We start from the raw sequence: 267,061 nt of genomic DNA, 5'->3' as shown, positions 1-267,061 counted from the left end.
AGTGCACAGTGATTCTTGTTGATAATTTAACAATTCACACTCTTATGTATGATATCAGTGATCACCTGAGGCTCTTGACATAAGCTGACAAGGCTATGGAAGCCTTTTGAGTGCACAGTCTCCATCAGTATTTAGACAAGGCCATAAGCAAAGTGGAAGTTCTCTCCTCCCTTTGGAGAAAACTACATCCTTTATCGAGGGCCTCTTTTTTTTCCCTGGGGTCTCATTCAGAGAGATCCTTCGGTCAGGACTTTTTTTTTTTGTCACAGTGTCTTGGCTTTCCATGCCTGGAATGCTCTCGTGGGTTTTTCAGTCAGGCCAGAATGCCTTAAGGGCTGATTTTGATGTCAGAGTGATGTTTAGAGCATTTGTCATTTTCTGAGTCTCCTGCGTGAACTGCTTCGCATGCTGGAACATTCTCTCCTTTTTAATTCTATCTATTGTTTTTACTAGACACTTGATCTTATTTATATGATCCCTTTAACACTTAATTCTATCTATATGATCAATTAAGCACTTAATGCAATCACTTTAACACTTAAAGTGACATTATTACCACCCAACTTAATGGGATTTGGAGTCCCATGGCAAGTTTTTAGATTTACCCTTAGAAGTAAGTCTGTAGGAATGTATGCAGAACTATACAGCTCCTCCCTCTCTTATTCCCACTTTGTTTTTTGCTGGGATCTATTTTCAATTGATTACTTAATTCTGTGTTAAGTAAAGAGTTCAACCAATGGTATTAAGAAGGAAAAAAAACCCTGTTTTCTGAGAGTCAAGACAAGTGCTATTCAAGTCATTGATTCTCATAGTATCAATTTCACTTCTACAGATTTCCTTTTAGGTGATCTTTTAGTTGTCACAGATCAGGGAAAACATATATTTCACATTTGGGACTGGCTTATTTCACTAAGTATGATGTTTTCCAGATTCATCCACTTTGTTGCAAATCACCAGATTTCATTTTTTTAACCACTGTGTAGTACTCCATAAGTACATATCCCATAATTTCTTTACCCAGTCTAGTTGATGGGCATTTAGGTCGATTCCCTGTCCTAGCTATTGTGAACTGATTGAGCTGCAATAAACATGGGGGTGAAGATAACTCTTTTATTTGCTGATTTAATTACCTTTGGGTAAATTCAGAGGAGTAGGATGGCTGAGTCCTATGGTAGGACTATACTCAGCTTTCTGAGGTATCCCCAAACTGTCTTCCATCGTGGTTTTACTAATTTACATTCCCACCAACAGTACATTAGGGTACTTTTTTCCCCCACATCCTAGCCAGCATTTTTTGTTTGTTGATTTCTGTATGAAAATCATTCTAATGGGGGTGAGGTGAAACCTCATTGTTGTTTTGATTTTCATTTCCCTGATGGCTAGTGATCCTGAGCATTTTTTCATGTGTCTGTTAGTCATTTGGATTTCTTCTTTTGAAAAATGTCTGTTTACATCCTTTGCCCATTTGTTAGGCGAATGTGATAACCACTACACTACGGAAACTCACACCTTTTCCCATTTGTTCACTGGGTTGTTTGTTTTGTTGTGGAGTTTCTTGATCTCTTTATATATTCTGGTTATTAATACTTTATCAGTTGCATGGTTTGCAAATAATTTCCCCCAATCTCTCAGTTGCCTCTTCACTTTCCTGACTGTATGGAAGCTTCTCAATTTGATGTAATCCCATTTGTTAATTTTGACTTTTATTGTCTGTGCCTCTGGTTTCTTTTCCAAGAACTCTTTGCCTGTGCCAATATCTTGCAGAATTTCCCCAATGCTCTTAATAATTTAATAATTTGATGGTATCAGGCCATAGATTTAGGTCTTTAAACCACTTTGAATGGATTTTTGTGTCAGGTGTAAGGTAGAGACCCTACTTCATACTTCTGCATGTGGAAATTCAATTTTCCCAGAACTATTTGTTGAAGAGACTGTCTTTGCTCCAGGGATTGGTTTTAGCTCCTGGTTGAAAATAAGTTGGTTGTGGATACTTGGACTGATTTCTAGCATTTCTATTCTGCTCCATTGGTCTCTCCATTTGTTTTTGTACCAGTACCAGGCAGTTTTTTTTTAACTTTTATTTAATGAATATAAATTTCCAAAGTACAGCTTATGGATTACAATGGCTTCCCCTCCCACCCACAACCCTCCCCTTTCCCACTCCCTCTCCCCTTCCATTCACATCAAGATTCATTTTCGATTCTCTTTATATACAGAAGATCAGCTTAGCATACATTAAGTAAAGATTTCAACAGTTTGCTCCCACACAGAAACATAAAGTGAAAAATACTGTTTGAGTACTAGTTATAGCATTAAATCTCAATGTACAGGACACTAAGAACAAAGATCCTACATGAGGAGTAAGTGCACAGTGACTCCTGTTGTTGACTTAACAAATTGACACTCTTGTTTATGGCATCAGTAATCACCCTAGACTCTTGTAATGAGCTGCCAAGGCTATGGAAGCCCCCTGAGTTCACTGACTCTGATAATATTTAGACAAGGCCATGGTCAAAGTGGACGTTCTCTCCTCCCTTCAGAGAAAGGTACCTCCTTCTTTGATGACCCGTTCTTTCCACTGGGATCTCACTTGTGGAGATCTTTCATTTAGGTTTTTTTTTTCCCCAGAGTGTCTTGGCTTTCCATGCCTGAAATACTCTCATGGGCTCTTCAGCCAGATCCGCATGCCTTAAGGGCTGATTCTGAGGCCAGAGTGCTGTTTAGGACATCTGCCATTCTATGGGTCTGCTGTGTATCTCACTTCCCATGTTGGATCGTTCTCTCCCTTTTTTATTTTATCAGCTAGTATTTGCAGACACTCTTCTTGTTTATGTGATCCCTTTGGTTCTTCGTCCTATCATTATGATCAATTGTGAACAGAAATTGATCACTAGGACTAGTGAGATGGCATTGGTACATGCCACTTTGATGGGATTGAATTGGAATCCCCTGGTATGTTTCTAACTCTACTGTTTGAGGTAAGTCAGCTTGAGCATGTCCCGAATTGCACATATCTTCCCTCTCTTATTCCCACTCTTATATTTAACAGTGATCACTTTTCAGTTAAGTTTCAGCACTTAAGAATAATTGTGTATTGATTACAGTATTCAACCTAAAGTATTAAGTAGAACAAACAAAAAAATACTAAGAGGGATAACATATTAAGTTGCTCATCAACAGTCAGGGCAAGGGCTGATCAAGTCACCATTTCTCATAGTGTTCATTTCACTTTAACAGGTTTCTTTTTTGGTGCTCAGTTAGTTGTCACCTATCAAGGAGAACAAGTGGTATTTGTCCCTTTGGGATTGGCTTATTTCACTAACTGGAATTCCTAACAGGGATCACTTTTTCAGTTAAAATTTAAACACCTAAGAATAATTGTGTGTTAATTACAGAGTTCAACCAATGGTACTAGAACAAAAAAAATCACTAAAATAGATAAAGTATTACATTGTACATCAACTGTCAGGACAAGAGCTGATCAAGTCACTGTTTCTCATAGTGTCCATTTCATTTCAACAAGTTTCACCTTTGGTGCTCAGTTAGTTGTCGCCGATCAGGGAGAACATATGATATTTGTCCCTTTGGGACTGGCTTAATTCACTCAGCATGATGTTTTCCAAATTCCTCCATCTTGTTGCAAATGACCGGGTTTCGTTGTTTTTGACTGCTGTATAGTATTCGATAGAGTACATGTCCCATAATTTCTTTATCCAGTCTACTGTTGATGGGCATTTGGGTTGGTTCCAGGTCTTAGCTATTGCGAATTGAGCTGCAATAAACATTAATGTGCAGACAGCTTGTTTGTTTGCCAATTTAAATTCCTTTCGGTAAATTCCAAGTAGTGGGATGGCTGGGTTGAATGGTAGGGTTATCTTCAGGTTTCTGAGGAATCTCCAAACTGACTTTCATAGTGGCTTCACCAGTTTGCATTCCCACCAACAGTGGGTTAGTGTCCCTTTGTCCCCACATCCTCGCCAGCATCTATTGTTGGTAGATTTCTGAATGTGAGCCATTCTAACTGGGGTGAGTTGAAATCTCATTGTGGTTTTGATTTGCATTTCCCTGAACTGTCCAGTTAAAAGACACCGATTGGCTGATTGGGTTAAGGAACAAAACCCATCTATTTGCTACTTACAAGAAACACATCTTTCCAACAAAGATCCATACAGACTGAAAGTGAAAGGCTGGAAAAAGATATACCATGCCAACAGAAATGAAAAAAGAGCGGGCGTAGCCATCTTAATATCAGACAACATAAACTTTACCATAAAAACTTTTAAGAGAGACAAAGAGGGACACTATATAATGATTAAGGGATCAATTCAACAGGAAGATATAACAATTATCAATGTATATGCACCTAACTACAGGGCACTGGTTTATCTAAAAGATTTGTTAAGGGACTTAAAGGGAGACTTAGACCCCAATACAATACTATTGGGGACTTCAATACTCCACTCTCAGAAATAGACAGATCATCCGGACAGAAGATCAACAAGGATACAGTAGATTTAAATGACACTATAGCCCAAATGGATCTAACAGAAATATACAGAACTTTCAATCCTACAGCTAAAGATTTTACATTCTTCTCAGCAGTACATGGAACCTTCTCTAGGATTGACCACATACTAGGCCATAAAGCAAGTCTCAGCAAATTCAAAAGAATTAGAATCATACCATGCAGCTTCTCAGACCATAAAGGAATGAAGTTGGAAATTAGCAACTCAGGAATCCCTAGAGCATACGCAAACACATGGGGATTGAACAACATGCTCCTGAATGAACAATGGGTCATAGAAGAAATCAAAAGAGAAATCAAAAACTTTCTGGAAGTAAATGAGGATAACAGCACAACATACCAAAACTTATGGGACGCAGCAAAAACAGTGTTAAGAGGAAAGTTTATATCAATAGGTGCCTACATCAAGAAATTGGAAAAGCACCAAATAGATGAGCTTTCAATTCACCTCAAGGATTTAGAAAACCTACAGCAAACCAGACCCAAATCTAGTAGGAGAAGAGAAATAATTAAAATCAGAGAAGAAATCAACAGGATTGAATCCAAAAAAAAATTACAAAAAATCAGCCAAGCGAGGAGCTGGTTTTTTGAAAAAATAAACAAAATTGACACCCCATTGGCCCAACTAAATAAAAAAAGAAGAGAAAAGACCCAAATCAATAAAATCAGAGATGAAAAAGGAAACGCAACAACAGACACCACAGAAATAAAAAGAATCATCAGAAATTACTACAAGGACTTGTATGCCAGCAAACAGGGAAACCTATCAGAAATGGATAGATTCCTGGACACATGCAACCTACCTAAATTGAACCAGGAAGACATCGAAAACCTAAACAGACCCATAACTGAGACAGAAATTGAAACAGTAATAAAGGCCCTCCCAACAAAGAAAAGCCCAGGACCAGATGGATTCACTGCTGAATTCTACCAGACATTTAAAGAAGAACTGACTCCAATTCTTCTCAAACTATTCAGAACAATCGAAAAAGAGGGAATCCTCACAAATTCTTTCTATGAAGCCAGCATCACCTTCATTCCTAAGCCAGAGAAAGATGCAGCACTGAAAGAAAATTACAGACCAATATCCCTGATGAACATAGGTGCAAAAATCCTCAATAAAATTCTGGCCAATAGAATGCAACAACACATCAGAAAGATCATCCACCCAGACCAAGTGGGATTTATCCCTGGTATGCAGGGATGGTTTAATGTGCGCAAAACAATCAATGTGATACACCACATTAACAGACTGCAGAAGAAAAACCATATGATTATCTCAATAGTCGCTGAGAAAGCATTTGATAAAATACAACACCCTTTCATGATGAAAACTCTAAGCAAACTGGGTTTGGAAGGAACATTCCTCAATACAATCAAAGCAATCTATGAAAAACCCACAGCCAACATCCTACTGAATGGGGAAAAGTTGGAAGCATTTCCACTGAGATCTGCTACCAGACAGGGATGCCCACTCTCACCACTGCTATTCAATATAGTTCTGGAAGTTCTAGCCAGAGCTATTAGGCAAGAAAAAGAAATTAAATGGATACAAATTGGGAAGGAAAAACTCAAACTATCCCTCTTCGCAGATGATATGATTCTTTATTTAGGGGACCCAAAGAACTCTACTAAGAGACTATTGGAACTCATGGAAGATTTGGCAAAGTAGCAGGGTATAAAATCAATGCACAAAAATCAACAGCCTTTGTATACACAGGCAAAGCCATGGCTGAGGAAGAACTTCTAAGATCAATCCCATTCACAATAGCTACAAAAACAATCAAATACCTTGGCATAAATTTAACCAAGGACGTTAAAGATCTCTACGATGAAAATTACAAAACCTTAAAGAAAGAAATAGAAGAGGATACCAAGAAATGGAAAAATCTTCCACGCTCATGGATTGGAAGAATCAATATCATCAAAATGTCCATTCTCCCAAAAGCAATTTATAGATTCAATGCAATACCAATCAAAATACTAAAGACATTCTTCTCAGATCTGGAAAAAATGGTGCTGAAATTCATATGGAGACACAGGAGACCTCAAATAGCTAAAGCAATCTTGTACAACAAAAACAAAGCTGGAGGCATCACCATACCAGATTTCAGGACATACTACAGGGCAGTTGTTATCAAAACAGCATGGTACTGGTACAGAAACAGATGGATAGACCAATGGAACAGAATTGAAACACCAGAAATCAATTCAAACATCTACAGCCAACTCATATTTGATCAAGGATCCAAAACCAATCCCTGGAGTAAGGACAGTCTATTCAATAAATGGTGCTGGGAAAACTGGATTTTCACGTGCAGAAGCATGAAGCAAGACCCCTACCTTTCACCTTACACAAAAATTCACTCAACATGGATTAAAGACTTCAATCTACGACCTGACACCATCAAATTATTAGAGAGCATTGGAAAAACCCTGCAAGATATAGGTACCGGCGATGACTTCTTGGAAAACACCCCAGAAGCACAGGCAGTCAAAGCCAAAATTAACATTTGGGATTGCATCAAATTGAGAAGTTTCTGTACTGCAAAAGAAACAGTCAGGAAAGTGAAGAGACAACTGACAGAATGGGAAAAATATTTGCAAACTATGCAACAGATAAAGGGTTGATCACCAGAATCTACAAAGAAATCAAGAAACTCCACAACATCAAAACAAACAACCCACTTAAGAGATGGGCCAAGGACCTCAATAGACATTTTACAAAAGAGGAAATCCAAATGGCCAACAGACACATGAAAAAATGTTCAAGATCACTAGCAATCAGGGAAAGGCATTTTTGATTATAACTGTCTTGTAGATGGATTCAAATTTGGTATTGTGATGCCTCCAGCTTTGCTTTTGTTGTATAAGATTGCTTTAGCTATTCAAAGTCTCCTGTGTTTCCAAATGAGATTCTGCATCACTCTTTCCAGATCTGAGGAGAATGTCTTGGGTATTCTGATTGCTATTGCAGTGAACCTGTAGACTGCTTTCAGAACAATAGATGTTTTGATGATGTTGCGTCTTCCAAACCATGAACATGGAAAATTTTTCCATTTTTTGTGTCTTCTATTTCTTTTTTCAATATTTTGTAATTCTCATCATGGAGATCTTCGGCATCTTTGGTTGAATTTATTCCAAGGTATTTGATTTTTTTGTAGCTCTTTTGAATGGGCTTGATCTTAGAAGTTCTTTCTCAGTCGTGGCCTTGTCTGTGTATACAAAGGCTATTCATTTTTCTTGTTGATTTTATATCCTGTCACTTTACCAAACTCTTTTATAAGTTCCAATAGTCTTTAAGTTGTCGGCAAATAGAGATAGTTTGACTTCCTCCATCCCAATTTGAATCCCTATGATTTCATTTTCTTGCCTAATGGCTCTGGCTAAAACTTCCAGGACTATATTGAATAGCAACGGTGAGAGTAGGCATCCTTGCCTGCTTCTGGATCTTAGTGGGAATGTTTCCAACTATTCCCCATTCAATAGGATGCTGGCAGTGGGTTTGTAACAAGTTGCCTTGATTGTGTTCAGGAATGTTCCTTCTATACTCAATTCGCTTAAAGTTTTCATCTTGAAAAGGTGTTGTATTTTGTTGAATGCTTTTTCTTCATTTATTGAGATATTCATACAGTTTTTGTTCTTCAGTTTTGTTAATGTGATGTATCACACTGATTGATTTGCAAATTGATACCTGCATACCAGGGATCAATCCCACTTGGTTTGGGGAGATGATCTTTCTGATGTGTTTTTGGATTTGGTTGGCCAGAATTTTGCTGAGGATTTTTGTGTCTATGTTCATCAGGGAAATTGGTCTATAGTTCTCTTTCTCTTTTGCATCTTTCACAAGTATAGGGATTCAGGTGATGCTGACTTCACAGAACGAATTTATGAGGATTCCCTTCCTTTCAACTGTTTTGAATAACTTGAGAAAAATTGGGGTAGTTCTTATATGTCTGGTAAAATTTAGCAGTGAAGCCATTTGGTACTGGGCTTTTCTTTGTTGGGAGGGTCTTTATTACTGATTCAATTTCTATCTTGGTTATTGGTCTGTTTAAGCTTTCTATGTCTTCATGGCTCAATTTAGGTAGGCTGTATGTGTCTAGGAATCTATCCTTTTCATCTAGGTATCCCAGGTTGTTGGCATACAGGTTTTTGTAGTAATTTCTTATGATTCTTTTTATTTCTGTGGTATCTGTTGTTACTTTTCCTTTTTCTTATCTATTTTTTTTGATTTGGGTCTTCTCTCTCCTTTTTTTTGTTTCTTGGTCAATGGTGTGTCGATTTTGTTTATATTTAAAAAAACAGACCCTAGTTTTACTGATATTTTGGGTTTTTTGTTTGTTTCAATTTTATTCATTTCTTCTCTAATTTTAGTTATTTCTTTTCTCTTACTAGTTTTGGGTTTTGTTTGCTATTGTTTTTCTATATCCTTGAGGTGCACTGATAGTTCATTTATGTGGTGCTTTCCAATTTCTTGATTTAGGCACCAATTGCTATAAAGTTTCCTTTTAACACTGCTCTTGCTGCATCCCATAAGTTTTCATATGTTGTATTGACAGCTTCATCTGTTTGTAGAAATTTCTTTATTTCTCTTTTAATTTATTCTATGACACACTGTTCATTCAGAAGTGTGTTTTTCAGTCTTCATGTGTTTTTGTATGTTCTGGAGATTCCTGAGTTGTGACTTCCAGCTTCATTACATTGCAGTCCAACAAGATGCATGGTATGATTTTGATTTTTTTGAATTTTCTGGGAGTTTCTGTCACTCCCCCTCTTCGTGGAGGAACGACACAGGACCCTGCGCTGTTCTTTTGTCTGCTCGGCCCTTCCCGGGTTTGCTGCTGGTTCTTCCCGGGTTGGCTACTGACCTTTCCACCTCCGTGGAAGGGCGGTTCCCCCTGCCACTTTCCCCACTCCCGCGGGGGAGCGGCACACCGCTGGCCGGCTCTCTCGGGGGCTGCTCAGATGTTCCTCAGGTGTTCCCCTTAGATTTTCCCGGTGCATGTTGTCTCTCTCCTCCTTTATAGTCCTCTTCCTCCAATCCCAACTCTGCTACCCACACACCGAGCACGCTGCTCTCCTCCAATCAGGAGCAGGATCAGCTCCTGCAGGTTACCGGTCGAACTGGAGCCATCTGTGTAGAAGCTGTTCACTCCTCTCCCAGCGCCATATTGTGGGAGTGCAGATGCACAGAATAAGTCCTAATTCCAGTAACTTAGTCTAGTCCGAGTTGCTCCCCACAATTCTCCCTTTCTTTTTATTTTTTGGCGTTGATACGTGCCTGTCTTCGGTGCCCCACGGCACACACTCTGCTCTGCTTGCTAGAGTTGCCCACAGGTGCTTATAAGCCCTACCAATCAGGCAAACCGAATCCGGGTCCTCTCTTTGCCATGTTGTGAGGAGGTTTTTAGGCGCTGATGCGTGCCTGTGTTCGGTGCCCTGCAGCGCATGCTCTGCTCTGCTAGAACTGCCTGCAGGTGCTTACAAGCCCTACCAATCAGGCAAACCGAATCCGAGCCTTCTCATTGCCGTATTGTGGGGAGACTTATTGATGTTGATTTGTGCCTTTCTTCGGTGACCTGCAGCTCATACTCTGGTCGAGCTGCCTGCTGGTGCTTATCACCTAATCAGGCAGACCGAATCCAAGCCCTCTCATTGCCATGTTGTGGGGAGGCCTTATTTTTCTCTGTTTCTCTATCTCCGGGCATTCCTATTTCTCCTATTTTACTTCTATCTGCCAGCATTCCTATTTCTCTCATTTTACTTCTAAACTTCTGTTTCTCTTATCGCCGCGGCTTCCCGGCGCCCGCCCCGAGGCTGCTTCTCGGCGCCTCGCCCCGCGGCGGCTTTCCGGCTCTGCGCGGCTTCCCGGTGCCTGCCCTGCGGCAGCTTCCCGGCTCTGCGTGGCTTCCCGGCTTCGCGCGCACTCCGTGGTCTCCGCGCCCCTTCGCGCACCATGGCCCGCGCCAGCCCCGCACTTCCTATCTGTTTGCGCCCCGTGCGCTCTCCCCGCTTGTGCCCCGCGCGCTCTCTCTGCACGCAGCGGCTTCCACGAATCACACAGCCTAGCTCACGTTTCCGCTTCTTGGTTTTCAGTCTAAGTTCTCCGGGCTAACCTGATGAAATGCAACCTAGCTTGCATCTCCGCTCCCAGTTTGGCTTCCCGTCTTTTGCTCCCCGGGCTAATCTGACGGATTCCAACCTAGCTTACGCGTCTCCACCTCTAGTTTTAGCTTTTCGCCTTTTGCTCCCCAGGCTGACTTGACGAAACCTAGCTTACGTCTCCGCCTCAGCCTGCCCCCACGGCTTCATTTTCCCTAACATTTTTCTCTACCCGGTATGTTTCCTAACTTTTCTTCCAACAATATTCTCCTCTCATTTCTCCTGGCTTCTCCCCACAGCCGGTATCCAAGTCTGTTTGTTCTAGCTTTCACTTTCGCTTTTAATCTCCTAGCTTCCCCGCCATAGTCCGTATCCGAGTCTAAGTTTCTTCCAGCTTTCACTTTCGCTTTCAATCCTAACATCCAATCCTAACTTCTTTCCCACAGTCCATATCTGAGTCTATGCCTAGGCTTTCGATAGCTTCTTATGGCACTTTTTCCGTCCGGCTTTTCCCTAGGCTCTTCTAGTCTCTCTCTCTGGTATTTTCCCACTTCTTCCTGCTTCTTCCCTCCTAGGTTTCCTATCCGAGTCACGGCACCATTATGCCTCCTAGGCTTCCTATCCGAGTCACGGCACCATTATGTCGCTCCCCCTCTTTGCGGAGGAACGACACTAAACCCTGCCTAGGTTTCCTATCCGAGTCACGGCATCATTATGTCGCTCCCCCTCTTCATGGAGGAACGACACAGGACCCTGTGCTGTTCTTTTGTCTGCTCGGCCCTCCCCGGGTTTGCTGCTGGTTCTTCCTGGGTTGGCTGCCGTCCCTTCCACCTCCGTGGAAGGGCGGTTCCCCCTGCCACTTTCCCCACTCCCACAGGGGAGCGGCACACTGCTGGCCGGCTCTCTCAGGGGCAGCTCAGATGTTCCTCCAGATAGATGTTCCTGGTGCATATTGTCTCTCTCCTCCTTTATAGTCCTCTTCCACCAATCCCAACTCTGCTACCCACACACCGAGCACGCTGCTCTCCTCCAATCAGGAGCAGGATCAGCTCCTGCAGGTTACCGGTCGAACTGGAGCCATCTGTGTAGAAGCTGTTCACTCCTCTCCCAGCGCCATATTGTGGGAGAGCAGATGCATAGAATAAGTCCTAATTCCAGTAACTTAGTCTAGTCCGAGTTGCTCCCCACAAGTTTCTTTATGGCCTAGCATGTGGTCAATCCTAGAGAAACATCCATGCACTGGTGAGAAAAATGTGTATTCTGTGGCTTTAGGGTAGAAGACTCTGTAGATATCTGTTAGGTCTATTTGGTCTATGATATCAATTAACTCTGTTGTTTCCTTGTTGATTTTCTGTCTGGTTGATCTGTCCATTGTTAAAGTGGGTATTGAAGTCTCCCATTGTATTTGAGTCTATATCTCCCTTTAAATCCTTTCGCATTTCTTTTAAATAGCCAGGTGCCTATTTATAATAATCACACCTTTCTGTTGAATTGATCCTTTAATCATTATGAAGTTTCCTTGTCTCTTTTAATATTTTTTGAGTTAAAGTCTATTTTGTCTTATATTAGGATGGCCATACCAGCTCTTTTTTGGTTTCTGTTATCATGGATTATGTTTTTCTACTCTTTCATTTTCAGTCTGCATGCATCTTTGTTGGTAAAATGTGTTTCTTGCATGCAGCAGATAGATGGGTTTTCTTTTTTAATCCATTCAGACATACTGTGTCTTTTAACTGGGGAGTTGAGACCATTTACTTTCAGGGTGAGTAATGTTAAGTACTGACTTTGCCCTGCCATGTTTTCGTAGATAGTCCTGTTTCTGTATTTTGGATTTCTTTTGTACTTTTGCTAGGTCATTTTCTGCATTCATCTTCTTTTGTAGTGATGTTCCTGTTTCTGTGTGTAGCACATCCTTGAGCATCATTCATAGGTCTAGGCAAGTAGTTAGAAATTCTTTCAATTTCTGTTTATTGTGGAAGATCCTTATTTCTCCTTCATTCATAAATGAGAGCTTTGCAGATTACTGTATCTAGGTTCACAGGTTTTTTTCTCTTAAGACTTGGAATATATCTCGCCATTCTCTTCTTACCTGTAGAGTTTCTGATGAGAAATCTGTTGGATTTCCTCTGAGTGCAATTTGGTATTTCTCTTGTGCACATTTTAAGAACTTTTTTTAATGTTTTACTGTGGTAAGTTTTACTACAATGTGATGGAGTGAAGGTATTTTCTCATCATGTCTATTGAGAGTTATGTGTACTTCCCATACTTGGATGTCTCTTTCTCCAGTTTGGGGAAATTTTCTGTTATTTATTAAGAAGGCCTTCTAATCCTTTCTCTCTTTCCATGCCTTCCAGAATTCCTAAAATCCATATGTTGGGCCATTTGATAGAATCTTTTGGAACTTCAATCATTTTTTTAGTTTTCTATTTTCTTCTTTTATTCTGACTGTAATATTTCCAGAAATTTGTCTTCTAGTTCTGATATTCTTTCTTCTTTCTCATCTATTTTGTTGTTATGACTTTCCAGTGCATTTTTTATTTTATTTATTGAATTCTTCATTTCTAGTATTTCATTCTGACTTCTAATATAACAATTTTTGAGAGCACTTTTCATTTAGACCATGAATTTGCTTCTGATTGCTTCTAAGTATTCTGATAATGAATTTTCTGAATTCTGTTTCTGGCATTTCCTCAATCTCTTCATCTTCACCATCTATTACTGAAGAGTTGTAGTGTTCATTTGGGGGCCTTATAGTGTCTTCCTTATTCTTATTTAGGGTTTTTCCTTTGCTTTTGGCATTTGTGTATTTTTTTCTTTTTGTCCTGCTTTTATGCTTAATTTGTGTCTTTGTGTTTGTGGTGAGGTTTCCCTCTGATATGAGTTGCTCTGTGTCTGTGCATTGCAAGTGGAAGCATGCAGCCCTGCCTCTTGGAGCCCAGCTGAATTCACAATTGTGGTGGGGGCAGGTACAAGCTTTGGTGCACTGAGCCTCACCTACTGGACCTGGCTTGCTTCTTACTGATGCACAGAATAAGCTCAAGTTTCTGATATTCAGGACTTCTCTTTGTTGTACAGCTTGTGTGGTGTGGAAGCAAGTACTCTGAGACGTTGTGGTCTTCATTCCTCAGTGGGGGCTGTGGTGAGGAGGCCCCCACAATTGATGGGCATGTGTACATGAGGCAAAGGAAGTAGTCCCCTGCTTATATTAAAAAATGTAAACAATTAAAATGGTTTCTCCCAGCTGCTGTAGATCTGGCTAGGGAGTGCAGGGGATGTAGTTGGGTATGGGGGTGCCTGCCCTCTCTGTTTGTTCCTCTATACCTTCTGTTTTTCCTGCATGGAACTTCAAATGCAGTTAGCCAAGCTCCCTCTCCTGTTGCTATCTGAAACTCCATGGACCTGCGATTTCCCATTTAACCTGGTCCACTAGGGGCTGGTGCCAGCCTCTCATTCTGCTCCTCTGCCACACCTCCACTGCTTCCCTTTTTTATTTGCTCCTTCAGCGTGGACCTGCCCAGGCTCTGTTGGACTCCAGGGCTTCCCATTGTGAATTTCCCATGGCTCTATCGCTGGCATGTATCCTCTCTCCTCTTTAACTATCTATTTTGCCCTGCATGACTTGGATCGTCCTGTTGTTATACTGCCACCTTGGGCTACTCCACTTCCACATCTTGACTGTTCCTCTTGGGGCACTCTTAGAGCCTTTCTCCAGTAACCAACTTGTTTTATAGGTTAAGATACATATTTTTTCATATATTTATGAATAAATGTACCTATGTAGTTTTCTAAGTTGATTTGCCTGATTATGTTCTTCATCTATTTATTTTTCCTTTCTCTTGTTGCTTGTTACATATGTTACACAGATTTATCTCTTACTATAATTTGGCTTTTCCTTTCCAATAATCAGCTTTTTTTTTTGTTAAAAATGCTGAATGTTTTTATGTTTATATACTGTTCAGATATGGCTTCTAACTAAAATGAAAACAAATAACTTCTCTCTTCTTTAATGTTTTCACATTGACATTTTATTATTCCTTCAATCTACTGTTGGTTTTTATATATTCTAGGATATAATTTAAGCAATATGAGCCTCAGAAGTTTTCACAGTCTTCAGGGACCTAAGAAGACTCAATCCCTGGATGGGGTCCTGCAGTAGAATTATCTCATTACGTAAGGTAAAGACTAAGGAAATTCTGAACGAAGAATGGACATCAGTCAATAGTAATCAATCAATATTGGTTCATTAACTGTGTACTGTACAAACATAAGGTGTTCATAACTAGAGGATCTGAATGTAGGGCACATGAGAATTCTCTGTTGTCTTCACAATTTTCCTGTAAACCTAAAACATTTTTTAGCATAAAAGCTTATTTGAATGTGTATGTGAACACTACACAAATCTATGCAGCCATCATGGATTGGTGTACTTCTTATGACAATTGCCCAGCAGATGGCAGCAAAATGTCCTGAGAAAGGGTGGCTCTTTCTAATCCAGCTGTAAAAGGCAGTGCAAAAGCTAGAGGCTAAGGTGTACACATAAACCAGATACAAAAGGACACAGGAGACTCTGTTCAGGTTCATCTGAGTTCTAAATATAACAGGTGACACACACTCAGGCTAGGGGAGGAAACTGTCCTCAGAACAGGCAGTTGTTGAGATTAGAGTTTAGTCATTTATTGGAGGGGAAGCAGAGTGTTGTTCTATTATCAATCTGGCTTACATTTGCTTACATATGGATGACAAAAGGCAGATGGCAGTTTTGTTACTTGCATAAAAATTTTTACCAGCCATACTTCTCTTGACTCCCTGCAACTGAAGGAATGGTTTCCATCACCTGTGTTCTTGGTTTGCTGGAGAGATGATCGTTGTTCCTAATTTTCAAAACAGAACACCGCTCACAAAGCAGAATTTACAAAAGAAATGACCATAAGTGGGTTTCTTTTCTTTTTTTAAAAAATATTTTATTTATTTATTTGAGAGAGAGAGAATTATAGACAGTGAGAGAAAGAGACAGAGAGAAAGGCCTTTCTTCCGTTGGTTCACTCCCCAAATAGCCGCAATGGCCAGAGCTGCATCTATCCGAAGCCAGGAGCAAGGAGCCTCTTCCTGGTCTCCCATATTGGTGCAGGGGCCCAAGGACTTGGGCCATCTTCTATTGCTTTCCCGGGCCATAGCAGAGAGCTTGATCAGAAGTGGAGTAGCCAGGATTAGAACCATCGCCCATATGGGGTGCTGGCACCGCAGGTGGAGGATTAACCTAGTGTGCCATGGCGCCAGCTCTCATAAGTGGGTTTCTCAACCAGTCTATAAAAGAGGTTTATATACCTAGTGAAAAAGTGAAAAATTTCCTTAGAAACATTATTATTTGAAAATTTTACTGGAGAATTTCATTAGAAGAAGATGGTTGCATTCTTTGTGATTTTCTCCCCCTTCAGTACAGGAGAAGGAAACAGGAATTCCCTCCTCATCTCTAGATCCGAGAGCATGACTCCAGTGGGTTCATGTGAGAATTTGATGTAGATCCTTCACAGGCTAGAGAAAACAATGCACTTATTATCTCATAGTTCCTATGGGTCATAATTCTGGGCATGGTTTAACTGAGTTGTTTGCTTCAGAATCTCACGAGGTCCGAAACATGGTGGTGGTAGGGCTTAGGTCTCAATGGAAGATTGACTGGGGAAGAATTTGCTTACAAGATTATATTATTGTTCTGGCAAAATTCAGTTTCTTGCAGTTGTAGGGAAAATGGGCTTTGTCTTCTTGCTGGGAATTTTCTGGAAGAGTTTTTCCAGGCTCATGGCCACCCACAGTTCCTTACCAGATGGAGCTCCCTGACATGACTCATTGCTTCCCCAAAGCCAGCAAGAGAGAGAATGAAACATCAGAAAGGCAGGTTTACAGTCCTCTGTAAATTAATTATATACCCATAATCACACATATTGTCACCTTGGTGGTATTCCATTTATTAAGAACAGCTATGATCAAAAAAGGGCATGATTAGCAGGAGTCAGTTACTGTGAGAGCTACCCTAGAAACTGTCAGTTCTCCTACTGGCGGGCATGTGAAAGATGTTCTGCGTGGTCTTAGAGCTTGTTTTGAAAGGAGAGAGGAAAGAGGTCATGAAGAAAGTGAGGCTAGAGATTTTCTTATGGACACCCAAGGGTACAGCATAGGAATCATGAGCAAACAGCTAAGTGCATTAGAATACTGAAGTGAACCATAGCCCCAGAATCTCAATGAGACAACTGCAAATGTATTCAATACCTACCAATGTGGATAGAACCAGCATTAATTTAGATTTCAAACTTTAAGGAGAAGAGAACTAACTCCAGCGAGGATGCCTAGAAAGAACAACTGTGGAGGAAAAAATAAGGTGGCTGTCTTCATATTCTGCAAGTCCTACTTATTCAATTACAAGGTACATAAAATGAAAAAATAGGCTAGTTCCTGCAAGAGTGATAACATTATATCAGTTTTCATTCTCAGGGTTTCACAAGTGCTTTTACCTGTAACAACGTCAAAATGTCTTTAAACAGTGCCCCATAAATATATACAACTTTTTTATGCCTGTCAAAATATATTTTTTAAATGTCTTATGAAGGTGAGCAATTGGTGTAGCAGGTAAGCATTCAGTTGGGATGCGCACATCCCATATTGAGTGCCTGCGTTCAAGTCCAATTTCTACACCCAATTCTAGTTTCCAGCTGATGTATTCCCTGGAAGGCAGTAAATGATGGCTCAAGTACATGATACCTGACACCTACTTGGGAGAACCAGGTTGTATTCCTAGCTCCTGATTACAGCCTGTCCCAGCCCTGGCTGTTTAGAACATTTGGGGAGTGAATCAGTGGGTGGAAGAACTCTGTTTCTACCTCCATGCCTCGCCTCGCCTCGCCTCGCCTTGCCTTGCCTTGCCTCTCCTTGCCTTGCCTTGCCTCTCCTCCCATCCCCTCCCCTCATCTATTCTTCCCTCCTGTTACCTCCTGTCCCCTTCTCTCTCTCTCTCTCTCCCTCCTCCCCTCCTCGAGTACAAAGAAACTTAACATCTTATGATGCTGCAGGACAAAGTGAATCACAGGTGTGGGCAATTAACTTCAAAAACAATTATGGGAGAGGCAGATGATTCAGCCACAAAATATTACCTTTGCCAGGAGTAGAACCAATTTAATTTGCTTTTGTGAAGCCTTTGTGCATGTGGAAAATAAAATGGATTTAGAGTATGGAGAATGGGATTCAATTTCTAGCTTGCACAATGATAGCTGTGTAAGTTTTGGCAACAGAGTCTTGTGCTGTCTTATTGGTGAGGGGATTGTTATACATACTTGTTTGTGCATCTTTTGTGTTTGTATTGTTTTCCTGCTGGCCTGTTTGTCTACCTAGACCTACGGTGGTCATTTAAGCCCAGGTACATTCTTTAGCCACCCAGTACTCACAGGTTTCCCATTTGTTCACTGCCCATGTTATATTGCAGAGTTATCTTATGTGTGGCCTTGTTATGTGGTCATGCTTCCAGAACTTTCAGCTCAAAATAATTAGATCTGGCTAGTCAGGGACAGCCACTCAGCATCACAAAAATGATCTTCTGTGAAGATACATATGTAAGAGGAGCTTATCTAAGCTATGGATAATGAGCTGAGTTATAAAGAATCAAGGTAAAATTTGGAACCTAATAATGTTGGCTTTTATTCTCAACGTTGTAAGAGTTATCCCTAGAGAAATAAATAATATTAGGAATTGAAAAAGGCATTTTTGCCTATCTTTAGAGATAATTAATATGATTATGAAGCCTCTCAAATTTAGTGGACCTGATTTGATATTTAGAAACTTCAAAGAGCTTGTTAAAACTTTACAATAGGTATCAGAAACTCTTAGGGGGCAAAAAGGAAAAAGAACACAAGAAAGGAAAATGACATTTTAGTTAAGGAATTTGACAGCTGATAGTAATCTGGTGAAGAAAAGGGATAAAGCAATGTACATTTAAACTGGTTTAAGGTTCCGGTATTAAGCCTTTTTTAATAGAAAATATTAATAATACTTGATCTTTAAAAAAGTTTATGTAAATTTACTTACTTCTCATAATTATGGAAATACTTGGAACAATTTTTTTGTTAACTTTAGTTTAAAATTCAGTTATCTGTCCTATCACCAAGTTTATCACAGACATAGACTCATAAACACTCCTCAATATTTTCTGTGTTTAGGGAATTTTATGATTGTATTACAAAGGAGGGGAATATGAATTAGAGACCCTAAGAATCTTCACATATCCTACAACTCAGGTAGATTATCTTTATTTGAACCATTTAAGATTTAGTATTTTTTTTGTTTGTTCTACTTAATACTTTAGGTCGAATACTGTAATCAATACACAATTATTCTTAAGTGCTGAAACTTAACTGAAAAGTGATCGCTGTTAAATATAAGAGTGGGAATAAGAGAGGGAAGAGATGTGCAATTCAGGACATGCTCAAGCTGACTTACCTCAAACAGTAGAGTTAGAAACATACCAGGGGATTCCAATTCAATCCCATCAAGGTGGCATGTACCAATGCCATCTCACTAGTCCAAGTCATCAATTTCTGTTCACAATTGATCGTAATGATAGGACTAAGAACCAAAGGGATCACATAAACAAGAATAGTGTTTGCAAATACTAGCTGATAGAATAAAAAAGGGAGAGAACAATCCAACATGGGAAGTGAGATACACAGCAGACTCGTAGAATGGCAGATGTCCTAAACAGCACTCTGGCCTCAGAATCAGCCCTTAAGGCATGCGGATCTGGCTGAAAAGCCCATGAGAGTATTTCAGGCATGGAAAGCCAAGACACTCTGGGGGGGAAAAAAAAAACCTAAATGAAAGATCTCTGCGAGTGAGATCCCAGTGGAAAGAACGGGTCATCAAAGAAGGAGGTACCTTTCTCTGAAGGGAGGAGAGAACGTCCACTTTGACCATGGCCTTGTCTAAATATGATCAGAGTCGGTGATCTCAGGGGGCTTCCATAGCCTTGGCAGCTCATGACAAGAGCCTAGGGTGATTACTGATGCCATAAACAAGAGTGTCAATTTGTTAAGTCAACAACAGGAGTCACTGTGCACTTACTCCTCATGTAGGATCTCTGTCCTTAATGTGCTGTACATTGAGATTTTAATGCTATAACTAGTACTCAAACAGTATTTTTCACTTTGTGTTTCTGTGTGGGAGCAAACTGTTGAAATCTTTACTTAATGTATGCTAAGCTGATCTTCTGTATATAAAGAGAATCGAAAATGAATCTTGATGTGAATGGAAGGGGAGAGGGAGTGGGAAAGGGGAGGGTTGTGGGTGGGAGGGACGTTATGGGGGGGAAGCCATTGTAATCTATAAGCTGTACTTTGGATATTTATATACATTAAATAAAAGTTAAAAAAATAAAAAAAAGATTACTGCTATGGTCTGTATACATTCCACAATGTTCATGTTTTGGAAACTTAATCCCCAATTTAGAAGTGTTGGGAGATAGGGTTTAATAGGAGGTGATTAGGTTATGTGGGATCTGATTTCATGAATGGAATAATGTCATTGTCAAAGGACTTGCTATATTCATTCTACTATCTGACAAAATAGACTTTAACACAAAAACTGTCAAAAGACACAGAGAAAGATACTATGTATTGACTCTTATCAATGGGCAGATCAACTAGACAGAAAATCAATAAAGAAACAACAGATCTAATTAACACTATGGACCAAATGGACCTAATGTATATCTACAGAATTTTTCATGCTACAGTTGCAGAATACACATTCTTCTCATCGATGCATGGAACTTTATCCAGGATAGACCATATACTAGGCCACAAAGCAAGTCTCAGCAAATAAAAAAAAAAAAAAAAAAAAAAAAAAAAAAACCAGAAATCATGCCATGCATCTTCACTGACCAAAATGGAATGTAGCTGGAAATCAACAACTCAAGAATCACTAGATCATATGCAAAACACATGGAGAATGAACAATATGCTCCTGATGAATAGTAGGTAATAGAAAAAATCAAAATAGAAAACAAGAAATTTCTGGAAACAAATGAATATGACAGTACATCATATCAAAACTTACAGGATACAGCAAAAACAGTGTTTAGAGGGAAGTTTACAGCAATATGTGCCCACATGAAAAAATTGGAAAGGTACCAAATAAGTGAGCTATCAATGGATCTCAAGGACCTAAAAAGAAAACAATATACCAAACTGAAAATTATTAGGATGAAAGAAATAATTAAAATTACAGAAGAAATAAGTAAGAATGAAACAAAAGAAAATAATACAAGAATCAGTGAAAGAAGAGCTGGTTTTTGAAAAAATAAACAAAACTGATACACCATCGGACCAACTAACCAAAAAAAGAGGGAGAAACCTATACCAAAAACCAGATGAAAAAGGAAGTCTGACAAAATACATCACAGAAATAAAAAAAATCATCAGATATTACTACAAAAAGCCATATGCCAACAATTGGGAAACCAAGAAGAAATGGATAGATCCCTGGACATGTACATTCCACCAAAATTTATTCATGAACACACAGAAAACCTAAACACACCAATAGTCAAGACATAGATTGAATCAGTAATAAAGAGCCTCACAACAAAGAAAAGCCCAGGACTGGATGGCTTCACTGCTGAATTCTACCACACATTTAAAGAAGAACAAATTCCAGTTCTTCTCAAGACATTTAAAACAATTGAAAGGGAGGGAATCCTCCCTGACTCCTACTATGGAGCCTGTATCACTTTAATTCCTAAACCAGAAACAGATACAGCAGAAATTGGAGGGGCTGGTACTGTGGCTTAAGTAGGCTAAGCCTCTGGTTGTGGTGCCAGAATCCCATATGCGTGCTGATTCATATCTCAGTTGCTCCTCCTCCCATCCAGCTCTCTGCTATGGCCTAGGAAAGCATTAGAAGGTGTCCCAAGTGCTTATGCCCCTGTACCTGTGTGGGAGACCCAGCTCTTGACCCCTGGCTTTGAATTGGCTCAGTTCTAGCCATTGTGGTCACTTGGGGGTATGAACCAATGGATGGAAAATTTTTTCTCTCTCTCTCCCTCTTTCTGTTTGTAACTCTACCTCTCAAATAAATAAATAAAATCTTCTAAAAAAGAAATTGGAAAGGCATCAAATTATCTAACAATGGATCTCAAGGACCTAGGAAAACAAGAATAAGTCAAATTCAAAATTGGAGCAATGAATTAATTAAAATTAGAGAAGAATAAACTAATTTGAAACAAACAAAATTAAATGAAGAGCTGCTTTTTTGAAAAAATAAAAAAATTGATACATCATTGGACCAACTAATCAAAAAAAGGGAGAAGACCCAATTTAATATAATCAGAAATGAAAAAGATGTTACAATGGATACCACAGAAATAAAAACAATCAACAGGAAATACTACAAAGAGCTATATGCCTAAAAATTGGAAAATCTAGAAGAAAGGGGTTAGATTTCTGTATATAATCTATAAAAATTGATTCATGAATATATAAAAAATCTAAATAGATCCATAACAAAAACAGAGATCAAATCCATAATAAAGACCCACTCAACAAAGAAAGGTCAGGACTGGATGGTTTCACTGATGAATTCTACCAAATTTTTAAAGAACTAATCTGATTCTTCTTGAACTACTGAAAACAACTGAAAGGAAGGGAGTCTTCCCAAACTCCTTCTATGAGGCCAACATCACCTTAATTGCAATACCAGAAAAAGATACAACAAAGAAGGAGAACTATAGATCAATACCCTGATGAACATAGATGCAAAAATCCATCCTCAAAATAATACTAGCTAGTTGAATCCAATAACACATTATAAAGATCATTCACCCAGACCAAGTGGGATTTATCCATGATATAAAGGGATGTTTCTACATACACAAATCAATAAATGTGACACACACATTAATAATTGAAGAATAAAACCCTTATTATCATTTCAACAGATGCAGAGAATGCATTTGATAAAATACATCTTTTTGTGATGAAAACCTTAAGCAACTTGGATATAGAAGGAACATACATCAACACAATCAAGGCAATTTATGGTAAATCACATCCAGCATCCTATTGAATGGGAAACTATTGAAAGTGTTTCTACTAAGATCTGGGACCAGACAAGGATCCCCACATTCACCACTGCTTTTCAACATGGTTCTGAAAGTTTCATCCAGATCCATTTAGCCAGAAGAAGAAATCAAAGGGATACAAATCTGAAAGGAGAAATTCAAAGTATTCTGTATGCAGACAATGTGAAACACGATAACGTGATATAGATAGGGAAACCAAAAGACTCCACTAAGTGACTAGTTAAACTGATAAGATACTCTGGTAAAATTGCAAACTATAAAATCAACATGCAAAATTCAATAGCCTTTGCACATACACAAACAGTTATGGCTTAGAAAGAAACTGTAAGATCAGTCCCATTCACAATAGCTACAAAAATTAGAGTATTATAGAATAAATTTAAACAAGAAAGTTAAAGTTCTCTACAATGAAAATTACTAAATGCTAAAGAGAGAGGGTGGGATCATAGGCAGGATGGAGGGTAGGGTGAGCAGTATCAGTATACCCTTAAATCTGTATTTATTAATTACATGAATTTTCCCCTCATATAAATAAAAAAGTTAAAATCATTAAAAATTAGAAGATATAAAAATGGATGAATCTTCCATGTCTGTGAATAGGAAGAATTAATATAATTAACATCTTCAAAATATCCATACTACTCAAAGCAATTTACCAATTCAATGTGATCCTATTCAAAATACCAACAACATTCTTCTCAGATCTAGAAAAAATGATGCTGAAATTCATATGGAAACACAAGAGACCCTGACTAGCTAAAGCAATCTTAAACAACAACAACAACAAAAGCTGGAGACATCACAAGAACTGATTTCAATACATACTACAGGACAGTTTTAATCAAAATAGCCTGGTACTGGCACAAAAATAGACATGTATATCAATGGAACAGAATAGAAACTCCAGAAAACAATCCATGCATCTTCAACCAATTATTGTTTGACAAAGGAGCTAAAATCAATCCCTGGAGAAAGGACAGTCTCTTCAATAAATGCTACTGGTTTTATTGCATCTACGTGTGCAGAAGTAGACCCCTACCTTACACCTTTGTATTTTGATACAGAAGTCAACTCAAAATGGATCAGGAATCTAAATCTATGATATAATTCCATCAAATTACTAGAAGGAAACATCAGAAAATCTCTGAAGATATTGGCATAGGCAAAGACTTCTTGGAAAAAACCCAGAAGTACAGACAATCAAAGCACAAATAGACAAATGGGATTACATCCAAGCTAAGATGCTTCTACACTACAAAGGAAACACTCAACAAAGTGAAATGTTAACTGACAGAATGGGAGAAAATATTTGCAAACTATGCAGCAGATGAAAGATTAATATCTAGGATCTATAAAGTGCTCAAGAAATTCAAAAACAACAAAACAACAAAATAAACAATCCAGCTAAAAAATGGGCAAAGGATTTGAATAGGAATTTTTCTTCTTCTTCTTCTTTTTTTTTTTTTTTTTTTTTTTTTGATAAGCAGAGTGGACAGTGAGAGAGAGAGACAGAGAGAAAGGTCTTCCTTTTCCATTGGTTTAACCTCCAATGGCCACTGCGGCTGGCGCACTGTGCTGATCCAAAGCCAGGAGCCAGGTGCTTCTCCTGGTCCTCTATGTGGGTGCAGGGACCAAGGACTTGGGCCATCCTCCACTGTACTCCTGGGCCATAGCAGACAGCTGGCCTGGAAGAGGAGCAACCAGGACAGAATCCGGCACCCCAACCAGGACTAGAACCCGTGTGCTGGCACTGCAGGCAGAGGATTAGCCTATTGAGCTGTGGTGCCGGCCATTGAATAGGAATTTTTCAAGAAGGAAATTCAAATGGCCAACAGACACATGACAAGATGTTCAGGATCACTAGGCATTATGGAAATGCAAATAAAATGAACACTATGAGAAACGGTGACTTGATCAGCCCTCACCCTGACTGTTGATGAGAAATTTAATATGTTATCCCTCTTAGTATTTTTTTTGTTTGTTCTACTTAATACTTTTGGTTGAATACTGTAATCAATACACAATTATTCTTAAGTGCTGAAGCTCAACTGAAAAGTGATCGCTGTTAAATATAAGAGTGGGAATAAGAGAGGGAAGAGATGTGCAATTCAGGACATGCTCAAGCTGACTTACCTCAAACAGTAGAGTTAGAAACATACCAGGGGATTCCAATTCAATCCCATCAAGGTGGCATGTACCAATGCCATCTCACTAGTCCAAGTCATCAATTTCTGTTCACAATTGATCGTAATGATAGGACTAAGAACCAAAGGGATCACATAAACAAGAATAGTGTTTGCAAATACTAGCTGATAGAATAAAAAAGGGAGAGAACAATCCAACATGGGAAGTGAGATACACAGCAGACCCGTAGAATGGCAGATGTCCTAAACAGCACTCTGGCCTCAGAATCAGCCCTTAAGGCATGCAGATCCGGCTGAAGAGCCCATGAGAGTATTTCAGGCATGGAAAGCCAAGACACTCTGGGGGAAAAAAAAAAAAACCTAAATGAAAGATCTCTGCGAGTGAGATCCCAGTGGAAAGAACGGGTCATCAAAGAAGGAGGTACCTTTCTCTGAAGGGAGGAGAGAACGTCCACTTTGACCATGGCCTTGTCTAAATATGATCAGAGTCGGTGAACTTGGCAGCTCATGACAAGAGCCTAGGGTGATTACTGATGCCATAAACAAGAGTGTCAATTTGTTAAGTCAACAACAGGAGTCACTGTGCACTTACTCCTCATGTAGGATCTTTGTCCTTAGTGTGCTGCACATTGAGATTTAATGCTATAACTAGTATTCAAACAGTATTTTTCACTTTGTGTTTCTGTGTGGGAGCAAACTGTTGAAATCTTTACTTAATGTATGCTAAACTGATCTTCTGTATATAAAGAGAATCAAAAATGAATCTTGATGTGAATGGAAGGGGAGAGGGAGTGGGAAAGGGGAGGGTTGTGGGTGGGAGGGACATTATGGGGGGGGGAAGCCATTGTAAAAAAAAAAAAAAAACACCTCACCTGTTATCATCCAAAAGTCAAAAATCAGTAAATTCTGGCAAGGATGTGGGTGGAATAGGTACCCTAAAACACTGTTGGTTGGAATGTTAATTGGTAGAACCATTATGGATTACAGTGTGGTAATTTCCCAGAAATCTGAAAATAGATCTACCATATGATCCAGCCATCTACTCCTGGGAATTTATACCAACAAAATGAAATCAGGACGTGAAAAATTTATTTGTATCCCCATGTCTATTGCAACTGCATTCAAAAAGCAAAGATATTGAATCAACCTAGATGTGCATCAACTGATGACTGGATGAAGAAAATGAATAAATAAATAAAATAAAGCTCTGGCTTTTGCAACAAAATGGATGGAACTGGAAACAATTATGCTTAGTGAAATAAGCCAGTTCCAAGAAGACAAATATCATGTTTTCTCTTATATGTGACAGTTAATATAGGATACAAAAAATGTGTAGGAATCAATGGACATCTTGGGATATGATTGCTGATTTTAGCCCTTGCTTATTCCCCTGCGGAACTGTGATCTTTCCACCTTTTACTTATTTAATATTATGATTAGTGGTGAATAAGCCTGTGATTACAGAGTGGATTGAAAGTGTGTCTTTGCAAAAATTAAATAAAAAAAAGGAAGGAAGGAAGAAAGGAGATTGATGGAGGGAAAGCAGGGAGAGAAGTATGGATATGTTCTTAGAACCATACCTGTGAAATACATGAAATCTGTTCTCTTTATATTATTTAAAAAGAAAAAAAGGAAGACATTATTGGTTGTATAAAAATAGTTTAACAAATAAAAAGTATAAAGACCACACAAATAACAAGCATAAAGACCATAGTTCAGGAAGGATATATTCTTGACTTAGTCTTGATAGTTTATATGTATTTAGGAATTCATCAATTTATTTGATCCTTTCCAGTTTCACTGCATGGTTTTTAAAACTCCTCCCTATGACTTCATGTTTTGTCCATTCTTCTAAAATCTAAATATAATTTTCCTCCACATGTTGTTTTGTTTAGGTATATAAGTTAAAAATGACCTGATTGAACATTGGCAGAAAAATGATATATTGAAAAATATTTATCTTTTCCAAAGTTTGAGTACAAGAAACAAAGAGGCCTTCCATATGAAAAATTAATGAGAGAATCTATAATTATTTCTATACATCAGTGGTTCTCAACTTGTAATAATTTTGTCCCCAGGGATATTTGGCAATGTTTGTACACAATTCTTGGTTGTCACAACCTGGTATATGCTGCTAGCATCTAATGGTAGGGGCCAGAGATGCTGCTACATATTTTATGACACAGAGAACAATACCCCACAACAAAGAATTATTGTGTTCAAATGCCAGTAGTTCCAAGGTTGAAAAACCATGACTGCCGGTGCCGGCACTGTGGCGCAGTGGGTTAAAGCCCTGGCCTGAAGCGCCAGCATCCCAAATGGGCGCTGGTTCTAGTCCCCACTGCTCCACTTCTGATCCAGCTCTCTGCTATGGCCTGGGAGAGCAGTGGAAGATAGCCCAAGTCCTTGGACCCCTGCACCCACTTGGGAGACCTGGAAGAAGCTCCTGGCTCCTGGCTTTGGATTGGCGCAGTTCCAGCCATTTCAGCAATCTGGGGAGTGAACCATTGGATGGAAGACCTCTCTCTGTCTTGACCTCTCTCTGTAACTCTGTCTTTCAAATAAATAAAATAAATCTTTAAAAAAAAGAAAGAAAAAAGAAAAAACCATGACTGCCGAAAACTACAAAACACTAAAAAAATTTATATACATTATTTCTGGTTTTTTGCAACCACTGACCTTCATGATTTCATAGTTAAAGTCATAATAAATATAGGAACATAAAAATTAACTTGATATGTTGCTTTAATTAATACTTATATAGTTTAATCAATTTTGCTGCTCTTACTGCAATATAAAATATCCTCTGTTATTGTGGAACTATATTTGATTCTGTATTTCTTTTACTGCTGATTTTTTTAAACTTGAAAATGCAAAGAGAGCAGATTTTAAATTTTATCATCGATATACATAAACACAAGCACACACAAGATAACTATGTGAGGTAACAGATATTTCAATTAGGTTGGTTGTGGTAATCATTTCACAATGCATACATTTGTTAAAACAGTACATTGTATAATTGACATATAATTATTGTCAATTTTACTTTAATAAGGATGGTTGAAGTAAAAGATTCACAATTAACTACTGATTTTTGTGGTATAAAGACAAATAATAAACAACGTTAGACAAATCATAAACTAGAAGTGAGCAACTCTCTTTGAAGGGTAGTGGAGGCATGTTTTCATAAAACAACAGTTTGGAGACAGATTAGAAGGTGTTGCTTCTTTCCCCTGTCCCCTAAACTTTCATTCTCTGTTTCAGCACTATAGAGTTGTTAAAAGGACAAATGTTACTGCATGCCAAAATAAACACTGTCTACAGTGCCTGGAACATGGCAATTATTCCATAATTCTGAGTTCTTTTAGGTCTGATGAACATAGTTTCAGGGACTTTATTTTGTATACATGATCTATTTATCTTGTGTTTATCATGAATTTATAATTGAATCAATAGGAGAGTTGGTCTTATAGGTAACTTTGCCTTTCACCAGGAAAACAGGCAGCTGGGTGTGCTCTAGAATTCTAAGAGTCTATGACTCATGACTGGTTCTGTGGTTCTAGTGCTGAGGGTAGTAATCGCTAAGGGCTCATTGCTAAGGACTCCATGTAACACTGGTGGGGAAATAGATCATGATTTTCACTACAACATTCACTCCCTGATTCTCTTCACAGAGTTCTGCCAATGAATCATGGAGTCACCATCCGAGGGGAAAAGAGCCATTGCCTTAAAACCATCAGACACCGTACTGACTGCATTTCCCTACAGACCTCATAGCACCCTGCTGGATCTCCTGAGGGGAGAGCCGAAAGTCTTGGGGGTAAGTTCTCTCCAGTCACAGGTGTTTCTGGAGGGGAGGAAATAAGCTATTTCTCCATGCACGCTTGAAGAAACACCACTCAGCAAGGGAACTGATTTGACTGTTTTTTCCCCTCCTTCACCATTTGTAATATATCCTTCTTGATTCATCACAAGTACTTTTAAGTCAGTTCCTTGTACAAATAATTGGATCATTTGTAGAAAAGCAAATATATAACCAATGATATAATTTCTGTAGATTTTGAAAGTTCTATTTAGAAGCAGATAATCTTTGTTTTACATCTTAGAAATGCATCTGAGGGCTTATTTAATTTTGAGAAATACAGTATTCAATTCTAATATCTCCTCTAGCTCTGAGCAAATCCCAAGGCTATTTCATCATGGGTTAGTACTGAACTTGGAATCCATTTGGCAGAGTAGAAGCATGAAACTGGCATAAATTTTCCAAATATCTTATTAAGGAAGTGACTTCAGGGTCTGGTAGAAGCTCCCTTAGTACCTAAGAGCCATTAGTAATGTTAAACTTCCTCTTAGTGATATTATAGACAACAGAAGTTCTTTGAAATCCTTATCTAAAGTTACATGGTAACCAGACATACACAATTATTTTTAATATAAATGTACCTAGGAGAGAGTTTTGTAAACAATACCCACCCTTTAGTGTAACAGTAAAATCACTACTGTGTTACGGTGCCACAGAGGTGTGGCCAGGGACACATCAGAGGAAAGCCACTGCCTCTCCAGTTCCACTGTGGAATTTACCTCCTGTCAGACCCTAACGGGTGGAAAGGCCACCTGGGTTGTCCTCAGCTCCAGTTAGGTCTTTAGGTGAAGGGGAGATAGACATGACTTCACCTCAGTTTCTACCCTCTCTGTGAGAAAACTTCATAGACTTTTAGATAACATGGAGGACCATCAATTCCAAAAACAAACACAACTGGCCCTCCATATCCATTCAAAATGCACAGATTTAACCAATCATTCACTGGTGGATATTGCTGAAAAAAAAAAAAACTGCATTTGCACAGAACTTGCACATACTTCTTTTCTTGCCATCATACCCTCAACAATACAAGCTAACAATGATCTACACAGCATTTACATTGTATTAAGTATTGCAAGCAATCTAGTGCTAATTTAAATATACAGGAGGTGCACAGGTTATACAGAAATGTTACGGCATTTTATATAAGGGAACTTGTGCATCCAAAGAAGTTAGTGTCCACAGGCATCCTGGAACTAATACCCACGATCCCTGGAGATACTGAGGGATACTTTTTAATGGGGAAAATGTGAGATGTGGGTATATTAGTCAGATTTTTGTTAGTACAATGAAATTAAGCAACTTATGGAGGAAGTACTAACATCATGTACTCCTTTATCTCTCCACAGGCTGTCCAGATCCTGCTTGCTCTGATCATCTTGGGCATTGGAATTATATTTTTACTTAGTTACCTCAGTTTCTCCTCCAAATTCCCTATCGTTTTCCTCACAGGATACCCATTCTGGGGAGCACTTATTGTGAGTACTATTTACTAGCTTTTGAGAAACTGCTATAAAACCTGCTTTGAACTGTTCTACATCCTAGGATAATAAATTCAGTTTTCCCCTCCCAAAAAATCACACATGAAGTCCCCTCTATGGCAAAACAAATAACTCTATTGGTCATTGCACATAGTAAAAACTACTTCAAGGTGTGCAGTGCTTAAAAGTTCCCTAAGCTCTGGTATGTACAGCAAGTCATTTGCTCCTCACTGCCAATATGGGGGTTTAGCTGGACAAGTATCCTACTTTCTTCTCTGCCAATAGGAAAGTGAGTTTGGGAGTAGATAATAATTTAAATATTTTTAGCTATCACTCTTAGAATCACATATTTTCATGGCTTAAGGAAATTCTGAGATTTTTATGGCTAATTCTCTTCTAAATACTAGAGACAATTTAATGATTGTCACTTATCTAAATAATAATACAGTCATAAATACAACCCTCATTTTGGGGCTATTTCCAAGCAATTCCCCACAAATTTGGTCCCCAATGTTATGTTCTAATATATAAGAAAAATTTCATTAGAGCTTCCTCCACTAGAACATGCACTTACAAAAGGCCAACTATATTGTCTGTTTTACTTGATGTTATATGCTCTGAATCCAATATCATGTTGCACAATTCTATGAATAAATTAATGAAGGATTTAATGAATGAATCAATCAATAGATTAAATAATGAATAAATGACACCATTGTCTATTAAAAACATACTCTTCTGACAAATACAAATATTCATATATTTTCTATAATTTGTATTTCAAAAACAACTGGTAGAATTTTCACTTTCCTAGTATTAATTACATTGAATATGATTTTCAAACTAGACATGACACACTGTAGAATATTTAACACACCAACTCTTCACTTCCCCATTTCTTTTCCCAGTGTGGGTCTGTGTAATCTATGTGTTTGAGTGATAATAAAGTTCTGGCCTGCTGCTCTCTGAAATTCCACTCTTCATTGAAAAGATATTTCTTCAGCATATACTAGTCTTTTCTTTATAGTAATTGAGTAATAAATATAATATGATCAGAGTACTGGTAAACACGCCCTCTTTGAACAAAGTAGTGAATTTTTCATCATAGCATTAGGTGGAGTTTTTCATCTAATACGGAGAATAGAGATGAAACAGTAAAACAACCCCACAAATGTGTTATTTCACTTACGCTAAGTGCTCTTAGAGAGGAAGTTCCAGGTGTGGCCTGAGGATTGCAAGGAGGACTTGCTTGATCCAGGGAGCGGGGGAGTGTTTTACACACAGAGGCTCACTTGGCTAAAATGGAAAGTATTGCATGGCAAAGACAAGGCATAAGCCAAAGGATGAATGTGAAATAGAGAAAATGAAAAACCAATGAGTATGTAATGGTGGCATAGAATATGACCATTAATATAAGCTTCACGCTGGATGTGCCCATTCTTGTGATCACTTTAAGATCAAAGAACTTTAATATGACAGCAAGGAGAATCCACTGATGACTTTTTAAAGACAGCAGTGACATTGGAAGACTTGCTGAAATGCCACTGTGGTTTCTGAGTGGGAATGAATTCAAGAATGGAAACAGTCAGCCTGGGAGGATCAACTGGCAGGGATCTGCAACAACAGGACAGGGAAGAACTATCTGAGTAGCAGTAGAGATAGAGAGAGGGGGACACCACTGAGAATGATTTTGGGGGTAGAACTGATAGGAATTGAAGATCTAACGTTGGGACTGAGGTGGAAGGAGGCATCTAAGGTATCATCCCAATTTCTGTATGTCAACTTGAGGTCCTTGGGCCCCAAGACCTCCATGCCTCCAGTTTCCACAGAGGAGGTTCCTATGCCCAGACAAAAGTAAAGGACTCCACATTGAATGGCAAAGTCCTCATTTTCCATGGGTGCACTAGGCTGGAATAAGTATACTAACATCAGGGGAGTATTCCCTGAGAAAACCCCCCTCCACTTGCTAAGGGCAGATAAAACATCTTTTCCCCTATTCCCAGGCCAGAGCCCAGGGATCTCTTTGAAGCCCAGCTGGGTCAAACATCTGGACACTATTTTCTGAAACTTAAAAAGGGACTTTGCTTTCCCCAGATGGCACTGGCAAAGTCATTATTTGGTGTTGAGCAAGTTCAGCACAGTATTTTTTTTAAATACCTGTTCACTCACTTGGTAAGCAGAAATACAGAGAGAGGAGAGACACAGAAAGAGATCTTCTATACTCTGATTCACTCTCCAGAGGGCCACAATGGCTAGGACTGGGCCAGGACAAAGCTAGGAGCTAGGAGCCCCCTCTGGGTCTCCCACATGGGTGCAAGGAACCAGGACTTGAGCCATCCTCCGTTGCTTTCTCAGGTGCATCAGCAGGGAGCTGGATAAGAAGTGGAGCAGTCAGGACACCAGCCCCACAGAGTATTTTCTTCTTCTTCTTCTCCTTCTTCTCTTACTCTTCCTCCCTTCCCACTCTTCTTCTTCTTCTTTTTTAAAGATTTATTTATGTGAAGGGCAGAGTTACAAAGAGGCAGAGGTAGAAAGAGATGGAGACAGAGACAGAGAGAGAAAGAGGTCTTCCATTCGCTGGTTCACTCCCCCAAATGGTTGCAAAAGTCAGAGCTGTGTCAATCCAAAGCCAGGAGCCACGAGCTTCTTATGGGTCTCCCACGCGGGTGCAGGGGACCAAGGACTTGGACCATCTTCTACTGCTCTCCCAGGTCATAGCAGAGAGCTGGATTGGAAGTGGAACATCTGGGACTCGAACTGGTATCCATGTGGGATGGTGGCACTGCAGGCTGCAACTTTACCCGCTATGCCACAGCGTCAGGCCCAGAGTATTTCTTCTTACATCAGTACATAAACTCCACCCTCCTAAGGGTCAGGCTGAGAGACTACAATGTCTGGGAGAGCCACAGACAGTTTTTGAATCCAAAGGAAATTATATTGTAAAGTAACTCAAAACGCCACGTTTAAACTTTTGTCTTGTTTTCTGTACAGTTTTTTCTTGCAGGATGCTTCACAGTAATCGATACATCAAGAAGAATTCTGGTACGTCTCTTTGTGACTTGTATGTAAACAAAAACCTTCTATTTTCTTTAGATCACATTGCATGTGAGTCCTTTAGTGAAGAATGATCTCTTAGGCAAATCTCTAATTTGCTGTTTGGATTATTCCTGTTTGTCAATTTCCTATTCTCCCATCAATTAAACTCAGAAAGTTGCTTATTGAAAACCATTCTACATTTCTCTAACTCAATGATTCTTAACTGGAGGTAATTTTGTCCTTCTTCCCTCTATCGCCATCCCAGGAACATTTAACAGTATCAGAAGATATTTTGCCTGATCACAATTGGGTGGGGGGTTCTACCGGCATCAAACGGGTAGAATTTACAGTTGTTTCTAAGAATCCTAACATGCATAGAACAGCCTCCTGCAACAAAAATCATCTGACCAAAAATGTCTAGAGGGCCAAGGTTGAGAAATCTTGCTCTATTCAAAACTAGTTCCTGGATTCCAGTAGTTTTCAATCCCCAACTCCAACTCCACTTCAACTGTCAACAGACTTTGCCTTGGATCTGGCGTAAAAGGCTTGGACATTGATACTAGATGATTCTAAGACCAAATCAATGCTTTCACTTGCTGCTGTGTCAACTTGAAGGGAACAGTACCTACTTCTAAGTGTTATCTTGAGGATTTAAGATAGTGCTTACAGAAGTGTGAGGATACTTAAATATTCATTCACCCCAATAACCACTCTGATCTTGTTTAAAGTCCTGGAGACATGGGCTGCCTCTCAAAGTCATTTTAACTGTATGGTTCTTATTATGGTCCTCTGCCAGTTTCCTTTGGAGATAGTTACATGCTATAGAGAAGTTCTGGAGAGATGAATGTCCTCATCTCTACCTATGGAAATAAATCAAGACAATGCAGATGGAGCTGTTCTCTGTATTGACTTCCTCCCAGGGCTGAGAAATACACCAAGGTTACAGCAGCTCTTTGTTTGACCTCTGACATCTGGACCAGTAGAGGCAGAGAGAATGTCATGCGTGCAAAGGCACTGAACTGGACACCAGCAGACAAAGATAACTAGGACTGCTCATAATCCCTTAATCACTGAATCCCATTGATTTGTAGAATGGAGATAAGTTTCCAGTCCACATCTTAAACCTGTGATGAGGATCAGGTGAATCTAAGGCTGAGAATGTTCTTTGTAAAGTGCAATACACATGAAGGATTGCTTATATGGATAACTTAGATTAATGGATGTCCCATGGGAACCAAAGCAGCTCCTTGAGAGAACAAAAGACTGAAGATTGAGAGGGATGTCTTACCTGCATGGCCCTGTGCATTGTATGTCAAAATTCCTGCCTGCAAAAAGATCTGGGTTTGAGGTAAACATTAAGCCATATGTAGACTTTCGGGGCCTGCCATGCAAGACTCCAATTGCTCTAGGAAGGGCTAGCTGTGTAAATATATTAATGCCTTGCTTGTCACAACAGGCATAAAACAATAAATAAAAATACAGTCAATATATGATTAATTGAGACATAAGGGTTTTCTTTTAAAAAGCAATGCTATGGAAAGCCATGACACGGTGGCATAAAACAATCTAAATGAAAGATCCTGGTGAACAAGACCCCAGCAGAAGGAACAGGCCATCAAGGAGAGAGGTGCCTTTCTCTGAAGGGAGGAAGGAACCTCCACTGTGATACGGCCTTGACTAAACGAGTTCAGAGTCGGTGAACTCAAGGGGCTTCCATAGCCTAGACAGCTCATAGCAAGAGTCTCGGGTGATTGCTGACATCATAAATAAGAGTGCCAATTGTTAATCAACAACGGGAGTCACTGGGTACATGCTCCCCTCGTAGGATCTCTGTCCTTAATGTGTTTTACTATGAAACTTAAAAACAACACTACTAGTTGAACAATACCCTATACCTTGTGCGGTTGTGTGAGTGCAGCCTGTTGAAATCCTTGCTTAGTTTATACTAAGTTGATCTTCAGTATATGAAGGTAATTGAAAATGAAACTCGATGAAGGGCGGGATGGAAGAGGGAGTGGGAGAGGGGAGGGCCACAGGAGGGAGGGAGGTTGGGGTGGGAAAGCCACAACAATACACAAATTGCACTTTGTAAATTCACATTTATTAAATAAAAAAACTATATAACAAACAAAGAAAAAGAAAAAGAAAAAAAAGAACTTAATACTTTACCCTTTTAGTATTTTTTATGTTCTACTTAAAACTATTGGATTTTTCACTTTATGTTTCTGTGTGGGAGCAAACTGTTGAAATCTTTACTTAATGTATGCTAAACTGATCTTCTGTATATAAAGAGAATCGAAAATGAATCTTGATGTGAATGGAAGGGGAGAGGGAGTGGGAAAGGGGAGGGTTGCGGATGGGAGGGACGTTATGGGGGGGAAGCCATTGTAATCCATAAGCTGTACTTTGGAAATTTATATTCATTAAATAAAAGTTAAAAAAAATGTAAAAAAAAAAGAAATGCTAAAAAAAAACGCTATTGGTTGAACTCTGTAATTAATACACAGTTACTCCTAGGTGTTTAATTAATGCTATAACTAGTACTCAAATAGTATTTTACACTTTGTGTTTCTGTGTGGGTGTAAACTGTGGAAATCTTTACTTAATATATGCTAAATTGATCTTCTGTATATAAAGATAATTGAAAATTAATCTTGATGTGATTGGAAGGGGAGAGGGAGTGGGAGAGGGGAGTGTTGTGGGTGGGAGGGAAGTTATTGGGGGGGAAGCTATTGCTATTGTAACCCATAAGCTGTACTTTGGAAATTTATGTTCATTAAATAAAATAAAATTTAAAAAAAAGCAATGCTAGTGCTGCGAATGTATCTGAAGAAAATAGTATGCTCCCCCCTTCCTTTGAAGATGCTTAGTCATACTTACCCCTCTCCAAAATAATTAATAGGCACGAATAAAGGAAATTGAGTGGGATGATCTGAACTTTTTATGATTTCTTTATTGGAACACTGAGGTCAAGACAGGACACCTTTAAGCCTCAGTCCAGATCTTGTTGGTTACTGTTTGAGTCTTCTTGGAAAATGAACTCAAACTATATTGTGCAGGATGTTATCTCTCTGTTTCATCTTTGTATCTCCAGGACCTAATGCGGTGTCCAATACATATTAGGTTATCACTAATATTTATGAAATAAATAAAATCTTTAGATGAGATGTCACTCATCTTTAAAGACAGAAATTAAGACTCCAAAAGATTAATTTGTACAAGGTCTAATTTTTAGGTCAAGATATTTTCCAATCCACCATGGTGTGTTGAGATAAGATGAACATTTTTTTTAACATTAACCATAGAGTTTCCTTGGCCAATTCTAAAACTTTTCTTTTAGAATTTTGTCTTTGTTTTAGAAGTTTGTCTTCTAACTTTGACAAATCATGATTTAAATTACAAGTCACTCCATCACTGAGAGGTATCAGGAAAGATAGAAGCACTAAGAATTTCTTAGAAGATATTTCTTTGATTTGGTTTGGTTTTTACTGATTTTATTATTTGTTAAAACTGTTTTCCAGGGACTAAGTGTCACAACCATAAATATTATCAGTTCCTTGGTTGCAGTGGCTGGGATTACTCTCACCATTATCAGCTATATAAATCAACACAGATTCTGCCAAGACCTTTCCTTTGAAGGTTTATGTGCTATAGGTAGAACACTTCTCATAGTAAGTGGTCATTATTTTGTACAATGAATCTGTATAATGTTATCTGAACTGTCTCCATTATGTAATGATTCATGAATTTATTTTTTAATAATTTGTTTTTATTAATATACAGAGAACAGATTTCATATAGCTCATGGATATAATTCTAAGAATATAATATTACTTACTCATTTCATCATCCCAGCCTTCCCTCCCTCCCTCCCTCCCTCCTTCCTTCCTTTTATACTTTTTGTGATAACATATTTTTAATTTATAGTCAAAGACTTATTGCTCCACTAAATAAAGAGTTCAACCAGTGAAAGGTAGAAAGATCACTGTTCATCATGTATATAGACAAGGGCTATAAACAATAACAGAATTCTAAGATGTCAATTTCACTCATATACATGAAATATTCTTGCACTCCATCTATTAGCTACTATACATCAGAGAAAATATGTGACATTAGTCTTTTGGGGTCTGGCTTATTTCACTAAGCATAATGGTCTTCAGTTTCATGCACTTTGTTGCAAAAGACAGGATTTCATTCATTCTATGACTAAATAGTATTCTGTCATGTATAGATACCACATTTTGTTTTTCCAGTCATCAGTTAGTGGGCATGTAAGTTGATCCCATATAAGCCACTGTGACTTGAGCTACTGTAAACATGGAGGTTCAGTTTACTCTTTCATATTTCATATGCTGATTTCATTTCCCTTGGGTGTATTCCCAGGAGTGAGATGACTGGGTCATATGGTAGATCTACTTTGGTTTCTGAGGAATCCCCATATTGTCTTCCATAATAGTAATACCAGTTTACATTCCCACTAACAGTGTAAGAGTTCCCACTCATTGATTCCCTCCCCAAATGCCTGCAATAGCTGGGGCTGGGCAGGCTGAAGCTGGGATCTGGGAACTCAATCTAGGTTCTGCACATGATTAGTAGAGAATAATTAAGCCATCAACTGGTATTTCCCAGGATCCACATTAGTAGGAGGCTGGAACAGGGAGCAGAGCCAGGATACAAAACCAGATACTCCAAAATGTGATGCAGATGTTCTCTTAAAAATTAGGTCAAATGTGAGAGCCTGATTGATTCCCTTTTATTCCAATCATTAAAGCTACATCAGCATTTGAACCGGTGGTTGAGAAGTCAATTGTGAGATGATGGTTACTATGACTCAGAAGCCACATTGTCTGGATTTTAGTCCTAGTTTTGTCATGTATAAGCTTGTGACACTGGCCCAAGATTATATCCACCCTGAGCCTCAGTTTTCCTCAAGTGGGAAGTGAAGATAATAGGAATACCTACCTGATTGGGTTATTGTGAGGATTATTTAAATTAAAACAGTACCTGGTATGGGAAATAGTAGTCAATAGTTTTAGTGATTACTATTCTAATTGATAGGATTGGTTTAAATTTTACCTTTTCATCATTAATGAGGAATAAAAAGATCTAAAAAGTCTGTTCAATTAACACTGAAAATAAAATACAGTGGGAGAAAGTGATTAAGAAATTAGGTTTCAATAAATATGGAAAATAAGTCATTTTAAATAATTACAGAAATTATATGGATAAAGATGATGATTTATCTTTACCAGGAAATATAATTGTATGCATAATTGTAAATATTTGCCCAATAAGCAATATAGGACATTATTTTTAAGCATATCAAAGATTACAATAGACCTCTCCTTCAGTTTCCTTAAGCAAGTTGTGGGGTTACATCCTGTTTATACCAGGTACATCTTGAAGGCTTGGAGGTATCTGAAATATTATGGACATTCAGGACACTTAGGATGGAAGTAGGGTGAAATCATGGGAAACAGTCTTCCTCAATAAAGAAGAAAAGGGAAAGAGCTATTAGTTACTGTTATAAGATCTTAATTTTCACACTGAAGTGGACCCAAGATATTCTGTCATGTGTTCTGAGCTAAATTCCAGAATTAGACTCATAATTACAGAGGAAACTCAGGAAACAATTTAACAGATAAAATCCCATCTGAATTGGGCTAAGTTCATGATACATCTTTATAACTCTTACCTTTTTAATAATGGATGGGAGTCTATTGCTCTCTATTATGTTGGTATATCCCAGGAAAAAATTGTATACTAAAAGGGTTAAATGTCCAGATATATGAAGGTCTACTATCTATTTCCAGCCCTCCATGGTTTAAAAATGTAAATCTGGGCACTTTACTGAACGTCTCCCTGTTAAACATAAGATTAGGACTCATACCTTATGGGATGGACATTTGGCCTACTGGTTGGGATGCTTGGTTTGGTGTCCCAGCTCCACTTTCAGTTCCAGCTTTTTGCTAATGCACACCCGGGGAGGTAGCAGGTAAGGACTCAAGCAGTTGAGTTTCTGCCACCTATATGGGAAACCTGAGTTAGGTTCTCAGCTCCTAGCTTCAGCCTAGACCAAACTCCATCATTGTGAACACTTGAAGATTGAACAAGCACATGGGAACACTGCCTCTCTGTCTGTCTCTCTCTCTCTTTTTCTTTATCTTTAAATAAAAAAAGACCCCAATCTTAAAAGGCCTACAAAACCCTGTAATATCAATCCAAATTACTTTCTAATGTTATTACAGGACTTTACTGTTCTTACTTCACACTCCAGCTACTTAGAATCCCTTAATGTGTAGAGCACCTACTACCCCAGGACAGTGAGAACAGTTTTTCCTCCTTTGAAAGATCCCTAGTCCAGTGCTTACCATTTTCCACTAATAAACTTGTCCCCCTACTTAAATCTCAGCTCAAACACCACTTCTTTAAGGAAATTCTTCCTGATCACACTTCTGCTCTCAGACCTGGTTAAATCCCCCATTATAATAGTTCAGAGCCCCAAGTATTTCTTCGTAGCACTTTAGTTACTAAATAAGTATCTAATTATTTGGTACTGTCTGTCTCCCCTATCATGTAAGTTCCACAAAGAATGGAACTAGGTCTATTTTATTCAATGGTTGATGCCAGGAAATACATATGGAAGGATTTTCATACATTTCAGTTTTATTAACAAATGGTGAAGATCAAGCTTTCAAACATGTTCCAGGGAAACTGAGACTCGGACAGACACAGTCACTTGTCTGAAGTTAAGTCTGATCTTGCACTCAGTTGCACTCAACCTTTTTTGTCTCTAGAGTATAAGTTTTTTGACACCATGCTATATCATGCTGCTTCTCACTGTAAACATTGCTGTAAAACAGAGTATACAAAATGGCAACTTCAGGCTATGTTCAGACTGCAGATATGCGCTATTTGACTCAAAAAGATGAATAAATAACAGTACAATTCACCTTAAATATAGATAGATTGACTGGATCCAACTTCCTTAAAAAAAAACATAGGCAGCATGGCACCATATTCCTGCATGGCAACAATTGCCTGGAACTGCATAATCATTGTCTGCTATAAATTCTGTTACTTTCTACTGTCTCTCTTCCTGATTTGCTCAAGATGTCTGCCTGCCCCCATAGGCATTGGAGTTTATTGTCCCTGTCTCATCATAAAGACACAATGGGACAAGCATTAGGCCTAGCAGTGAAGACTTGTCTCGTACCAGAATGCCTGGGTTAGATTCTCAGCTGCAGCCCCAAATTCCAGCTTCCTATGAATGCAGACCCTGAGAGACAGCAGGTGATGGCTCAAGTAGTTGAGTCCCTGCCATCCACATGGGAGACCTGGATTGAGTTCCCATCTCCTGGTTCCAGCCCCAACTGTTGCAGTCTTTCAGAGGAAAGTGAACCATTGGATGATATCCCTCTCCCCCTTTCTGTCTCCACATCCCTATCCCTCTCACTCCCCCTTCCCTCTCAAATAATAATTAAAAAAATAAAAACAAAGACATAAGATGAATATTTTTCCAATAGCTAATGACTAAAGGGTCATCTAAATTAAAAGTTTTTCCAAAGTTGGTCCTAGAGTTTAAGGGGTTTGGGATTTATACCTTTTTAAAATTTATGTTATACAAGTTTCATGTATTTCATATATACAAATTTGGGAACATAGTGTTACCTCCTACCCTACTCTTAACTCCCACCCATGCTCCAACCTTTCTTCCTCCTCCCTTTACCTTTCCTATTCTTAGTTTTTCTTAAGTGGTAACAGCTTTCATTTCAAATGCCATTTATTTCTCCTCCTTTTCAGGGAATGTTGTCGGTTTTACTGATCATCAGCATAGTGGAGTTCAGCGTCTCTGTGACTATCACGTGCTTTAGAAGCAAGTGCTGGACAAGATCAAATGAGGTGCGTCTAATGTTATGAGTACAGATTCCTACTGGCACACAAAAAGTTACATTCTGCTTCAGAGAGACATGTGTTTAGATGCTGAAATGAAGGTCTAAAATTTAAGAAGGTTAGGCTCAAACAAGGTTAAAATTGAAACTTACCTCATTTAAAACAACTATGCTTTACCTTCTTACTCAACTTGCTCAGCCATCTCTGTTCAAATATGGTTCCTTATTGCCTGCAAAAATATATGAAATATCAGACATAATGAGAACTCATATTACAATGACATGGGAGGCTTTTACCTAGGTCATAAAAAGGTGTGAGGCAATTCCCTCACCAGGGTGAAAGCAGAGGAAAAAAATCAATACTAAATATTATCTATACTAATCCTAATACCTTATACTTACTGAGCTTACTATGTCAGTCATTGTTAGTCAATAAGCATCAACTTATTCAAACTTAACAAAACTACAGAATACCTTATTTTAGATGTGAATGAATAAAGAAGTTGAATAAATCCTACAGCATCATATAACATCATGATTCTGACTTGGCTAGTACATCTCCGGAGCTTGCTCTCTAAGTCCCAAATATGAATCCAGACCCTGTGTTTGGTGTATTTTTTTTTTACATCAATTCTTTAGAAGTGTGATTTAAAAACGTTAAAATACACACATTTTAACTATACATTCAATGAGGTTTTTTCTTTTTTCTTTTTTCTTATTTTTTTTTTTTTTTTTGACAGGCAGAGTTAGACAGTGAGAGAGAGAGAGAAAGAGAGAAAGGTCTTCCTTTCATTGGTTCACCCCCCAAATGGCTGCTACTGCTGGCGCGCTGTGCCAATCCGAAGCCAGGAGCCAGGTGCTTCCTCCTGGTCTCCCATGCAGGTGTAGGCGCCCAAGCACTTGGGCCATCCTCCACTGCACTCCTGGGCCACAGCAGAGAGCTGGACTGGAAGAGGAGCAACCAGGATAGAATCCGGCGCCCCGACTGGGACTAGAACCTGGAGTGCCAGTGCCGCAGGTGGAGGATTAGCCTAGTGAGCCACGGCGCCAGCCCATTCAATGAGTTTTAACAAATCATATACATCTGTGTAGCTACCATCACAAGTATGATCCCATCACCCCAAAAGTCTCACTGTGGTCCCTTTGCAGTCAATGCACTCATTACTTAGATTAATTTTGACTTTCTCAAATTTATCTATGAGATCTTAAGAAGTACTCCCTGTGTCTGGCTTCTTTCACACAGAGACATATTTTTGTGATTATTCATGCTTCACATCTATCAAGAACACATCCTTGGGGGTGGGTATTTGGCACAACTGTTAAGACATTTCTTGGAATGCTTACAATCCATATATGAATACCTGGGTTTGAGTCCTGGATCCACTTATGATTCTAGCTAACTGCTAATGCATACCCTTAGAGGTAGCAGGTGATGTCTCAAATACTTGGGATTTTGCAATCCATGTGGAAGACCTGGATTCTGGGCTCCTGACTTCAGCCTGATGTTGAAGGAATTGGGAAGTGAACCATTAGATGGAATACATTGTTGGTCTGTCTGCCTCTCTAATTTTCAAGTAAATAAAGACAAATAAACAAAAAAAAATTAAAAAGAATTCATTCCTTTTATGTTTGGGTAGATCACAATTGGTTTATGCATTTACCTGTTGGTGGATATTTGGATTATTCAAAGTTATGAACTACTGTGAGTTGCTATGAACACTCTTATACATATATATAATATATATGGACATATATTTTAATTTCTCTTAGGGAGCAGCATCTAGAATTTAATTGCTAGGTCATATGGAAAATTAAGTTTGTAAGAAGATGTCTAACAGCTCTTCAGAATGGCTATATCACTTTTCATTTTCATCAGCAATATAGGAGAGGTATGATTGCTCCACATCATCATTAACACTTGAAATTTTCATCTGTATTAACAATTGAGCTAGTCCAATGGTATCACATTGTAGCTTAAATTTGCCTTTCCCTACGGAATAATAATGGTGAGACTTTGCTATTTATCACCCATTTGCATATCTTCTTTTGATATGTATATTCAAATCTTCAACTGATTTTTTTTTAAAGATTTACTTATTTATTTGAAACTCAGAGTTAGATATACAGAGCAAGACAAAGAGAGATCTTCCATCTGTTCACTCACTCTCGAGATGGCCATAATGGCTGGGGCTGGGCCAGGCCAAAGCCAGGAGCTAGGAGCTTCTTCCAGGTTTCCCAGATGAGTGGCATGGGCCCAAACTCTCAGGCAACCATTCAGTGATTTTCCCAGGCCATTAGCAGGGAGCTGGATCAGAAGTGGAGCTACTGGGACACAAACAGGTGCCAGTATGGGATTCTGACATTGCAGCCCGTGGCTTTACCTGCTACACCACAATGCTGGCCCCTGGAAGACTTTTATAGAATCGTTTATCTTAAGTTCTAAGAGCATGATTAATTCATAAAGCAATTATTTTTTTTGTATAAATGTATTGTATTACTAATATTTTCCTAATCTGTGGCTTGATTTTACATTTTCTTAAAATTTTTTTAAATTAAAATACTGGCTGGCGCTGCTGCTCACTTGGCTAATCCTCCACCTGTGGCACCGGCACCCTGGGTTGTAGTTCCGGTTGGGGCGCCAGATTCTGTCCCGGTTGCCCTTCTTCCAGCCCAGCTCTCTGCTGTGGCCCAGGAGTGCAGTGGAGGATGGCCCAAGTGCTTGGGCCCTGCACCTGCATGGGAGATCAGGAGGAAGCACCTGGCTCCTGGCTTCAGATTGGCAAGGGCGCCAGCAGTAGCAGCCATTTGGGGGGTGAACCAATGAAAGGAAGAGCTTTCTCTCTCTCTCTCTCTCTCTCCCTCTCTCTCTCTAACTCTGCCTGTCAAAAATAAAAATACTGATGAAGCTGAATTGACCTTTTTTAATGGTTAATTCTCTTTGAGTTCTAACAAAGCTTCCCTTACCCTAAGACCATAAAAATTTTCTTCCATGTTTTCTTATAGATGGTTGATAGTGTTAGCTTTTATATGTAGGTTTATGATGCATTTTGAGTTAACTTTTGTGTTCATACATGAGGTAAGGTTAGGATTAATATACACCTGTCTCCCGTGGAGATGCCCAGTTGTTCTTACACTATTTGTTGAAAATGTGATGGTTTCCTTCATCACCTTGGCATCTTTGTTGAAAATCACTTTACCATTTATATATGGGTCTCTTTTGGAGTTATTTTCTGACTGACCAATTGTCTTTGCATCCACCTGTCTTGATTTACGTAGTTTTAGAGAAAGTTCTATGTAGTAAAGCATACATAACATTATACTATTGATTTAATCATTTCTAAGTGTATAAATCAATACATTCATGGTGTCATTTAACCCTTATCACTATGTAAACCCAAAACATTTTCATCCCCACTACAAACTCTATGCCTTGGAAATTCTCCTTTTCCTTCTCCTCCCATACTTCTGAATCCTCTGTTCTACTTTCTATATTATGAATTTACTCATTCTAGAAACTTCATATCAGTGGACTAAGTAACATTTACCTTCTGTGAATGGTTTATTTGATTAAGCATAATGTTTTCAAGGTCCATCTATAAAATTCATTCATTTTATTGAATAAAATGTCAATGTGTGTATTTATACTACATTTTGTGTACCCATTCATTTTTTGATGGACACAGATTATTTTCATCTTTTGCCTACTGTGAATAACGATGTGCTGAATACTGGTATACAAAGATTTGTCCATGTTTTCAATGCTTTTGGAGATGTGTGTGTGTGTGTGTGTGTGTGTGTAATTTCCAAATCATTTGGTAGTTTTATGTATAACTTTTTGAAAAACTGACAAAATATTTCCCACAAGGTTTGCATGATTTTATGTTCCTACCATCAATGCACAGGGATTCCAATTTCTTCACATTCTCGCCAACATTTGTAATTTTTTTATAATAGCCATCTTAGTGGGTGTGAGTATCTCATTGCGGTTTTGATTTGCATTTTTCTAATGTCATTTGTATATATTTGTTGGGGAAATGTCAGTTATAGTCTCTTGCTCATTCTCTCATTGGATTATTTGCTTGTTATTATTGTTGAGCTATTCAGCTCTTTATATATTCCAGATATTAATCACTTATTATATATGATTTTAAAATATTTCTTCCATCCTGTAGGTTCTGTTTACATTTTTTGAAGATATATTTTGATGTATAAAATTTATACATTTTTTATGAGTCTGATTTAGCTATTTTATCTTTGGTTGTCTGTCTTTTAGGTGTCATATCTTATAAAATCATTGACAAATCCAATGCAATGAAGACTTCTCTCAGTTTTTCTTCAATGAATTTAGTAGTTTTACTTTTTTAGTCTTTATTCATTTACAGTTAAATTTTTTGGACATGGTGTAAGATAAGGATTCAACTTCCTTCTTTTGCATCTGGCTATTCAGTTTCTCCAACACTATTTTTTAAAAGATTGTCTTTTACTCATTAAATATTGTTGGCACCCCTATTGAAAATGAGTTGACAATATACATGAGGCTTTATGCTACACTTTCTATTCTATTTCATTTGTTTGTATATATCCCCTTATGACAATACCATATCATTTTAATCACTCAGGCTTTTATAGTAAGTTTCAATATTGGGAAAAATGAATGCCCAAACTTTCTTCTTTTTTTTTTCAAAATTATTTTGGGTATTCACAGCCTCTTGAAATTCCACATGAATTTGCAGATAAGTTTTTTTCCATACTTGAGGAAAATGTTGCTGAAAATTTCATAGGGACTACATTGAATCAGTATTATTTTGTTGGCTAGTATGACATATTAACAATTTTAAGTCTTCTTATGCATGAATATGGAGTGCTCATCCATTTGCTGTGGAATTATTTAGTTACTTTCAGCATTTTGTGTAGTTTTAGAATAAAACTTTTTCATCCCCTTGGTTAGACTTCTTAAGTATGTGACTATTTTAAATACTACTGAAAATCAAATTGCTTTCCTAATTTCCTTTTTCATGTACATTGCTATTTAATAGACATAATATCAATGATAGCTGTGGTTTGATCCTGTACCTTGAAACCTGCTGAATTATTTTATCAGCTCTAGCGACTTTCTTGTAGATTATCTGAGCATTTTCTATTTAGGAGGTTCATGTTGTCTGCAAATATAAATAGCTTTACCTATTCTTTTCTAATGATAATATTTTATTTCTTTTTCTTACCTAAGACCTCTAATTAGAACTTCCAGGGAAATCCTGAATAGCAGTGGTGAAAGTAGGCATTCTTTATCTGTTACTGATCATACAGGGAAAGCTCTTCTTCTTTCATCATTGAATATGACGTTAAATGTGGGTTTTTTATAAATAACATTGATGAGATGTCACAATAAGGAATTTTCCACCTATTTATAGTTTCTGAGATTTGCTATCATGAAAGGGTGTTGGATTTTGTCAAATATCTTTTTGTGCTTCCAGTGAAAGGTTCATGAACAGCTCCAGGGTTATTTTTACACTCCTTTTTATTATTTATGTATGAGTATCTTTATTGATAATATTATTTTGTTCTCACACAATTTTCCTCTGTTTTTCAATGAATTTATTTAGCTCTTATAATGCATTTAATAGAGTCTTTTCTTAACGTTTTGTCTAGTAAGTCTAAAGTCTGAAAAGCTGGTAGCATTCCCACTAAGATCCGTAACCAGACAAGGATGCCAACTTTTACAATTACTATTCAATATAGTTCTGGAAGTTTTAGCTAGAGCCATTAGGCAAGAAAAAGAAATCAAAGGGATATAAATTAGAAAAGAGGAAATCATACTATTTCTGTTTTCAGATGACATTATTCTATATATAGGGGAGCCATAAGACTCCACTCAGAGACTACTGGAACTCATAAAAGAGTTTGGTAAAGTGACCAGATATAAAATAAATACAGAAAAATCAATAGCTTTTGTATACATGGACAATGCCATGGTTGAGAAAAAAATTTTAAGATCAATCACATTCACAATAGCTACAAAAAATTAAATACCTTGGAATAAATTCGACCAAGGATGTCAAAGATCTCTATGATGAAAATTACAAAATATTAAGTAAAGAAATAGAAGACACAAAGAATGGAAAAATCTTACATGTTCATGGATTGGAAGAATAATGTCAAAATATCCATACTGTCAAAAGCAATTCACAGATTCAGTGTGATCCCAATCAAAATAGCCGTGACATCCCTCTTAGACCTAGAGGGAAATCTAAAATCTAAAATGCTAAAATCTCATGGAAAAACAAGAGAACTCAAATAGCTGAAACAATCTGATACAACAGAAACAAATCCTGAGGCATCACAATACCAGATTTCAAGACATACTACAATGCAGTTATAATCAAAACAACCTGGTACTAGCAAAAAAAAATCCAGATGTGTAAACCAATGGAAGGGAATGGAAACCCCATATATAAATCCATGCATCTACAATCAACTTATCTTTGACAACGGAGCTAAAATTAATCCCTGGAGCAAAGAAAGTATTTTCAACTAATGGTACTGGGAAAACTGGATCTCTACATGCAGAAGTATGAAACTAGACTCCTCCCTTATGCCTTACACAAAAATCCACTGAAAATGGATCAAGGACCTAAATCTATGAACCAATATCATCAAATTACTAGAGAACACTGGGAGTATTCTTTCAAAGGCAATTTACAGATTCAATGTGATACCAATCAAAATACCAAAGACATTCTGCTCAGATCTGGAAAAATGATGCTGAAAATCATATGGAGGCAAAGGAGACCTCGAATAGCTAAAGCAATCTTGTACAACAAAAACAAAGCCTGAGGCATTGCAATACCAGATTTCAAGACATACTACAGGGCAGTTAAAATCAAAACAGCCTGGTACTGGTACAGAAACAGATGGATAGACCAATGGAACAGAATAGAAACACCAGAAATCAATCCAAACATCTATAGCCAACTTATATTTGATCAAGGATCTAAAACCGATTCCTGGAGCAAGGACAGTCTATTCAACAAACAGTGCAGGGAAAACTGGATTTCCACATGCAGAAGCGTGAATCAATACCCCTACCTTACATCTTACACAAAAATCCACTCAACGTGGATTAAAGACCTAAATCTATGACCTGACACCATCAAATTATTAGAGAACATTGGAGAAACCCTGCAAGATTTAGGCAAAGACTTATTGGAAAAGACCCCTGAGGCACAGGCAGTCAAAGCCAACATTAACAACAGGGATTACATCAAATAGAGAAGTTTCTGTACTGCAAAAGAAACAGTCAGGAAAGTGAAGAGGCAACCAACAGAAAGGGAAAAATAGTTGCAAATTATGCAACCGATAAAGGTTTAATAATCAGAATCTACAAAGAAATCAAGAAACTCCACAACAACAAAACAAACAACCCACTTAAGAGATGGGCCAAGAACTATATAGATATTTTTCAAAAGAGGAAATCCAAACGGCCAACAGACACATGAAAAAATGTTCAGGATCAGTAGCCATTAGGAAAATGCAAAAAAACTACAATGAGATTTCCCCTCACCCTGGTTAGAATGGCTTACATACAGTAATCAACTAACAACAGATACTGGCGAGGATGTGAGGGAAAAAGGACACTAATCCACTGTTGGTGAGAATGCAAACTGGTAAGGCCACTATGGAAGTCAGTTTGGAGATTGCTCAGAAACCTGAATATAGCCCTACCACATGACCCAGCCATCCCACTCCTTGGAATTTACCCAAAGGAAATTAAATTGGCAAATAAAAGAGCTGTCTGCACCTCAGTGTTTATTGCAGCTCAATTCATAATAGCTAAGACATGGAATCAATGTAAATGCTCATTAACAGAAGACTGGATAAAGAAATTATGGGGTATATACTCTATAGAATACTATACAGCAGTAGAAAAAAAACAATGAAATCCGGTCATTTGCAACAAAATGGAGGAATCTGGAAATATGCTAGTGAAATAAACCAGTCCCAAAGGGACAAATATTTTATGTTCTCCCTGATCTGTGAAAACTAACTGAGCACCTAAAAGGAAACCTGTTTAAGTGTAATGGACACTATGAGAAACAGTGACTTGATCAGCCCTTGTCCTGACCAGGAACAACGTGCTATTTTATTTCTTTTAGTATCTTTTTTGTTCTACTTAATACCATTGGTTGAACTCTTTAATTAATACATAATTATTCTTAGGCATTTAAAATTAACTGAAAAGTGATCCCTGTTAAATTCCCTGGGAATAAGAGAGGGAGGAGATGTACAGTTTGGCACATGCTCACTCAGACTTACCCCTAATGGTAGAGCTAGAAATGTGCCTGGGGATTCCAATTAAACCTCATCAAGGTGGCATGTACCAATGCCATCTCACTAGTCAAAGTGATCAGTTCAAGTTCATAATTGATCATAATGATAGGATTAAGAGTCAAAGGGATCACATAAACAAGACTAATGTCTGCTAAAAATAACTTATAGAATCAGAAAGGAGAGAACGATTCAACATGGGAAGTGGGATACACAGCAGACTCATAGAATGGCAGATGTCCTAAACAGCACTCTGGCCTCAGAATCAGCCCTTAAGGCATTCGGACCCGGCTGAAAAGCCCATGAGAGTTTCTCAGGCATGGAAATCCAAGATACTGTTGCAAAAACAAATGACCTAAATGAAAGATCTCTGTGAGTGAGATCCCAGCGGAAAGAATGGGCCATCAAAGAAGGAGGTAACTTTCTCTGAAGGGAGGAGAGAACTTCCAGTTTGAATATGGTCTTGTCTAAATAAGATTGGAGTTGGTGAACTCAAGAGGCTTCCATAGCCTTGGCAGCTCATGACAAGAGCCTCAGGTGATTATTGACGCCATAAACAACAGTGTCAATTTGTTAAGTCAACAACAGGAGTCACTGTGCACTTACTCCTCATGTAGGATCTCTGTCCTTAATGTGCTGTACAATGCAAATTAACTGTAAAACTACTACTCAAACAGTACTCTATACTTTGTGTGTCTTTGTGGGTGCAACCTCCTATAATCTTTACTTAGTATATGCTAAGTTGATCTTCTGTATATAAAGATAATTAAAAATGAATCTTGATGAAAAATGAGATGGGAGAAGGAGTGCGAGACAGGATGGTTGTGGGTGGGAGGAAGGTTATGTGGGGGAAAAGCTGCTACAATCCATAAATTGTACTTTGGAAATTTATATTTATTAAATAAAAATTGAAAAAAGAGAACACTGGGGAAACTCTTCAAGACATTGGCATAGGCAAATACTTCTTGGAAAAGCCCCTGGAAACACAGGCAATCAAATACAAAATTGGCAAATGGGGTTACAGGAAGCTAACAAGCTTCTGTATGACAAAAGAAACACTGAAGAAAATTAAGAATCAACTGACAGAATGGAGATAAAATATTTGCAAACTGTGAAACTGATAAAAGACTAATATCCAGAATCTATAAGGAGCTCAAGAAACTCAACAATAACAAACCAAACAATCTAGTAATGAAAAGGCAAAGGACTTGAACAGGCATTTTTCAAAGGAGGAAACTCAAATGACCAACAGACGCTTAAAAAATGCTCAGGATCACTAGCTATCAGAGAAATGCAAGTCAAAACTACAAAGAAGTTACACCTCACCCCAGTTTTAATGGCTCTCATACAGAAATCAAAAAAAAAAAATACATGCTTGCAAGGATGTGAGGAAAAAGTACCTTAATCCATTGTTGGTGGGAATGTCAACTGGTATAGCCACTTTGAAAGACAGTATGGAGATGCCTCATAGAGCTTGAAATAGATCTACCGTAAGATCCAGCAATCCCACTCCTGGAACTTACATAAAGGGAATGAAATCAGTGTAAGAAAGAGTGATCTGTACCCCCATTTTCATTGCAGCTCAATTCACAATAGCTAAAATATGAAATCAACCCAGATGTCCACCTACAGATGACCACATAAAGAAATTATGGCATATATACACTACAGAATACTACTCAGTGGTTAGTAAATGAAATTCTATTTTTGCAACAAAATGGATGCAACTAGAAACCATTTTACCTAGTGAAACAAGCCAGTCTCAAAAGGACAGATACCATATGTTTTCCCTGATATCTCGTAACTAATACAGTACCAAAAATGTAATGTATATGAATGAAATTGACTTCTGAGATTCAATAATTGCTTATAGCCCTTGTTTCTACTATGAAGGAATAGTGTTTCTTTTTCTTTTTCTATACTATTTGTTGAACACTTTATGGTTCATCTTGTGTGTATCAAGTAAACTGAAAGTACATCTTCATAAAAATTAATAGTGGGAATAAGAGAGACAGGAGAAAGAAGGGTGAGATTATGGGCAGGAGGCCTAAATCTGTATATATGAAATACATGAAATTTGTATATCTTAATTTTTTTTAAAAAATGAAAGTACTCTAGATGGCTGTTCAATTGAATTAAGTGACTCAAGCTTTTAATCTACTACACCATAATGATGCACAAAGTAGCACAGGATTCAAAAATAACAACATGTTCTTTGATCTTGAGAGGAACAAAGGGAAAGCGAGCTCTATGCATTCACTAAAAAATTTCTACTTTGGGTTGGTGCTTGTGGCATAGTGGGGTAAACTTCTGCCTGCAGTGCTGGCATCCCATATGTATGCCGGTTCAAGTCCCAGCTACTCCAATTTCAATCCAGTTCTATGCTATGGCCTGAGAAAGCAGTGGAAGATGGCCCAAGTCCTTGGGCCCCTGAATAAATAAATCTTAAAAAAAATTCTACTTTGCATAAAAGCATTATTTAATATGGTTTTCACTCATAACCACCCTAGAGTGTGGTACAACTAACATGGTTATCACAAGAAAACAAAGAGAGGAATCTGCACTTTATAAATACTAGCTTCACAAAAGAACAGTTTTGTGGCACTGGTCTTGTTCCATAATAGCTCAGAACCTCAGTTATCTCATTTGTAAGGCAAGGATAATAACCTCATTGAGATACTACAACTATTACTTGGGATGACTTTAGAATATTGCCTGTTATCTGTTATCATTAAATATTAGGAAATTTAGAATTATAGTATTTGAGGGTGAATATTCAGAAAAACTAAAACTCATGCCTCCACATCCTTCTTTGAAGAAGTTAATAAATTTACAACTCAAAGGAAAGAAAATTTTGAGGATGTGTTGAAATACAGAAATCTCTCCCAAGCACCATACATCTTCTCATAAAGAAAAAGGTGCTTCAAAACGTTTGTGGAAAATGGAATTAAAAGATAAATTTAAACTGATACAAAATAATTTGAAATCATACACATTTTTGAAAGACTCATCTTCAAGAACTTTTGAAGACCCCTCATATTCATGAATTTCCAAGGTTTTTTGCACCAAAATAAACATTATCTTTTAATTCCCTTTTTCCACACACTTTATGAAGTACCAACCATAGGTATTCCTCCAATGGGGATAAAATGTAGGTGTGGAAAACAAATTAAGAGGGTGAAAAGTGACATATAATTTAAGAGGAGACGAAGATTGTTAACCTATGCAATTAACCAGCTAGGTGAGCATGATTAATTAATTTAATCACTGAGTTCCAATCACTTCATCGAATATAACTAGTGATCTATTCCTACTCAATGAATGAGCTCAAAAAGGTCATAGGTTGCTATAAATCAGTAGGTTTTACTAATGACAAATACCTAAAATTTAATGAGAGAGAATGCAAAGGACTGACTAAAGGTTGCATCAGATGCTGTCACTGAGTTGTTTAAAAACCCCAATAGATCTTCCTTGTCTGTAAAGGCAAGTGCATGTTTCCTAGCTTAGCATGTCATCTACCAATACCCAACTGCTCAGCATCTGCTATCTTACCATGCTGCACCAAAACCTAGCATTCTGTTCTGTTTCCTCTGCCTGGATTTTGACTCCTGTCTTACTTCATCTCACTTCTTTTTTCTTTTTTTATTTATTGATTTTTATTTATTTTTTTGACAGGCAGAGTGGACAGTGAGAGAGAGGGAGAGAGAGAGAGAGAAATGCCTTCCTTTTTTCCATTGGTTCACCCTCCAATGGCTGCACCGTACTGATCCGAAGCCAGGAGACAGGTGCCTCTCCTGGTCTCCCATGCGGGTGCAAGGCCCAAGGGCCATCCTCCACTGCACTCCTGGGCCACAGCAGAGAGCTGGACTGGAAGAGGGGCAACTGGGACAGAATCCGGTGCCCCGATCGGGACTAGAACCCGGTGTGCCGGCGCCACAGGTGGAGGATTAGCCTATTGAGCCGTGGCACCAGCTATCTCACTTTTTATACTTGAGGAATTACTACTTTTTCATCAAGACATAGATCAAATGTAAACTCCTCTGTGAGGCATTTCCTGAGTCACTCAGAATTAGATACTCTTCAGTTTCCATAAACCACTTATTACCTATTTCTACAATAGAATTTGCTGGATTGTATCATTATAATTATCTTCTTTTACTTTTTTTTTTTTTTTTGACAAGCAGAGTTAAGACAGTGAGAGAGAGAGAGAGAGAGAGAGAGACAGAGAGAAAGGTCTTCCCTTTTCCGTTGGTTCACCCCCCAAGTGGCCGCTACGGCTGGCGTGTTGCAGCTGGCGCACTGCACAGATCTGAAGCCAGGAGCCAGGTGCTTCCTCCTGGTCTCCCATGCGGGTGCAGGGCCCAAGCACTTGGGCCATCCTCCACTGCACACCCAGGCAACAGCAGAGAGCTGGCCCTGGAAGAGGAGCAACTGGGACAGAATCCAGTGCCCTGACCTGGACTAGAATCTGGGGTGCCAGCACCTCAGGCGGAAGATTAGCTTAGTGAGCCGCTGCGCTGGCCCTATAATTATCTTCTTATATGTTCATTTACCTGTAATTGTGAACACCTTAAGAGAAAATCATTTCTGACTATTTTTGATTTTTAATACTTAGTTTTTCTATTTGTCAATAAAATATTATAGATTAAATCTGAATACATGAATGTTGACTGGGTGACTTAAAATGTCTTAGAAGCTTTATAATATTAATTACAGGGACAATATTTGAAAAATATTAATCAAATTACTTATTCAATATTTGAGATAAGGGGTAAAGACTTGCCCAAAATAATGCCAATTAATGATAGCAAAGGCTAGATTCACACTTGCTTTTTGATTCTTCAACTAGATGTTATTTCCTGTCTTATATATCTACTGTCTTAAGTCAGAGATAAAAATATTTTGGTGTTACACAAACAACATCAAATATGATTCTGTCATATTAATGTCTCTCCTACCCCTTGATTTTATAGGTTGTATTTTTCTTGCCTGAAGATGTTATGCAAAATAGTGAACAACCTGCTCCAGAGGAAAATGTTCAACTAAAATTTGAGCTTCAAGAAGCATCTACAAGTACTGATGCAACAAAAACAGAGATTTTTTTCTTTGGAAGCTATGCTTTCTATAAGTTGAAAGTCTCAAGAATTCCTTCTGGTTCCCAACCATGTAATACTGGTAGGGATAATTATGAAAGCACTTCTGCTTCTGTGCCGCATGGACAACACCAGAATATCCCTATATCTTTTAAATATTTGGAGGAAGACATTGCACAAAAACAATTGCCTCCCATATCAGAGCAAAGGATCTCAGATTATGCTACATACACTAAGCCAGATTCTAAAACTGGAAAATTCAAAAAAGTAGTTAAAGAATATACTATGGCAAAATCCCCCCAAATGCAAACTCAGCCGCTGCAGGATAAAGACTTCTCATTCCAAGATTTTCTAATTGATTCTGTACAAGACCTCCAAGCTTTACCACCTGATGATTTGCCATCCCAAGCTTTGCTACTGCAAGGCCAACAAGCACAAGCCATGTCCTATAAATCTCCATCATCCCATATTATACAGTCTTATGACTTGACATCTGATGACTTACCCTCCCAAGATATACCATCCCAAGATACAATAGCCCAATATGTGCAACCTGTATATATGTCATCCCAAGACACACCATTAGAAAGCACGTTATACCAGGATATAATGTCCCAAGAAACGCAACATTCATATACGCTATCCCAAGATACACAAACCCAAAGTACAAAATCCCAAAGCATACCATCCCATGACAGACCATCCCAAAATACAGCATCTGAAAACATGACATCTCAAGACACATCTCAAAACAAATCCCAAGATACATCATCACAATACACGCCTTCCCAAGATATACCATCTCAAACTCTACCAGCACAAGTTGCACTGTATGAAGCACTAACACCCCATACTGTGCAGATTCCTAACACACAACACCTACCTGAGCAACCCCCAGATCTTCAACCACAGGACATTCAAGCTGAAAACCTTCAGCTTTCACAAATATCATATCAGGACATTCGATCAGAAGTCCTGGAACTAACTCAAGAATGGAACTATGAAGGAGTACTCCATGGCAAGAAATCCCCAAGACGGCATTCCTCAGACTGGCAAACCAAAGGTGGGCAGTCTCCAAGGAGGCTTTCCTTAGAACTGCAGCCCAAAGACTCACAAACTACAAAACAAAAATCCAAAGACCATCAAATCAAAGGTTGGCTATCCCCGAAGAGGCATTCTATAAATAAGAAAACCCAGTACACTCAAACCTCAGAGCAACTCTCAGATCAGCAAGCTGAGGATCAGCAGGCCAAAGTAGGACGATTCTCAAAAGAACAATCCAGAGACATACAAATTGAAGATCAACTGGCCACTAAGGAGCAATCCCCGAATGAAAAAACTCAATATCAACAAACTGAAGACCAGCAGGTTCGAGAGGAAAAATCTCCACGGGAACCACCCACCAACTGGCAAGCTGATGGAGAGAAAACTCTGGCAGAGAAAGCTTCGAGGCAGCCATGTCAATACTGGGCATCCCACATTCAGCAACACCAAGACTCACAATCTCCAGAAGAGGAGACACCAGACTGGACAACTGAAAACTGGAAATCTTCTGGCAAGCAATATCAAGACTGGCAAACCAGAGACTGGAAATCGCAAGAATGGCAGTTTGAAATGCAGCATTCCCTAAACTGGGAAACCCAGGCTGGGCAAATCCAAGATCGATTAGAGGAAGAAGCCCTGAAGCAGAAAACTCTACACCCAGAAGTCCAAACTCAGCACACCACAGCAAGATACAGGTTTGGTCAGAAATTGCAAGATATGCTATGTCAAAACAGTCAGAATCAAGATAAGAACAAACAAAACTTTCTATTCAGATTTATACTCCAAGAAGATACACAAACAAGCAGCATGCAAGCAAGAGATATCAAACAAGGGGAGAGGAAATATAGAAGTCAAAAACCAGTGGACCAGCAATCAGAGGACTTGAAGCCAGACTGTCATCCTTCTTCTTCTCAAAGCTTAGCCCAAGACACACATATACCTTGTTTTTCCAATATAGGTTCAGAACAAGATGTGCAACAGAATGCTTCAGTTTGCTCAGATTCATATAAAGAAGATCTGAATTTCCTTTCCTCCTCTTGTCATTCAAAAGATCAACAGCAATCTGAAGAGTCTGACTAACGTGCAGAGTCCACTAAATGTCACAAAGCCAGCAATAATGGAACCAAATGAGAGAAAATCAAAATAGTCCCCTTTAATGTATGTTCTCTGCTGTGGTTGTTACCCAATTCACTTCGCCAGAAAATTAAGGGCATGTGGAACACTCAAAGAGTTTGTCCTTAATTAAAATAAAACGGCAACAAAACAAATGTTGACACTAGTTTAGAACTTTCTGGTGGAGTTTGGTGGGGGGATAATTCACATGTAAACTTGTTTTTATTTGTGAGGCAGAGAGAGACAGACAGATAGAGCGCCTATCTGCTGGTTCACTCTGCAAATGCCTATAGTGTCCAGGGCTGGCCAGGCCAAAGCCAGTTGCTGGAAACTCAGTCCAGGCCCCCTGCGTGAGTGGCAGAGATCCAACCACCTGAGTCACCATCTGCTGCCCGCCAGGGTCTGCATTATCAGGAAGCCAGAATCAGGAGCCAAAGTTACGCACTGTACCCAGGCATTCTGTTAAGAGACATGGGTGTCTTAATCGTTGTCTTAGCCAGTAAGCCAAACATCAACCCTCCAATATAAACTTTCTGTTATTAAAATTAGTGTTTCAATTTATGATCACCAATCCATTTTACAACTTAATATTTAATGGACCTACTTCTCTATAGTGCTCATATTTTGGCTTCCTCTTCTCCTTTGAATATTATTGGGATTCATAAAGTCAACTAGAGAGAAGTCTATGTAGGCTCTCTAAGCGCTCAAGAATCAAAAGAATCAATTTGATCATGTCCACTATTAACATATTTTGCTATTTCCAGTCATCTCATTTATTTTCCTTAAGTTTAAGTTGAGAGTATATATATATATATATGCTAAGTTTATTTAATTACTAGTAAGATATAATGTGTCAATAATTACAGATTCTGATGGATGCGGGAGAAATAAAGCACATTTTGAGACAAGAAAATAGGTCAGGAAGGGCAGAGATGCAGATGTAATAATAGAAAGTATGAAAAACTGTGTTAAGTGAAACTCTAGCTTCCTTCCAAATATTTGCATTCACTGCTTCTAATTTATCAAAGCCATCAGTTACACTTCATCTTCCAAACCTCAACACATTTTTTCAAACATCTTTCCCATCTCTTTGATACATTTGGAGTTGTCAGTCTTCCCCTATTTCTTTTTTTTATTTATTTGACAGGTAGAGACATAGAGAGAGAGAGAGAGAGACAGAGAGAAAGGTCTTCCTTCCGTTGGTTCACCCCCCAAGTGGCCGCTACGGCTGGTGCTGCACTGATCCGAAGTCAGGAGCCAGGTGCTTCCTCCTGGTCTCCCATAAGAGTGCAGGGGCCCAAGCATCTGGGCCATCCTCCACTGCCTTCCTGGGCCACAGCAGAGAGCTGAACTGGAAGAGGAGCAACTGGGACTAGAACCCGGCACCCATATGGGATGCCAGCGCTGCAGGCGGAGGATTAACCAAGTGTACTACAGCACTGGCAGTCTTCCCTTATTTTTGAAGCTTTCATCACTGCTGTTGGTTTCCACTTTTTCCTCTTCCTGGTTCAAAAAATTCTAAAATGGGCATTTCTAGGGAATCTGTCCCCTATTTCCTTCTTTTGTGAAATCACATGCATTATTGTAGTTCCCTCACCTTCTTGTGAATGATTCAGACTGTGTCATATTTGTATCTTCTGCAGAATTCAGGAAAGTCTTGCTCCAAATAGGCATCCAATAAATAATTTTTGAAGGCACCAAGGAAAGCTTGGACTCTCAGAGATGAGTGGAGAAGTTATGACAAGTAGGATGCTGACATACAGAGGTAAAGATATTGGCTATATGCCCATTGTTGCCTTTGCCTTTGTACTAAGGGTTTGTTTCCTGAGCTTCTCAAGATTGCTTGATACTCTTGAATTAGCCTTCAGTCCCTAAACTGCCACCACCTTGTATTCAGCCTACTGTAATTTCCCAATAATAATTCTCACTTCTTGTTTCAGCTAGATAATCAAATGTTTCGTGTTGCTTATTTATTGGGCTTACCTATCAATCTACAAGGTCAGCTATTCAGGAAACATTATTTTCTTAACAAATTCTCTGGTAATCCAATCCATTCAGTCATTCACATTATTTCAGTTCCACAGCTACCCAACATATACACATATACATTTACATACACATGTACAAGGAGCTTGGGGTTGTAAATAGTGTCAAAACATTAGAGAGTTCCTGTCATCAGTGACTAATCCATACCAGTAACCTCCAGGAAATTCACTGACCCGGCTCAAATAGACTCCATGTGTTTGTGAACTTGTTGCTTTTACATTACACTTGGAACATGAGGCTTTACCTCAAATCGAAGGAACAAGACACCTATGACCTAGAACTGCAAGGTGAGAATGTGAAAAAAACTGTCCTTTTTGAGATCTTTCTGTCCTTCTGAGGGAGATACTAGGGAGCAGGTCGGAAGCTTCCAGTCTCTTAAGAGTCCACAGTAATCTTTCCAATCGAAAAGAATCCCTCTTTTCTTTTTTTCAAATGCATTTCCCTCTCACTCACTCCCCTTTCTGAGACACTTACTATTCTCCCATCGGTGAGTTTGGGTCTAGCTTGACAAAATCAACTATGTTTAAGAGCCAATAAGATGTGGCCAGCAATGTGACATAGCAGAGAAAGTTATCACCTGCAATGCTGACATACCATATGGAAGCCAGATCATGTCCTGGCTGCTCCACTTCTGATCCAGATCCCTGCTGATGTGCCTGGGAGGGCAAAGCAAAACAGCCTGAGCATTTGGTCCTTTGCACCCACATCAGAGACCCAGAGCAAGCTCTTGGTTTCTGGCTGTGGCCTGACCCTGCCCAGGCTGTTGTGTGGCCATTTGAGGAGTGAATCAGTAGGTAGAAGATTCTCTCTCTCTCTCAGTAACTCTGCCTTTCAAATAAACAGATAAATATTTTAAAAAAGCAAATAAGGGAATTTGAATGTGTGAGGTACCTATTTACAAGACAGGATATAAAAGACTGTGGAGTTGCAAAGCATTCGTGATTTACTTAAAGGGAATACAATATCAAAATATTGTCATGCTCCAAATGTTTTTCCTAGAATATGTTAGTCTTATTTTTGGTAAAAATTGGGAAAATATGTCAATTCTCAGATGTTATTACCTTGTACCCTCAGATCCCAAGACTGTAGGAAGAAAAAAACTGGCTGCTTCCAAATGCGCTTTCACTTCCTAAATTAAACACCAAAAAGCTAGATGAACCTCCCCTTGCCCTTTGCATCAAGGTTTGTGAAGATGCCTTTGTTTAATTGAATGTTAGTAAAGTGATGCTTATCACTTCTAAGCTTGATTCTGAAAAACACCTGCAGAAGATGCTAAGTCCCAAGAGATTACAGCGTGGTCTATAAATCACTACATAGATTGAATTCATTGTTAAAAGTTCAATTAGATTGTTAGCTATGAGAGATGTAAATCTTTTATGGTAGTAAAGCAAGAAAAGCATGGGATTGTTTATCACAGAAGCTAGCATATTCTGAATGTTGGAGTCATTAAAGAAAAAGTCAAATCTTGATCAACACAGTAAAAATGTTATCTTTATCCCCTTGTATTAGTTATCTACTAAAGCATCACAAATTACCATGAATATAGTTGCTTAAAACATTACATCTGTTATATGTGTTTATGTAGATCAGAAATCCAGTACAGCCTTTTAAAATTGTTTAGACTTATCAGTTGGCTAAAATCAGAGGGCTGGTTGGGGCTATACTTCTGGGGCTCGGGTTCCTCTTCTGTACTCATTCACTGTTGGAAGAATTCAGTTACTTTTAGTTGTAGGACCTGAGGTCCCTGTTTTCTTGCTGACAGGGAGCTGCTCTCAGGTCCTAAATGTCATCTGCATTTCTGCTCCTGTGATCCCTACAATCTGCAACCCAGCAATGGTGTCAAGAAGTCCTTCTCAAAATTCAAATATGACTCCCTCTCCTACATTTGCTTTTAAAGGAGCCATATTATTATACTGGATCCACTCAAATAATCCAATATAGTCTCCTTATTTACTAACCTTAAAATTATCTGCAAAGTGTTTATTGCCATTGAAGACAAAATATCCACGGGTATGATACCCCATAACTATGTTCACAGTCCAGGGACTTAGAGAACGGACATTTCTTTAGGGGCATAACTCCTCTAATCACATCATCAATGAGAATAAATGGAGAAGAAATGGATAATTCAATATATTTTAATGTTCAGTCATATATCACTTAACAACATTCATTCTTAGAAATGTGACATTAGTCAATTTCTTCATTGTGTGATCATTGTGGAGTATATGTCCATAAACTGAGATAGAGTAGGTCAATCACTTGATGTGCCCTCTTGATGCAATCAGGGCACATGATAAACATGAGATAGATGAGGCTTCTGCCAGCATAACACAGTATCCTGCTTTACAGTAAACCTGCTTTTTATAAGTAGAGGTGGAATACTCTAAAACAATGATAAAAAGTATATTAAATCTATAAGATTATATTCAATACATAAGCCAGCAGCACAGTTGTTTATTAAGTATTATATAGATGTATGTGCTATACTTATATACAATTGGCAGCCGAGTAAGTTTAATTATGTCACAAACATGTAATACATTGTGCAATGAAGTTTTTCTTTTTAAAATTTGATTATTTCATTTGTAAAGCAGAGTTGAGGGGGGATAGAGGAAGAGAGGGAGAGAAAGAGAGAGAGAGAAAGAGAGAGAGAGAAAGAGAATGAATCCTCCATGTACTGGTTCACTCCCCAAATGGCTACAATGGCTGGGCTGGGCCAGTTTGAAGCAAGAACAAAGAACTTCATCTGGGTCTCCCACGTGGGTACAGGGGGCCCAAGCACATGGGCCACCTTCTACTGCTTTTCCAGGCACATTAACAGGGAACAGGATTGGAAGTGGAGCAGGGGGACTCAAATGTTGCAGGTGGCGGCTTAACCCACAGTGTCACGATGCCGCCCTTTGTACTGTATTTATGTTATACTGGCTATAATGTCACAAAGGTAATAGAAACTTTTTAGCTTCTTTATAACATTATGGGTCCACCTTTGTATATGCAGTCTTTCGTTAACTGAAACATCATTATGTGGTGTATGACTCTATCATTTTCCTTTTAATACATTAACTTTCCTTGTCACACATGTAGCCAAATTAGCTGTCTTAAGATTTCAATAATCACATCTATATATGCACATAAAGAGACAACTAGTCATACCAGATTATCTTAAATAGCAAGCAATGTAATCAAGAGTGTAGGATTTAGGTAAAAATGGAACACAGGCGAAGAATCTACTTTCTCAAGCTTGTTTTTCAGAAGATGCTCCAAGAAACCTTATACAGCAATGTTGTACTTAGAGGGGACCAGGCTACCACAAACAAGGAAAGAAACAAACAAGGTGCAAGAAACCAATTTGAGTCATAATTTTTAATACACAAATATAAAATATGTATATTGCAAATATTAAGGACTCTTCTCCCTTTTCTATAACCTGGACATTCCCCTAACCATTGCTATTCAAGCTCTGGCAATCTGCTAATCAGAGAGGCAGTATCTTTTCAGAAATTATACCTTACAACTGTCTCCTTGTCACAAATAAATAAAGCTTTCCTCTGAGAAAGCCTCCTGCTTGAGGCTCATTGTTTGGTGACATCCCATATGAATGGAATCCTGTGTCTAATAACAGTAGTCCCATCTGGAACACTAAATATCTCTAGTGCAGCCATGCACCAGGCAAATATTTTCAGTGAATGCTCTAAGTGAAAAAAAGAAGTTGTGAAGCACCTGTCTCAGTATGGAAGATCAAAATTTAACTCACTTTACTCTTTCCAACCCCAACCACCACACATATGCATGTTTTTCATCCCCCAATATAGTAATATCTCAATATAGTGACACAATTTTGGTCAGAGAGACACATGTTTGTTTATGTCTTCACAACTGTATACATTACCAGAGTCAAACCACTTCATAGCTTATTATTATTCCTTGCCTATGTAATTGTGTCTTGTTTTGTTTATGGTACTTTACAACCCCAAACTCTGCACCAGTTTTTTCAAAATCTTCTCTTAGCATAGTTTCATTGTACAAATCTTACAATGTTTTAAATTAATTAATATAAGAACAGATTTTAAGTAGATCAGTCACAATTCCAAGAATATAATAATACCTCTCTCCTCTCCCTCTCTCCCTTCTCTTCCTCCTTTTGTAACTTCTGCATATTTTAATTTATCTTATAATTACAGGCTTAATGCTCCACTAAATAAAGAGTTCAATAAATTAAAAGTGGAAAGACCTGTTCAACAGGAATACAGAAAAGGGCTATAAACATTAATCATATCCCAAGATGTCAATTTCAATATATATATTTGTTCTATATATTACCAACCACAAATCAGAGAAAGCATGTGATATTTGTGGTTTTGGCTCTGGTTTATTTAACTAAGCATAATGGCCTCCAGTTGCATACATTTTGTTGCAAAAGACAGATGTATTTTATCATGTATATATACCAGATTTTTATGTAATTGTCAGTTGATGGACATCTGGGTTGATTCCATATCTTAGCTATTGTGAATTGAGCTGCAATAAACATTGGGAGTACATATTACTCTTTCATATGCTGATTTAATTTCACTTGGGTAAATTCCCAGGAGTGGGATGACTGGGTCATATGATAAGTCTGTTTTCAGCTTTCTGGGGTATCTTCATACCTCTTTCCACAATGGCTACACTACTTTACATTACCACCAATAGTGTATTAGAGTACTTTTCCCTCAGAGCCTCACCAGCGTTCATCGTTTATTGATTTCTGTATAAGAGCCATTTTAACTGGGAAGAGGTGACACATCATTGGGTTTTTATTTCCATTTCCCTGATGGCTAGTGATCCTGAGCAATTTTTCATGTGTCTGTTGGCCATTTCAATTTCACCTTTCGAAAATTTCCTGTACAAGTTCTTTGTTCATTTCTTAACTAGATTGTTTCTTGTTGTTCTGTTTCTTGAGATCTTTATAAATTCTGAATATTAATACTTTATCAGTTGCATAGTTTGCAAATATTTTCTCCCATTCTGTTGGTTTCCTCTTCACTTTGTTGAGTGCTACTTTTCCGTGTAGAAGCCTCTTAGATTGATATAATCCCATTTGTCTGGTTTTGCTTTGATTGCTTGTGCCTCTGGGGTTTTATCTAATAAAACTTTGCCTATGCCAATGTCTTGCAGAGTTTCTCTGATGTTTTTCTCTAGTAATTTGATGGTATGAGGTTGTAGATTTATATCCTTGAATAATTTTGGGTTGATTTTTATATTAGGTATAAGGTTGGGGTCTGGTTTCATAATTCTGCATGTGAAGATCCAGTTTTTCTAGCACCATTTGTTGAAGAGATGTCCTTGCTCCAGGGAACATCTTAGCAATATTGTCAAAGATTAGTTGTCTGTAAATATGTGGATTAATTTCTGATGTTTCTATTCTGTTCCATTGGCCTATATGTCTATTTTTGTGCCAGTACCAGCCTGTTTTGATGATAACTTCCTTGTAGTATGTCTTGAAATCAGCTTTGTTTTTCCTGTTTCAGATTGCTTTAACTATTTTGGGTCTCTTGTGTTTCCATATGAATTTTTAATACATTGTTTCTTATTTTTTTTTTATTTTTTTTTTTTATTTTTTGACAGGCAGAGTGGACAGTGAGAGAGAGACAGAGAGAAAGGTCTTCCTTTGCCGTTGGTTCACCCTCCAATGGCCGCCGCGGCCGGCGCGCTGCGGCCGGCGCACCGCGCTGATCCGATGGCAGGAGCCAGGAGCCAGGTGCTTTTCCTGGTCTCCCATGGGGTGCAGGACCCAAGCACCTGGGCCATCCTCCACTGCACTCCTGGGCCACAGCAGAGAGCTGGCCTGGAAGAGGGGCAACCGGGACAGAATCCGGCGCCCCGACCGGGACTAGAACCCGGTGTGCCGGCGCCGCAAGGCGGAGGATTAGCCTAGTGAGCCGCGGCGCCGGCCTTAATACATTGTTTCTTGATCTGAGAAGAATGATATTTGGTTTGGGATATCCTTGAATTTGTCAAATGTTTTCAATAGTATGAACATTTTGATGATATTAATTCTTAAATCCATAAACATGGAAGAATTTTTGGTGTGTCTTCTTAAATTTTTTTCTTTAATGTTTTGTAATTTTCACTGTAGTGATCTTTCAACCTAATTGGCTAAATTTATTCCTAAGTACTTAATTTTTTATAGCTATTGTGACTGGTACTAAACTTACAATTTCTTTCTCAGCCATGGTTATGTGTTTATATACAAAACCCATTGATTTTTGTGTGCTGATGCTGTATCCTGCAACTTTACCAAACACTCTTTTAAGTTCCAATAGTCTTTCAGTGGAGTCCTTTGGTTCCCCTATATATACAATCATGTCATCTGAAAAGAGGGATAGTAAGATTTCCTCCTCTCCAATTCATATCCCTTTGATTTCCTTTTCTTGCCCAAATGGTTCTGGCTACACCTTCCATAACTATATAGAATAATAATGGTGAAAGGGGGCATCCTTGTCTGGTTCTGGATCTTAGTGGACATCCTTATAACTTCTCCCCATTCAATATGATGCTGGCTCTGGGCTTGTCATAAATTGCCTGGACTGTTTTGAGGTATGTGCCTTCTATACCCAAATTACTGAGGTTTTCTTCTTGAAAGGATGTGTATTTTATCAAATGCTTTCACTGCATCCACTGAAATAACCATATGGTTTTTATTCTTTAATTTGTTAATGTGATATACCATATTTATTGATTAGATTATCTTAAACCATCCCTGCATACCAGGGATAAATCTCATTTGGTCTGGGTGAATAATCTTTCTGATATCTTATTGGATTTGATTAGCTAGTATTTTGCTGAGGATTTTGGCAACTATGTTCATCAGAGATATGAGTCTATAGTTCTTTTTATTTGCTGATCTTTTTTTGGTTTTGGAGTTAAGATGATGCTGGCCTCATAGAAAGAGTTTGGGAGGATTCCTCCCCTTTCAATTTTTTCAATAATTTGAGAAGAATTGGAATTAGTTCTTCTTTAAAAGTCTGAAAATTCTGCAGCGAAGCCATTCATTCTTGGTATTTTCTTTGTTATGAGGGTCTTTATTACTAATTCAATATCCATCTTGGTGTTTGGTCTATTTAGGTTTTCTATGTCTCCATTCCTCAGTTTTGGTAGATTGCATGTATCTAAAAATCTATCCATTTCTTCTAAATTTCCAATTTGTTGACACATAGCTGTTTTCAGTAATTTCTAATGATTTTTTAAATTTTTGTGTTATCCATTGCTATATCTCCTTTTTAATCCCACTATTAATTTTTAATTTGGCTTGCTGTTGTTATTCTAGGTCATTGTGTTGCACAGATAGCTCATTTCTTTGATGCCTTTCTGATTTCTTGATGTAGGCACCAATTTCTATAAAATCTCCTAAAACTGCTTTTGCTGTTTCCCCTAGATTGTGATATGTTTTATTGATATCTTCATTCATTTCTAGGAATTTTTTATTTCTCTTTTGATTTATTTATGACCCTCTGTTCATTCAGAAGTGTGTTTTTCAGTTTCTATATGTTTTTACATTTTCTAGAGATTCTTAAGTTGTTTGAAAAAGATTCATAGTGTGATTTCAATTTTTTTGAATCTTGCTTTATGAGACTTGCTTTATGGCCTACCATATGGTCTCCAAGAGAAAGTTACATGCACTGATGAAAGAATGTGCATTCTTCAACTGTGGGATGAAATGTTCTATAGCTATCGTTTAGTTTCATTTGGTCCATAGTTTAGATAAGCTCTGTTTTTGTTGTTGTTGTGCTGTGTCATTGACTGTCTGTTGATAAACATGGGGTGTTGAAGTTCCCCTTTACTACTGTATTGGATAAGTATATGTCTACCTTTAGAGCTATTAAGATTTTTTTTATATAGCCAGGTGCCCTGGCAATGGGTGCATATATACTTATTATAGCCACATCATCCTGTGTAATTGATCCCTTAATCATTAGTTAATTCCAATCTTTGTCTCTTTTAACAGTTTTTGTGTTAAATTCTATTTTATCTGATGCTAGGATGACTACATCTGCTTTCTGTTAGCATGGAATATCTTTTTCCATTCTTTCACTTTCGGTCTGTGTGTATCTGCAGCGGATATATGGGTCTTGTTTTTTAGTCCACTCAGCTAGTTTGTATATTTTAATGGGTGAATTTATGTCATTTTCATTATTATCATTAACAATTTGGCCCTACCATTTTCCCATACATATTGCCATTGTTTGCTTTGGATTTCCTTTGTACTCTTACTAGGAGATTTTCTGCCTTCACATTCTTTCATAATGATGACTATAATTATGCTTCTTTGTGTAGTACATCCTTGAGAAACATTTGTAAGGCTAGACAAGCAGTGAAAATTTATTTCAATTTATGTTTGTTTTGAAAGATTTTTATTTTCCTTTCATTTATAAACAAGAACTTTGCTGTACAGTATTCTGGGTTGACACTGGTCTTTTATGAGTTGGACTATGTCTCTCAATTCTATCCTAGACGATAGAGTTTTCCATTAGAAATCAGCTGTTAGTCTAATTTTGGATCCTCTGAAAGTAACCAGACATATCTCTCATGCACATTTTAGAATCTTTGTTTTACTTTTGAAAGTTTGACTGTAATATATCATAATGAAGATTTTTCTGATCTTGTCTGTTAGGGGTGCTATGTGTTTTCTGTGCTTGGATGTCCCCTTATTTCTCCAAATTAGGGAATTTTTCTATTATGTTGCTGAATAGGCCTTCTAATCCGTTCTCTCTTTCCATGCCTTCAGGTACTTCTAAAACACATATGTTTGGTCATTTGACAGTATCCCATAAATCTCAAACACTACTTTCATTTTTTCTATTTTTTCTTTTTTGTCTGATATATTTAATGATTAGTCTTGTATCTCAGATATTCTTTCTTCTGCCTCATTAAGGCTGTTTTTAGGCTTTCCACTGTTTTTTATATTTAATATATTGAAAACTTCATTTCCAATATTTCAGTTTGATTTTTTCTTCATTATCGCAATCCCTCATCAAAATTCTTCATTCATATCATGTATTTATTTCTTTATCTCATGAATTTGTTTCTCTGTTTCTGAGTTTATGATCATTCTTTTGAATTTTGAAGCATTTCATCAATATCTTCATCTTTACATTTTATATTGAATGTTGTTGTGTTCCTTTTGCGGAGTCATATTCTCTTCCTTGTTCTTGTTTCTTGTATTTCTGCATTTATTTTTAGGCATTTGTAGAAATACTTGTTGGTTTTTCTCCTGTGATTTTTTTTTATCTTCAAAGTAAATTTCTGTGGTTTAGTGGAGTGTCTGCTCCTTCGGTAAATACCCAGAAGTGTATGCTGGGTGTGGCCAGGTAGCTCTGGTCATTGCTCAAGTGTGGAGCTAGAATCCAGGGTGACACCCAAGTTGGGTGTGGTAGATCTCTATTGTCAGCAGGGTGGAGGGTATGAATAGTCTGTTGGCCTAATCACAACCTTACCTCCTCTCTTCAAAAGTGATCAATGCCTGTGGTTAGCCCTCAATGGGTACAACCTCAACCCATGCTGGCACATGAACTGCACAAAGGATCTTGCAGTCATCAGTGTGAGCATGGAACCCTCTGCAGTGACCCATCCCAGGCAGTCAGGGAGCTCTGAGACTTCTCTAGCCTTGGCAGTTTGAGCCCTGGAGCCTGTGATAGGTTGAGAGGATGGGAGCACCTCACAGTCCTAAGTAGCTGCCCAGCCCCTTACAACACTCCCCAAGTCGGTAGGGAATATAGATTTTCCCTCTGGTAAAATCTCCTGGTGACACACATGTGCAAGAGCAGCCACAGCCTCAAGTATCATCAAGATGGTGCCTTCTCCCTGCTAGTCACTGCATGCCTTTGTGGGGGAATAGAGGGAAAGAAATGTGCTTTTCCTTCACTCGATTAGGTGGGTATCCTGCTCCCCACTAGGGATCTAGGCCAGACTCAACGTCAGTGTGGGCTGCAAAGCCCTCCCTCAGTATCACCAGTGGCATGGACTGCTGCAGTCTGTTCTCATCTTGCTCTCAGAAGATAGTATCTCCTCCAGCCTTCAACTGTGGGAGTCATGGTTGGTGACCCCACTCACTGCTGTACTTCTGCACTTTCCATGCTGCTCCACAGTGTACCTCTTCTTTCTGCAGAATTTCCACTGCAAATTTCTCTACAATGCTCCCCTGAGAATGCATTGCCTCAGCTTTTCTTCTGCAGTCTTCTCTGGTCAATATCAGCATATCTTTTTCCTATTCAGCCATTTTGAATCCCCCTCTTTGATGTTTAAATTCACCCTGTGAGATAATTTGATTCTCTTAACTGGTGTACAAGCAGCCCAGATATCAAAATTAAGAGAATAATGCTTTGAAATAATTACTGGAAATATATATAAGAAATTATAGGTAAATACACTAAAAAAGGAATAAAAATTAGACCGTATAAAAGACAAATAGAAATACATTTTAGATCTGATAAAAACTTGCAATTTTAAAAAGTTTGCATTAGTTGGGTTTAATGGCAGAATAAATAGTGAAGAATAAACGGACTCTAAATATTGAGACTATCAAAAGTTATTATAAATAAAAGAAAAATGTTTAAAAAATTGAGCCCAGCCATCTGTCACTTGTGAGATAATTTTGGAGTCTAAACATTGTGTAATTAGAGTCCCAGAAGGAGAAAGATAATGTAGCAGAGAAAATCTCGAAATAATTATTGACAGAAATACCTCTAAAATTTTATGAAAAGCAAAAATATACAACCTCAGGAACTTTCAATGAACCCCAAGCTAAAATAAAAGGAAACCTTGTGTAAGTGCATTAAACTACTGAGAACAAAAGATAGAAAAAATCCTGAAAGAAACAAGAGGGGAAACAAAGCAAAACAAAACCGTTGATCTCTCATCTAAAACTGTGCACAACAGACAATGAAGAGTATCTCCAAGAATCTGTTAGAAAGGAAAATGTTAAGATTAGAACTTTAATTTATGGCAGACATGACAGGTTCTAGGATGCCCCTCATGATATTCAAATCCTAGTGCTCACCTCTTTGTGATATCCCCCCTCCTTAGATTCATGTGCTTCTAGAGGGATATGTCAAAAGTGATGAAATATCACTCTTGATTATATAATGTGATATAGACTCCATTTTGCTGGCAGACTCATTCGCTCTTAGTTGGCTTTGAAGAAGCTAGCTGCCATGAGTCCTACAGCCACAAGGAAATGAATACTACCAACCACCACAGGAATCACTATTTGAATCTCAGAGAACACAGCTGGCTTAATGCTTTGATTCAGCCTTGCAAGATACTAAGTCAAGGACCCATTGAAATTATACCTAAACAATATGGAATAATAAAATGTCTATGTTGTTTTAAGCCATAAAATTTGTACTAAATGGGCATGCAACAATAGAAAACAAAAATAGGTTGCAGTACCAAAAATGGAATGACTAATGCATCTATCCAATAATCCTTTTTTTTTTTTTTTTTGACAGGCAGAGTGGACAGTGAGAGAGAGAGACAGAGAGAAAGGTCTTCCTTTTCCGTAAGTTCACCCCCCAATGGCTGCTGCGGCCAGCGCACCACACTGATCCAAAGCCAGGAACCAGGTGCTTCTCCTGGTCTCCACACGGGTGCAGGGCCCAAGGATTTGGGCCATCCTCCACTGCACTCCCGGGCCACAGCAGAGAGCTGGACTGGAAGAGGAGCAATCGGGACAGAATCCAGCACCCAGACTGGGACTGGAACCTGGTGTGCCAGTGCCGCAGGCGGAGGATTAGCCTATTGAGCTGTGGCGCCAGCCAAGAATCCTTTTTGATCCTTTAAGATTGATGGTATGATGAATGTTTTGGGAAAATTCAATGCCACTATAGCTGCACTCAAGAAACATTATGCAAAGTCCTTTATATAAAAATTATACCAGTTGAAAACTCTGACTTGTAGGAATAGTTGCAGGTTGCCATGAATAGTACTATGTAAGAAAATACACAAGATTATTTTTATATTCCTGACTTCTTTGAAACATTTTATTTTTAAAACAACAATGAATAAACAATTGATGTTTTAAACAGATCACTCTGGCTATAATGTGGAGGACTGACTGATGGAAGGAATATAAAGGCACATGTACAGTTAATTAGGAAACTCCTAAAATAGTAAAAGAATAGGTGGTGAGTGTCTGATCTGGGGAAGTATATAATATTAGAGACTGAAAAATATAATTTAGGAGTAAAATTCTCAGGGTAGGACAGGAAAGAGGTGTACTTAGACTATCATGTTATGTTAAGGATGCTGAAGATAAACTGTTCCAGCTTAAGAGATTAGGAGGTGGTGACAATATCATTAACAGAATGAAGAGGCACAGGATGGAGCAAGAAGAGTTAGGGGAGTAGTCAGTTTTTCTAGTCTAGGTGTTTGCCAGGGTTCTCCAGAGAAACAGAACCAACAGGAGAAATATAGATAAATGATGGAAAATTGATATATGATATAGAAATAAATAGATAAGTAGACAGACTTATAGGAATTGGTTCACATGTGTATAAGACTGAGAGGTCTTAAGATGTACAAGCTGGAGATCCAGGAAAGTGGATAGTGTAGTATTAGTCTGAGTCCGAAAACCTGAAAACCAGGACAGCTTAAGTTCCAGTTCATGTTTGCATCCAAAGGCATGGAAAGACCAAACTCCCTGCCTGAAGACAAAGGAAGCAAATTCTTTCTTGCTCAACCTTTCATTCTATTTAGGCTTTCAAAGGATTAAATGAAGTTTCCCACATTTAGGACAAATTAGCTCCATCTAGAATCATTTTTTTTAACTTTTATTTAATGAATATAAATTTCCAAAGTACAGAATATTGATTACAATGGCTTCCCCCCCATAACGTCCCTCCCACCCACAACCCTCCCCTTTCCCACTCCCTCTCCCCTTCATTTCACATCAAGATTCATTTTCAATTATCTTAATATACAGAAGATCAGCTTAGTATACATTAAGTAAGGATTTCAACAGTTTGCTCCCACACAGAAACATAAAGTGAAAAATAATAGATGATTTTTTTTAAATGATGATGAAATCAGATCAGACCTATTGTCATGTTTAATCCCAGTGAGAGTCAAGTTGGGAGTTGATAATTTCTTTTTTTTTTTTTTTTTTTTACAGAAGATCAGTTTAGTATGCATTAAGTAAAGATTTCAACAGTTTGCACCCCCATAGAAATACAAAGTGAAATATATTGTTTGAGTACTCGTTATAGCATTAAATCTCAATGCACAGCACATTAAGGACAGAGATCCTACATGAGGAGTAAGTGCACAGTGACTCCTGTTGTTGACTTTACCAATTGACATTCCTGCCTATGGCATCAGTAATCTCCCTATGCTCCAGTCATGAGTTTCCAAGGCTATGGAAGCCCTCTGAGTTCTCCAACTCTTATCTTGTTTAGACAAGGTCATAGTCAAAGTGGAGGTTCTCTCCTCCCTTCAGAGAAAGGTACCTCCTTCTTTGAAGACCTGTTCTTTCCACTGGGATCTCACTCACAGAGATCTTTTTGCCAGAGTGTCTTGGCTTTCCATGCCTGAAATACTCTCATGGGCTTTTCAGCCAGATCCGAATGCCTTTAGGGCTGATTCTGAGGCCAGAGTGCTATTTAGGACATCTGCCATTCTATGAGTCTGCTGAGTATCTCGCTTCCCATGTTGGATCACTCTCCCCTTTATTTATTCTATCGGTTAGTGTTAGCAGGTACTAGACTTGTTTATGTGCTCCCTTTGACTCTTAGTCCTTTCATTATGATCAATTGTGAACAGAAATTGATGACTTGGACTAGTGAGATGGCATTGGTACATGCCACCTTGATGGGATTGAATTGGAATCCCCTGGTATGTTTCCAACTCTACCATTTGGGGCAAGTCAGCTTGAGCATGTCCCAAATTATACATCTCTTCCCTCTCTTATTCCCACTCTTATGTTTAACAGGGATCACATTTCAGTTAATTTCAACACTTAAGAATAACTGTGTATTAATTACAGAATTAAACCAGTCATATTAAGTAGAACAGACAAAAAAACTACTAAGAGGGATAATGTATTAAGTTGTTCATTAACAGTCAGGGCTATGCTGATCAAGTCACCGTTTCCCATAGTGACCATTTCACTTCAGGAGGTTTCCTTTTTGGTGTTCAGTCAGTTGTCACCGATCAGGGAGAACATATGGTATTTGTCCCTTTGGGACTGGCTTACTTCACTCAGCATGATGTGTTCCAGATTCCTCCATTTTGTTGCAAATGACTGGATTTCATTGTTTCTTACTGCGGTATAGTATTCTAAAGAGTACATATCCCATAATTTCTTATCCAGTCTACCGTTGATGGGCATTTAGGTTGGTTCCAGGTCTTGGCTATTGTGAATTGAGCTGCAATAAACATTAGGGTGCAGACCGCTTTTTTGTTTGCCAATTTAAATTCCTTTGGGTAAATTCCAAGGAGTGGGATGGCTGGGTTGAACGGTAGGGTTATCTTCAGGTTTCTGAGGAATCTCCAGACTGACCTCCATAGTGGCTTGACCAGTTTGCATTCCCACCAACAGTGGGTTAGTGTCCCTTTTTCCCCACAACCTCGCCAGCATCTGTTGTTGGTAGATTTCTGCATGTGAGCCATTCTAACCGGGGTGAGGTGAAACCTCATTGTGCTTTTGATTTGCATTTCCCTGATTGCTAATGACCTTGAACATTTTTTCATGTGCCTGTTGGCCACTTGGATTTCCTCTTTTGAAAAATGTCTATTGAGGTCCTTGGCCCATCTCTTAAGTGGGTTGTTGGTTTTGTTTTTGTGGAGTTTCTTGATCTCTTTGTAGATTCTGGTTATTAACCCTTTATCTGTTGCATAGTTTGCAAATATTTTTTCCCATTCTGTCGGTTGTCTCTTCACTCTCCTGACTGTTTCTTTTGCAGTACATCTAGAATCATTTTTAACCAAATATCTGAGCATCTTGTAGCCTAGTAAAGTTCATGTATAAACTTAACAAAAAAAAAAAAATACACCCCTTGTCAAGCTGGACCCATATACATATCCTTAAACCACACTTAATCCCCAAATAAAGACTAACAGGTCATAATTCTGTCAAACATCATACAACTATACTGCATACAAGAAAAAAATGCACTAACTCCTTTTTAGGAAGACAGGGTAAAGTCTATGAATGATGTTTACTCTTCTTGGTGTCTCATAACTTAGTTTCTATGATATAAAATAATAACACTTAAATAACACTCTGATGTAATGTTAACACATCATATGTTACATTATAAGAGATTAAGAGAATAAAGATTATATATAATATACAGTTTCTGTAACTTATCATGTGCTCTAACCAGTATTTCCATAAGTGATCATATGGTTGTAACTGGCATTTGTAACCACTGTTTTTCACTACCTTTGCCTTTAGTAATCACCTTAGCTGGCCATGGTTCTTTACCTAGTAAATTGGCCCAAGCTGTTATTACTGAAAAGCCTGGACAATTAGTAGTCCTTTCTTCATTGTGTTATTGTAGTTTTCTTCATATGGTAATATTAAGACATCTCCTGTATTGGGGATGGTGCTGTGGTGTAGTGGGTGAAGCTGCCGCCTGCAGTGCTGGCATCCCATATGGGTGCCATTTCAAGTTCCAAATGCTCAACTTCCAATCCATGTATACTCTTATTTCCATTGTTTGTTAGCATTTCAGTTTTCCATTTGTAGTTATGAACAAATCAGCATAGTAACCCATTCTTTTCCTATTAATTCAGAGGCATGAGGAGTCCAAAGTATCAGTTGGCACTTATTTCTTTATTTTATTTAAGTTATACAAGCTTCATTTGTTGCATATATATAGATTTAGGAACATAGTTATGCTCCTCCCAACCTGCCACCAACCCACCTTCCCACCCAAGCTCCAATATTTCTTACTCCTCCTTCTCACAATCCTACTCTTAATTTTTACAAAGATCTATTTTCAGTTTACTTAATGATGATATAGTTAACCCTGCACTAAGTAAAAGAGTAAAACAAATAGTATGAGGAAAGAAAACATTGTTCCTCAACAGAAAAGAGCTTTAATAATAATCAAATCTGAAAATGTCCATTCACCCCTAAAAATTACATTTTAGGTACTATGTTACCTCAGGTCAGGGAAAACATATGATATTTGTTTTTTTGGGACTGCCTTATTTCACTAAGTGTAATGGTATACAGTTGCATCCATCTTATTGCAAAATATGATTTCATTTTTTTACAGCTGTGTATACAAAGGTTGTTGATTCTTGCATGTTGATTTTGTACCCTGCTACTTTTACCAAGCTTTTCTATGAGCTCTAATAACCTCTTAGTGGAGTCTTTTGGATCCCCTATATATAGAATCATGTCATCTGCAAATAGGGATAGTTTGGCTTCCTCCTTCCCAATTTGTATCCCTCTGATTTCTTCTTCTTGCCTAATGGCTCTGGATAAGGCTTTCAGGACTATATTAACAAGCAATGGTGAGAATGGCCATCCATGCCTGGTTTGAATCTTAGGGGAAATGCTTCTAGCTTTTCCTCATTCAACAGGATGCTGGCTGTAGGTTTGTCATGAATTGCTTTGATTGTGTTGAGGAATGTTTCTTCTATACTCAATTTGCTAAAGGTTTTCATCATGAAAGTATATTGCATTTTATCAATTGCTTTTTCTGCATCTATTGAGATAACCACATGATTTTTGTTCTTCAGTTTCTTAATGTGATGTATCACATTTATTGATTTGTGAATTCTGAACCATCCCTACATATCAGGGAGAAATCTCACTTGGTCCAGATGAATGCTCTTTCTGGTGTTATGTTGGATTTGATTAGCTAATTTTTTTGAAGATTTCTGCATCTATGTTCATCAGGAATATTTTCTATAGTTTTCTCTCTCTGTTGTATCTTTTTCTGATTTAGGAATTCAGGCGATGCAGGCTTCGTCAAAGGAGTTCAGGAGGATTCCCAACCTTTCAATTGTTTGAGTAGCTTGAGAAGAGCTGAAATTGCCTGTTCCTTAAATGTCTGGAGGAATTCAGCAGTAAAGCTGTTCAGCCCTGGGCTTTTCTTTCTTGGGAAGGTCTTTATTACTGATTCAGTTTTAGTCTTGGTTATATGGTCTGTTTAGATCTTCTATCTCTTCATGACTCAATTTTGTTAGATTGTATGTATCTAGGAATCTATCCATTTCTTCTAGGTTTTTCAATTTGTTGCCATACAGCTCTTTGTAGTAAAATTCTTGATGATTTTATTTCAGTGGCACCTGCTGCTACGTTTCCTTTTTCATCTCTGAGTTTATTAATTTGGATCTTCTCCCTCATTTTTTGGGTTATTTGGGCCAATGTTGATCAATTTTATCTTAAAAAAAAACAGCTTTCTTTTCACTGATCTTGTTTTCTGTTTCAATTTTGTTTATTTACTCTCTAATTTTAATTGGTTCTTTCCTCCTACCAATTTAGGATTTGGTTTGTTGTTTTTCTGGGTCTTGGAGATGCATTGATAGCTCATTTATTTGGTACCTTTCCTCAACTGACTTTTATAACTTCCAGCTGAATGGTGTCACTGTGTCTTCTGAAGGAAGAATTATTTTCGGTACTAAGGCATATAGTCCTGCAGAGCACGGGCCATGGGAACTTAAAGAAAAAAAATTTCTGGTGGGTTTTTATGAGTAATGGTGAGTAGTGCCACTGTCATTTCCACTCTTGATTCCTGGACCCATGAGTCCTAGATACTTGAAAAAGAGCAACACATAGCAGATGTGTCAAACAAAGTACACAAAGCATACAAAGTCATCTGGAGAACTTTGCCAAAACCCTGCAGAGTACTGCCACCTAGATGGCACTATCTTCAAAAGGTCATTCCACCATTGTATCAACTGCTTCAAGAGGTGGGGGACATGTTTGAATTCCAGAAAAACTGACTCATTTGTTGCATTTGTTTTGCTGTGAAATCAGTTCATTGACCAGACGCGAGGATGTATGAACACCATAATGGCCGTTCAGGATTCTGTAACTCTATAGATGATAGTTTTGGCAGAAGCACTGAATGCAGGGAATGGAAACTCATATCCAGAATGTCTATTTCAGGAAAATAGTGCCCCTTTCCATGATAGAAGCAATCCAGTGTAATCAACCTGCCACCAGGGTTGCTCACCTTGGGGAATAGTGCCATACTGGGTGAAACTTTGCTGCTGGCAAATTGGGCACTAAGTAGTGGCCATAGACAGACTGATCTCAGTAAATAGAAGTCCATGTGGCTGAGTTCACACATAACCCGCATGCCTGCCATGATGTCAAATGTGTTGATGAGTCCATGGGAAAATGCAAAGGTGGTTGGGGTAAGAAGTTGGCTGTTATTCACAGTACAGATCATCATATCCACCTGGTTAAAGGTCACCCTTTTGTGAAGATTCATAGGGGACACAAATATATTTGTGTTTTTTGTCCATACAGAGAGATTCATAGACAAATAATTTCCTCAAATGCCTTATAACCAATTTTAAAATCATGTTCCTTTTAAATCCCTGACCATCCAGCCAAATCTTTGACCACAGATCATAAAAAAGGATATAGTTGCATACACGGCCACTTCTCTTTGTGAGCAATGTAGAAAAACAGGAATACTGCATGAAGTTCTGCTTACTGGTACATGAAGTACCGCTTACTGCTTACTGTTGGGAGTTTCCCTTCACCATAGTCCATCAGGATTTCTCAGAAAGAGGCTACAGTTCTAGAACTGTTCACTACATGTAGCTCCTGAATATCATGTAGAACTGGCTGTAAATCAGGCTCAAGACCTTAATTCCTCTGTCAGTTAGCCATAGAGAACTCCCTGAAAGGCCATAGGTGAATGCTGGGAAAGAGAAGGTGGCATTACAGGAGTGGGGAGCATAGGCATCTGGACCACATCTCTGTATAACTTACTTGTATCCCCTGATCACCTATTTACCATTTGCCTTCGATGATGCAGTGCTGCTGTGTACACTCAATTTTACAGCTTTCTGAGAAAAATAGCAGTTTATGAGGGGAAGCTCAGCTCATATGGTAACCTGGTGACTCACGGTTAAGTCAAGTCTGCAGTCTTTACTAAGATCCAGTAGTAAAGCAAGACATATTGATCAAAAGAGAGTGGTTATATGAATAAGAATGGCAGGGATTTACCTAAAAACTCTGCAAATCTGTAGGAGTCTACCAGAGGCTCCAAACAGTAGTACAGTATCTCTCTCTGCCCAACACTTCAAGCATCATCAGATCTCCTGGACCATATGACTCAAGCAAAATGCATCTTTCTTAGCTACCTGGACCTACAGCAGGGCCTTCTTTTCTTCTGAGACCACTAAAAACTAGCTGTTTAAGTCATCAATAAATGGGCAGAGTAACACACCAAAATCAGGAATATGCTGCTTCTGGGATCCAAACAAGCCCATCAGATGCTGGGCCCCTTTTATTGGTTCTAAGAGGAGTCAGATGCAACAAATTATGTTTCACCTTAGAAGGGATGCCTCAGCATGTCCCATCCCATTGAACCCTGAAACTTTATTTCCCACCCTGTATAATGCAATTGCCTTACCCATGAGTATAGAGTAGTTACTATTCTTGCTCACTATAGTCAGACAACATAATGTCAACAATGTAATCATGACATTTTGTTGACAGGAAATGTGATCGAGTTCCCTGTGAACTAAAAGTTGACATAGGGCAAGAGTTCACATACCCTTAAAGGGTATGTATGTCTGGCCTTCCAAGCTGAAAGCAAATTGGTTTTGGTGGTTTTTTTTACCAACATGTATGGATAAAAAGTTATTTGCCAGATAAATAGCTGCACACAAGGTGTTCATTTGCTCACGTAATGAAATGATATCTCATACAGCAAATGCAGCTGGAGTCACCACTTGTCTAAGCTTAGGAAAATCCATTCATTCACCAACATCCACCTGTCTTCTGCAGAGGTCAACTAGGCAGGTTGAATCAGGTTATGCTGAGAATCCCATTCTTTGCCTCTTTCAGGTCACAGATGGTTTCACTAACCTCTGCAATTCCTTAAAAAATGTGGCATTGCTGCTGGCTTACTATGTTCCTAAGCAAAGAAAGTTGTAGTGGATTCCACTTGGACTTTTCTATAATAGCATTATACCACAGTCTGGGAAATAATAACCCCCAATTTTAACAAATGCTGAGTATAGCTATGCCGATTATGTATTCTAGAACTGTGGAAATAACAATACGATGGGTTTGGGAACCACAGGGGTCAGTCTGAGATGGACCTGAGTTAAAATTCAAAGTATAATCTTATGTCTGAAAGCTCCTGACAGGAAAGCCAGAGTGAACTTTTGGACCTCCTGGTATTAGTATCAACTCAAGGCTTTTGTCCAGTAGTCTCCAAAAGATCTGATTGTTTCCTTTTCAACCCCATGCACAGGAATCCTGATAAAAGACTGAAGATTTCTTTGAGGAAGGCTGGGAGAAGGATTATCATAATAATTTTTGACAATATACCATCATCCTTCTTCAAGGAGACCTGATCAAGGGGTCCTGGGACTGATCTGGGAATTCACTGTGAGGTTGTGATATTCTGTTTTTATGATTCAATTTAGATTTCAGTTCACTTGACCTAGAACTTTTCTGCTTATAAAAATCAATTATTAATTTAGTAGATTTTTATCTATTCCATTTCTTTTAATTAATTATTTTAAAGGCTGAGTTATAGAGAGCTAGAGGCAGAGAGAGCGAGAGAGGTCTTCCACTTGCTGGTTCACTCCCCAGATGGCCGCAATGGCCAGAGCTGTGCCTGTCTGAAGCCAGGAGCCAGGAGTTTCTTCCAGGTCTCTTGTGCTGGTGCAGGGGCCCAAGGACATGGGCCATCTTCTACGGCATTCCTAGATCATAGCAGAGAGCTGGATTGGAAGTGGAGCAGCCAGGGCTCGGACCATTACCCATATGGGATGCTGGTACTGCAGGTGGTGGATTTACCTGCTACACCGCAGTGCCCATCCCATATTCCATTTCTAAAAACACAGTGATCAACTAGCTAGCACCATAAGGTCTGCATTTCAGTCTATTTGACTGCTACTTTGACTCTGCTATACATTATGGTAGCCATGCCCATTTTGCATTTAATGGCTGAGTCCTACTGTTGGCTTTGCCATGCTGGGAATCCAATTACTCCTATTTGGGCTTCCCAATTCAGTGACTATAATTCCTGTTGTCAGGTCTGGCCCACACAGAAAAACAACCACAAAGCTCAGGAATGCTAGTGCTCTACTCACAAATTTGTCACCATAATGGTGAAAGGCAGATCTTTAGGATCCTTCAGTGTGGTCAAACAGGTCTTGAAAAATCCATGCCAACAATACATTCTCCGTAAACCTGTGACTCTTGCTACATAAAATCCAGCTGGTTCCAGCACCTCCAGTTCACTCACATGATACATCTTTTGGTCCATATTTTAGCCAACCAACTAAAATGTCAGGGAGGGCCTCTTCTTACTTGCAATGCTCAAATATTAAATACAGAATTTCTGCTTTGTAAAGCCCATACTAATGAATTCAGTATGATTCAATATTATATTTTTCCCACCATTATTACCCGACCCTGAATATGCATGTCTACTCATGGTCTTTCTCTGGAATTCTGTCTATATAAATCAGAACACTCAGAAGTTCTCTTGCATTATAATATACTTCTTCAATTGATGCATTTTGTACCTTAACTTTGGGGATCTTGAGTCATTTTACAGGTCTAGAAGCAAAGAGGAGTGGCTGGAAGATCAATGCATGGGAAGAGAAGATTCATCAGAATTTAGGGACTCATTGCTGTCAGCTTTATCAAGGTCTCATCATGTCTCCCTATTTCAACTTTTAGTATCCCATTTTCTCCAATCTACTCCCATGTTAACAGAGAATATCCTGCAAAGCAGAGTTCACCTTCCCTTGTAATTCAGCTAGTTTCTAGACAAGATTATGTATTTGGTTTTAAGCAATCTTGGTCCTTTGGCTACAGGAGATAAGTCTCCTTCAGGACACACACAGAAATTTCCAGGTCATTTGTGCTACACTTAAGCTGGGAATTCAAACCCCTAAGGTCATCATTTTCTCTCACTAGCTTGTTTTTCAATAATGGGAACAATGAGTCAATCATATTATATTTATTAATGCTCAAAATGGCTAAAAGAAGATTTTAAATATTCTCATCCCAAAGAAATAGTACTTGAGGTGATGGATATGCTAACTAATTTACCTCAATCATTGCACATATATACTCCATAAATATATTCAATTAGTATTTGCCAACTAAAAATAAAACTAAGAAAAGAAAAATGTTTGAAAAGTACTGTTTATACCATCACTCATCCTTACCAAATGGGGCTTGAACAGGAGTATTCAGTGGAGATATTTTGCATATTTCTGTTTCCAGATCATGCCATTGACCATCAGGGTTCTCTTTATCACTGGAAATAGTAATTATTATCTTTAAATTTAATCACAGTGGACAATCATTTTAGACACCCCAGAGTAGTTATAAAACTAGAAGAACTTAAAATTCTGTTTCTCTAGAACCACTCATTACCAATATCTGGAGAAATAAATTGTATCTGGAGACATGGATTATTATATGAATGAGAGGAGATAGATGATAAATCATATATAGATAGATCAATAGATAGGAATGTTAGATGTGAGAGATAGAGGTAATTGATTATAAGATATTGGCTTATGTTTCTGTAGGCTGAGAAATTCTAATATCTGTAAGCTAGAGATTCAGGAATCCAAAGGCTTGAGAATAAGGAAAGTAAATGCTATATGTTCCAGTTTAAATATGAGTCTGAAAGTAGGAGAAGATAAATATCCCAGCTTAAAGACCACAGGCTGAGGAAGCCAACTGTTTCTTGGTCAACTTTTTTTCTCTTCAGGCAATCAACAGATTGAGGCCCATCCACACGGGGAAGACAATCTGGTCTACTCACACTAGTGATTCAAATATTAATCTCATCCAGACACACACTCACAGACACAGTTGGAGTAATGTTTAATCAAATACTTGAACACACAGTGGCTCAGTCAAATTGACACATGAAGTTAATCAGCACACCTAGTTTATTCTTATTGTCTTGAGTCACAGTCCTGGAAAGGCCTTAGTTGAAATCACCTGTGTAGATCAGGGGAGCTGCTACAACAGAAATACACCCAGCAAGCCCTCACTGAGACATCACTAGTAAGGAACAAAAATTTCATTTTCAAAACATAGTGCAGGGATCCTAAGAAAGGAGCACTGAATCTATGAAACTCCTACTGGCACTTACAATGCCTAGAAAGACAGGAAGGTATATTACATTTCTAAGAACACCAAAAAGGAAACCTCCTGAAGTGAAATGGACACTATGGGAAACGGTGACTTGATCAGCATAGCCCTGACTGTTAATGAACAACTTAATACATTATCCCTCTTAGTAGTTTTTTTTGTCTGTTCTACTTAATATGACTGGTTTAATTCTGTAATTAATACACAGTTATTCTTAAGTGTTGAAATTAACTGAAATGTGATCCCTGTTAAACATAAGAGTGGGAATAAGAGAGGGAAGAGATGTATAATTTGGGACATGCTCAAGCTGACTTGCCCCAAATGGTAGAGTTAGAAACATACCAGGGGATTCCAATTCAATCCCATCAAGGTGGCATGTACCAATGCCATCTCACTAATCCAAGTCATCAATTTCTGTTCACAATTGATCATAATGAAAGGACTAAGAGTCAAAGGGAGCACATAAACAAGTCTAGTACCTGCTAACACTAACCGATAGAATAAATAAAGGGGAGAGTGATCCAACATGGGAAGTGAGATACTCGGCAGACTCATAGAATGGCAGATGTCCTAAATAGCACTCTGGCCTCAGAATCAGCCCTAAAGGCATTCGGATCTGGCTGAAAAGCCCATGAGAGTATTTCAGGCATGGAAAGCCAAGACACTCTGGCAAAAGATCTCTGTGAGTGAGATCCCAGTGGAAAGAACAGGTCTTCAAAGAAGGAGGTACCTTTCTCTGAAGGGAGGAGAGAACCTCCACTTTGACTATGACCTTGTCTAAACAAGATAAGAATCGGAGAACTCAGAGGGCTTCCATAGCCTTGGAAACTCATGACTGGAGCATAGGGAGATTACTGATGCCATAGACAGGAGTGTCAATTGGTAAAGTCAACAACAGGAGTCACTGTGCACTTACTCCTCATGTAGGATCTCTGTCCTTAATGTGCTGTACATTGAGATTTAATGCTATAACGAGTACTCAAACAATATATTTCACTTTGTGTTTCTATGGGGGTGCAAACTGTTGAAATCTTTACTTAATGCATACTAAACTGATCCTCTGTAAAAAAAAAAAAAAAGAAATTATCAACTCCCAACTTGACTCTCACTGGGATTAAACATGACAATAGGTCTGATCTGATTACATCATCATTTAAAAAAATCATCTATTATTTTTCACTTTATGTTTCTGTGTGGGAGCAAACTGTTGAAATCCTTACTTAATGTATACTAAGCTGATCTTCTGTATATTAAGATAATCAAAAATGAATCTTGATGTGAATGGAAGGGGAGAGGGAGTGGGAAAGGGGAGGGTTGTGGGTGGGAGGGACGGTATTGGGGGGGAAGCCATTGTAATCCATAAATCGTACTTTGGAAATTTATATTCATTAAATAAAAGTTAAAAAAAAAGAAAGCTAATCTCACTGTTGGTAAATAAGAAGCCTGAGGATGGTGTAGATCTCCTTTTCCTATAGATCAATTCATGAAGTCCTCTTTGGACACTCTGGAATGTCCATCTCACCTGGCTCCCTCAACTAACACTCATGCATATCTACCTTTCTTTCCCTGCAGCTGCTCTGCTACTTTGCTACTGCTTTGGCTCCGATGGGATCCACGTATAGAGCTGTCAGCGACTTTAAGGTTTTATGCATCACCAAAGAAAGCTGAATTTAGATGTTCAAGGCAAAGCTCTGAAGCATCAACTGACTCTATGGGAGCTAAAGCTACACCAAGGGTCCAAATTTTTTTTTTGACAGGCAGACTGGACAGTGAGAGAGAGAGACAGAGAGAAAGGTCTTCCTTTGCCGTTGGTTCACCCCACAATGGCCGCCGCGGCCGGCGCACCGCGCTGATCTGATGGCAGGAGCCAGGTGCTTCTCCTGGTCTCCCATGGGGTGCAGGGCCCAAGCACTTGGGCCATCCTCCACTGCACTCCCAGGCCACAGCAGAGAGCTGGCCTGGAAGAGGGGCAACCGGGACAGAATCCAGCGCCCCAACTGGGACTAGAACCCGGTGTGCCGGCGCCACTAGGCGGAGGATTAGCCTAGTGAGCCACGGTGCCGGTCAAGATTTTGACATAGAGCATTACCAGCTGGGATACACTGGAGAAGTTTTTAAAATCCCCATTTCTCAGTTTCCTCATTTATAAAAGATGGACAGGAATAGTACCCAGAATAGAGTTTTTGTGAAGACTGAGTAATTTTACAGGTATAGTATTTAAAAGAATATCTGGAAAAAGTAGTCCCTCCTTTTTTCTTCTATTTTGAAATGTGTATAAAACTAATTCTTTCACAAGTAGTTATTTCTTTTTTTTTTAATTTGACAGGTAGAGTTATAGATAGTGAGAGAGAGACAGAGAGAAAGGTCTTCCTTCCGTTGGTTCACTCCCTAATGGCCGCCACGGCCGGCACTATGCCAATCTGAAGCCAGGAGCCGGGTGCTTCCTCCCAGTCTCCCATGTGGGTGCAGGGACCTAAGCACTTGGGCCATCCTCTGCTGCCCTCCTGGGCCACAGCAGAGAGCTGGACTGGAAGAGGAGCAATGAAGACCAATACCCGATGCCTCAACGGGGACTAGAACCCAGGGTGCTGGCATCGCAGGCGGAAGATTAGCCAAGTGAGCCACAGCACCAGCCACAAGTTGTTATTTCTTCTCATGGCACACAGTTGATATGCTTTATGCTAACAAAATCTCTCTTGCCCTCCTCTTTTATTCTGAATTTTACAAACTGTCTCTTTGCTATGCACTTAACTATCCCCTCAAATTTCAGCTGTTGAATCCTTTACTCCCAATGTGATGACATGTGGAGATGAGGACTTTAAAAGTATTAGGTTTGTATCAAGATATGAAAATGGGGTCTTCAAATTTGATTCAGTCCCCTTCTAAGAAGAGACATCAGAGAGCCGGGTTTCTGAATCTCAATCTTTCTCTCTCTCTCTTTTTGTGTTTGTGTGTGTGTGTGTGTGTGCGTGTGTACACAGCAAGAGAATAACTATTTTCAAGCAAGGAACACCAGATATAGACTGACACCTTGATCTTAGATTTTCCATCTCCAGAACTGTGAGAAATAAATTTCTATTATTTAAACCCCTTGGACTACAGTACTTTCTTACTGAGCCTGAGCCTTAGAGGGTGGGAGGGAACGAGTGCACAAAAAGCCTACCTGATTATATGAAACAAGGCATGCCCCTTTTTTCAAGCTAAATCCCTGGCTAATCACAAAGGGAACAGCTCATATCTCTGTATAAGTCAAATAGTAAGAATTAGAGAGTTTATGTCAGAAGATTGATCCAGTGGGAAATCCTTAGATCCTGCCCTTGTAAGCACCACAGAAGTATTTGCTATTATTTTAAGTATACTATACATGTATCATTGTATTAGGGTATCATTGTTTTTAGGGTAGTGAGGAATGACAACTAGAAGAACAATTCAGAAAGGAAGACATCATGCATAAAAGCCTAAACATTCGCAGAAAACTAAGAATTCCAGAGAAGCAGGAAATCAAAGGCTGAGGCCACTAAGCAAAATAGAAGCCTCAGTAAACAGATTTGAGGATTCCTAAGCAAGTGACATCTGGTCACACCAGTTGGCTGCTACTATTGTACTCTCTAGAGTCTGAATATGGGTATTTTAGAAAGGAGGCACTTGCAACAGAGAGCGATGAAAAACTGAAAAACAGAAAAATGAACTTTACCTGCAGTAAGAAAAGAATGAAACCCACAGATCCTTTCTTGGAACTGTTCTTGCAAGGGCATGAGAAGAGGCCTAATCCCATTGATTAGGAATCACAGCGCTTTGTATGAACACTTGGATCATCGTAACTTCCTAGGAATAGCTGGCAACAAGGAGCCTGAAGTAAATGTTTGATTTTGGAGCAGTGAGGACTACAAGATATATAATACCATAAACCACCTTAAAATTAGAGCAATTCCCATAATATAGGCTTAAGTAGATTGGAAATTAAGGAATCTAAGAATATGGGAACAAAGTAATGAACAAGTACATGCCATCCATGTAGGAATGGGTTAGCAAGTGGATAGTTCTAGTTACCTTGAAGTAAATAAACAGGGTAAAATGACTTGTCAACTGACTCAGGGTGATACTTCCAAGCCATGGAAATACATTTAATGACAAAGATCCAAACAAAACGAACTTCAGAAACAATGCAATGTAAAGCAACACAAAGCATCTGGACATCATGATTAGAATGATAATAAGAGAAATATACTCATTGCTAATGTTTTATTATTTCTACAATTTAGTTAGCATGTGCTATACGCTAGGTACCTTATAATTCACTCAAAATAATTGTATATAATAACTATTATTCTCATATAAGAAATACAATGTTCTAATGAATATGTAAGTCATATAAATATGTAAGTTAATAGATAATTTCACATAGATCTTATAACTAGTAAATTAAAAGGTTTGGAATTGATTCTAGGTTGTTACGCTCCAAAAGATTGATTTTTCACTGTATCAACATAACTAGCTTGCATGAATTAAAGCATAATAACAAATTAAAGTGATCTTTTTTGAATACGTCAGATAGTTATGAGATGCCGTTCTAGTCACTGAGTAAAAGAGAGAAAAAAAGGGATACTGTAAAGTACATTGAAATAGAGAATGCTTGTTTCAGGGAGCACTAACCCAACATCAAAAGGTGTGCATGAGGATGACTGCCAGTTAGATTCCAGAGTCACAGAAATTGAATGAAACTAGACCAATTTCAGAGAAAAAAATTTTAAGGGAAAATTTCTAACTGAAAAGTGACTAGAGACCAATATTACAGTATGTTCCAGACCAGTAGTCAGGTCCTTAGATCCCCAGCTCTGGTCCTTTTACTTATTAACCTTCTAGGGATCTTGATCACTCCTGGGATTCTATGACTCTGTGACTCTATGGTTCTGTAATTCTAAGATAAAGCACAAAAAAATGCCAGTGTTCCAGACAGCCTCTGGACAGTAAAAGAACATGATCTAGACTGAAGAACCAGACAAGTCATTTTCCTCCAGTTCAAAATATCAACTATACCATCATGAACTCAAGAGATGCACATAGTCCTGTATTTTTGATATTTCCTCCAGAGATCACTGTTCCGGATTATCAATCAACAGTCATTACAGCTACATCCTATGAGTCTCAAAGCCCCTTGGAGAAATTACTTGTTGGAAGAATGAAAATCTCAGGGGTAAGAATTATTCCAAGTAAGTTCTATTAAGGGTGGGAAAAGGATAGGAAAAGATATCTGATGACACATGTTTTAAGGTAGGAGTCAATTCTGACTTATCCTCACTCAACTCAGGAAGTATGGATTATATTTCTATACTAATTAAGAACAAGCAAAGGTTTCTGGGCTCTTTAAATCAGTCTCCTAAGTATCTGTGATATTTTTCTTTCAAAGAAAGGAAACTGAAAATCAAGCAGAAGGCAACAGTCTAGATTCTATATCCTGGGTTATTATATACTACAATTTTATAGTTGCCCAATCAAAAACCAGAATTCACAATTTGATGACATGACAAATATGTATATTTTTATATATGGGGCTTTTGCAGAATGTCCTCTTAATACCATAAGCATTCTGCTCTTTATCCATCCACCTATTTACTCCATAAGCAGCAATTTACTTTTATTTACCAAATTGTAACCAAGATAATAAGGGGAGGTTGTAATGTGGCCCTTATCTTCTAAAACATCTTCCCTTTCAATCCTCAGCGTCCAGAATTGAAAACTCAAAGAAATTAGTCTTTTTCAGAAATAAAAGTAGAGAAAACATAGCTCACCAACATACAGAAGAGGGCTATACACCCATACTGCTTGAGCATCTATTCTTATTTAAGAGAATCTTAACCTCTGCTAAAGAGCTCAAGTTATTTTAACAAATAGTTATTGAATTTTGTGCAAAGAACTGTGTTGGACACCATAGGGGATGCATAAATAAACACAATATAGTTTCTTTCATTGAGGAGGAGAAATATATAAATTTGAAGTAATAATAAAATGAAAACATTAAAAAATACATTTCGGTGGAGCATCTAGTAAGAGCCATAAATGGTGGTAGTGATGGGAGGATCCAGAAAGAGAGAGAGAGAAAGTTACTTTCAGCCAAGAGATGAGACAACTTCACCAAATATTTGGCATTGAATCTGGGCTCTGAAGAAGTGATGTGATTTCAGCCAGTGAAAACAAAAAGCAAGGAGGGGAGCAGAATATTCCCAATGGAGAAAGCATCATTCATAAATGCATGGAATAGTAGAGGTTGGAAATGAGAAAGGAAAGCTAGGAGAAATCAATCTGGGATGAAAAGATGTGAGAGGATCGAAAATATAGGAAATAAGAAACAATTAGGATGGGAAAGATAAACCACGGTAAATCACACAACTGAGTATTATTCAGTGCTTAAAGAAGTGCACCATCCAGCCACTAAGAGATACAGAGGAGCCTTAAACACACGCTGCTGCACGAAAAAAGGTCAACTTTAAAATGCTACATACTGCATGATTCCAGCTATATGGCGTTCTTGAAAAGATAAAAGTATGGAGACATTAAAAAGGTCAGTGACTACCAAGGAATCTGCAGGAGGCAGGTAGTAATGAACAGGCAGAGCACAGGGGATTTTAGGGCCAGGAAAAGTGTGACACTGACACTATTGTAGTAGATCCATGTCAAAACTCAGACAATGTGCAGTACAATGAACTAAGCCTAATGTAAACTGTATGCTTTGGTTGACTATGTGTCATCAACTGTAACAAAAATACTCCACTGACATGAGATGTTGCTCATAGCAGGAATGGCTGAGTGGAGTAAGCTGCAGGGTAACTTTCTGTGCTTTATCCTCTATTTTGCTGTGAATCTACAACTACTCCAAAATATAATATTCATTAATTTGGACAAAATGGTAAGTATGGAAAATTCTATGTTGTGTATCTTAACATGTTAAAAAGAAACACACACACACACACACAATGAGGCCAGCATTATACTGTAGTGGGTAAAGTGGCCACCTGCAATGCCAGCATCCCATATGGGCACCATTTTAAGTCCCAGCTGCTCTACTCCCAACCCAGCTCCCTCCTAATTGTCTGGAAAAAGCACTGGAAGATGGTTCAGGTGTTTGGGTCCTGCCAGTCATATGGAGACCCGGATGAAGCTCCAGGCTCCTGGCTTCAGCCTGGTCCAGCCCTTTCCATTCTGTAGCCATTTGGGGAATGAAACAGTGGATGAAAGATCTTTCTCACTCTGATCTTCAAATAAATTTTGTCTTATTTTTAAAGATGTATTTATTTATTTTAAAGGTGGAGTTCACAGAGAGAGGGGGCAGGAGAGAAAGAGATGCTCTGTTTGCTTGTTCACTGCCAGTCCTCCAAGCCTACTGAAGCATTATCACATTCCTGGACCCAGAGCACTCCCATATCTTTGGCTTATTTGTCTTTCTCCCTGCTAATCAAATCTTGTGGTAAAAGAAATTCATTCAGAAAAGAGTTTTAAAGAATACACATTTCTAGCTTCCAACTCTCTCAAAACTGTGGTTCAGCAGTTTAGGTTTGAGGCCTCGGGACTTGGTGTGTATTTCCTACAGCTTGTTTGCTTGTTCTAATAATTATGTGGATTGGTAATTAATTATCTCACTTTATAACATTTGTAAGAATGGAATATAGAAGTTTCATTCTTGGCAACTGGGTTTCTGGTTTTCCTGTTCATATTTCTGGTTGTTTTCTTAGTTTCTAAATATTTATTTTATATGTGTGTCTGTGCGTTTATGTGTATTTTAAAAGATATACTTGAGGGGCTGCTGTTGTGGCATAGGGGGTCAAGGTACAGACTACATGCCAACATCCCATATGGGTGCTGGTTTGAGTGCCAGATGCTTGATTTCTGATCTGCTAATGTCCTGGGAAGGCAGTGGAAGATGGCCCAAGTACTTTCTGATCGTCTACTTCTGTTTGAGTCCAAGCCTATATGGTGATTTAGAATTCAGTGCTTCTCAGATGTTCACAATAATTTAGATCATTTCACAAACCACTAAATATCAGATGCAGGGATTAATAAAAGGCCCAGGAGCACTGCCAGTGGAATTCTACTGTCCTTCCCTAACTTACAAAAAAAAAGTAACCGCATTTTTCCCGAAAGAAGATATTCTACATGGAAGAGAACCCACCACTTTGCTTTTCCCTCACTGTGACTTCTTTTATTTACAGACTCTCCAGATCCTGCTTGGGATTATGAACTTTTCTTTTGGAATGATTTTCCTTTTCACTTTGGTACAACCATACCCAAGGTTCCCCTTTATATTTATTTCAGGATATCCATTCTGGGGCTCTGTTTTGGTGAGTATAATCAACCAAGGATGTTTGGGAATTCTTAGTTACAAAATAAACCAGATTTGGCTATAGGAGAAGCTTTGAAAAGAGGGAGGGGGTGCCCAAACATTACCTTTATTGAAATCATTTCCCCATTAATTCATCAGAGTTAGTAATATACCATCACTGGGTCTTGAAGTTTCTTTGGGAATTTTCTTTTATGTCTTGAAGTTGCTCATTTCTCTGTTCATCCATTCAGAATTACTTATTATTCATTATAAGCCACATATAGAAAGAAAAGTAATGAGAATCCAAAGGTTAGTACATAATCCCTTCCTTCAAAGGGCTCTCCATCTAGCAAGAAAGAAAACATGCAAAGGCAGTGTGATAAATGATTGTTATGCATGCTCAGAAAGCAAGCAAAGATGAAAATGCACTTTATTCTTTAAAGAAGTTGGGAAGTCACTTCTCAGATATGCCTTTTTTGCACAGAGGCATTTAATGTAGCACATTTAGAAACATTCAATAATCATTAATTTAGCACCCAACTCAGTGCCAGAGAATGGACAGGCTGAGGGCATGGACAGAATGGAAAGAAAAGGTCAGTCCTTTGTCCTTCCCCTGTAAGTGGGAAGTCAGATATTTTCCACAGTGTATGATGAGTAACGATAGGCAGAGGGGCTGCCTCTACAGGAAAAGCACCTAATTAGGGAGGATACCCCAGAAATATTTCCAGTTTGACCGAGTTTTAAAGGATGAGTGACGAGTCAAGTGAGGACACACACAAAAGAATGGGATAAGGAATGCTTGGGTGTAAAGGCTGGGGATACCTTGCAGCCCACCAAGGGAGAAGCAAGAGCAAGGATGGACATATGGCAAAGAGTCTTCTTATTCTGTGAACGATACTGATTCAGCACAAAGAATAAGGGTTGAACTGATGAGCTACCAAAATATTACCAAATTTAAACGTGGGTTATTATCATCATATTTGAAGTTTCCATTAGATAAAATGCTCTGCATTTGACTTATCTCCATGGAAATTCTTTTTTTTAACTTTTATTTAATGAATATAATTTCCAAAGTACGGCTTATGGATTACAATGGCTTCCCCCCATAACGTCCCTCCCACCCGCAACCCTCCCCTTTCCCACTCCCTCTCCCCTTCCATTCACATCAGGATTCATTTTCGATTCTCTTTATATGCAGAAGATCAGTTTAGCATACATTAAGTAAAGCTTTCAACAGTTTGCTCCCACACAGAAACATAAAGTGAAAAATACTGTTTGAGTACTAGTTATAGCATTAAATCACAATGTACAGCTCACTAAGGACAGAGATCCTACATGAGGAGTAAGTGCACAGTGACTCCTGTTGTTGACTTAACAAATTGACACTCTTGTTTATGGCATCAGTAATCACCCTAGGCTCTTGTAATGAGCTGCCAAGGCTATGGAAGCCCCATGAGTTCACCAACTCTGATCATATTTAGACAAGGCCATGGTCAAAGTGGAAGTTCTCTCCTCCCTTCAGAGAAAGGTACCTCCTTCTTTGATGACCCATTCTTTCCACTGGGATCTCACTTGTGGAGATCTTTCATTTAGGTTTTTTTTTTTTTTTTGCCCCAGAGTGTCTTGGCTTTCCATGCCTGAAATACTCTCATGGGCTTTTCAGCCGGATCCGCATGCCTTAAGGGCTGATTCTGAGGCCAGAGTGCTGTTTAGGACATCTGCCATTCTATGAGTCTGCTGTGTATCTCACTTCCCATGGTGGATCGTTCTCTCCCTTTTTTATTCTATCAGCTAGTATTTGCAGACACTATTCTTGTTTACATGATCCCTTTGGTTCTTAGTCCTATCATTTTGATCATACCAGGGGATTCCAATTCAATCCCATCAAAGTGGCATGTACCAATGCCATCTCACTAGTCCCAGTGATCAATTTCTGTCCATGGAAATTCTTGCGACTGTTTTTCAGAATTACTAGCATATGAGTTGCATCACCGCTTTATGTCCTTGTCCAATCAAACCCATTAGATGCAATAAGACAGAATCGATCTTATTGGCTATAAACTGATTTGATGAATGTCTGATGCTATCAAGGCTGAGTCAACAATGGCTACATAGGAAGATGGATGACAGAACTAAAACCCAGGGAAGTTTTAAAACTTCTCATGTTCACACAAATTATTTCAGCTAAATAATTGACTTCTAATCCAACGTTTAGTTTACAGTTCACTGTGAACAGTCATACAAGGCAGCTTACCCTTTTCACTGCCTTGAGGATTGTGATCTCAAGAACATAGAAAGGAAATGTGCAGAGGTCTATTCTGTCAAAACTCCTTAACTTTAGCTACAGATGTTCATCACTAAGATATTTATTCTTTTCAACAGTTCATTAATTCTGGAGCTTTTCTAATTACATTGAAGAGAAAAATGACAAAAACTCTGGTGAGTTATATTTCTATCTCATTAATAATGTAGGATCTCTGTCCTTAATGTGTTGTACTATGTGAATTAACGGTAAAACTACTACTTAAACAGTACTGTATACTTTGTGTATCTGTGTTGGGTGTAAACTGTTGAAATCTTTACTTAGTATATACGAAGTTGATCTTCTGTATATAAAGATAATTGAAAATTAATCTTGATAAAGAATGGGATGAGAGAGGGAGTGGAAGATGGGATAGTTGCGGGTGGGAAGTAGGTTATGGGGGGGAAAGCCGCTATAATTTGAAAGTTGTACTTTAGAAATTTATACTTATTAAATAAAAGTTGGAAAAAAGTATAACTTCAAAATAATTTATTCTAGCCTTGAAAGTTAATTTAGAAAGTTATTAGGCCACTAATAATTCCATAAACTGCTAATGATACTAATCAATGGCTTCCTGCCTTCATAGAATCATAAATTAGTGCCAAAAGAGCATTTTCTAGGCTATCCAGTTGATTTCTTATTTTATGTATGAAGACACTGAGGTATAGAGTAATTCAATGACTTATCCAGTTGTGCCAGTCAATTAATGATAGAATAGGCATCAATATTCCAAGTATCACATTAATTCATTCTTTCTGAAAGTATTTGTGATACCTATTGCATTATGGACATTTTGACAGGCACTAGTTTGTTTGCCTCATATGAAAGACACACTATAGACAACTTAATTAAATCCTATGCCAAATTTGGAAATAAAGAATATACTAGGAAATAAAGAATACACTGTTATGTTGACTAGGTTTAGCTTAGTGGTTAAGATATCCATATCCCACATCAGAGTACCTGGGTTTGTTACCTGGTTTCGGCTCCTGACTCCAGCTTCCTACCAGTGTAGACCCTGGGAGGCAGCAGTGATAGCTGAAGTAATTGTACAGGTAGTCACATCAGAGACCTGGATTGCATTTCTGGCTCCTGACTTCCAGCTGTTACAGGCATTTGTAGAGTGAACCAGCAAATGGGAGCATTCTCTTTCTCTCTCTTTCTCTCTGAATTAAACAAACCAATAATTTTTAAAAGGGTTAAACTATTAATGAGTGTAAAATTATAACTTGTAGATAAATTATAAGCAAAATATTTTATTAACGCAAAGAATTAAAGTAAATTAATAAGTCAATAAATTATTTTTGGCAAAAAAAATCTCCTGTAAGTTTGTAGTTATAGGAAGAAATAACAATGGCAAAGAAACTTAACTGTTAAACACAACAGTTCTTAAAACAAAACCATAGATAAGCCATGACTTTCATTAGAGCATCAAAATGCAATGCAACACATCCTATACCTCTTTTGTTCTGTGTGCTCTCCTATCCCCAACTGGGTGGGATGTAACTTAGGCACAGAATGGGATGCAAAAAGTTGTTACAAGTTCACTGGATCCCCTTATTCTGTAGAAAAGGTCCTGAAGTCCAAAGAAATGAGATTTGCACACATTCACACAGCTGGTCTGTGGCACTTTAAGGCTCCTAAGCCTGCTCTCTGGGCTCCCCAGTCCATCACTTTGTCTATGGTGAGTCACTGTGTTATGTTCTTATTCTATTTCAGATGAAAGCAAGCCAAATAATGAATTCTCTTAGTGTTCTGGGAGCAATAGCTGGAATCATTCTCCTCATATTTGGTTTCCTTCTAGACCAAAACTACATTTGTGGTTATTCTCAAGAAAGTGATGAGTGTGATGCTATTACTGTGATATTCACTGTAAGTATTTGCATTTTTTGATTGAGGAGTAAATGGTTTATTCAGAAAGATTTATAAGTACCATCAAGATAATGTTTTGGGCATACATTTTTTTTTATTTCACCAACACATGAAACCCATAACACTTGATAAATGTTAAACCAAGCATTATAAAATAAAAAAGCACATTGTAATACCCACCTTGAGGAATTCACATAAGACACAAAATATGTACACAGATGATTATAAATATAAGGTGATAAATATAACAGTGTGTTGTGGTTCATAATCCTAGAGGTACATTAGAATCTCAAATGGAATGTTCTTATGGTTTTTTATTTGGTCTTGTTATTTAGACTGGACTTATGAAAAAGTATAGTGGGCTTAAAACAAACATTTATGTTTGCTTATTAAAATTAAGATAAAGGAATGTAAAAAATACATTGCCACACAGAATAAGAAAGAGAAGACGTATCAAAAGTTCCTGAGAAAACTAAAAAGTACCTAAGGAAAAGGGGGATCCTAATGGAAGTAATATATTAAGTAATATATTTCATATGGCAGATTCTAAGAAACACTAGTATTTTAATGTGCTAGGACCACAGAAAGTAAAGGTGGAAAAGAGAAACTAGGGAGTCTCATCTTAGTAATGGTGAAGTGGAATATCTGAATCAACCTTTCTCTAAAGCAAAAATGCTACATTAAAAAAAAAAAAAAAAACAGAGGCTGGCACTGTGGTGCAGTGGGTTAAAGCCCAACACGGCAGCATAGGCAACCCATATGGGTGCCATTTCAGGTTTCAGCTGCTCCACTTTGCTAATGTGCCTGTGAAGGGGGCATAGGATGACCCAAGTCCCTGGAACCCTGAACCCATGTGGTAGACCCGGAGGAAGCTTCTGGCTCCTGGCTTTGGATCAACTCAGCTCCAGCCATTGTGGCCATTTCAGGAATGAGCCAGCAGATAAAAGACCTTCTCTCTCTTTATCTCTCTCTGTAACACTGTCTTTCAAATAAATAAAAATAAATTTAAAAAAGATCTCTTTAAAGAGAATACTAGAAATACTACATTATTTTTTAGATGAAAGCCAATTATCTCAAATTTATAAATGAAATGCTGAAGAGTGAGAAAGTGACTTATACTTTAAAGCAATTTTGGCAATGTTTCCCATTTGGAATCTGATCCATGTGAAATGAAAGAAAAAGAAGTCAAAGCTCAGTGTCTACTCAAGACTGGAGACTTAGAAGATACCTTCTACAAATGACCTAGACTGCTGATACTACTACACTCCTCATGTAAGAACAAAGAGCCACACAAAGTACCTGCCCAATAACAACAAAAAAGAATTTCTGAACAAAGTGAATAAAGTAAAAGTATTTGAGAAATTTTAGCCACAAACCAAGTCCGCTGACAAATTCGTCCTATCTCACCCTCAACAGATAGAAGTAACAAAGCCTGTGTTCCATTGCATAGTGGGGATGACTAAAGTTCATAATAATTTATTATATGATATAGAAACAACTAGAAGAGAAGAGCTGAGTCCAAACACAAAAGGTTCTAAACATGAAAGTAAGGAAATGGAAAAGCAAGTTGCCTGGTTTGATCATTTTATGGTATATATTTGTGTTGAAATACTATGTTGAGGGGCTGCCGCTGGGTAAAGCTGCTGTCTGCAGAGCCGGAATCCCATATGGGTGCTGACTTGAGTCCTAGCAACTCCACTTCCAATACAGCTCTCTTCTATGGCCTGGGAAAACAGTGGAAGATGGCCCAAGTCCTTGGGCTCCTGCACCCATGTGGGAGACTCAGAAGAAGCTCCTGGCTCCTGGCTTCGGATCGGCTCAGCTCTGGCTGTTGCAGCCATTTGGGGAGTGAACCAGTGTATGGAATACTGATTCTCTCTCTCTCTGTCTCTCTCTCATTCTCGTTATCTGCCTCTGCCTGTCTGTAACTCTGACTTTCAAATAAATAAACTTTAAAAAAAAATATTGTGTTGCACTCCCTAAAATGTACAAGTATTATATGTTAGTCAAAAATGTTATAAAATAATAAAGGAGAGGGTGAGGTAAATAATGAAGAGCAAATAAAAGTTACCACAAAAGAAGTAAGGTTTTTAACATGAGGTATTTTCAGCTCTACAAAAGAAATCTCACTGTTTTCTCATAAATTTTTTCCATCACCATATTTATTCAGTTATATGTATCTTTTTATTTAAACATATCTCAATAAAGTTTACCTTAAAGAAAAAAGAATTAAATCATATTTCACGGAGATAGGAAATACAAAAAAAAAAAGGACAGAGGTATTAAACAGACAGTGAAAAGGTCTAACATAAATTGGAACAAGGCAGTCAAAGTTGGAGAAAACAGAGTAGCTTTTCAAGTCATGGTTTCTGTTTCATTCCTCAATTCTTGGCCATCTTACCTAAAACCAAAAGAATTAAACTTTTAAAAAATGATACCAAAAAAGGTACAAAAAGGCAAAAGGAAAAGTTACTACACTGAGAGATAACTTCTCCAAAGCAGCAATAGTAAGAAGACAACTGGATATTTCCATGTGCTGGCAAGTTACTGCCAACAAATGATCTATCGTTGTCCATTAAAATGTCCCACACGGAAGAAGGAGAAATGAAGAATTTCAGAGATACAAAAACTGAGTTTGCGTCCTGAAGGCCCCCTTCAGCATAAAAGGTATAAGAAAGGATAAACTCTGAACAGAAGGATGATTACAACACAAAATGGAAGAAGAAACTAAGAACAAAGACTATGATAAAAATGTAAGCAAATACAAATGAATATCACTTGAATATACATATGGATTTTAAAGATAAACATGCAAAATAGCAGAAAACATTCATATATAAGGGCAGATGGAAGAAAACTGTATTTTTTATATTTGCTATGTTTCATAAACTTTAGATATTGGTAATTTAAGTATGTTTTAATGCTTATAGCACTTTCAAGAACAAGAATCTATATATAGCAGATATATTTAGTCTACTATACCCCAAAACAACAGAATATACATTTCTGTAGTGCATACTAAGAAAAAAATAAGCAGGCATTGAAAATAAAACACAGATTAAAACCAAAGAATGAAGTCCTACAGTGTATGCGCTATGCAATAAAACCATACACAACCATGAAATAATTTCAAACCCCTTACATGGTCATATGTTAAGCTATATACTTCCGAGTTTCATTTGTGAAGGGACAATATACTCTAGAATTAGAGGAAAAGGAAATAAACTAGCCTTTTTTTTTTTTTTTTTTGACAGGCAGAGTGGACAGTGAGAGAGAGAGAGAGAAAGGTCTTCCTTTTGCCGTTGGTTCACCCTCCAATGGCCGCTGCGGCCGGCGCACTGCGCTGATCCGATGGCAGGAACCAGGTACTTATCCTGGTCTCCCATGGGGTGCAGGGCCCAAGCACTTGGGCCATCCTTCACTGCACTCCAGGGCCACAGCAGAGAGCTGGCCTGGAAGAGGGGCAACCGGGACAGAATCCGGCGCCCCGACCGGGACTAGAACCCGGTGTGCCGGCGCCGCAAGGCGGAGGATTAGCCTAGTGAGCCGCAGTGCCGGCCATAAACTAGCCTTTTAAAATTGAAATTCATCCCTGAATTATGTTGATCAACATAAACTTTCCCTAACTTAACTATTAGATGGAAGAAAAATAATTTCTAGAGAAAAAGAGCATCATTTAGAATGTCTACCATTTTCACACACAAGGTTTGATTAAAAATAATACCAGCCATGCCAGAAAACAGTACTGAAAGTGTAAAGTACAAATAAAAATTAGAGAAATGGAATACATATGGCAGAGTTATCAGACATAAACTTAAAAACAGCCATGGCTATTATGTTCAAGAAAGGGGGGCTGGCGGTGGCTCACTAGGCTAATCCTCCACCTGAGGTGCCGGCACACCAGGTTCTAGTCCCAGTTGGGATGCCAGATTCTGTCCTGGTTGCTCCTCTTTCTGTCCAGCTCTCTGCTGTGGCGCGGGAAGGCAGTGGAGGATGGCCCAAGTGCTTGGGCCCTGCACCCAAATGGGAGACCAGGAGGAAGCACCTGGCTCCTGGCTTTGGATCTGCGTAGCTCAGGCCGTAGCGGCCATTTAGGGGATAAACCAACGGAAGGAAGACCTTTCTCTCTGTCTTCTCTCTAACTCTGTCTGTCAAAAAAGGGGGGGGGGCAAATTGGATAATATTGCCAAAATACTGATATTAATGAGAAAGAATCAAAATGAATTTTAGAACTGAAATTTTTGAAATCTGATGTTAGGGGTTCAACAAATAGTGTCAATAGCATTCAGTAAGCATGTAAAAATGTGCTCAGTATTAATAGTCATCAAGGAAATGCAAATAAAATCAATATAAGACACCACTGTGGTGCCATGGCTCACTTGGTTGATCCTCCACCTGCACAGCCGACATCCCATATGGGTCCCGGGTTCTAGTCCTGGTTGCTCCTCTTCCAGTCCAGCTATCTGTTGTGGCCCGGAAAGGCAGTGGAGGATGGCTCAGGTGCTTGGGACCCTGCACCCACATGGGAGACCAGGAGGAAGCACCTGGCTTCTGACTTCGGATCGGCCATTAGGGGAGTGAACCAGCGGAAAGAAGACCTTTCTCTCTGTCTCTCTGTCTCTATCTATATCTCTACCTGTCAAATAAAAAAAAAAAAAGGACACCACCACATCAGAATGACTTCAATGAAAATGACTGATGATGCAACTGAAAATCAGTTTTTCTGAGCGAGTGTAAAATGGTTCAACCACCTTGGAAAACTATTTGGAAGTTTTTTAACAAGGTAAAGCATATACATTTTATGACTCATAATATATTTAAGTATGTTCACAGTAGCTCTATTCATCCTAGTTACAATCTGGACTAACTCAAATTTCTATCAACACCAGATTGGTTAAACAAATGATAATTATTCAAATGATAGAATACACAGCAATTAAAAAAGAAAAAAAACCCTACAGATACATGGAACAACATGGGTGACTTTCTATTCATCACATTGAGCAAACAACTTTTGATACAAAATTTAATAAATGGTATTAGGAATCAGAAAAGTGGTTACCTCATCTGGGGCAGGAGGATTGACTGGGAGGGAACACAAACAACATAATGAAGGGGTGGAAATGTGCTTTATCTTGATCTGGAAAGCAAAACAAAACAAACATTTAAAAAGGAGGATACAGCACATTTCTTTACATATAAATTTTGCTATGTAAAAACTGGAAAATAACTTTAATGCAGATAACACAAAATTTTAATACTTTTGTACACAAAGTGCATATAACTGATAAGAAAAAGTCAAGAGCATAATTTATAAGTAGTAAGGAAAGGAATTTACAAAAAAAAAAAGCAAATCTAAGCCAAACTTGTTAATGTACACATTCGTAGCAGGGAAATGCCAGTTAACAATGGGTTTATAATTGCATTCATTACACTGGTAAAAATTAAAGAGCTATCAAAGTTATCACTGGCAAAGACATGGTGAAAAGGATACTATTACATCTGTATTTATCAGTGGTAGAAATGTGAAATGATACATTTTGGAAAGCAAGGAGATCTGGAATTAAATGAAAGACACATATGCTCTGTAAACCAGATTTTTAGCTCCACAGCAATTAAACCACCTATATATAAGGGTATATGTATAAGAATGATAGTATCCACAGTGCTCTAACAAACAACAACCACAGAAAAGAGAAGGAAGAGGAAATAAATTAGTTCCTGTTACTAAAGAATAAATGAATTATGGCACACTATACCATCAATGTGGCCATGAAAAACCATATCACTCTAAAGCGAGTACTTATTTAACCTATGGTTACATGGTAGACAAAAATGGCTATAGACAGAATGTTAACCATACTGACCCCTGAAATTAATATATAAAATATAAAATTTACATCCAAGGGGCTGGTATCATGGCACAGCAGGATAAGCCACCACTTGTGACCCCAGCATCCCATATTGGAGCATCAGTTTGAGTCTCTGCTCCTTCTCTTCCAATCCAGCTCCCTGCTAATGTGCCTGGGAAAGCAGCAGAAAATGACCCAAGCATTGGGCCCCTGCCACCCATGTGAGAGACCCAGGTGGAGTTCTGGGCTCCTGGCTTCAGCCTGGCCCAGCACTGACCTTCATGGCCATTTGGAGAATGAACCAACAGGATGAAGGATTTGATTTTCAATCTCTCTCTCTCTCTCTCTCTTTCTCTCTCTCTCTCTCTCTCTCCCCCACCCCTATAACTTGGCCTTTCAACTAAAATAAATAAATCTTTTGGAAATGAGTTCCCAGAAGATTACAAGCCTTAATGACATAGTGTTAGTGTCCAGCTTCTGGACTCCTGACTACAAGGTGACAAAACAGAAAACATTTTTTTTTTCCACAGGCAGAGTGGACAGTGAGAGAGAGAGACAGAGAGAAAGGTCTTCCTTTGTCATTGGTTCACCCTCCAATGGCCACCGTGGCCGGCGCGCCGCAGCTGGTGCACCGCGCTGATCCGAAGCCAAGAGCCAGGTGCTTCTCCTGGTCTCCCATGCGGGTGCAGGGCCCAAGCACTTGGGCCATCCTCCACTGCACTCCAGGGCCACAGCAGAGAGCTGGCCTGGAAGAGGGGCAACCGGGACAGAATCCGGCGCCCCGACTGGGACTAGAACCTGGTGTGCTGGCACTGCTAGGTGGAGGATTAGCCTATTGAGCCGCGGCACCGGCTAAAAACAGAAAACATTTTAAAAGTCCCAGAGGTGACATAAAGAACACAAGGTGGTACTCATTGCCCATGTTTCTTTTTATGTCTTTCCTTTCCCTGCTTGTTCCTCTTTTTCTGGGTCTATAAATTTTCATTTTTTCCTTCTTTTTCTTTCTTGTTCGGTTTTTGTCTCTTTTTCCACCACCTTTGTTATCACCGACCACTCTTTTCACATGGATTTCTTTATATCTTGATTTCTTTATGAAGTGTTTCTTATAAATTTAGAAAATATATTATTTTACACAGCTTTCTCTAAGAAAATAACATGATATTCTATGCTAGACAGGGCTAGGCTAGGAGTCCTTCACTCATTTGATTCCCAAGCATCAGAAACACTTGAGAGGCTTGCAGGAGACTTGACTTTGCTAACCCGATGACTGTATTTTTTCCCTTCTTCTGTTACAGGGAATTTTGATTATGTTGATGGTGTTAACCATTATCGAATTATTCATTTCCCTGTCTTTCTCGATTTTGGTGTTCCACTCAGAGGACGATGCTTGTGAGGAATGTTGTTGAAGAGCACTGTGAGAATAAAGATGTGTTATGACCATATTTAAAAAGGAATTCTGCCTGTGAGGAAAAGCTGAGAGGAACACAGACTCCTGAGAATGGCAACTCTCTGGAGTAAACGGGAGTGTCTCTGTAGCTGATGAAGCGTATCCTGCCCCTTGGTGGCACCACCTCCCTTGTCCCCAAATGGAATAGTCCACCTGTATGTCACTGCCTCTGTGAGTCATGCATTCTTTAAAGAGCAGCAGTATGGTGTTGATTCTGCGCAGAGATTAAAGCCCAGAATCTGGGGTGACCAAGTCACCCAACGTCAGCGGCTTCCAACATTTCCTGCTGACTTTCACTAAGAGACTACATACAGCCTGTGGCTCCTCCTCTAATGTGGTGTGGAAAGATGAGCTGGGTGGAAGAATGATTTGTTCCACAGATTGTACATTGGTGCTGCCAGATCATCAGATAAGGAGTGCTCAACTAGATTCACAACAATGGTGAAAAACGTGAGGGCAAATATTGGAGTTATTACCACGTTCCCGGCATCACACTAAGTGGTATACATGTACTCATTTAATCTCACAAAAATCCCAACAGGTAAATTGTGAGTTATATTCATCTTAGGTATAAGCAAGCAGAAGCACAGAGAAGGTCAAGGTCACAAAGGTTGCAATGGCAAGGTTGTAATAGTAACAGGTAGAGATCTTAATCCCTGTGCCAAAATTTCTTAAAATGGTTTGGTCTTAGAATCCTTTCACACCTTTAAACATTATTTGGGACTCAAATAACACAAATAATGCTTTACTGAAATAACCATAGTTTCCAAAAGAAAATAATTAGTGTAGAGAATGGCATTGATTTGTATTTTCACAAATCTCCTAAATGCACTGGTTCCTAAATTTTACTGCACATTCAAATCATCTGAGGAAATTTTATAAGCCCCAGTGCACCACATACCAATTAAATCAGAGTGCAATGAGAGGCATGCTTCAGTAGTTTTTAAGGCCTTCTGGGTGATTCCAAAATGATATTTGAGCTACTAATTTATTCTGGCTTTATGGAAGACAACTGGATTCTCCTATGGGCTTTTGCATTCAGTCTGTCATGGTACCTCATGTTCTGTAGCCTGCAGGGTACAACACTTCACCTTGTATAAAGGAGATGTAAGGGTTTAATATTAATGTGAAAAGTTTTGAGCTCACAAAGTCACTAAAGGGTCACAAGGACCCCAGGAAACTCCCAGACCACATTTTGAGAGCTGCTATCTTCCATTGTCTCCCACTACTAAGCATTAGAGATCTTACCTGTACCACCTCATTGTCACACAGCTCTCCAAAGTAGGTTTGCCTTTTTGTCACAGACATGAACACTGACGCTCAAAGTGCTTAACTTTTCTGAGACTACAAAGGGAGACTGACTTAGAATCAAATTGAATCAAGATCCCTAACTCCAAATCCCATTACCTGATGCTGGTTTAACAGACAATAAACCAGCCTATTCAGAGACATAAAACAGGTTTTCACCTCTACTGTAAGCTACAAGGAGCCTGTGTCTGTAAGCACACAGCCACATGTGCGAAGGTAAAGGATAGCAGGAGAAAAAAATGTTAATTTTTCATTTCCAGTGAAATAAGCTTCTGATGAAAAATATGTTTCAATTTAGTGATGTTAAGGTTTGCAATATATTTAAGGGGGTTGGAATCTCTGACATATAATGGTAAGGGGCTTTAAGTCAGACCTCGATTTAATTGTCATTTGGCTGTGTAAAACTGAATTATTTTAACAAACTCGTTAACTTCTGTGGGCTTTAAATCCAGAGACTAAATGCAATAATAATAATAATATACACCTAACAGACTTACTGTGAATGTTGAATATATGCAGTGATTTTTATCAGTGCCTGGAACTTAAAAACTATTTAGTAAATGGTACATTTTAAATATATATATATACGTGTATATATATATATATGAGATTGTTTTACTTTCTAAACATTACTTATTTTATCACTTACTAGTTGTGTGATTTGGGGTACATTTCCCTCATTTCCGGAACTTAGATTCCACAATCATCAAACAATCAATGCTGCATGTATTACAAGATTTTTATACAGATTGTGCTTATCATAGAAAAAGGTATTTGGCTAACATTACTTTCCTAACCTTTGAACATGTAACGTGGTGCCTCAGAACAGAAAGAAGACCTCAAAAATGCATCACTCTTAAACACACAAATTTACTTTGTTCTTAGTTGGGATCTTCTGACCAGCAACCAAATTTTATTTGCAACTGGATGTTTAGTCTCACTTCTGGGGCACTCATACCTCCTTGCCACATCTCTGAAACCAAAACCCCCTGACAGCAGACAATTCTGGGTGTCAGGACCCTGTTAAGCAGCTGGGAACATGCCATAACTTTACTTCCTAACATATACCAATCTGGTGACGATTACTCTGAGGGGAGAGAGAACCAAAGCAGAATAATTTCTCATAGCACTACAGAGGACAGAGCAATCAGAAAAGCCAGTCTTGATTTCAAGTGGCATGGAGGCTGCCAAAGGCTGAGGGAGAAAATGACACCAATCAACACAATGCAATATGTAGTTTTCATATGAGAGACAAACATTGCAAGAATTCAGATTTGGAAAAAAAAATTATACCAGGCAAATAATAACTAAATAAAAGTTGGCATAATTTTATGTAGATTTTAAGAAAGAGATTGTCTTTTGGAAGCCAGAAGGCCACTAAATAAGAGGTTTAATTTAAAGAGAAATATTTTAAGTGTGCAATAGGCCTAATCAAATATCCCCAAGACATGAAAGAAGGTGGAAGAATGACGGAGCACAGAAGGTGCTGTTGACAAATCCAATGTACTGAAGATTTCAACACAGTCAAGCACTACAAGGACAATCATCCCAAGTCAGCAAAGACAACACAAACGTTTACTTAGCCATATTAATCTAACTCAAGTTTATTTAGAAAGAACTACAAGTAGGGCCACCTAAGCAATCTCACTAACCACCAACACCAGAGTAGCAAACAGCCTGCACTGACTGGGGAGAAACAGGGCTTAAACAGAGGAAAGGGTGGAAAAACCAAGTTATGCAAGTCCCACTCAAGTCTCTGAGGCTATACAAGTGCCAAGTCCTGACTCTGCTCTCGTGCCCACTAGAAGATACACACCCCTAAGGCCCTATCAGCTTAGACTCCAACCTCAGCCTTCAAAAGCAGACCCTATGTAGTATGGTTTGGATGTGCCCCTCAAAGTTCATATGGTGGAAACATAATCCCCAGTGCAACAGTGTTGAAATATAGGACCCTTAAGAGGCAATTAAGGGGCTGGTGCTGTGTGTAGCAGGTAAAGCTGCCACCTGCAAGTGTCGGCATCCATATGGGCACAGGTTCAAGTCCCAGCTGCTCCACTTCTGATCCAGCTCTCTGCTATGGCCTGGGAAAGCAGTAGAAGATGGCCCAGGTCCTTGGTCCCCTGCACCCACATGGGAGACCCAGAAGAATCTCCTGGCTCCTGGCCTCAGATAGGCTCATCTCTGGCCATTGAGGCCATCTGGGGAGTGAACCAGTGGATGGAAGACCCCTCTCTCTCTCTCTCTCTCCCTCTCTCTCTGCCTCCCTGTAACTATGCCTTTCAAATAAACATTTTTTTTTAAAAAAGAGGCAATTAGGTAATGTGGTCTTTGCAATTATCACAAGAATAAACTAGTTATTACAAGACTTTCTGATAAAAATAGGAGTCTGAGCCCCCTCCACACTGTGTCTCACACACACATGCACACAAGCACCCTCTCTCACCTTTCTGCCTTCCCCCATGGGATGATACAGCAGAAAGGCCCTCACCAGATACAGGTCCCTTAATCTTGGATTTCCCAGCTACCAGAGTTGTAAGAAATAAACCTCTCTTCTTATAAGCTACTCAGCTTCAGGTATTCTGTTATAGCAGCACAAAAATAACTAAGATATTATGTAATGAAAATCCCGGCAACCAATCATTCAAGCATTTTAGCAAATATGAATTGACCAAACTAGAATCTTAAATGGATGGTGGACCTTATGTTTCTACTCCCCTTCTCTTTCTGGCATTTCTAACAGGTGACTGCATGGCTTTTACTTGAGTATTCTTGATGGCAAACATTCTCTATTCAAAGAGTAGTGTGTTCTACTAATGAACTGCTTCAGAGGAAGCATTCATATGGGCATGGGTTCAAGTCCCAGCAGCTCTGCTTCTGATCTAGCTCTCTGCTTCACTGGTGGGGAGATGACATTTTTATGTTACACACAAATCAGTCTCCCCATGTCTACTCACTGGTTCAAATCCTGTTGTCACAAACCACCTTAACCTTAATGAAAAAGAGAGGCAGAGGGAGAAAGGGATAAGAAAAACATATTCAATTAAGATTGCTTTCCTAATGTTATATTCATGGTGATTAGGAAATAAACCGCCATATTTCAATCCCTTAGATTAAATGAATATTTGTTGCTTAACTATACTCCCATGTCTCCAATAAAGTGATGGGCAAGGAAATTAGAAAGTAATTTTAAAAATCCAACATATGGACCAAAAAAGTTACCCATGGAAGGGGGAGTTTGACAAAGTCTTTGGGCAAAACTTTTCATCTTCTTTAGACTCTTCTGGTGCCACCAATTCTTTCAATTTGCCCACTTGATCTAGCATTGGGTTTGATGGCCATGAAGTTCCAGCCTAGGCTAAGAAAAGATGGGACAAAGGAACTAGACAGACAGCAGGGAAAAAACTGCTTCTCACGTAAAACACAATTTCAATTTATATCGAGGCTAACTTTTGCATCAAACATCCGGGTACATGTCTTGTGGCATCAAAGTACATTTTTAGGTCATTTCTGCTAAACCTGACACAAGTCATACATGGTCTGATAAAACCCAAAGCACAAACCAATGAAGACAGGAGGGATGGATAAGTACAACTCCCTCAAGCGTATGGGCTCACTGATCCTTGAATCTCTGCATGGATGCCTTGTCCCCACCTACTCACTCCTAAAAGTGAAGAAGGTAAAAGTCAGTCCTATCTTTGGAGATTTTCTAGAGGCCCTCAGGGACCCACCATCCACACCTGCTTGCAGGGTGGGGGCTACAGAAGTTCTTCTAATTAAGGTAGCATGAAGTGCACCAGGCAGTCCCCTGGGGTCTTTTTCAAGAAGTGAAACCGCCTGGTAAGGCAGAAACTTTTTTCTATCTCATTCGGCTCTGGTAAGTGTATATCAAACCAGAGTAACTGGAGCAAAGCCCAAGGTAGCAGAAGCTAGTTATTTCCTGTCACCTGGTATCTATCAGAAATCCCAGCCCCAGGCCTCACCTATCTCACTCACCCTCCCAGAGTTCTTGAGAAACCAGCGGCATCGAACTCAACTCCACTGCCTGCGTTGCATCGAAATCGGCTGTTGAACTTGGAGACTCAGGTAAGGAATTATTTGTTTTCTTTCAACTGGCTTTAAAAACGTGACAGGGCCTAAGATGGTTTTGGAGACCAGAGTGTCTCAGTTTTAATTCTAGGACTTCCCCCGACTTTGCAGTTGTGTCATGATTTGACAAGGTATGAGATCAAAGATTCTTGCCCACCCAACACCTTAACCATTCTCCAAAGTTAGTAGACTACTGCATGTAGCTTAAAACATGATTCAAGCTGGAGCTCTAGCATTGACAAGCCATCTAACCACGGGCAAATTACTAAATCTCAATGAGCCTCAGCTTGCTTGTCTATAAAATGGGGGCAATAGTAGTACCCACTGCATTACAAAGAGAAAATGAGGCCGGCGCCGCGGCTCACTAGGCTAATCCTCCACCTGCGGCGCCAGCACACCGGGTTCTAGTCCCGGTCAGGGCGCCGGATTCTGTCCCGGTTGCCCCTCTTCCAGGCAAGCTCTCTGCTGTGGCCCGGGAGTGCAGTGGAGGATGGCCCAAGTCCTTGGGCCCTGCACCCCATGGGAGACCAGGAGAAGCACCTGCTCTTGGCTTTGGGTCAGCGCAGTGCACCGGCCGCAGCGGCCATTGTGGGATGAACCAATGGAAAAGGAAGACCTTTCTCTCTGTCTCTCTGTCCACTCTGCCTGTCAAAAAAAAAAAAAAAAAAAAAAAAAAAAAGTAAATGAACTGAAGTCCTTAGGACTGCTGTAGACCAAGAAAGAAAACAGTTATGGACATAATGAAAATAACTCCCTTCCTTGATTTAAAGGCTTTTCTCTCCACGTATGTCCTGTTAAATGTAAATACACCTGAATGATATTAAGCCTCCCTGACTAACCTTATGTGGCGGGGATTGGCAGATACCAGACCAGCACAAAATCTTGCCTCAGATCCATCACATAAGAAGCCCAGAGTAAGAGCAGGCCCTGGGAAGTATGCTCTAACGAGGACAAAACAAATTAATGTTTGACCATGGCGAATTTTTTCCTAAAACTCGTATGTATATATGCATCATTCCTGTGTGTGTGTATGACTCCACTTTCTAGTTTCTTATAAAATGACTTAATCTCACTGATCAGGTGAACTGAAATGACCACCATTTAGACTGACATCCTAAGCATCTGTAAAAACATTTCTGAGGAAGCAATAATGTTGTTTGTTCAGTTTAATGTTTACACTATGTAGGGAACAGCTTCCCAATATTATCTCAATAGGACAATTTCCTTGAGAAATTTACACTCCCTTGTATGCACTGCCATTTAACTTAGAAAGAAAGTAGCGGCAAATGAGGGAGGTGAAGAAGTGTGAGCTTTGCCCTGTGATCAGATGAGGAGAGCAAGACCAGCCCCAGGTGATGTGAGTGTCTCAGCAGAGAGCTTGGAAGTGAAGAGGAAGGGCGCATTTCAAAGTGGAAAGGACTCAAAGCAGAGAACTGAAGACACCTCCAGACCAGTGGCCCTGGTGGGGAGCAATGGGATACAAACCTTGAAAGTCGTGGTGGACTGAAGTGTGAAAGCTTTGAAGAACCAGATGGCAGGTTTCTGTTTCTCCAGGAGCCAGTGACAGGGAAAGAGCTCCAGGTCAGGAACAGCCTGAACTGAGCCATGACATAGGGAACCTGATCTAGCAGCCTTGTGGAGGAGAGATTAGAAACGAGAAAGATCGTGCGCAGATGCACACATTTTTGTGCTAACAACCCAGGAAAATAAATGAGTCCCGAATTCATGGGGGCGACACTGAATGGAGGAGAGAGGCCCATGTTGGGGAGACATCACGGAGGGAGAAGTGGTGTGAATTGGTCACACGGGCTGAACTGTGGCTTCAATTTCTGAGGCAGGGGTGACAGAAATAAAGCCATCTGAGGTGCGATGCCTGAGAAAAGGTCCCTGATTCGCTAGCGCAGTCTCCATATAGCAGTTCCTGTTGAATGACTCTGACAGGAACTAACTGCAAAGCAGTGAGGAGTGAGTGGGTGGTGAGGAAGTGGGGAGAGAGGAAGGCAGAGCTATGAAGCAGCTGGGTGCAGGAAAGGCGCTGTTGGTGGTGACTAGGGACATGGCCCGATTAAAGGAAGGGGACTCTGGGATTGGGAGTCAGTGCACACTTCAGTCAAAAAGGGGGCCCCTCTGAATCTCAGTAGATGATGGGATCATTGGGCCAAAATGTTATTATTCAAGCCAAAATCAATGAAAGTTCTGGGCTCCTTTTCAGTGGATGGCACAGAAATAGTTGTACCTTTAAAAGTCAAAAGTGATTTGCAGAAATTGCTGTGTGCAATACAATGGAATAGTGCATGACAAAAACTGAAATAAAATACCATTTTCACATATTTACTAATGTGGCAAATAATCACTACTAAGCTACCAACTCATCTTTGATCATAACTGTGTTGTCACTGTTTTAAGTCATTGAGAAATTTTTTTGTAAATGACAAGGCAAAGTTTCAGCAATCTTTAATATCCGTTTTATATTGGCCCTGAATCAAGACCAGTAGTTTGCTGAAGCTGTTGGTTTCAAGCAGGAGTCTAAAGAAATGTCTTTCCATGGTCTGTTGACCATTTCAGAACTTCAGAAATATAATGTCACTTCATTTGGAAGAAACACCAGAGTTGTCTTATTAAAAAATCCATTTTATGTATTTCCACGGGCTGAAAACTTATTACGCAGTCAACCTACAGTGCCCTGGCACCAAAACAAACAAACAAACACAAATATTCTAGAGAGACTGATTCCAGAAAAAAAAAATGGAGTATTATGTAAAAACTGCCATGTGGCCGGCGCCGCGGCTCACTAGGCTAATCCTCCGCCTAGCGGCGCCGGCACACCGGGTTCTAGTCCCGGTCGGGGCGCCGGGTTCTGTCCCGGTTGCCCCTCTTCCAGGCCAGCTCTCTGCTGTGGCCAGGGAGTGCAGTGGAGGATGGCCCAGGTGCTTGGGCCCTGCACCCCATGGGAGACCAGGAAAAGCACCTGGCTCCTGGCTCCTGCCATCGGATCAGCGCGGTGCGGCGGCCATTGGAGGGTGAACCAACGGCAAAAGGAAGACCTTTCTCTCTGTCTCTCTCTCTCACTGTCCACTCTGCCTGTCAAAAAAAAAAAAAAAAAAACTGCCATGTTTTTGCTTATAAACCACTGTAGTGTAGTAATACTCATTGAAGGCTTTGTGCAAATATGGTTGCCCCCCCACCAGATTATCACTGCTTTTGGTGACTACAGACACAGCCAGAGTAGAATTTGCTTGCAGAAAAGATTTCGCTCACCAATAGTATAGACAAAGCCCAAATATAGCAGTTGATAACATGAAATTAAAACAATGGTACTATAGTCATCTCTTTCCAGTACAAAAACTGATGACTTTTGCACTTTTTTAATACAATTTTTTATTCATATAAGGTGAACATATTTCATGTTTTTCATATATAGAGATTTAGGAGTATAGTGATGGCTTTTGCACCTTATCTTCTCTACACTTACTGTTCTGGGGAGGAGAATAATGACTTCCAGAACATTCCATATTTGCCATTGGACCTTGGTAAAGTTAATTAGCCTCTTCTAAAGTCATTTTCACATCATTATGGAGGAGATGAAATGCCTACTTAGTGAGAAAGGTGTTGAGAGAGTTGGAAATAACACACACAATGTCCCTGGTACATAGCAGGTGCTCTGGTCTTGCCGGTGATACTGCAGAAAGATCATCAACATGGCCTGGCATTGTGGCACAGCGGATAAAAGCCACCTCATGCAATGCCAGCATCCCATATGGGCACCATTTCATGTTCCGGCTCCACTTCTGATCCAGCTCCCTGCTAGTGGCCTGGGAAAAGCAGCAGAAGATGACTCAACTAGTTGGGCCCCTGCTATCCACGTGGGAGACCTGGAAGAAGCGCCTGGATCCTGGCTTCAGCCTGGCCCAGTTCTGGCCATTGCAGCCATCTGGGGAGTGAACTAGTGAATAGAGAGCTCTCTCTCAGTCTCTCCTCCTCTCTTTCTTTGTAATCCTACTTTTCAAATAAATAAACAAACAAATCTTAAGGAAAAAGAATAAAAAAAAAGACCATCAACATCAGAGCCCTGGTGACTGCTATCCATTTTGGCTCTGTTACTAAGTGAGGATTTTAGCAAGGTACCTCCCTTCCCTAAGCTGTAGCTTCCTCATTTGTGAAATCAACAGAACGGTTTTTGAGGTTTTGCCAGCTCTAGAAATTCTGCCTATTGACCAAATCAGTTTACAAACTCCTTAGTGGGCTAAATTAATGTATTCCTTTTTATCGGTGGTCTTGTGGATGTGGTTTGTGGTATAATGCAGATCACCAGGAAACATGACAGCTGGTAATCTAGGGCATGGGAAAAAAATCAAATGAGAAACATTCAGTCACAGCCTCTTCTCTCCCTGTCTGGCCTGTGCCCCAGACACATAATCTATTTTTCAGTTGATTTGTAGTCATAAAAATGAGATATAATTGAAAGGGAGTCACGAGAGAAAGACTGGAGTCCTCTTCCCCATAGGAGAGACAAAACATCCTGGTCCCATGGATACTTCATTTGATAGATCTGGATCCTCGTTCTTAGTCTTTAGTAACTGTAACTTTGAAAAAGTCACCTAACTTTTCTCTGCCCTTGTTTCCTCTTTTACAAAACAGAAGCAAAGATTCAGCCACTATCTGCTTTATGAGGCTCAAATGAGATGTCCTGTGTGAAATTTCATTTTGACTATAAACAGAGTACAAATGTGGCAGATACCCAACAACCCGCCATAGAGCACACCTGCAGTACCCAGTTCTGTGTAACTTTATTAAGATATGTATTAAATTATACACACAGTCTGATTTTCAAGTCTCTGTATGTGACTCATAATTCATAAACACAAGGTCAAAGATGCATCCCCCAAATAGGGCTTTCCAGGGTCCACGAAAGTTCCAAAAGAATTCACCTAATTGACTGATTTATGATTGCCAAAAGGAAGCAGAAAATATGAGGACTGAACAGAATATTAAAATGTTAGAGCTGGAATTGCCACCTTACTTCAGAAACAAATATATCAAGAATACCAACAAAAAAGATTTGCCGCATTCTTTCTGGGTATATTCACATATGATAGCACATTTATTTCCTATAACATCTCCATCAGAGTGGTATTGTGGTTTTTACTTTATAGATGGACAAAATAGAAACTAATGCTTAGAAATGCAAGAAAAAAAAAAAGAACACCGACAGAATAAAATAGCATCTATTCAGAAATGGTAATTGGTATAAATTTATTTCTTTACTAATATTTATCATGAAGTTACTAAACTATTATTTTAGATACTTAAAAAAGAACAAAATCTGTGTTTTGATGGAATTAACATTCTGTAGAAAGAGACATAAGCAATTAAATAAATTCGGCAATTTCTCATAGTGATAATAGCTATGAAGCAAATATTTATTTTCTTTAATTTCAGTACATTATAAGAGGGAGGGAGGGAGAGAGGGAGGGAGACAGGGAGGGAGGGAGACAGGGAGGGAGAGAGACAGGGAGAGAGAGAGAAATATAAATAGGAATATGTGCTACATATTCAAAGTCCAGAAAAGCTTCGCTGAGGAGCTGACACTGGAGCTACAAATTAATGACAAGACATCAGCCATGCACAAACCACTGGCTTATTTAAATACTCTAACAACCTATGAGATTAGAATTATTATATTCACATTTCACTTTACAGTTGAAGAACTTGAGGCCCAGAGACTTTAAAGCACTTACCCAAAGTCTCCGAGAAAACAGAAGAACCACTGTTAAATCCCAGGCAATGTGGTCTAAGAGGCCATGATCTCACATGACATTAAAGTGCCTTCTCAACATGAATTGTAGAATTAGAGGCAGGCAGAGGGCCACGGTCAGCTCCTCATGTAAAGGACCATACTCTCCACACTCTGTCTTGATGCCTCTGGCCATCACAATAGACAAGGGTAGATAAGAAAAAGCACAAAAACATGTCAATAGAGAAGACATCTTCCTATTGTAAAGCATAAGAAAAGCATCAAGGATGAGAAACAAGGCATGTGGACATAGAGGTGAACTGTGCCCCCAGCATGGCTGTCACGATGTCCTGGCCTAAGATCACCCCTCCAGGGCTCTTCTTAGAACCTGGCAGTAAGCCTTGCTTTAGGTCTAAGGTCACCAAAAGAAGCCAAAGCTGTCTACCCTCAATGACACCCACAGGGGAGGGAATATTGAGAGAAGCATTCAGATGCAACACCCAAGACACAATTGGAAAAAAAAAAAAATGTGTTCCCTCTCTCCTCATTTTATTGTTTCATTTTAGGAGTCTTGCAAGTGAAATGACAACACCTAGAAATTCAGTAAGTGGAAACTGTCCTGGAGAGCCCATGAAGGGCCCAATTGCCATGCAGCCTGTTCCAAAAGTAGTCTTCAGGAAGACACCTTCAGTGGTGGGCCCCACACAAAGCTTCTTCCTCAGGGAATCCAAGGCTTTGGGGGTAAGTCACTTCCCTGTATTCCATACCCTAGGGTTTCGATGGTCTCCAGAAGCTGATGCTGTAAACCCATGCACAGAATTCAGTCCCTGACCCAGTGGGACAACACGGGGTGGTATCAGAAAAGTTATCACTTGGATCACCTCAAGGTGATCTTATACACCTTTTTGTTTGAAGTCCTGTGTGGTTAGGGATTTCTCAGTCCACTGCTAGAATCCCAGGTCTTCCTGCTTCTCTCATATGGTGAGGAATACAGATCTAAATAACAAAAGGGCAAAATTCTCAGCACCTCCTCTCCTTCTTTCACACACATTGCACAGACCCAAGTCAGGAGCCAGGGCTGCCAACCTTACCTTTGCCTTCCAACGATGATTTCAGTTCACTCATTGGCACCCATGTTCTTTCCCCAGGCTGTCCAGATTATGAATGGGTTCTTCCACATTGCCCTGGGGGGCCTTCTGATGATCCCTATTGGGGGAGTCTATGCACCCATCTGTGTGGCTGTGTGGTACCCTCTCTGGGGAGGCGTTATGGTGAGTGAAAACTTAACAACCATTTGGGGATTGGTGCAGTACAATGTCTAAAGGCTTCATGAGGCTATGCCAGATTATTTGTGTTTAGGAAAATGGATGAGTAGGAAATAGGTTATTCAGTTAAAATAATTAGGTGTGAAGAGAATGATTAAATTGTGAATCTCATAGTTGAGAGTTGGTGGTCATGCTTCACGTGTATTCAGTGAAATAAGCCCTGTGAGGGTCTACAAAGGAAAGAAATATTGCTCAAAATAGGACCTGTCCACCGTGAATTTTGATGGGGAAGACAGTAAATATCTGGACCATTCAGCAGTGTTTGGGAAAGCAGAAGGGAGCAAGGACATCTCATTCCCCCACCTGCTCCTTCACGACGGTTCTATTGTTTCTATGATACCTGATGAAATTAGTCCTAGCCCAGATCAACTGCCTTTTGCTTATTAGTAGAGCAGCACTCCCTTGAGCTGCTTCATGTCTATGTTCTTATAATCTGTTATCCTGCCCAGATGTGGCATGGGCCAATGCTGTTTACATCCCTATGACACTCTTCATGGCTGCCACTATAAAGGTGAGACCAGGATGGACATTTTTAGAACAAATTTCCAATCTTTTACAACTTGAACACTAGAAGAGGAAGATGAGAAATATTCATCATTTCCTGTAGCAGCCAACATTTTAATAGAGTGGCTATCACATTCAGGCCAAGTATTTCCTACTATATTGATTGGCATTAAAATCACTTAAAAGTGTTGTGAACTCAAAGATCATCTCCATAAATAAAAGAAAAACTAAAAATAAAGCTCTTAACTTCATGTTACTATGAATTGAGAAGGAAATATGAGTTCTTTTCTCCTTTGTCTTATGTACCTACTCACTGATCCCCAGATGGTTAAACTGAATGTGGTTAAGGCTGAATAAAGGAAAAAATACAACTGCTATAAAGTGAATGAACCAGATGAAAATGGGTGCATAGTTTAGTAAAGAGGTTAGAAGTATGGGTGACTTTTTTATGACCAGTTCTTAATGTGAAAATGTTATCTCCCTGTGTCTCCACTTTTTCTCTTTCTCCCACTTCCCCTCACACCTCTTCTCTCTTTTTACAGTATATTCTTTCAGGATCACTCCTGGTGGCAGCAGAGAAAAATCCCAGGAACAATTTGGCAAGTAACCATATGTCCTTCTAGAATCCTCTAGAATGGATTGTGATTTTACTTATGGAAAACTTGAAAGTGAGATCTACCTGAAATATATCTGTGGAAACAGAACTAAAGGCAGAGCGAGGAAGCCTGTATTCACAGTTCTGTGAATGTTACCTGTTGGGTGGAAATAATAGACATTTTTGAAAGTTATGTCATTTCTCCCAGACTACTACTTGGGAAAATTATCAATGTGATACTATCTAGCTAAGTTATAGCCTTAACCTTAAGTACTGCTATGTACTACTACATTTTCACCTGTAAGATAGAGGTAGAGCCCTTGTTGCCATAGGAAATCAGCATGTTTCAGAGGCTCTAAAGAGCTACAGTGTGATGCCACTCATATAATGCCTGGGGATGATTCTGAATGTGTGAGGAAGAGTTTAGCAGCAAGTTTTCTCCCAAGAAAACCCTTTCCCAACACTTTTTATTGACTAAGTTGAGTCAATTTTAAAGTCACTGATGGACTGAGTATATTGAGATGATTCTTCTCTAGAAGTGATCTAACTCAATGTTGGGTAGGTAAAATGCTTAGCAAGACCAAATTATTCTATTCCCCCAAAATTGTTACACATACTGTCTCACCATCTGTAGGTCACATAGCCAGGCATGAAATGTGTGTGTCATGAAATGATCATCAGTAACTCCATACCTTTAAAGTACTTGTCACATGTATCTTTCCATTTCAACCTCTTATCAGCACTGCAAGGTAGAACATGCACAGTCTCTTACCTATGCTACCCAAAGACATCAGTCCTAGTTGCATTTTTAAAGATTGTAGGCTGGGACTGATCACAACCTGTCTCCATAGAAAGTAAATAGTAGTGTTGGTGCTTTTTACTCCCATTTGATGATAAGTGGGCTGTGAAAACCTCTATTTTCGTATTCAGAGAATAATCTAGATAATATTTGTTTTAATTTATGCAAGAACCATTTAATGAATGCCTGCTAAGATAATGGCAGTGATAGGAGTGCAAGAATACAAGATAAAATTATTACGGATCATTGCTAGAATCTTGGTTTGACAAACTGAATGGACAGTGGTAGTATAAAATGAGACTGACAAAGGAACAGGAAGGGGGAAAATATTATTTTATAGATACAAAAAGAGACTAAAAACAATGGTGAGAAGAACTTTAGTCCAATTTAGGTTCAGTGACTTTGTGAGTTGGGAAACAGCATCTGGAATTTCTTCCTAGCTTGTATTTTCCAAATGGAAATCAAAACTAATTCATGAATTTGTGTCTCAATTTCAGGTCAAAGGAAAAGTGATAATGAATTCATTGAGCCTCTTTGCTGCAATTTCTGGAATAATTCTTTTGATCATGGACATACTTAATATTACAATGTCCCATTTTTTAAAAATGGAGAGTCTGAATCTTATTAAAGCTTCCACCTCACTTATTAATATATACAACTGTGAACCAACTATCCCCTCTGAGAAAAACTCTCCATCTATACAATATTGTTACAGTGTACAATCTGTGTTCTTGGTAAGTGTGGAACTGATTTTTTTCCAGGGAAAAATTAGGGAATCCTTATAAGGAGCATAAACTCTAGGCCTGCTACTTACCACCCATATAACTTTGAGCTAGAATTTTAACCATACTCTGTGCTAATTTCTTCAACTACTAAATGTATATGGCAACACTATTTATAGAGTTGTTTTGAGGAATTAATGAGTTTATATTTACAAAATACTAAGAATAGTGTCTGCTACATATGAAGTGCTTTGCATTTGCTTTAATGTTACTTATTAATTACTACTAACATTATTATTCATTTATCATTCTTATTGACTAAGATAAACATAAAAGAAATGCCTTAGATATAATGAACGTCTTTTACCTCAAGAGTTTTTGGTGTAGTTTTGGGGGTGTGGTGGTAAAAATAAGCATTTCCAAAGTATGGAGCAATCTCCTTGGAATGACACTGTATCATAACCTATAGCTGGAACTATTTTTTTTAAAGATGTATTTATTTATTTGAAGATCAGAGTTAGAGAGAGAGAGAGAGAGAGGGATCTTCCATCCACTGGTTCAGTTCCCAAACAGCCACAATGGCCAGGCCTGGGCCAGGCCAAAGCCAGGAGCCAGGAATTTCATCCAGGTCTCCCATGTAGATGCAGGGATCCAACTACCTGGACCATCTTCCACTGCTTTCCCAGATGCTTCGGTAGGGAGCTGGCTCAGAAATGGAGCTGCCAGGATTCAAAGTTGTGCCATATGGGATACCAAAATCTTAGGCGGTGACTTTACCTGATATGCCACAACGCCGGCCCCTGGAAACAATGTGATTTGAGACTAAGTACCAACCACATGCTTTGTGCTATTACTGCATTTTTACCTTCATCCTTCTGTTGTTTTTCAGGGCATCTTGTCAGTGATGCTGATCTTTGCCTTCTTCCAGAAACTTGTGACAGCTGGTATTGTTGAGAATGAGTGGAAAAGAATGTGCTCCAGACCCAAAGCTGTAAGTAATGTTCACTGTGTCTGTCCATAAACTTCCTCCAGAAAATTCACATTCACAAAGGGGATCATTTATGGAACATAATCTTATGACGCTTTGAAACTAGAAACTTCAGGAAAAATTATTTGGCATGTTTCTTGAAAGCAGATAAATAATAGAGAAATATCTTAAATTATAAATCCATAGTTAGATAGTGAGTAGAACTTTACATTTTATGCACTCTCTCACTAACCATTCCTTCAATTCTGCTTTCATGATTCCACAGTTAATGTGTAAAAGCAGGATGACTGAAGGTTGAATAAAGGCAGATTAGAGGCACCAGTTCTATCACATCGTACCCCATAAATATGTATAATCTTTGTATGTAAAATTTTTGAAATCTAATTATTCAATTTTATTTATGTTCATTTCAATAACTCCTAGCCCCAGAGCCATCTTTCAGATTGTTATAAATATTCTTAATTCAATAGTTCATTATGGCACTTGTGTTCATTTTCATAAATGATAGACCTTGTTGCCCTTTATATGAATAGAGCATGCAACTGAGTTTGGATAAGTTAGTTATCTGATCAGGACTTGAGCACCTGGGAAATCAACCTTGGTATCTGGAAGCACACAGTAAGTAACACATATAGCATAATAATTAGGAAGTATTTGATAAATATTTGTAGAGACTGTTGGAAAAGATAGCAAAGGTAAAAGACAAGAAATTTTTGTTTTGTCTAGAATGTGGTTCTCCTGTCAGCTGAAGAAAAGAAGGAACAAACAGTTGAGATGAAAGAAGAAGCAGTTGAGCTAACTGAAGTATCTTCCCAACCAAAGAATGAAGAAGACATTGAAATTATTCCCATCCAAGAAGAGGAGGAGGAGGAGCCAGGAGTAAATTTAGCAGAACCTCCCCAAGATGAGGAATCCCCTCCAGTAGAGAATGACGATTCTCCTTGAACCGTTTCTTCCGCTTTCTGTTTCTTTTCCTTAAGCATTAGTGCTCAAGCTTCCAAGAGACAAAGTTACCCCCATTTCTTGAGGTACTCTGCATGTATCCTCAACATTTCCAACCAGTCTTTGCATGGATTGACCACTGCTCCTTCTCTCTCACACTCAGAGAATGTAGCCATTGTAGTTGATTGTATTGTAATGTTTCATGCTTGGAACAACTTTCTTATATTGAAAAAAGGAGTAAGTACTGTAGAATGTGATCTCTCACTAACCTTTTCATTGCATAAACATTTTAGTAGAGTAGTAGTAGTATTTTTTTCATTTCTTCTCTCAGGAACAGAGAAACTGGAAAGACATACAACGGCTGCATGCTACTCCTAACCTCTTTACTTCCTTCCATATCTATGTGTTTGGTTGAATACCTTTTGCACCATTGTTTTAAAGAAAGTAAAAAGTAATAATAATGAGAAGCAGTAAGGACCCTAATCCATACATCTTTCTATAGAGCTGACATTGACATATTCTTAGAGATTCCACATCTCATTAGAGAAGCTTTAAGCGGCCATACCCAGCCCTTTATGTGTGCCAACAGCATAACTTAGACATGTCTTTCTGAACCCATGCTCTAGGTTTATGACTGCATTGTCTACTTGAGGCAGAAGAATGACTTTAAAAGGTCATAATGAGCACCCAACTCTCAAATAATCATCAACACTTATATTTACAGAATGGTTTCCAGATGTTAAAGTATTTTATCAAATAATCTCATTTGATCTTCCCCAATCAAGAAAGATTATTGTCTCTATTTTACAAGTGAATCAAAGAAGTAAAGTAACTGGTAAACAAGAAAAGGTAACTTGTCAACAGTCATGTTTAGGAATTGTGAGGATTGTATCATACCAAAGTCATCTTCTTCAAGTCCTGTGATGTCTGAAATAATCAATTATCTACCCAATGTCTACATAACCTACTAAATCCTAGTTAGCAGGTTTTTTTAAGAACACACTTTCTGATCAGCACTAAACAGGTATTGAGAAAAACAGAGTCAGAAATCAGTTTATCTTTTGGGGATAAAAATGATAAATATTCACAATATTTGGAAAACTAAACTATCAATTAGCTGGTAGATTGTATAATGAAGATACTAAATACTATAGATATTCTCAGAAGGAAGGTCATGTTTGGTAATTAACATAATCTAAGGCCATAGCTATCCTGTTTTTTGATTCCTGTTCATATTACCTTACCTACAAAGAGTGTTAACCTAGGAATACATTACTATAAACTACCAACCATCTTTGAGCACCTGCTACAAGTGCTATAAGACTGTGGCAGGTAAAGAGACAATGTAATACCTGCTTTGACAGGGATGCTCAGTGGAAGATATTCCCCATAATTAGAAGAGAATGATTCCTCATAATTGGGAAAACAAAAGAACAGTTTTATGTCTGTGTAAAGTTCTAAAAATCAGCTCTAAACAAATAAAAAAAGGGAGTTCTTCTGTGCAACAGATGACTTCAACATTAGTGTTTTCACATTCTTTAGTCTTACAATATCAGACCACGGGAGGGTCCTCTAGCCTTGAGTTCATATTCATAAAATCCTGATCTGGATCTGAGCTATGAGATGTCAGGTCACTGAATATTTTTGTCATGTGTTCTTGTATATTCTCAAGGAAGATTTTCGAGGAGTAGGCCATTGACAACATATTTCTCACTCACAGGACTCCAGAATATGACTGAAGTAGATAGCAGGTGTTCCTGCTTAGAAGTAGAGATGAAGGAAAGATGATGACAATGGGAAAAATTTTTTTTCAAGGGAAAAAATCAGAAACCCTTAAAAACACAAGATTGTATTCCTAATTTTCTCCATTTCTAAAATGGAAAAAAATGCATATGCAAATCGATGGCTTCTTTTATTTCATTCATTTCTACTATCTCAATTAGTTTTTACTGACACCCCATAACTCCTTTTGAGATAGCTGGAATAGCCACTATTAAAGAAGGAAGGGGCTGGCATTATGGTGCAGTATATTTAGCCACTGTTTATAACACCAGCATCCCATATTAGAATGCTGGTTCAAGTCCAAGTCCTGGCTGCTCCTCTTCCAATCCAGGTCCCTAGGAAGGCAGCAGAGGAGAGGCACTCCTGTGGGAGACCAGGATGTAGTTTCTGGCTTCTGGCTTTCCCCAGACCCAGCCCTAGACATTGTTGCTATCTGGAGCGTAAACCAGCAAATGGAAGAAATAGCTTGCCCCCCCCCCCCTTCTTCTCCTCTTCCTCCACGCTCTGCCTTTCACATGAATAAATAAGTCCTTAAAGAAAGAAGGAAATTCTTGCTATATACTCTCCCCTAATTATCCCTTTGGCAATATACAAATAACATTGGCAATAGCAAACATGTTTTGTCCTGAAGTGGCAGATATATTCTTTAGTCTCAAGTTCATTTTTCCTCTTAATTTTTATATATTATAAAAACAAATTTATAGCCATAAAGGAAATAAACTTTAAAAAGTCAATTGTACTCATTGGGAGGTTAACATAACTTCTCATTTTTCCTGATTTTTAAAATAATCCTCATTCATGTAGGATGACTGGCTATCTTAATTTGGTCTGTTCTGAGGAACTTCCTGGGATATAGAATTTTTAGTGTTAAAACCAAGATAGTCACAGAATATTCAGAGCAAAGCATAACTTCAGCCAGTTAAAATCATTGTACAATGTAATCTTTTTGTAAGTAACAATATATCATGCCTTTTTCCCTATTGATAATTTTCATAAACAAAATTTTATCTGCAATTTAGCATTTATTATTTTAGATAAATTCAATATTCTTTGATAACTGGGTGCTCAGGGTATTTTTCTTAAATCACTTTTGGAGCTGCAGAAACCATAAACAATATATGTGTGTCCTCTTCTCATTATTCAAGATGCAGTGTCACACTTCAAGCCTTGTCCAAATCTAAAAAGAAACAGGAAATTATTATTTTCTTTTTTTGACAGGCAGAGTGGACAGTGAGAGAGAGAGACAGAGAGAAAGGTCTTCCTTTGCCATTGGTTCACCCTCCAATGGCCACCGCGGCCGGTGCGCTGCGGCCGGCACATCGCGCTGATCCGAAGGCAGGAGCCAGGTGCTTCTCCTGGTCTCCCATGGGGTGCAGGGCCCAAGCACTTGGGCCATCCTCCACTGCCTTCCCTGGCCACAGCAGAGAGCTGGCCTGGAAGAGGGGCAACCTGGACAGAATCCGGCGCCCCGACTGGGACTAGAACCTGGTGTGCTGGCGCCGCAAGGCGGAGGATTAGCCTAGTGAGCCGCGGTGCGGGCCAGGAAATTATTTTTTAATATTTTGCTTGGACAAGTGAAATTGTGAATGATCCAATATACAGAAATGTAACTTTGGACAGAGTTAGCATGAATTCACTTATGGAATTTGATTTGTTTAAAAATTCTTGGCACCTAACCTAAAATACCACTGGGCATGGAGTTAAAATATGAAATTTTCTTAGATGGTATCTGCAGTCCTTAATGGGTTCTCCTTTAACTCAGACCTGGTTGTGTGTAGCGTTTTTTTTTTTTTCTTCTTACTATTCTTTGAATTATTAATGTAGAGTTAATAAGTATAAAATAAACTGAAAGCAGATAATTGTAAAAATTAAAAGAATAAGAAAGGAACGAAGAAGGAGGGTGGGAAGTACCACTATGCTCCTAAATCTGTATATATTAAATATATAAATTTATTCATCTAAACATTAAAAACTAGCAAAAAATATAAAATGAATATGGTAGAATCATATGGTGGCAAAATTAAAGGATTTTCCTATGCAATCGTGTTTGTCCTTCATTCACCTCACCCCTTGTCCCTTGTGATTTAGGATTAAAAACACTTACCCTGGACCTGTTTGATTTTGCTGCAAGACAGAACAAAATCCTAAAGGAAAAATCTAACTAATCACTGAAAAACTCATTAATTCATTCATCCCAAAATATTCATTGTAGCACAAACTGGTGAATTAAGATTGGCAAATTGCCTCCTCATGGAGATTACTGTCTGGCTCGAGAGACATTAGTAAAATATCTAAGGCATCGGTTATGGGAAAAGCTACTGTTAAATACAGAGGATATACCTAAAGAGAAGCCCTCTGCCATAAAAAAAGAAAAAGATGACAAAAAATGCATGTTAAAAGATAACCAGTAGGAGTAAAAAGAAATCTCAGTGAGAAAATAATCTTTTCAACAAACACTGGTAGGACAACTGGATAACCACTTATAAAGAAACAAATTGGATTTCTACCTCACACAATAAACAAAAAAGGAATTCAAAATGGATCACAGGTATACATGCAGGAGGTAAAACTATAAAACTCTTAAGGGGGGAGGGGTGGGCAGCACTGTGGCACAGATTAATCTTTTGCCTAAGGCGCTGGCATCCCATATGGGCACCAGTTCTAATCTGGCTGTTCCACTTCCAATCCTGCTCTCTGCTATGGCCTGGGAAAGCAGTAGAATATGGCCCAAGTCCTTGGGCCTCGGTACCTGCGTGACAGGCTCAGAAGAAGTTGCTGGCTCCTGGTTTCAGAATGGCCCAGCTCCAGTCATTGCAACCATTTGGGGAGTGAACCAGTGGATGGAAAGCCTTTCTCTCTGTCTCTCCCTCTCATTGTCTGTAATTCTACCTCTCAAATAAATAAATAAATCTTTAAAAGAAAGAAAAAAGCTCTTAAGGGAAAACACAGGTATAAACTGCATGACTTTGAATTAGGCAATGGTTTCCTAAATATAGCAGCAAAAGCATTTGCAACCAAAAGAAAAAATAAATTGGCCATCATCAAATTTTTTTTTTTTTTTTTTTTTTTTACAGGCAGAGTGGACAGTGAGAGAGAGAGACAAAGGCCTTCCTTTTGCCGTTGGTTCACCCTCCAATGGCTGCCGCGGCCGGCGCACCATGCTGATCCGAAGGCAGGAGCCAGGTGCTTCTCCTGGTCTCCCATGGGGTGCAGGGCCCAAGCACTTGGGCCATCCTCCACTGCACTCCTGGGCCATAGCGGAGAGCTGGCCTGAAAGAGGGGCAACCGGGACAGAATCTGGCGCCCCGACCAGGACTAGAACCTGGTGTGCCGGCGCCGCAAGGCGGAGGATTAGCCTATTGTGCCACAAAGCTGGCTATCATCAAAATTTAAAACTTCTGTGTTTCAAAGGTCACTATAAAGAAAATACAAATATGATCTCTAGAAGGGGAAAAATATTTGCAAATCACATATCTGGTGGAGGTTTACTGTCCTGAATGTATAGAGAAAACTTAAACTTCAACATTAAAAAGTTAACTTAATTTCACAATTGGCAAAGAATTAGAATATGTATTTATCCAAAGAAAATGTGAAAACTGGGGCTAGCATTGTGGCACAGGGGGTTAAACCACCACTTGCAATGTCAGCATCCTACACTGGAGTGCTAGTTCAACTCCCAGCTGCTCCACTTTTGATCCAGCTCCTTGATAATGTGCCTGCAAAAGCAGCAGAAGCTGGGTCAAGTTCTTGGGCCCTAGCCACCCATATGGGAGACCTGCATGGAGTTTCAGGATCCTGGCTTTGGCCTGGCCCAGCCTTTCAAATAAAAAAATAAATCTTAAAAAAAGAAAATGTACAAATGGCCAGTATGTACATGAAAAGATGCTGAACATCATCAGACACAAGAGAAAGGGAAATCAAAACCACAATGAAATACTCTTTCACATTCACAAGGATGGGTAGTATCAAAAACAAAGTAATGGGGCAGGCATTTAGCCTAGTAGTTAAAACATCAGTTCTAGTACTATTGGTTGAACTCTGTAATTAACACACAATTATTCTTAGGTGTTTAAATTTCAGCTGAAAAGTGATCCCTGTTAGGAACTTGGAAAACATTATGCTGAGTGAAATAAGCTAGTCCCAAAGGGACAAATATCATATGTTCTCCCTGATCGATGACAACTAACCAAGCACCAAAAAGGAAACTTGTTAAAGTGAAATGAACACCATGAGAAACTGTGACTTGATCAGTGCTTGCCCTGTTGATGAACAACTTAATACGTTATCCCTCTTAGTATTTTTTTTGTTTGTTCTACTTAATACTTTTGGTTGAATACTGTAATCAATACACAGTTATTCTTAAGTGCTGAAACTTAACTGAAAAGTGATTGCTGGTAAATATAAGAGTGGGAGTAAGAGAGGGAAGAGATGTGCAATTCGGGACATGCTCAAGCTGACTTACCTCAAACAGTAGAGTTAGAAACATACCAGGGGATTCCAATTCAATCCCATCAAAGTGGCCTGTACCAATGCCATCTCACTAGTCCCGGTGATCAATTTCTGTTCACAATTGATCGTAATGATAGGACTAAGAACCAAAGGGATCACATAAACAAGACTAGTGTTTGCAAATACTAGCTGATAGAATAAAAAAGGGAGAGAACAATCCAACATGGGAAGTGAGATACACAGCAGACTCACAGAATGGCAGATGTCCTAAACAGCACTCTGGCTTCAGAATCAGCCCTTAAGGCATTTGGATCTGGCTGAAAAGCCCATGAGAGTATTTCAGGCATGGAAAGCCAAGACACTCTGGAAAAAAAAAAAAAAAAAACGACCTAAAGGAAAGATCTCTGCAAGTGAGATCCCAGTGGAAAGAACAGGTCACCAAAGAAGGAGGTACCTTTCTCTGAAGGGAGGAGAGAACTTCCATTCTGACTACAACCTTGCCTAAATATGATCAGAGTCGGTGAACTCAAAAGGCTTCCATAGCCTTGGCAGCTCATGACAAGAGCCTAGGGTGATTACTGATGCCATAAACAAGAGTATCAATTTGTTAAGTCAACAACAGGAGTCACTGTGCACTTACTCCTCATGTAGGATCTCTGTCCTTAATGTGCTGTACAGTGTGATTTAATGCTATAACTAGTACTCAAACAGTATTTTTCACTTTATGTTTCTGTGTGGGAGCAAACTGTTGAAATCTTTACTTAATGTATGCTAAACTGATCTTCTGTATATAAAGAGAATTGAAAATAAATCTTGATGTCAATGGAAGGGGAGAGGGAGCCGGAAAGGGTAGGGTTGCAGGTGGGAGGGAAGGTTTTTTTGGGGGGGAAGCCATTGTAACCCATAAGCTGTACTTTGGAAATTTATATTCACTAAATAAAAGTTAAAAAAAAAAACCCATCAGTTAAAATAACCACATCCCACATCACAGTTCCTAGGTACAAAATCTTGCTCTGGCTCCTGACTCCAGCTTCCTGCTAATGCAAATCCTAGGAGCCAGTGATGATAATTCAAATATTTAAGTCCCTGCTACCCACATGGGAGACCTGGTTGTGTTCCCTGTTCCCAGAATCAGCCCAGTCCCAGCTGTTACTGGCATTTGGGGAGTAAACCAGCAGATGACCTTGCCCTCTCTCCATCTTCCACTCTCCCTCTCCCATCTCTGAATCCAAAATTATTTTTTAAAGTAACAAGTGTTGGTGAAAATTTGGAAAAAATGGAACCCACATATAACTCCAGTGGGAATGTAAAAATTTTTTAAATAACTACCATTATTTTTTAAATTTATTTGACAGATAGAGTTAGACAGTGAGAGAAAGAGACAGACAGAAAGGTCTTCCTTCCATTGGTTCAACCCCCAAATGGCCTCTGCGGCTGGTGCTGTGCCGATCCGAAGCCAGGAGCAAGATGCTTGCTCCTGGTCTCCCATGCAGGTGCAGGGGCCCAAGCACTTGGGCCATCCTCCACTGCCTTCCTGGGCCACAGCAGAGAGCTGGACTGGAAGAGGAGCAACCAGGACTAGAACCCGGCACCCATGTGGGATGCCAGCGCCGCAGGCGGAGGATTAACCAAGTGAGCCACAGCGCTGGCTCCAGGAATGTAAAATATTATAGCTTATTTGAAAAATTGTTTGGCAATTCCTCAAAGACCTTAATGTAAAGTTACTACTGTTTGATCCAGTAAGTACATTACTAGGTATACACTCAAGAGAACTGAAAACATATTATCACAAAAAACTCATAGGCAAATGTTCATAGCCAAATAAGCAAAAAGTACAAACTCAAATACCTGTCAACTCATGAGTGGATACAGAAAAAAATGATACATCCATATAATTAAACATTTTCCAGCCATCAAATGAATGAAATACAGGTACATGTCACAACATGAATGGACCTTGAAAACATGTTAAGTGCAAGAAGACAGACCCTAATAGCTACATATTCTTTAATTCCATTTATATGAAATGTCCAGAATAGGCAAATCCCTAGAGACAGGAGTAGCTCAGTAGTTGCCAGATGTTGGGGAACAGGTTGGAAAATGGGGAGTGACTACTAATAAATTCAGGTTTCTTTTAGGAGTGATCAAAATACTCCGCAATTAGTGGTGATGATTGCACAATATTGTGAAACTATAAAAGCACCTTAAAAGTGTAAAATTTGATGGTGTTTGAATCATATTCCAATTTTCAAACATTCTAAAATATAACCAGTGACATACAAGACAGAAAGAAAGAACTAAATAATAGAGAAATGCCCAGTTCCTAGCCCAAAATAATTAGTCAATAACATAACAAAGGACAAAGAAAGGGAGCTCAATGAACTAACTGATGTAATAGGAAGGATTTGAGTTGCATGTTGAGAGTGGATGTAAACTACATAGTAGAGGAAAAAGAGGGATGAATATTCCAGGTAGGGGGAGCAATATCTACTCGGGATAAAAACAAGCATTCTAATGGTATTTAGGGGTAATGACTGAGTAACTAGTTTGAACTGCGACTACATTAGGGCATAGTTAAAATTCAACCAGTAGAGAAAAGCTGGAGCTACATCATGCAGGGTCTCAATGTTAATATTTTTAATATTTTTCTTTTTGCTCATTCTAAAGTATCTAATTATAACTATTAAAAAAGCCTTAAATTTAAAAAAAAATACAGCATCTGTACTTTAGCTGGCAAGCATTTAAGAACCCTTTGAGGGGCCAGCACTGTGGCCTAGATAGTTAAGCCTCTGCCTGCAGTGTTGGCATCCTGTAAAGGCGCTGGTTTGAGTCCCAGCTACTCCACTTCCAATCCAGCTCCCTGCTAATGTGCCTGGGAAAGAAAATGATGACTCAAATGCTTGGACTCCTGAACTCATGTTGGAGACCCAGAAGAAACTCCTGGCTCCTGGCTTTGGCCTTGCCTAGCCCCAGCTATTGCAGCCATACTGGTAGTGAACCAGGAGATGGAAGATTCTTTCTCTCTCTCTCAAAGTCTCTCTCTCTTTCTCTCTCTCTCTCCCCTCTTCTCTCTCTCTGTAACTCTACCTTTCAAATAAATAAATAAATCTTAAAAAAAAAAGAGAACCATTTTATGGAGGACCAGCACTGTGGCACAGCTGGTTGGGCCATAGTCTGCAGTGCTGGCATCCCATATGGGTGCCAATTCAAGTCTCACCTGCTCCACTTCTGATCCAGCTCCCTGCTAATGTGCCTGGAAAAGCAGATGGCCCAAGTGCTTGGGCCCCTACACCCATGTGGGAGACCCTGAAGAAGCTCATGGTTACTGGCTTCCACCTGGCCCAGCCCCAGTCATTGCAGCCATATGGGGAATGAACCAGCAGATGGAAGATCTATCTGTCTCTCCTTCTATTAACTGTACCTTTCAAATAGATACATAAATCTTTTTTTAAAAAAAAGAATCATTTGATGTGTTTGACTAGGGAAGTAACAAATTCCAATGAACTGTCCAGAAAATAACTGAGACAGCAGGCAAAAACAAGAAAGCAGATCTAATTAAAGACTAGAAAAGAGTAGACGTTAGATTTTAGAAATATTTGGGAGTGGACAAGTCTTAAATGATATGGAATACTTCATTAGATACAAAGGAGTGAAAGAGGAAGTTACTCTCTCAGCTCTGAGTTGTGTTTGTGGGGAGGACAGAAAGGGGGTCAGACTGGTAATGACGCTCAGGAAGAGAAATGGGCAGTTGAAAAGGGAAGTGGATCATGAGCACAGAATGGACTGGTTCTATATACAGTTTCTCATTGTAGACGAGAGATTCATTATGAAATACTTTGCAAATACTTAGATATGCAGGCTTGGAAATCAGATAAAGAATAAGACTGAAAATGGAATTACATGAATTAGTCACCTAAAACTGATGGACTGACTTATCAGACTACAGTTCCCTGGGGGAAGTTGACAAGGTAACAGATGTCCACATTTAGCTGTCAGAGAAAATTACAGTACAGAAGACAAAAAGTAATGGTGTCAAAGAAAGCAGGAAGGGACTTCAAAGAGTGTCCTACCTTGGAACCCAAGAAAGGTCGAGTGTTTCAAAGTGCAGAGAGGCAGGAGAGCAGTGTTGCTGAGAAAGCTCAAATTATGAGAATTAAGTGAAGACCACTGAATTCGGCCACTAGGAGGTCACTGTCAGCACCGGGGGCAAGCATTTTAGGAATTTTTTTAGGAGAGAAGACAGATGTGATTGTGATGTGATGTGATAAGATTCAAACTGAAAGGACAGATTCTGCTTTGGAGAGGTTTTGTTATGCAGAAAAGGAGAAAGACCATTCAGCAGATGCAGAGAATCAGGGCAAACAATTACCTCAAAATGACAGGTGGCCTAAATTCTGCAGCCACAGAGAGGTATGAGGGGTTACCTCCATTTAGCAAATTCAATACTTATTTATAAAGCGCCTATAATGTGCTTGGTATATAATAATAGGGGTAGAGAAAAAATTCCTGCCCTGATGAAGTTTAGAATTCAGATGCATTAATCTGTATGTGATGACTGTGTGGTCAAGAGGATGACACAACATTTGCACATCTCTTACCAGTTAGCGCTGTTATAATCATATCACTTACAACTTAATATTCTAATAATAGACAATTAGTGATTGCTTTTCCAATGTCCTTGATCTTAAAGCCAACATTTTCTCGGCCTTAATATTAGAACCACAACAGCCAATACATTAGAAACAAGTTTGTGGTCTGCAGCATCAATGAAAAGGGAGAGATGACTCCACGGACCTGATGAAATCAAGGAAAGAGAGATCTCTGGCCCAAAGCGTCAGAAACTTCTCATTGCTTAAATACTCCGGCACCATTTTTTCATCAGCTTCTACAATAAAAGACTTGTGCAGAGATCTGCCCACAACTCTGTACTCCTATCTTTATAGGAAATGAAACTTATTAAAGTTTGATTTTTGCGTTTTGCAGGAAACAGATGCTGCAGTGATTCTAAGTTAATTACAGGAACAACATGTGCAACTGGATGACAGAAAACTTTATTAAAATGTACTAAATCAGAGACAATTTTTCTCTTTTAAATAAACTTAAATTCTTGTCAAAATATTAAGCTAAGCTCTCTATCTATGATACATTATTTACAGGGCTTTGTATGCCACTGTGGAACTATAAGAAATTCTTTCAAATACTTTCTTTTTTGAGTCCTCTTGAAAATTTTGTAAGTAGGAAGGATCACAGACAATTTTGAAAAAAGCTATCATTGAATGGGAAAAAAGGAGATATAAACTTAACTTTTATGCAGGTATTCTAGCAGTTAAAGTTAGAGCATGGATTTTTTTTAAATTAGTTTTTAACAGATTCAATATGATTTGCAGATACATTTCTAAGAACATAATGTTATTTCCTTTCTCCCTCCCCTTCTTTCCCTCCTACCACCCTCTCTCCTTATCTCTTTCAATCTTTTTTTTAGTTTTTGAGATATATATTTCAAATTTACATAACACTAAAAAGGCTCAATACTTCTTCAAATAAGTTTAGCAAGTAAAAAGCAAAAATACCCAAGTTTAGTGGGAATATAGACGATGACTATAAATAATAATTGAATGGGAATGAATGGCTGTAGTTTGGAGTCACCTGGGGAGCTTTTAGAAATACCTATGGCTGAATGCTAGCCCAGAGTTTGAATAATCACATCTGGGCTTACCTTGGGCATAAGGGTTTTAGAACATTTCCACATGACTCTACTGTAATAATGGTTTGAGAAACATAATTATAAACTCTTTCAGTGGAATCCAAGAACACAAAACCCAGTGTGGAGCATTTTCTTTTTCTTTTCCTTTCCTTCTCCTTCTCCTTCTCCTCCTCACCCCTCTCCCACCCTCTCTATTTTCTTCTGTCTCCCCTCCCCTCCCCTCCCCTCCCCACCCTCCCTCATGTTACCCTTTATTTTTATTTTTATTTTTTTGACAGGCAGAGTGGACAGTGAGAGACAGAGAGACAGAGAGAAAGGTCTTCTTTTTCCGTTGGTTCACCCCCTCAATGGCCGCTGCGGCCGGCGCACTGCGGCCAGCACATCATGCTGATCCGAAGCCAGGAGCCAGGTGCTTCTCCTGGTCTCCCATGGGGTGCAGGGCCCAAGGACTTGGGCCATCCTCCACTGCACTCCCGGGCCACAGCAGAGAGCTGGACTGGAAGAGGGGCAACCAGGACAGAATCCGGCACCCCAACCGGGACTAGAACACAGGGTGCCAGCACCGCAGGCAGAGGATTAGCCTTGTGAGCCGCAAAACTGGCCATGTGTTACCCTTTATAGTCAGAACCCCATCCCTAACTTCTGGCAACTATAAGTTTATTATCATATATTTTTTCACTTTAAGAATTTTCTACAGATAGAATCATATGGTTGCAACCTTTTGAGACTGGATTTTATTCACTTCACTCAACACTCTTTGAGATCCATCAGTTGTTGGATGTGTAGAGAGCTTATTATCTTTTCTCTCTGAGTAGGGAATACTACTCAGAATATGTGGAGAGTTTCCTCAGCTACCACTTATGGCTTTTCTTCTCCCAGACTCCTGTGGTTTTTTGACCAGAATAATTTAGCAATTCTCAAAATGCAGCAGGAGGCCTTCTTTCAATTAAGCATGAATGTTAAGACTGCAGAATTGTTGACCCCATTCCTCATACACTCAATCCTAACATCTGTGGATAAGGACTAGTGCTATAATACCTGTAGCTCAGGTACTTCACACATTAAAGTTGGCTGTTTTAAGCTGCATTAAACTATTTAGGTAGCTATGACTTAGGATAGTGATGGTTAACTGGCATTCTGATCACAAAATTAATTTTCCAAGGCAATTAGTGGTATTGGTCATCTTCAGGCCCTTTTCTAATTAGAACAATAAATGTCATTTTTAAATGTGTGGCTTATTATATAGCATATTAGAAGTAAATACTCACTGATAGAAAGTAAAGGTATTAATATTTTAGAGACATCCCCTACCCCCACATGAATAAAAGTATCTAACCATGTCTGTAGCCATTACTCTTATACCCTAAATTTACATTACATCTTCTGTCCATCCATGAACTTGGATTAATCTCATGATAGGACTGCATCTTAGGAAACTTGGATCGGTTGCCTAATAGAACTTTTCAAGTAGAATAATCTGAATGGAACATTTAAAGCATTCAGATCCTAGGAGGACGACAAGCATTTTCTGATATGATAACTTACCACAGCAAAGTATAGCACTTAACACACAGCTGGCTCGCAATACATGTTTGGTGTATTTAAATTAAATTTTAATTAAAAGTAATTAAATGATTAAAATGTGCTTTTTTGTTTTACAGCTTCTTAAGGCTATCCAGAGTCACAGAATCAGTTAACCTATAACTAAATAATTCAGGTCTTAAGTAGACATATTTCCTTTAAGTTCAAAATACTTGATCCAAATAAGCATGCTGAGAGAGCCATATTAGCAGATCACAGTCATTTGTCCCTTTCTGGTGTTGTGTGGCATCAGGACAGAAGAAAAGAGACTCATTTTCTCATCTTTCCAAGGTTACAGGGTAACTTCTTGATACCTTAGGGAAAAAAATGTAATTGTCTCAAACAAAGAAATTTTTAAATGACAAATATTAACCAAGAAGGACACCTGGTGGTAAAACTGTCACCCTGATGTCACAGTTGTTCCTCTCCACCACACTTGCTACTTGAGGCCACCATTCAAGCTCAGATACCCACAAACACAGACTTCCAAGGCCTGTGAAGAGTCATGCCGTGGAAGCTCATCTGTGAGCGTGTGCCACCTGAGTCCCACTCTACTCTTCCTAGCTGACTCGTGCTTACCCACAGACTCATCCAGGAGCAGGTGTCATGTTTTAGTAAAATAAAAGTACCTGGACATAAGCCTTCTGCCATTTCTGAATGATGTAACCTTAATTGGATTGCTCACCATGTTAAGACTCAGGTTTTCCTATATCTAAAATGGCAAGTAAATCTTTTACAGGACTGTTGTGACAATTAAAGAAGACTTATATAAAACCAACGTCCAAAAAATGGCACATGACTATTTCTTAGCCAATCCTAACCTGATACTGAATATACCACTGTCCTTTGCCCACCAGCAATTGAGGTTTAGAATTCTGATTTCCATACACTTTCTAGGAGCCCTAATCATGCTGCCTTTCTTCCTCTTGCCTCAATTGCGACACAGTTTATTGGACTCTCATTTCTTTACTGAGCCTTCCAGGCTGAGTGACCCAGCTCTCACCTTCTCCTTCCTAGAAGAAAAGATCTGATTCTAGTAACTCTAACTACAGGGCAGAGTCAGGCAAACATGACCAATGCTGGAATGCTTTCCTCTCAAAATCAGTCTCTCTCACTCTCGCTTTCTTTCTCCTCACACACACTCTCTCATCAATTCATGTGAATATAAACACAGAAAATTAGATTAAAACATTCAGTGACTTCCAATTCATTGCACAGACCATTTTGGCTATTGTAACTTGTATTACATATGATGTAATCTTCATATGTGTCAAACGTGACAACAAAGGGCATGTTAAAGTGAGTTTGCTGACTGTAACCCTCCAAAACGTATAAGAAATTAAGAAAATGTAAGTATCTGAAGTTAAACTGTACAGGATTGAAACTGATATATTTTCTTTTTTTTTTTTTTTTTTTACAGAATTATTTATTTGAAAGACAGAGTTACAAAGAGGTAGAGCCAGAGAGAGACGTCTCCATTCTGCTAGTTCACTCCCCAAATGACCACAACAGACAGAGCTGAGTTGCTCCGCAGCCAGGAGCCAGGAGCTTCCTCTGGGTCTTCCATGTGGATGCAGGAGCCCAAGGAGTTGGGCCATCTTCTATTGCTTTCCCAGGCCATAGCAGAGAGCTGGATCGGAAGAGGAGCAGCTGGGACTTCAACCAGCACCCATATGGGATGCCGGTGTTGCAGACTGGGGCTTTAACCCACTGTGCCACAGCGCTGGCCCCCTGATGTCTTTTCATTTGACTATTGTTTATAGCCTTTGCCTACATTTCTTCATTTTTACTTGCTGAACTCTTTATTTAGTGGAGCATTAAGCCTTTGACTATAAATATAAAATATTATTTCAAAAATTTAAAAATGAAAATGAAAAAATAAAATATTTAACAGAAAAGGCAACTGTAGAAGTGTTTCTAGCTGGCGCCGTGGCTCACTAGGCTAATCCTCCGCCTTGCGGCGCTGGCACACTGGGTTCTAGTCCAGGTCGGGGCGCCGGATTCTGTCCCGGTGGCCACTCTTCCAGGCCAGCTCTCTGCTGTGGCCAGATAAGCACCTGGCTCCTGCCATCGGATCAGCGCGGTGCGCCGGCCGCAGCATGCCGGCCGCGGCAGCCATTGGGGGGTGAACCAGCGGTAAAGGAAGACCTTTCTCTCTGTCTCTCTCTCACTGTCCACTCTGCCTATCAAAAAAAAAAAAAAGTGTTTCTATTGTATTTAAATTGTAATAACAGATGTGTTGGTTATAAAATAGAATATTAAGAAGTGCATGCACAAGCATACACACACACACACACATAGAAATTCTACTTCCTAAGAGAACAAATCATTTGCTCACCTATTTTTCTCACGTAAGTTTACTCAGTCATTTAAATGTAAGTCCTAGAAGACTAGGATATAGGCATTTTAATAAGAATGACATTTTATTGGTTAATTCATGACAAGTTATCTTTGCACAAATAGGAGGGAACAAAAAAAAAAAAAAAAAAAAAGGCCCAGCCACGGCTCCATAGGCTAATCCTCCGCCTGCGGTGCCGGCACACCGGGTTCTAGTCCTGGTCGGGGCACTGGATTCTGTCCCAGTTGCCCCTCTTCCAGCCCAGCTCTTTGCTGCGGCCAGGGAGTGCAGTGGAGGATGGCCCAAATACTTGGGCCCTGCACCCCATGGGAGACCAGGAGAAGCACCTGGCTCCTGGCTTCGGATCAGCGCGATGCACTGGCCACAGCACGCTGGAGGCAGCGGCTATTGGAGGGTGAACCAACGGAAAAGGAAGACCTTTCTCTCTGTCTGTCTCTCTCTCTCACTGTCCACTCTGCCTGTCAAAAAAAAAAAAAAAAATAGGAGGGAACATAAAACAGCTAAAGTCTTTGTAGTTCAAGGTCACCTTGGTGGCTAGCCTGCACTTCTCAGATGCTACACCAGAAAAACATCACACTCTTTCTTATTTTTCCAGTTTTTAAGAAATCAAAGTGACAGATAAATGTACTTCCAAAATGATAGTTCAGTGACAATATAAAGCCAGTGAGATCAGCTACCCATTTTTAAGAATGACCCAGCTAGCAAATTAAATATGACGCTATCCATTTTCCTGAGAAATGGAGTAGAGGAATATATTTTGGAGTTTATCAAGAATGTAATAAAGTTGGTTGAAATTGCACAAGAATCCTGCTGAAAACTGATTAAAAACTACACTACAGGTATTTCTTATTTATAAAAGGAGAGTAACTTTAAAAGAAGTTGGGCTTTGATTCAAGAATTAATAAAATGATAATTATGCATCACCATCTTATTTTCTTTCTATTAAACCAAAGGATGTGGTCAAGAAAGCAACAAACGAAATTTGGATTATGACATAGCATGGTATGAACTTGTTGAGGGATTTCCATCCAGAAATGTTGAAGAGAAAATATGTGAATGCTTAAAAGGTTGTGCTCACTTTTCTGCAGAATTTATTATGGTCAGAGAACAATCCAATTTTCTAGAAAAGAAATGAAAGCCAGGTATTACAATATATGTAAAATAAAGTGGTACTTAACAGGCCCTTGCTCTTTAGCACCTATTCGTTACTAACACCCTAGGAAAGTGACTTAACTCTTTGTGACTTCACTTTAGAAAATTAATCTATGAGAACTTTTTGTCTCAGAACTAGGCCTGTCAAGTAAGAAGTTTTTAATAGTCACAAGACTTTGCTGCAGTGGTTAAAGTGCCGTTTGGAGGCCGGCGCCACAGCTCACTAGGCTAATCCTCCGCCTGCGGTGCCAGCACACCGGGTTCTAGTCCCAGTCGGGGCACCGGATTCTGTCCCAGTTGCCCCTCTTCCAGGCCAGCTCTCTGCTGCGGCCAGGGAGTGCAGTGGAGGATGGCCCAAGTCCTTGGGCCCTGCACCTGCGTGGGAGACCAGGGGAAGCACCTGGCTCCTGGCTTTGGATCAGCGTGGTACGCTGGCCGCAGCAGCCATTGGAGGGTGAACCAGCGGTAAAGGAAGACCTTTCTCTCTGTCTCTCTCTCTCTCACTGTCTAACTCTGCCTGTCAAAAAAAAAAAAAAAAAAAAAAAAGTGCTGTTTGGGACAACTGTGTCACAAACTGGAATGCCAGTGTTCCAGTCCTATCTCTGCTGCTGATTCTAACATCCTGCTAACAAACACCTTGGAAGGCAGTATGTGATGTGTCAAGCAGTTGGATACCTGCTACTCATATGGAGACCTGGGTAGGGTTCTTAAGATCCCTGCATTGAGCTGGCCCAGCCCCAACTGTTCTTGCAAGTATTTGAGGAGAAAGCCAGAAGAAGGAAGATCTCTGTTTTCTTTCTCTTTCCTTCTCTCTCTCTCTCCCTCTTACCACTTTCTGCTTTTCAAATAAAATGAATAAAAATTTTTAAGTTACTAATAAATGTTACCTGTTATAATAATAATAATAATAGCAGCAGTTACTATTAAATATATCTTTAGTTGGGAATTCATTATCTACTTGTATAACTTTCACAACTATCTCTAGGAATGCTTCCAGGCATACAATTCCAATTCCACAGGTTACCACTTTGGATATAACTTTTACTCAGCTACTTAGAAAGATCATTAGGGAAACATTTGCAAGCATACCTATATATCCTAGAACCTCAGTTTCAGAACTCTGAATAGTGAACCCCATACTTATTTAAAAGAAAAATTTTCTCTTCTAAAAAGGAAGCAAACATTTCAAAATTGTTTCATAGCATCAGCTACCTTTCATTAATATTTAACTCAGTTTTACAACATGTGCCTAAGCTAGAGATACAAGTGATTGTGAAATGATGCTGTATCCTACCCTTATAGAGGGTTGTTGAAAAAATATGCAATAGGACAATGCATAGAAAAATCATATCTGATGGTATCACTTCCACAGTTATATAAGACCAGGAAAGATGGGGCCAGCGCCATGGCTCACTTGGTCAATCCTCCACCTGTGGTGCTGGCATCCCATACGGGTGCTGGGTTCTAGTCCTGGTTGCTCCTCTTCCAGTCTAACTCTCTGCTGTGGCCGGGGAGGGCAGTGGAGGATGGCCCAAGTGCTTGGGCCCCTGCACTCGCATGGGAGACCAGGAATAAGCACCTGGCTCCTGGCTTCAGATCGGTGCAGCTATTTGGGGAGTGAACCAATGGAAGGAAGACCTCTCTCTCTCTCTCTCTCTCTCTCTCTCTCTCTGTCTATAAATCTACCTGTCAAATAAAAAATAAAGGACCAGGAAAGAGAGAACAGTATAGAAGTCTTATGAATAGAGATTTGCTGCATAGATTTTGGAGTGAACCAGAGGATGAATTATGTCTTTGTCTGTCTCTCGCTCTTTCAAATAAATAAGTAAATAAATAAAAATTATAAGAATGTTTATTGAAAAGAAAAGGAATTTATAAAACATTAAACTGAAAGGCATATTATAAAATACATAAACAATATAATCCTCAACTGATGATTTTATGAAATCATATGTGTTCATTTATAAAATACTTACATGTAAAAGTGTACAAATCTAAATGAAAATATTATCATTAATTATGTCTGGGTGGTAGGATTTATGGATCATTCTATTATTAGCATTTTCTAATTTTTCTTTATCTAATTTAAAAGACATGGAAATGCAATCTGATATTGCATTGATGAGCATCATAAGGTACAAAAATGCTGAAGAAAACACTAAAGGATGGGTGTGTCCAACAGGCTTCCCGACAGAAATGAGTATGAAAGTGCTCGAAAATCTGCAGAGGGCCTATGTAGTCACTTGGGATGGAATACGGTCAACTATAAAGGGACTTTGGAATTATAAAAAGGGGGGAGATAGGTTGGTTTGAAGCAAGGAACTAAAAGGTACTTATAAAATCGAGGTAAGTAACTGAGACTGGCAGAGAGCTTTGGACAGAGAAAGAAAACACAGAGGTGACAAGGAAACTGAGTAAGTCCACTGAAACATCTCTGCCTATCTCTTCACTCAAACTGATGGGCATAAAGAGGGGTTGACGTATCTTTGTGGGTTCTATGCTGTGTTTTATTCTCTAGGCCGGAAAGATGAAAGCAATTCTTTAATTTATGTTGAGTCAGGTAGATGAATGAGGGATAATGAAACCATGAAAGGAATGAAATAGGAGATGAATGAAAAAGTCAATCAAGTGCTATAGTACAGGTAAAAGGCATTCCAAGGGAAAAATATAAAGAACTAATGCTAAAAAGGGTGGCATAGGATGTTCCAATGTATGCAATTCCATGAACACTAATCAACACGGAGCAGGCAATCCCCACTGTGAGCATTTGATGGTAATGTGGTTGCCATAAGACTACCTGGCAAGGTAGAAACATGGTAGCAGTTGGTGTTGTAGATATATTTTAGTCATGGTGCCTCTTTCTGGTAAAAAAAAAAAAAAATTGGGAAAATCAGTAACTTTCACTAGGCTAGCAGTTTTATTTGTGAAAGGCTGTATTAGTACATGCTTCCATGGAAACGATTCAGTATTATGTTTTATATATGCTGTCAGGTATTCTTAAAGATGGCTGTTATCTTCACTCTGTTAAAAGTACAAGATGAGGAGAAAGGAATCATATAAAATAATTTTCCCAATTTTTATTTTAAATTATCTAATTTCTTATTAGGTGAAGTATGAAGCCACTTTATTGTAATGCAAATTTCAAATATGTTGTCTCAAAACTAAAAGGAAAAAAAGAACAGGAAAAGGAAGAGGGGTGGAAAAGAGAGGGGGAGGGAGGGAGGAAGGGAATATCATTATGTTCTTAGAATTGTATATACAAAGCACATTGAATCTATTAAAAAACTAATTAGAATTTAAATTAAAAAATTTTAAAAGAAATTACCTAATTGGAAATCAAAGTGATCAACTTTTCTCCTTTTGCTATCATTTTGCCCTTTGGTTCTCACAAGATTTCCTACATTTTATGCATTTCTTGTGTTTAAAAATAACTACAAGTGTTCTAACTTTTAGAAAAAGGACAACTGGTGGTAAATACCTCACCAACTGCCAAGAAAAAGAAATATGATAAATCAATAGGTGGCATCTATGAAATGAGTCTAGTTCTGTTTTCCCTTTTCCTGTTATCATTCGTAGGATCATTGTCTTCACCTGGATAATCACCTGGATAATCAGTTATTCTCCCCAAGCATTTTAGCTGTTTACAATTTTGGTCATTTTGGTATAAATCGAGCAGCATTTGTTTCAAAGCAGAACTTCATCCTATAAAAATGCAACAGAGACAAGCTGTATCTTTATGAAGAAAGCTATTAATAATCTTATACTGTAAATGAAACTTACAGACTTCAGTCCAGAAACTAAATAACATATATAAAATGAGAAACTATTGAAAAATAAGTTAGAAGTCTTGTGTTATTCATAAAGTTTCTCAGAGAGACTAAAAAATTACAAGGATTAACAGTAAAGGAAATCATGAGATCACACATTTGTAGAAATATGGGACAATATATAGTTTAATAAATAGATGATTTAAAAATACAGTATAAGTCTGTACTTCTTTAACACTCAAGAAAATTCTTACTCTGGATACTCTACCCTGAACTCCCATCTCCTAACTTCTTGTTCTCGGCACTAACATTTTGAAATGCAATTCCTTTTTGAAAACTTTTTATAGGACTAGATTATCTGCTTACAATAAGATAGAACAATTTGGGTTCCAGAAATAAGATAATAGTTATATTTTATCAAGCTCTTGTCATGATCCAGGTAGTGTTCCAACCACTTCACAATAAGATCAATTGATTTTTACAGTAACCCCTAAATAGGGCATCAGCCATCATTTTACAATTGATTCTTAGGAACAAAGAGGGATTTAGTTAAGTTGGTCAAGGTCCCAGAGTTAGTGACTTACCAAACTGGGGATCAGAAAAAAGTCTGACCAATATGTGACCAAAGAAAATAGATTCACAAGATGTATAGTCTCATCCTCTGAACAACTGTTTCAGAGTTTATAAGGAGTCACTCCACGATTCACAGACAACAGAATTGGAATTTGTTGTATAAAATGAACTGTTTGGGATTAAAACATGTTTCCATTTGAAATAGTAATCCCTTTGTAGTAAGATATTTCAGAAATGCATTTTTTCACTTTCCTATGAGCTTGCAAACTTTTTTTCAGTTGCATCTAGCAACTGAGAAGCTTAGGGTAAGGTTTTTGAGTGTTCACTCAGGAATCTGTTCTCTCACTGTGAAATGGGGATATTATTAGTAACTGACTAATGGGGTTCTGTAAACAGTAAAAGAGAGACTGAATCACATGCACTTAACACAGCAGTGACAACAGAGTCAACCCCTGCAGTTATAAGGCACAATTCTTGGAACTTTGTGTGGAATAATGTTTTAATATTCAAAGTGACCCTACAGGGGCTGGCACTGTAGCACAGTGGGTTAAAGCCCCGGCCTGCAGTGCTGGTGTCCCATATGGGAGATGGTTCGAGACCTGGCTGCTTTACTTCTGATGCAGTTCCCTGCTAATGTGCCTGGGAAAACAGCATAAGATGGCTCAAGTCCCTGGGCCCCTGCACCCATGTGGGAGACCTGAAAAAACTCCTGGCTCCTGCTGTAGATTGGCCCAGCTCCAGCCATTATGGCCATATTGGGAATGGGCCAGCAGATGGAAGACCTCCCTCTCTTTCACCCCTCCCCTTACCCTTCCTCCCTCCCTCGCTCTCTGTAACCCTGCCTTTCAAATAAATAAAAATAAATCTTTAAAAAGGCTGGTGCTGTGGCTCACTTGGTTAATCCTCTGCCTGCGGCCCTGGCATCCAATATGAGTGCCGGGTTCTAGCCCTGGTTGTTCCTCTTCCAGTCCAGCTCTCTGCTGTGGCCTGGGAAGGCAGTAGAGGATAACTTAAGTGCTTGGGTCCCTGCACCAGAATGGGAGACCAGAAGGAAGCACCTGGCTCCTGGCTTCGGATTGGCATAGTTCCAGCCGTGGTGGCCATTTGGGGGGCAAACCAATAGAAGGAGGACTTTCTCTCTCTCTCTCTCTCTCTCTCTCTCTCTCACTGTCTAGCTCTATATGTCAAATAAAAATCTTTAAAAAAAAAAAAGTGACCCTGAAATGAAGATTCATGGATTAGGTCCATTTTACAGACCAAAAATAAAGGCAAAGCAAGGTTAACAAACATGTCTAAGATGCAGAGCTGGTAATCAGACCAGATTCCAACTGAAGATCATACTCCTAAACATGACCTTACACAGACTCTACCTTGCTACAGTACCTTGTTTTTAGATGTCAGCTCTCTAGGCAGTTTACCTGAGGCCTGCTGAGGAGAGGCCTTATGAATGTAATTACTGAATGACTAAGAAGTCAATCTGGTTTATAAAGTCCTCTCCACAACATCAGAAGACAGGAGTTTTGTTGTGGAAGCAGTCAATATCCCCTCTCACCAAGGCTGCCTGGGGGACAAGCTCTGCGAGTCGTACAGAGTGGAGCCATATAGTTGGAGTGGAGAATCCTGAACAATGATTCCATTTCCAGGTCTGAGCTCTTTTGCAAAGATTCTGCATAATCTTGATTGGGTCATTTAACTTGACTCAGCTTCAGTTTCTCCTCTGTACACCAAGGGTAACATGATAGGATAAAATTGAAAGAATCATTCCTACGCTGATTTCAGGATTCTATAAATGCATGGTCTGAATAAGTGTGTCCCTATTAAAATACCAGTGATATAATGCACTAATAGGTTATTCATATTATGCATACTTCCTATAAGGATGAAGGCAGTCATTACATCTACTTTCTTGATATACATGAATTACAAGAAAATGGTTTGGGGAAAAGATCTAAAAAAAGAGAATCTGAGGATATTAAAGACATTTTTTTAAAGAGTCAGGATTTTTTTTTTAAAAATTAATAGTGATTATTCCCCATATCTAGTTGTGCTGGTTTATTTGAAATAAATAAATTGTGGCTTGAAATGCTTTAAGCTTCCTGGAGAACAGAAATGAATGAGAACATGAGCATTTTTCTTAAAGAAAAGAAAACAAACATAAGTGGTCGACAAATTACCTACTTATCCAATTACTGATAAATAAATTTTGGTCATGGATGACTTTCCTTGGCATTCAGTTGTATTATTGGCCCGTTATAGTTTTCTGTTTACTGTTCTAACAAATTACCATAAATTTAAAGCCTTAAAACAGTACAATTTTTTTTTCCTAACTAACACTTCTGTAGCTAAAAAATACAACATCAAATTCACTAAACCCAAAACACTGGCAGAGCTCTGCTGCTTTATGGGGCTCTTTTCTCCCTGCTTTACCCAGAGGCTACCCATACTTCTTGTCTCACGACTCTTTCATTTTCAAAGTCTGCAGCATAGACAGCCTCTCCTTGAGCCTACTTACACCATCATTTCTCTTTCTCTGATTCTTTTAAGCTGTCTTCCTCTTCCATTTTTTTAAGACCCCTGTGTTTACATCAGGCCCACCAAATAATCTGGGACAGCCTTCCTATTTCATGGTCAGATAACCAGCAGCATTAAATTCATCTGCAACCTTAATTATCTTTTGCTCTATAGTATAACATATTCATGAGTTCCTCGATTAAGACACAGACATTGGGGGTCATGAGATGGCAGTATAACAACAGGATGATCTGAGTCAATTGGGGCAAAATAGATAGTTAAAAAGGAGAAACGATACATGCCAGAGATAGAGCCATGGGAAATTCAGTTCAGGAAGCTCAGGAGGCCAACACAGACTGGGTAGGTCCACACTGAAAGGGCAAATAAGGGAAGCAGTGGAGGCACAGCAGAGGTACAGATCCGGGTGGTTGGCACCAGACCCCAGTGTACCAGGTTAGACAGGAAATTGTGGGTCCACAGTGCTGCAGATAGCAGCAGGAGGGAGAACGTGGAGAACTGCTTTTGAAGTTCAATGTAGGAAAAAAGGGAAGATATAAAAAGCAACCAGGGAAGTCAGGCACTCACGTGCCGATCTCCAACCCCCTCTCACCCCTCACCCCCCAACCCTGGACCTCCAGTTGGCTGAGAGAACCCATCTCGTCTGTTTACATTTTCAAGTGTTAGCAGGGGACTGCCACCTTAGTCTCCCGAGAACATGCCCCTCAATTGCAGGAACCATCTCACCACACCCCCATCCAGGAAGTAGGACCACAACATTTGAGAAGAATTTCTTCCCCACCACACAAGCTGTAGGACAAGGAGAAGTCATAAATATCAAAAATTTTGAGCCTGCTCCACCCACCACTGAGAAGTGAGCTGGGTCCTAGTAGCTAAGGCTACATGCACTGAACCTTGTACCTGCCTCCACCATGATTGAGAAGTGAGCAGAGCTCCAGTAGGTGGTGCTCTGTGCTTCTACTTGCAACAAACACAAAGCAGCTCATAACAGAGGGAAAACTCACAAGAAAATCTCCACACACACACAAAAAGAAAAAATACACAAACGCTGAAAAACAAAAGAAAAACCCTAAATAGGAATAAGCAAGACACTACAACTCTTCAATAGAAGAAGGTGAAGATCAAGAGATCAAGGACGTGCCAGAAATGGGATTCAGAAAAATTAATAGATTACTTAGAAGCAATCAGAAGCTAATTCATGATCTAAATGAAAAGTGCTCCCAATAAATTGAGATATTAAAGAGAAGTCAGAATGAAATACTAGAAATGAAGAATTCAACAGATCAAATAAAAAACATACTAGAAAGCCTTAACAACAGAATAGGTGAGACAGAAGAAAGAATGTCAAACCAGAAGAAAAATTTCTGGAAATATTACAGTCAGACTGAAAGAAGGAAGAAAAAATTAGAAAACTAAAAAATATGCTTGGAAATCAACAAGATACTATCAAGCAACCCAACGTGCGGATCATAGGAGTTCCAGAAGGTGTGGGAAAAGAGGAAGGATTAGAAGGCCTTCTTAATGAAATAATAACAGAAACCTTCCCCAATCTGGAGAAAGAAAGAGACTTCCAAGTCCAAGAAATACACAGAACTCCCAATAGACACAAACATCCAAGATGTTCACAACACACTTCAGTAAAGTTCCCCATAGTAAAATATAAAGAAAAGATATTAAAATGTGCATGAAACAAATCACATTCAGAGGAAACCCAATTAAACTTACTCTGGACTTCTCATCAGAAACCCCACAGGCAAGAAGAGAATGGCAAGATATATTCCAAGTCTTAAGAGGAAAAAAAAACTGTCAACCCAGAATACTGTACCCTGCAAAGCTCTCATTTATGAATGAAGGAGAAATAAAGATCTCCCGTAACAAATAGAAATTGAAAGAATTTGTTACTACTTGCTTAGCCCTACAAAAGATATTAAAGGATCTGTTACACACAGAAAGACATGTGACATATCACATGAACAAACTGAAGAAAAAAATATATGATCATCTCAATAGATGCAGAGAGGCATTTGATAAAACACAACACCCTTTCATGATGAAAACTCTAAGCAAATTGGGTATGGTAGGAACATTCCTCAACACAATCAAGGCAATTTATGACAAACCCACAGCCAGCATCCGATTGAATGGTGAAAAATTGGAAGCATTCCCACTGAGATCCAGAATCTGACAAGGATGCCCATTCTTACCATTGCTATTCAATATAGTCCTGTAAGTTTTAGCAGGAGCCATTAGGCAAGAAAGAGAAATCAAAGGGATTCAAATCAGGAAAGAGGAAGCCAAACTATCCCTATTTGCAGATGACATGATTCTACACATAGGGGATCCAAAGACTCCACCAAAAGACTACTGGAACTCATAGAAGAGTTTCATAAAGTAGCAGAACATAAAATCAATACACAAAAATCAACAAGCTTTGTATACACAGACAATGTCATGGCTGAGAAAGAACTTCTAAGATAGATCCCATTCACCATAGCTACTGAAAATTCAAATGCCCTGAAATCAATTTAACCAAAGAAGTCAAAGATCTCTACAATGAGAATTATAAAACATTAAAGAAATAGAAGATAGAAAAAAATGAAAAAAGTTTCCACGTTCATGGATTAGAAGAATCAATATCATCAAAATGTCCATTCTTTCAAGAGCAATTTACAGGCAATACCAATCAAAATACCAAAGGCATTCTTCTCAGATCTAAAAAAAAAATGATTCTGGAAATTTACCCAAGGGAAATGAAATCAGCAAATAAAAGAGTTATCTGTACCCCCTTGTTTACTGCAGCTCAAATCACAATAGCTAAGACATGGAATCAATCTACATGCCTATCAACTGAAGACTGGATAAAGAAATAATGGGATATGTACTCTATGTAATACTACACAGCAGTAAAAATAAAATGCAATCTGGTCATTTGCCACAAAAGGGATGAATCTAGAAAACATTATACCTAGTGAAATAAGCCAGTCCGAAAGGGACAAATACCATATGTTCTCCCTATCTGTGATAATTAACAGAATACCTAAAAGGAAACCTGTCAAAGTGAAACTGACACTTTGAGAAGCAATGACTTGAACAGCCTTGGTTTTGAGTGTTGAGGGCAAGTTTTGCTTCTTTTCCTTCTTAATACCATTGGTTGAACTCTTTACCTAACATAGAATTAATCATAAGTATGTAAAGTCAATGGAAAATAGATCCAGGGGCCAGTGCTGTGGTGTAGCAGTTTAAGCCACTACCAGCAGTTTCAGCATCCCAAATGGACACCAGTTCGAAACCCAGCTGCTCCACTTCTGATCAGTTCTCCGTTATGGCCTGGGAAAGCAGTGGAAGATGGCCCAAGTCCTTGGATCATTGCACCCAAGTTGGAGACCCTGAGGAAGCTCCTGGCTCCTGGCTTCAGATCAGTGCAGCTCCAGCCATTCAGCCATCTGAGGAGTGAACCAGAAGATGGAAGACCCTCTCTCTCTCTGTCTCTCTGCTTCTGCCTCACTGTAATTCTTTCAAGTAAAATAAAATAAATCTTTTTAAAAAAACAAAAACAAAAACAAAATATATCCCAGTAAAAAATAAGAGTGGGAATAAGAGAGCGAGGAGGTAGTTTGTAACAGAAAAGCTGTATCGTTCTGCATACATTCCTACAGACTTACTTCTAAGAGCAAAGCTAAAAGCTAGCCATGGGACTCTAAATCCCATTAAGCTTGGTGGTAATAATGCCACTTTAAGTGTTAAAGTGATCATATTAAGTTTTAAATTGGTCATATAGGTAGAGTTAAGTGTTAAAGGGATCATATAAATAAAATCAAGTCTGGGCCAGTGCTGTGGCTCACTAGGCTAATCCTCTGCCTGTGGTGCCAGTACTCCAGGTTCTAGTCCCGGCTGGGGTGCCAGTTCTGTCAGGGTTGCTCCTCTTCCAGTCCAGCTCTCTGCTGTGGCCCAGGAGGGCAGTGGAGGATGGCCCAAGTGCTTGGGCCCTTGCACCTGCGTGGGAGACCAGGAATAAGCACCTGGCTCCTGGCTTTGGATCAGTACAGTGCACCAGCCATGGCAGCCATTTGGGGGGTGAACCAATGGAAGGAAGACCTTTCTCTCTCTCTCTCTCTCTCTCTCATTGTCTAACTCTGCCTGTCAAATAAATAAATAAATAAATAAAGTCTGGTAATAACAACAGATAGAATTAAAAAGGAGAAAATGTTCCAGCATGCAAAGCAGTTCACACAGCAAACTTATACAATGACAATTGCTCTAAATAGCACTCTGACCTCATAATCAGCCCTTAAGACATTCTAGTCTGGCTGAAAAACTCATGAGAGCATTTTTAGGCATGAAAATTCAAGATACTGTGGCAAAAATATTGTCCTACATGAAGTATCTCTGTGAGTGAGACCCCAGTGGAAAGAAAGGGCCATCAAAGAAGGATGTACTTTTCTCTGAAGGGAGGAGAGAATTTCCACTTTGCTTATGGCCTTGACTAAATTCTGATGGAAATTGTGGACTCAAAAAATTGCATAGCCTAGACAGCTCATGTCAAGGGCCTCAGGTTACTGATTGTCATACATAAGAGTGTCCATTATTAAATTAACAAGAGTATTCACTGTGCACTTACTCCCCATACAGGAACTCTGACCTTATAGAGCTGTACTATGAGAATTAATTGTAAATCTTATTCTCATTTTTTATATTGTGTGTGTGTGTGTATGTGCAAATCATTGAAATCATTACTTAGTTTGGAGTTGGTCTTCTGTATATAAAGTTAATTGAAAATGAAAAAAAGGCATAAACATGTTGAGGGGGGCATTATTCTGCCTATCATGGATTCTTCCCTCTTTCTGTGACCTTCAGATAGATATAACTTAGGGAACACACGCACATGCTGGAAGAATTGAAAAATAAATGTATTCCCATCTTCGTGTTTCTTCACTTCCTTTAAATCACAGGATATATAGGATTCTAAAATCAAATGGGAATCAAGTTTACATTAGTTCTAACTGCCTATTGGCTTGCTCACTGGCTCTCTTCCATTTGCAGACATCTGACAAGATGTTCTTTCATTTCTTTTCCCAATAAATGAATCACTTTGGTATGTTTTGTAACTCTTAGGACATAATGATGTCGTCCAATCCAACATCCTACCCTGGATGGAGTGAAACCATATGCACTCCTTACCCACCAAGCAGCTGTACAGTTCCTGGTTCTCCACAACCTCAAGGTTTAATTAACCTAGGTAACCAAACTCAGGGAGGTCAGCTTCCATTCATCACAGCTCCTGGAATCTTGGCTACCCATCAGCTGGGTCAAGAAAATATGCAGGTGATAAACTCAGCCATAGGAAAATATGCAATAAAGTTTAAAGAAGAAGCAAAGGCTCTAGGGGTAAGTATATTTTAATGGGATTTTAATTTTGAATTTTCAAGGTTTTCTTGTATCTATAAAAATAATATGTAGAGAGAATATCCTCAAATTATTTTAAGGCCGGCGCCGCGGCTCACTAGACTAATCCTCCGCCTAGCGGCGCCGGCACACCGGGTTCTAGTCCCGGTCGGGGCGCCGGATTCTGTCCCGGTTGCCCCTCTTCCAGGCCAGCCCTCTGCTGTGGCCAGGGAGTGCAGTGGAGGATGGCCCAGGTGCTTGGGCCCTGCACCCCATGGGAGACCAGGAAAAGCACCTGGCTCCTGGCTCCTGCCATCGGATCAGCGCGGTGCGCCGGCCGCAGCGCGCCGGCCGCGGCGGCCATTGGAGGGTGAACCAACGGCAAAGGAAGACCTTTCTCTCTGTCTCTCTCTCTCACTGTCCACTCTGCCTGTCAAAAAATAAAAAAATAAAAAAAAAATTATTTTAAAAAATTCTGAACATTATTTTGAAAAGTGCATTCCTTTCAGAAAGAAATAATTAGTCTGGATAAAGACTTTATCCTGATAAAGTTCATTTATTTTAGATTCATGCAAGAATGTAACAGGTGACACAGGACTCTCCCTAGCAGGAAGATTAGCAATAATGACATGACAGAGAAGTGTCACCACTTCTAGCTTTATCTCCCTTCTACAAAGAACTTTTCAGATAATCTCAACCCTCTCTCTGGATTGCGTACAAACTCGGTATTTGAATACAGATGTACTTATAGTAAACTAAACATCAATGGCTACCTAAAAAGGGAAGAAACTCTAAATGGGATGCTTGAGGAAGGCCGACTGAACAAATGTGCTGCTCTCAACAGCACCCTTGGAAATGCTTATGACAACTGTCGCTTTACTCCTACAAGGAGTGCTTTGAATTAAATGCCCACAATCTTGTTTCCATAGGGATTGTAAAACATGATCTACTTGGTGAAAATTCACCTTGTATAGGTGGAATTATTAGTATTTTCCATTAACACAGTTCACAACACAATTCCACCAAATTTTGTCTCTCCCTGTGTGAAATTCCAACATCTTTGTTAAAACATGCAACAGATGAGTTTCCATTGTGCTCCCCAAATTCTCTAGCCATCTTACTATCTATTTCAACTCTTAAGGGTTTAGGAAAGTAAAAATGAGCATTAGTACCCTTCCAATAGCCAATCTAAGCCACGGAGGTGGTTCCTCAGCTCTTCCTCCAGCAGACAGAAGAAAATCTCTTCTACGAGCAAAGGGACAAATTGGCTTTACAAACACAGGTGTTTGTAATATTATAGAACAGAAAACAGTCAGAACTGCAGGAGGTAACAACCTAGTGGGGGAAATCAGGTTATGCTCATAATAAAATACACAGTGCCATACAAGGTGATAAGTGATAGGAAGAGAACAACAAAGTGTCAGAGATAAGAAGTACAAGGCAATGAGTGGGTAGCAATTTCAAGTTGGTCAGTATGAGCTTTCCTTACCATGTGACAGTTGAGAAAAGACATTAAGAGTAAGCCATGCCAATCAGAATGAGAGAGAACCACTATTGTGAAGGTCTCTAGATGACAATGTGTGTGATGTACTGAAAGAACAGGAAGAGATCAATAAAGTACAGCAGAATAAGCAAGGAATACAATAATTGAAAGGAGGGCAGAGAAGTGGTAGGGGTCAGATCCTACGTGGAGAACAGATAGCTTTGGCTCTTATTGAGTAGAATGAAGAACTGGGCTGTATGAATGGCTAAAAGAGAATTATTATACTTCTAAAACAAAAGTGAGATGTGTATTTTTGAATGTACAACAATAATTTTACAGAGAAAAAGATTCAAGGCTTTTCTTAGTCTCAAAGAGTTTCATTATTAAAAAAATTAATCTCCCAGAATTAGGGTTTTTTTCAAATTTTAATTCAATTTAAATATATGTAGTGACTATATACTGAAGAAATAAACAGTTTTTGAAATCTTTCTGGGGAGATAAACTTGGGAAGAAATGAAATATAAATCTATAATTGACTTTTGAGCCAATCTAGCAGCTGCTATATATTTCCTAGAACTTTATGTTTATCCAGGATGAAGGAAGGTACAATAACAGTTACAAAGAAGTAAAAGTGTAACCTTCATCTCTGAAAATGCCTCACTTGGCAGGAAAAAAAAGATTGCATACCAGCAGTTTTTTTTTTTTTTTAAAAAAGAACAATACAAATGAGTAAAAAAATCAAATTTCATCACTCTAAGATGCAACCAAAAATCAGAAAGAGAAAAAAAAGATTGATTTGTCGTAATCTAGTTGATTTCAGGGAAGGGGTGGAGCTGAGCTAAGCTGAGCACAAGGGGCCCAGTACTGAATAGTTATGACATGAACTCGTGAGTTAATTTGTAGTAGTCAACTCCCAGGTCTGCCCCTCAGTAATCACAGGACAGACAAGCAATTCTGTTCTGCTTTTGTCTCCACCCAGTTGCTGGAAGGATCACATGCAACAAAAAATGTAAAGTGTTTAGAACATTAACATCCACTAAATTATTTTATCTTCCCTGATTTCTTTACCAGGTTACTCAGGCAAAGAAGTGATCCATTTGAAGAAGACAGCCACTGAAATCACAGTAAAAGAATTTTTTCCTAAGAGTTTTCTATAAACTCTCAGGGGTGACTCACGCATGCTTAAGAAGCTCATTTTCTGAAGAATTCTCCTGGAGCCCTCCCAGCCAAATCCCTCCAAATACTTCTAATAGGGCCTTACATGGAGGCCCTTGTCCCTTGGTTGTCCTAGTGTATGTTAAAATCCTCATGGCCCGCTCCCTGCTTTAGATGTTCATGGTTGCAGGCAAAGCTAACAATAAATAAGCAAGAGTAGCAACAACAGTAATGTTTCACAGCTCTGATAATGAAGAAGCAATTTTTAAAATTCTCGTTTTCTTTTTCCAGGCAATCCAGGTCGTGATTGGAATTATGCACATTGGTTTTGGGATCATTCTGGGTTTACTGAGTTACTCTACTGACAACTATTTGGGTTTTGCCTCTACTGCTTTCCTTGGTGGTTACCCATTCTGGGGTGGACTCTGTGTGAGTAGATTGTTTAAACACCTGTCCTTCTCAGTTTACAAATTATAGATATCTCCGATCTATCCAAAGCCCATTTGTTGAGAAGCTCTGCTTCTGAGGACTGGGAAGTTCAGAGAAATAACAGGTTGGATTGAGCATAAAGAGGAACAACTTTTTCTCTCCATTGTTAACTTGGAGGGTAACCTCATGTTAGTGGCAGTAACCCAACTATTTGCATAGAAAGAACTCATTCTAGTGTATGCTTTCTTTATTTTGATGATTCCAAAGCTTACAGTGAAGGTTGTTAAGCTTTAAAAGTTCACTATGATCAAGTAATCACCAAGTCAAAGTTTTATTTCCTCATTATATTTTAGACAGAAGTATATGTGTTAGGAGGAAAGCAGCTAAAGATGGTGACTGGAAACATGACTAAAAACACGTAGAAGTTGACATTTGGCCTAGTAGTCAAGATGCCAGTTAAGATGTCTGCATCCCATACTGGAGTGATCCAGGTCCAGTTCCTGCCATAGCTTCTGACTAGCTTCCTGTGAATGCAGACTCTGGGAGGTAGCAGTGACAACGTAAGTAGTTAAGTCCCTGCAACCTGAGAGACCTGGATTGGTTTCCCAGCTCCTGGCATTGGTCTGGCCCAGCCCTAGCTGTTATAGACATTTGAGGAGTGAATCAGTAGATGGGGTCATGCACACACATACACACACACACACAGCTTCTCAAAAAAAATTTGAAAAATTTTAAATATATGCAGTCAATAATTAGAAGATATTAAGCAGGAAGCTCAAGAATTATCAAAACAAGGAAATCTTTAAATGCAAGAAACTAAGGAGGGTAGGTGTGAAAGGACTTCAAGAACTCCCTCAGAATTACTCTACATAACTAAGAAATATAAGAGGAAACAGAAAGATACCATAAATAGACAAAACTTCCTTTAAAGAGAACAGAACCCATCATTTCAAAAATAATTTTGTCTTATTTCTACAGTTCATTATTTCTGGCTCTCTGGCCATATCAGCATCCAAGGAGTTTTCCCCTTGTCTGGTATGTTAAAGTGTCTCTACTTATCTAACCTGTTTAAATATTATTTTAATTTGCTTGGGGGAGGGGAGTGTATATTGAAAAGGTAGATTTAAAATGCAAATTGGAGCACCTTCCCCAAAATCTCTGTGCTTGCTTCCCTGTTATGTATGCTGGGGTAGGGGAGCAGTCCACCAAATTAGACACTCAGAATAGACCACACCCCACATCTTGACTCAAACAAAAGTGGGAAATAGTAAAAGGGTTGTTTAAACTTTAAGCAGTAGGCTCCCTGGTTCAGTCAGGTCACATGGCATCTGGGGAAACTCAATGAAGAATCCAGGAACCAGGAAACACTTTTGTAACTGCAGTTACAAAGTCTCCTGTGTTCATTTGCCACTTCTCAGCTCTGCCCTGTATTTTTACGTGTGTAAGTGTGTGTGTGTGTATCTCTTGTTCTTATTCAGGTTGGATTTTTGTTTTACATAATTCTTCAAGTCCCTTTTAAAAGCACCTAGCTTGGAACATTAGAGGAGCTTATAAAAATAATCACTGAGATGGGGCTTTCAATTCTGTCAGTCACAGCACTGTACCCATTGCAGTTTCCTGGTCTACTTAGGAGCCAAAAGAAAGAAAACAATTTTCCAAGAACTGAAGCCAACTAGAGCAGGGGTGGTTTCAAGATTCTATGTATTATCACACAAGATGAAAGAAAGGGAAAATCGAAACATGGGATCACATTGCTCTTCTAAAGAAAACAAAAACAGTAAAGTTAAATTGAAAGCAGCCTGATCCTGATTAACCACCCCACTGTAATCCAAAGACAAAAATAAATCTCCTTCCTCGGCCTCCTTTAGGGGGTCTTCCCTCTAACTGAAATTGTATAAGTATGGACCATGTCCTTTTGGAGAAGAAAACCACAGGATCTTTTCTGTGGCAATTTTTCTAACAACCTTAACATTCTAAAATATTCTAACTGTGCCACTCCTAGCAAGTCAGTTGTGAGCTGTGTCTCACAATTATTCTGCTGTATGTCATAACATTATTGTAGACACTATGGAAAGTTTTATACTCTGCTAATGCACCTGTACCTAGAAAGCCTACAGCTTTTATTTCTAAATTTGGGATTCTTTACCTAGTTCCTAGAGAGACTTCAGGGTTTTTGTTAATTCCTACATTCATCAACAAAATTTTTTGTGTACATATTTCTCCATCTATAAAATCACAGCTGATTTTATACCATACTATAAGAGTTAAATGAGACAATTTATGCAATAATTTAGAATACTGTCTTATACAGAAAAAATGATCATTAAAAGTTTATTTGTTCTTTTGTTTTATTTCAAAAGATAGTTGTTACCACGCATGAGACTCTGGGATAATCATAATTGATGAGTTTCTACTTTATATTATTACATTTTCTGACATCTTTTTAGTAGTGCCCTACATTTCAGCTACACATGGAGTGATTTTCATGGAAATACAAAAGCAGATACTCAGTATATCATGGAAATACTCAGAAAAAGTTCAAAACCCATTTCCAGATTTCAAAGATTAAGATTTATCATGTTTGATTTATCTTTATTTAATTTTCTTTGTCCTCTATGTAACTTATTTTTCCTGTTGTCTCCATTAGCTGAAAAGCAGCCTGGGAATGAATATTGTTAGTTCTATCTTTGCCATCATTGGAGTGATTCTGCTGCTAGTGGACATGAGCATCAATGGTATATATCTACAAAATTATGGGTCAGTGGTAAGTATCCCCTAGTCTACTAGATACCTGCTCTCGTTCACTCCCATTGAGGTCTGATTTACCTTGCATTACTGTATAGAAACCCAGTGGGGATTAAAAAAAAAAAAGCCTCTTTCTATTCCACTCCTACTTCTAGTCATGTGATCTCTAGAACTACACAATAAAGTGGGAAAGTTATGTCTACGGATGGACTAAGGCAGAAAGTACATCCCTTATTAGTCTATTTCCCTGTTAACCACATGAACAGTGGGGAAGGGTTTGAACATGAAGTAAGACTCCTAAAAGTATCCAGAATTTATCTTCCCATAAGTTGAATTCCAAAAAAGAAGATAAATTATTCAGTGGTTTTAAAAAGTGAGAATGGGTATAAGGAAAATGGAAGTGACAAGGACATCTGATTCTACTGGAGAAATTCAAAAGAATTAAACAACTGAAAAAAGTGGCTCATGCCTCTGAATGTGATAGAAATAGAATCATCCATTTATGATCATGGTGGAAAGCCAAAAATGGATTCTTATCTCAGAAGGAAATGGGTGGTCTCTGGACCAGCATGTTTAAGGAATGGAGGAACACAGTTCAGAGTGAGGCTGGGCTAGAGTTGCCATCTTGCCTTGACACCATGGTAAGGACTTTTGTCTTCATTCTCAGAAAAATGGAAAGTCACATAAGAGGATTTTAGTGGATTTGTTTTTCAGTTTTTCATTTTTTTCCATTTACAAACTGCAGCACTTATTAAATTGCTGTGTCAAGTAACCACAATAACACTTCCCTTGCCAGTTCATTCAGCCCTATTGAGTAGTCTATTGCCCTGGGTATTGGTATGTCTTTTAAAGTCTTAAAAAGTCAGGCTTCTCAACTAAAGCGTTCTGGAGTCATCACTCCAGCCACCAGTATGATCTGAAAGCTGTCTAAGCAATGCTAGCTAAGTCTCTGCAATGCTACCTGAGAATGCGTTCTTTGAAGTATGAATAGCCTGATGTGGTGGGCACAGGCCTTTTCCTCTGGGAAACTCTGAGATTATCCTTGCTTGTTAAGACAAATAAGAGAAGTGCAATGATCACTGTGTGGTTTTGAAAGGACTACTCTTTTTTGCCTTGTAGAGAAAACTTATAAGTAGGCAATAACAGATGAGGAGATGTCTAAGTCCATTTTCTCTGCTATATATGCACACCTGAGGCTGAGGACTTTACTTAAAAGGAAGTTTGTGTAGCTCACAATTTTGGAGTTTTAATAGCACATTGCCTCTGGCAATGTCTTCTAGCAGGGACTTATGTCAGATAGTATCATATAATGGGACCATGTACAAGAGAAGGGGATAAGGGGAAGAGGATGACGGGAGGGAGGGAAGGAGGGAAGGAAGGAGAAAGAGTAATCTGGTGTCACTCACATGACAAGAGGGGAAGTAAGAAACTGAGAAGAGGCCATGCTCATTCTAACAACCTGCTCTCGTGGGAACTACTTTAATCCTGGGAGACCTACCCCACTCTTTGAGACCAGCATTAATCCCTGCACAAGCATGGTCATGAACTCATCACCTATCATGAGGCCACACTTCTTATAGGTCCCATTTTTCTTCAACACCAGTACATTGGGAACCAAGTTTCTAGTGCATGAATCTTTGGGGAACAAACCACATCCAAGCCACAGCAGTGACCTCTTTGTGAGTAAGATGGATTGAAGCAAGAACACAAAGTTCCTCTTCTGCAATGTCAAATGAAAAGAACAAAATGACTCAATCAGTAGTTTATGAACTGGCATCCAAGTAAAGAAACAGACAATTCTGGTGTGATTCGGTGTGACAGAAAAAAAGCACAGCTCTAAGCCCTGGCTATACACCACAGAAATAGAACTTAGGGCAGAGGGAAGCAAAAAAAAAAAAAAAAATACTGAGAAATCCTACTAACGTTCTCCAATCTGGCATTAATACTGAGGTGGGAACCAATGTCCTAAGAAAGATAAAGCAAATGCTACAGGGTAGAAGCTCTTACATAGCAAAGACCTCAAGAGAAGTAGGAATTGATCCCAGAGTTAACCTTCCAGTGTACTTTGCTGATATGGAGAACTGAACAAAAATCCACAGCGACAAAATATTCCTGTGGCCACAGAGCAAGCTTCCATACCAGGCAGTTACAAGACTCTCAGAAACAGAGAAAGCATAGTTTATGTTCCCTACCAAGAACTGTGCTCAGCACCAGCAAAAAGATCTTTCTCTATCTAACAAGTATACAATTAACATTCATAAAATTTACATAAAAATATTTAGTCCTCAAATCATAGACTGAAGGAAGACAAATGAGACCCGGATAATGTCAGTCAAGGAAATTCACATGCATTGTATCTGAACGTATCAAAAGACTGTACAGAGTTGCTCCACTTTAGAATAAGAAGTTGAGAATCCATGCAGGGGAACTAATAAAATACACTAGAATGACTAAAAGAAGAGAAGAAAGAAAAAAGGACAGGGGGGAGAAGACCTAAGATTCCTGCAGGTTAGTGGGTTGGCAGGAACATCCAAAGACCATTACTCATTTTGAGCAAAGGCACAACCCAACTAATTAGGACACAAGACACATTGGGTAATAAAATGGATCTAACATATGTACTTTCTTCATCAAAGTGTGCACTTGTTTGATTGAGTTCGTGAGTTACATAAATCAGAAACACACAGATTCTTCTTACTTACATGGTTTAAACTTTTGCTAACCTGAGAAGCCATATCTCCAAGTTTGGGATCAAATTCCTGCCCCATGGGCCAATGAAACCACTCTGAGGTTACAACATGACCAAAGTTTAGCATCTTGGTTTCCAGGTACTGTTATTAGGTTTTTCAATTGAATACAGAAACTTTTAAACCACAAAGAGTAATTTCCATGACAAGTATCAAGACACACCCTAGCACATTTGACATTTTTAATGACTCGGTAACATTTTTATAAAAACAAGGAGGCCATTACAAAGACAAAAATCAACTTCTTTCCAATCGACTTCTTTCCAATACTCTGAATGAAATATTCTACTTGCCAAATGGAAATCTTTTGAAGGGGTATTTTAAAGGAAATCTAAGCATTTGACAATTATGCAGATAATATTGTCAGGTGAATCTGAACAATAGCAAAATTTGATGGATCAATGAGTTTTTGAAGTATGTGTGAGGAAAAATCTCAGTATGTTTATTTCTGATTTTAGCTCTCTGGGAAAGGAATTTCAGCCATGCTGATGATCTTCTCTCTCTTGGAATTCTGTGTAACTTGTACCACAGCCCATTTTTCCAGCCAAACAATCACCATGAGCAACAAGGTGAGTTGGGCCTCTTCTCTGTAAAACAGTCAGAATATGCCCCAGAGAAATACAGACTTAGGGGTCTGATAGACGCCACTATAGGCTTACAAGAGGGCTCTTTGTCTTCGACTTTCTTAAGAGACCAGGGAAAACAGAATAGGATTGTAGTAATGGTATTGCTTGTTTTTATTTGTTCATTCCAGCCTGTCACGGTTATTCCAACTGTGTATACAGTCAACCCCATGACACCAGAGTCTTCCTCGGCTCCTTCCAGAACTAACGGCTATCCAGCTTACACCACTAACTATTAACAGAAGAGAGGTACCAGTCCATCATCCAATGTCAAGGAGCAAAACTGCTCTGGAGGAATCTCTTAGAAGCCAGCTTCTAATGTTCACAGTGATTGTTAACTTTTATAGAAAGATGCGTCCTTGAATTCATCACTAATGATAACTACTTCCTGTCACTGTCTCTTCCTACAAGCCTACACTGCACACTGGCAAAGTAAAGGGCCAAAAGACTGAAAAATGGCTTTACAACTCTCTGAAATTTAGAAATTTTCATGTTACCTTTTCCTCAATAACATAATGTCAATAAAATGTCATAAGGAACATAAGCCTTTTTGGTATATTTTAAACTTCATTTTTGCTTGATATGTTTTAGATCAGCCAATCTGACAAACTCTACAAAGCAGACTGATAAAAAATTTCTTTGATGATGATCTGCCGTGGATCCAAGTTATTAGAGTTCTTTTAATCACCCCCATTTCTGTTCAGAAAGCAAATGCTGAATTGCCCTTCTTAGAGACCACATTATTATATACATTAATCCCATCAAATATCTTGGATGTCTACAAAGCTTTGCTATTAATGGAGCATTTTCATATACATTAAACTCCTTTGCAACAGAGCAATTTCAAGACAATAATGATGCGTTAATGGTTTTTTTTATTTTGGTTTTAGCTTTTTGTTTTTGAAATAGGAGGAATGGACAAATTTAAAAAGCCAGTAGGGGAGGGGAATGGTGCTGTGCCATAAGCCTCTGCCTGTAGCACTGTCATCCCACTTGATTGCTGGTTCATATCCTGGCTGCTCCTCTTCCCATCCAGCTCTTTGTTATAGCCTAGAAAAGCAGTAAAAGATGGCCCAAGTGTTTGGGCCCCTGCAACCACATGGGAGACCTGGAATAAGCTCCTGACTCCTGCCTTCATATTGGCCTAGCTCTAGCCACAATGGCCATTTGGGGAGTGAAGCACAGGATGGAAGAACTTTCTCTCTGTCTCTCCCTCTTTCTGTATGTAACTCTCTCTCTCTCAAATAAATAAAAATTTTTTAAAAATCCAGTGGAAACAACCCAGATAAAAGAGAAGGAATAAATGACAGTTGGAAGACATGGCTTAAGTCATGAAGAAGGGTTGTTTCTCTCCATCATGGAAAGAAAAGAAGATGTAATTGCTGCACACACCTAAAGTTTTGCAATAATGGTAATGAGTATACAGGGCGGTTCCAATATGATGATCATGACACCTTTGTCAGAGTAGGAGTGGAGGGCATGGTGAAATATTAAACAGAATAGGTGATGTTTAAAAATCATGGAAAAAAATAATCAACTGTTAGGAGAAACAGAGGAGGACGGCCAGGCTGTAATGAGGGCATATTTGAAGGGATGATCACAAATTTGCAGTGCAAATGAATTACGCAGTAGGGTGTGGCTGCTCAGATATAGATCCAAAGAAAGTACCTGGTAACACTGAGGGTTAGATTTTTCTCTACAAGAAATGATTAAACAGCTAAGGGGACAAGAAATATGAGTGTATGGTAAATAGTAAAATAATGAACTGTGGAATCTAAACTGGATAAGAAATGTGGGGGGAGGATAGAATAATTTTAAAATTGAGATATATGGAGTGGGTGATTGGTGCAGTGGGTAAGTCGCCTTTTGGGATACCCACATCCCATATCAGAGTGTCTAGATTCAAGTCCTGGCTCCATTTCTAATTTCAACTTTGTTAATGAACACCTTGGGAGGCAGCAGGTGATGGCTCAAGTAATTGAGTTCCTGCCACCCATATGAGAGGTCTGAACCGAGTTCTAGGTTCTTGGCTTTGGCCTGGTCCCATTCTGGCTATTACAGGCATATGCGAAGTAAACCAGTGCGTAGAATCTCTCTCTCAAATCAAAATATTAATTAAAAAATTTTAATTGAGAATCTGCTTTCTCCAGTAGACTTATGAAGATCAAATGAGATGTTTTATGAAAATGGTTTCAAAATAGCAATGTATTATGCATTTCTGAGTTTTAAATTATTAAATAAGCCAGAAAAGGAGGGGAAACATTGGGAAAGAGTAGGAGAAAAATCAAACTCATGAAAGGGGTATGTAAAAAAAAGATTTTTGCATCTAAGAAAGCAAGAGTATTATGTCAGATAAGAGTTGCATCATTTCAAGGTTCTCATCCTGCCTGGATCCTCAACTATTTAGCAACCTGAGTAGTCAGGAATGCTGTTTCCTTCACCATGAAGCTCAGAAACTCAGCCAAAGGTAAGGCACATACTATGGTCTGAGAGTCTAGGAATTAAACGGTGTCCCCAAAATATCTGGAGTAGAGTAGTATACTATATATCTTCATATATAAAATAAAATGCTATAAAAGATTATGATACTTACTTTGGGGAACAGACACATTTCCAACAAAATTCATTCGTTAAATAAATTTCCAATCAATATATTATTCAATTTTAATAATAATAATAATGATAAAAGTAAATATTTAGACCAGATTGGATGCCCGCCATATTCTAAACACCTACATACATTAACACATTTCATACAAATAGCCATCTTGTATGGTTGGTACTATTATTAGCATTATTTCCACATAAGAAAACTTTGTGAGAGTTTTTAAAAAAAAACTTTCTTAAAAAGTTAGCAAACAGAGGGGCCAGCACCATGGCACAGTGGGTTAGTCATCCGCCTGTGGCGCCGGCATCCCATATGGGCGCCAGTTCGCATCCCAGCTGCTCCTCTTCCAATCCAGCTCTCTGCTGTGGCCTGGGAAAGCAGTAGAAGATGGCCCAAGTGCTTGGGCCCTGGTACCTGCAAGAGAGACCAGGAAGAAGCACCTGGCTCCTGGTTTCGCATCGGCATAGCTCTATCTGTTGCGGTCATCTGGGGAGTGAACCAACGGAAGGAAGACCTTTCACTCTGTCTCTCTCTCTCACTATCTGTAATTCAACCTCTCAAATAAATAAATAAAATCTTTTAAAAAAAAAAGTTAGCAAAGAGTAAAGCATAGATTTGAGCTCAGGAAGTCTGGCTCCCAAATCCAGGCATTTCTATTAACTACTATTACCACTATTCTGTCTCAAATACAGAGACTTGCAGCTCCAAAGCAAACAAATCATTCTCTCTATAAAAATTACAGTAAAGTTAGAAGAATCTACCTTCCCTGATGACAAAAAAGGGTTTTAATCATATAATAATGCCATGTTCAATACTTGCTTCCTGAAAGTTACCACAATTACATCTCAAAAGCCCCTATGTACGTATCTAAGAGGGTTAGCTGCTTTCCTGCCTAATTTCTCTTTTCACTAAGCAGTCAAAGGATGCTAATACAGTTGGATTTCAACAATATGAAACTTTTACTTGAAGCTCTTTAGAGTATGAAAAAGATTTCCTATTTCAACAATTTAAACAATGATTCAAGCATAAACTACCTATATAATGGTTTTTTTTTAAATAATGGAATCATGTTTTTATTCATTAAGGAGCAATACTCATTCATTCAACATATCTATTGAAAACCTACTCTGTACAAGGCAGTGTTTTACGAACTTGAGATAAACAAAGATTCTGTTCCTTAAAAGCTTATAGTATCTATGCAAACATTTGAGAAACATTTATAGGCTTCTATGAAAAGATTTGGGAAAAGTAAAAGTATAAAATATATGACTTTAAAGCTTAAAATTTCCAAGGCTTCTAAAATTATTTGTGACCTGGAATCTGAGAAGGTCACAGAAATATCTTGAGAAATCTGAGAAGAAGTATTATATCCCAGCATAGGGGTCACATCTATGTCATACCGCATAATTGCATTGTGGTTACTAATGAAAAGTATATGTAACAGTTGTCCCATAAACTTACATCACCATTACAGGGACATTATTGCCAGAACACTCTGATGTTTGCACAACAAAATTGCCTTAAGATTCATTTTCAGAACATACCCCCATCATTAAGGAGTGTATGACTATGTTTCGTTTTGGAGTATCTCAAGTACTGTTCATTTGTTCGTTTACTTACTTAAAATGTGTTACACAATTACTTTGTGACTAAACACTATGATAGGCTATTACATAAAATTTAGGCTTCACAGGTTTTATTCATTTAGAATAAAACAAAATGAGATAGAGTGGGATTTATCTAAATGTTAGTGCACTTTTTTTCATGCAGAAGTAATTAATGCTGGATTTGATTACACTTTGCCCAAGAAATATTACTCAAGCTATACCACACACACACACACACACACACACACACAAAACCCAAGTGTATAGTATAGTAAGTCTCTTCCCTCCTCAGAAGTTCACAATTAGATCTCTAGGGTTCTAGAGTGTCTTCCAATTCTAAATGCTAAGGTTTTATATAAGGTCAACAAATCATCATAGAACAAATGGGTTCATCATGGAATACACAGCCTCAGGATGTATCTTTCTAGAATCCATCAATTTTTCTTCAATACATACATATCATTGATTCATGCATGGCCAACACAGCACTTCTGAAAGCTCTTTTTTTTTTTTTTTTTTTTTTGACAGGCAGAGTTAGTGAGAGAGAAAGACAGAGAGAAAAGTCTTCCTTCCATTGGTTCACCCCACCAAATGACTGCTACAGCCAGCGTGCTGTGCTGATCCAAAGCCAGGAGCCAGGTGCTTCCTCCTTGTCTCCCACGCTGGTGCAGGGCCCAAGCACTTGGGCCATCCTCCACTGCCTTCCCGGGCCACAGCAGAGAGCTGGACTGGAAGAGGAGTAACCGGGACTAGAACCAGCGCCCATATGGGATGCCGGTGCCACAGGTGGAGGATTTACCTACTGTGTCACAGCACCGGCCCTGAAGCTCTCTTTCCTACAGCATGTTTTGCACTTGTCACACCCTTCAAATTTACTAAGCATTCTGACCAAACCTACCCATTGATGTGGAGGGACTGCTTAGACATCTGTTTGCAGAAATGATTTGCAACAGGAAAAAAATCCTGCAGAAATGCTGAGCTCAAGCATCTGAGGCTCCTGCTGAAAGGCCAAGAAAGAGAGTCTAATTCCCAGCCTGTCTTCGATGATTAGGTCTGATCCCCATGGAGAAAGGGGTATGCTCCTCATTTGAGCACAGCCTATTTCCAGGCTCCAAATCTGTAGGGAAAACTGTAGAAAATACAAGGTTATTTGAAGATTTCTGATGATTTGGAGTTTGGGAGTTCTGGGAAACAGAACCTGGAACAAGGCAGCATCTCCCAGAGAAGCTGCAGCGAAACCAGGAGAGACTGAGCTGTATGCTATAAGCAGATGCTAAATGACCACCACACACATACTGAGGATGCCTGCTGCAGAATACTTAGCCCATCACCTCACATACTTTTTTCAAAAAAGATTTATTTATTTATTTGAAAGCCAGAGTTACAGAGAGATAGGGAGAGAGACAGAGAGAGAGAGCAATCTTCCATCTGCTGGGTCAGTCCCCAAATGACCCAAATAGTCAGAGCTGGACCTGGCCAAAGCTAGGAGCCGAGAACTTCTTTCAGATCTTCCACATGTGTGGCAGGGTCATCTTCCACGGCTTTCCCAGGCACGTGGAGCTGGATCCAAGGTGGAGCAGCTAGGACTGGAACTAGCACATACATGGGATGTTGACATCACAGGCAGTGGCTTAACCTGCCGCCCCATAACACTGGCCCCAACATCCTGTCTTCCATATGCAGAACCTGGGCTTGGAACCCAGGACATTTGCTTGTTCTCTTGGACATCTTGTTGCTTTTTTGTTATGCACACTGTGAAGTGTTTTACAGACTTTTTTCTTTTTGCTATCTGCTCTAAAGATCACAATCAATTTTGTATCCCACTCATATTTTCATTCTTACTTGTGATTTTACTCTATGTTCCCACCTTTGTTTCATTTTCATCTTCTACAAATGTTTTAAATTATACCACATTGGTGCATATGATATATATCATATGATTGTGTATATGTATGGTTGTGTGTGAATATTTGAGTCTTATTTATTTTTTATTCAAAGATTTATTTGTGTATTTGAAAGTCAGAGTTACATAGAGAGAGAAGGAGAGGCAGAGAAAGAGAGAGAGAGAGAGTCAGTCTTCTGTCTGCCAGTTCATTCCCCAGTTGGCCACAATGGCTGGAGCTGTGCTGATCTGAAGCCAGAAGCCAGGAGCTTCCTCCAGGTCTTCCACATGGGTGCAGGGACCCAAGCATTTGGGCCATCTTACACTGCTTTCCCGGGCCATAGCATAGAGCTTGATTGGAAAAAGAGCAGCCAGGATTTGAACTGGTGCCCATATGGGATGCTGGCACTGCAGGTGGCAGCTTTACCTGTTATGGCACAGCGCTGGCCCCAAAAATATCCTTATTTATAAAACTGCTTTAAATTCTTTCTAGAACAAAGCAAAGTCTAAGAACAAAAATAACTGGTTTCATTTAATTTGCACAGCAATATTATGAGATGGATATAGTTCTTCCAATTTTGAAATCAACTAAACATCAAAGCTATAAAATTCCTTATCAAACTCACAAAACTGGTAACAGCTGGTCTGAATCCCAGTTTTTTTTTTGTTTTGTTTTTAATCCAAAACCTCATGCTTTTCCTTCCAGTTAAATGAGAAAAAGATACTGAGGGGGTAATGAAAAGTCACAATTTTCCCTAGAAAGTCATTTCCCATTTTTGCTGTACAAAAAAAATGCTTAAGTGAACACAATTAAAGTGTCTGGGTCTTCCAGTCAGATATTCTAAAATCAGGCATCCAGTGGGCCCCATTTTCTTTGGCCCAATAAGCGTGATGTGGCCACTTGGGTGGTCAATCAGTACTCAGCAGATCTCAGCTAGACTAGACATTCAGGAAACCTTCCTCAGTACTTCTTAACAAGTTGGTTTTGTAATTTCTCCTTTATACCAGCATTCAGAGGCTTGGGAATTGCATTTTTGTATGTTGAAGTTGATTAGCTGACATGACCTCTTTCTTTTCAACAAATAAAACATGAAACTTCAAAAAAAATATTCTGCAGTATTCCCAGAAATACTTTGCGAAAGGGGGTCATTTTTCAGTACGTAGGGCTACAAACCAGGCAAATTTGGTCTCAACAGCTACTGTGTTATTCTAATGCCCACAGATTAGGGAAACCAGTTGATTTTTGCCTTTCTCTCTTGGTATTTGTACTTAAATCAAACAAAGCCTTTCTCTCTCAGGTTATTCTCTGTAAGACAATTTATCATTGTTAATTACCTGATTGGTCTTCTCTCTACTCCTCAATTCCCTGGCTTCACTCTTAAAAGTAAACAGCCGTTGGCCGGCGCCGTGGCTCACTAGGCTCATCCTCCGCCTAGCGGCGCTGGCACACCGGGTTCTAGTCCCGCTCGGGGCGCCAGATTCTGTCCCGGTTGCCCCTCTTCCAGGCCAGCTCTCTGCTGTGGCCAGGGAGTGCAGTGGAGGATGGCCCAGGTGCTTGGGCCCTGCACCCCATGGGAGACCAGGAAAAATACCTGGCTCCTGGCTCCTGCCACCGGATCAGCGCGGTGCGCCGGCCGCAGCGCGCAGGCGGCAGCGGCCATTGGAGGGTGAACCAACGGCAAAGGAAGACCTTTCTCTCTGTCTCTCTCTCACTGTCCACTCTGCCTGTCAAAAAAAAAAGTAAACAGCCATTTAGTAAATTCTAAGATCTCAGTTGTGCTCAGGGGTCTCTTTTTCCACAAATGCTCCCAGGAAGTCTCTACCCAGGTGTTTTTGTTGGTTTTTTTGTTTTTGTTTTTTTTGGAGGGGATTGGTTTTTGTGGTTGGTTATTTGTGTTTTAAAGATATATGTACTTGGCCGGTGCCGCGGCTCACTAGGCTAACCCTCCGCCTGCGGCGCCAGCACCCCAGGTTCTAGTTCCGGTCAAGGTGCCGGATTCTGTCCCAGTTGCTCCTCTTCCAGTCCAGCTCTCTGCTGTGGCCCGGGAAGGCAGTGGAGGATGGCCCAGGTCCTTGGGCCCTGCACCCGCAAGGGAGACCAGGAGGAAGCACCTAGCTCCTGGCTTCGGATCAGCGCAGTGCACCAGCTGTAGTGGCCATTTGGGGGTGAACCAATGGAAGGAAGACCTTTCTCTCTGTCTCTCTCTCACTGTCTAACTCCGCCTGTCAAAAAAAAAAAAAAAAAAAAAGATATATGTACTTATTTACTTGAAAGGTAGAGAGAGAGAGAAGAGAAACCGAGACAATCTTCCACCTACTGGTTAACTTCCCAAATGGCCACAACCAGGAGCCTGAAATTGGAGCAGCTGGGCTTTGAACTGACTCTCATGTAGGATGCTGCCATTGCAGGCAATGGCTATCTGCCATTTACCTGTCGCACCACAACACAGGCTCCACCTTTATCCAGTTTAAGCTTCATTTACAATTTGACTTTATATTTCACAACTCCTACACTCTTTAGAAAGCACTTCTAGGTCAAATGTGACTTCTCATATATTCATATAATGCCACAATGTCTATAGAGCTTAAGACCATAATTTTACAGAGAGAAAATGAAAGCCAAGAATACTGCAGGGCAGTGCACACAGCCAGAAGTAGAGCTGAGAACCAGCCCTAAACCTCACAACCTCAATAGTGTGGGGACCCATGGCTGGCCACGGGCCCACATGCTAAGGCTTAGCTTGCTGACCATTGGCAATAGTTACTGCTGTGTGGATGTTTATGGTTTCTGTTGAGCTGCGATATCGGGACCGTTTCATAACCCCAGGCTAGAGTCAAAACAACTATGGCCTTGGGGCATCCCGTGCTTCTTTTCCCACTGAGCAAGGTTGAGAAAACACCAGGTGGAAGCTTGTTGTTAGCACCCGAGTCGCCTGCTACGTGACCAGGAGCTTGATTGGATGAAGGCACGTGATCACCTTTATGGTTGGACAAGGAGCGCATGGACTGTGCGTGATCAGACACCCGACTGGAGCACCGCCACATGGACTGTAGCATGGACTAAGCTTGCTTACATGCTTCTGTAATGATATACTATATAAGCCGTTTGTGATATGGAACGGGAGCTTCCCCTTTCTTTCGGAGCTCCCCTTGCTCAAGGGTTTCTCTTTCTATCCTGTTAAAATAAAGTCTACTGAAGACCGATCAGCTGGGAGCAGTGTCGTTCCTTCGCGGGCAAGGGAACCACAAATAGTATTCTTTATGCAGTCCCATGGAAAAAACAAATGTGGTACTCCATATAGAAGGCTTAAAGAGAAAAACAATGGGGTAAGGAATATAGGTTCTAGAGTTAGATTCAGATCCCTGGAGTCATAATCTCAACACCAGCATTTATAAGCTGTGTGGCCATGAACACCACACTTCGCATCTCAGAAAGATGGAAATAACAATGGTATGTACATTACAGGCAAGCTGTGAAGTTTAAATAAAATAAGCAGGAACCAGTGCTGTGGCCAGTAGGTATAGAGAAAATAAGTGTTGGTTTAATGATCTATGGTATTATCAAAGGAATTAAGAAGTGCCAAGGTTCTTAACCATTGATTCAACAAATGTATAAATAAAGTTTTACAAAAATATATTTGTGGCACCGGCGCTGTGGCATAGCAGGTGAAGCCGCTGCCTGCAGTGTCGGCATCCCATATGGGTACTGGTTCCAGTCTCTGCTGCTCCACCTCCCATCCAGCTCTGCTACGGCCTGGGAAAGCAGCAGAAGATGGCCCAGGTGCTTGGGCCCCTCCACCCGTGTGGGAGACCCAGAAAAAGCTCCAGGCTTCTGTCTTTAATCGTCGCAGCTCCGGCTGTTGCAGCAAAATGGGGAGTGAGCCAGTGGATGGAAGACCTGTCTCTCTGCCTCTCCTTCTCTATCTGTGTAATTCTTTCAAGTAAATAAATAAATCTTTAAAAAAACCTCTTTATTTGCAGCAATACTGATACACATAGACATTTCTTTTTTCTTTCAATGATCTGTAATTTAAACTTTACTGTAAATAAATGAAGTGGTAATTTTTCCATTCAATTATTGTTTATAGCAGTTGTCTGTATTCCCACTAAACTAGGGTTTTTTTCTTTTTTACTTTTAACTTGTTAAGCTTCTTATTTGGTGAAGTATTAAGTCTTTTTACTGTAATGTAAACTTAAAATATGTTATCTCAAAAACAAACAAAAAAGACAAAAAGGAAAAAGAAGGAGGATGGGAGGGAGGGAAAGAGGAAGGAAGGGAGGAAGGGAATACCAGCATGTTCTTAGAATTTTATCTGCAAATCAGATTGAATCTGTTAAAAGCTAACTAAAAATCAAAATAAACATTTAAAAAAAGAAGTGCCAAGAAACTGTGCTTGCCTCACAATTTCGCTCACTCTTCTATTCTTGCACATTTCATATTAAACAAATATTTCAAATGATCAAACCCAAGATAATTTCTAGAGACCACTGGCTAAATCTTAAAAGAAAAATTATGGTACTTCTCTCATAATTAATCTGTCTTAGCAAGTTATAATACGGACCCATCTCATCAGAATTGGATCTTTCTTCTATGGATTCTACTAAATTCATAATTTTGAGGTTGAATACATGTTCAAATGAATTCTTTCTGTAGCACATAAAATTTTTAATATTGTCAGAGCTCTCCCTGCTCATGAGCAAATACATCACAGAAGCACAATGTTAGAAAATAAAGTGCTACTTAAGAATAAACTATCAGTGACACACTGCCCAGTATAAAATATAAAGACTTAAATGGTAGTGTGGTCATTTCTTTTTTGTTGTTTGTTTGTTTTAGGGGACTTTGGTGTTCCAATGTAAGGAAATTAGCTGTCAGGCTGAAAACAGTTACTTGTTTATTATTTTGGCTATAAAACAATCCTAGAAGAGTAGGTATGTAGCTGAAGGCCTATCTACGTGTGCTGTTTTACTCTCTGGTTATCATTCACTACATGACTATTTACGGTGGGAGGTTGTTTGGTTTTTATCTGTTTCTTTGTTTTTCCAAAATGTCAACCTAAAATTTAAAATAAATGAGAGCCCATAACCATCTACTTCAATGCCTCAGAAGCCATGACGGCTCGGAACAGGAGGAGGGAGCTGCACTTGCGAGAGTATACACTGCTCACTTGAGGTCTGTTTTGTTTTGTTTTTCCACCTCCTCATTCATCCCTTCAGACTGGACTCTTCGGGACCTTCCTAGCGGCTACCTCTGCTTCTTATTTCTCCTCGTAAACATACCGTCCTCAGCACACGGAATACCCATCTCAGCATCTCAGCAGGTGCATCAAAAAGTCATTCAGGCAGCTTGCCAAATTCTCTCCATTAATGTTTCCTTCTTTTGTTACTTATGTTGAAAGAAAAATAAGTCATCATTAAGTCGGCTACTTGCCTTTTTCACACTGACAGCTTCTAAGGTGTATTTGCGAGGCCAGAGAAGGCGAAGGACTGACTGCTCTAACGTGGTCCAGGTCACCTCGACGAAAGGCCAGCCTCAGAGAGCCGCTGCCAGCGGCGCCAAACCTGAGCCGCGACTTGCGCCACCACAAGGGACGTGGCTCTAGTGAGTCTGCGCATGCGCCTCCCTCTGCCCCGCCCCCAGTAGTTGCGCAGGCGTGCTGGGACCACGTCGCGCTGCCGTTGGAGACCCTCCGGAAGTGCTTGAGGGCCGGCTGGTTCTGGGCTCCCTACTACAGCTGTGATGGCCGTTCGGTAGGGTCTAGAGACTTGGCGCTGAGGGCGGGCACCGCCAACCGAAATCTGCCTCTTCAGCCAGGTCCAGGTGCTCGCGTGAGGACCCTGACTGTGTGCTCTGGGTTAGAGTGGCCAGCCCGTGAGGTGGACCCCCACAGCCACAGGCCTGGACCTGAGAGGGCGAACAGAATCTTCCTGGTGACCTTGAACAAGGAAAATGCGAGGTAACTGTGGTTCTGCGTACGAGCTGTCTGGAGTGTCAGAACCCACAAAGGGGCTCAGGGGTCGTGACCCTCCTGTACAGTCACCCACCTTTCTGGAGGTAATCAGGTACTGAGCTTCGGGGCCCGAGTCGAGGACTGGGCCTGGGCAGCCAGAATGGAATTCCTTGACCTATGAAGTTGACAATGACTTGGAGCCGGTCCTAAAAGTCAAAGGAAGACACGGAGAAAGGAGTATCACAGATTGAGGCGTCAGAGCTGGCTTCCCAAAGAAAGTTACAGCTGGAGCTGCTGCAGTCCGAGGGGTTGCCGGGATGAGGTTCAGGTGCACAGGGAGCAGTTCGTGAAGGGCTTTGGGAGTCCTGCTAAAGAATTGAGGCGTAATTTTATGTAATTATTTTCCTTTATTTTAGCTTCATCCGAAGACAGGGAGGGATTGCGTCTCTGCTGAAGATAGAGAAGTAGTTTCTGGACTTGGACCTCTCTCTTCCAGAACTACTGTGTAAGCATGATTAGGGGGTGAGAGTGGAGTTGGGAATAAGACTCGGGATACTTATGCTGCAGCTGCTTTTGGATTCATGATAGGAACTACCAGAAAGTAAAGTAAATGGTTGACTTTATTTACGTTTTTTCCTTTTACAAAAACAGGATGCTTAAGAAGGTTGAAGAGTCACCAAATGTAGAATGATTTAAAAAATTCCAGTTATTCTAAGAATATATTATAGAATTGCTTTATTTTGTGGCCATTTGAGAGGTGAACCAACGGAAAAGGAAGACCTTTCTCTCTGTCTCTAACTCTGCCTGTCAAAAAAAAAAAAAAAAAAAAAACCAGAATTGCTTTATTTTATCCATCACTGAAGACTTAAAATATATACATAGAATCCTTTTTTTCTAATTAATATTTTTGAATACTTGGGGTGGCTTTGGTGGGGGTTATAGTGATGCTAAATATTCTCCCCAAGTCATTTTGTGATTCCACTGTTAAACTAGGGCTGCCAAAGGAACTTTTATAAATATAGGAGTTATTTTCCCGTATTCTGGAAAGTGACAAGTAACAGCAGTTTGACATGGATATTCTTCATCTACAAGAATTCTGTAATTCTATGACTTTTTATTGAATCATGACAGTGATTAACGTGGGTTGCCTATAGATTAAAAACCCTTTGATATTTGTTAAAGATGGCATTTAAATGTATAAATCTTACTTCAGTTACATGTTGTCTTTTACTATCGTATCCCTTGTATACTCAACCTAGTTTTTTCTGTCTCTGTGCTTCAGAGTGTTAACAGACATTGAGAAAATAAAATTTTAGAAACTAAAGACTTATTGAAATAATCAAGTCATTATATTTAAAGAGTTCATAGGATAAGAGATTATTTAGTCTGACTTCTTCCTTTCTGAAAGACTAAACGTTTAAAATTAAGTCAGGTGAAACAGCACTCTGGCTTCAGAATCAGCCCTTGAGGTATTCGGATCTGGCTAAAAACCCTATGAGAGTATCTCAGGCATGGAAAGCCAAGACACTGTGGCAAAAAATGACCTAAATGAAAGATCTCTGTGAGTGAGATTTCGCTGGAAAGAAGGGCCATCAAAGAAGGAGGTACCTTTCTCTGAAGGGAGGAGAGAACTTCCACTTTGACTATGGCCTTGTCTAAATAAGGTCGGAGTTTGTGAACTCAATAGGTTTCCATAGCCTTGGCAGCTCATGACAAGAGCCTCAGGTGATTACTGATGTCATAAATTAGAGTGTCAATTGTTAAATCAACAACAGGACTCACTGAACTTGCTCCCTATGTAGGACCTCTGTCCTTAATATGTTGTACTATTAGAATTAACGGTAAAACCAATCTTCAAACAGTACTTTATACTTTGTGTCTGTGTGGGTGCAAACTGTTGAAATTTTTACTCAGTATAGAGTTGATCTTCTGTATATAAAGACAATAAAAAATGAATCTTAATGAAGAATGGGATGGGAGAGGAAGTAGGAGATGGGAGGGTTTGCAAGTAAGAGGGTTGTTATGGGGGGAAGAACCGCTATAATCCATAAGTTGTACTTTTGAAATTTATATTTATTAAATGAAATTTTCTATAAAAATAAAGTCAAGTGGCATCATTCGTGTTACTGACATGTACGTGACATAATAGAAATAAAATTTCAGATCTACAGAGGAATACAGTCTGATAAAGGGATATAATTATTACCCAGATTTTTATCTTATAACAGGAAAATTCTCTTAAATACCAGGAAGAAATGCAGAAATAACAGGGGTGGGATAGGGGAGGAGAACAGGAGACTACCTTTGAGGTTGCAGAAGCAACTTTGATAAGTTGACTGAAAGAGAAAGGGTTATGTTCATATAATAACAAGATAGCAAGTACTATATAAGGAAAAAATATAAGCTTGATTTTGGTGAATTTACGAATTTATTTTTAATGAAAATTTGGGATTGGAAACCAATTGAATTGATTATGAATTGCACATGAATTACTGAAAATTCTCTATTACTGTTCCATAGGTGCTCCTTACATTTTATCTTCTAGAGACACTATTTACTACTAAGAAATAATATCCATAAAATCTATTTTCATTTAGTCATGGAGAGACTTTTCAGATAGGTAGGAGATACTAAAAAAAGTTAATGCACCTAAAAGTAAAGCATGGAGAAAAGAAAACAGTTGCTTCTGAGTTTGGGAAAATGGTTGCCAAACAATAAGAAAAGAATCAGACTTGTGTATTTTCTTTTGAGAGAACCATATGTATGTGTTTTGTATTGTTTTGTAGAAACTTTCTAATAAAGATAACAACAAAGTTTAAAGACAAATTCATCTTGAGGAAATGCTGATAATATGGCATGTGTATGTGGGAGTTCAAAAATCTCTACAGCAGATAGTCTTGTTTTAGGGGTAAGTAAAATTTCACTTAGAGTAACTTCAAGATCATAAAGGATTTCATTTTTAAAAATATATTCTTGTATCTAGAAAGGGGCAGATTTGACTAAATCAAAAAGGTAAAAGTTTAGTTTTTAATGTTGTCATTTACAAATTTTGAACAATTTCATGCCCTTTTGCATAATATATGCATAGATTTTTTACATAGATATGTGTACTGACTAAACCAACACACTCAAGGTAATAGAGAATTCCAAATAAAGGGTAAAAGAAGACGAATACCTATGATTTTTTAATTTTTTTTTTACTTTTAAAGAGACTGTAAGTGATCTATTAGTTATTATATAGATGTATATGCAAAAGTTTTATAAATATATCTCTTCTGTTATAAACATGTAAGGTTATAATTTGTTCAGCTCTCTTAATAAACACCAAAGAATAATGAGGATTATGCACCTTCACTTCTGAAGAGGAGAAAATTTTTCCTCTGACTCTAACTTTTTCTTTGAATTTGGATACCAGGCAGAAAAATTGTCTAAATCTTTTACCTCACTATTCAGCTGAAGTTCTTAATCTCCTTGAGGTTCATAGAACACTTTGGGCATAGAATGAAACTGAATCTTCTCAGAATCATGTTTATATCACAATCCTTTGTACTTTTTTAGATGAAAAAAGGTAAGTCTGACCTGGAATTTATTCATTGAATTTAGATTAAGAATAATTTTTAATTAAGAAAACCTATCTCGTATTTCACATTCTGACATTTGGCTATTTAGATATTTGAGCTTTATATCGAATAATATCTAGTCATATCAAAAAGACTCTTTCAAGCCCACTTCTTTTACTTGTTGGAAAAGTGGTATGTAATTAGAATTCTTGGTAACAGTATGCTTCTACACAAGGTTCTCATTGGGTGCCTGCTCTATGCTGGGCACCGTATTAGAGGCTGGTGTTCCAAAAATGGTATGGTAAGAGTCCTTGAACATGTTGCAGTCTAGTACAGAATATCACCCCCAATCAAATCCAAAAAAAACCTCTGAAATAATACCATCCTTACAAATCTGATGCAGTGGGAAACCTTAATTTTAAATTTATAAAAATTCTAAGAGCATCACCAAAACACAAATCTTTTCTTTAAAAAAGGAACTTCTTGGGGGCCAGCACTGTGGTGCAGCGGGTTAAAGCCCTGGTCTGCAGTGTCAGCATCCCATATGGGCGCCAATTGGTGTCCCTGCTGCTCCACTTCCAATCCTGGTCTCTGCCATGGCCTGGGAAAGCAGTAGAAGATAGCCCAAGTCCTTGGGCTCCTGCTCCTGAATGGGAGATCTGCAAGAAGTTCCTGGCTCCTGGCTTCAGATCAGTGCAGCTCCAGCTGTAGCAATCTGGGGAGTGAACCAATAAATGGAAGACCTTTCTCTGTCTCTCTCTTTGCCTCTCCTACTGTGCCTTTCAAATAAATAAATCTTTAAAAAAACCAATTAGCCAGTTGCATTGTGTTTCATAGACTACTTACTTATCAAACACTCAGAATTCTAAAACATTTAATAATTTCCTATTAATGCTTACAAGAAAAAGAATTCTAGATTCTAGATATGAAAAAGCAGTTCTCATATAAATTTAGAAATTACTGGATTTATAATTATCTTTTTACAAATTCTAGTTGAATAATAATTGTCCCCTTCTGTAACACATCCACTATCCAATGCAAAGACCTAGTGTAAAGCAAATTCATCTTGGGTATCCTTTGTATTGCCGTGCTGAATTATACCAAACTCCAGCATGCTTATGAAGTTTTACTCCATGTAATCCTTGAAAGAGAAGGTAGATTTTTGAAAGTTAAAGATGATTGACTCAATAAATTATAGATTTGTAAGAAAACGTTGAATATATGGCTTCCTGCACTGTAAATTAGAAACCTTTAGTGTGCTCGGGACCCATAGTATGCTCTTCTCATGGCATTACTTGATAGGTTGAAAGGATAGCCAATAATAGAATCAAGTTATCAAGTTTCTTATGAGAGAATTGGCCAGAAGTGCTACCATTGAGCAGTTTATTGCTCTAAGTATGGCTGATTCCTGTTTCATAAGCCTCAGTCCTTCCTGGCTAGGGGCTTCTTTTTGAGTTAATCAGTCCAGGAAATACATGGTTAAATACACTGGTATTTTACTGTCATCTTTTTTTAAGCTATTGAATGTCTCTTATATTTAACAATACTGGAATAGTGTTTTAAATTACATTCTCTCAGTAATAATAACATTCTCTTCTCATAGGCTATCCAGATTATGATTGGCATCTTTCAGGTTTTGATGTGGCATTTCCTTTTGGTTTTGTATATGGGACAAATCAAAGGAGTCTTTGGAACATATGAACCCATAACTTACAAAACAGGATGTGCTTTATGGGGAGTTTTCGTGAGTAGAAACATTTATATTGATTTAATCATTCAGTAAGTGATATTCATACAAATATTAGAAGATAGGGAACAGCTTATCAACAAGATTTTCAGAAGAATTATGTAACTAAATTTCATGTTTGTGATTTATTTGAAGTCAGATTCCTTTTCAACAAAACTGTACTAATGTGTGGCAATAGGAATAAACATGCAACTGTAGGAATAAATGACAAACATAGAGTGGATTGTCCCCTATATATGTGGAAGACTTAAAGAATCTTAACCATAATTTCTGCAGCATAGTTAATTTTTGTATGTAAGTTCTTCACCTAACATTTGTTACGCAAGAATTCAATACTCGTTTTCTAAATTTGGCATTACCTACACCTTTTTGTGGTTTCAAGAGAGCCATTATGTAGAAGGAAAAACTGAAGAATATGCCACCTGGAAGCTTAAGTGAAGAAAATATTACAAGAAATAGGGAAAATCAGCTGTATTCAGTTGTCAAATAATATGAGGGCTAAGAACTGACCATTGGATTTAGCAGTATGGAAGTCAGTAGTAAAGGTAACAAACATGTTCAGTAGAATGGTGAAGCAAACACCTTACTGAAGTTGGTTTAAGGAATAATAGGAAGAGAAGAATTAGAGACAACACACGACTATAATATGATGCAGAGAAAGGCAGTGATTGCTGGGGAAATTTGGGTCAGGAGAGGGTTGGCTTATTTGATTCTCTATAAGCAGAAATAAAGAGTGCCATGCCTTCTGTTGAGGGGACTAAACCAAAAGAAAGAAAATTGATGACATGAGATAAATGGAAGCAGGGCAGGATTACTGCAATCATGAATTTGTATAGGCAAGAGAGGAGGATGAATTGTAGTGCACAAATGGCTAGGAACATGAGCAATGTATCTCTGACTGTGGTTTTCAACTAAAGGTGATTTTGCCCCTTAGAGGACATTTCAAAATGTCAGGAGTTACTTTGGATTTTTACATTTAAGGGTGTGTGTCCTACTGGGCAGAAGTCAAGAATGCTGCTAAACATCCTACAATGCGCAAGATAGCCTTTCACAACAACAAATTATCAGCTTTAATGTAAATAGTGTTAAGGTAAGGTAAAAGAGAAAGGCAGAGTAAGAGAGAAAGTACAAGTGTTAATAGGAGTTTGGGAAATTGTGAATGCTTTCTTCCAATAGATTCAAGTATCTTTGTGAATTAGAATCAAGATTATGATCTGAGCCTGCGCCGGAACTCACTCAGCTAATCCTCCTCCTGCAGTGCCGGCACTAGTCCCGGTTCTAGTCCCGGTTGGGGTGCCGGATTCTGTCCCGGTGGCTCCTCTTCCAGTCAAGCTCTCTACTGTGGCCCGGGAAGCAGTGGAGGATGGCCCAAGTGCTTGGGCCCTGCACCCGCATGGGAGACCAGGAGGAGGCACCTGACTCCTGGCTTCAGATCGGCGCAGCACGCTGGCCATGGCAGCCATTTGGGAGGTGAACCAATGGAAGGAAGACCTTCCTCTCTGTCTCACTGTCTAACTCTGCCTGACAAAAAAATTATATATATATATATATATATATATATATATGATTTGAAAGTGAGGCTGAGCAAGTGGATTGGCTTAGTAGAGCAGATATGAAATAGCCATTTAAAAAAAGAGTCTGATTTTCATATAATATTAAGTACTCACTTAACATTTAGGAAAATGGGTGAATGATGTTGTGGCATAACAGGTTGAGCTACTGCCTGCAATGCCAGCATCCAGTATGGGCACCAGTTTGAGTCCTAGCTGCTCCACATCTGATCCAGCTCCCTGCTAATGTGCCTGGGAAAGCATTGGAGGATAGCTCAAGTTCTTGGGCCCTGCATTCATATTCGAGACTTGCAGGAAGCTCCTGGCTTCGGCCAGGCCCAGCCCTTGGCCATTGTGGCCATTTAGGGAGTGAACCAGTGGATGGAAGATTTAGTCATTCTCATTCTCATTCTTATTCTCTCTCTCCCTCTCCCCCTCTCTTCTTTTCTTCTCTCCCTCTCTCCCTACATCTCTGTCTCTCCCTCTTTCCTTCTCCCCGCTACTCTGCCCTCCCCTCCCTCTCCCCATTCCCCTCCACTCCCTCCCTTCCTCCCTTCTTCTGTAACTGTGCCTTTCAAATAAATAAAATCTTTTAAAAAAGCATTTAGGAACATGATTGTATTGCAAAATTGATTGTGTCTTTCTCAGGCCGTGCTCTGCTGCAGGGGTACAGGCATGCAATAGGAAGAAAACTACATTAAGCAGGATTGGTTTAATTGTGAAAGTGTAATAAAACAAGCAAGGTACAAGAAGTTGAGAGTGGGTATGATTGTAATGATTAACTATCGAATGTAAGCTGATGAAGGAGAGAAGAATTTAACATGGAAATGAGAATCTCAGATTATAGATCCAGATAAAGGTCAAAATATTGTTAGAATTTTAATACTAGAGGGTGTATGCTAGAAAAATAGCAGATGGGAAATTTCATTTTGGGGATACTTGAAATTGGAATTTTTAAAGGTATAACAAAGACAAGAAGATGAATATGGAAATCGGTGACTAAGATAGATTGGAGTAAAAGATTGGAGAACACACTTTCTCTGGAGGTTGGTGACCAAGTCCGTGGACACAGCCTCAGGAGCTGTCATATCCCCTCCTTTCTTCCATTTCACATGGTAACCAATAAAGGATGTTTGTATCAAAAAAGACTGGAGAAGAAAAACCCAAACAGCCACTAGCCCAAGGTATTAGAAAGATCATATATGTCTGTATTGAAATTGTCAAGGAATAAGTGATGGATATGGGGTAGAGGAGAGAGGAAGAGAGAATGAATGAGAAACTCATCTGGAAAGAGATGGCCAAGAAGTCAATAGATTACTTCAACTTTGAGGGGTAGTAGGTGATAGAATCTGAAGACATTTTATTCAGAGTTAGAGGAGAAAGTGGTTGGAACTAGCTGAAAGGAGCAAAGAAATTACTAAACCCATGCTTGGAACAAATAGTCTGAGGACTGCAGGAAACAATAAGCTCTAGTGAGAGAAAGTGATCACTGGAGGAAGCAGTTACATCTAGGGGATCCTCTGCCTTTATACATACACTGGCTTATAAATGTCAAAGGATTGCCTTAAGAAAAAATAGGAGAAAAATAATGAATTTTCAGACAAACCCAGATAAATGATGATTGGTTCATAGTGATGTACTATCTCACAGAGCATTGCCTTGAAAACGACAGAAAAATAGTGCATTGTCAGACAAAATCCAGGCATGTCTTTTATGTTTATATCATAAAAATAGCATATTTAACTCCCAGAATAAATTATTTAAATTTTAATTACATGAAGTTCAATGTAAAAATTCTCATTTATGTTATAAACTTTGAAAGACATCTTGTACCTGTGTGGTTCGATAATCTAGTTAGCACTGTATGCATAAGATAGTTTCATTTTTATACTGAGATAGTTTTGACCTTTACTGTGTATCTCCTTAGAAAACCCAGCCTTTGATTAAGAATGAAGTACAAACATGTAGATTTAAAGTTACCTTTGCAGAATTTATAAGCATCACGATTGACCTTCCTACCTATGATACATAGCATGAATTCTGATTTTTTCAAAAATTAGCCTTTCCCAAAACCACTAAAGGAGGTAAGAAATATTTCAAGAGAATTGTGCAGCCCACCTTCAAATAATATGGCATTTTTCTACATTCCTTGGAAATGGGCTTCCTGACACAAAATAATGGAAACTCTTTAAAAAAAAAGGATTAATGCATGAATAGCAGCTGTTTCTTTAATGACTAAAGTCTTAAGATATATATTTGTATAATCACAATGTAGAATAGACATAGACCACTTTTTCCACGTCATATGTACACAGTAACTATAATCAGTGGTACCATCTCACTAGGAAGAATAGCATTATAAGTAATCAAATGATTTATATGTATATGTAGTAGAATACATAAAGAAGCAAACTTCCTAGTTTGGGATGGCTTCTGCTATCTTTCACATTTGTCACAAACTGAATTCTGCCCACTATCCCTTGTATATTTCTGTTAGCAGTGACTGTACTTTTACCTTTCAAAAACTGTTACCTTTTGGTTAAGATATCTCAATTCAAGACAAAATCTTGTCCTGGTCCCTTCTATTGTAATTTTTTTATATTTTGTTATTCATAGCATTCTAAAAATTATTGCCTTAAAAGAAGCTTTTAAAATATATTTAATTTTACAAGCATTATCAATGAGTTTTTATAAATGCTTTTATGTCCAGTTTATAAATGCTTTTATGTCCAGTTTATCATTTCAGGAGCTATCATAATAAGATCAACAAATCATCCAACTCGAGGCCTGGTAAGGTAAAATATTTGGAATATCTCTAGAAATCACTTGTCACAGGGCTCAACAATAGATTTTATTGAAGAGATAGTATCTCTTAACAGTGAAAAAATCAACCCTACCTGAAAATAAATGAAGAAATTAAGTGAGATTGCAGAAGCAAATAATTTAACATAAACAAATATATTAGTTAAAATCATAATTACTTTATTTAGAGATTTCTAAATTTAAATATAATTTTGCATTAGTCTATATTGTAAGATTCTATTAATTTTATGATAATAAAAGTTTAGTATGGCCTAATGTCTTTATATATAGATACTATACTTCTGTAAAACTTCATTTTCTGAAATTTCAAGCTTGGTAACAGGATTGTATCCTGTAACAAAGTAGAGAATTCATTCATAACAAAGATCTATCTGTTCTATAGTTTGAAAGTTAGTTTAGAGAAAAAAAATCTTAAGATTATTAGAATTAAAAAATTTCTTAAAAGTAATTAGTCTTGTTTTGCAGTTGTATAGCTTAAAAATACCTGACATTCAGAGATATTAATAGATCTCCTCCATATAATAAAACCAAGATTAAAACATTAATTCCTAAATGGTTTTATTTATATAAGCAGTCATTTTCTTTTCCTTTTTGTGGTAGAATTCCATTTGTTCAATTCAAGTCAATTCTTACAGACTTTCTTCCAATTGACTCATAAAATTATGAAAAATAACATTTTTGGAACCAAGTGCAAAATTGATTCTTATTGACCTGATATTTTAATATTCCCTCTAGATTAATTGGGTTTTGTGCAAGCCAGAAAAATATTTTACATAAATGGCAAGCATACCAACACTACCAAAGTCTCAAAATCTAGATCTGAGTTTTAAGTGATTTTTTTCTGTAATACAAACTATTTAACTCATGAGGTGATTCTGAATATAATAAATTTACCCTATGTATCCTTTTCAGATTATATCTGCATTGGTCGTGAACATCTTCTCCATAATTACGGCAATTATTGCAGTAGTTCTGATATTTATTGAGTTGTCTAAGTTTAAGTCTGTGTCATATAGGAATTATGGACAAGCGGTAAGTGGCCAATTCTATAGGAACATCTTAATTTTAAAACCTTGGGAGATAAAATGAGGCTTTTATTGGTTCTCACAGAATTATTTGATTTAGTAGTGAGCTCTTAATTGAAATTTTTAATTCCGAAGTAATTCTAAGGTGTGATTTCTTTCAGTAAATATTAATAAACCGCTTGAATTCCTCACTTACCCAGTTAAAGCAAGTAAAAAATTTGAGGTCTGTAGTGATAAATGTCTATGTATTAAGCATAGAGTCACTGATGATTCTCTTATTGAAAGGAAGAAAAGTATAATCCTAGACCACAAAACCATTGCCAAAAAGTAAGAAAAGAATTTTATTATTGACACATACAGTTCAAACTGTAGAGATGTAATAATGTCTGGTTTAACATAGAACTTTTCGTAAACAGCCTATCTGCATTTACATGAATTTTACTTTAAGTTCTTTATTAAATTCTAAATGTATGTAAATCTATATTACTTCCATTTTATTTAATAGCCAATCACTTTGTCCAACAGAAATAACTATATTTCTTACTAAGATAAGATTATGTAATTAAATATGAATGTGTTTATTGATAACACATTGATTTATTTCACTGTGTTAGCCTTAAATTTAGAATCGCAGAATATTAGTGCTGTAGAAGACTAACAGTGCTTATGAAAATCTCCCGCTTAAAATGAGGATGGATTGGAGTGGACCTTTTTGTTTGACCAATAGAAAAACAAGTAACAAGATAATAAGAGTCATTGTAGTTAAAGGGATAAACTTCCTGTTCCTCTTCTGCATACTTCTCTTTGCTTGCAATGTGTTATAACAAGGACCACCAGTGGAAAGAATCCATGCCTGGAGAAGAGAAACCTGGAAGGCAGTGAAACCATGTTAAAAGAAAATACACTAATGTCCAAAATTGGTTATGTATAATGAATGATGATTTAAATAAACAAGTAACAGATTTTCTCTATAAATTAAAAGAAAATTCTCTAGTTGCCCTGCAAGCTCAGTCTATCAACCTTCAATTCTAATTTTTGGGACAAAGAAGTGGAAGAGAAGATTTATTAAGTATATAATTGTTTCAAGTTATTTAGGACACTTTTTTTAAGAAAGCTTTTATTTGATGAATACAAATTTCATAGGTACAGCTTTAGGAATATAGCAGTTTTAATTTTAATCATCAGTTTAAGATAATGTGGTGGGAAAAGAGCTTATTTGGAGAGAGAGCCATCTTTCCTCGAGACTGCTGCCTTCTTAAAATAAACCTTTTCCTCTGGCCTGTACTCATCTCTGATGAATTGACTATGGACGTGGCAAGCTCCAAGAGCCGGATTATTTGTTCAGTAACAAAATTGGTGAGCTAGCCCAGGAGTCTGGGGTGTATTCTTCATGTGCTCTAATCCTCCCACATTAGCAAGGAGGGCAGTGACCACTGTACACCCACCCCAGAGCTGCTTGTGATGAGCTAAACCTGTGGCTGCTGAGAGTCCCTTCTCTTCCTGCTGTGGCATTAGCTACCTATAAGCACTTTGATGCCACAAGGAAATGGTATTTTATGGCAAGTCAGTAACTGCCATTTGTGTAAGGAGTCAGCAGCTCTGAGACTGGGTCCCCACAACCTAAGGGATGTCTCCCTCTCATCGTCTTCCTGAGAAATAGACTCAAGTATTCACTGACAAGAAAGGAGATAAAGAAGATATGTATTTAATGTGTGAACAGAATCAGCAGCAAGGTTCAAACTGATGTTGCATACATTGCTGGATGCATGAATGTGTGTGAAGTGGAACAAGCATAAGCATCATGAAGACAAAACTTTGTGCCTAGTGCCTGTCAGATTTCTACAGAAGTACAATTCCTAGTGAGGTAATGTTGGCTTGATGCTTGGAGATGATGGCTGTCACCTGCAGAAGGGATAAAGTTATTATTAGTTATTGACTCCAGCATGGGACCAGATGAGATCCAATAACGCAAAGGGTTGATCCTGGCAACAGGGAGCAAATAGAGCCTAGCTGCAAAGTGACTCATCAACAGTGTTTGCTAGAAAAAAGCAGAGTTACAGAGAGAGACACAGAAAAAGGCAGAGACATAGAGAAAGATCTTCCCATCTGCTGGCTCACTCCCCAAGGGCTTGCAACAGCTGTGGCTAGGCCAGGCTAAAGCCAGCATCCAAAACCTGCATTTGCATCTACCATGGATATGGAGGAGACTCAAATACTTGAACTATCATCTGCTGCCTCAGGATGCACATTAGCAGGAAAGTGGATCGCATGGAATAGTCAGACTCTAACAAGGACTACTCATGGAATCCACATTTCCAATTCTAGGGTGAGCAACACCTGCTGGAAGAGATGTGTGATGATTACCAGTATAGTAGCAGCCATTCCAAGAAAACATATAAGGACCAGCTACTCCATGATGCCGAACTAGTTCTTTGGTATTTTCAAGTTCATTTTCTATTTCAAGGAATATGGCTTTGTGACCTATTTATTTGTGACATGATTGCCTGTGTGGTCTGAGATAGAGGGACAAAGTCTTGAAATTTTGAGAATGAGGTTCCCTTGTTTGCAGAATAAACTCACTGGAGGGCCATGGCAGGATCAGAGAAGAGTCAGGAATTTGAATAGGATAGAGATCTTAACTTAAGTAAAGAAACGAGGGATGGATTATGAGCCAGGTGTCAGTGAACCCATCACACCCCCCACTAAAGCTCACAACTCTGACCACGCAAGTTATGTCCATCCCCATTTTGAGAAGAGCAGCAATAGCAATGGAAGTGTCATATAACCCTTGTGTTGACCTCTTGCGTAACTCATGGCAGAAACCATCCAATAGAGGGATAAGTTCAAGCCAGCTCTCCAAACAATAAATGAAGATTTATTAGATATTTAGGTGGACAGATGGATTTCAAGAGTTCCTAGGTAAGTAATCACCAGGCATTGGGGAGTTTTGTATTTGCACAGTAAATTACAGATACTCACCTTTGGACTCACTATTTTATTCCAATATTCCAATATATGCACCAGAATTGTTTTCCAAACTGTGAAATATGATCCACATATTCACAGCAATAATTTTAGAAGATTAGAGCAAGTACCTCTTTAAAATGTATTAACTGTGTTGTCATAAAAACATAAGTTTCTTGTTTCAGTATTTTAAAGTAAAACAGCAGCATTGTGGCATGTCCCTTGCCTTAGGCAAGCATTTGTAATAAGAAGATGTGTGTAATAAGATGTGTTCTTCTAACTGCAATATGATTATCAAAACTAAATGTGAAAATAAAGGAGGTGATAATATCAAGAAAAAAAAAGAAGATAATATGGCATAATTGCCAAGACCTGCATTTTGCAATCAGTATTACAAACCATTTTGCACTGGATTTGCCTTATCTGAATTCAATATAAGTTTTATAGTTAATCTTCCTAAGTCACAAGTTTTAACTTTGTTTGCTATGATTAGTTACATAAAAATTAACTTGCATTTAGACTTAAACTTGTGACCCACAATCCTTTCCTAGTGACTTTATAGGATTATATACCTACATTTTTCAAGATTGTCTTAGGCCAACTTCTTTAACGTAAGCAAGGGGTTTGACTAAATCCACAAATTCATAAGTTTTTCAGTATTTCCAGGTAGGACCAGCTATCCTCAAAGTTACATACCTCTAAAATATACTGCTAATATAGCAAAAAATTTAGTAGTGGAGACTCCGGAACCAGACTGCATTTGCTCAAATACTAGCCTCGATACTCATCCACTGTGTGTAACTCCTTGAAGAAGTTTCTTAATTTCTTCAGTTTCCATATGTGTAAAATGGAGAAAATATTGGGTCCAGCATTGTGGCACAGCATGTTAAGTCTGAAGTCTTGTCCTTCATATATTTCGAATAAATGCTATATTTAGAATTTGTTTTCATTTCCTCTAAACATGTTTCTTGAATACAGTTTTTTTTGTTTACATTAGCAGATCATAGGTCATTGTATTTATTTTACTTTTATTATTGGTTCTATTTTATGTCTCCATTTATTAATTATTTCCCCACACTTTTTTTTTTTAAAGATTTTATTTATTTGAGAGGTAGAGTTACAGACAGTGAGAGGGAGAGACAGAGAAAGGTCTTCCATCCTTTGGTTCACTCCCCAAATGGCCACCAATGGCTGGTCGGAGTTGCACCGATCCAAAGCCAGGAGCCAGGAGCTACTTCCAGGTCTCCCCTGTGGGTGCAGGGGCCCAATGGCCTGGACCATATTCCACTGCTTTCCCAGGCCATAGCAGAGAGCTGGATCAGAAGTGGAGCAGCTGAAACTAGAACCCGTGCCCACATGGAATGCTGGTACTGCAGGTGGAAGATTAACCTGCTCCACATTGCCAGCCCCTCCCCTCACTTTTAATTTGTGTTATTAAATTCTTTTTAATACAGATAGTTTACAAAGAAACAAGTAAATAAAAATTTAAAACTGCCTTGAATGTTGCATCCCCCATACATTTTTCTCAGTTCTTCCCTTATTTCAAATGTCCTATATTGTTAGGAAATCTTCCTGGATAAGAAGTTCTTAGAGTGAACCTCCTTATAATCATCAAGCAAGTTTTTATCCACTTCAGCTTCATCATGTATTAACTTATATTACCTATCCTTTTTTAAGATTTATGTATTTGAAAGGTAAAACATCAGAAAAAGAGGGAGATAGAGTTAGAAAGAGTTCTCCTATTCACTGATTCATCCCAAACAGCTGCAATGCCCAGGGCTGGGCAGGCCAAAGCTAGGGGCCAGGATCTCCATCTGCCACACGGATGGCAGGGGTCCAAGCCCTTGGGCCAGTCCTCTGCTGCTTTTCCAGGTGCATTAGCAGGGAACTGGACAGGAAACATAGACAGGACTTAAACCTGTGCTCCTATATGGGATGCCAGTGTTCCAAGCAGCAGCTTAACATGCTGTGCCATAATGTCAGCCCCTGTGTTACCTTTTTTACTTGATTATAAACTAAGAAAGCAAGAAGTTTTTATGTCACTATACGTTCATCAAATTCCTACCACCTAACAGATTGTGGAATACAAAAGACATTAAATAAGCCAAAAGAAATAGAGACCATACCAGAGAATTGTTACTCTGAGTATCTGTCTATTTATTCAGAGCTAGCATAGCATTTTTAGGATGAGCACCAATATTGTTCATAAGTCTCACCAATTTACATATATATTTGAAATATCTGTATGACAGATACAGAGCAGATCTGCTTTCATTTGTCCCAACAATCAGTCATTTTATACTTCCAAATGAAATATTCTTTGAACTTTTTGAATTTACTCATCATTCTATATATTATAGTAATATTTATGTGAGATTTTTATCACTATTTGTGTAAGGTTAAGTGTCGCTCCCCCTCTTCGTGGAGGAACGACACAGGACCCTGCGCTGTTCTTTCGTCTGCTCGGCCCTCCCCGGGTTTACTGCTGGTTCTTCCCGGGTTGGCTACTATCCCTTCCACCTCCGTGGAAGGTCAGTTCCCCCTGGCCACATTCCCCACTTCCGCAGGGGAGCGGCACACCGCCGGCCGGCTTTCTCGGGGGCTGCACAGGTGTTCCTTCAGCTAGATGTTCCCCTTAGATGTTCCCCATAGATGTTCCCTGGTGCATGCCGTCTCTCTCCTCCTTTATAGTCCTCCTCCGCCAATCCCAACTCGGCTGCCCACACGCCGAGTACGCTGCTCTCCTCCAATCAGGAGCAAGTCCTACAGTTTATTGGTTGAACTGGAGGCAGCTGTGTAGAAGCTGTTTCCTCCTCTCCCAGCGCCATATTGTGGGAGAGCAGATGCATAGAATAAGTCTTAATTCCAGTAACTCAGTCTAGTCCGGGTTGCTCCCCACAGTTAAGTATATAATTAATAGCCATTTTAATATATATGAATTGCATGATTAAAAAAACTTGGAAGCCACATTAGGTGTTTCAAATCTTACAGATTAAAAAGTTTAGATGGTTGTGTCAGGAACACTAATAAATGAGAATAAAATGTTGGAAGAATATTTAAGAATGTGGAATATAAATCTCCAGGTTGGAAGCCTTAAATGATGAATTGAGGAGTGAAAACTAGGACAAATGAAGTAGAAAGCAGAGAAGTAGATATGCTTAGGAAAATCAAATAGTGAAAAAAGTTTATATGTATTTTCTTTCCTTGACTCTCCTATTAGGAGCTCTTACTAAATGAGTATTTTTGCCCTTACTGAAGGTAATAATATAAGATTTCTTCCTGTTTTCTGGCTACAGAAACTTGGGAGGGAAGTTTCTCGTGTTTTATTGTTCTCTTACCCCTTGGAATTTGTTACTGCATTTGTGTATGCAGTCTGCAGCTGCTCACATTTGGTAAGTGTTAATCTGGCAAGTCAAAGGATGTTGATTTCTAGAAAGCATACTTGGAAGAGATTAAATGCACTGGTACAATATGTTTGGAACTAATGAAAATGTAATTATAATATTTCCTTATTTTTTCTTTATCTTATAAATAGGGAAAAATATTACAAAATAAATGAAATATAATTGAATTTAAATAAAATTACAAAGTAAATCATAAATAAAAAGTTAAAAACATACCCAAAAGTGATTATCTCCTAATATAAGTCCTCATCTAACCCATAAATCGAAATCTACACAAAAACAGATGCAATATGGACACAGATTTTTTACTAATTCCATAATAATACATTATATTATTTCTCATATTTCTGAAAGTATCTTAATATCTTCTGTTACAATATGGAAATATGGTGTTTTAATAGCTTATTTTTCTTGACACTTAGCATTCTTTAATTACTGTTAATTTTAGCTTTATTTCCAGGGTTTTTTTCCTAAATTATAAATAATCTAGGGAACATTCCAATAAAAATATTTTTGCTTACTAGAATACTAGTTCTTTAGGATTCAGGGTAAAGAGTTTCCAACCCATGAGCCATATGAGGCCCATGAAATCATTTGGCCTGGCCCTGCCAAGGCAGCCACATGTGGGACTTGAAATTCAGCAAATTTATATAGCAGGCTAATTCTTAAGTTAGTAAATTTGTATGGCCTACAAAATGATGTTATAAACATCTAGATGGCCCTTTGCAGAAAATTAAAAAAAACCTCCCCCGCTCCCACTTCAGATGGCTGATTCCTGGAAGTATAATTGCAGAGTCAATTTTAATAACGTCACAAAAGAGCTGTAAAAGTTTACAATAAGTGTTCATTTGAATAACATTAATTTGGCACAAGCTTATAACTGTATAGCTAACATTTTTTTTTTCTCAAATATTTATGAGGGTTCTACTAGGCATTATAGTAGACAACAAGAACACTACCATCAGGGAGTTTGTAGTTTTAGTGGAAGAGAAAATAAATACAATGTAGGAAATGGAAATTTTTATGAAGTAAAATAAAACAAGTAGATAAGACAAAGATTATTTGAAATAGGATGGTCAAGGAAGAGCACTCTGAGCAGGAACTATAACTTGCAGACAATTATGAGATTATATGAAAAAATATTTTAAAAAATAGGAAATGAATGGGACATCCAGAATGGATGAGTAAGGACATGGTGAGTATACCTTAAGAGAAATGGTAAACTGGTTAAAATTATCAATAGGAAAACTTTAAGAATCTGGAAATTAACCAAATTAGTAAATGCTTAAGAAAGTCTAGTGGAACTCATTAGGAAAAGTGAAAATTTCTGAAATGTTAGTTTAGGGCTACTCTGGTTCCTTCACCCTCCCAAGTTCTATTATGCCACTTTGGTGCATTAGACTGTAAAGACAAACAGCCTCCCTGCTTGAGAGGACTAATTTTATTTGGAGTTCAACATAGAGATTTCCATGACAAGGATGCTAAGTATTTAAACAAATTTCATATAATTCATATATACAGATTTAGGAATATAGTGATATTTCATACCATAACCTCCCTCCAGCCCATGATCCCTCCTTTTTTCCTCCTTCCTCTCTTATTCCCTCTCAATTTTTACAATGATCTACTCTGTATCCTTTATATTCATGAGCATCCCAACACTATGTAAAGAGTTCCACAAACAGAAGAAAAAAACATTGTTCCTCAACAGAGACAAGGGCTGTAAATAATTGCTGAATCTCAAAAATATCAATTTCACTCCTATACATTTTTGACATTCTATTACCACAGATCGGGAAAACATATCTTAATTTCTCTTTTTGGGACTGGCTTATTTCACCAAGTATAATGGTTTCCAGTTGCATCCAATTTTTTTGCAAAAGGCAGGACTTCATTCTTTTTACAGCTGAGTAGTATTCCATATTATATATATGCCGCAATTTTTTTATCTAGTCATGGACATCTGGATTGATTCCATATCTTAGCTATTGTGAATTGGGCTGCAATAAACATGGGGGTAGAGATTACATTTTCATATGCTGATTTCAGTTCCTTTGGATAAATTCCCAAGAGTGGGATTGCTGGATCATATGATAGATCTATTTTCAGCTTTATGAGGTATCTCTATACTGTCTTCCTCAATGACTGCACCAGTTTACATTCCTACCAACAGTGGAATAAAGTACCTTTTTCCCCACATCCTCACCAGCGTCTATTGTTTGTTGATTTCTGTATGTTGTTGTTTATTGATTTCTATATGTTGATTTCTGGGGTGAGGTAAAACCTCATTGTGGTTTTGATTTGCATTTCCCTGTTGGCTAGTGATCCTAAGCATTCTTTCATGTGTCTGTTGGCCAGTTGAGTTTCCTCCTCAGAAAAATGGTGTTCTAGTCCATTACCCATTTCTTAACTTGATTGTTTTGTTGTTGAGATTCTTGAGCACTTTCTACATTCTGGATATTAATTCTCTATCAGTTTCACAGTTTGCAAATATTTTCTCTCATTCTGTCAGTTGCCTCTTCACTTAGCTGTTTCCTTTGCAAAGTAGAAGCGTCTCAGCTTCATTTAATTTCATGTATCTAGTTTTACTTTTATTCCTTATGCATATAGGGTCTTTCCAAGAAGTCTGCCTATGCCAATATCCTACAAAGTTCCCCTACTGTTCTCTTTTAGTAATTTGATGGTATTTAGTAATTTGATGCTCATAGATTTAGAACCTAAATCCATTTTTGGTATAAGATATAAGGTAGGGATCTTGTTTCATGCTTTTTTATGTTGAAATCCAATTTTCCCAGGACCATTTGTTGAAGAGACTCCTTGCTTCAGGGCTTGATTTTAACTCCTTTGTCAAAGATAAGTTGGTTGTAGATATGTGGATTGATTTCTGGAGTTTCTACTGAATTCCATTGGTATACATGTCTTTTTTTCTGCCAGTACCAGTCTGTTTTGATTATAACTGCCTTGTAGTATGTCTTAAAATCTGGTGTTGTGATGCTTCTGGCTATGTTCTTCTTGTATAAGATTTCTTTAGCTATTTGGGATGTCTTGTGTTTTCATATGAATTTTAGCATCATTTTCTAGATCTGTAAAGAATGTTGTTGGTATTTTGATTGGGAGCTCATTGAATTTGTAAATTGCTTTCAGCAGAATGGACATTTTGATATTAATTTTTCCAATCCACAATCAGGAAAGATTTTTCCATTTTTCTGTGTATTCCATTTCTTTAACTTTTTGAAATTTTCATTATGGAGCTCTTTAACATCCTTCCTTAAATGTGTTCTAAATTATTTAATTTTTTTCTGTAGCTATTTTGCATGAGATTAGTATTAGAAGTTGTTTCTCAGCATAGTATCATCTGTGTATACAAAGGCTGTTAATTTTTGTATGTTAACTTTATATCCTGAAACTTTACCAAACTCTTTTAGGAGTTCCAATAGTCTCTTAGTAGAGTCCTTTGGTTCCCCTTTTTATAGAATCATGTCATCTGCAAATAGGGATAATTTGACTTCCTTCTGTCTAATTTGTATCCCTTTGATTTCTTTTTCTTGCCCAGTAGCTCTAGCTAAAACTTGGAGGACTATTTTGAATGGAAGCGATGAAAGTGGATATCTTTGTCTGGTTCTGGATCTTAGTGTAAAGGCTTCCACCTTTTCCCCATTCGATAAGATGCTGGCTGTGGGTATGTTATAAAATGCCTTGATTGTGTTGAGGAATGTTCCTTCTACTCCCAAATTGCTAAAGGTTTTTTCATGAAATTTTATCAAATGGATTCCTGCATCTATTGAGATAATCATATGGTTTTTATTCTCCATTGTGTTAATGTAATATATTACACTAATTGATTTGCATATGTTGAACTATCCCTGCATACTGGAGATAAATTCAACTTGATCTGGTGAATGATATTTCTGATGTGTTGTTGGATTTGATTATGTAATATTTTGTTGAGGATTTTTACAACTGTGTTCATCAGGGATATTGGTCTATAGTTCTTTTTGTTGTATCGTTTCTGGTTTACGAATTAAGGTGCCACTGGCTACGTAGAATGAGTTTGTGAGAATTCCCTTCATTTTTAATCATTTTGAATAGCTTGAGAAGAATTGGAATTAGTCCTTCTTTAAGTGTCTGGTAGAATTCAGCATTGAAGCAATCTAGTACTGGGCTTTTCTTTGTTGTGAGGGTCTTTTTTACTTATTCAGTCTCCATCTTAGTTATTCATCTGTTTAGGTTTTCAATTTTGGTAGATTTTAATTGTCCAGCATTCTTTCCATTTCTAGATTTATTGATTTGTTGCCATAAAGCTTGTAGAAATTCCTGTTGGTTCTCTTTATTTCTGTGGTATCCGTTGTTACATATCCTTTTTCATCTTTGGTTTTCTTTTTTTTTAAGACTTATTTATTTATTTGAATGTCACAGTTACAGAGAAGCAGAGGCAGAGATAAAGAGAGAGGTCTTCCATCCACTGGTTCACTCCTTGTGTGGCGGAAACAGCTGGAACTGTGCCAATCCAGAACCAGGAGCTTTTTCTGGGTCTCCCATACGGTGCAGGGGCCCAAGTTCTTGACCATCTTCTGCTGCTTTCCCAGGCTATAGCAGAGAGCTGGATTGGAAGTGGAGGAGCCAGGACTCAAACAGACACCCATAAGGGATGCCGTCACTGCAGATGGTGACTTTACCTGCTATGGCAGAGTGCCAGCCCTCTGATTTCCTGGATTTGGGTCTTATCCCTCTTTAAAAAAAAAAGATTTATTTATTTAATTGAAAGAGTTACACAGAGAGAGGAGAGGCAGAGAGAGAGAGAGGTCTTCCATCTGCTAGTTTACTCCCCAGTTGGCTGCAACTGCCGGAACTGCACCGATCCGAAGCCAGGAGCTTCTTCCAGGCTTCCCATGTGGGTTCAGGGGCCCAAGGACTTGGGCCATCTTCTGCTGCTTTCCCAGGCCATAGCAGAGAGCTGGATCAGAAGTGGAGCAGCTGGGATTAGAACCGGTGCCCATATGGAATGCCAGCACTTCAGGCCAGGGCGTTAACCCACTGTGCCACAGTGCCGGCCCTTGGTCTTATCCCTCCTTATTTAGTTAGTTGTGCCAATAGTGTACTAATTCTGTTTATTTAAAAAAATGCTCTTATTTCACTGATCCTTTGTAATTTTTTGGCTTAAATTTTGTTCTTTTCTCTCTTTCATTATTTCCTCCTACTAATTTGGGATTTGGTTTGTTGTTTTTCTAGGTCCTTGAGATGCACTGATAGCTCATTTCTTTGATGGCTTTCCAATTTTTTGATCTAGGCACCAATTGCTATCAACTTCACTCTTAGCCTTGTGACTTTTGACTCCTTTAAGAGTTTTTGTGTAAAGTCTATTTTTGTCTGATTTTAGGATGGCTACACCTGCTCTTTTTTGTTTTCCATTATTGTGGAATATCTTTTTCTATCCTTTCAGTCTGCATGTATCTTTGTTGATGAGGTGTGTTTTTTGTAGGCAGTAAATAGATGGGTCTTACTTTTTAATCCATGCAGTCAGTCTGTATCTTATAACTGGAGTGTTGAGGCCATTAACATTCAAGATGACTCTTGATAAATAACAACATGGCCTTGAAAACTTTCCATAAATATTCCTATTGTTTACTTTGTATTTCTTTTGTACTTTTACCGGGAGATTTTCTGCCTTCACATTTGTTCATTTGTCTTTCTGTGTGTAGCACATCCTTAAGCATCTTTTTTAAGGCTGGACAAGTGGTGACAACTTCTTCCAATTTCTATTTGTTTCAAAACCTTCATTCATAAATTAGAGCTCTGCATGGTACAATATTCTGGGTTAACAGGTTTTTTTTTTTCCTTTTAAGATTTGGACTATGTCTCTCCATTTTCTCCTAGCCTGAAGAGTTTCTGATAAGAAGTCAGTTGTGAGTCTAATTGGAGATACTCTGAAAGTAATCTGGTCTTTCTCTTGTGCACATTTTAGAAACTTTTCTTTATGTTTTGCTGTGGAAAGTTTGACCAGAATGTGTTGTGGTGAAGATCTTTTCTGGTCATGTCTATTTGAAGTTCCTGTGTGCTTCCTGTACTCGGACAGCCCTTTCTCTAAATTTGAAAGTTTTCTATAATTATTTCACTAGATAGGTCTTCTAATCCATTCTTTCTTTCCACATCTTCAAAACTCCTAAGACCTAAGTTGGATCTTTTGATAGTATCCCTTAAATTTCCAACACTGTTTTTAATTTTTATAATTTCTTCTTTTATTTTTTGGTTGGATTGAAAAATTTCCAAAGATTTGTCTTCTAGCTCAGATATTCTTTCTTCTACCTCACCAAGTTTGTTGTTGAAGTTTCCACTGCATTTTTTATTTGATCTATTGAATTCTTCATTTCTAATATTTCATTTTTGATTTCTTTAAAATCTCAATTTCATGAGAAATATATTCATGTCATGTATAGATTTCTTTAATTTGTGGATTTGATTCTGATTGCTTTTGAGTAATCCTATGATTAATCTTTTGAATTCCATTTTCAGTATTTAATTGTCTTTCATATTCTAACATTGAAATGTTGTATTTCTTTGATTGGGTCGTGTTGTCTTCCTTATTCTTGTTTCTTGAATTTCTGCATTTATTTTTAGGCATTTGTGGAGATACTTGGATTTTTTTTCCTCTGATGTCTTATATCTTTGATTTATGCCTCTGTGGCTTGGTGGAATGTCTGCTCTTTCAGTGAATATCCAGAGGTATGTGCTGAGTGTGGCCAGAGAGCTCTGGTCAGTGATCCAGTGTGGGCTGAATATCCAGAGTGACACTCAAGCTGGATGTGATGAATTTTCTCTTTTTAACAAAAGACTAGGGGTGGAATGGTCACTTCTGCTTATGTGATCACACCCTAACCTCCTCTCTTCCAAGGTGATTAACACCCAGGTACTAGCCCTCAGTGGGTGTAACATTCATGATTCCATATGAACTGCACAAAGGATCTGTGCAGCCCTCAGTGTTGGCTTGGATCCCACCATGGTAACCCACCCAGGCATTCAGGGAGCTCTGAGCATGTGGAACCTCTTACAGTGATTGCCCAGAGACTCAGCTACAGCCTGAATCCCATCATGCCATCACAGTGTTCCCTCAGTCTCAACATTCAGGGCTTTCACAGTCTTGGGTACAGAGGATCCACTCCGCCGCACTTGACTATGCCATCCACAGAGAGGCTGAGAGGTTTCCAGAGGCTGCTGCCTGTGGGTGCTCTGTCTAGGCAGATTGAGCCCCGGATCCTCAGAGCCTGTGGTATACTGAGAGGCTGGAGGCACATCACATTTCACAGTGTATGGATGCATACAAGGGTCTTGGCAGGCAGTACTAATGCCAGACTTGCTCCTTCTCCCAGCCTGTTGCCAGGTGTGTGCAGTGGAACCACTGCATCCCATCTCTGCTGACAAGATGGAATTTTTGCTGCAAGTTGCTGTGTGCACACACGACCCACAGCAGCTACTACCTACTTATGTCCAGAATGGCACCTGCTCTCTCTCAGCCAGTTGCAGGTGCCATTGTGGCAGAGAGTGGGGGAGAGAAATGTGCCCCTTTTCTTTTTGTCTGGGTGAGTAGGTACCTTGTTCCCCTCAGGGCTATAGGCCAGTCTCAAAGACAATGTAGACTAGTCTCTTCCTATAGCTATATCACCCGTGACAAGAGCCACTGCAGTCTGATCTTCCCTTGCTCTCCAAAGCTGGTGCTTTCTCTGGCTCAGGGCTACTGGGGTCATTTGTTATGTCTGTTCTGTTGCTGCACAGCCGCACCTTCCACACAGATCCATGGCCTCTCTCCTCTGTCTGCAGAATCTCCACTGCAGTTTTCCCTCCAACTCTCTCCTGAGAATGCACTTTCTCCACTTTTTAAATTTATTTATTTATTTACTATTCTCATGTAGCCTAGAACAGACTACATGAAATAGTAGTCTAACCTGTCGCTAATCTGCCGTCTTGGACTCCTCCGTGCATGTATCATATTTGCCAATCCCTTCTCAATAGATACATGTTTCCTTTTTCTCTTAAATTTTAAAAAATAAAATTACAAAGGCAATTATTGTGACACTGTTTTGTTGAATATATAACACAGATGTATATCGTGTTGGGGGGGTATTAGCAAAAAAAGGAGTGAGGAGAGAAACTTATGGGAATAAACTTGCTATATTTTTCCTGGAAGTGGCATCCATCTAAAACAGATTTTGATGAATTAAGAAGCATATTTGATGAGTAAGAGAACTCAGATGTAAAAATTAAAGAAATTGACACAAGGTATCTATTCTAAAAAGGCAAAAGAGGAACGTGAAACATAGAAAATACATAGTAAAATCTTGACATAATTCCAACTATTTCAGTAATATTAAAGCAAAAATTATAGTGAAGGGTAGGCATTTGATGCAGTGTTTAAGAAAACACTTGGGACACCCACGTCCCATATTGGAGTACTTGAGCTCAAATACTTGGGTCCCTGTCACTAGTGGGAGGCCCAGATTGAATTTGAGGCTCCTGGCCTTGATCTGGCCCAGCCCCTGCTATTGTGAGTATTTGAGAAATTAACAGCAGATGGACAATCTTGTTTCAATGCCTTTAATGTTTAAGTAATCTAAAACCTATAGTGAGATATTAAGTGCCAAACAGTATAAATAAATTTCAAAATATTGACAATTCCAAGTGATGGTAAAGACTACAGACAAAAACAAAACTCTGTCCCAGTTGGAACATAAATTATTGCAAAAACTTTAAAAACTTTTTGATCATTTATCTAATAAAAGTTAGGGTGTGTATATGCTATGATTGGTGTATATCTAGCAGCAATGGTTGCAATAAGATAACTAAGAATTTAGAGGTATATTGCACTATTATTCATAATAGTTCCAGAATGGAAAGAACACAAGTAGTTGAGTGAATAAATTGGGTATATTCCTCTGAAAAAATTCTATATGACAATTAAAAGAAACTATTCCACCCAAACCATGAATTAATCTTGAAACTAGAGTATAAGAAGGCTTAATGCATAATTCTTATTCCATTTGTATAAACTTTAAAACCAGGCAAAATAAAACTAATCTATTGTGTTTAGGAAATGCAGTCTTAGTTGCTAAAAGTAGGAAGAAAAATAATTGATTACCTAAAAGTCAAAATGACACCTTGGAGAAAATGAAGGGATTATTTCTAAATGTCTGAAGTGGGTAGAGTACTTGAGCTGCAGGCTTTAGTTTATGTTAAGAATACCATGAATATTTTTACTATAAAAAAGTTATACATGATCCAATTGGACTTAAAGTATGTTTAAGTGGAAATGGAACAGAAATAGATAAATGGCACTTTAAGATCGTACTGTATGAACATCAGTATTGCTAATATATTTACAAAGTAACTATTACATGATTTTAGGAAATAAGATATGATTTGTAAGAGTTTAATTTTTTTCCAGAGTCAGAAACGAGAAGAACATCCTACGCCTGTTACAGAGGAAGTTGAGAGCACTTTTTAAAGACCTTAAAAATGCAAGATTTTGGCTGGTGCTGATACCTGCTGTGGACACTAATGATACTTCAGTATAAAAAAGCTGTCACAAAGCCCACAGGCTTTGTGCAAAATAAAATAACAAAATAAGTCAGTCTTTTCTCCTCAATAGTCAAGAAATTTCTCTTCACATACTTTTCTAGACTCCAGGGGGAAACTTCGACCCTATTTAATTGCAAGGTTATTGCAGGAAGGAATTTGTTATAGGTACACTGAATAGCTGTCAACTCTCCATAAAAGAGCTTATTCATAAAAGACTACAACTTTTTTTGTTTACTATCTCTGGAGTGCATACTACATACAAAGACTTGGAATATGATGATATATAATTAACAGGACAATTTTAAATAATGTATGTCCTTATAAATTAAAAAGCTCATTTGACAATTTCAGTTCTTCTACCTCAATTAGCAACTGCCCTAAAGAACAAATCAAAAGACTCCAAATCAGATTTTCTTCATTTAGTTTCCTTTCTTCCCTGAAGTATCTGCTGTCTTTCTTCTCCTTTCATCCACTTGCTTCTTGGCATCTGTTTAACTGCTTTTCAAAGAAAAGATGGCTTTCCATAAAAATAATTTTTCCATGAGTATGTTCTGAGTTCAGTTCACTCTGTCTTTTAGAAATCTTCAGAAAACTTTACTCAGGAATATGCGTCATGCAGATGAGTATATGTAACTCTGTTTTAAATGTTTTGTTTTTTTTTTCTGCCTTATCTCAAGGTGTTTTTTTATCAGTTGTTACCTGATACTGGCAGGATTTCTTGATTCTAAGAATTCAGTACATAGCTCTTTTCTTTCAGAATATCATTGTGTAACAATGAAGGCATTTGTAAGTCACCTAATAACAAGAACTTTTATTTTAGGGGAGGAAAAATACAGCACACAATCAAAACTAATGTATGGTATATAAATTAAGAAGGGTATGGAAAAAGTAGGACAGGAGAGATAATATTTCTATTGAGGAAATAAAAGCCTTATGAGAACTTTAATAGTTTACCAGCAAACTGAAATATGGGAGACATTTCAAGTAGAAAAATTAGCTTATCAGAAATGTGAGAATGGGAAGACAGAGCAATATGTCAGAATAGGCCCCTCCAATGATCATTCCTATGCAGAAATGTTAACTTGAACAACTATCCATACACAAAAATACAGCATGGCAACTATAATTAATAACATTGTATACTTGAAATTTCCAGAGAGTAGATCTTATATATTCTCACCATGCACACCATAAAAGTAACTACAATGAGGTGATATGTTAATACATACTAGCAATCATTTCACAATATATACATCAAAGCACCACATAATACAACTTTATACAAATTTTATCAAATCTCAGTGAAGCCAAGAAAGGGGAAGAAAATTAGCACAGGATCGGCTGACTGGGGGTTGGGTTTGGATACAGGAACAATAAGAATTGTGGCTATGTTTTCAGTTCATTACAGTCTGCCATATGTTCAAAAATTTTCACATCTCTTCTACAAAGCACAGTGAACCTCACTCTAGAACACCAAAAAATTTCATTCAACTCTGCTAATGTTCCAGGATCTCATCCCTAAATCAGGTATCAAGATAGATGACCATGGGTAGAGATGAACTATAACACAGATTATCCTCACCCACACATCTGACTTACAATGGTGATGCAGGAACAGAAAAATCACAAGAATCATTACCCAACCGGTGAGGAAGCCACAAGGTTTCTGAGCCCATTGTTCTATATTTCCTAGAGTTCAGGCTCCCACAGAAAGGAGAATCCACTTTGCTCAGTGGCTCTTGGCTCCTACCTGTGAGATCTTCTGAGAACCCCCTTCCCTAAAACAATCAGTATTTTAGCAGAGTAGAGTCTCAGCTTTCTTCCTGAGACCAAGAAACCTTTTTGTCAGTTTGAGAAATTTTGGTCCTGTTTTGCCCAAACTGAATGTCCCTTAGTATTACAATTACCTAAACACTTTTTTTTTGACAGGCAGAGTTAGAGAGACAGAGAGAAAGGTCCTCCTTCCATTGGTTCACCCCCCAAATGGCCGCCAAGGCCGGCACACTGTGCCGATCTGAAACCAGGAGCCATATGCTTCCTCGTGGTCTCCCAGGCAAGTGCAGGGCCACCTAAACACTTTTATGGGTATTTTAACAGATTGTAAGGCAATTCTGTGAGGCAAAATTCACAATTTTAAGACATGCCTAATTGTAAACATATTTAGCTTTAGACCTCTGAGAAACCATATCCCAAGAGAGTTGATAAGCTACTTTGTAAACTGCCTCTTAGTTATGCTTACTCATCAATTGTCAGTGAAGGCTTAGAATGTGAAATAAATGTCGGTTAAAAATGAAAAGCTATGAGGCCGGCGCTGCGGCTCACTAGGCTAATCCTCCGCCTGTGGTGCCGGCACTCTGGGTTCTACACCCGGTTGTTCCTCTTCCAGTCCAGCTCTCTGCTGTGGCCCGGGAAGGCAGTGGAGGATGGCCCAAGTGTTTGGGCCCTGTACCTGCATGGAAGATCAGGAGGAAGCACCTGGCTCCTGGCTTTGGATCGGCATAGCACACCAGCCGTAGCAGCCATTTGGGGGGTTAACCAATGGAAGGAAGACCTTTCTCTCTGTCTCTCTCACTATCTAACTCTGACTGTCAAAAAAAAAAAAAAAATGAAAAGCTATGAACTATCTTTAAAATTAATTTTGTGAGGCTTTATACATAAATTACATAATGTCATGTCATAAAAATCAAGAGATGTTAATTCTAAGTATTTTAGGGTTCATGCATTCTCCAAGATATAAATATTTATATATAGAATTAAAGTACAGTAAAGATGCGGTGCATGTCAATATTTTAAGACACACTTTTAACACTTAAGAGGTTAAAAATAAATCTACAACTAACAAGTTAATATAGGAAGAGAAACAATTTATTTTTAAGTATCTGATTACTTGTAAAGAATGAGAGTGGATTAAGGCAACAATAACCAGGATGACAGCAGATTTAAGGCTAAACATATCAGAATTGATGACTGCTATTAAGAGAGAAATAAATGTAACAAGTGTATACAACACTATAAAGCCATAGAACTACACTGAGTACAGTAAAAGATTATCAAAGTAAATGAAGAGATACACTGTTTTTTAATGTTTACATCTTGAATTTATTTGCCATTGGCATTAGCTATACATTTTCTTTTTTTTTAACTTTTATTTAATGAATATAAATTTCCAAAGTACAGCTTATGGATTACAATGTAATCCAGAGATACACTTTTTAATTAAAAAGCCTCAGTATTCAAAGGTGTCTGTTCTCTAATTTTCTACAACCGTAATGGAATCTCAATAAAAATCACAGCTTAATATTTATGTACATTGGTAAGTTCATTTTAAAATGTATACAGAAATGCAAGGGGCCAAATTTTTTGAAGAACTTTCTTGTTGGAAGAACTTAAATAATTTTTAAAAATTTGGTATCAAAATTTACTATAGGGGTGGATTTTGTAGTGCAGTAGATTATGTTGCTGCTTGGGATGCCTGCATCCCACATCCAAGTACCTATTCAAATCCTGGCTGCTACTTCTTTCTGATCCAGTTTTCTGTTAATGCACCTGGAGGGCCACAAATGGTGACCCAGGTTCAAGTAAGTAACTCAAAGAATAGGTCATGATTCAATTCCTTTCTCCCCAGATGCCACTTACACTCTTTATAAATTCTCTCACCTTCTCTTCAACAACCACCCCTATACACCAACAAGTCCCAGAGGAGCCATCCTTCATCAAGTACCCAACCCACAGTCCCCAATAAAATTGTATTACATTTTTTGTTTGCACATTAGGCTCCAGTCATATTAAATTTATATGGCTACCTATGTGGCCAGGGAAGAATCCAAAGATGTTTTCCAAAATAGCACTCAATATCCACTTAACGGAATTTGTAAACAGCTCACTATGCTGAAGGATTTTCAGTTCTGAAATGAATGAAAAAAGTAGATGAGTGCTACTCATACACATAGTTTTTAACATCTGGTGAAGTTTACCTTCCTGCTAATCTAACCTTACCAGATATGTTTAAAAGTAAAGGTTTACTCAAAATGATTTCATATTGCAAAAGCAACTTGACCTGATCTGATCAAGATCAGGTTTATTTATAGATTGGCAAGTAGCTTGGTGAGGATGAATTATCACAGGGTCTATAGCAAGTAGCTAGGAAGTAAGGCTATACAGGTAGATAAAGGAAAATAATGACATTACTTGAATGACATGCTTGCTAAGGCATAGGAATTTCAGCCTGCTAAGTTATGGAGTACTGTGGGAGCATAATACCTAGAATCATTCAATATTGGGTTACTGTGGCAAGAATGTGGAGAATCAAACTAAGGAGGTTTACAACAAAAGCAGGTATCTATGTTGGCTGATTACTGCAGTTTTCTTGAGAGATGATGCATATTCAACTAGAATAGTAGAAGACAGAGACAAATAGGCAGAAATTGACTTGTATAACAGAGATAAAAGGATTTGAATATTGGTTATATTTGGAAGTGAATCTAGCACTCTGATTTGGCAGTTAGCTAGATGATGATGCTATTAATTGGAGTGAAGGAAAAACTTTATGGCCAAATGACATGTTCATGTTGTGTGTGTGTGTGTGTGTGTGTTTAACCTAAGGTGCTTTTGTATAACCTGTGTAGAAACACAGGAAATTGGAAACATGAGATGAGGAATTCAGTAGAGTCTTTTTAAAAATGAATATTTAGTTTGAAAGATTTATAGAGAGAGCACTGGAGGGAAGGTGGGAGGAGGAGGAGAGAGTGAATTTTCCATCTGCTGGTTTACTCCCCAGATTGGCCAGCATTGGGCCAGACTGAAGCCAGGAGCCAGGAGCTTCATCTGGGTCTCCTGTATGAGTGGCAGGGGCCCAAGCACTTAGGGCATCTGCTGCTTTTCCCAGGCCATTAGCAGGAAGCCAAGACTTGAACTGGCACCCTTATGGGATGTACTTGCTGCAGGCAACAGCTTTACCTCTATACCACAACGCCAGCCCCTCAGAAAATTCCAAGGTGGGCATTCAGCTTCTGAAGTTATATATAAGATTGTATTGCTTGTTATATACACAAATGGCATTGCCCATGGAGAAAGCCCAGAGCAAGAAATATATCCACAAGAAGCAAGATGTAAAACTAGAAAGTGGCAGCCACATGGTATCTTCGAGATTTTAAGCCACAGTTAAAGGCCCTCAAAATTGGAGTTTAAAAAATTGCAGTAAGCCAAAGGTACAAAACCCTTAAAGTTTATAAATTAAATTGTTTAGTCCAAGAGTCTAATTGTGACTTCTGAAGAGAGTGGAAATAGAAGGGACGTTAGAGAAGAATATCATTTAATAACAAAATATAAGGCCATGTAAAGGAGTCTATTAACAAAAGTGGCCTAAAGATATACAGAGAACTAAAGAGAGTCAAATGTTGAAAAAAGAGACAGATGGTGGTGAAAATAACAAGCTGTTTTCACAATTACGTATATTAACTTAATCATTTGTTTCCAGTTACTGTAATTTACAACTCTTAAACTTTCAATACTACTCAATCACATTGCTACTATTTTGATAAAAATATATTTATCAAATACATATTCATATATATAATATATAATCAATCTTTGTTCCTTGTATTCAGTTATCATATATCTGGGCATCTACCCTTGTTCAGGCCCTGGGTGTAAACATGATGGATGATATTCCTACTCTAATGGAAATAGAAGATATAGATGATGCATAAATTTAAAATTATTAAAAGAAATTTAGGAAATACATAATAGAAAATGTTTTATAGGAAATAAGCAGGTGGTAAGAGCCTAAGGGGTGGGATAGATAGTTGTCACTATTTTTGATAGGAAATAAATGCCTTTCTACAAAGTTGACATTCAGACTAAAAATGAAAAAGAAGTAGAGACAGAATTTTGAGTCAGAACACAAGTGCTTCAGGCAGAGAAAAGAACAACATCCTGAACTAAGACAGGGCTTTGTTATTTGGAAGACGGAATGGCTCTAGAACTCACTGATCAAAAATGAAGATGACTTAAAAACAAACAAAAAAAATGATTAAAGTTGAAGTTTGAAAGGCACCCCAAAACTCATTTAGTGCCTTCTTGGCTTTGTTAAATTGTTAGGATTGTATTGTAAATGTAGAAAAAGAATATTAAGATGTGAACACTTGAAAGAAGGAAGAAGTTTATAAGATAGTGAAAGGTGTAGAAGAGCACTGTACAATGAAATATAATATGAATCATGTATGGAATTTATGTTTTCCTAGTAACCACATTAAGAAAATAGAAACAAATGAACTTTTTATCTTATTAACCTAATATACTAAAACATGTAAAACCAAAAAATATAAAACCTAAATGTATAAAACCTAAACACTGAAGATGAAAATTATTAGATATTTTACATTCTTTTTTTGTCATATCAAGTCTTCAAAATTTGGTATGTTTTGTCACTCAAAACACATGTCCAGACCCGCATTGTGATGTGATGGGTTAAGCCACTGCTGGTGATGTTGACATCTCACGTCAGAGTGCTGGTTTGAGTCCCAGCTATGTCACTTCCAACCCAGCGCTCTACTAATGAGTCTGGGAGGGCAGCAATAAATGGCCTCAGTACTTGGAAGCCCCTGCCACCCATGTAGGAGATCCAGCTGGAGTCCCTGGCTCCTGCCTTCAGTCTGCCCAGACCTGACTACTGTGGCCATTTAGGGAGTGAACCAGCAATGGAAAAATTTGTCTCTCCCTCTTTCTCTGTCTCTCTGCCTTTCAAATAAATAAATTCTAAAAAAAAAAAAATCTACATGTCAATTCAGACTAACTACACTTAACATGCTCAGAAGTCACATGTGGCTGGCTACTAGGTATTGCATTGGATACTGTGGGTCTTAAAATCATTCCTTTAGTTAGCCATCAATGCGAATCACTTGCAAATTGGAACTCAATATAAACTGAAGAAGTTTGAATAGATGACCTTTGATTCATTTATTCATTACTGTGCCAGACTCAGCACCCTTTCACTCAGTTTTAAATGATTTTAAAAATTCTACATGGTCCCTGGCCTCATGGAGATGACCTTCAACTCTATCAGTTGCTGAGTCCTGATTATAGCATTAGATTTTAAATTTGTATGAATATGACCCAGTTGTAGCTTTCAAGGGTAGTTACTGTGTTAACTTAGGAAGTACACAGAATATATATTGTCTCAATTGTACAGAAAAGCAATCTAACAGGGAAGACCAATATTTTACCCAGACATGCATCCAGGGAGTAAAAGAGCATTAGGGCCCTGGTTTGTTGACCAGTGCTCTTTCCTCTTGACGGTAGAGAGATTTTTGCTGATACCAACCTCGTGGGAAAGTGAAGAGGGTGTTTACTTGATGCAGAAGTCTAAAGCAGCAGCCAGGACATTAGCCTGCAGTTAGGCAGGAAAGCGTTTGCTTGTGTTACCTCTCTCCCCTGTGGCCCAAACCTCTCCCTCCCTTACTTCAACATTATCCCCTACCATTTCTAGAGAGCTAACAGGCTCAGCAGAAGTTCGAAGACCCACCCCACTGCGCTAGTGTCTGCGCGCGGGTCTCCTCGTGCAGCGCCCTCTGTAGCCCGTGCTGTTGGCTACAACCGCGGGCGTTGGAACCGTGGAGGGGGAATGAAAGTCACCATCAAGGAAGCGGCGCCCACCAGGAAATTGTTGCCTCCCTGGACACAGGCACTGGACCTAAGGGCGTCACCTACAGGATCACTGCTCTCTGGCCCGGTGATCAAGTCGGAGTAGGGATCCATGGCCCTGTGCCAACACTACTTCCTGTTGAGTTTCAATTCTGTACCGGTTTCTCTTGTTTGTTCCCCAGTACAATCTCTTTTTTGCTGCCAAGAAAAGAAGCTTTGAGAGAGTCAGTGTTATGGACTAGATCATAAAGTAACTGGTAAGATCTGATCTCAAGTTTGATTCTTTCCACTATACCTTTCTATTATTTTCTCAGTTTTATGATGAAGTGGATGGTTTCAAGACTCCCTTAGGCCTTAAAAGTCCACGGTTTTACATTAATGGAAGGAAGTTCATAGATGGAAAGTTTGTAAACAAGAACATAAATGACTTCAAATACAGTCTGAGGTAAGAAATTGAAGAAAAAAGAGCCATCAGACATTGGAGACTGGAAAAATAGATGATCAAAACCATGTGAGAAAGATTAAATAAAGGAGGTTTAAACAAAATTGTTTCAAGAGACATAAATTATCCCTTATAAGTTTTAGCAACATTGACATATTTCGTGTTAACGAGCAGGTATATTTATATGATGTAAGTGTAAGGAATCAGCCAGATTTCCAAAAGAACTTCTACCTAAAAAATTGAAAGCCTTCAGAAACTTGGAGGTTCCCCTTCTTCGTCTATGCTGGTCTCTGAATATCCCCTATATTCTCAAGCACAAAAGATCCTTTCTCTGCAACTCTGTCCCTTAGGGTACAGCATGACAGTGCCATAGCTCCTAAGTTTTTATGTCTCATCAAGAGACAAGTCCTGAAGGTCTTGGAAAGAGTAGACCATGATCCTAGCTTGAGTTTAGCTGCTCACCTTTCACAATCAGCTGGGATCAAGCAGTAATTCTCGTGAATATTAAGTGTAGAAGATTATTGTAAAATTATACAGATAAAAAAAGGTGGTCACAATTTTAATAACTAGCTGTAACTTGTAATTTTCTTACCTATTGGACACCCTTCCTATTTGGCCACTACCTTGTAAAGTCTCCCTTTCTAAAGGATAATGTATAACACTTTGTTTTCCAATCTTCCCTTCAGCTGATGTAGACAGGTGACAAGGTGTCCTTCCAGTCAGGCACCCCTGAACCAGACTTTAATTTGGGAAAATAATACAATGATGAAGAAAATAAACTATGTCAACAGTCCAGTTTTTCTGATTCTATGAATGTGGGGATATGGGTAATTTCTAGAGGGACTGATGTAATTGGGATAGCTACCATATGCCATTAACTTCTGAATAATTTAAGAATAGTAAACAAACAAAACTATCTGATGGTAACTATTGGATTTGTCAAAATAATATCAGCAGCTTCATGCAAAAACATCTTTTAGGGGACTATAAAGTAGTGGAAAATGGGTAGCTGCAGGATTATATTTGCCTCTCAAGTTTAAGTATCTATCCAAGAAAATAATACTGATTTACTTCTATATTTTCCTACACAAAAGAAATACATTTATCATCTTATTTCTCTATAATATTATAGTGAGAAATGCCACGAGGCAGAAGCCAAAACCAAAGCTCTGTGGTGTTGCTTAAGGAGGAAACAAGAATGTTGGGGGTAAGAACTACATGCTGCTTGAATGAATAATGTTGAAGTTGCTAAATATGAAAGGGAGGATGCTCTATTATGAACACCTCTATTGTGAACTCCCCATATGGAAGAGAATCAATCAAATGCTCTGAAATGGTTATGTATCATCTGCAGTTTCTATATGCACATAAACTGTGTATCATAATTAGAAATTATGAATTTCTCAGCCCCACTTAAATGACCCAGCACCATCACAGCCTACTCATAATCTCAGAAAATATCCTCTGAGTCAGGAAACAAACAGAAAAATATCTTTGACATCTATAAATTATTTCAATGTAAGCTGATAACATGATCCTAAATGAGAGAGATTGTGGGAGCTACATTCAGAAGAAGTTGTAGAACATAGAGCTTTGTGGACAGTGATCAAGACAGGACTATGCTTTCAACACCATTTCTCAGACATGCCTGTTTTATCAGCCAACCCCATCAAATATGCAGGTTTCCACTCATTTTGTTGCATTATGCTCCCATATTGTTGGGTGATGTTGCCAGATTATTAGGAGCCACACCAGCAGGATCAAAGCTCAGTTAAGGAAAATTCTCAACATTTCAGGTGAATTATTTCTCTAACTTATTTAATATTTACCTAATCATCTGCCATGATTGTAATAAGAGACTTACATAAATCAAACAATGAACCCAGTAAATCCTCTCCTAATTCTCAATGTTATAATATTAAAGATCTGAATTCCTAAGACCTTTATTCACCTATCTGGTTGGGGTACTGGGGACGAATAATGTCTGAGAGTAAGTAGATATATTATCAGCCACCATGACTGTCCTCCTAATGATATCTAATATTATGCAAATTGATACTGGGTTTGAGCATCATACAATAAAACTCCACCTGGACAAGATGAATAAATATACTTCTCCCTATCCCTAGCACTAATTAAAGCTAAACTCTGGGCAAGGATCATTATCTTCTTAGAAATGTGTCTATGAACTACATTGAATCGATTCTCTTTGATTTAATACCACATAACATGAGAATTGATTAAAAGAAAGTAATCATACAAGAAAAAAAAGACTGTGGAAAGTAAAAATAAAGAAGTGCTGGGAATGTGGAACCCAAAGAATGAAATGTAGTGAGTTTCCTGGGTTTTTATTTACTGTGTGAGTCTCAAACTTGGTGCTCAAGAACCCAGCAATCCCAAAACACTATAAAGGAAAAAAAAGCCCCAAGTAAAACTTATTTTCTCCAACAAGACCTAGGAAAAAAGGCAGCCTGGCAAGGTTTAAAACAGACAGTGGCCAGTGCCGCAGCTCAATTGGCTAATCCTCTGCCTGCGGCGCCAGCACCCCGGGTTCTAGTTCCAGTCAGGACGCGAGATTCTGTCCTGGTTGTTCCTCTTCCAGTCCAGCTCTCTGCTGTGGCCCGGGAGTGCAGTGGTGGATGGCCCAAGTGCTTGGGCCCTGCACCCACATGGGAGACCAGGAGGAAGCACCTAGCTCCTGGCTTTGGATCAGCGTGGAGCGCTGGCCGCAGCGGCCATTGGGGGGGTGAACCAACAGAAAAGGAAGACCTTTCTCTCTGTCTCTCTCTCTCTCACTGTCCACTCTGCCTGTCAAAAAAAAAAAAAAAAAAAAAAAACAGTAACTGATATACTCTAGATAAATACAATTTAGAAATGCTATTGTCCCACCCCCACCTCCGTAAGCAAAGTCCATGCAGGAACCTAAACCTCTACCTTTACTTGGCTATAACAAGGTATCCTCCCATTCTTCAGGGATCCTGAGCTTCCATCCCCCACCCAGCAATATTCCCCACCAAACATCAACTGCAGGTAAATAGGGAATCTAACTGTTGACTCCCACCTAGAAGTAACAATGCTATGCCTCTATGCCTTTGCCCCTACAGTATTAGAGACTATTAGACTAAATAGTGTATTTAAATAATGTCATTTTAAATTTTTGGTAAAACACACATAAAATTGATCATCAAAACCATTTTAAAGTATACAGTTCAGTGGCATTGAGTCCATCTACATTGTTGTGCTACCATTACCACCATCCATCCACAGAACTTCTTTCCCCTTGTAAACCTGAAACCTTGTGCCTATTAAACAAGAACTTCTCATATTGCTACTCCATAGCCCTTAGCAACAATCATTTTACTCTCTGTATCTATGAATTTTATTTCTCTAGGTTCCTCAATAAGAATCATAGACCAGTTGTTATTTGTGACTAAATTATTTCACTTAGCATAATGTCAAAATTCATCCATGTAGTTTTATGTGTCAGAATTTTCTCCCTTTTTAAAACCAAATAATATTTCAATGTGTATATATAGCACATTTTGCTTATCCATTCATCTATCAGTGGTTACTTGGGTTACTTCTACCTTTTGGCTATTGCAAATAATGCTGCTATGAATGTGAATAGGCAAGTATCTCTTTGAGTCTCTGCTTCCCATGTATGTGTGGTGTGAATGTTATTGGGTCATATGAGTATAGTAGTTCTATGTTTAAATTTTGAGACACTGTCCAACTACTTTCATGACAGCAGACAACTTTATATTCCAATGAACAATGAACAAGGGGTCTGATTTCTCCACATCCTCTCAAGATTTGTTTGATCTGCTTATATGATAGTAGTCATCCTATGGCTATATAGTCATATCTCATTGTGGTTTTGATTTATGTTTCCCCAATGATTAGTGAAGTTTAATATTTTTAGCTGTTTATCAGCCAGCTGTGTATCTTTGTCTATTAAGGAAATGTCTGTTCAGGTCTTTTATTCACTTGGTAATTAATTGGTTTATTTTTGTTGTTGAGTAATAGGGATTCTTTATACATGTTATATGTATCCCCTTATCAGATAAATGATTTGCAAAATATTTTTCCACTCTCGCCCTCAAGATTCCATAGGTATTTTAAAATTTTTTTCCTTTGCTGTGCAGAAGAGTCCAAGATTGATGTAATCCCATTTGTCTGTTTTTACCTATATTGCTTGTGCTGCTGACATCTTATCCAATAAGTCTTTGCCTATGCCATTGTCTTCATTATTTCCTCTACATTTTCCTCCAAAATTTTATGGTTTCTAGTCTAATATTTAGATCCCTGATCTATTGTTTATTGATTTTTGTATAGAGTGTAGGCTAGGGTTCTTGTTTCATGCTTCTGCATCCAGAGATCCAATTGTTCCAACACCATTTGTTGAAGATATTATTCATTTTTTTAAAACTTTTATTTAATGAATATAAATTTCCAAAGTACAGCTTATGGAGTACAATGGCTTCCCCCCCCATACCTTCCCTCCCATCCACAACCCTCCCCTTTCCCAGTCCCTCTCCCCTTCCATTCACATCAAGATTCATTTTCAATTCTCTTTATAAACAGAAGATCAGTTTAGCATATATTAAGTAAAGCTTTCAAGTTTGCACCCACATAGAAACACCGAGTGAAAAATACTGTTTGAGTACTAGTTATAGCATTAAATCTCAATGTACAGCACATTAAGGACAGAGATCCTACATGAGGAGTAAGTGCACAGTGACTCCTGTTGTTGACTTAACAAATTGACACTCTTGTTTATGGCATCAGTAATCACCCTAGGCTTTTGTCATGAGTTGCCAAGGCTATGAAAGCCTTTTGAGTTCACCGACTCTGATCATATTTAGGCAAGGTCATAGTCAAAGTGGAGGTTCTCTCCTCCCTTCAGAGAAAGGTACCTCCTTCTTTGAAGACCTGTTCTTTCCACTGGGATCTCACTCACGGAGATCTTTCATTTAGGTCATTTTTTTTTTTTTTTGCCAGAGTGTCTTGGCTTTCCATGCCTGAAATACTCTCATGGGCTTTTCAGCGGGGTCCAAATGCCTTAAGGGCTGATTCTGAAGCCAGAGTGCTGTTTAGGACATCTTCCATTCTATGAGTCTGCTGTGTATCTCGCTTCCCATGTTGGATCATTCTCTCCCTTTTTTTATTCTATCAGTTACTATTTGCACACACTATTCTTGTTTATGTGATCCCTTTGGCTCATAGTCCTATCATTATGATCAATATGATCAATTGTGAACAGAAATTGATCACTGGGACTAGTGAGATGGCATTGGTACATGCAATCTTGATGGGATTGTATTGGAATCCCTTGGTATGTTTCTAACTGCACCGTTTGGGGCAAGTCAGCTTGAGCATGTCCCAAATTTCACATCTCTTCTCTCTCTTATTCCCACTCTTAGATTTACCAGCAATCACTTTTCAGTTAAGTTTCAACACTTAAGAATAACTGTGTATTGATTAGAGTATTCAACCTAAAGTATTAAGTAGAACAAACATAAAAAATACTAAGAGGGATAACATATTAAGTTGCTCATCAACAGTCAGAGCAAGGGCTGATCAAGTCACCGTTTCTCATAGTGTTCATTTTACTTTAACAGGTTTCCTTTTTGGTGCTCAGTTAGTTGTCACTGATCAGGAAGAACATATGATATTTGTCCCTTTGGGACTGGCTTATTTCACTCAGCATAATGCTTTCCAGATTCCTAACAGGGATCACTTTTCAGTTAAAATTTAAATACCTAAGAATAATTGTAGGTTATTCACAGAGTTCAACCAATAGTACTAGAACAAAAAAAAATACTAACATGGATAAAGTATTACATTGTACATCAACCGTCAGGACAAGAGCTGATCAAGTTACTGTTTCTCATAGTGTCAATTTCACTTCAACAGGTTTCCCCTTTGGTGCTCAGTTAGTTGTCGTCGATCAGGGAGACCATATATTTGTCCCTTTGGGACTGGCTTAGTTCACTCAGCCTGATGTTTTCCAGACTCCTCCATCTTGTTGCAAATGACCAGGTTTCATTGTTTTTGACTGTTGTATAGTATTCGATAGAGTACATGTCCCATAATTTCTTTATCCAGTCTACTGTTAATGGGCATTTGGTTTGGTTCCAGGTCTTAGCTATTGTGAATTGAGCTGCAATAAACATTAAGGTGCAGACAGCTTTTTTGTTTGCCAATTTCATTTCCTTTGGGTAAATTCCAAGGAGTGGGATGGCTGGGTTGAATGGTAGGGTTATATTCAGGTTTCTGAGGAATCTTCAAAATGTCTTCCATAGTGGCTTAACCAGTTTGCATTCCCACCAACAGTGGGTTAGTGTCCCTTTTCCCCCACATCCTCTCCAGCATCTATTGTTGGTAGATTTCTGAATGTGAGCCATTCTAACCGGGGTGAGGTGAAACCTCATTGTGGTTTGGATTTGCATTTCCCTGATTGCTAGTGATCTTGAACATTTTTTCATGTGTCTATTGGCCATTTGGATTTCCTCTTTTGAAAAATGTCTATTGAGGTCCTTGGCCCATCTCTTAAGTGGGTTGTTTGTTTTGATGTGGAGTTTCTTCATCTCATTGTAGATTCTGGTTATCAACCCTTTATCTGTTGCATAGTTTGCAAATATTTTTTTCCCATTCTGTCGGTTGCCTCTTCACTCTCCTGACTGTTTCTTTTTTTTTGACAGACAGAGTGGACAGTGAGAGAGAGAGAGAGAGACAGAGAGAAAGGTCTTTTGGCATTGGTTCGCCCTCCAATGGCCGCTGTGGCCGGCGCACTGCAACCGGCGCACCACGCTGATCCAAAGGCAGGAGCCAGGTGCTTCTCCTGGTCTCACATGGGGTGCAGGGCCCAAGCACTTGGACCATCCTCCACTGCACTCCCTGGCCACAGCAAAGAGCTGGACTGGAAGAGGAGCAACTGGGACAGAATCCGGAGCCCCGACCAGGACTAGAACCCGGTGTGCCTGTGCCGGCACCACTAGGTGGAGGATTAGCCTAGTGAGCCGCAGCACTGGCCTGTTTCTTTTGAAGTGCAGAAACTTGTCAATTTGATGCCATCCCAAATGTTAATTTTGGCTTTGACTGCCTGTGCTCCTGGGGTATTTTCCAAGAAGTCTTTGCCAGTACCTATATCTTGCATGGTATCTCCAATGCTCTCTAGTAATTTGATGGTGTTGGGTCATAGATTTAAGTCTTTAACCCATGTTGAGTGAATTTTTGTGTAAGGTGAAAGGTAGGGGTCTTGCTTCATGATTCTGCACATGGAAATCCAATTTTCCCAGCACCATTTATTGAATAGACTGTCCTTACTCCAGGGATTGGATTTGGATCTGTGATCAAATATAAGTTGGCTATAGATGTTTGGATTGATTTCTGGTGTTTCTATTCTGTTCCGTTGGTCTATCTATCTGTTTCTGTACCAGTACCATGCTGTTTTGATAACAACTGCCCTGTAGTATGACCTGAAATCTGGTATTGTGTTGCCTCCGGCTTTGTTTTTGTTGTACAAGATTGCTTTAGCTATTCGAGGTCTCCTGTGCCTCCATATGAATTTCAGCATCATTTTTTCTAGATCTGAGAAGGTCTTTGGTATCTTGATTGGTATTGCATTGAATCTATAAATTGCTTTTTGGAGAATGGACATTTTGATGATACTGATTCTTCCAATCCATGAGTATGGAGGATTTTTCCATTTTTTGGTATCCTCTTCTATTTCTTTCTTTAAGGATTTGTAATTTTCATCGTAGAGATCCTTAATGTCCTTGGTTAAGTATATTCCAAGGTATTTGATTATTCATTCTCCAGGGAAAAGCATTCAAACATTGGTTTGTTATTGATGTGTGGATTAATTTTTTGGGTCTCTAATACGTTCCATTGATCAACATGTTTATTCTTGTGTGAATACCAAACTGTTTTGATTGTAAATGCCGTGTAATATGTCTTAAAATCAGGTATTGTGATGCCTTCAGATTTATTTTTATTGTTTAGGGTTAGTTTAGCTATTCAAGATTTGTGTGATTCCATATGAATTTTAGAGTTGTTTTGTTTTTTCCATATCTGAGAAGAACATATTTGGTATTTTAATTGGGATTATGTTGAATCTGTAATTTGTTCCATGTAACACAGACATTTTAATGATATTAATTCTTCCTGTTTATGAACATGGAAGATTTTTATTATTTTTGTGTTTTTTATTTCTTTCTTTAATGTTTTATAATTTTCACTATAGAAACCTTTCATATCATTGGTTAAATTTATCCCAAGGTACATTAAATTTTGTATAGTTAATGTGAATGAGGCTGATATTATAAGTTCTTTCTCAGCCATGGCATTATTTGGGTATACAAAGGCAATAGATTTTTGCATATTGACTTTATATCCTGAGACTTTACAACCTGGTGGGAGTGTGTTGCTAGTGAAAGGAGAGACAGGACCCTGAATTCCCTGAAGAGTGATGCTGGAGTGCTTTCTGCTTTGCCCCAGCATGCTTCTTGGATTGACAAGGATTACGTCAGCCATTTTTGCAGTGCGTGTGCATGCCGCGACATCATTTGTAGCATTGCTTGGTAATCTTCAGAACATGATTGTGAAGACATTGTTGGGGCACCTTGTGACTTGGTTTCCTGGTTAAGCAAGCCTGGGAAGGAAGCAGCATGTCCTCGAGGGAGCCGAGGATCCCATGAGAAGTCAATGCTCTTCTTTATACCATGTAGTTTACTATCTCTAAAGAGTTCCTTATCACCAATCAGCTCCTGCGGCCACACCCTGTGGCCAGGAGGAGTGAGAATGCTTTGGCAGAAGCTTTGTTCCATACAACAAGCTGTCTTAGGAGTTTCAGTAATCTCTCAGTGGAGTTTTTTGGTTCCTCTGTATAAAGGATCATATCAACTGCAGAGATAATTTTACTTCCTCCTTTCCATTTTGTATCCCTTTGACTTTTTTTTTAATGGCTCTGGCTAAAACTTCCAGAACTATATTGATAATAATGGTGAGAGCAGACATCCTTGTCTTGTTGCAGATCTTAGTGGAAATGTTTCTAACTTTTCCCCCATTAAATGTAATGCGGGCTGTGGGGTTGTCATATATTGCCTTGATTGTGTTGAAGAATGTTCCTTCTAGACCACATTTGCTTAAGGTTTATATCATGAAAGGATGTTGTATTTTGTCAGATGTTTTTTCTGCATTTATTGAGGTAATCATATGATTTTTTATTCTTCAGTTTGTTAATGTGATGTATCACATTTATTGATTTACACATGTTGAACCATCCCTGCATACCAGAGATAAATCCCACTTTGAGTGAATGAACTTTCTGATGTGTTGTTGGATTTGATTAGCAAGTATTTTGATGAAGATTTTTGTATCTGGGTTCATCAGGATATTGGTCAATAGTTCTCTTTCTTTGTTGTATCTTTTTTTGGTTTTGGAATTCGGTAGAAGCTGGCCTCACAGAAGGAGTGTGGGAGGATTCCCTCCTTTGTAATTGTTTTGAATAGTTTGAGACAAATTGAGACTAGTTCTTCCATAAAAATTTTTTAGAATTCAGCTGTGAAGCCCTCTAGTCCTGGGCTTTTCTTTTTTGGGAGGATCTTTAATACTGATTCAATCTCCATCTTGGTTATTGGTCTGTTGAGGTTTCCTATCTCTTCATGACTCAATTTTGGTTAATTGTATGTGTCCAAAAATCTCCATTTCTTCTAGATTCTCTAACTTATTGGCATACAGCTGTTTGTAGTAATTTCTGATGATTCTTTTTATTTCTGCGGTATCTATTATAACATCTCCTTTTTCATAGCTGATTCTGTTAATTTGGGCCTCCTCCTTTTTTTCATTAGTTGGCTAGTGGTGCATCAAATTTGTTGTTGTTGTTGTTGTTTTTCAGAAAACCAGCTCTTCATTTCACTGATCATTTTTATTTTTTGTTCTAATTTTCTTATTTCTTCTTAATTTTAATTATTTCTTTCCACCTACAAATTTGGGGTTTAGTTTGTTCTTGTTTTTCTAGATCCTTGAGATGCATGTTATATAATTTATTTGATGACTTTTCAATTTATTAATGTAGGCACTAATTGCTATAAACTTTCCTCTTAACACAGCTTTTACTGTACCCCATACATTTTGATATGTGGTATTATAATTTTCATTCATTTACATGAATTTTTTAATTTCCCTTTTGATTTTTTCTCTATGACCCACTGTTCATTTGGGAGTGTGTTGTTCAGTCTCCACATGTTTGCATATTTTCTAGAGTTTCTTGAGTTGTAATTTTCAACTTCACTACATTGTAGTCAGAAAAGATACATGCTATTATTTCAGATTTTTGAATTTGTTGAGATTGGCTTTATAGTCTGGCATATAGTCTGTCCTAGAGAAAGTCCCATGCACTGATGAGAAGAATATGTATTCTTCAATTATGGGATGAAACGTTCTGCAGGTATCAGTTAAGTCCATTTGTTCCATAGTGTAGATTAGCTCTGTTGTTTCTTTGTTGATTGTCTGTCTAATTTGATCTGCCCATTGATTAAAGTGGGATGTTGAAGTCCCCATTATGATAGTATTAGAGCCCATTTCTCACTTTAGCTGCATTAGCACTAGTTTTAAATAGGCAGGCTCCCTAGCACTGGGTACATATACATTTACTATAGTAACATCTTCCTGTTGGGTCGATCCCTTAATCATTATATAATGCCCTTCTTTGTCTCTTTTGATGGTTTTTGCTTTATTAGTCTATTTAGTCTAATATCAGGATGGCTATATGTTTGTTTTTGCTTTTGATTAGTTTGGAATATCTTTTTCTATCCTTTCAGTTTCAGTCTGTGTGTTTCTTTGTTGGTGAGGTGTGAGTTAAAGAAATTCATAAGTGACATGAATTAGACATTCTTCCAGGAGATAGATATGTTGAAGAGAAATCAAACTAAAATATTGGAAATGAAGAATTCAATATGTCAAATAAAAAATGTTGTGAAAAACCTTAACAATACACTGTTAGGCAGAGGAAGAAATATCTGACCTTGAAGACAAACCCTTGGAAATATCGCAGTCACACAAAAAAGAAGAAAAATTAGAAAAACCAAATATAGTGTTTGAGATTTATGTGATACTATCAAATGACCAAACATATCTTAGGAGCTCCAGAAGGCATGTAAAGAGAGAATAGATTAGAAGACCTATTTAGTTAAAAAACAGAAGCATCCCTAGTTTGGAGAAAGATAGGGACAACCAAGTAGAGGAAGCACACAGAACTCCTAATAGACATGATCAGAAAAGATCTTCACCATGACACATTATAGTAGTACTTTCAAAAGTAAAACACAAAGAAAAGGTCCTAAAATGTACATGAGATGAACACCAAGTTACCTTCAAAGGATATCCAATTAGATTGATGACTGATTTCTCATCAGAAATGCTACAGGATAGGAGCAAATGGAGAGAAATAGTTCAAGTCCTAAAGGAAAAAAAAAACTATCAACCCAGAATACTATACTCAGCAAAGTTTTCATTTATAAATGGAGGTGAAATAAAGACCTTCCAAAATAAATGGAAATTAAAAGAATTTGTCACCACTCATATAGCCTTACAAAGGATACTTAAGGATGTGCTACACACAGAAGCAGAGACAGATAGCATCATGAAAGAATGTGAAGGCAGAAAATCTCCTGCTATAACTACAAAGGAAATCCAGAACTAATAGTAGGAATAAGTTATGGAAAAAATGGAAGGACCAAGCATTACTTATCAATAATAACCTTAAATGTAAGTTGCCTAAATTCTCCAATTAAAAGAAACTGGCTGAAGGGATTAAAAAAGCAAGACCTATCTATTTAATGGCTATAAGAAAAAACTGATTTTTTGCTTGCTGACTTTGTATCTGAAACTTTTCAGTTAATTTATAGATTCTACTACTTTAAAAGAGTCTTTAGGTTTCTGTTCATATAAAATTATATCATATGTGAACAGAAATTACTTATTTTTTTCTAATTTGAATTGTCCTTTATTATTTTTTGCCTAATTTGTCTCACTAAGACTCCAGGACTATATTGCCATTAGTCTTTCACCATTGAATACATAGTTAACTGTGGGCTTTTCATACATGGCCTGTCTTATGTTGAGGGAATTTCTTTCTATTCCTAGTTTGTTGTGAGTTTTTAATCTGAAGGAATACCGAGCTCTCCAAAAGCTATTTTGCCTTTTGTTTCTTGCTTGATATTTCCATGGAAAACTGGGGCATCAAGCTTCCTGAACTACAATCTTACTGACTGCAGGCACTAGCTTAAGTCTCATCAACTAATACTCAAATATCCAGGAAACAATTGAAAATCATTCATCCAAAAAGAATTAGGGAAGTCTAGACTTACTTGAAAAAAGATATTAATAGATGGGAACCCCAAGATTACACTGATATTAGAATTATTAAAAAAAAATTTAACTTAGCTATCAGGAATGTGTTACAGCAAGCTATTATAAAAACTCTTAAATTTTGTTAAAAAAAAAAAAGCATAAACTTTGGGGCTGGCACTGTGGCACAACAGGTGAAAGCCCCAGCCTGAAGCACAGGCATCCCATATGGGTCTTGGTTCAAGTATTGGCTGCTCTACTTCAGATACAGCTCCCTGATAATGTTCCTGGGAAAGCAGCAGCAGATGACTCAAGTCCTTGGGCCCCCACACCCATGTAGGAGACCTGTAAGAAGCTTCTCGTTACTGGCCTTGGATTAGCTCAGATCTGGCCATTGCAGCCATTTGGTTAGTGAACCAGGGGATGGAAACCCCCTCTCTCTCTGTCTCTCCCTCCCTCTCTCTCTCTCCCCGCCCCCTGTCTCTACCTCTCTCTGTAACTCTGTCTTTAAATAAATAAATCATTTTTAATTTTTATTTCCATACATTTCATAATTACAACTTTGGAGGATGGCCCAAGTCCTTGGGCCCTGCACCCACATGGGAGACCAGGAGAAGCACCTGGCTCCTGGCTTTGGATCAACGCAGTGCACCGGCCACAGTGTGCTGGCCGCGGCGGCCATTGGAGGGTGAACCAATGGCAAAATGAAGACCTTTCTCTCTGTCACTCTCTCTCACTGTCCACTCTGCCTGTAAAAAAAAAAAAAAAGGAACATAGTAATTCTTCACACTGTACCTGACCTCCCACCCACACTCCTATGCCACTTCCTCTTCCCTCTCCTCTTCCAAGTCTTGTTTTTAACTAAGATCTATTTTCATTTATTTATTTTTTTGCCAGTACAAGTTTGATCTGGCTTTATTGGCTGCTGTAAATTATAAGGGCCCCACTTCCAGTGAGCCAGAGGCCTTGATTCACTAGAAGGAAACCCAACCAGAGGGTGCCTACCCACTAATGAAGACAGCTCCTTCTCCTATGTCTTAATGTCCACCTTATCAAGGAATATTCTTAATTCTGGGATCCAGAGAGCAAAACTAAAGGCTTACTTGTCCTTCCATCCAGAGCCCAGTGAATTCAGCAAGACTTGGCTGCAGGTACTCTTCTTTTTACAAGACCTGGAGACAAATAAAAGGAAACTTGGGGAGATTTTCAGGTGCCCTGACCAATACATTGATGCCTTCCAAAATCTGACTTAGATTTTCAAGCTTACCTTGAAAATGAAATGAAATGCTTACCTGGAAGATATAATGTAATTATTAAGTCATACCCTCACCAGGATGGAGAAACAGGGAGTCCTACATGTCACTGAAATTTGGGATATGAATTGTTCATGATACATAGTACTCCTCAAGCCAAGGAGTAAGTACCCTACAGGCAGTCAAGGATCCTAAATGGAATCTGGGGGACCCTTCAGAGGACTCAACAAGAATATATTTCCAGTATTGCATTTTGGAGGATTTGAGGAGAATTAGGCCCAAACCCTTAAATTATTGTAAACTCACAATGATAGACCAAAGTTCTGACAGAAATCCCTCTGCTTTCCAAGACATGCTGAGAGGACCTTTGATCAAACAGGTTGCCTTGTCTCCAACTTGGTGGAAGGGCAAATTATCTTAAAGGATATGTTCATTGCCCAATGTCCTCCAGATATTAGAAGAAAGCTTCAAAAGTTAGCTATGGGACCTGAAACTGCCCCCAGATAATCTCCAAAGGTTGCTACTTAGGTTTTGTTTTTTTACAGTTTTTTTTTTATTTAGTAAATATAAATTTCCAAAACAGTTTATGGATTACATTGGCTTCCTCCCCATAATTTCCCTCCCACTTGCACCCCTCCCATCTCCTGCTCCCTCTCCCATTCCATTCACATCAAGATTCATTTTCAAACATCTTTATATACAGAAGATCAATTTAGTATATATTAAGTAAAGATTGCATCTGTTTGCACCCACACAGAAACATTACTTCACATTGGACAACACATTAAGGACAGATCCCACATGAGAAGTAAGTACACAGTGACTCCTGTTGTTGACTTAACAATTTGACACTCTTGTTTATGGCATCAGTAATCTCCCTAGGCTCTAGTCATGAGTTGCCAAGGCTATGGAAGCCTTTAGGGTTCGCTGACTTCGATCTTATTCCAACAGGGTCATAGTCAAAGTGGAAGTTCTCTCCTCCCTTCAGAGAAAGGTACCTCCTTCGTTGATGGCCCTGTTCTTTCAACTGGGATCTCACTCTCAGAGATCTTTCATTTAGGTCTTCTTACTTTTCTTTTTCCCAGAGTGTCTTGGCTTTCCATGCCTACAATACTCTCATGGGCTCTTCAGCCAGATCTGAATGCCTTAAGGGCTGATTCTGAGGCCAGAGTGCTATTTAGGACATCTGCCATTCTATGAGTCTGCTGTGTATCCCGCTTCCCATGTTGTATCGTTCTCTCCCTTTTTGATTCTATCAGCTAGTATTAGCAGACACTAGTCTTGTTTGTGTGATCCCTTTGACTCTTAGACCTATCAGTTTGCTGCAGATTTTCTAGGTCCTTGAGATGAATTGAAAGCTCATCTATTTGGTGCCTTTCCAATTTCTTCATGTAGACACCTATTGATATAAACTTTCCTCTTAACACTGCTTTTGCTGTATCCCATAAGTTTTAGTATGCTTTGCTGTTATCCTCATTTACTTCCACAAAGTTTTTTATTTCTCTTTTGATTTCTTCTTTGACCCACTGTTCATTCAGGAGCATGTTGTTCAATCTCCATGTATTTGCATATGCTCTAGGGATTCCTGTGTTGCTAATTTCCAACATCATTCCCCTGTGCTCTGAGAAGCTACATCATATGATTCTAATTCTTTTGAATTTGCTGAGACTTGCTTTATGGCCTAGAATGTGGTCAATCCTAGAGAAGGTTCCATGTACTGCTGAGAAGAATGTGTATTCTTCATGTGTAGGATGAAAAGTTCTGTACATATCTGTTAGATCCATTTGGGCTATAGTGTTGATTAAATCTCCTGTTTCCTTGTTGATCTTCTGTCCTGTTGATCTGTCTATTTCTGAGAATGGAGTATTGAAGTCCCCCAGTACTATTGTATTGGGGTCTACGTCTCCCTTTAAGTCCCTTAACAAATCTTTTCAATAAACTGGTGCCCTGTAATTAGGTGCATATACATTGATAATTGTTATATCTTTCTGTTGAATTGATCCCTTAATCATTATATAGTGCCCCCTTTGTCTCTCCTAACAGTTTTTGTGTTGTTTTTGTGTTAAAGTTTATGTTGTCTCTGGTGCATAGGGAGATTACTGATGCCAGAAACAGGAGTGTCAATTTGTGAAGTCAACGGCAGGAGTCACTGTGCACTTAATCCTCATGTAGGATCTCTGTCCTTAACGTGCTGTACACTGAGGCTTAATGCTATAACAAGTACTCAAACAGTATATTTCACTTTGTGTTTCTATGGGGGTGCAAACTGTTGAAATCTTTACTTAATGTACACTAAACTGATCTTCTGTAAAAAAAAAAAAAAAATTATCAATTCCCAACTTGACTCTCACTGGGATTAAACATGACAATAGGTCTGATCTGATTTCTTCATCATTTAAAAAAAATCATCTATTATTTTTCACTTTATGTTTCTGTGTGGGAGCAAACTGTTGAAATACTTACTTAAGGTATGCTAGGCTGATCTTCTGTATATTAAGATAATCGAAAATGAATCTTGATGTGAATGGAAGGGGAGAGGGAGTGGGAAAGGGGAGGGTAGTGGGTGGGAGGGACGGTATGGGGGGGGAAGCCATTGTAACCCATGAGTCGTACTTTGGAAATTTATATTCATTAAATAAAAGATAAAAAAAAAAAAGAAAATGAATCTTGACGTGAATGGAGGGGGAGAGGGAGTGGGAAGGGGGGGGTTGTGGGTGGGAGGGACAGTATGGGGGGGGAAGCCATTGTGACACATGAGTCGTACTTTGGAAATTTATATTCATTAAATAAAAGATAAAAAAAAAAAAAAAAAACAAAGAGAAGGTGTATGCTCATCTTCTCATCTCTAGTGCCTGGACAGGGGCCTGGTATTTACAGAAGTCTGAAAAAATACTTGCTGATTAAATAAATGAATAGTGGGGGTTATAATCATTCATATTTCTCCTTGTGTACTCTTGATATTTTCTGATTACAATGATCATATGATACTTTCATAAAATTTTTTTAAAGAAAAAAAAAAGTTTATGTTGTCTGATATTAAGATGGCAACACCCGCTCTTTTTTCATTTCTGTTGGCATGGTATATCTTTTTCCAACCTTTCACTTTCAGTCTGTATGTATCTTTATTGGAAAGATGTGTTTCTTGTAAGCAGCAAATAGATGGGTTTTGTTCCTTAACCCAATCATGCAGTCGGTGTCTTTTAACTGGACAGTTCAGGCCATTAACGTTCAATGTGACTATTGATAAGTAGTAACTTTGCCCTGCCATTTGCCAAAGATATTTTCTAATATATGTTTTGAATTTCCTGTGATCTTTTGCTGTGAGGTTTCCTTCCTTTACCTTCTTTCATATTGATGACCATGTTTCTGTGTTTCTGTGTGTAATACATCTTTAAGCATCTTTTGCAGGGCTGGATGAGTGGCAACAAATTCTTTCAATTTCTGTTTGCTGTGAATTGTCTTTATTTCACCTTCATTCACAAATGAAAACTTTGCAGGATATAATATTCTGGGCTTAATAAAAGTGGAGTTACTGTAGCCTCAGGAAAAGGCTCAGGAAAAAATCGCAGAGGAAATTCTTCTGGATCTAGTGGATGTGAGACGGAGGTCCAACGGGGAGAGCAAGGACGCCCACCGCATGGAAGCCGAGCTGCAGAGTCTGTGCGCCAGCAGACTCTCTTAGTACCTGGGCTATATCTCACCATTCCCTCCTAGCTTGTAGGGTTTCTAAGGAGAATTCAGCTGTGAGTCTAATTGGAGATCCTCTGTGAGTAATCTGACGTTTCTCTCTTGCACATTTTAGGATCTTTTCTGTATGTTTTGCTGTGGTAAGTTTGATTACAATGTGTCATGGTGAGGATCTCTTTTGGTCATGTTTATTAGGGGTTCTATGAGCTTCCTGTACTAGGAGTCTCTGTCCTTCTCCAAACCTGGGAAGTTCTCTGCTAGTATCTCACTAAAAAGGCCTTCTAATCCTTTCTCCCTCTCCATGCCTTCAGGAACTCCTGGAACCCGAATATTGGGTTTTTAATAGTATCCTGTAGATTCCCGACAATATTTTTTAGATTTCTAATTTCCTCTTCTTTTCTCTGGTTTGACTGTATCCTTTCCTGTTCTCTGTCTTCTAAGTCCGATATTATCTCTTCTGGTTCACCCATTCTGTTTTTAAGGCTCTCTAATGTGTTTGTCATTTGATCTATTGAATTCTTCATTTCATTATGATTTCTCATCACTATCACAGTTTCATGTTCTACTAGTTCTTTCATTTCATTTTGATTCCTCCTTAATATTTCATTTTCACAAGAGAGATTTTCTAGTCCATTAAGGATTTCTTTAGTTCAAGAATTTGTTTTTGAGAACTTCTTAATGTTCTTATCATCTTTTTGAGATCCACTTCTTGCATTTCTTCTATCTCATCATCTTCATAATCTTGAATTGGGGTGTTTTTTTCATTTGGGGGCATCATAGTGTCTTCCTTGTTCTTGTTACCTCAGTTTCTGCGTTTGACATTGTGAAGATATTCTTTGGTTTCTTTGCGGTGGTGCTTCTTCTTGTTAAACTATGACTCTAGATTAAGTGGACTGTCTGCTTTTGATGGATCCTTAGAGGCTGTGATGGGTGTGGCCAGAGAGCTCTGTTTGGTTCTTCAGGGTTAAGGGTGTGCCAAAGGTGACTCACCCAGATGGTTCTCTCACTTGCTCGCTCGCTCTCGCTCTCTCTCTCTCTCTCTCTTTTTTTTTTTTTTTTGACTCAGTTGGGAAGTAATTCCACACAGGTGAGTGGAATTGAGGGTAGTTGATGTATGAAATCTGGTCCCTGTGGGTATTCGACTGCTCTACCCCTGGGACCACACAAAGATTTTATGCAGCCCTCGGAATGGTCTCAAATTTCTCCACAGTCTCTCACCAGGTTGCCAAGGTTACCGAGTTTGTGTATTCGGTGAGTTCTCTCGCCCACCCTCAGATTTTCACAGTCTCAGTTCGTTAGCCCCATGCTTTCACTAGGTCCTAACCTCCTGCTATTTCTCCCCACCAGAGTCAGGTTTTTCTGCTTGGCTAATGGTGGACACCGCTTTACATACATAAAATGGCACCTGCTCTTTGTCTTGCTCGGCTTTGTAACGTGAGTGGAGAGAGAGGCTCGTGTCCATGCCAGTTCCCCTTATTTATTAGTTTTTTTCTCTCCTCCAGTCAGCCTGGTGAACTTTCCCCAGTGGGGCTTTCGTTCCCTCTAGGCTCTTTCTGCCTTTCCCCGCCAATGTCTCAGGTTACCGAGGTTTTTGTCTCACCTCCCTTCCAGTGCTGGTGTGCAGACTCTGTGGCTGTCCTCCGCGCCATGGGCGTCCTTGCTCTCCCCGTAGGTCCTCCGTGTCACATCCACTAGATCCAGAAGAATTTCCTCTGCAATTTTTTCCTGAGCCTTTTCCTGAGGCTACAGTAACTCCACTTTTATTAAACTATCTTTTCCCTGACTATCGGTGCACGCCCTCACTATTCTGCCATCTTGGCTCCACCTACTTAGGTTTTTTGTAATCAGGATCAGAAGAAGGCCTGGGAGAAGAGGGATAAGAAAAATATGGTGGCATTGGTGACTGCCAACAGCTGCACTGGGCAAGAGATTCCTAGGAGCTCCCAAATGCTATGGCTGCAGTCAGGGCACTTCAAAAAGGAATTCCCTCATATGAAGAAAAGGTCTCCACAACCTTGTCCTATCCATTGGTGAATACACTGTCCCTGAAAGCAAAAGTCCCTGGGTCCAGATCTCTCCCCAAAAATGGGACAATAGGGCCAAAGGGCCCTTGCTCTCTTACCCTATCCCCCTCTGATACTGCCATTACCATCTGGGAGCCCCAGGTACTCTTAATGGCAAAAGGAGAGGATATAGACCTCCTCCTGAGTGTTGAAGCCACCTCTTCATGCCCTTCTCCAACCAGGGCCTCCTCTCCTCCCTTTGGACAATCATGAGAGAGATCTCAGGAAAACCTTTGGTTAGGTATTTCTCTCAGCCCCTTAATTGTAACTGGGGAAACCTGCATTTTACACATGACTTCTTAATCATGCTGAGAGCCCAGCTCCCCTACTAGGGAGAAACATCTTGGTTGAAATGGGAATCACCATCATGATAGCCCCCAGGACAGACTCTGTGCCTTCCCTTGGTTGAGATACAAATCAACCCACAGGTTTAGGCAACCAAAGAAAAGATTGGTTGATCTATAACTGCCATGAAAATCTACATTTGTTTGGATGGGCCTTGTCTAGAAACCTCTCCATCCTCAGACCACTGTTGTACAATATGTGGGCAATGTTTTTCCCCCCACTGAAGAGATACCACAAGGTAGTAGTAAGGTTCTTCTAAACTCCCTAGCAGAGAGCATTAAAGTGGGCCTGGTTTTATCTGAAGGAACCAGTAGGTAAGAAAGAAAGCTGTGGAGGAAGTTTTAAGAATGAAAATGTATTTTTTATGATAGAGGGTTAATAAAAAGGATTTTGATGGAAAAAAATTTTGGATAGAGGAAATGAAGGAATAAGTATGTTATAGAAGCTTTGTAGAAGTTGAATGTTGTGTAAGATGAGAATGGATGAGATTGAGATTAGAAGGATGAGAGAAGGCATATAGAAGCAATCTTTGGAACAAGGAACCCCCAGAGCAACAGTCACCCTAGAAGGGACCATTGAGAGTTCTCCTCTTCCCCCAGGTATAAATTCCCGGCTGCCAGAGCTGATAGCTCTGACAATGGTCCTCAAGCTGAGCAGAGATGAGAGGGTTAACATCTACACAGACTCCTAAGTATGCCTATTCAGTTCAGCATACTCGTAGAGCTAATTGAAATGAGAAATCCTTTCTTGTGGCCAGTGAATTTCCCCTTAAATGTCACCAGGATATTGATAAGCTACTGTCCTCATTTTTTCTTCCACAAAAGTAGTGATAATACACTGCAAGTGACAGAAAAAGGGAATACATGAGCTAGCCAAGGGACATCAAATGGCAGATCTTGCAGCCAAATCAACAGCACAGGAAGCTCCCCTCCCTGAGACAATAGAAGCTCTTCTAATTTGAAAAGACTCCTTGTAAGAGGTGAGGTCTGGGGAGGCTACACAGTGGTTCTCTCCACTCTTACCATAGTAAAGGTGTCAGGATTGGACTCCTGGATTCAACTTCCCAGAGTAAAACCCTGGACCTCCGAGTTTTGTGAAAAGAACAATCAGTATGATGATCATTCCCATGAGGTCATGGAAGGACTCAGCTGCTATTCAAGAGAAGACATCCTCCACATAGAGATAAGTAAACTACTCCATGGGTCATTTTAGGGAACAGCCTCATCATCATTTGGTACCCTCGTACCAAATTATTGACATTAAACTTTACATTCTGCCTTATTGTTGGCATGAAAGGCCAGCACAAAACACACCAAACACTGGAGTAAAGGAAAGGTTTTAATGTTGAGAGCCAATAGTCTGCCTCTCCATGCACAAAATAACAGCAGCCTGTGCTGAGAAAAACAGGTCTTTTATAGCCTTGCCAAGACAAGAAATGGGAGTATCAAATCCCATTAGAGTGGGGGGTGGTGCTGACGCTTGTGGTTGGGCCATCTGAATGCCTGATTTCTGGCAAACCAAGCCCAGTTTCAAGAAACTGAAACTTATCTCTGAGAAACTGAAACGTATCTTGCAGGGTGCTGCAGGGTGGTACCTTAGGATAAGAAGACATCAGTCTTGCCAATAATTGTTTGCATTGCCCTCTTTCCTATTTTCCTGACCTAACCCTGTGGAGTCATCTTTAACCTATGGGCAGGTAGTCATGCACTTGGATAGGGCTGAAGACATTGTCACCCAGATAGACAACTTCTCTGAAAGGTGGTACTCTATAAAAAGCCAGCTCCTCAGGTGGTTATGACTTTTAGTGGCTCTTGTTCTTAATAGTCTTGAAGTCTAAATCGTTGCCTCTTAGACCTTCTAAACTGTTCATACACTCTCCTTTAGAATCAGTGAAGCTTCAGATGGTCGTGCAGGGACCCTGGCTAGGCCTTTTGGAGGACCCTGACTGCTGTCCCTCAACAACATCCCCTACAGGCATGAAGCAACCAGAGCAGTCATTGCCCCTTCAGCAATTAGGGTTACCTCTTCAAAGGGGGCATTGAAAAGGTTTCCGGGGGCATCCTGAATGGATGAAACATATATTCTGTAACCCTTCAGGAGCACTGAGTGACAAGAGGAATATAAACAATGTTATCTTCAGATGCTGTTACAATAGCCAAATATCTTGCCCATTGAGCACTTTTGTGAACTTCTATGCAATATAGGCTACTCTGATGTAAGTTCCCTGATTGGCTCATGTATTTTAACCTTATTTGCTTACATATGGGTCAGCTTGATGAAATTCTTCATTTAAAAACACACAAAAAAATCCCTAGACACAGCCTTTTGTGGGCAATTCCTGCTGAGTCCCTTCCCAGATGTTATGACTTTCTCTTCTCTCAATAAACTTCCTTTGGTTCAATCATTCTTCCTTGTACACATGACTCATTCTTTATGGTTGCAAGACAAAGAACCCATCTGAGGGAAAACAGCTGGAACACAAGAACTGGAACACAAAGGGTTATAAGAACTGTGGCATTTCTAAAGAATTCAGTGGGAAGACAAAAAACCTGCAACAGTAGGTCAGAGATTGTTGACCACAGAGGGACTGGGTCTTGAAGGAGATCAATTCTTTCAAGACTCTAGGATTAATGTTTTATGATCTCTGGAACCAAACAGATGAATGGGCTTCTGTTATAATTTTATTTGATATGTGAAGAGTCATTATATCTGCAACTGCTCTGAAATAGTAACAAAATCTAATCTTTTAAAAAATGATTTGTTTTATTTACTTGAAAGGTAGAGTTAGAGAGAGAGAGAGACATCTTCCATCTGCTGGTTCACTCTCCATATGGCCACAATGGTCAGGGCTGGGCCAGGCTGAAGCCAGGAGCTTCATCCAGGTCTCCCACAGAGGTGTGTGGGGCCCATGTACTTGAACTATCTTCTACTGCTATCAAAGGCACATTAGCAGGGAACTGAATCAGAAGTGGAGCAGCCAGATTTCAAACCGGTGTCCATACGGGATTCCAGCATCACAGGAGTCACTTAACCCATCGCACCACAATGCTGGCCCCCAAAGTCTAATCTTAATGTTGGGAAGCCTCAAATTCCGTTAGATCCTTGACTACCTTGGCTTTTTCTTGATGTAAGTTCTTTTCAAATGATACACTGGAATAATAAGTGATTAATGATGCTATTCTTTTCTTCCAGGCCATACAAATGATGACTGCTTTTAGTCTTCACTGCTTAGGAGTGATCTGGATGTATTTACTTGTCTCACAATTGATGGTATTTCAAAATTCGTATTTTCCCATAGCAACATTACTAGGATATCCATTTTGGTCAGCTGCCATTGTGAGTACAAAATCTACTCCATGTTCCGTATTCTTTAATTATTTATTTAATGATTCTTTTTGAGCCAACATCGTGGTTCACTTGCATAAATGGCTGCTTGTGATACCAATATGCCATGTTGGAGTGCTGGTTTGAGTCTAGGCTGTTCCACTGCCAATCCAACTTTTGGCTAATACGCCTGGGAAGGCAGCAGAAGTACTTGGGCCCCTGCCACCCATGTGGGATACCAGGGTGGAATTCTTGTCTCCAGGCTTTGGCCTAATCCAGACTTGTCTGTTTGTGGCTATTTGGGGAGTGAAGCAGAAGATGCAAAAGTGTGTGTGTGTGTGTGTGTGTGTGTTTGTGTGTTCCTCCCTATCTGAAACTCTGTAAATAAATCTTTCTTAAAAAAATGCTAAAAATGTACTATACCTATTCTCAAAGAACTCACTGTTAAAATTAGTTGAAATAGATATAACCAATGTAATAGTCTTTCACATAAGAATATTTTGCTAAAGGTCTACTTTCACATTCTATTTAGGCATAGGGAACAAAGGTAAGATGCATGAGGGGAATTCTGGGGAAACAGAAAATTGTTGGTTACTATTCAGTTATCTGTCTGGCATCATTTTGTCAGTGGAGCAAGTAAGATAAGAGAATATAATTGCTGAGGAAATAATGGAATATGTAGAACTTGTAAAGGGAAAGAAAATGTAAATCTTTTTGTTCTCCTAGCCCTAGAAGAATCTGAAGTAATTGACATAGATTTCTAAACTAAATGTTATTTGGTCTCATAGAATGATATATGATGTGCTATTGTCTTTAAAGGAGGATGCCATAAAAGTAAGATAATGTGGTGGATGTTGTGCCATTGTCCTCCACAAAATCCTTAGTGAAGCTCATTGTAATAATTTGAATATATTCAAAATATATTTGAAGCTTGGGCACTCAACCAATATTTAGTGATTATCAACAATCTGTTAGGTACTATTCTGGCTGTCTAATATACATTGGCAAACAAAACAAAGATATTAATCCTTATGGAACATTTATTCTAACAGAGAATGGTGTATTAGAAGATTATAGAGCTTTATTTATGAAAACAGTAATATAAAAGGGATTGGAATTTCTGGGGGAATGACTTCAAGACACAGGTTGGATCTATATTTGCTCTATGTGTATCTAGAGGCATATTATTCTCAAAGTGAAAGGCAGGAACACAAGAGGACAAGCCTAATCACACAAGAGCACTTCAAATATTGGCTTGGGTTGTCTACTGTAATTTCAACCAATAAAAAAAGCAAATTTAAATGGTTAAGTCTTAAGTGGCAGGAAAACAGACTCCAACCACTATGAGACCATGGCAAAGAGTAATTAAGTGTGTTATTATTTCATGAAATGATAAAGAATTGTGACCAATAGTTCAAACAAATATGGTGACATGTGGGAAAAAAAAGACTTGATAAAATGATGATTTGTGATATGTAGATATGTGGGGTATGAACAACACTCCAGGAGAAGTAGGCAGAATAAGGTCTTTAATTTCTGATGGGCTTGAATTTTCCTAGGAAACTGTGATCAGTATTTCCAACCAAAGTGAGCAAGATAGCAGAAAAGAGGTCAGAAGAATAATGAGGAAACTGATAATATAGAGCTTTGCATTTTTACTGTAATCAAAATTGAAGTAATTATATGAAGAGACTTCAAAGAATTTATAGAAAATTAAATTAAAAGATAAAAATTAAAAATATGAACTTCATTTTTCAGCATATGCTCCATTAAGTTCAAGATACTTTTTTTAAAAAAGTTCATTTTGTCTTTTTGCTTTTTTAAAAAAGACGCATTTATTTATCTGGAAAGGCAGAGGAAAGAGAAGCAGAGGTAAAGAGAGAGAAAGGTCTTCCATCTTCTGGTTCACTCCTCAGATGGCCAAAATGGCCAGAGCTGTTGTTATCTGAAGCCAGGAGCCAGGAACTTCTTCCCAGTCTCCTACCCAGGTGCAGGGTCCCAAAGACTTGAGCCATCCTCCACTGCTTTCCCAGGCACATTAACAGAGAGCTGGATCAAAAGTGAAACAGCTGAGGCTTGAACCCGTGGCCATATGGGATACAGCACTGCAGGCCACTGCTTTACTGGCTACACTACAGCACTGGCCCCCAAGATACATTTCTAAGTTATGATATCAGCTATTTAGTCCATCGCTAAAGACCTGAGAATACTGGGAAACTAATCATATTAGTATAGCATTTTTTACATTATTAACTGAAGGAAAATGAATGTACTTTTTAATTTTTTATTTATTTTTATTTTGTTTAAGGAATATAACTTCATGCATTTAATATATACAGATTTGGAAATGTGATCATTCTTTCCCACCTACCTCCTTCCCATCCATACCCCTGCCTTTCTTCCTCCTCCTTCTTCCTTTCCCATTCTTAGTTTTTACAGAGATAAATTTTTCAGTAAATTTTATACTCATAAAGTTAACCCTGGCCGGTGCCATGGCTCAATAGGCTAATCCTCCACCTTAGGGCGCCGGCACACCAGGTTCTAGTCCCAGTCGGGGTGCCGGATTCTGTCCCGGTTGCCCCTCTTCCAGGCCAGCTCTCTGCTGTGGCCAGGGAGTGCAGTGGAGGATGGCCCAAGTGCTTGGGCCCTGTACCCCATGGGAGACCAGGAGAAGCACCTGGCTCCTGCCTTCGGATCAGCGCGGTGCACCGGCTGCAGCACGCTGGCCACGGCAGCCATTGGAGGGTGAACCAACGGCAAAGGAAGACCTTTCTCTCTCTCTCTCTCACTGTCCACTCTGCCTGTCAAAAAAAAAAAAAAAAAAAAGATAACCCTACACTAAATAGAGAGTTCACCAATTAATATGAATAAAAAAACAAACAAACAAAAGAAAAATATTGTGTTCCTCAACAGTCAAGACAAGGACTGTTCAAGTAATTGCTTCTCATAGTGTCTCTTTCACTTTCACAGGTTTCCTTTTAGATGCTCTGTTAGTTGTCACAGATTAGGGGGAACATATGATATTTGTCCCTTTGGAACTGGCTTATTTCCCTAAGTATGATATTTTCCAGATTCATCCATTTAGCTGTAAATGACCAGATTTCATTTTTTTTAACTGCTGTGTAGGATTCCATATAGTACATATCCCATAGTTTCTTTATCCAGTCTTCCATTGATGGGGCATTATGTTGATTCCATGTCTGGACTATTGTGAATGGAACTGCAAAAAAACATAGACATGCAGATGTCTCTTTTATTTGCTGATTTCATTTCCTCTGTGTAAATCCCGAGGAAAGGGATGGCTGGATTTTATGGTAGGTCTATATTCAGATTTCTGAGGTATCTCCAAACTGTCTTCCATAGTGGCTTTACCAGTTTGCATTGCTACCAACAGTAGATTAGGGTACCTTTTTCCCCACATCCTCACCAGCATTTGTTGTTTGTTGACTTCTGTATGAAAGCCATTCTAACTGGAGTAAGGTGATACCTCATTGTAGTTTTGATTTAACATCCCTGGTAACTAGTGATCCTGAACATTTTTTCATGTGTCTGTAGGCCATTGGGATTTCCTTTTTTGAGAAATGTCTATTTAAGTACTTTGCCCACGTCTTTTTTTTTTCTTTTTTATTTATTTATTTATTTATTTATTTATTTATTTATTTTGGGCAGGCAGAGTTAGAAAGAGAGAGAGAAAGGTCTTCCTTCCATTGGTTCACCCCCCAAAATGGCCACCAAGGCCAGTGTGCTGTGCTGATCTGAAGCCAGGAGCCAGGTGCTTCCTCCTGGTCTCCCATGCGGGTGCACAGCCCAAACACTTGGACCATCCTCCACTGCCTTCCCAGGCCATAGCAGAGAGCTGGACTGGAAGAGGAGCAACTGGACAGAATCTGGTGCCCCAACTGGGACTAGAACCTGGGATGCTGGTGCCGCAGGCAGAAGATTAGCCAAGTGAGGCATGGCGCTGGCCCGGCCAACTTCTTAACTGGGTTGTTTGCTATTGTTGAGTTTTTTATTGCTTTATATATTCTGGTTATTAATCCTTTATCAGGTGCATGGTTTGCAAATAATTTCTCCCATTCTTTTTATTGCCTCTTTACTTTTCTGACTGTTTCTTTTGCTGTACAGAAGCGTCTCAATTTGATGTAATCCCACTTGTTAATCTTCATTTTTATTACCTGTGCCTCTAGAGTCTTTTCCAGGAAATCTGTGCCTAGGCCAATGTCTTGCAGGGTTTCCCCTATGCTCTCTAGTAATTTGGTGCTACTGGGTCATAAATTTAGGTCTTTAATCCATTTTGAATGGATCTTTGTATAAGGTGTAAGGTAGGGGTCTTGCTTCATATTTCTGCATATGAAAATCCAGTTTTCCCAGCACCACTTGTTGAAGAGATTGCCCTTGTACCAAGGAATGGTTTTAGCTCCTTGGTCAAATATAAGTTGGTTGCAGATGGTTGGATTGATTTCTGGCGTTTCTATTCTGTTCCATTGGTCTATTCATCTGTTTTTGTACCAGTACCAGGCTGTTTTGATTATAACTGCCCTATAGTATGTCTTGAAATCTGGTATTGTTATGCCTCCAGCTTTATTTTTGTTGTATAAGATTGCTTTAGCTATCCTAGGCCTCTTATGTTTCCAAATGAATTTCAGCATTATTTTTACGAGATCTGAGAAGAATCTCTTTGGTATTTTGATTGATATCACATTGAATCTGTAAATTATTTTTAGAAGAATGACATTTTGATGATGTTGATTCTTCCAATCCATGAACATGGAAGATTTTTTTCCATTTTTCATTTCTTCTTCTAATTCTTTCTTTAGAGTTTTGTAATTCTCAGTGTAGAGATCTTTGACCTCCTTGGTTAAATTATTCCAAGATATTTAATTTTTTTGTATCTATTGTGAATGGTATTGATCTTAGAAGTTCTTTCTCATTGGCTGTGCAGACAAAAATTATTGTTTTGTGTGTTGATTTTATATCCTGATATTTTACCAAACTTTTATGAGTTCCATTAGTCTCCTAGTAGAGTCCCCATATATATATATAAATATATATATATATATTCATATCATCTGCAAATAAGGATAGTTTGACTTCATCCTTACCGATCTGAATCCCTTTTATTTATTTTATTGCCTGATGGCTCTGGCTAAAACTTCCAATACTATATTGAATAGCAATGGAGAGAGTGGGCATCCTTGTATGGTTCCAGATCTCATTGGGAATGCTTCCAGTTTTTCCCTATTCAGTAGGATGCTGGCTGTGGGTTTGTCATAAATTGCCTTAACTATGTTGAGGAAAGTTCCTTCTAGACCGAATTTACTTAAAGTTTTCATCATGAAAGGGTGTTGTATTTTATCAAATGATTTCTCTGCATCTACTGAGATAATCATATGGTTTTTGTTCTTCGATTTGTTAATGTGATGTATCACATTGATTGATTTGCGAACACTGAACCATCGCTGCATACCAGGGATAAATCCCACTTGGTCTGGGTGGATGATCTTCCTGAAGTGTTGTCGAATTCAATTTGCCAGGATTTTGTTGAGGATTTTTATGTCTGTGTTCATCAGGGAAATTGGTCTATGGTTTTCTTTCTCTGTTGCATCATTTTTAGGTTTAGGAATTAAGGTTATGTTGGCTTCCTAGAAGGAATTTGGGAGGATTCCATCCCTTTCAATTGTTTTGAATAGCTTGAGAATAATTGGAGTTAGTTCTTCTTTAAATGTTTGGTAGAACTCAGCAGTGAAGCCATCCGGTTCTGGACTTTTTTTTTTTTTTTCGGAGGGTCTTTATTACTGACTCAATTTCTGTCTCAGTTTTGGGTCTGTTTAGGTTTTCTATGTCTTCAGTGCTCAGTTTAGATAGATTATATGTGTCCAGGAATCTATCCATTCTTTCCAGATTTCCCAGTTTGTTGGCATACAGCTCTTTACAAAGTAATTTCTGATGATTCTTTTTATTTCTGTGGTGTCTGTTGTTACATTTCCTTTTTTCATCTCTAATTTTGTTGATTTGGTTAGTTGGGCCAATGGCATGTCAATTTTATTTTTTTTCTTCAAAAAAAACAGCTGTTCATTTTGCTGTTTCTATGTCTTTATGGCTCAGTTTTTGTAGATTTATATATCTAGGAATATATCCATCTCTTCTGGTCTCCCAATTTGTTGGTATATAGTCCTTTGTGGTATTTCCTGATGATTCTTTTTATTTGTGTGATATCTGTTGCTACATTTCCTTTTTCCATCTCTAATTTTATTGATGGTTAGTTGGGGCAATGGAGTATCAGTTTGTTTATTTTTTCAAAAACTCAGCTCTTTATTTCACTAATCTTTTATATTGTTTTTTGGTATCAGTTTGGTTTATTTTCTAATTTGAATTATTTCTTTCCTTCTACTAATTTTCTTTGATTTCTTGTTGTTTTTCTACATCTTTAAGATGTATTGACAGCTCATTTATGTGGTGACTATTCAGTTTCATGATGTAAACACTAATTGCTATAATGTTCGCTCTTAACACTGCTTTTGCTATCTCCCATAAATTTTGATATGAGATATTGTATCTTCATTCATTTTTTTTCATTTCTTTTATGCCCCAAAGTTTCTTTAGGAGCACATTGTTCAATGTCCATGTGTTTGCATATATTCTTGATATTCTTGAATTGTTGGTTTTGAGTTTCAATCCATTGTGATCAGAGAAGGTACATGGTATGTTTATTTTTTAATTTGCTGTGACTTGCTTTATGGCCTAGTATATGGTCTAAACTAGAGAAAGTTCTATATATTGCTGAGAACAATGTGTATTCTGCCACTCTATGGCGAAAAGTCCTGCAGATACCAGTTAGGTCCATTTGGTCCATAATGTCATTTAGTTCTGTTGTTTCTTCATTGTTTTTCTTGTTTGGTTGATCTATCCAATGATTAAAATGGGCTATTGGCCAGTGCCGTGGCTCAATAGGCTAATCCTCCACTGGCAGTGCCAGCATACCAGGTTCTAGTCCCGGTTGGGATGCCAGATTCTGTCTTGGTTGCTCCTCTTCCAGTCCAGCTCTCTGCTGTGGCCCGGGAGTGCAGTGGAGGATGGCCCAAGTGCTTGGGCCCTGCAACTGCATGGGAGACCAGGAGAAGCACCTGGCTCCAGGCTTCAGATCAGGGCAGCACACTGGCCGTGACAGCCACTGGGGGGTGAACCAACAGAAAAAGGAAGACCTTTCTCTCTGTCTCTCTCTCTCTCTCTCTCACTGTCCACACTACCTGTCAAAAAAAATGGGGTATTGAAGTCCCCCGATGCTATTAAAGTCTATGTCTCCTTTTAGATCCATTAATAGTTATTTTAGGTAACCAGGCACACTGTACTTGGGTACATATACATTTATTATTGTCACATCTTCCTGTTGTACTGACCTCTTAATCATTATATAGTGTCCTTCTTTGTCTAATTTGACAGTTTTTGTGTTAAAGTCTATTTTGATATTAAGATAGCCTCAGTTGCTTTGTTTCCAATGTTAGCATGAAATATCTTTTTCCATCCTTCCAATTTCAATCTACATGTGTCTTTGTTGGTGAGGTGTGTGACTTGTAGGCATCAAATAGATGTGTCTTGATTTTTAATCCATTCAGCTAGTCTGTATCTTTTAACTGGAGAGTTCAGGACATTTACATTCAAGGTAACTATTGATAAGTAACTACTTGGTCCTGCCATTTTTCTATATATGTTCCAATCATTTGCTTTGAGTTCTTTTGTACTTTTACTGGGGGATTTTCATTCTTTTTTTAACTTTTATTTAGCACATATAAATTTCCAAAGTACAGTTTATGGATTACAATGGATTATTCCCCACGATAACTTCCCTCCCACCCACAACCCTCCCATCTCCCACTCCCTCTCCCATTCCATTCACATCAAGATTCATTTTCAATTATCTTTACATACAGAAGATCAATTTAGCATATATTAAGTAAAGATTTCAACAATTTGCACCCAACAGAACATAAACTGTAAAATACTGTTTGACTACTAGTTATAGCATTAATTCACATTGAACAACACATTTAGGACAGAGATCCTACATGAGGAATAAGTGCACAGTGACTCCTGTTGTTGACTTAACAAATTGACAATCTTGTTTATGGTGTCAGAAATCTACCTAGGCTCTAGTCATGAGTTGCCAAGGCTATGGAAGCCTTTTGAGTTCACCAACTCTGAAGATATTTAGACAAGGTCTTAGTCAAAGTGGAAGTTCTCTCCTCCCTTCAGAGAAAGGTACCTCCTTCTTTGATGACCTGTTCTTTCCACTGGGATCTCACTCACAGAGATCTTTCATTTAGGTCCTCTTTTTTTTTTTGCCAGAGTGCCTTGGCTTTCCATGCCTAAAATAATCTCATGGGCTCTTCAGCCAGATCCGAATGCCTTAAGGGCTGATTCTGAGGCCAGGGTGCTGTTTAGGACATCTGCCATTCTATGAGTCTGTTGTGTATCCCGCTTCCCATGTTGGATGGTTCTCTCCCTTTTTAGTTCTATCAATTAGTATTTGCAGACACTAGTCTTGTTTATGTGATCCCTTTGACTCTTAGACCTATCAGTGTGATCAATTGTGAACTGAAATTGATCACTTTGACTAGTGAAATGGCATTGGTACATGCCACCTTGATGGGATTGAATTGGAATCCCTTGGCACATTTCTAACTCCACCATTTGGGGCAAGTCAACTTGAGCATGTGCTGAACTGTACATCTCCTCCCTCTCTTATTCCCACTCTTATATTTAACAGAGATCCCTTTTCAGTTAAATTTAAACACCTAAGAATAATTGTGTGTTAATTACAGAGTTCAACCAATAGTATTAAGTAGAACAAAAAAATACTAAAAGGGATAAATTATTAAATTGTACATCAAAAATCAGGACAAGGGCTGATCAAGTCACTGTTTCTCATAGTGTCTATTTCACTTCAACAGGTTTCCTTTTTGGTGCTCAGTTAGTTGTCACTGATTAGGGAGAACATTTGATATTTGTTCCTCTGGGACTGGCTTTTTTCACTCAGCATGATGTTTTCCAGATTACTCCATTTTGTTGCAAATGACTGGATTTCATTGTTTTTTACTGTTGTATAGTATTCTATAATGCACATGTCCCATAATTTCTTTATCCAGTCTACTGTTGATGGGAATTTGGGTTGGTTTCAGGTCTTAGCTATTGTGAATTGTGCTGCGAAAAAGCATTAAGGTGCAGACAGCTTTTTTGTTTGCCAGTTTAATTTCTTTTGGGTAAATTCCAAGGAGTGGAATGGCTGGGTTGTATGGTAGGGTTATATTCAGATTTCTGAGGAATCTCCAGACTGACTTTCATAGTGGCTTTGCCAGTTTGCATTCCCACCAACAGTGGGTTTGTGTCCCTTTTTCCTCACATCCTCTCCAGCATCTGTTGTTGGTGGATTTCTGAATGTGAGCCATTTTGACTAGGGTGAGGTGAAAACTCATTGTGGTTTTGATTTGCATTTCCCTGATTGCTAGTGATCCTGAACATTTTTTCATGTGTCATTTGGATTTCCTCTCTTGAAAAATGTCTATTGAGGTTATTGGCCCATCTCTTGAGTGGGTTTTTTGTTGTTGTTGTTGTTGTTGTTGTGGAGTTTCTTGATATCTTTGTAGGTTCTGGTTATTTACCCTTTATCTGATGCATAGTTTGCAAATATTATTTCCCATTCTGTTGGTTGCCTCTTTACTTTCCTGACTGTTTCTTTTGCAGTACAGAAAATTCTCAATTTGATTTCTCCTATGACCCAGTGTTCATTCAGGAGCACCTTGTTCAGTCTCCATGTGTTTGCATGTGCTCTAGGGATTCCTGAGTTGCCAAATTCCAACTTCATTCCTGTATGGTCTGAGAAGCTGCATCATATGATTCTACTTCTTTTGAATTTGCTGAGACTTGCTTTATGGCCTAGGATGTGGTCAATCCTAGAGAAGCTTCCATGTATTGCTGAGAAGAATGTGTATTCTTTATGTATAGGATGAAAAGTTCTGGAGATATCTGTTAGATCCATTTGGTAAATAGTGTTGATTAAATCTCCTGTTTCCTTGTTGATCTTCTTTCTGGTTGATCTATTTCTGATAGTGGAGTATTGAAGTCCCCCAGTACTATTGTATTGGGGTCAATGCATCTCAAGGATCTAGAAAAACTGCAGCAAACCAGACCCAACCTAGTAGTAGAATAGATATAATTAAAATTAGAAATCAACAGAATTGAATCAAAAAAAAATTACAAAAGATCAGCAAAAAGAAGAGCTGACTTTTTGAAAACATAAATAAAAATGATACCCCATTAGCCCAACTAACTAAAAAAAGAAAAGATCCAAATCAATAAAATCAGAGATAAAAAAGGAAACCTAACAACAGACACCACAGAAATAAAAAGAATCATCAGAAATTACTACAAGGACTTGTATGCCAGCAAACAGGGAAATCTATCAGAAATGGATAGATTCCTGGAAACATGCAACCTACCTACAATGTCATCAAAATGAACATTCTACAAAGCAATTTGTAGATTCAGTGCAATACCAATCAAAATACCAAAGACATTCTTCTCAGATCTGGAAAAATTATGCTGAAATTCATATGGAGACACAGGAGACCTCAAATAGCTAAAGCAATCTTGTGCAACAAAAACAAAGCCAGAGGCATCACAATACCAGATTTCAGGTCATACTGTAGGGCAGCTGTAATCAAAACAGCCTGGTACTGGTACAGAAAGAGATGGATAGACCAATGGAACAGAATTGAAACACCAGAAATCAATCCAAACATCTACAGCCAACTTATATTTGATCAGGATCTAAAACCAATTCCTATAGCAAGGACAGTCTATTCATTAAATGGTGCTGGGAAAACTGGATTTCCACGTGCAGAAGCATGAAGCAAGACCCCTACCTTATACCTTACAGAAAAATCCACTCAACATGGATTAAATATCTAAATCTACAACTTGACATCATCCTATTATTAGAGAACATCGGAGAAACCCTGCAAGATACAGGCACAGGCAAAGACTTTTTGGAAAAGACCCCAGAGGCACAGGCAGCCAAAGCCAAAATTAACAACTGAGATTACATCAAATTGAGAAGTTTCTGTACTGCAAGAAACAGGCAAGTGAAGAGGCCACTAACAGAATGGGAAAAAATATTTGCAAAGGATTAATAACCAGAATCTACAAAGATATCAAGAAACTCCACAACAACAAAACAAACAACCCACTCAAGAGATGGGCCAAGGACCTAAATAGACATTTTTCAAAAGAGGAAATCCAAATGGCCAACAGAACATTAAAAAAATGTTCAGAATCACTAGCAATCAGGGAAATGCAAATCAAAACCACAATGAGGTTTCACCTCACCTCAGTTAGAATTGCTTATATACAGAAATCTACCAACAACAGTTGCTGGAGTGGATGTGGGAAAAAAGGCTCTCTAATCCACTGTTGGTGGAAATGGAAACTGGTAAAGCCATTATGGAAGTCAGTTTGCAGATTGCTCAGAAACCTGAATATAACCCTACCACATGACCCAGCCATCCCACTCCTTGGAATTTACCCAAAGGAAATTAAATTGGCAAATAAAAAGAGCTGTCTGCACCTCAATGTTTATTGCAGCTCAATCCATGATAGCTAAGACATGGAATCAACCTAAATGCCCATCAACAGAAGACTGGTAAAGAAATTATAGGATATGTACTCTATAGAATACTATACGGCAGTAGAAAAAAAAGTGAAATCTTGTCATTTGCAACAAAACAGAGGAATCTGGAAAAGATCATGCTGAGTGAAAAAAGCCAGTCCCAGAGGAACAAATATCATATATTCTCCTGATTGGTGACAACTAACTGAGCACCTAAAAGGAAACCTGTTGAAGTGAAATGGACGCTATGAGAGACAATGACTGATCAGCCTTTGTCCTGACTGTCGAGGAACAACTTACTATTTTATTCCTTTCAGTATTTTTTGTTCTTCTTAATACCATTGGTTGAACTCTTTAATTAACACACAATTATTCTTAGGTATTTAACTGAAAAGTGATCTCTGTTAAATATAAGAGTGTGAACAAGAGAAGGAGGAGATGTACAGTTCGGCACATGCTTACTTGGGCTTATCCTTAATGGTAGAGTGTGGGGAGCAAACCGGACTAGACTGAGTTGCTGGAATTAGGACTTATTCTATGCATCTGCTCTCCCACAATATGGCGCTGGGAGAGAAGTAAACAGCTTCCGCACAGCTGCCTCCAGTTCAACTAATAAACTGTAGGACTTGCTCCTGATTGGAGAGCAGCGTACTCGGCGTGTGGGCAGCCGAGTTGGGATTGGCGGAGGAGGACTATAAAGGAGGAGAGAGACGGCATGCATCAGGAACATCTATGGGGAACATCTAGCTGAGGGAACACCTGTGCAGCCCCCGAGAAGAGCCGGCCGGCGGTGTGCCGCTCCCCTGCGGAAGTGGGGAATGCGGCCAGGGGGAACTGCCCTTCCACGGAGGTGGAAGGGATAGTAGCCAACACGGGAAGAACCAGCAGCAAACCCGGGGAGGGCCGAGCAGACGAAAGAACAGCGCAGGGTCCTGTGTCGTTCCTCCACGAAGAGGGGGAGCGACATAATGGTGCCGTGACTCGGATAGGAAACCTAGGACGGATAGGAAACTTAGGAGGGAAGAAACGGGAAGAACTGGGAAAATACCGGAGAGAGAGACTAGCAAACAGCCTAGGGAAAAGCCGGACGAAAAGGGTGCCGGAAGAAGCTATTGAAAGCCTAGGCATAGATTCGGATACGGACTACGGGGGGAAGCTGGGAGAAATCTTTAAGGTCGAAAGCTAAAGTGAAAGCTAGAACAAACAGACTCGGATGCGGACTGTGGGGAGAGGCCAGGAGAAATGAGGGAGGAATATTGTTGGAGGAAAGTTTGGGGAAACATACCGGGTAGAGAAAAATGTTAGGGAAATTGAAGCCGCGGGGGGCAGGACAAGGCGGACACGAAAGCCACTTTGGGATTCTCAAGTTAACCCGGGAATAGGGGCGAAAAGTTGAAACCAGAAGCTGAAACGTGAGCCTGGTTGGGATCCGTCTGATTAGCCCGGGGAGCAAAGGACGGGAAGCCAAACCGTGGGGCGGAGATGTACGCTGGGTTGAATTCGCCAGGCTAGCCCGGGGAACTTAGATTGAATGCTAGTGGCGGACACGTAAGCTACGCTGTGTTACTCGCGGAAGCCGCCGCGTGCAGAGAGCACGGGGCGTGAATAGATAGGGAACGGGGCTGGCGTAGGCCGTGGTGCAGACGCGAAGGGCGTGGAGACCGCGGAGCGCGCGAAGCCAAGCCGCGCAAAGCCGGGAAGCTGCGCAGATGAAAGAGGCGCGGGCTGAAGCGGCTCAGCTGGGAAAGCCGGGGAGAAATAGCCTCGGGGCGGAGCCTGCTGGCAGGGCGAGGCGCCGGGAAGCTGCGGGGATAAGAGAAACAGAAGTTTAGAAGTAAAGTGAGAGAAATAGGAATGTTGGCAGACAGAAGTAAAATGGGAGAAATAGGAATGCCCGGAGATAGTGAAATAGAGAAAAATAAGGCCTCCCCTCAACATGGCAATGAGAAAGCTTGGATTCGGCCTGCCTGATTAAGTGAGGCGATGAGCACCTGGGCGGCTAGCAGCTTATGCGCTGCAGGTCACCGAAGACAGGCACGAATTAACATCAGTAAGGCTTCCCCACAATACAACAATATTAAGCTTGGATTCGGTCTGCCTGATTTAAGGCGGTAAGCGCCAGCAAGCAGCTCGACCAGAGTATGAGCTGCAGGTCACCGAAGATAGGCACAAACCAACACTAATAAGTCTCCCCCACAATACGGCAATGAGAAGGCTTGGATTCGGTTTGCCTGATAGGTTTTGTAAACACCTGCAGGCAGTTCTAGCAGAGCAGAGCATGCGCTGCAGGGCACCGAACACAGGCACGCATCAGCGCCTAAAAACCTCCTCACAACATGGCGAAGAGAGGACCCGGATTCGGTTTGCCTGATGGATAGGACTTGTAAGAGCCTGTGGCAACTCTAGCAAGTAGAGCAGAGTGTGTGCCGCGGGACACCGAAGACAGACGCGTATCAACGCTAAAAAATAAAAAGAAAGGGGGATCTGTGGGGAGCAAACCGGACTAGACTGAGTTGCTGGAATTAGGACTTATTCTATGCATCTGCTCTCCCACAATATGGCGCTGGGAGAGAAGTAAACAGCTTCCGCACAGCTGCCTCCAGTTCAACTAATAAACTGTAGGACTTGCTCCTGATTGGAGAGCAGCGTACTCGGCGTGTGGGCAGCCGAGTTGGGATTGGCGGAGGAGGACTATAAAGGAGGAGAGAGACGGCATGCATCAGGAACATCTATGGGGAACATCTAGCTGAGGGAACACCTGTGCAGCCCCCGAGAAGAGCTGGCCGGCGGTGTGCCGCTCCCCTGCGGAAGTGGGGAATGCGGCCAGGGGGAACTGCCCTTCCACGGAGGTGGAAGGGATAGTAGCCAACCCGGGAAGAACCAGCAGCAAACCCGGGGAGGGCCGAGCAGACGAAAGAACAGCGCAGGGTCCTGTGTCGTTCCTCCACGAAGAGGGGGAGCGACAGTAGAGCTAGAGATGTGCTGAGGGATTCCAATTCAATCCCATCAAGGTGGCATGTACCAATGCCATCTCACTAATCAAAGTGATCAGTTTAAGTTCATAATTGATCATAATGATAGGATTAAGTGTCAAAGGGATAAACAAGACTAGTGTCTGGAAATACTAACTGCTAGAACTAAAAAGAAGAGAACCATCCAACATGGGAAGTGGGATACACAGCAGACTCATAGAATGGCAGAAGTCCTAAACAGCACTCTGGCCTCAGAATCAGCTCTTAAGGTATTCGGATCAGGATAAAAAGCCCATGAGATTATTTTAGGCATAGAAAGCCAAGACACTCTGGCAAAAAACAAACAAACAAACAAACAAACAAACACTAAATGAAAGATCTCTGTGAGTGAGATCCCAGTGGAAATAATGAGCCATCAAAGAAGGAGGTACCTTTCTCTGAAGGGAGAACTTCCACTTTGACTATGGCCTTGTCTAAATAAGATTGGAGTTGGCAAACTCAAGAGGCTTCCATAGCCTTGGCAGCTCTTGACATGAGCCTCATGTGATTACTGATGTCATAAATAAGCGTGTCAAATGTTAAATCAACAACAGGAGTCACTGTGCACTTGCTCCCCATGTAGGATCTCTGTCCTTAATGTGTTGTACTATGTGAATTAATGGTATAACTAATACTCAAACAGTACTTTATACTTTGTGTTTCTGTGTGGGTGCAAACTGTTAAAATCTTTACTTAGTATATACTAAATTGATCTTCTGTATATAAAAATAATTGAAAATGAATCTGGATGTGAATGGGATTGGAGAGGGAGTGGGAGATGAGATGGTTGCAGACGGGAGAGAGGTTATGAGGGGAAAAAGCTGCTATAATCCATAAGTTGTACTTGGAAATTTATATTTATTAAATAAAAGTTTTCAATAAAAATGAACAAAATAAAATAAAAAGTTATCTGAGAACGTGCTTTAGTATCCAATATGATAGCCACTAGTCACAGGTAGTTGTTGAGCCTAAAAAATACAGCAAAGCCGCACTAAGAAGTGCTGTAAATGCAAAATGTATGCAAGATTCTAAAGGCTTGTATGAGTAAAATGAATGTAAAATATGTACTTAATAACTTTATATAGATTTCTCTTGAAACAGTAGTGTTAAGTACATAAGATTATAAAAAATATATTATTAAAATCAACTTTATTTCTTTTTACTTTTCTTAATGCAGTACTAGAAAACTTCAAATTACATATGTACTTTGCATTATATTTCCACCAGACAGCTTGAGACAATATTTTGACTGAGGAAGTTCCATGCTTAGATTTATTTATTCTGTGAGAAATACGATATTATACAGGCTATAGAAATTAGAGGCAGCTAAAGTAGTTCAGACAAGAACTACTTAAGAAGGCCTTAATTCGGCCGGCGCCGTGGCTCACTAGGCTAATCCTCCCCTGCGACGTTGGCATTCTGGGTTCTAGTCCCAGTTGGGTGCCGGTTCTGTCCTTGTTGCTCCTCTTCCAGTCCAGCTCTCTGCTGTGGCCCAGGAAGGCAGTGGAGGATGGCCCAAGTACTTGGGCCCTGCACCCGGATGGGAGACCAGGAGGGAGCACCTGTCTCCTGGCTTCAGATTGGCGCAGCGCAGCGCAGCTCCAACATGGCTGCGCGCAGAACATGGGGCCGTGACTCGCCTCTGCTCAGTCTCGAGTTATAGCGTTAACCTGCTTTGCGGAGCGATGGACCCGCCGGGGTTCACAGCGTCACTGGTGGCCGGTGGGGTAGCAGGTGCCTCTGTTGACTTGATATTATTTCCTCTGGATACCATTAAAACCAGGCTGCAGAGTCCCCAAGGTTTTAATAAGGCTGGTGGTTTCCGTGGAATATATGCTGGTGTTCCTTCTGCTGCTATTGGATCCTTTCCTAATGCTGCTGCCTTTTTTATCACCTATGAATATGTGAAATGGTTGGTGCACTCTGAGTCATCATCCTGCCTGACACCTGTAAAGCATATGCTGGCTGCCTCTGCTGCAGAAGTGGTAGCCTGTCTGATTCAAGTTCCTTCTGAAGTTGTTAAACAGAGGGCACAGGTATCTGTTTCTACCAGAACATTTAAGATTTTCTCTAACATCTTACGTGAAGAGGGCATCCAAGGATTATATCGAGGTTACAAAAGCACAGTTTTAAGAGAGGCTCTCTGGTCCTGGAGGCAGGATCATGTGGTGGATTCTTGGCAGTCAGCAGTCTGTGGAGCTTTTGCAGGTGGATGTGCAGCCGCAGTCACCAGCCCCCTGGACGTGGCAAAGACAAGAATTATGTTGGCAAAGGCCGGCTCCAGCACTGCCAGGGGGGATGTGCTGTCTGCCTTGCACGGGGTCTGGCGGTCCCAGGGCTTGGCAGGGTTATTTGCAGGTGTCCTGCCTCACATGACAGCCATCAGTCTGGGCGGCTTCATCTTCCTGGGGGCTTACGATCAGACCCGCAGCCTGCTGGGGGGAGTTGGCAGGCAAAGTCCCTGAAGCGGAGCCAGCCCCACACCACTCCTGTGACGAGGAGCCCCAGGCTGGAGCCCCTCCTGGTAAGCAGCCACTGGCTTGGCCACCTGAGCACCCCGCCCAGTGCTCAAGGCCCCTGTGCCGGCTGCAGATGTTCAGACAGCTGTCTCCGTGGCGGTGCCTTGAATGGTTTCCTCAGGACCCCTAATAAATAAGCTTGCCGATGCTGAGGCCAGCCTCAGCGGCCTGTAGCGGCCATTTTGGGGGTGAACCAATGGAAGGAAGACCTTTCTCTCTCTCTCTCTCTCTCTCTCTCACTGTCTAACTCTGCCTGTCAAAAAAGAAGGCCTTAATTCAGTTTAGAGGTGCCAAGCATACAGCTTGTAAGAAGTTTTTTAAAATTGTCAGATAACTAAAATCATTAAAGTCAAGAACAGATACATAAACTATATCTTAAAAAATATTCTAATGGGGAGAGTTCCAAGACGGCAGAGTATGGAAGGAGCTTACTGCTCTATTCCAGGAGAATATCGTTTTTAAAAAAGTGGAGAGTGCAGTCCCAGGGAAGACTTATGGAGAAAATGGCAGAGGAAACTTTACGGACCCACATGGAGGGCATGGATGCCCACAACTCAGGACTCCAGCAGCTGAGAGCGATGCATCAGTGTTGGAAAGTGCAGTAGACCAGACTGCAGCAGCACAAGCCACTGGCACTGAAGATGCAAGAAGAGCCTAGAGGGAACCAGGCTTGGAGCCCCATGGGGGATAGTGTACCTGCCAAAAATAGAGGAGAAAAAAAAAACGGAGAGGCACATTTCTCTCTCACACATTACGTTGGTGTCCTATAACAAGCCGATAGAGTAGGTGGCATTTTGTTCATATGTAACAGGCATGCCAGCTCATGTCCATGCCCAGCAACCAGCTGAGTGGAAATTGCTGACTCTGGGGAGAATTAACAGGAGGCTAAGAGCTCATAACTGTGGCAGGCTTTTCTGCTGGGACTGTGAAGAAAACTGAGGCTGTGTAGGAGGACTCACAGTGTGGTTGGGACTTTGGGCAGTCACTGTGGGATACTCCACATGGTCAGGGCTTCCTGGTTACCTGGTGAAGGACACTGCTGGGGAATCTGAACTTAAACTGAGGACTGCACAGATCCTTTGTGTGGTCCTTGGGGCAGAAGGGATGAATATTATACTCACTGGGGTAGGGCTCAAGCACTGGACTTCTTTGAGGAGAAGAGCTCAGCTGAGCAGAATAACCTTCCCTTCTGATTAAAAAAAGAGAGGAGATTTACCATCCCAAACCTTGATATGTCACTTTAGACAAGCCCTTTATCCTGGATCTGACCAGAGCTCATTGGCCACACCAACTATGTGACTTTAGATGGTCACTGAAAGCTGACACTCCACTTATCTACAGAGGAATAGTACAAAGATAAAATCTGACAACAAAGAGAGAGAGAGAGAAAGAGAGAGAGAGAGACAAAGAGGAGGAAGAGGGGAAGGGGGAGGGGGAGGCGGAGGAAACCAACGAGGATCTCCACAAATGATGAACAACAAATGAACCAATTCAAGAAACAAGATTAAAGAAGAAAACATTATACCTCCAAAAGAACATAGCACTTCAATACTAGATTGTGAAGATGATGAGAGGAAATAAACTTAAAAATGGAATTCAAAAATTGATTATAGGATTACTTAGAAGTAATCAGAAGCAAATGCACAAACTACTGAAATCTGTACAGAAGATGTAAGAAAATTTCTCTCATGAAATTGAGATCTTAAAGAGAAAACAAAATGAATTGAAGAATTCAATAGAACAAATAAAAATGCAGTGGAAAGTCTTAACTACAGAATTTGTGAAGCAGAAGAAAGAATATCCAACTTAGAAGAAAAAACACAGAGAAAATTATGCAATCAAGCCAAAGATAAGAATAGGAAATTAGAAAACTAAAAAACACTTGGGAATCTACCAAGATACTATCAAACAAACCAACACGTGGATTCTAGGAGTCTCTAAAGGCATGGAAAGAGAGAAAGGATTAGAAGGACTTTTTAGTGAAATAATAACAGGAAACTCCCTAATTTGGAGAAAGAAAGGGACATCCAAGTACAGGAAGCACAAAGAACTTCTAATAGACATGACCAGAAAAGATCTTCACCATGACACACTGTAATCAAACTCACTACAGTAAAACAAAAAGAAAAGATTCTAAAATGTGCATGAGAGAACCACCAGATTACTTTTAGAGGATCTCCAATTAGACTCATAGCTGACTTCTCATCAGAAACCTTAAGGCTAGAAGAGAATGGTGAGATATAACCCAAGTCCTGAAAGAAATAAAAATCAACCAAGAATACAATACCCTGAAAAGCTCTCATTTATGAATGAAGGTGAAATGAAGACTTTCCATAACAGAAATTGAAAGAATTTGTCCCACCCATCCAGCCCTGCAAAAGATGCCTAAGGGTGTGCTGCACACAGAAACGCAGAAATGTGATCATCACTTCAAACGAAGGTAAAGGAAGAAAATCTCTCAGCAAAAATTCAAAGGAAATTCAAAATAAAAAATAGGAATATTTTTGGAAAAATGACAGAGCAAAGTCTTTGCTTATCAGTAGTCACCTTCAATGTAAATGACCTCAGCGTTCCAGTTAAAAGACACAGACTGGCTGAATGGATTAAAAAACAAACCCATCTATTGGTGCCTACAAGAAACACATCTCACCAACAAAGATGCATGCAGACTGAAAGTGAAATGATGGAAAAAGATATTCCATGCCAACAGAAACAAAAAAGAGCTGGTGTAGCCATTGTAATATCAGACAAAATAGAATTTAACATAAAAAATGTTAAAAGAGAGAAAAAAGGCGCTATATAATGATTAAGGGTTCAATTCAACAGGAAGATGTAACCATTATGAATGTAGATGCACCTAATTACAAGGCACCTGGCTATTTAAGAAAAAAGGGATCTAAATGGAGACATAGACTCCAATACAATCGTAATGGGGAACTTCAGCATACCCTCTTTCAGCAATGGACAATTCAATCAGACAGAAAATCAGCAAGGAAGCAACAGATTTGATCGACACTACAGACTAAATGAACATAACAAAATCTATAGAACTTTTCATCCTACAGTTGCAATACACATTATTCTCATTAGTGCATGGAACTTTCTCTAGGATTGACCAAATGCTAAGCCATAAAACAAGTCAGCAAATTCAAAAGAATCAAAATCATACCATGCATCTGCTTGCATCACAATGAAGCTGGAAATCAGCAACTCAGGAATCTCTAGAGCAAATGCAAACACATGGAGACTGAACAACATGCTCCTGAATGACCAGTGGGTCACAGAAGAAATCAAAAGAGAAATCAAAAAATTCTGGAAACAAATGAAGATGACAACACTACATGTCAAAACTTATGGGATACAGCAAAAGCAGTGTCAAGAGGAAAGTTTATAACAATAGGTGCTTAAATCTAGAAATTGGAAAGGCACCAAATAAATTAGCTTTCAATGCATCTCAACAATCTTGAAAAAAAACAGCAAACCAAACCCAAAACTAGTAGGAGAAAAGAAATAATTAAAATTAGAGTAGAAATCAAGCTGGCGCCATGGCTCAATAGGCTAATCCTCCACCTAGCAGTGTGCCAGCACACCGGGTTCTAGTCCCGGTCGGGGCATCAGATTCTTTCCCGGTTGCCCCTCTTCCAGGCCAGCTCTCTGCTATGGCCCGGGAAGGCAGTGGAGGATGGCCCAAGTGCTTGGGCCCTGCACCCAATGGGAGACCAGGAGAAGCACCTGGCTCCTGCCTTCGGATCAGCACATGCACCGGCCGCAGTGCGCCAGCCTTGGCGGCCATTGGAGGGTGAACCAATGGTAAAAGGAAGACCTTTCTCTCTCTCTCTCTCACTATCCACTCTGCCTGTCAAAAAAAATTAGAGTAGAAATCAACAAAACTGAATACAAGAAAAACAATAAAAAAGATCAGCAAAATGAAGAGTAGGCTATTTGAAACAAAATTGACACACCATTGGCCCAACTAACCAAAAAAAAAAAAAAAAAGAGAGAGAGAGAGAGAGAGAGAAGACCCAAATCAATAAAATCAGAGATGAAAAAGGAAATATAACAACAGACACCACAGAAATAAAAAGAATCATCAGAAACTATTAAAAAGATCTGTATGCTGGGGCTGGCTCTATGGCGTGACAGGTGAAGCTACTGCCTGCAGTGCCAGCATCCCATGTGGGTGCTGGTTTGAGTCCCAGCTGCTTCACTTCTGATCCAGCTGTCTGCTCTGGCCTTGGAAAGCAGTGGGGGACTGCCCAAGTCCTTAGGACACTGCACCCATGAGCAAGACCCAGAAGAGGCTCAAAGCTCCTGGCTTCAGATTGGCACAGCTCTAGCTATTGCAGCCAATTGGTGAGTAAACCAGTTGATGGAAGACCTCTCTCTCTCTCTCTCTCTCTCTCTTTGCTTCTCCTTCTCTCTCTTTGTAACTCTGACTTACAAATAAATAAATAAACCTTTAAAAAAAGGAGCTGTATGCCAACAAACTGGGAAACCTAGAAGTGTACAGATTCCTGGACACATACAACCTACCTAAACTGAGCCATGAAGACATAGAAAACCTAGACACACTCATTACCAAGAAGGAAATCAAATCAGTAATAAAGGTCTTCCCAACAAAGGAAATATCAGGACTGGATGGCTTGACTGATGAATTCTACCAGACATTTAAAGGAGAACTCTAATTCTTATCAAATTATTCAAAGCAATTTAAAGGGAAGGAATCCTCTGAAATTCTTTCTATGAAGTCAGCATCACTTTAATTCCTAAACCTAAAAAAGATGCAACAGAAAAATAGAATTACAGACCAATTTCCCTGATGAGCATAGATGCAAAAACCCTCAACAAAATTCTAACCAATTGAATCCAACAACACATCAGAAAGATAATCCACCCAGACCATGTGGGATTTATCTCTTGTATGCAGGGATGGTTCAACTTTCCCAAGTCAATCAATGTGATACATCACATTAACAAACTGAAAAACACAAACCATATAGTTATCTCAGTAGATGCAGAGAAAGCATTTGATAAAATAAAACACCCTCTCATGATGAAAACTCTAAGAAAATTGGGTATAGAAAGAACATTCCTCAACACAATCAAGGCAATTTATTACAAACCCATGTCCAGTATCATATTGAATGGGGAAATCTGGGAAGTATCCCCACTGAGATCTGATACCAGACAAGGATGCCACTCTCACAATTGCTATTCTATATAGTCCTGGAAGTTTTAACCAGAGACATTAGGCAAGAAAAAAAATCAAAGTGATTCAAATTGGGAATGAGAAAGTCAAACTATCCCTATTTGCAGATGACATGATTATATTATCCAAAAGACTCCAATAAGAGACTACTGGAAATCATAGAAAAGTTTGCTAAACTAGTAGTATATAAAGTCAATACACAAAAATCATCAGCCTTTGCATACACATACAAAGGCAGAGATTAAAATTCTAAGATCAATTCCATTCACAATAGCTACCAAAAAAAATCAAATACCTTAGAATAAATTTAACAAAGGATGTCAATGAGAATTACAAAACATTAAAACAGAATTGGAAGAAGATACCAAAAATGAAAAAATATTCAATGTTCATGGATTCTAAGAATCAATATTGTCAAAATATCCATTCTTCCAAAAGCAATTTATAGATTCAATGCTATACCAATCAAAATACCAAAGACATTCTTCTCAGATCTGGAAAAATGCTGAAATTCATTTGGAGACACAGGAGACCTTGAATAGCTAAAGCAATCTTGTACAACAAAAATAAAACTGGTGGCATCACAATACCAGATTTCAAGACATACTAGAGGGCAGTTACGATCAAAACACCCCGGTACTGGTAGAAAAATAGATGGATAAACCAATGGAACAGAATAGAAACATCAGAAATCTATCCAAACATCTACAACCAACTTATATTTGACCAAGAAGCTAAAACCAGTCCCTGGAACAAGGACAATCTCTTCAACAAATGGTGTTGGGAAAACCAGAATTCCACATTCAGAAGTATGAAGCAACACTCCTACCTTACACCTTACAGAAAAATCCACTCAACATGGATTAAATATCTAAATCTATGACCTGACACCATCAAATCATTACAGAACATTGGAGAAACCCTGCAAGATATTGGTATAGGCAAAGACTTCTTGGAAAAGACCCCAGAGGCACAGGCAGCCAAAGCCAAAATTAACACCTGGGATTACATCAAATTGAGAAGTTTCTGTACTGCAAAAGAAACAGGAAAATGAAGAAGTAACTGACAGAATGGGAGAAATTATTTGCAAACTATGCAACTGATAAAGGATTAATAACCAGAATCTACAAAGAGATCAAGAAACTCTACAACAACAAAACAAAGAGCCCACTTAAGGGATGGGCCAAAGACTTAAACAGACTTTTTTTAAAAGAGGAAGTCCAAATGGCCAATAGACACATGAAAAAATGTTCAAGATCACAAGCTGTCAGGGAAATGCAAATCAAAACCACAATGAGGTTTCACTTCACACCTGCTAAAATGGCATTCACACAGAAATTAACAAACAACAAATGATGGTGAGGATATGTTGAAAAGGTACCCTAATCCACTTTTGGTGGGAGTGTAAACCAGTAAAGCCACTGTGGAAAACAGTATGGATGGAGACACCTCAGAAATCTAAATATAGATCCAGTCATCCCACTACTGGGAATTTACTCAAGGGAAATGAAATAAGTAAACAAAAGAGTTATCTGAACCCCTATGTTTATTGCAGCTCAATTCACAATAGCTAAGACATGGAGTCAACCTAAATGCCCATCAACCTAAGACTGGAAAAGAAATTATGATATATGTAAACTATGGAATACTATACAGTGGTAAAAAAATGGAATTCAGTCATTTGCATAATGTATGAATCTGGAGAACATCATACTTAGTGAAATAAGCCAGCCTCAAAGGGACAAATAACATGTGTTCTCCCTGATATGTGATGACTAATAGAGCAGTCAAAAGGAAATCTGTAGAAGTGAAATTGACACTTTGAGAAGGGATGACATGAGCTGCTCTTGTATTGACTGTTGAGGAACAGTTTTTGTTTTTTGGTTTTTTTCCTTCATACTATTTGCTGAACTCCTGAATTAACAGAGTTAATCATATGTTTTTAAAGTCAATTGAAAATAGATCTCAGCAAAAAATAAGAGTGGGAATAAGAGAGGGAGGTGGAAATTTGTAATTTTAAAGCTGTATAGTTCTGCATACATTCCTACAGACTCACTTCTAAAGGTACAGTTTAAAAACTTGTCAAGGGACTTCAAATCCCAATATACTTGTTGGTAAAAATGCCATTTTAATTGTTAAAGTGATCATATTAGTGTTAAATAGAACATATAAATAGGATTAAGTGTTAAAGTGATCATATAAATAGGGTCAAGTGCTTGGTAATAATAATAGATAAAATTTAAAAAGGAGAGACTGTTCCAACATTGGAAGCAGTCCACACAGCAAACTCATAGAGTAACAATTGCTTTAAGTAACACTCTGACCCTCAGAATCAGCCCTTAAGGCTTCCTGGTCTGGCTGAAAAGCCTGTGAGAGCATTTGAGGCATGGAATGACAAGACACTGTGGCAAAAATATTCTACATAAAGGATCTCTGTGAGAGAGACCGCAGCGGAAAGAAGTGACCATCAAAGAAGGAAATACTCTTCTCTAAAGGGAAGAGAGAACTTTGACTTTGCTTATGGCCTTATCCAAATACTGAAGGAGTTTTGTGGACTCAAAAGACTTCCATAATCTAAGCAAATCATGTCAAGAGCTTTGAGTGGTCACTGATGTCATACATAAGTGTGTTAATAGTTAAATTAACAACAGAAGTCACTGTGCACTAACTCCTCATGCAGGACCTCTCTCCTCAATGAGTTGTTATTATGAGAGTTAACTGTAAAACTAGTTCTCAAACTGTGTGTGTGTATGTGTGTGTGTGTGCAAATTGTTGAAATCTTTACTTAGTGTAGTTTATCTTCTATGTACAAAGTTAACTGAAAATGAATCTTAATGGATAATGGGACTGGCAAGGAGAGAGGGAGGTAGAGGAGGGGTGGGAGTATGGGTGGGAGGGCATATATGGTGGGAAGAATAGCTACATTCCTAAAATTGTACTTGTGAAATTTATATTCCTTAAAAAATAAATTTAAAAATATTCTGGTGAAAAGCTACACTGTCATTATAAAAATTATACATACTCTTATATATATGGTACAAAACTATTTGCAATTATTTAGAGTTTTTTTTTCTATTTTTTAAAATTCAAACAGTTGTACTGGGACTACTATTTCTTCGGAGTATTGGTTTTTCTCATGTATTGCTTATTTACCATTTAGTTTATGTTTGATGTTTTGGTAGATGTGAAAATTAAAAGAACAAAACGAAAAATAAGACAAATTACTTAACAAGTTTACATTTCAGACTGAAATATACTCTTTTATTCTTTAAAAATAATGTGTTCCAAATCTAAATACAAGGCACATGGAAGATTTTTTTTAAAAAATGCCCTTTTTAAAGGTATTGCTGGGGGCGCAGCCCTGTGGCATAGCTGGTAAAGGCCACCGCCTGCAGTGCCGGCATCCCATATAGGCGTGGGTTTGAGTTCCAGCTGCTCCACTTCTAATCCAGATCTCTGCTATGGCCTAGGAAAGCAGTAGAAGATGGCCCAAGCCCTTGATCCCCCTGAATCCACATGGAAGACCCAGAGGAAGCTCCTGGTTCCTAGCTTCAGATAGACACAGCTCCAGACAATGCAGCCATTTGAGGAGTGAACCAGTGGATGGAAGACTCTGACTCACTCTCTCTCCCTCTCTCTCTCTCTCTCTCTCTGCCTCTGCCTCTGCCTCTCTGTAACTCTGCCTTTCAAATAAATCTTTTCAAAAATAAATAAAGGAAATGCTGGTAGAGGAAATAACATGGTTCTTCAGATTCAAATGTTTCTATTGTTATTCATTCATTTCTCAAACTTTAAAAATACCCTGGCTCATATGATACTAAATTTTCCCAGGTAGTTTTTTTTTTTAAAGATTTATTTATTTGAAAGAGTTACAGACAGGTAGATACAGAGGGGGGAGGGGTCTCCATCCACTGATTCACTCCCCAGATGGCTGCAATGGCTGGAACTGAACCAATCCGAAGTGAGGAGCCAGGAGCTTCTTCCAGGTCTCCCATGTGGGTACAGGGGCCCAAGGACTTGAGTCATCCTCCGCTGCTTTCCCACATGCATTAGCTGAGAGCCGGATCAGAAGTGAAGCAGTTGGGACTCAAACTAGCACCCATATGGGACGCCAGCACTACAGGCTGGGGCTTTAACCCATTGCACCACAGCACTGGCCCCATTGCCAAGTAGTTTTACAAATTTACATATTCATTTGTTCCATATCCTCAGCAGTACTTTGTTTTGTCAGTCTCCTTAATGTAAACTATACTGGTCAGTGTTTTCTATTTGCTATGTTGATTTGCTTTGTTTTGATGAGAGATAAGATTATTTTTACCAGATATTTTGATATCCTTTTTAATGTTCAATGTTCTTTTTTATTTATGTGCTTAAATTTTGCATTAACATGTAGTATTTGTTCATTTTTATGGGGCATAATGTAATATTCCAACACATGTATACAGCGTATGCTTTTCAAATTGGGTAATTAGCATTTTCATTTCCTTCTCATTTCTTAATATTGGGAATCTTTAAGTCCCTCTCTTTTAATTCTTCATAAAATGTTTAATAGGTTGCTATGAACTATAGATACTTAACTTTTCTATGGAACTAGCACTTCTTCTATCTAACTGGGTTTCTGTACGCATTATTCACCCTCCATCTATACCTCCAATCCCTTACCATTCCTAGATTCTGTAATCATGGTTCTACATTTGGATCAACTATGTTTTTAGCTTCCGTACGTGAGAGAGAACGTGATTTGTCTCTCTGTGTTCGGCTTATTTCACTTAACATAATGTCCTTGAGTTGCACTCCATTCCTACAGATTACAAGTTTCATTCTTTTTTATGAATGAATAATATTTCACTCATAATTGATGAAAATCTTGGTTGACTCCATATCTTGGTTACTGTGACAAGTACTATAATAAATATCAGAGTGTCTTTAATCTGATAATTCTATTTCTTTTGAATATATATCCATAAATAAATAAATAGATCATTTTTAGTTTTTGAGGAATCTCCATATGGTTTCCATAATTGTTGTTAATTTGCATTCCCATTAACAGTGCATTAGGGTTCCCTTTCCTCTACATCCCCAATAACATTTGTTATTTTTATGTCTTTTTGAAAGTAACTATTCTAATTGGGTTAAGATGATATCTGGCTGTGGTTTTGATTTGCATCTTCCTGATGGCTAATGATATTGAACATTTTTTCACATACTATTGCTTTGCTGATTTACTCTGTTAATAAATTTTGACTCTTTTCTATTTCTCTTTTGTGTTCTCCCTTCAGGTGTCTTTCAGTTAAATAAACTATTAATTTTAAAGTAACCCAATATAATTTTCCATTTTGGGGTACTCATTTGTATACTACTGAATAAACATTTCACTTATCTAAGCGGAGGGATATTTTTATATTATATTCTAGAAGCTTAATTGTTTTGCCTTTTGCATGTAGATAAGCGATAGATTTGGAATTTGATTTTGTTTGTGATATAATGTAGGCGTCAAGTCTCATTTTTTCTAATATGTATTCTCAAAAGCACCATTTATGGAGATGTTTTGCCTCTGTGATTCATGATTTGTTACAAATCACATGTCCATATGAGTTTGAATCCACTTTTGAACCCTAAACTTTTCTATTATTGTGACTTAGTTACTATGACTTTACTTAAGGCTGTCATTAATGTCAGTCCTGCCATATTATTCTTCAGATTAGATAGGCCTTCATTCATTTCTCTACCTTATACATATTGGAGTAAGTTTATAATCAACATACATGGGCACACATATCTCAAACATGAAATGTTCTTAATTGGAAATTTATGAGATAATACAGTTTTTTTTTTTATGGCTTCTATCATCTGGGCCTCCTTGAAAATGAACCTTGAGGGAATAAAGCAAGAGAGGACATACAGTCTCTTGAATGTGTTTTTCACAAGTTTGCTTAATATCATAGCTAAAATAAATTATGATATTTAAGTTTTATTTTCATTCACTGAAGAAATATATTGAACAGCCACCATTTTCAGGAGATAAATAGGCTCTGAGCTAAAACAATTATAAAGACATTTAAGCAAGATAATGTTTTATTTTCATAGATCTTACTTTTTCTGTTGAAGACATAAAGATACGTATATCTTTATATGTATATATATATATATTTAAGATGTTCAAGTCGTAGTAAATATTCATGGGTTCTTCTTTAAAGAGAATTAAGTTTATAAAAAAAAAAGTGAAATTACCTTCAAGATGCCATGACTTTGAACAGCCCTTCTCTGGACTGTTGAGGAATAGTTTTTGTTCTTGTTTTTTCTTTTATGGTTTTTGTTTTTAGGGTTTTTTTGTTTTGTTTTCTTCTTTCTCTCTTTTTCTTTTCTTCCTCATACAAAGTGTTGAACTCTTTACCTAGAATAGAGTTAATTTTCTATGTATAAAGTTAATTGAAAATAGATCTTAGTGAAAAACAAGACTGGGAACAGGAGAGGGAGGAAGAAAAGGAGTAGGAGTGGGAGTAGGGTGGGAGGGTGGGTATGGAGGGAAGAATCACTATGTTCCTGAAGTTGTATTTATGAAATGCTTGAAGTCTATATTACTTAACTAAAAGATTTCTTTGGAAAAATTAAAAAAGAAATATGCCAGTCCCAAAAAGACAAATATATGGTTTTTTTTCAGTTTTGTGAATTCTAATATACAGAAATCAAAATTTCTTAAAGGGAGGGGCGGTGCTGTGGCATAGCGGGTAAAAGCCACAGCCTTCAGTGTCGGCATCCCATATGGGCGCTGGTTTGAGTTCCAGCTGCTCCACTTCCGATCCAGCTCTCTGCTATGGCCTGGGAAATCAGTTGAAGATGGCCCAAGTCCTTGGGCCCCTGCACCCATGTGGGAGACTCAGAAGAAGTTCCTGGCTCCTGGCTTGGGAGTGGCCCAGCTCCAGCTATTGCAGCCATCTGGGGCATAAATGGAAGATTTCTCTCTCTCTCTCTCCCTCTCTCTCTCCTTCTCCCTCTCCCTCTCCCTCTCTGTAACTCTGCTTATCAAATAAGTAAATAAATATTTTTTAACAAAAGGTGCACTGATGAGAAACAATATTCTGATACACCTCAGCTGCCATCTTTCTAATAAGTATCAGGGAATAATGGAACATCTCAAAACAAAACGCTCATAGAAGAGATCCTGATTTTTGTATTTAAATGAGTAAACTGAAGCTTGAATATTTTCTGAATGATGTTTTTCTATGAATAAAATATTTTGACATAATATTAAAAGTACTTGAACATGAAATCATCAAGATATAATATCATCTAATGGTGAATTCATTAATTGAGTATATTTTCTTGCAATTTACTTTATGGGCTCAATGAATTATGATAAACAAAAACTAGGTGACCTTTGCTATTCCTTTTCCCACAGACTAACTTCAAGGTGTCCCTGAATTCCATTCCCAGTACTTACCCCACATTAGTGGCCAAAGACTTCATAGCTGTCTCCCTTCTCTATAAATAAAACTTTTAATTATTTCCCTGTGATTTTCTCAATGGTCTCAGTAAAGAATTAGGATATATTGTTAAATGTTGTTAATGATTTATTTATTTGAAAATCAGAATTACACAGAGAGAGGAAGAGGGAGAGTTAGAGAGAGAGTTCTTCCATCTGCTAGTTCATGGCTGGTGCTGGGTCAGGCCAAAGCCAGGAGTCAGGAGCTGCTTTGGGGTCTTCCATGTGGGTGCAGTGGCCCATGCATTTGAGCCATCGTCCACTGCTTTCCCAGGCACATTAGCAGGGAGCTGGATTGGAAGTGGAGCAGCTAACCGGTGCCCAGATGAGATGCTGGCTTCACAGCTGGCAGCTTTACCTGCTATGCCACAGTGTCAGCCCCGATATTTTTGATGTTATAGCATTTCAGAATTCTCTTATTCTATGTGTTTATATAGAAAAAATATGACTCCGTATTAATAAATGTGTTCTTTGTTTCTAGTTTAACCTTTCAGGAATTTTTGCAGTATTAGCACAGAGAACCTCTTCAAGAATATTGGTAAGTCAGAATGTTTATAGCAGCCCTAGAGTTGTATTTGCTAAAAGAAAGCAAGTCATTGAGAAGGCAGCATTGCCTCTTGTATCACTAAAAATATACCCAAAATTTTTGGAGGATGGATTTTAAAAATACAAAAAAAAACTTGCTATTTTACTTCATGTTCCCCACAAAAAAAGGCCACATCCCCATTTTTGAATTTTTATTGTATTTCATTAGTAGTATAAGTAGTTTAGATGTATGTTGTTAATCAAGAAGTCAAATTTCTACCTAATAAATTATACAATGCAAATTACAATGTCAGCTTTTTCATGTAAATGTAGTTATATTAAAATGACCAAATAACCTTTTTTTTCTACTTCACTTGTGAGGAACTTCTAATTGTATGGTAGACATTATGTGTGAGGTATTCTAGGGTCTCGATTATATTGATTTCCTTTACAGAGTGTGGAGTTTTGTGTTAAAAGGTGGTGATTGAGGAGAATAAGACATTGCAACAACTACTTATTTTAATGATAGGAGACTAACTTCTAAAGTACTATAGTAAGGAATTCTATTGATTGTTATTCCACAAAAACAGGGACAGCACTAGCAAAACAGCTAATACTAATTTCCAGAACACCACAAATTAACAAAATCCACAGGAAAATCCACAGGGGAAAAAACTGGAAATCTATTTCAAATATATGACTAAACCTCAGAAAGATGGAAAAGTTTAGAACCGTTTTCATTGGAGACTATTCCCATCTCCTCTCCCTCTCCAGCTCATTAGCATGAGATCCATAAAAGCCTGAAAGGACTGATATAATTTTCTAAAGATTTATTTATTTATTTGAAAGAGAAAGAGAGAGAAAAGTCTTCCATCTGCTGGTTTACTCCTCATGTGGCCACAGTGGCTAGGGCTGAGCCAGGCTAGAGACATAAGCCAAGAGCTAAAAGTTTCATCCAGGTCTTCTACATGAGTAACAGGTGCCCAAGTACTTTGGCCATCCTCTATTGTGTTTCCCAGGCCATTAGTAGGGAACTGGATCAGATGTGGAGCAGCTGGAACATGGGTACCCATATGGGATGCCAGTGTTGCAGGTAGCAGTGTTACCCGCTACACCACAACGTTGGCCCCTTTTTTCTTTTAAAATTTATTTATATATTTGTTTATTTGAAAGTCAGAGTTACAGAGAGAGAGGGGGAGTAACAGAGAGAATTGAGATCATCTGATGCTCTGTTAAAAGCACCATCTTCTAAGCGCAGTTTAGTATTTTGTGAACTTACAGCTCTCTGTTCCTAATATGTTGTGGCTGTCTGTTTGACACCATATCAACTCAATGAAAAAAAATCATTACCACTAGGTGACTTATACAGTATCAACCTCTGGCAACAGCAGAACTGGATAAAGCTATGCAATGAATTTAGGTAACTTAGAGTCAGGTTGGAAATTTAAAAGGAACTTCTGAATAACTAAACAATCATATGAAGCTTGGAAAAGTTCTGAGGTGTTCTTAGAAATCTAAAATGCTTCACACTAAATAAAATGTGCACATGTATATAATGGAATATTATTTAGCTATAAAAAAGAATGAAATCTTGACATCTGAAGCAACAAGGATGAAACTGGAGGTCATTGTATTAAGTGAAATAGTCAATACACTGAAAGACAACTACTGCATGTTCTTCATATGTGGAAAGTTAAAAAAAAACATTGATCAGATCTTAGTCTTAGAATTGTGATTGCTAGAAACAGGGAATGGTGGGACAAAGGCAAATAGAAGGATGCTGGGTAACGGGTACAAAAGCACAGTAATATAGAAGTAACAGGTTCTAGTGTTCTAAGTCAGAAAACTATTTTTCATAATAATGCATTAAATACTGTGTAAAGAACTGGGAGAGAGAATTTGGTGGGCTCTACACATAAGAAATTCTAACTATGATTTCATCAGTTTACACTGTATACATGTGCTGGGATATTGTACTCTTCCCCATGAATATGTACAATACCACATGTTGAAGTCATTTGAAAAAGAAAAAACTTAACATATGTAAAAGGCTATCCCCAGGAAGACTTGAGAAATAAGAAGAGCCCACTCAATCACTTCTGGCTGACTTTGAGGCTCTAAGCAAGCAAGAAGTTAAAACTGAATTTTTAAGCCATGTATTCTCACAGATTCCTTCCTGAATTCAAAACTTACTATAAAGCTACAGTAATCTAAGCATGCTATTACCATAAATAGGTAGATCAAAGGAACATAATAGAGAGCCCAGAAGTAAACCCTTAATATATGGCTAAATGACTTCAGAGGAAAAGCCACAACTGTTTAATGTAGAAAAGACAATAAATAATGTTGGGGCAATTATGTATCCAAAGATTAAAGAATAAAGTTATACCTTTGCCTTATACCATATACAAAAACTAGCTCAAAATGGATCGAAGATCTAAATTTAAGGTTTAAACTTATAAAACTCATATCAGAAAACATAAAGGGAAAATTTCATGACAGTAGATTAGTCCTTGATTTCTTTAATATGAAACCAAAACCACAGGCAACAAAACAAAATGGAGATAACTTGGATAAATCAAAATTTCAAACTTTTGTGCATGAAAGGACACAATGACAGAATTAAAAAACTTAAAAATGGAACAGGATGTTTTAAATTCATATATCCCAATCTATCCAAAATATGTAAAGAAGTACTACCACTTAACAACAAGAACAACAAAATCCTAATAACAAATGAGCAAGGACTTGAAAAGACATTTCCACAAAGTAGATAACAAATGACCATTATACACTGGAAGAAAATGTTCAACATGACTAATCATTAACAAAATACAGTTACACAAATCAAAACCACAACAATATGCCACCTCACACTTAAAAGGATGGCTACTCTCAAAATAGCAAAAAAAAGAAAAAAAGAGAGGATGTGGGAAAATTAGACCACTTGCTTGGTGGGAATGTAAAAATAGTCTAGCTATTAGGAAACAGTTGGGCAATTAGCTGAAAGTTAGACACAAAACTACCATATGATCCAGTAATTCCATTCATCTATTTTTTTTTTTTTTTGACAGGCAGAGTGGACAGTGAGAGAGAGAGACAGAGAGAAAGGTCTTCCTTTTGCCGTTGGTTCACCCTCCAATGGCCGCCGCAGCCGGCGCACTGCAGCCAGCGCACCGCGCTGATCCAAAGGCAGGAGCCAGGTACTTATCCTGGTCTCCCATGGGGTGCAGGGCCCAACTACTTGGGCCATCCTCCACTGCACTCCCAGGCCATACCAGAGAGCTGGGCTGGAAGAGGGGCAACCGGGAAAGAATCCGGTGCTCCGACCAGGACTAGAACCCCGTAGGCCGGCGCCACAAGGCAGAGGATTAGCCTAGTGAGCCGCGGCACTGGCCAGTCTATTTTCAGTTACTCTAATTGAATGCCTAGGGCTGCACACTTTATAAAGAAAAGGGCTTTATTTGGCTCACAATGTGGGAGCACAAACAGCGTGGTGCCAGCTTGCAAGCACCTCCCCACTCCCAGCTATAGCACACCATGTCTGACAGCATCATAGTGGGAGTGCATGTGAGAGGAACAGATTACCAGACAGGGGGCTGTAAAATAAATCAGTGTAATTCACTGCATTAGGGTCATTTGAAAGAAAAAAGTATTTTGCATTAAATTATTAAAGATCTTTTGCTTATTTGTTTGTTTGAAAGTCAGGGGGAGAGACACAGAGAGATCTTTTACCTGCTGATTCACTCTCCAGATGACTGCAACTGCCAGGGCCAGGCAAAAGCCAAGAACTGGGAACTCCATCCAGGTCTTCTACCTGGGTGGCAGATGCAAAGACTTTAACCACCTTCAACTGCCTTTCCAGGTGCATTAAAAGGAAGCTGGATTGGAAGCCGCAGAGCAAGGACTCAAAATTACACTCCAGTATGGTATGTGGATATCTCAAGCAACAGCTGTATCCACTGTACCACAACTCCCATCCCCACATTATCCTTTTTTAAAAATTCTTTTTAAATAATAGAATGGAAAATGCTTAACCTGAGAAAGGGCAAATACAAAAAATCTATAGCTAATATCATACCTAATGGTGAAGAACTGTATGTTTTATGCCTAACATCAGAAACAGTGTAAATATGCACCATCTTTTCACATCTATTTTTTAAAAAAAGATTTATTTATTTATTTATTTGAAAGGGAGAGTTACAGAGAGGCAGAGAGAGAGAGAGAGAGAGAGAGAGAGAGAGAGAGAGATCTTCCATCTGCTGGATTACTCTCCAAATGGCCACAATGGCCAGAGCTGGGACGATCTAAAGCCAGGAGCCAGGAGCTTCTTTCAAGTCTCCAATGCAGGTGCAGGGGCCCAAGGACTGGGGCCATCTTCTACTACTTTCCCATGCCAAAGCAGTGAGCTGGATTGGAAGTAGAGCAGCCAGGACTCGAACTGGTGCCCATATGGGATGCCGGCACTGTATGTGGCAGCTTTACCTGCTATGCCACAGCGCTGGCCCTTCAAATCTATTTAATAATATGCAGGAGGAGCTAATGTTCTAGCATAGTGAGTAAAGGCACTGCTTGTGAGGGTGGCATCCCATATGGGTACTGATTCGTGTCCTGGCTGCTCTACTTCTGACCTGTCTCCTTGCTAGTTGCCTGGAAAAAGTAGCAGAGATGGCCCAAGTGTTTGGGCCCCTGCAACCCATGTGGGAGACCCAGTTGAAGCTTCTGACTCTTGGCTTTAGCCTATCCCATCCCTAGCAGTTGGGGCCATTTTTGGAGTAAACCACCAGATAGAAGATTGCTTTCTCTCTGTCTCCCTGTAACTCTGCCTTTCAAATAAATGAAACTTTTGACAAAAAGATTTATTGTACAGCTAGTAAAACTGCATATAGCTAACACAATATTGGTGACAACAAAAGGAAAAATTAACAAATAGGACTATACCAAATTAAAAAAAAATCCCATTGCAAAGTAACAATCAACAGAATGAAAATATTTTGGGAGAATATATTTTCAGGGCACACATATGAAAAGTGGTAAATATCCAAAATATATAAAGTACTTAACACAATGTCAAAAAATAACCCATTTAAAAAATATACCCATGGGGCCGGCATTGTGCCATAGCAGGTTAAGCCACCGCCTGCAATGCTGGCATCCCATATGGGTGCCAGTTCATATGCAGGTACTCCACTTCTGATCCAGCTCCCTGCAAATGCACCTCGGAAAACATAAAATGGCTCAAGTGCTTGGGCCCCTGCCACCCAGGTGAGAGACACAGAAGAAGCTCCTGGCTCCTGGCTTCAGCCTAGCACAGCCCTTGCTGTTGTGGCCATTTGGTAAGTAAACCAGCAGATGTTACAGGTCTCTCTCTCTCTCTCCCTCTCTCTCTCCCTCTCCCTCTCCCTCTCCCCTCTCCCCTCTCCCCTCTCTTCTCTCTCCCCTCTCTCTGCTCTCTCCTCTCCCTCCCTCCATCCCTTCCCCCCAGCCCCTCCCTGAACTCTGCCTTTCAAATAAATAAGTAAATCTTTTTCAAAAGAAAATACAAGGCAGAGATATAAAACAAGATGGCAGCTGAGTAAGACACTCCAGTGATCATCTCTCCACAGAGGTACCTGTTTGAACAGCCATTCATGCACCAAGACACCTTAGCTAAAGAAGACCAGTGAGAAATCATAGTACCTGGTTTTATGACAATAATGATTTTTAAAGACATATTGAAGAAAGCAGGAAGGAAACAATTGCCTGTGCTATCCTCCCCAGACCCCACCAGCACAACTTGGAGAGACCTCACCTTCCACTTTGGAGAGAAAGAGGGAATTAAGTCCAGACCTTAAACCTGAGACCCAGTACAAATCCTACCAAGATAAAACAGTGTCAGATAGAGCTACATGGCCCCTGACCCCAGTTCAGAACCTACAGACTAAGTGTTTGGATTCTCCTTAGCCAAGTGACCAAAAGAATGTCTCTATCACCTCTCTTTCAACCTCTAGCAGAAACCAGAGCAAGACTCCAGCCACTGGGGAGTAAGGTTAAAATAATCTTTGAATATTGTTTGGAGCTCAGCATTGGGCCTGTTGTGATGAAACCCAACTGTAGATAAAGCCCATAAAGTCTGTGTCTCTAGTCCAGGCCTCGTAAGCAGAAACTGTACTTGTTTTATCACCAAATCATGCAGGGTCTAGGGAGTGAGACCCAAATGTGACCCCATTTACTATTTAACTGAGTGGCCAAGGGACTGCCTCCATCACCCATACTCCAAGCTCAAGCAGACAGTGAGGAAAAACTGAAAAGTAGCATAATGGGGAAGAAAAGTGAGCTTAATACTATGTTGTAGGACTCCATGTTGGGTTAGTACAATCCAGTACTAGACAGATCCTAACAATCCCCATCTCAAGCAACTGTTTGTGCATAGTCTCTGCACCTGCTCTAGTGCCCATTGAAGGGGTGAAGCCCAGTTGACTGGACTTATATTCCAACCTTCATCACTGGTGGCTGATTTTAGTGGCCTTTCTCCATGAGTCCACCTCAATAGAAAACAGCCCATAGTAGTGTAGGACTTGGTCCTTATACCCATGCTGCTCTTGTCTCAATGGATTGTGAACTCTAGCTGGTATGATTTAGCAGTTCAGCATTGGTGGCCATAAGAGTAGACATCTAGGTCTACCCAAACCTTAGGAAGAGGATCAGAGGATGGACTGACTATCTCTCTAAACACTTCTCTATTTCCTGTGAACATCAGTTGTGGGTTTGTGACAAATTTGGTCTTGTGGCACCCTCTAGTGCTTAAATAGTGACAATACACCAAAAACAGCCTTACCTCAATCACTAAATCAGCAAACCTCAATTTACAGCCCCATCTACTGCTACAATAATAGAAGAGTCCATAGACTCAAAGACAATAAGCATACTGCTTATAATTTCTGAAAGAACATCCACAAAGCCAGATTACAAAGACTGGAAAAATAATCCTTCAGTACACAGATGGCATATGCCAACAAAAGCCAATAACTTTCAGAGACCCATGACTCAATAATGAACAAAATAGGATGCCAAAAACGTGACAGGAACTGACATATTCATGTTATTGGATGAATAATTCAAAATAGTTTTTAAGGCAGGGAAGGGGAACATCCAGCCTACAGCCCTATAGGTCTCATGAAATCATTTGGTCTGTCCCTGTCAAGGCAACCAAAGGTGGGATCCTAAACCCAATAAATCCGTAGCAGGTTAATTTTAATTTGATATTTTATACAGCCCATGAATGATGTTATAAATAGCCAAATGGCCCTTGACAGAAGAAAGGTTCTACACTCCTGTCTTAGAAAAATTAGTGAATGTCAAGCTAACACAGATCAGCAAACTCAATTACAGATTTAACAAAGATAGAAGTAGTTTTTAAAAATCAAAATCTGGGAGCTAGCCTTGTGGCACAGCAGGTAAAAGCTGCCACCTCTGATGCCAGCATGCCATATCAGCACTGGTTCATGTCCAGCTGCTCTACTTCTGATCAAGGCTCCTGCTAATGGCCTGAGAAAAGAAGCAGAGGGTGGCCCAAGTACTTGGGCTCCTGCAACTCACATGGAGAAGTGGATGAATCTTATTGCTCAAGCCCTGGCCATTTCAGCCATGTAGAGGGTGAACTACTGGATGGAAGATCTCCCTCTTTCTCTCCTCTCACTTCTCTCTGTAACTCTGATGTTCTAATAAAAAAATAATTTTTAAAAATCAAAATCGTTACTTGAAAAGTACACTAAGTGAAATTTCAAACATGATAGATGACATTAATAGTAGAATACATCAAACATAAGAAGAAATAGGTTGATAATAAGTTATTTTAAAATGCGCAATTTGAGGGGAAAGACAAATAGAATCAAGAGGAATGAAGAGTTTATAAGGACACTGGGCAACATTAAAAGAGAAAATGTCTGAGCTATTAGGGTTGAAGGGAGATTTGAGAAGGCCAAAGAAGCAGAAAATACATCAAAATGAGAGCAGAAAACTTCCCAGCTCTTTAGAAAGGCACAATTTTCTTTCGGAGGTCACCAGATTCAACTCAATCAGCTCTGCTCAATATTATATTATTATCGAGTTCTTAAGTGCTAAAGGTGGGATTCTCAAAGTTGAGGAGAAAAGAAACAACACAAAAATTTTCCAGTTTGTCTGGCTAGAGACTTCTTGTCAGAAACTTTTCAGGCCAGGAAGGAGTAGGACAAAACTTTCATAACACCAAAGAGAAAAAAAAAATCTTCCAACCAAAAAAACCGTACCAAGCAAACCTATCCTTTAGATATGATGGAGAAATTAAGACATCCTTAGACAAGGCTGAGAGAATTTATCACCACCAGACCTGTTCTGTAAGAAATGCTAGCAAGTCCTTTATATCATAGAAATAATAATGAGTAAGAAAAAAATACATGAAGATTAAAAAACATCACTGGAAAGGGTAATTATATGGACAAATTCAATATGCTGTACTGTAAAGATGATATGTAAACCAACTTTAGCATCAAAATTAAATAATTAAAATAAGGCATGAAAAATAAAAATGTGTGTAGGAATACAGTGTAGGTTACAGAGTTTTATGAGGTTGTTATGTTTGTGTTTTCCTATTATTACAGTCAACATTAACTTTCTATAACTCAAAATGTAATGCTGTAACCAAAGAGTTTCTTGTAAGTCTCATGGTAACCACAAAGCAAAAACTTATATTTACCAAAAATAATAGGCAAAAATCAAAATATATTGCTAGATAAAATCTCTTAACTATAAAAAAATATATGAAGGAGAAAAAATAGAGGAACTATGATAAAACTAGAAAACAGATATCAAAATGGCAGCAGTAAAAGCTTACCTATCACCAATTACAATACATGTAAATGGATTAAATTCTTCAGTTTAGAAAATACACTTGGGGCCAGCACTGTGGCATAGCGGGTAAAGCTGCCACCTGCAGTGCTAGCATCGCATATGGGCGCTGGTTCAAGCACAACAGCTCCAATTCTGATACAGCTCTCTGCTGTGGCCTGGGAAAGCAGTAGAAGATGGCCCAAGTTCTTGGGACCCTGCACCCATGTGGGAGACCTGGAAGAGGCTCCTGGCTCCTGGCTTTGGATTGGCACAGCTCTGGCTGTTGCGGCCATCTGAGAAGTGAACCAGCAATGGAAGACCTCCCTCTCTCTCTCTCTCTCGTTCTACCCCTCCTTCTCTCTGTGTGTAACTGTGACTTTCAAGTAAAATAAATATTTTTAAAATACACTTGGGGCCAGTGCTGTAGTGTAGACGGTTAAACAACCACCTGTGGTGCCAGCATCCCATATTGGTGCCAGTTCAAGTCCCAGCTCCTCAATTTCCAGTTCAGCTTTCTTCTGATGGCCTGGGAAAACAGTAAAGTATAGCCAAGGTTCTTGGATTCCTGCACTCTTGTGGGAGACCCAGAGGGATCTCCTGGCTCCTGGTTCCTTATTTCAGAATGACCCAGCTCTGGCCATTGGGGCT

At 38.9% G+C, this 267,061-nt stretch overlaps 7 protein-coding genes, 1 long non-coding RNA gene and 1 other non-coding gene across 25 annotated transcripts in view; 8 read left to right on the top strand and 1 right to left on the bottom strand.

Annotated features, from left to right (window-relative positions):
* The first annotated feature begins 28,453 nt into the window (after nt 1–28,453).
* Nucleotides 28,454–56,905, top strand: MS4A14 (membrane spanning 4-domains A14). 2 transcript variants are annotated; one of them, XM_008271890.4, is made up of 6 exons: nt 28,454–28,715; nt 30,107–30,235; nt 33,230–33,280; nt 36,796–36,945; nt 41,081–41,179; nt 54,468–56,905. In XM_008271890.4, exons 1-6 carry the CDS (start codon nt 28,587–28,589, stop codon nt 56,709–56,711), a joined length of 2,802 nt encoding a protein of 933 aa, XP_008270112.3. In that variant the 5' UTR covers nt 28,454–28,586; the 3' UTR covers nt 56,712–56,905. The 2 variants fall into 2 exon arrangements, with proteins under 2 accessions (XP_008270112.3, XP_017202231.3); XM_017346742.3 differs by lacking the exon at nt 33,230–33,280.
* Nucleotides 37,169–113,628, bottom strand: LOC127493038 (uncharacterized). Its single transcript, XR_007922964.2, has 4 exons — nt 113,030–113,628; nt 99,661–99,738; nt 41,323–41,399; nt 37,169–40,129 (listed from the first exon to the last, which is right to left on the bottom strand). It is a non-coding gene; the product is annotated as an uncharacterized lncRNA (long non-coding RNA).
* On the top strand, nt 87,038–102,055 carry LOC100357463 (membrane-spanning 4-domains subfamily A member 5). Of its 4 annotated transcripts, none has more exons than XM_008271879.4 (5): nt 87,038–87,304; nt 90,315–90,443; nt 92,807–92,863; nt 94,446–94,598; nt 101,828–102,055. In XM_008271879.4, exons 1-5 carry the CDS (start codon nt 87,152–87,154, stop codon nt 101,885–101,887), a joined length of 552 nt encoding a protein of 183 aa, XP_008270101.1. In that variant the 5' UTR covers nt 87,038–87,151; the 3' UTR covers nt 101,888–102,055. The 4 variants fall into 4 exon arrangements, with proteins under 4 accessions (XP_008270101.1, XP_051710494.1, XP_002709234.1 ...); XM_051854534.2 differs by having other exon boundaries at nt 87,039–87,320; nt 90,418–90,443; nt 101,746–102,055; XM_002709188.5 differs by having other exon boundaries at nt 87,040–87,304; nt 101,746–102,055.
* Nucleotides 107,086–118,903, top strand: MS4A1 (membrane spanning 4-domains A1). Its single transcript, XM_002709189.5, has 7 exons — nt 107,086–107,288; nt 113,592–113,766; nt 114,174–114,296; nt 115,397–115,453; nt 116,746–116,982; nt 117,860–117,961; nt 118,685–118,903. Exons 2-7 carry the CDS (start codon nt 113,608–113,610, stop codon nt 118,901–118,903), a joined length of 897 nt encoding a protein of 298 aa, XP_002709235.3. The 5' UTR covers nt 107,086–107,288; nt 113,592–113,607.
* On the top strand, nt 109,763–109,898 carry LOC127485222 (small nucleolar RNA SNORA2/SNORA34 family). The gene has a single exon (XR_007912366.2). It is a non-coding gene; the product is annotated as a small nucleolar RNA SNORA2/SNORA34 family (small nucleolar RNA).
* Nucleotides 118,904–138,281: 19,378 nt separating the features above from the next.
* On the top strand, nt 138,282–157,872 carry LOC100352384 (membrane-spanning 4-domains subfamily A member 12). Its single transcript, XM_002709013.4, has 7 exons — nt 138,282–138,341; nt 147,909–148,181; nt 151,108–151,245; nt 152,224–152,280; nt 153,893–154,009; nt 157,196–157,306; nt 157,492–157,872. Exons 2-7 carry the CDS (start codon nt 147,915–147,917, stop codon nt 157,597–157,599), a joined length of 798 nt encoding a protein of 265 aa, XP_002709059.2. The 5' UTR covers nt 138,282–138,341; nt 147,909–147,914; the 3' UTR covers nt 157,600–157,872.
* An 11,228-nt stretch (nt 157,873–169,100) lies between these two features.
* MS4A13 (membrane spanning 4-domains A13) lies at nt 169,101–196,100 on the top strand. 10 transcript variants are annotated; one of them, XR_011384461.1, is made up of 11 exons: nt 169,102–169,414; nt 169,825–169,913; nt 172,195–172,316; nt 174,572–174,712; nt 177,394–177,449; nt 179,012–179,060; nt 180,001–180,120; nt 182,933–183,032; nt 186,374–186,469; nt 190,035–190,160; nt 195,915–196,100. XR_011384461.1 is itself a non-coding variant. In XM_070064092.1 (10 exons), exons 5-10 carry the CDS (start codon nt 174,584–174,586, stop codon nt 195,972–195,974), a joined length of 510 nt encoding a protein of 169 aa, XP_069920193.1. In that variant the 5' UTR covers nt 169,101–169,414; nt 169,825–169,913; nt 172,195–172,316; nt 172,824–172,976; nt 174,572–174,583; the 3' UTR covers nt 195,975–196,100. The 10 variants fall into 10 exon arrangements, 7 of the variants coding, with proteins under 7 accessions (XP_069920193.1, XP_069920169.1, XP_069920151.1 ...); XM_070064092.1 differs by lacking the exons at nt 182,933–183,032; nt 190,035–190,160 and adding an exon at nt 172,824–172,976 and having other exon boundaries at nt 169,101–169,414; XR_011384462.1 differs by lacking the exon at nt 190,035–190,160 and having other exon boundaries at nt 195,915–195,942.
* A 7,504-nt stretch (nt 196,101–203,604) lies between these two features.
* The window catches only part of LOC108177942 (membrane-spanning 4-domains subfamily A member 12), an 84,229-nt gene continuing 20,772 nt past the window's right edge, over nt 203,605–267,061 (top strand). The window contains exons 1-4 of one of the 4 annotated variants that reach the window (XM_051854662.2): nt 203,606–203,946; nt 205,264–205,338; nt 227,026–227,169; nt 257,523–257,579. In XM_051854662.2, the coding sequence (XP_051710622.1) occupies nt 205,270–205,338; nt 227,026–227,169; nt 257,523–257,579 (270 nt within the window). In that variant the 5' untranslated portion in view covers nt 203,606–203,946; nt 205,264–205,269. Of the gene's footprint in view, nt 203,947–203,967; nt 204,135–205,263; nt 205,339–227,025; nt 227,170–257,522; nt 257,580–267,061 lie in introns of those variants that run through there. The other 3 variants (XM_051854657.2, XM_051854665.2, XM_070064112.1) reach the window with 3 other exon arrangements.
* LOC127493010 (mitochondrial S-adenosylmethionine carrier protein-like) lies at nt 228,854–252,416 on the top strand. Its single transcript, XM_070064032.1, has one exon. The coding sequence runs from the start codon at nt 243,516–243,518 to the stop codon at nt 244,293–244,295; it is 780 nt and encodes a 259-aa protein (XP_069920133.1). The 5' UTR covers nt 228,854–243,515; the 3' UTR covers nt 244,296–252,416.

Source organism: Oryctolagus cuniculus, chromosome 1 (genome assembly GCF_964237555.1).
Source record: "Oryctolagus cuniculus chromosome 1, mOryCun1.1, whole genome shotgun sequence".
Taxonomy (NCBI): Eukaryota; Metazoa; Chordata; class Mammalia; order Lagomorpha; family Leporidae; genus Oryctolagus; species Oryctolagus cuniculus.
This window is presented reverse-complemented; position numbering and strand designations above follow the sequence as displayed.

What these genes read in the sequence shown, in the direction of transcription:
- MS4A14 (XM_008271890.4), top strand. Translation starts at nt 28,587, where the DNA reads ATGGAGTCACCATCCGAGGGGAAAAGAGCCATTGCCTTAAAACCATCA. An exon ending in TAGGTAGAACACTTCTCATA is followed by an intron (nt 36,946 to 41,080) that starts GTAAGTGGTCAT and finishes CCTCCTTTTCAG; the next exon opens with GGAATGTTGTCGGTTTTACT. An exon ending in GCTGGACAAGATCAAATGAG is followed by an intron (nt 41,180 to 54,467) that starts GTGCGTCTAATG and finishes TTGATTTTATAG; the next exon opens with GTTGTATTTTTCTTGCCTGA.
- LOC100357463 (XM_002709188.5), top strand. Translation starts at nt 87,152, where the DNA reads ATGAACTCAAGAGATGCACATAGTCCTGTATTTTTGATATTTCCTCCA. An exon ending in GAAAAATGACAAAAACTCTG is followed by an intron (nt 92,864 to 94,445) that starts GTGAGTTATATT and finishes ATTCTATTTCAG; the next exon opens with ATGAAAGCAAGCCAAATAAT. An exon ending in CTATTACTGTGATATTCACT is followed by an intron (nt 94,599 to 101,745) that starts GTAAGTATTTGC and finishes CTTCTGTTACAG; the next exon opens with GGAATTTTGATTATGTTGAT.
- MS4A1 (XM_002709189.5), top strand. Translation starts at nt 113,608, where the DNA reads ATGACAACACCTAGAAATTCAGTAAGTGGAAACTGTCCTGGAGAGCCC. An exon ending in GGGAATCCAAGGCTTTGGGG is followed by an intron (nt 113,767 to 114,173) that starts GTAAGTCACTTC and finishes TTCTTTCCCCAG; the next exon opens with GCTGTCCAGATTATGAATGG. An exon ending in AAAATCCCAGGAACAATTTG is followed by an intron (nt 115,454 to 116,745) that starts GCAAGTAACCAT and finishes TCTCAATTTCAG; the next exon opens with GTCAAAGGAAAAGTGATAAT.
- LOC100352384 (XM_002709013.4), top strand. Translation starts at nt 147,915, where the DNA reads ATGATGTCGTCCAATCCAACATCCTACCCTGGATGGAGTGAAACCATA. An exon ending in AAGAAGCAAAGGCTCTAGGG is followed by an intron (nt 148,182 to 151,107) that starts GTAAGTATATTT and finishes TTCTTTTTCCAG; the next exon opens with GCAATCCAGGTCGTGATTGG. An exon ending in CAATCACCATGAGCAACAAG is followed by an intron (nt 157,307 to 157,491) that starts GTGAGTTGGGCC and finishes TGTTCATTCCAG; the next exon opens with CCTGTCACGGTTATTCCAAC.
- MS4A13 (XM_070064068.1), top strand. Translation starts at nt 172,260, where the DNA reads ATGGCATGTGTATGTGGGAGTTCAAAAATCTCTACAGCAGATAGTCTT. An exon ending in CAAACAGCCACTAGCCCAAG is followed by an intron (nt 177,450 to 179,011) that starts GTATTAGAAAGA and finishes TTATCATTTCAG; the next exon opens with GAGCTATCATAATAAGATCA. An exon ending in ATAGGAATTATGGACAAGCG is followed by an intron (nt 180,121 to 186,373) that starts GTAAGTGGCCAA and finishes TTCTGGCTACAG; the next exon opens with AAACTTGGGAGGGAAGTTTC.
- LOC127493010 (XM_070064032.1), top strand. Translation starts at nt 243,516, where the DNA reads ATGGACCCGCCGGGGTTCACAGCGTCACTGGTGGCCGGTGGGGTAGCA.